General features: G+C 47.5%; 1 protein-coding gene and 1 long non-coding RNA gene across 5 annotated transcripts; one reads left to right on the forward strand and one right to left on the reverse strand.

Moving 5' to 3' along the window:
* Positions 1-42045: 42045 nt before the first annotated feature.
* Positions 42046-190369, reverse strand: COL5A1 (collagen type V alpha 1 chain). Of its 4 annotated transcripts, none has more exons than XM_064727571.1 (66): positions 190270-190369; positions 156379-156546; positions 150376-150589; positions 149645-149807; positions 122736-122867; positions 120611-120757; positions 120250-120498; positions 117295-117447; positions 116959-117015; positions 112206-112247; positions 111944-112006; positions 107346-107420; positions 106692-106784; positions 103649-103705; positions 102711-102764; positions 102060-102113; positions 100544-100597; positions 99436-99489; positions 98909-98962; positions 96945-96989; positions 94976-95029; positions 93349-93393; positions 92273-92326; positions 91775-91819; positions 90362-90415; positions 87003-87047; positions 85721-85774; positions 85499-85543; positions 84797-84850; positions 84178-84285; positions 83714-83767; positions 79425-79478; positions 75328-75372; positions 74995-75048; positions 73967-74011; positions 73266-73319; positions 72717-72770; positions 70760-70813; positions 68993-69100; positions 68743-68832; positions 68504-68557; positions 67804-67911; positions 66574-66681; positions 65768-65821; positions 65059-65112; positions 64805-64912; positions 63956-64009; positions 63766-63873; positions 63584-63637; positions 63156-63263; positions 62137-62190; positions 61934-61987; positions 61604-61657; positions 61101-61154; positions 60337-60444; positions 59887-59940; positions 59734-59787; positions 58985-59092; positions 58483-58536; positions 57866-57901; positions 57060-57113; positions 56464-56722; positions 55964-56076; positions 53567-53635; positions 48178-48411; positions 42046-44981 (listed from the first exon to the last, which is right to left on the reverse strand). In XM_064727571.1, the coding sequence occupies exons 1-66, from the start codon at positions 190367-190369 to the stop codon at positions 44835-44837; spliced, it is 5514 nt and encodes a 1837-aa protein (XP_064583641.1). In that variant the 3' UTR covers positions 42046-44834. The 4 variants fall into 4 exon arrangements, with proteins under 4 accessions (XP_064583641.1, XP_064583640.1, XP_064583642.1 ...); XM_064727570.1 differs by lacking the exon at positions 53567-53635 and adding an exon at positions 53691-53759; XM_064727572.1 differs by lacking the exons at positions 53567-53635; positions 190270-190369 and adding an exon at positions 53691-53759 and having other exon boundaries at positions 150533-150589; positions 156379-156417.
* A 79564-nt stretch (positions 190370-269933) lies between these two features.
* Positions 269934-272914, forward strand: LOC135454923 (uncharacterized). The gene is made up of 3 exons (XR_010442228.1): positions 269934-270137; positions 272564-272675; positions 272820-272914. It is a non-coding gene; the product is annotated as an uncharacterized LOC135454923 (long non-coding RNA).
* Positions 272915-273998: the final 1084 nt, after the last annotated feature.

The raw sequence follows: 273998 nt of genomic DNA on the forward strand, positions 1-273998 counted from the left end.
TCTCATCCCAAACCCCATTCTTAATTCCCACCCTGAACCCCATCCTTAATTCCCATCCTGAAACCCGTCCTTAATTCCAATCCTTATTTCCATCCTTATCCCCATCCTTAACCCTATCCTTAATTCCCATACTGAACCCCATCCTCAATTCCCACCCTGAATCCTATCCTTAATTCCCATTCTTATCCCCATCCTTAACCCTATCCTTAATTCCCATTCTGAACTCCATCCTTAATTCCCATACTGAACCCCATCCTCAATTCCCACCCTGAATCCTATCCTTAATTCCCATTCTTATCCCCATCCTCAATCCCACCCTGAGCCCCCTCCCTATGTGCCCCCCTGATCTCTGTGCATCCCTCAGGGCAAGGGGGATCTGATCCCCCCAAATACCAACCCCAAACCCCAAACCAGCCCCAGGGAGGCTGCTCCATCCCAGCTCCATCCCCTCCCCGGCTCAGCCCCCCAGGATTTGGGGGCAGCAGGGGGATGTGAGAATCCTTTTGTCACACCCCAACCTCACCTGTGGTACCCCAGAGGCTGCAGGTGGTGCCCGCCCCTCCCTGGCAGGCTCTGCCCCTCATTTCTCTCTCTCACACCCCCCTGAATTCTTCCCAATCCCCAATTTCTTCCAGGACCCCATAAATATTATGGAATATTTCGTTGTGTGCTGCAGTGAGTGAAAAGCATCACCCCTCCTGCTCCAGAGATCATCTCTTGGTGATTATTTAATCACACAACAGAAATTCCTTCCCAACAGAAATCCCACAACTACCAGAGCCCCCAGCAGAGGATTTCCCCAAATTGCTCCAGGGTTTCTTTATCTGGAGCCCTTGGGAGTGGAGCAGGACATGGGGTCTGTGCAGGGATGAGCTGGTGCTTTCCAAGTTCTGGGATCACAGAATTCAGCAGGAACCAGGAAATTTGTGGCTGATTTTGTGAATTTTCTGAATTCTGTGTGTTTGCATCAGCAAATATTTAAGGGAAAGCTGTGGCAGCCCTCCTAGGAGGGTTTTAGCAGCCCCACACAGGGAATCATCCCATCCTTTTCAAGTGAGCTTGGAAATGCAGCCCAGGGAGCAGCTGGGATGTCTGAATGTCCCACAGAGATCCCTCCTGAGACACTTCCCTCAGCACCTGCCTTTAAACTCGCTGCTTTAGAGCCCATAAAAGCTGAGGACTTTTTATAAAAAGCATCAAACTCCTCTTGACTTTCATGGAGAGCAGCACAAGGAGGCCAAAAGCATCGGTGGAGCTCTGGGGTTTGAACACCTCCTCCCCTGGCACCTCAGGAGGTGTTGGATTGCCACAGGCACCACCTTCCCCCTGGCAGGGATCGCAGCAGGGCAACAAAAATCCCCAAATTCAGAGGGAGGAGGAGGAGGAGGAGAGAGTTCCACGTGGCTCTGTGGGTATTTCACTGTTCCAAGTGCCTTCAGAACCTACCTGAGCTGCTCCTCACCAACCCTGGCCACGAGGCAGGGGCAGCACGGGGCTGGTGCAGCTCCAGGTGCAGCCAAGGCTTGAAATAGATGGGAGAGAGGCAGAACCCAGCAATGAGAGCTCCTTTCACACAAAAACATCCAACAAACCAGCTCAACTTCACCTGGGAAGTTAATGGAGGATGATTTCAGACCTCAAAGATGAAACCCCAGCTCGTTTTACACAGACAAGGCTCTGAAATGGACTTTTCCCCAAGCACCAAAGGGGAATCTCATTTTTGCCCCCTCCTTTGGGTTTATACACCTCCAGTTTTATTGACCTTCATGGCTTGCACTTGGGCAAAACCATCAGCCCTGCAATTGGTTTAATTTCTTCCTCTTTTGAACTATTTCTGAATGAATATCAGTGGCCTCATTATCCCACTGGAGCTCCAGAGGGGGAGGCCCTGCAGGGAAGAGCCCTGCCCCAGGGAGCTCCACTCCCAGGACAGAAATCACAGAAACCAAGAGAAGCAAAAAGGGGAAAAAAATATCACCCAGTGGGAACACAGCTCAGAGCTTTTGATTCCAGCAGTGCCTTCCTCAGACTTTGAAAAACACCTCCTCGAAATTTGGAAGGAGTTCAAGGTCTGGAGAACCTCTGCCCGTGGAGTGTGACTAAAGAGGCTCTGGGAAAAGGGAGGGCTGGGAGGAGGCTGCTGGGGAAGCTTTCTGTACATGAAGGCTCTTTTATCTTCTAATAAAAAACCCCAGCAAAGCAAGAGTCCACAGTTTGGAGTAGAAATAGGGCCTGGGTTGTTTTTTTTTTTATTTTTCCCCTCAGGCTGTGGAATAACTCAGATGAAGGCACGGTGCCCTCTGCAGCAGAGCCTGCCCAGAGCTGCATCCCTGCCCCTCCAGAAGGGAGAACAGAGGGTTCCTCCTGTGAAATTCTGGCTGTGAGATGGAGGAGAGGAGGCAGAACCACATCTGCTTCCTCTGCTTGATGGATGGGATGAGGTGGAGGGCAGGACTTGGCTCTGCAGAGCCTGCTGTCCTCTGCAGCAGCGGCCAGGACACGGAATGGACAGCAGGGGACATCAGGGGATGGCAGGGGATGGCATGGGATGGCAGGGGACAGCAGGGAATGCTTTGGGACATCAGGGGATGGAAGGGAAGGGCAGGGGACATCAGGGGATGGCAGGGGACAGCAGGGAATGGCAGGGGACATCAGGGGATGGAAGGGAAGGGCAGGGGACATCAGGGGATGGCAAGGGGACATCAGGGAAGAGCAGAGGATGGCAAGGAAGGGCAGGGGACATCAGGGGATGGCAGGGGATCTCAGGGAAGGGCAGAGAATGGCAGGGGATGGCAGGGGACAGCAGGGAATGGTTTGGGACATCAGGGGATGGAAGGGAAGGGCAGGGGACAACAGGGGATGGTTTGGGACATCAGGGGATGGTTTGGGACATCAGGGGAGAGCAGAGGATTGCAAGGAAGGGCAGGGGACATCAGGGAATGGCAGGATACATGAGGGGGTGGCAGAGAAGGGCAGGGGACATCAGAGGATGGCAGAGAACGGCAAGGGACAGCAAGGGATGGCAGGGGACATCAGGGAATGACAGGGGACATCAGGGGATAGCAGGGAAAGGCAGGGTACATCAGAGAATGGCAGGGACAGTAGGGGAGAGCAGGGGATGGCAGAGAATATCAGGGGATGACACAGAATGGCAGGGGACATCAGGGAATGACAGAGAAGGGCAGGGGACATTAGGAAAGGGCAGGGGACATCAGGGGGTGGCAGGGAATGGCAGGGAGCTGCAGGGACAGCAGGCAGCCCCTTCCTCTTTGTTGGAAACCAGAAGCACCTGCAGAGCTTTGTCACAGCCCTGTCCCTGTCCTGTCACAGCCCTGTCCCTGTCCTGTACCTCGAGCAGCTCCTCCCTTGTGTCCCAGTGACCTCCCAGCCCCTCCCGGGCACACCCTGAATTCCCAGCTGGTTCCACACCAGTTCCATTGCACTGCTGGTTTTCCTCTCCTTTCTGCTGCACTTGTGCTTTTCCCCTCTCATCAAATCCTTCAGTCCGAGCCTCACAGCTGGAAATTTTGTTTTTGCTGCTTCTGAAGAGCAGAGCGCTGCTTTTCCTGCGCCTTTCATGATCCAAATAATTCAAGGAGCTGAGCAAAGGAGATAAAACCCCGCACCAGGCACACCTGAAGCGTCTGAGCAGCTCCTCTGCAAACATCCCCTCCCTGCCCGGCGCTTTAAAGTTGTTTTTTTGCACCTCGGAAAGGAAATGAATTCCACATTAGCGGCTTTTAAAGGGTTTTTGCAGCTTCCCAGCAGCCCTGAACCCATAGGAGAATCATCATCACCATAAAAAACCGCTGCTGGAGCAAATTCCCGGGGTTTTGGGCACCTGGAGGGAATCCAGACATTTTTGTAGCAACAAATGGGGTCAAGGAGGATCAGAAACCAGGGAGGTTTGGCTGAGCATCTCTGCCTGATCTCCTCTAAAACAGCATCTCCTTCCTTGCCTGGGAGGGATTTCAGTGGGAAAAGGGTGGGAAAGGTGAGGCTCGAGTGGTTTAGCAGAGTTTGCCTCTTGTTTGTGGTGCACAGGCAAGAGGATGAGGGCTGAGTTTCCATGGTGCTTCTGGAGGGAAGCTCTTGGGGAGAAAGCAGGATTTGCTGCCACTCAAAGTTCTGCCAATCTCAGAGATTTTCCAAATAGTGGAGAGGTGCAAAAAGGCACTGATGAAAAAATAAAATAAAATAAAATGTAAAATAAAATAAAATAAAATATAAATAAAATAAAATAAATAAAAGAAAATTTAAAAATATAAAAGAAAATAAAAAATAAAGTAAAATTAAATAAAAATAATAAAATAAAAAAATAGAAAATATAATGAAGTAAAATAAAATAAACCAAAAAATATAAATAAAAAAAGAGAAAATAAAATATAAAGTCAAATTAAATAAACCAAAATATAAAATAAAATTAAATAAAACAAAACAAAATACAATGAAAAAATAAAATAATAAATAAATAAAATAATAAATAAAAATAAATAAAATAAAAATAAAATAGTAAAAATAAATAAATAAAATAAATTAATAAAAATAAAATAAAATAGTAAAAATAAAATAATAAATAAATAAAATAAAATTTAAAAAATAAAAAATAAATTAATAAAAAATAAAATAAAAAATAAAAAATAAATTAATAAAAATAAAATAAATTAAAAAATAAAATAAAATAAAATATGACCAATAATCCCTGAATTTCCAGGAGTGCTGCTGGCTCAAAGGGAGGAAAGTGAGAGCAGCTTCTGTTGATAAAACCCCAAGTTTTTCCTGGTTTGGGTTCAGTTCTCAGCCACCTGCTGAGAACTCTGGAGTCAATCTCAGCCTTTCCCAGGGCCCAGATTGCACATTGGACCATATACCCCGAAATGTTTTTATTTAATTTGAGCCCACATTATGCTGCCTGCATATGGTGACACACACATTTCATTTGATGGAGCAGATGCTGCCTTGCTGTTGAGGATGTAAAACACTGAGTACATCAAGCTCCGTTTGGGCTGGGGGAGCTGCAGGGTTTTTTAACTCTGATTAGCCTTAATTTGAAACCTGATTTCCCAAGGAATCGAAGCCTGTGCCATCCCCCTCTGGATGCATGCCCATGGATGCTGGGTGTCCATTTGCTTGGCCATCATTCTCCTATTTTTATTATTTTTTATTTCAGAGCTCCAGGGTCTGTTTCAATGGAATGAGGGAAAATTGAGATTTTTTTTTCCCCTCCCCAAATGACTCCATGTGGGAGATTAATTTACAACACAAGCTCATGAGTCTGGGGAAACTGAGCTGACCCAGCACTTTCCCTGAAACCACTCTGGAAATGAACCAGATAAGGGTAGGAAGCACCAAAAATCAGGCTGAATTCTGCTCTACCCAAGGACAAAATCTCAGTTGTAATTAGGAGCTGATTAAAGTCTAGAGGGGATTTCAGCTTTGCTGACCTCCCTGTGGCTCTGATCCCCAGTTTATTCCACTGACACCGATGCTGCTGCTCCCAGGGAATCCCAGCCCTGGGATCTGAGAGGAACAGCAAATTCATCTTTCCAAACAAGCTCTGGGTCTGCTGGTAAAATAAAGATAAAACCAGCACTAGGAGGTAAAAGAAACAATGGGAAGGATTCCACTGATTGATGAAAAGATATCTGCTTTTACAAATAAACTTGAGGTTTGCTGATAAATGAAATTAGAGATTGAAAGATGAAAGAAACAATGGAGAAGGGAAAAAAACCTAAATTCCATTAGAATTAAAAATTAAAAGGGAGGGTTGTACATTAGAGGGAAATCTCTGGTATCAGGTGTTCTGGGAAGTCTGAACCTTTCAAATGTTTCAGCCAATGGGGAAAAACCTCTAAATTCTGTAAGAATTAGAAATTAAAAGGGAGGGTTGTACATTAGAGGGGAAATCTTTGGGATCAGGCGTTCTGGGAAGTCTGAACCTTTCAAATACCTCAGCCAATGGGGAAAAACCTCTAAATTACGTAAAAATTAGAAGTTAAAAGGGCGGGTTCTACATTAGAGGGAAATCTCTGGTATCAGGTGTTCTGGGAAGTCTGAACCTTTCAAATACCTCAGCCAATGGGAAAAACCTCTAAATTACATAAAAATTAGAAATTAAAAGGGAGGGTTATACATTAGAGGGAAATCTCTGTTATCAGGTGTTCTGGGAAGTCTGAACCTTTCAAATACTTCAGCCAATGGGGAAAAACCTCTAAATTATGTAAAAATTAGAAATGAAAAGGGCGGGTTATACATTAGAGGGAAATCTCTGTTATCAGGTGTTCTGGGAAGTCTGAACCTCTCAAGAACCTCAGAAATGGGAAAAAGAGAAGGGAAATGCGGCTGGAAGTTGGGACAAAAAGGAGGCTGCATCCTCCAAAAATTGGAGAGCCCCCAGGGGATGCCCCATGGCCTCTCCCTTTATTGGAATAAAGCAGAAGGGCTCCTCTGTCTCCTGTTTGGACATAAACCTCTGGTGTTTGTGGGTTAATTTTCCTGACAGATCTGTGACTGAGCCCTGGCTCTGCCCCCTCCCAGCTGAGTTCCAGGGCATCAGCAGAGCTGTGCCAGGAGCCAGCAGGGCACAGCTGGGCTGGAACAATGCTGGGAGCAGAATTCCTGCAGAATTCCTGCAGCTGATGCTGACTGCACTCCCCTGATGCTCCACAGCCAAAAATCTCAGGGGAGGAGGCGGCAGGCAGCCCCCAGCTGGCACAAACTGCAGCTTGGCCCTTGGTTAGGGCAGCATCTTCACCCCACGGATCCCTGGGACAGAGTTTAGGGGAGATTTTTGTGGCTCCGCGGCATTTCCAGGAAAATTTGCCCATTTTCAGCTGTGCCCACCCCAGGCTGGTGCCAGCACCCCGAGCCCTGCCCAGCCCCAGCTCCGTGAACTCTGCCGGGATCCGGTGCCAAAGCCGGCCATAAACAGCACTTAGCGATGCATAATATATGAAAATGGCTCATGCTGAGCTTTTAGATGGAGAAGGGCTTTTTTTCTCCCTCTTAATACTATTATAACATTCTCCTGCAGCCACGGAAGCACTGTCATAAATATTTAAAAGGAGGTTGAAAAGACCCAGCCTGTGAGGTTTGAATATTTATGGCCACCAAACCCTTGACCTTTAGATTTAGGGTGCAGCATCCATAAAGCAGCCTTATTTAACTGTACACCACAGGTCGCCTGGGGATCAAATCTGAGCTGAAACCTTGGAAGCATTTAGCACTTTTAAGGTTTCCAGTGGTAAACAGAGCGCCATAAATAGGGATTTCAGGCAGGGAGAGGAGGGGTGGGCAAGGCTGGGATTCCCAAGGCACAAATTCCCCCTGAGCCTCGATTTTCCAGCATCTGAAGCAGAGTGAGAAACAGCACTGGGATAAATGAATAAAAGCTGTTTGAGCTGATAAATACAGAGAAAAATGAAATACCAGGAATAACAGGCATCACTTGGCTTTGGGGTTTCCTCCAGTTCTGCTGCTGTGGATTTGTCCCACTACAGTGCTGGGTAAGGCTCAGCTTGGCGTGCTCAGCCAAACCTCAGCTCCTTCATTCAGGATTTTCCAGCAGCCCTGGTGCTGTTGAATGCTTCAATCAGAGCCAATCAGAGATTTTCAGAGCCCCTGTGCTTCCCAGCTGGCGTGGAGTTGTTGTTTGTTCCATTTTTTTTGGGAGAATCGTGACTCACGCTCGGCGCTGTCGAGTTAAAGCCTCGCGTTCCCTCCGCTCATCATCCCAGCCTTTCCTCCCCAAAATCTCATCTAAAACGGGGCTGATCCCACCCTGAACAGGAATAAAAAGGGGGAACCTCCCTCTCCTGAACCCCAGAAAATTCCCCACAAACTGGGCAGGGAGGACAAAGGAGCTGCTGGGAGCCAGGGCCGGACTCACACAGACCCACGGTGACATCCATGGATTTGTGGTGTTTATTTGGTGAGGGCAAGGCAGGAGCCTCTCAGAAGCTCTCAAAAGCCCTTCAGATCTATTTGCAGTCAGCAATTTGAAAGGCTCCTCTGATGTATTTGCATATTTAAAAATAAGAGGGAGGCGAGGAGATGGAAGGGAGGAGCCGGTGCAAGGCCAGGGCTGCCCTGCAGACCCCACAGAGGTGGCACCTGCTGAAATCCCATCCAAACTACAGGAAAAGGCAAAACCTGTGGATTTTAAAATCTGTTTTATTTCAGTTTTGGCCTACTTCTGTCTGCCTTTTTTTTCCCCCCCCTCCAGATTTTGGTTGTTTTTCCTCCCAGAGCACGTGGCAGGGGCTGCAGGTGTGAGTGGTGGGATTTTGGCAGCTCCTGCTTTATCTGGAGCCTGTGTGTCACCAGGCAGGGATGAGCAAGGCTCCAGAGCTGCCCACAGCTTGATGGGGCTGGTGACAAATGCTGGTGGCTCCATTTGGGCTGCCACACTCTGAACTCAGGGACACCAGACGGTGATGCCACCTCCAGCCCTCGCTTTGCAGCTGAATTTTTGTGTGTTTTGTTCTGCCCTCTCTCCATCTTTCCCATCCAGCCAGCTGCCAGGGATAATCCACGGGGCAAACGTGCTTTTAGGGCTTTCCTGCTGATGAGCTTTTCCATGATTTGCTGCTCCTGTGCCACGGAGCTGGATTAATTACAGCACTAACGAGTGTCTACCAGGTGCCTGTCACAAATTATCTGTGGGAACTGGACAGCGCTTCCCTGATATTCCCAGTTTCCTGCTCTGGAGCTGCTCCTGCTGCTCCATTAGCTGGAAAATAAACAAACCCACAGCCAAGCTGGCTGCGTGCCCGCTGCTGGGAACCTGCTGGAAAGGGAGGAAGATCCAATATTGCAATTAATAATCCACTGGGCTGTTTGAGAAGTGTTCCAGTGTCTGCAGCCCTTTGCTGTGGCTTCAGAGCTGCCTTTCAGAGCCAGCCAAAAGCTGCTGGGGACAATCCCAAGCTTGCTCCCTGTGGGGACCCACCAGGATCTGCTTTTCTCCTCCTGTCAACATCCCCCAGGATTGCTGACAGCTCCAGGGGAAGCAGGGACAGCTGCTCCGCTCTCCCCATCTCATTTCCTCATGCAGGTGTTATCTTTCCTCTTCCTCAGAGAAGATTTTGGCCATCCCAAACCTGGTCTGAAAATCCCTTGGTGAGCACAACCAGGCTGCACCTTTGGGTGCTCAGAGATTGGAGCCTTCCCTTGGGCTTTTCAATCCAATCCCAAGAGGGTTTTTTTTTTTTTTTTTTTTTTTTTTTTTAAAGGAAATAACCTCAAAATCCCTCTCCAGTTTGGATGGTGCCAGGGTTCCTGGGGGTGGAGCTGGCACAGAGGCAAGGCTGCTGCTTGTCCTTGCTTCCCCAGGAAACTCCTGCCTGCCAAAGCAGCCAGGGATGGTTCCTGCAGCCTGGGGAGCCAGGAAAACAGACTGGAACCATGGGCTTTGTGTGGGAATAACGGGGAGATGCCCAGGTGGGAAGAGCTGAGTGGATCACCACAGGATTTAGGGGGTGTGAGAAGGATTAATGTGGGAGGGGCTGTGGGATGCAAAGAAACCTGTCCTGGCTTTTAGGGATTCAAATTGGTGGGGTCCAGCTCTGATTTGGGGTGAAAAAGGCAAAGAAAGCTCTTGAATAGGTGGAACCAGAGGTGTTTATGTCCCCAAAGGATCTGTCCCTCTCCTGGTGCTTTTGGGAGCCTCTTTAATGAACTTTGCAGAGGGAAATGTTTCCTCAGAGCCAATACCTATCACCTCTGTTAGACAGTGAGCTCCTACTCCAAACCAACCCAAAAGTGCCAAAATCACAGCAGAAGATGGAGGCCAAGAAGAAGGAGGAGAAAGGCTGGACATGCCCAGATCCCTCCATCTTGCTCCCTGAACCCCCATTTGAAAAACTGCCAAAAAATCTATTTTTCACTCTGTGATAAATTCACTATCATTCCTGAACCCACATTCTAAAAACCCCCCAAAAAATCTATTTTTTCACCCTGTGATAAATTCACTATCATTCTATTTAAACTGTCGTGGCTCGCAGATCTTCATGTAGGGTTGGTAATTTGCTCCTTGGGTAATAACCAAAACCATAAATGTCTTGGGCTCTGTGCCAGGGTCTCTGAGCCCCCTGGCAGGGGTTTGGGCAGTCCAGGACAGACAGAAGGATGCCCTGAATTCCAACAGCCACCTGCCAAAACCTCTCCAGTCTGACACTGGGCCTGCTTCCCTTCCCTGTCCTCGGGGAGAATGAAGAGCTGAGGCCACCAAGGGAGCTAAACTGTTGTTTTCACTGCCTCAAAGGCACTGCAAAGCCGTGGTTTTTTTTAAAAATTAAACGCTTGCATCCAGTTGTGTTTGCACTGAGTAATGTCCTTATCCAATGCAATCACTTCAAATCACTGTTTTTCAAATCCTCTGGGGCATCTGCAGCGAGCAGAGGGCCCAGGTCAAATGTGGAGCTCCTGGCTTGTTTGGGAAAGGCAGTGGCAGCGCTGCCATTGCATTAATGAGCCGTGTAAATCCCAGCCAGTTGTTAAAGAACAGAGGGGGGAGAGGCAGGAGAAGGCAGCAGGGACTTTGCAGCCTTTCTCCAGAGAGCTTTGCAGCTACAAGGAAATGTGTGTCAGTGCTGGCACTCGCCAGCTTGGGGGACATAAGGTTCCCATCCAAATATTGCTTCTGCAGAGGCTCCGGCTGCTCCCGAGAGATTCCCGTGGAAATTGGTAAAGCCCGGACTGAGGCTGCCTTTGGAGGCACTCACAGGAGTATTTTTAGTTATTAAATGAGGAATAAAAGAGGCAAGAAGGAGGTGGGGAGAGCCAGGTTGCTGTGAGTGCTCCCTGCAGGGCTGGGGTGATGGGGACAGGCTCTGCTGGCTGTCACTGCTCCCAAATGCACAGGGACAATTCTTGGTGTGCCCAGGATGAAATCCCAGCCCTGGGAGGCTTTCTCAGCTCCTCAGAACGTGCTGTTATTGTGTTAATATCGAAGGGAAGGAAGCTGGGTAGCTGGACATATGGCTTGGCTGGAGCTGTGGGTTTTTCCTGCTGTCTCCCTTTCCTCTCCATCTGTCCCGAGAGGCAGCGGCCTCTGCTTTTCACAGCCCTGCTCTGAAGAGTTCCTGCCTTTGCCATTCCATGCCTGGGTGAGCTCCTTTCCGCTGCAGGCCCTGGGGCTGGCTGGGTCTGGGCCCCTCCAGGGGTTATTAAACAGCTGGGGAAGTGTCAGATATCCCAACCCCTGCCCAGGAATCTCCTGTCCTGCCCTAGGACAAACCCCTGCTGCTAATCCATCAGCATTGAAGGCAAACAATTCCTGGATCAGGAATGATTTGGGGGTTTATTCCCTTGTTTTCATCCCTGCTCATGTGAAATATTTATATTTCCTGTCCATTTCATCCAGGAGCCTTGGTTCTCAGTGCTTGTCCTCTTCAGGAGCTTGGCCTGACCTGTCCAGCTGAAATCTGTGTTTGCTGCAGATGGCTCAAAATCCTAACCCAGCCTGATGCCCTGAAAACACAAACCAGGAGGTGTAAGGCACAATTGTCACCTAAATTATCATTTTCCTGTGCCATCTTTACTGAATTAATGCAATCATGGGATGGTTTGGGTTGGAAGGGACCTTATAGACACCTCACATTATCTCAGGCTGCTCCAAGCCCCATCCAGCCTGGCCTTGGACATTTCCAGGGATCCAGGGGCAGCCACAGCTGCTCTGAGCCTCCTCATCCTCCCAGGGAAGGGAAACCCCTTCATGGTGTCCCTCCCTGCAGTTTCCCTTGGGATACCACGGGCAGAGGTGTTTCGGGAGCTTTGTGTTTTGATAAAGCAAGTGAGATCAAAAATAAACAGTTTAAAATGACCCTCATCTATTGCAGATCAACAAATGGGTTATTTCTCAATCTGGCTTGGGCTGTTTCAGGTTTTAAATGCTGTAACCAAAAAGAAAAGCACTGATTTTTTTTGCATTTGTGGGGTGCTCCTCACCTCTGTCCCTCCCAACACTCACAGAGAGGGATGAACACATCCCACAGGGAGAGTTTGGTTCTGTACCAAAGAACACTTGGAGAAGCTTTGGAAAAACAGCTCTAAAAGCCGGGGGCTGGGCAGATTGTGACAAAAGGGACTTGGAATTGAGGTGAATCATCCCCAGGCTCCACACGTGAGCCGGATGGAAACGCCAGCCCCACCATGAGCCCACATCACCTGAGCTCTGAGGGACAGGGATCCAAAACAAGGGAAAAAAACCCACAAATCTCACCCAGCAACACTGGGACAGTGCTCTCCCTCCTCTCACTCACTGTTTAGAGCATTTATGGAGGAGCTGGGTTTGCTTCCCCTGGCTGGAATCACTCATCCGGGGGGGAAAGCGTGACAATATTTCATGCCTGGGTGATGTGCCTTGTGAGGGAAATGAGGCTTGCATGGTGCTGGGGCTCAGCTGCTCCTCCTCTCCTGACCAGACACATTTCCAGAGCTCATCACTGCCACCAACCCAAGTGTGCAGAGCCCTGTGCACCAGGCAGATGCTGCCAAGTGCGTTCCCTTTGCGTGGGAATTCTCTTAATTCTCTTTTTGCTGGTCCTGCAGGAGCCTGGGATTGGGATTTGGGGGGTTGTGCTCTGGTTTTCATTCCTGGGAATTTGGTTTAGGAGTGTTTTGGCATTGGGAATTGGGTTTAGGGGTGTTTTGGCATTGGGGATTGGGTTTAGGGATGTTTTGGCATTGGGAATTGGGTTTAGGGGTGTTTTGGCATTGGAAATTTGGTTTAGGGGCGTTTTGGCATTGGGAATTGGGTTTAGGGGCGTTTTGGCATTGGGAATTTGGTTTAGGGGTGTTTTGGCATTGGGGATTGGGTTTAGGGGCGTTTTGGCATTGGGAATTGGGTTTAGGGGTGTTTTGGCATTGGGGATTGGGTTTAGGGGTGTTTTGGCATTGGGGATTGGGTTTAGGGGTGTTTTGGCATTGGGAATTGGGTTTAGGGGTGTTTTGGCATTGGGAATTTGGTTTAGGGGTGTTTTGGCATTGAGGAATTGGGTTTAGGTGTTTGGTGATTGGGTTGGATTGTTAGGGGGTTTTGGCATTGGGATTGGGTTTAGGATGTTTGGCATGGGATTGGGTTTAGGGGTGTTTTGGCATTGGGAATTTGGTTTAGGGGTGTTTTGGCATTGGGGATTGGGTTTAGGGATGTTTTGGCATTGGGAATTGGGTTTAGGGGTGTTTTGGCATTGGTTGGTGCCCACTGCAGCACCCTGGGGTGTGTTGGTGACAGAGGGATGTCCCCTGAGGGGTCACAGCCCTCATGGCCCACCCCCAAAATGCCAACACAAACAGGAGAAAACCTGAAATTCCCATTCCTTGAGTGATTCCAGCCCTTAGAATGGAGCCAAAGCTGGAAGCACAGAGCCAAGCTGAGGGGCAGGGCAGGGGTTAATAAAAGCAGCAGCAAGGAAATGTTTGAAATGTTTGATAAGGAGCTGCTCCTTGCTCTCAGGCTTGCAGCTCCCCCGATTTTTCTCCCTCTTTGAAAGATCTCAGGGCGGTGAGGATTTGAAATACATCCATATAATGCAGCTTCAGACAGCAAACAGGATTAAAAGCCAGCTCCAGAAAAGGAGAGGAAGTCAGATTACTTGTCAAAATTAAATTTGCCTTTGGATGCCATTACTTTCTACATTAAAAAGCTCTGGGGATTAGGAGATAAAAGAGCTAAATCCAATCTAGAGACAGGCTCAGAGGAAAATGTCAGCCAGCCAGTAATCCAGGCTCTTTGCTCTAATAGGATCTTCCTGGAGTCAAAGAAAGTGAGAATAATTATTTAATTCCATTTTTGGAGCCTGGCTTCTTTATCGACCTGGCTCAGCATCGCTGAATCAACTGGTGGCACAGAATTCCCAGCTCCAGGAGCAGCTCCCTTCACCCTCTGTGCCAAGAGGGGTTTGTGGCACTCAGGGATGGGTTTAATGTCACTGCACTGAGCCCAGTGAGGCTCCAAATGGGTCACTGGGGTGTCATTCCTCACCTCAGCCCATGGCCAGCAGGAAAAATCCTCTCTTGGGCATTTCTTCTTTTTTTAACAATGATAAATATATTTAAAAAGCAAATTAAGAGTGATAAATTAAAAAAAAAAATTAAGAGGGATTTAAATAAATTTTAAAAAGCAAGTGAAGAGCAATAAATAAATATAAAAAGCAAATTATGCTGAGCACAAAGGTGCCATTCACAGATTTTGGTCATCATAAACCCCAACAGTTTCCCTCTCCCAAATGGGAAGAGCCTTTCCTGGCAGATCCCCCTTCATCTCTTGAGGATGCCAAAATTCCAGCCTGCCCCAAATCATGGGATCATGGCCAGCAGGAAAAGCCCTCTCTTGGGCATTTCTTCCTTGTTTAAGGGTGAGAAATAAATTTTAAAAATCAAATTAAGAGGGATAAAAAAATTAAAAAAGGGGATAAATAAATAATAGGGATAAGAGGGATAAATAAATTTTAAAAAGCGAATTAAGAATGATAAATAAAAATAAAAAACAAATTATACTGGGCACAAAGGTGCCGTTCACAGATTTTGGTCACCATGAACCCCAACACCTTCCCTATTTTAAACACCCCAAGGAAAATCCTTTCCTGGCAGATCTTCCTTTATCTCTAGAGGATGCCAAAATTCCAGCCTGCCCCAAATCATGGGATCATGGCCAACAGGAAAAGTCCTCTCTTGGGCATTTCTTCCTTATTTAAGAGCAATAAATACATTTAAAAAGCAAATTAAGAGCGATACATAAATAAATAAAGCGAATTAAGAGTGATAAATAAATATAAAAACCACATTGTACTGGGCATAAAGGTGCTGTTCACAGATTTTGGTCACCATGAACCCCAACACCTTCCCTCTCCCAAACACCCCAAGGAAGGGCCTTTCCTGGCAGGTCTTGCTTTATCTCTAGAGGATGCCAAAATTCCCGCCTGCCCCAAATAATGGGATCATGGCCAGCAGGAAAAGTCCTCTCTTGGGCATTTCTTCCTTGTTTAAGAGCAATAAATACATTTAAAAAGCAAATTAAGAGCAATAAATAAATAAATAAAGCAAATTAAGAGCGATAAATGAATAAAAAAAAGCAAATGATACTGGGCACAAAGGTGCTGTTCACAGATTTTGGTCACCATGAACCCCAACACCTTCCCTCTCCCAAACACCCGGAGGAAAATCCTTTCCTGCCAGATCTCCCTTTATCTCTAGAGGATGCCAAAATTCCCGCCTGCCCCAAATATCCCAGCACCTCCGTGCCTGTCTCCATGGTTGCAGAGCTGTGGCAGCCACGCCTGGCCTGACTCAGAGGATGAGTTCATCCCCCAGCGTGGCGCAGGAGCCACGAGACAGCTCCGTGCCATCTGATGGGGCCGTGCCAACGCTCTGCCCCAGCCGGAGAGAGCTGCTGGGCTGCCAGCCGGGTGCCAACGAGGGGTGGAGGAGCAGCACAAAGTGTCAGGGATGAGGGAGCATCCACGAGCAGGGTCTGGCTGCCAGGGATGGGATGTGCTGCCTGTAATGAGCTGATCCTGGCAGTTCAGATGTGAAAATGGGGTTTTGGTGTCTCTGGAGAGCTCCAGCTCGTGCTCTGGGGTTACCTGAATGCACATGTCAGGCTGCTGGTCAAGAGAAACTCCAAAAATGAGTGAGAAAATCACCTTGGGATGAAGCCACAGGGCTCTGCCACCAAGCAGGGAAATGAAAAAGCATCGAGGAAACCCCCATGAGTTTGGGGCTGGAAATGCTCCTGCCAGCTTGGAGGTGATGCACGAGGCAAATCAATAAAAAGGATGGGAAAAACATTTTCAGTGCTCCTGTTGCTTGCTAAGAGCTGTTTTCTCCTGGTCCAACAACCCTCATCTCCTTCAAATCCAGACCCAGGAGAGCCCCAGCCCTTCCCTTCCAAAATCAGAACCTGTCCTGTCTCAGATCTCCGATAACACAGCCAGGGCAGTGATAAGGGCACTGCCACCACCCCTGGCAGCCCAGCTGGTGCCACCCAGAGGAATCCCCCCCTGCTTTCCCTGCTCCTTTTGCAGCTCTCAGACGGCCGAGCCTGGGGGAAGGTGCGAATTTATCCAAAGGAAAGGGCACTGAGGGGAGGAGCTGCAAACGCAGCCAAGAGGAGGCGCTGGGAGCGCTCTGGAGCTGGCACGGTGGCTTTGGTGACAGAGGGTGACACTGTGCCAGCCCTGCCCTTCCTGCCTTGGCACACAGGGCAGGGCCCTTCAGGCCTGATGCATTGCTTTTTTTAATTAAACAGGCTGGAGGGAAATATAACATTTTCCTTCACTAATTCATCCCCAAGCCTGCCCTATTTTGTCATTTTAATTAAAACCAGCCCCGGCCAGAGTTTGGATATTTGCAGCCATGAGTATTAAATCAAGCCCAGGCCTTGGGGATTGGCCCTTATTTTGAATTTCTTGGGTTTTTACAGCAAAAATCCAAAAATTTCTGAGGCTGAAGGTGTGCAAAAGGTGACCCAGAGACATCAGGCTTTGCCAGGAGGAATTTTTCCATTTGAGGACTCCTCAATTTTTCACCCAGAGGTCTGGACTCCATTTTGCTTTGGGGAACTGCCAGTCCTATTATTATTATTATTATTATTATTATTATTATTATTTTAATTTTAATTTATTATTACTATTATTATTACCATTTTTAGTATTGTTAGTAGTAGTCAGTCTGGTGTTACCCCTCATCTCCCATGCACACAACAAAAAACCATCCCAACCTTAAAATACAGGAGGCAAAGGAATTTTATCCATGCCCTGGGCCCATGGAATCAATCCCATCTCCATTCCCACCTGGAATTTTCCTCAATTCCTCTCCTGAGCTTCCTTTTCTTCAAGGTTAAATAATCTGCCCAAGCTGCTTTGATCCCTGGCAGGGTTTTTATTGTGATTTATGAGGGATTCAGTGTTTTTCTTAAACCCACAGCTTCAAGGCTGGGCTGTTACCTGGGAATCACACGTTTCACTTCAAGGGGAAAAAAAAAAGCTTTTCATGTTGGCCTTTAGAGTGGAAAAACACGAGCAGTGCCACAGCTAACGGCTCAGAAACAAAGGAGAAAATGGAAGGGAGAGGAGCCCAAGAAGAATTTGTGGAATTTGATTTTTTTCCCCACAATTACAAGTTTTCCCTGTAATTCAGAGGAGATTCTGAGTATTCCTGAGGAGAAGCACAGCACCAGGAATGGGGGAGGGAAAGGGAAGGCCAATTCCAAGTACCTGAGCAGCAGCAGATGGAAAAAACAGGAGGAAATCTTGCAGGATGAGTCAAGACTGGGATTTGCACAAGGAGAAAACTGTTCCTTCCAAAAGCACAAAACCCCCGCCAGCCCAGGGATGCTGTCAACAAGTCCTGGGATCGTGGAAACCTCACATTGAACTTCCCACACCCCAAAACCTGGCGGGAAACAGAACCCGGAGCCAGGGGAGCATCGAGCCAGGGCCCTGCTGGGAAGGGTGAAAGTTTGGCAATCACAAAATCCGCGTTTTGGGGAGGATTTTCGCAAGTCCCACATCCTCACTGCCCCATTTCCTCAGCTGACAAGGAGCAGTGCCCATGGAAAACCCTCCGTGGCAAACAGATTTTCCCCCAGAAGGCCATAAAGGACTCGGGAAGGACATTTATGGCTTCATAAAGCACTTTGCTAACGACTTGCTTTAGCACTGCTAAATCAACTGGAATCATTTCACTGTGGAACTCGGAACTTTCTGCATTCAGCCTGCAGGGAAAGGGAAAAAAAAAAGAAAAAAAAAAAAAGGAGTGCTGACATTTGCAAAATACGTCTCAACCCGTATTAGATGGTGTTAATTAAAATGACTTGCTGGGTAATGAGCTACAAAAAAAAAAAAAAAAAAAAGGAAAAATGGGAATCAATGAGAGCTTGAGCTCAATTAAACCCAGCAGGGTTGGGGTCTCCTCTCAAGGCTGAACAGCCCCAAATCCCTCAGCCTTTCCTTGCCAGAGATGCTCCAGGCCCTGAATTATCTTTAGGCTCTGCAGGACCCACACAACAGCTCCTTCCTCGCTGTGACACGCTGAGGTTCAGCTCACACCTTTCCCAGGTTAAACCACAGCTAAAGGAGGTTTAACTTTTCGCTCAAAAGGCACTGAGGGAAGGCAAATGCTCCTGCTGCCCTTTTCCCCAGCATTTCCCCTCCATCCATCTCTGCTGGGAGCAAATCCCAGTGCAGGGAATGCACAGAGCCCCTCAGCTCTGCTGTCCCCGTGTCCCCCCTCAGCAGGACCTGGCTGTGACCAACGAGAGCTCAAAGGATGCTCCAAGGACACCAAAAAAAGCACAAATCAAGCAGTGAGAAGGAAATTCGCTGTTTCATCCCCCAAAATGAGCCTTTCAGGTGGGTAAAATGTGGAGCCCATTAACAGTGGGGGGAACATTTTATGGCACAACTGCAGGGAAACTGAATTCCATAAAGTGAGCTGTAAGCACCTCTCCAAAGCAGGGAATTTCAGTGCTTTATTGTGAGACACAGCTTGGCTGGGGATCTTTGGAGCGTTTTCCTCCAAAATTCATGTAAACATCTGTCTTGGTTTAAGTGCTTCCTTAACACCAGGCTTTACTGAGCAGGAGCTTATTTCAGCAAATGCACTACAAGGTTTCTGCCTGCTAAAGCTCTTATTAAGTGTCAGAACAAAATGGGCAAAAACTCGCTGGTAAAAGGAGCCTGGCTGACAGCAGTGGAGAAAAGTGGCCTTGATTCATCTCCTGAGCAGGTACATCCAGCCAGGCAGCCGTAAAAGCTCTGTGCTTCCCCCAGCCCTGCCCTGGAGGACAATCTGCAGAGATGGAGGGGAAGTTGAGTCTCACAGCCTGGCTATCAAATCCCTCCAGCTCATCATAAATAACAGAAATGGGTTTTTTTTTTTTCCATGGGTTCTCTCGAGACCTTCAGCTGAGGTGCCAACCTGCAGCTCCAGCTCAGCTGGGCTGAGCAGAGGCTCCCAAAAATCATAAATTTGGCTTAATTCCCTCTCAGTTTGAGCTGGGCTTTGCAGCAACACTGCAGAACCAGAAGTTTGTATTTCCAGCCTTGTTTTTTTCCTGAACATTCCCCTTTCACCATTTTAACTGTGTTTCTAAAACCCAACCAGAAAATGCAGTTTTTTCCTCCTCTCCAGCCCTCACCACCCCACGTGTGTCCAGACCCACCACAGAGCCAACACACCTTTTAAATCTTGAAATAAATAAGTTATTAGTGCCCAAGGATCCTGCAGCCATCTCCTCCCCTTGTTCTCTCCTCCCAGCTGCATTCCCTGTGCACAACAGGCAGAGCCAAGAGCAGCAGGAGGTTAAACAGGGAGAGGGAAAAGCATCTTCTGTTCCCTGAGCCCACAGGAGACACAGAGCTCTCCTCCCATGTCCCTTCATCCCCATTATCCTGCCACCAACAATGAGGCACAGCTGTGGTGACAGGGAAAGGTCCTGGAGTGGGGCTGGGTAAGAAATTCTGCTCACAAAGGAGAGAAAATTCTGCTGGGCACAAAGGAGAGAAAATTCTGCTGGGCACACACAGATTCCTGCTTGTCACCAGCAGCAAAGCTGGCACAGGGGACCCAGGGTTTGGCTCTGAGCCCTCAGGCTGGGCACCAGGCACACCTGGCATCAGGGCACAGAGCTTTTCCTGCCTGGTGCAGGCTCAAATAATTGATAAGAGCTGTCAGGGAAGGTTGGGATGAAGGCCACGGTACCCACAAGCCTGAAGTAGGAGTTTCTATTTATTCCTGCAAAGCCCCTGTGAATCAGGACAGTCACAGATACACACTTCAGATTTAATTCCTTAAATTATGGATTGCTGGGAGGGATGAGAGCAGCAGGAGGGCTCTGAAGGCAGCTCTGGGCGGATCATGGATCCACATCCCAGCCCCTGGAAAAGCAGGAGTGTGCCCAAGAACACGTGCGGGGAATTGTTGTGAAAACCCCAACATTTCCCTGCTGCCAGTGATGGATTTGGGGACCAGCCCTGAATTTGGGACCAGGGTCTGGTCTGGGGAAGACAGAGCAGGAGAGACGAACAGGAGAGAGGATGGGGAGTGTGGGGATGAGGTTTTATAGAGGAAAAGGGATGGAGGAACTTGGGGATGAAGTTATATAAAGGAAATGAAGTTTTGTATGAAGTTTTATAAAGGAAAAGAGATGCAGGAGTGTGGGGATGAGGTTTTATAAAGCAGAAGGGATGGAGGAATGTGGGGATGAGATTTTCTCAAGCAAGAGGCATGGAGGAGTGTGGGGATGAGGCTTTATAAAGGAAAAGGAATGGAGGAACTTGGGGATGAGTTTTATAAGGGAAAAGCAATGGAGGAAGGTGGGGATGAGATTTTATAAAGCTAAAAGGATAGAGGAGCATGAGGATGAGGTTTTATAAAGGAAAAGAGATGCAGGAGTGTAGGGATGAGGTTTTAAAAAGCTAAAAGGATGGAGGAATGTGGGGATGAGGTTTTATTGAGCAAAAGGGGCGGAGGAAGTTGGGGATGAGATTTTATAAAGGAAAAGAGATGGAGAAATGTGGGGATGAAGTTTTATAATGGAAAAGAGGTGGAGGAGTGTGGGGATGATGTTTTTGCACAGGGGAATCAATGTCAGAAGGCTCCTGCAGGATAATTCAGGTTTATTGATACAGAGCCCAAGGTCCCACTGAAAGAAGGACAGGAATCCTTGCATTCCAGCAGGAATCCATCTGGGATAACTCCTTGGAGCCTCTTCCCAGTTCCTGGGAGCTGAAAAATCAGGGAAATTCAGGAGAAAGGGGTCCCATGGGCCAAAAGCAGAGGTTGTGAGGGGAACATGAGGAACATCCCAGCTCCTGGAGGGCTCTCAGCCAGACTGGCAGCTCCAGCTCCTGCATCAATATTAATCTGCTCATTAACAGAGCCTGGAGAAGCCAGGCCCAGGGAGGGGGGAGGGAGGAATGGATGGAATCAGCAAACCAATCCATCCTGGAGATTTTTAGGCTTTTGACTATGGATTTCTTTCTTCCACCCTGACTCAGGCAGAGCAGGGAGAGGGGGGGTGAGACCTGTGCAGTTCAACAAATCAATTGATGAATTTTCTCCCTGACATTCAGGGTCTGAGTCCTGGGCTAATCGTAAAAAGGCACTGCCAGAGGATTTTAATAAATCCCTTTAATTAAGTGATATGTTTTAGAATTAAATTATGATGAAAACCATAAATCCTTTCCCAACAAATGGAGTTCAGTGTGCACAGAAGGAAAAAGAGCATTCCTCTTCTATCTTGCTGGTTTTTCCACCCCTTAATACAACAGGATTCAAAAGATTCATTATCAAACAATACAGGAAGCTGGGCCATTTATCACCCTGCACTCCAGGCTTTAAATTAGTGGGATTTAGCCTTGCACTACACTAATCCTGTGCCAGCAGAATGGTGGAAATTTCTTTTCCCTTCCCACCTGGAGCTTTGTTCTAGAGGTAATTCCCCATAACTGAGGGTAGGGCAGGGCTGAAAACACCTGGGAATGGATCTTTCCTCTGTTGTCTGGTTGGGAACACCCCAAAACCATCAGGGTTGGTTCCATCCCAAACCATCAGGGATGGCTCCAACCCATCCCAAAACCATCAGGGATTGCTCCATCCCATCCCAAAACCATCAGGGATTGCTCCATCCCCATCCCAAACCATCAGGAATGGCTCTATCCCATCCCAAAACCATCAGGGATTGCTCCAACCCATCCCAAAACCATCAGGGATGGCTCCATCCCATCCCAAACCATCAGGGATTGCTCCAACCCATCCCAAACCATCAGGGATTGCTCCAACCCATCCCAAACCCATCAGGGATTGCTCCAACCCATCCCAAAACCATCAGGTTCCATCCCCATCCCAAACCATCAGGTTCCATCCCATCCCAAACCATCAGGAATGGCTCTATCCCATCCCAAAACCATCAGGGATGGCTCCATCCTATCCCAAACCCATCAGGGATGGCTCCATCCTGGTGGCCCAGCTTGGGATCTCTCCATGGGATGTCTCAGCAGTGTCCACCCTCCAAATGCAGGAAGAATTTGAAATTTAATGAACCTGACCAGATCCAAGGGTGGGGAGGAAAGGAAAGGAGAGGGGAGGAGATGAACTCCTTGCTCCAAACTGGGGGTTTGGAGAGGTGGGAAATGGGAATTCCAGGAAGGAAAACACTCTTGGCTGTGCTGCTCACCCTCCCTGTGCCTCCCTGCTGAGGAATTTGTTCCTCAATTCCTGCTTTATCCTGGAGCCTGAACACACACGGCCAAACCTCGAGCCAGAGCAGGAACTGCACAAAAAAACCAATTTGGGGGGAAAAAAAATCCCAAATCCCAAAGCACACACGGAACCCTTGCAAAGCTTTCCCTGATTTCCCCATCCCTTTATCCATCCCACAGGGGGTGGGAAGGCAGAGCTGCCTCAGCGCAGCACAGAAAGTCGATAAGAGGGGAGGGAAACTCAACAACAGCAGCAATCCCTGCCCCAGCCGCTGCAAACAGAGGCTCTTTGTTCACATATTTACCTTTCCCCAGCATCATTAGAGCCTCTGCATAAATAGGAGGGTTCATTTTCCTCTCCCTCCTCCTCTGGGATGGAACTGCAAACAGCTCAGGGTGCCCGGCTGCTGTCGTGCCCTCCACCAATGAGGCTGATGGTAATATCAGGAAGGGAAAAAATAAGAAAAAACCCCAACAAATCCCCCATTAAAATCGCTGCTGAAGGTTGCAAACAAGGTGAGAAAAACTCACATAAATAAAATAAAGCTGTACTGAGGAAATAGAGGCTCATAAGAGCAAATTTCCCAGCATTAACTCCTCTGCTGCTGTTTCTGGGCTCCGCCAGGACCGAGAGCAGCATTTGCCACACTCCCTGCTTCACTGGTAAAAATGTGGAGCAATTTACCCCCAAACCAAGCAGTGGTACAGCCACTTCCATTTTGCTCTACACAGAGAAATCTATAAATTCGCAGAAATTGCTCATGTTCACTAAAAGAAACCCAACCCTATTATCCTAATTAATTTTTAAAACCTAAACCTGGCTCAGCCTTTTATTTTATTTTTTTCTCCTCCATTTTCCAAATGCTACCAGCACTAAACCTCCTGGCTTAGCTGCACCTGAGTCCCTGAGTTTTCTCAGCTTGCAAAGGAACACAAACCCAGCAGCTGCTGAGTTTTGATGGGGCAAAAGCAGTGAGAAACCTCACCTGAAGAAAGCCTGGTTTAGTGCCAGGTGTCTCTGAATTAAACCCTCTCCAATCTGGAGAATAATGCAAATTTCAATCCTTTACAAATGGGTTTTCTGGGGCTTTTCCTTTATTTTGTCCAGAGCAGGGACATTTTGCACAGGGACACTGCCTGTGTACATTTGTCACCTCTTTATTGCCAGCAGCCCCTTGATCCCAGAATTCTGCTTCTGGCAAGGTGAAAAAAACCTTACAGGAATCACAAGGTGAGAGCAAGAGCAACAGGAGCTGCTGTTTTCCTGCTCCTCTGTGAAACCAAAGGTCATAAATCTCCCAGTTCAAATTCTCTTGATTGATGAAACACAACTTATTGCTGGTAAAACACCCTTGTTTTCAATAATTAATATACAAGATACCTGGAAGAAAGGCAGAGTTCTGGCGGAGGGGAAGGTGCAATTATTGTTTCATTAAAGATTGATTGCATGTGAGGCCAGCCATTTGAATAATGGCTCTGCTGACACCTGAAATGGAATGATAAATGAGGCTGGGGCCACTGGATGCACAGGTTGGCTCTGGAATGCCAGGGAGGAGCAGCAGCAGCTCTGCAGCCCAAAAAGGTCAGCTGAAATATTAAAGAGCTGGAGATCAAGTAACTGTGAATAAGGTCAAGCAGAGTGCCATGGAGACAGGGGAGGAATTAATTGAGTGATAATTGCCCTGAGTTTATGCACTCATTTTTATTTCTGTTGTTGGTGGGAGAGAAAGGCGAAGGAACGGAAATTCAGGGGGTTTTGAAGCAGTTGAGGCCGAAGGGTTTCTCTGACCATTCTGGGAAAGGGAATTGCCACCGTGGTGGTGTCATCTGCTCCTGGGAAAAGTGCATGGAAATATCTGGGAGGGCCAGGAGCCCCCTCTCCCTGAGCTGCTGAGCTGTGCTGTGTCCCCTCCTGTGTCCCCTCCTGTGTCCCCTCCTGTGTCCCCTCCTGTGTCACCTCCTGTGTCACCTCCTGTGTCCCCTCCTGTGTCCCCTCCTGTGTCCCCTCCTGTGTCCCCTCCTGTGTCCCCTCCTGTGTCCCCTCCTGTGTCCCCTCCTGTGTCACCTCCTGTCCCAGCACCAGCAGTGAGGTGGCTTTTCTGAGCCTGAATCCTGGCAAAGGCTGGGACAGCATCCCCTGGCTCCAGAGCAGGATGGATCCCCCCTGGCAGGAATTCCCAGCTGGAATCAGGTGGGATTCTCCTTGTCCCCACTCACCCACGGTGCTGAGCAAAGCAGATCCAACCTGGCAAAACCTGCCCAGCCCAGGGATCTGAAAGGAGGAGCCCTGGGGTCTATGAAGGAAAAGGAGCCCTGGGGTTTCTGGAGAAGGAGAAGATGAAGAAGATGAAGAAGATGAAAAAGATGGAGAAGGAGAAGGAGAAGGAGAAGGAGAAGGAGAAGGAGCCCTGGGGTTTCTGGGGAAGGAAAAGGAGATGAAAAACATAGGAGAAGGAGAAGGAGAAGGAGAAGGAGAAGGAGAAGGAGAAGGAGAAGGAGAAGGAGAAGGAGAAGGAGAAGGAGAAGGAGAAGGAGAAGGAGAAAGAAGGAGAAGAGAAGGAGAAGGAGCCCTGGGGTCTCTGCAGGAGGAGAATGGGCCCTGGGGTTTCTGGAGAAGGAGAAGATGAAGAAGATGAAGAAGATGGAGAAGATGAAGAAGATAAATGAGAAGGGGAAGGGGAAGGGGAAGGAGAAGGAGAAGGAGAAGGAGAAGGAGAAGGAGAAGGAGAAGGAGAAGGAGAAGGAGAAGGAGAAGGAGAAGGAGAAGGAGAAGGAGAAGGAGAAGGAGAAGGAGCCTGGGGTTTCTGGAGAAGAAGGACCCCTGTGTTTCTAGAGAAGGAAAAGGAGCCCAGGGGTTTTTGGAGAAGGAGAAGAAGCCCTGGCTTCGTGCAGGAGGAGAAGGAGCTCTGGGCTTTCTGGAGAAGGAGCCCTGGATTTTCTTCCTTGGCAGCCCCTGCTCACCGCCATCCCTGCAGCTCCCAGCCAGGACACAGAGAAGGGAAGCAGAGACACACAATAATTTTGGGACAGAAAGCTGCCAGGGCTCAGGCCCAGGTGAGGGATGCTCTGTTGAGGTGCAGGGACAGCACCTTGCAGTCCCTGAGCCTCCAAAGCACCGCTGGGTGCTGCCTGTGTGGGGTTAAAGCACAAAGCTCCAGCATCCCGGGCTCGTTGTGCACAGCACGGGTGAAATATTCTCCTTTTCCCCACAACAAAGTGAGCAGCAGCCCGACTCCAAGGTCATGCAGCAGCCAGGAGTTTGCCAGGCAGGAGTTACAGTAAGAAGGAGCAAACACATGCTGGAAGTAAATGCCTTAATTATATTAATGATTGGTTTTGCCCTCGACTGCGGTGCTAAGGAGACCCTCTTCTATCAAAGTCAATTAAAGCCTTGCTACTCTCCTGAAGCCCAGCAATAAAACAAGAGCTGTACATATCCATTAAGCTGCAGTACACATCCATTAAAGTGGCTTTTGCTGCTGCAGTTCATTTACTGCCAGCTCTGGGCTGGATTCTGCTCTCGTTTCTGTGGGTTTTACCCTGGTGCAGCAGCAGAGACTTGGCAGCCTGAGCCCAGCTGATTTCCTCCAGCCCAGTGCAGATGCAGACGTGGTTACAAAGGGGATGAGAGTGATATTCCCATCTCAAAGACCTGCAAATAATCCTTGTGCATCAATAAACCCCGGGGATGAACGGTGTGCTGAGCAGCCTGGGTTATTCTGAACACACACACACACGAATCTGTGTCGCAGACATCTTTAATGAAAAATCATTTCTTTAGGATTTTTCCTCCTGAGAAGCTGAGAGGCCTCAGGAACAAAATGTAAACATTGATTATCTGCTGCTGTGGAATGCAACAGGTGCATCTGTGATTGGTCTCATGTGGTTGTTTCTGATTAATGGCCAATCACACCCAGCTGGCTTGGACACAGAGCCAGAGCCACAAACTTTTGTTATCGTTCCTTTCTATTCTTAGCTTAGCCAGCCTTCTGATGAAACCTTTTCTTCTATTCTTTTAGTATAGTTTTAACGCAATATATATAATAAAATAATAAATCAAGTCTTCTGAAACATAAAGTCAACATTCTTGTCCCTTCCCTCATCCAAGAACCGCTGTGAACACGGTCACAAATCTGTGTGAGACTCTTGGAGTGAATTCCTCCTCGAGATGGGAAAGGTTTCTCCTCCCTCACACAGCCTGGGAGGAAGAGGAGCAGTGCCTGCAGCCCCTGCTGTCCCCTGGGTCCTGGGAATGGAACTGAAGGGTGACAATGAGCTGGGCCAGCTCCACTGAGTTAATGCAGCTCCATTCCCAAATCAAAGAAAATCCCAAGCTGGGAAGCTCCAGACCCTCATCTGCACTCAGGTGTTCAATTAAACCACTTAAAAAAATGTTTTTTTTCCCCTTTTATCACACTTGGCTGGGAGTTCCTTGTGCCCAGGGGAGCAAGTGTGGGACTGAGTTTCTCCTCAGTGTTTTATCAGACACCAGGAGCTTCCCTCTGCTCTCAGCCAGCCCTTCAAAGATCAACTTCACAAAGGCATTTTGAGCTTCCCTGCTGCACTGAGACTAAAATCCACTCTCACTTCCACCCCCACAGAGCTCCAGAGGTGCCCTGGGAAGAGAAAACCTCTGTTCTCTCCTGGGGGCTCAGGATTTTCCCCACTGACAGGGCCTGGGAAGATGCTGCAGTGGCAGACACAGCTCAGGCACCAGCCAGGGACGTGGCGCATGCAGAAAATTGAACTTTTCCCTGATTAGTGTTGGTATTTCAAAGAGCTCTTGGGGAATGTGCTCCAGCAGTGCGAGACAAGGTGTTGAAACCATCAGCACTTGAAAGGTGCCTTTGCTCTCCTCAGATTTCCTTAAGAAGGAGTCTCACAGCACTTCCCTTGTAAGGAGCTGGAGATTACAGGGACGCGGTAAAAAGGCAGGAGAGGGAATGGAGAAATCAGAGTTTGCCTGTGGGCAGGGCACAGGGGATGGCAGGGGAGCAGAGGGCACCTCCTGCAGCACTTGGCGTGTCCCAGTGGGTTTTGTGCCAAGCTGAGCAAACAGGAGGGAGATTCCCACCCCAGAACTTCTGTCCCTTTGTCCCTCTGTCCCATCAAACAGGAGGGAAGAATCCCACCCCTTCAGACCCCAAAATATCTGTCCCTTTCTTCCCTTCTCCCATCAAACAGGAGGGAGATTCTCACCTCAGCAGACCCCAAAACATCTGTCCCTTTGTAATTGTGTCCCATCAAACAAAAGGAAGATTCCCACCCCAAAACTTCTGTCCCTTTGTCCCCTTGTCCCTGGGGCTCCCTCAGGATGCCCAGGAAGGAATTCCTGGTTGGGATCTCCTCTCCTCACCCCTGCAGGATGTGCTTGCTCTGCTTTTGGGGTTTGTGGCTCTCGTTTTGCCTTTGCCACAGCTGGGAGGAGGAAATGGAATGTCAGAGCCCCTGGGATGAGCAGGGCTGGAAAAAGGGAAGGAAAAAAGGGGGAGAAAAAAGAAAAAGGGAAAGGAGAAGGAGAAGGAGAAGGAGAAGGGAAGGGAAGGGAAGGGAAGGGAAGGGAAGGGAAGGGAAGGGAAGGGAAGGGAAGGGAAGGGAAGGGAAGGGAAGGAAAGGAAAGGAAAGGAAAGGAAAGGAAAGGAAAGGAAAGGAAAGGAAAGGAAAGGAAAGGAAAGGAAAGGAAAGGAAAATGAGGAAAGGTCAGTACACCCTTGGCTGTCAATGTGGCCCTGCAGAAAGACCCTGGGACTAATTAAAACTCCACAGCCAGGAATACAAATCCTTACATCTGTCCTGGCCTTCATTATCCACCTTGGAGAGCTTCTTCAGGAAAGGGAAAGCAGCCCATATCCAGCCTAATTGGCTTAATTTCTCTAACTGCCTTCCCCCCTGAGATCTATCTCTAAAACAATTTCCACTGTTCTTTCAATATCCTCTTCTTATCTCCTTATCATCGTCTCATTCATTCCAATTTGGAAAGAGGCCCCATGAAAGAACAAAAAAACCCCTGAGTTTCTTTTGTTTTATGCAGCACATGATGTGAATTTCCCAACAGCAAAATTTTAGGGTCTCCTCCTAATCAATCCTTGCTTTCTTTTATTCCTGACTAGGAATGAAAATGATATTTTTGAGGCAGAAGATGAATAAGAGCAGCAGCAGTTCCCCCATGTTTGTGGTGGAATCTGCTCGAGTTTAAAATTGAGACAGGCTATTTTTGTAAATCAAAAGTTCAGCTTCAAAGAGGAAAAATTCCCTCACACGCAGGAGGTCTGAGCCACCTCTCCCATCTGTCTGCCACTCTCCAAACCCTCCAGAAACGCTCCCAAACCCATGGGCTGCACAAAGGCTTTGAGCCCTCCTTCTGCTCATGTCGGTTTTTCGGCTGTTTGAAGGGCCTGGAAAGGCCCGAAGTGGCCTTGGGACAGCCCGCGTATCGAAGGACGAGAAGAGGCTTCAGTTCTTCTTTCGGTTTTTATGTTTATTAATTGTTTATCTAAAAGATTTTCTTTCAGCCCGACAGAGCTCTGCTCAGCAGCCAGCCATGAGCACACTGTGCTGCCCTCCGGGCGGTCACCTATCTTTATACCCATTGTTACGTGTACAATATTTATCATTTTTCCCCAATACCATTTATTCTTATTGCCCGGTGCACTTTCAGTAATGACCAATCCAAAGGTGCCACCATCACCACAGAAGATGGAGGAGAAGAAGAAGAAGAAGAAGGACAGGACACGCCCCAATTCCTCCATCTTACTTCTCTAAACCCCCCTGTACAGAAATCCTAAACCCTGTGTCTCACCCTCTAATTAACCAATCCCTTCACCATTCACCCCGGTGAAATCCTCCTATCCTCATACAGGTGTCGTCTCCTGTGTAGGATCAAAGTCCAGCCACCAGACACTTCTGGAACATTCCAGGACTCCCGAGCCCCCCAAGGTGGTCTCGGTGGCTCAGCACCTCAGGACTGAGATCCTGAGATCCGACATGCTCAGTGTGGCCTTCAATAATTAAAGAGAAAAGAAGGAAAGAAAATGGAGGTGAGAGCTCTGAGATTTACAGCCCCCACTAAAGGCTCTGTGCACGGTGATTTACAGAGCCCAGCTCTGCTGGGCAGGACAGAGCTGTGAGCCCTGGCTGATTTGTGAGCCCTCACCTGGCACCTGCAGAATCCTTCAGCAGCAAACTCTGCGGGCAGGAGCGCTGGCACTGAACCCTGGGCTCACACCCACAGCAGCCACTTGGCTTGTGCTTATTTCCCTTTTATTTCCTTTTTGTTTCCCTTTCATTTCCTTTTTATTTCCCTTTCATTTCTTTTTATGTCCTTTTTATTTCCCTTTTATTCCCCTTTATTTCCTTTTTATTTCCTTTTCATTTCCTTTTTGTTTCCCCTTTATTTCCCTTTTATTTCATTTCCCCCTTTCATTTCTCTTTTTATTTCCCTTTTGTTTCCTTTTTATTTCCTTTTTTGTTTCCCTTTCATTTCCTTTTTATTTCCCTTTCATTTCTTTTTATGTCCTTTTTATTTCCCTTTTATTTCACTTTCATTTATTTCCTTTTTTTCTTTTTTGTTTCCCCTTTGTTTCCTTTTTATTTCCCTTTCATTTCCATTTTATTTCCTTTTTGTTTCCCTTTTATTTCACTTTCATTTCCCTTTTATTTCCTTTTTATTTCCTTTTTTCCCTTTTTATTTCCTTTTCATTTCCCTTTTATTTAACTTTCATTTTTTATTTCGTTTTCATTTCCCTTTTATTTCCTTTTTATTTCCCTTTAAATTCTCCTTTATTTCCCTTTTATTTCTTTTTTATTTCCCTTTATTCCCCATTTCATTTATTTTTATCTCCTTTTTATTTCCTTTTAATTTCCATTTTATTTCCCTTTTATTTACTTTTTATTTCCCTTTCATTTCCCTTTCATTTCCCTTTATTCCCTATTTCATTTATTTTTATCTCCTTTTTATTTCCTTTTAATTTCCATTTTATTTCCCTTTTATTTCCCTTTCATTTCCCTTTCACGTCTTTTTATTTCCTTTTATTTCCTTTTTATTTCCTTTTTATTTCCTTTTTATTTCCTTTTAATTTCCATTTTATTTCCTTTTTGTTTCCTTTTTTCCCTTTTTATTTCCTTTTCATTTCCCTTTTATTTAACTTTCATTTTTTATTTCGTTTTCATTTCCCTTTTATTTCCTTTTTATTTCCCTTTAAATTCTCCTTTATTTCCCTTTTATTTCTTTTTTATTTCCCTTTATTCCCCATTTCATTTATTTTTATCTCCTTTTTATTTCCTTTTAATTTCCATTTTATTTCCCTTTTATTTACTTTTTATTTCCCTTTCATTTCCCTTTCACGTCTTTTTATTTCCTTTTATTTCCTTTTTATTTCCTTTTTATTTCCTTTTTATTTCCTTTTTATTTCCTTTTAATTTCCATTTTATTTCCTTTTTGTTTCCCTTTCATTTCTTTTTATTTCATTTTTGTTTCCATTTTATTTCCCTTTAATTTCCCTTTTAAAATCACATTACCACCAACGCTGAGCAAGGACACACCAGGGCCATGGGTACAGGGGTGGGTGTGAAGCTGCAGATTCCTGATTCTGGATTTTGGGTGGGTTCCATGGCATGAAAACCATCCAAGCCAAACCTTGATTTTGGCTATTTCAGCTCCCCAGGATGCAGATTTTAAACTCTGAAATATCATCCCCACTGCGCTGCTCCCTCTCCAAAGGAACATTCCCCTTGCTTCTCACTCAGTGAGCTTTTTATTTTCCACACACAAACACAACAGGGTTAACTCTCAGCAGGGATAATAGATGCTTGATAGGTGCCAAAAATAAAATATCAGCAGATGCTCCACAGGAACTAAAGGTGTTGAAGAGCTTTCACAACTCTCGTGCTCCTCGAGAAGCGCTGCTCCTTCCCTCCCTCAAACTCCAGGGCTGAAAATGCAGTTTAGTTTTCTCTCCAGTTATTAACCAAGGATGTGCACTGGGGCACAGAGGATCCATCCCTCAGCCTGCAAGAAAAATCGCTCTGGATAAAATTGATTCCTTTGCTCCTTGAAGCCTTTTATTTCACACAGGTGGCTCTTGCAGCTTTTCCTGCAGAAGCTCAGGCCAGGCAGACTCGGAGGGTGATTATGTTTCATTTCTCCTCTCTGCTCTCATTGCCACAGGCTCAGAAATCTCTCCTGCTCGTAAAGGGCAAAGCTCAAGCTCCAGCCACGCCTTGGGATTGATGAATCCAGCATCATCCCTGCCCTGCTGGGGCTTGGAAAGCTCCCACGTTTCATTTTTCCTGCCGTGATTTATGGCACAAGGCCCTGCTTGGGTTTCTTTTGGAGGATGGTGATGGGTTTTGCAAAAAGAAAACTGCCCTGACCCCAGCAGCAAATGGTGAGGCCCCACACAGGGAGAAGGACATGGAAACTTCTCCAAAGGCTCTCGGAGCTGGTGATGATGAGGAAAAAAACCCTGATCTTGCCTTGATTGCCTGTCAAGCAGGATGATTCCTCCTGGGTGAGCAGATATTTGCAAGGCTGCATGTCTGTGGTATTTAAACATATGGGCAGCGCATCCATCAGCGTGACAAACAGAGCGTGATGGATTTAGAAAAGCAGCTACACCCCAAAGATGGGCAGGCCCTGGGAATTTTTAATCTTTTTCCCGATTTTTGGAGGAGCTGGAGCCTCTGAGCATCATCACCTCAGAGGAGAAACCTGCCCTGGGCTGGGAGCACGGGGACAGCAGGGCTTAAATTAACAAATAAATGAAATATAAAGAGGAAAAGATGTTTATCCCTCCCAGCCTGAGCAATCCTGATTGATTAACACACACCTGGGATGGGATTTCCCTCTGCTCCTGGAATTCTGGCTCTGGAAAACAAAGGGGAGCAGCCAGAGCCCCATCAGAGCAGGAAATGTGGGATTGGGGGTGCTTGGCTGCCTCTCCCTGCACCCCAACACCCCAAAAGTGTCTGATCCTAATGAAACTCTGCATTTTAAAGGGAATCCATGGATCTGAGCCTCACCCCAACATCCTGACCCTGATCCTAATGAAACTCTGCATCCTAACAGGGAATCCATTGATCTGAGCCTCCCCAAAAGAGCCTGATCCTAATGAAACTCTGCATCCTGGAAAGGAATTCATGGATCTGAGCCTCCCCAAAAGAGCCTGATCCTAATGAATCTGCATTTTAAAGGGAATCCATGGATCTGAGCCTCACCCCAATGAAACTCTGCATCCTAACAGGAAATCCATTGATCTGAGCCTCCCCAAAAGAGCCTGATCCTAATGAAACTCTGCATTTTAAAGGGAATCCATGGATCTGAGCCTCACCCCAACATCCTGACCCTGATCCTAATGAAACTCTGCATCCTGGAAAGGAATTCATGGATCTGAGCATCATCCCAACTTGAAACCACTCCACCAGTGCTGCCAGTGTCTCTCTTCCAGCTTTTTATGTAGAAAGCTCTGTTTCTCCCTTTCCAATTCACACACAAAACATTTTTACAGACCCCTGTTCTACCTTCCTGTTTAAGCTCTTCTCAAGATCCAGCTGACATGTTTACAACAGCTAGTTAAAACAGCATGTTAAAAACAAAAGCCTCTTGCTACTACTCAGACCATTCCACAATAGGTATTATTGTAAATAAAATTTAAAAAACCCACAAATAAAGGCAAGTTAACACCTGAGGGCATAGAGTGTTTTTCTTCCTTCAGCCACCATCCAGCAGAGCTGGACTAGCCCTGCAAGAACACAGAAAGGCAAATGCATGTACAGGGAGATATCCCAACATCCCAAAAAGAGCCTGATCCTAATGAAACTCTGCATTTTAAAGGGAATCCATGGATCTGAGCCTCACCCCGTGCACAGAGGTTGCAGCTCCAGCTGGGAAGGAGCCAGGATTTGCTCCATGGATTGCAGTCCAAAAGCATCTTCCTCCAATCCCCCATAAATCACCTGCCCAGCCCCTGTAAATCTCACCAGTCAAAGGCAGCAATACTCAATGATTTATTGCTACAGCCAGTTGAAAAATCTTCCTCCAAGCATCTCTTTTAGGAGGAAATGGCTTTTTAACAAGATGGACACCTGGCAAAGTTTCTCGTTTGGAAAAGTTTTCTCAACCAGAAAAGAGTAATTTCTGAAGATTTCTGGAGTTTTGAGTGATGATGGAAAAACTGAATATTTTTTTATAGGTTTTCTCCCTGGAGAAGAGGGACAGATGTATTTTAACCTAAATTTCAGTGTTGGTTATGTTTAGTTAGGGATGTGTTACAGGGCATTCCCAGCATTACCCGACATAGAGAAATCCCTGCTCCAACAAGCCAGACTTGAAATAACAAATTAATGATGGGAAAAGAGAACAGGACTTGGAGAGGGTGACAGGCTGAGACCCAGGCATTTCTTTATCCACCCTAAACTCCTCAAGCCCTAGATTGGATCACTCAAAGTTCCTTCCAGGAGCTCCTGGCTCCCTTTCCCTGCCCCTGTTTCCACCCAAAGCTGCTGCAGTAAATGATCACAGTCACTCCATAAGGAGATTCCCACTTCCCCTCTCCCTTAATTTGATTTTTCAGCCCGGATTGCTGAACTCCTCTTTCCTCCAGCTCATTTCCACCATCTCAGCTGCAACAAATGGGCACTTTATTATCTGCAATTGGCCCTGCCAGAGGACTGGGGTTGTTCTTGTGCTGGCTCTGAGCTCTGGTGGAGTTTCTTTTTCCTCTGAATGATATTTCCAAGCCCTTCCCCCGGTGAGGAAAGAGAGAGAACATTTGTTATTGATAGAATTTCCATTTAAATTGAGGATGTTGCTCAGTGCAACACGTGTTCAACCAAACTCTCTTTTCCCCCCAGCGAAAAGCAGCGAATTATATGAGTGGGGAGAAAAAAAAAGTGAAAGGGAGAAATCACAAAAAGCTGTGAAATCCAGCTGGAAATCCACCCTGTAATGAGACATCTCGATCTTAATCAGGCTGTGGGTAAAGCTTGGATTACACACCCAGCTTTGTGCTGCTCAGCAGCTGCTTCCCCTGGCAGCTCCTTTCTGCGCTTGCCAATCCGATTAACTCTGCAAAACGAGAGACAAAACAACGCAAAAATCTCGGGCTTTTACAAAATAAACAGGAATTCAGGCGTGTGGATGGTGCTGGATGGGCCCCAGCAAAGCCTTTCCAAGTGGGGAATGGCTCCGTGGCACAGACATTTTCAGGTGGGTTCTCTGTGAGCCACAAAGGGCTGTTGGTGCTGGAAATTAAAGGGAAGGATCCCCAAAATGATTGGAAACCCCATCCTGATGTGTCGGATCTCAGGATCTCAGTCCTGAGGTGCCGAGCCACCGAGACCACCCTTGGGGGGCTCGGGAGTCCTGGAATGTTCCAGAAGTGTCTGGTGGCTGGACTTTGACCCTACACAGGAGACGACACCTGTATGAGGACAGGAGGGTTTCACCGGGGTGAATGGTGAAGGGATTGGTTAATTAGAGGGTGAGACACAGGGTTTAGGATTTATGTACAGGGGGGTTTAGAGAAGTAAGATGGAGGAATTGGGGCGTGTCCTGTCCTTCTTCTTCTTCTTCTTCTCCTCCATCTTCTTTGGTGATGGTGGCACTTTGGGATTGGTTATTACTAAAAGTGCACCGGGCAATAAGAATAAATGGTATTGGGGAAAAATGATAAATATTGTACACGTAACAACGGGTATAAAGATAGGTGGCGGCCTGGAGGGCAGCACAGTGTGCCCATGGCTGGCTGCTGAGCAGAGCTCTGTCGGGCTGAAAGAAAATCTTTTAGATAAACAATTAATAAACATAAAAACCGAAAGAAGAACTGAAGCCTCTTCTCGTCCTTCGATACGCGGGCTGCCCCAAGGCCACCCCGGGCCTTTCCAGGCCCTTCAAACAGCCGAAAAAAACCGGCACTGATGGAGCCTGGGAGTTCTCCCCACCCCTGGGCAGCAGGAAAGCTCTGGGGCAGGGAGAGGAGGAGGAATTGAGTCCCCTCCATGATTCACTCCAGCTCTGGAGCGATGCTGGGGCTGATTTGGGGGGTCCTGACCCCTCTCACTCAGCTGGAGCCACCTGGGCTCTGTCCCAGAGCTCCAAAGCAGTGACACAAACCAGCCCCTGCCCCTGGCACCTGCAGTGTCCCCTCAGTGCAGCCCCCAGGATGGGTTTGGGCTGTGGAATCACAGAAAAACCCTGGGAAATCATCACATCCATCCCTTAACCCAGCACTGCCAAGGCCACCACTCAACCCTGTCCCAACCTGTGTCTTCTAAACCCTTCCACCCCTTCCCTGGGCAGCTTTTCCAGCCCTACCAACCCTTCCAGTGATTAAACCTTTCCTGATTTCCAGTCTAACCCAATCCTGGCACTTCTCAAGGGCATTTCCTCTCCCTGAGCTCACTTTGGCTCAGCAAGCCGAGGGCAGCAGGTGGAAATGGTGACCTGGAGATGCTCCTGCTCCTGGAAATGGTGACCTGGAGATGTTCCTGGAAATGGTGACCTGGAGATGCTCCTGCTCCTGGAAATGGTGACCTGGAGATGCTCCTGCTCCTCCTGGAGAGCAGGGAGAGACACTCCAGGTCATCTACAGAGCAAAGAGATTCTCCAGGTCATGGAGAGAGGAATCAAGAGGTGCAAGGACCTGGTGGGATGGTTCATCTCCAGCTGTTTTCAGATATTTTTCCATGTTTTTCATGTCCAAATGCTTTTCAGATGTTTTTCTATTTCTAATCAGACAAAAATCCATTAAATATAAATGTTTTGCAGCCTTGCTGTCACATTTTCTCTGCTCCAGGAGGCTGGGGCAGGATGCAGAGGGCACATCCATGCCAGCCCAAATCCCATCATCCCAGCAAGGAGGAATATCCATGGAAAACAGGTAATCTCTAAAATAACAGGTTTCATCTTCATCTGCTCCAACAATGTCCCCAGCTGGGGACAACAGAGGGACACTGTGCCCTTCTGCTGCTTTCTAGGATTAAAGTGCTGAGCCATGGTTTGTTCCTCCCAGAAAGCCCAGGATCCATGGAAAAGGGTTTTTTTCCTGTTTTTAGGGTCACCCCTGAGCCTAAACCCCAGGTGAGAAGGAATGGGCTCCATATCGTACACTGGGGGAAGAAATTCTGAATTTATCACCCCTTGCAAGAGCTGGAGAAAGAAAGATAGAAAGAAAAAGAGAGAAGGAAAAGGAATAAGAAAATAAAAAAAAAGCAACAACAAACCCTCAGAATGATTGTGCCTGAGCTGCACAGGAACATTATTTATGGCCCAAAAAACCCCAGAAGCATCAGAATGTAAAGCAGAATCACATCATCGATAACGGCGGGGCCTGATCAGAGGGAAAAGACATCTGAGGAGGGCAGGCAGGGAAATGGCACATTGCAGCCAGCTGCAGGGATTGCAAAGGGATTTTAATTCTGAGGATGCTGAAGAAAATTGCAGATGAGAATAAATAGTGCCTGGTCATAGATCAGCACAACTTGATTTTCTCCCCTTTAAGTGCCACGGTATCAATCTTGGGAGGGGAGGGAAAGGAAAAATCAAGGTGGCAAATGAATTATTCCTCAAACCTTCCTCCTCATCCAGGAGGAAAAACAAACCCTTGCACTCTTGCTGGGCAAACTGGAAGGAGCCTGAAATGCAGATCAGGAGAGGAAATGGGGGAGGTGGGAAAGAAGGTATTTATATACAATAAATATTTAATCCTGCTCAGTGTTTCCTCCTGGAGAAACTCATAGCAGGGATTAATTTGTACATTGCTCCCCGCTCCACTGGTGCCCTTCAGCAAGGTTAATCTTTGCCTGATGCAAGTTGGGAAATTAAATCCATGGTGGTGGACAAACTTCCTCTGGGGCTGGATTTAATTTCTTGCTTTTTCCCCCTCCCAAAAATGATGGATGTGTGTGGAAGCCACAAACGCTGCCTCGTGGAACAGATAATTCCTGAATGGACGCCCCCCTCCTTCCTCTCCCCCTCTCTCCCTGTTGTGTATCTTAATTAATATTTTGAGTCTGGCAGGTTTTTGATTTCTGTTTCAACGGGGTCTTGGATCAACCTGCTTGAAGGGAAAATCCTAAAGAGGGACAATTTGGGGTTTTTTTTAAGTAGCTGCTGCTCCCTCCTGAAATCCAGCATCATGCCGGTGGCAGTGAGGAGCAATGGGGGAGATGGGGGCTGAAGGGAGGCATTTCCCAGCCCAGTTTTCCAACTGGGAGCTCCCAGGAGAGCTTTGGGTGAATTTGTGCCTCAGTCCTGAAGAGATTTTACTCATCATCACACCTGGGATGTGTCAGACCACCTTTGGCAGACCCCAGCACCTCCTGGTGACATTTTAAACATAAAAAGGCACAGTCAGGGCATTTTTCACTCTGGATCCCCAGGCAGCGACATAATCATGGCAATTCCCTTCCACCTTCAGGTTGTGGGATATTCCCAAATTATCAGCACTGATGATGAATTATCATCTGAACCATCATCTATGTACTGCTGATGAATTGTTCCTGATGCTCTCCTGACCTGGGACTCTCTTGGAATGCCCAGGGAATCAGAGAATCCAGGAAGGAGTTGGGTTGGAGGAACCTCAGAGCTCATCCAGGGACACCTTGACTATCCCAGCCTGCTCCAAACCCATCCAACCTGGCCTTGGACACTTCCAGGGATGGGGCAAAAAGATCCCTCAGGCTCTGCTCAAAAAATCTGCGAGCTGAGAAGCAGCCTGAGGGGGAAAAAACCAGAATAATCCAAGCGCGGCGCAGGGAATTTTCCGCAAAGAACAACATCTCACTGTCCAATTAACATATTAATAATTAGGCAGGATGAGAACACGCAGTCCCAGGGCTGCCAGGCTGGCTCTGGCTGTTGCAGGGGTGCCTCTGAGCGTGACAGGCAGTGCTTACAAGATGTAATTTCAGCGCTTCGCAGCTCCCCTCGTTGTGCTTCTCCGAAGGAACAAGCGACGTTGGCTCCCCTCTGAAGGAGGGAACAGCTGCTTTCTGCAGGGTTTTGTGTGCTCCGTTTCTTTGGGGTGTTTGTTTTTGCCTCGGGGATGTTTGAGGAATGATGTTAATAGGAGTGTGAACTGGGTTTGGTTTGCTGCTATAGGAGCACTCGGGTTGGAGAAAATCGCTTTGCTGCCACGATGCCCCAGGATGGGGACAATCTGCAGGCAGAGAAGTTATGAGGAATAAATGAGGTGGCAATAGGTGCCATTAATAAAAGTCCAGCTCACCAAACTCCTGCTGCTCTCAGATCAAAAGCAAAATGGATTTTCAGTGCAAGACCCCAAATCCAGGATTTCCACAGAAGATCCCCTAATGGGAAAAGGGATTGGATTCCCCAGAGCTGGAAGTGCTGAGGGAAGGATGAATTAAGAAGGATGAATTATTTCCAAGGCTGGTTTTGGGTCACTGCACAATGGCAGAGCAGCAGCCCTACCTAAACAGCCCCTGACAGATGTTGGGAACATCAGCCCAGCTTGGCCTCAAAGGAAAAGCACAAGAGAAGAAAATAAAAATGAAGGAAAATCCAGATTATGCAGGGATAATATAATTGATGGATGATAATATAATTGATGGATAATTATGATAAATCCTTGCTTCCCACCAGCTCATGGCAGAGGGACACCAGGCTCCTGGTGCCAAGTGACACACACAGCACTGAGCAGTCCTGTAAAAAAATATATTAAAAAATTAAAAAAAGGGAATTGTCTGGCTGGAAAGCCAGGGCAGGTAATTTGCAGAGGCCCAGCTCCTGGGCAAGGTGTGAAGAGAGGGGACACATCTGACTTGCACTGCTTCAGCTTTTCTGGGCACTCTGTAGATTAATTTACAGGTGGTGCTGAACTGCCAGAAGCACTTCCAGCTCACTTGTTTTTTCTCACAGGAAGATATAAGACAGTTTTTGTGGGTTTTTTTTTCCTTTTCCCAGAGCTGTGGGTCAGATAAATTTTCCTTTTTGCTTGAGACATTAATAAAAACAAACCCAAGCCAAATCCAGCCTGGCTGGGAGAAGATGCAGGACAAAAAGCAGCTGAAGGACAAGAATAGCTCCAGCTCCTTTGAATGCCACGAGAGCCTCACTCTACCCAACAATTTGCATATTTTCTCCATGCTAATTCATGCACAATCCTCTCCCCTCCTCATTGCAGCCTCCCACTTGGTCCTGCTGTTTCTGTCTCTCCAGGAGAGCTCTGGTGGCACTCAGGCTGCTCCATCCTTTGTATGGAACACGCATTCACAGCTTCCCTCCTTGTTTGCCAAAACTCACCTAGACAGGGAGGGGATGCCCAGGATCTGCTCTCTAAATTTAACCAGTGCCAACGCTCCTTTTCTGGCCATTTTTATTTTTACCAGTCTGTTGTAAACACAGGGTTTGAGGAGATGGGGGAAGAACATCTCTTGGAGAGGCGACAGCAGCAGGAGCATCCCAGCCAGAGCTGTGACATCTTGTGGAGAGCAGGAGTTGTGGTCCCAATGTGACCCTGAGGGGCACAGGGAGGGGGACAGGCCAGGGTTGTGATCCTGTCCCCTTTCCCAGCTCCCAGGAGGAACTGGGATGTGCTGGTTGGTGCTGGTGCAGCCTCAGGTCCAAGCCAGCTGTGTTTGGTGAAAGCCTCTGGTCTCTGTTCTCCATCCCACTCCTACAAATCATGTGGGATGGGCTCCTTTAGGGACAGCCAGTGCTCCACCTGTTAGATCACAAAATTCTTCAGGCTGTAAAACACCTTGAGATGATGGAGTCCAACTGAAGCAAGGCAAGGGAATGCAAGATGAAAAGCAGGGAGTGACTGGTCACAGAGCAGCACGAGGGGCTGCGCCTCTTCCTCCAGAGCAGGGCTGAAAATCAAAGCAAAGAACAGTTCCCATGTCCCAGGCAGACAGCAAATCCACAGCAGCCCCTGTTTCACCCCTGGCACCAGTGTGGGAAGCACATGGACACATCTTCCTGCAGAACCAACAGCGAGGGAAAAACTCTGCAGGTTTTACCTGCTCTCCTCACACAGCAGGGCACAAATCCCAGCCCAGGGCAGAATTCCCAGTGCAGGACACTTAAAATAAAACCCCACATGAAAAAATCGTATTTTATGATTGTCTTTTTGCAAATATTACAATGAATGTTATATGCGTTGTGTTAGAAAGTGATGCTGAATTAATTCTCTTAAGTAGTGTGTTAAATGTAGTTTTAGGTTATAACAAATGTTAAAATAGAAACTGTGCTATGTAGGCTACTTTTTCTAAAGAAAGGACTGGCAGTGAGATAGCAGCCACAGGACACCTGAATCTTTCAGAGAAAGGGAATTTATTGCTCCATTATGAGAAGAAATGAACTTCTTCCTGCCTCGAAGGCACTGCCCATGGAACTGGGGCTGATCTTCAATTTCCCTTCCAACCCACCTCAATCTGTGACTTTGGCTCCTTCTCTGGACACTTTTGAAGATCATCACAGACCTTCTGCAGCCAAATGTCCGGTTTTCGGCTGTTTGAAGGGCCTGGAAAGGCCCGGGGTGGCCTTGGGGCAGCCCGCGTATCGAAGAACGAGAAGAGGCTTCAGTTCTTCTTTCGGTTTTTATGTTTATTAATTGTTTATCTAAAAGATTTTCTTTCAGCCCGACAGAGCTCTGCTCAGCAGCCAGCCATGAGCACACTGTGCTGCCCTCCGGACAGTCACCTATCTTTATACCCATTGTTACGTGTACAATATTTATCATTTTTCCCCAATACCATTTATTCTTATTGCCCGGTGCACTTTCAGTAATGACCAATCCAAAAGTGCCACCATCACCAAAGAAGATGGAGGAGAAGAAGAAGAAGAAGAAGGACAGGACACGCCCCAATTCCTCCATCTTACTTCTCTAAACCCCCCTGTACATAAATCCTAAACCCTGTGTCTCACCCTCTAATTAACCAATCCCTTCACCATTCACCCCGGTGAAACCCTCCTATCCTCATACAGGTGTCGTCTCCTGTGTAGGATCAAAGTCCAGCCACCAGACACTTCTGGAACATTCCAGGACTCCCGAGCCCCCCAAGGGTGGTCTCGGTGGCTCGGCATCTCAGGACTCAGATGCTGAGATCCCACAGCCAAAGAATGAAGGTCAGAAGCTTTTGGGACACAGAGCTTGGCTTGGCCACCACAGAGCTGGGCTTGTGGCCCCTGACCCACCTGCAGAGCTCCAAATGTCCCCTCCTGAAGGTCCAACACCTCCTGGAGCTGCAGCACCAACCAGGGCTTGTTTGGAGAAGCTCCTGAGGACCAGAGTGACTCGGATCCAGTGGCAGCCACTGGTGCAGTTTCCCACAGTGAATTCCAGAGGGTCCTGGACTGAAACCTGCAGGAGAAGAGGAGGAGAGGATGAGCAAAGTGTCCCCTGTGGTGTTTCCTTCCACACAGCAGAGCCCTGGGGCCAAGAACGGGAAATTGGGGGTTAAGGAGCTCACCAAGAAGCTGGAATATTCTTTTATTCCTGAATTTGTCTTGGTATGAGAAGATTAACAAGAGAAAAACTCCTCTGGTGAAGTTTCTGCTGCTGTGAAGAAGGTGAAGAGCTGGTGGCCACACAATCTTCTCCTCCACATCCAACCAAAACCACATTGGATTTTTGCACTGGAACTTCTCACTAAGAAGGAAAAAAAGCCAAACATACAACAAAGAAAATATTCCAGGCCTGGAATTCCTCCCCATGGTGGGTTTGGGTTGTATTTTACAGCATTTCTTTACCTTTAAGCACTTGCACTGCAGCTCTGCTGAACTTTCCAGGCTCCACGGGGCAGGGGGCTCCTGGGGAAATCCCGCTGCAATCAACTCCAAGAAGAGATTCAACATCACGGGGGTTTAGGTGGAAACAGTAAACTTGATTTATTGGAAAAAAAAAATCTATTACATTTATTCCTTTATTACACAGGTTTAAAATATTTAAAAATAGCTCTTATGGGCATTACACTTAAATTTTATGACATGTTTATTGGACTTTGAAGAAATGTACAATACGGCATTTGACACTATATTTTAAAAAGGGCCTTATGTACTAGAAGTTTGGGGTTTTTTTTTTCCATAGGTTTTATTTTTCTTATCAACATTTGTTCAAGTCAATATATATTAAGGGGAGGAGGGAAATAAAATTACACAAAAAGAAGGTCTGCAAATACAAGTAGTAATTTTATTGCAATATACCGTAGCTAAGTGGTCTGGGGGGGATTGGAACAGTTGGGAGCTCAGTACAATTACAACACTGTGGAATTCAACAGAGGAAATTTTTATTCTTTTTTCTTTTTTTTTCTTCTTCTTCAAGCAGAGAAACCAAAAGGGAAAAAAAAAAAGAAAAAAAAGAAAAAAAGCTCCCTTGATGAGAAAATTGAGAAAATTGAGAACAGAATCCCATGACCTGGGCAGACACACACACACAGGTGTGGACAAATATCAAAATATCAGAAATATCAGGATATGGCTTTGCTGGGATGTGCAACCTTTCCTGCCCTTCCCGCTGTTGCCAAGGTGACTGAGAAGCTGAATTCCTTATTTATTATCCTAAATTCCTTTTCACTGCTCTACTGCCCGGAGTCTGCAGTTTTTAGGGTAGCACCTTTTGGTTTTTTTTTTTTTTTTTTTTTAATTCCCTAAAGTGGGAGAGAGAGCACAGGAGAAGAAGGGAGAGGGATGGACACGGCTCCTCCAGGCCCCAAAAGCACCTCTGGCATCGCCGCTCCCTCCCTCGGATGCTGCTGCTCTCAATTTGGGCAGGAGGGGGGAAAAGACATCATATAAAGGCTTTTTTCACAGTAAATGTGATGTCTTTTCCTTGCTGGTGAAAAATCCCCCTTGAGCTGAACGCTCCGGGCTGAAGGATAATAATAATAATAATAATAATAATAATAATTTATAAAACCCCCACCTTGCAACGGTTATTTTCCAGCTGAGAGACCTGAAGAAGGCAAATGGGCAAGGAAGGAAAAATAAATGGGAAAAGAAGAGGGTGTCAGCACGTTGGGAGCCGTGGAAGGAATAAGAAAGAGTGGGAAGAGCAGGAAAAATTGCAAATTCCCCGGATTGCTGGGCGGGCAGCACCCCCACGGCTTCAGGACACCCAACATCGACATAAATTAGCACCACAAACGTTCAGCCACTGAGGACAATCTGCTCTGCTTCCAACCGGGAAAAGACGTGGATATCCTTGGGAAAACCAAATAATAATAATAATAATAATAAAAATTGTAGACATTTAATGTGTTTTTCTACATGGGCCTATCCAAGGAAGGAGAGGAGCAGGATTTGGACAGAAGAGATAAGAAGGTGCCATGCATTTATCAGCAGCCAAAATCTGCCTGAAAGTGCCTAAAAAGCCAAGTGGGAGATTGGCCAGTGGCAGGGTATCCCCAGTGTTGTGTTAAAGTTATCAGATAGCACCACAGAGATATGTAAAAATAACTATATAAAGCACCTTTTTTTTCTTCTTTTTTTTTTTAAGGTTTTTTTATTTTATTCTTGATATTCAGAGAGGACAAATGGATTTCCCCTGCCACTGGGATCTGCCACTGGGAATGGATTCAGGTTTAATTCTTATCATTTTAAAGGAATGCTGAAAGAAAAAAAGAAGAATTAATTTAAAATATGGGTGTTAAGCAGGTGGATGAAAAGGCAGAGACTCAATGCAGATCCTGCTTTTAGATTAGGGGATTTGTAGGGAATTTTGTTAAAAAGTGGCTTTAATTTCCTCATTTGGAAAGGAATCATTCCAAAAGGCATCTGTGGCTCAGGGGGCTGGTTTGCACCTGATCCTGGGGGAAATTCCAAGGCTCCAGATCCCAGTTTGGGGCTGGGAAGAGGCACAAGTGGGGACAGGAGCTGCTGTCTTCATTCCCAGCTGGAAGCTTGGCTGGGATGGGGTGGCTTCAATACAGACAAGGTCACACGCATGGTTTGAAGGCGGAGACATTCCAACATCTCAAATAAAATACGACACAAATATTTACTCACAAACATACAAAAATAGAAGCACCTTTAAGACAAGGCAAAGAGATGCCCAGTGTGACCTTGAGTCAGCACTTTGGAAAACGCGGAATGAGGCAAACTCAGCGGAGGAAACATGGAAAATTCTGGAATTGGCCATGCTGGAGCTGATCCAAACCTCGTGGAAGGCAACAAAACCCCTCTGAGGAGCTTCAGATCCAGGACTGCCAGGACTTCAACATTGAGCTGGACACGAGGAATTTCAAGTTTTTTCCATTTTTTTTTTTTTCCTTAGGAGCAAACAAACGCTTCCTGGTGAGAAGAGGAGGAGGAGGCAGGAGGAGTTTGCTGGAGGTGGGCTCAGCTCGGTGGCAGCAGCAGGGACAGGGCCAGGTCTCCGTGTGTGGCTGTTGGTCATGAGATTCCATATCCATCCTGGGAATGGCTGAGGGGGGCACAGAGGGGCTGGGGCAGAACCAGGGACACAACAAAATAGGTGGGGAGGAGGAGGAGGAGGAGGGGAAAAAAAAATAATAACCCATCGCTGTCCAGTTTCAGACCGTGCACGTGACGAGGAATTCTTTTTTTTTCTCCGTTTTTTTTCCTTTTTTCTCTTTTTTTGTTTTTAATTAAATGGCGCAATGAGGTTACGAGGTTGCTCATTTGGAGACTAGGTTCAGGTGGCTCTTTTAGCCCAGGAAGCAAGCTGGTCCCACCTCGAATCCAAATTTCTGTGCCGCTTCTCCGAAGTCATTGAACATGATGTCGACTATGGGCACCTGCTCCACTTTGGGCGTGTTGATCTCCAGGATGGTTTTCTGGTAGCCCTTCCTTGCCTGGAATGAGGGAAAGAGGAGCTCTGAGGATGCCTCCAAGCCAACATCAGCACAACTGAATAATCACCGCTCTGCTGGGAATGTGGGGGTGATTTTTGCTGGGAATTTTTGGACCCACATCGGAGTCACCACCACCCAAATAAATTTATTTGCATGTTTAACACACTGAAAAACCCTTGGGAGATGCCCAGAGCTTGGAGCAGAAGCAGATCACGACATTCTAGCTCTGCTCCAGCACATTTCCAGGCTGGAAAGGGAGCCTGGAAAAGTTGGGGCTGTGGAAAAGTTGTTTTCTCTCCCCCAGGACACACCTGGCTTGTTGGGCAAATGGTAGCAATTTAATTTGAATATATTAGTGAAAAGATCACATTTAAAGTTTGATAGAATTCACAAGGTGTTGCTGTCTTTTTATCATGCCTGGTGGCCACGGAGTTGTTTCCAAAATATAAATAATTATTAGAGGAGCAGAAGTACCCCCCGAGGGCATACAAAGCTGCACAAACAAGAGAATTTATGGAGCAGCTTTGGGTTCCACCTTTCCCTGTGATTTGTGTGGCTCGGGAGAACAGGCTGGAGCACAGCTATGAGCAAGGGCTGGAAGTTCAGGAAAAACATATTCATTTTGAGAAGAACATCAGCCCTGGCCTCAGCAGCCTCCCCACCACAGCAGGACTGTCCGGTTATCTCGGCTGTTTGAGGGGCCTGGAAAGGCCCGGAGTGGCCTTGGGACAGCCCGCGTATCGAAGGACGAGAAGAGGCTTCAGTTCTTCTTTCGGTTTTTATGTTTATTAATTGTTTATCTAAAAGATTTTCTTTCAGCCGAACAGAGCTCTGCTCAGCAGTCAGCCATGAGCACACTGTCTGCCCTCCGGGGCAGCCACCTATCTTTATACCCATGGTTACGTGTACAATATTTATCATTTTTCCCCAATACCATTTATTCTTATTACTCGGTGCACTCTCAGTAATAACCAATCCAAAGGTGCCACCATCACCAAAGAAGATGGAGGAGAAGAAGAAGAAGAAGAAGGACAGGACACGCCCCAATTCCTCCATCTTACTTCTCTAAACCCCCCTGTACAGAAATCCTAAACCCTGTGTCTCACCCTCTAATTAACCAATCCCTTCACCATTCACCCCGGTGAAGTCCTCCTATGCTCATACAGGTGTCGTATCCCGTGTAGGGTCAAAGTCCAGCCACCAGACACTTCTGGAACATTCCAGGACTCCCGAGCCCCCCAAGGTGGTCTCGGTGGCCCGGCACCTCAGGACTGAGATCCTGAGATCCGACACAGGACCTCTGTGGCAACCCCATGTGGGGCAGCCCAACCTCATCTCCACAGGGTAGGGCTCAATCCTGGAATCATTTATGATGGAAAAGACCTTTAGGATCGAGTCCAACCATTAACCCAGCACAGCTGAGCCCAGCAATTGGATGGGTTGTAGCACTCGCTCCCAAAAAAGACATAAAAGCACCTCTAAACTCCTGGTGGAGTTCTCTGAACTCCTAACAGCCTTTTATGGGTCTAAGAGTCAGACTAAAATCATCTTTAATGTAGAAAATCAATTGTAAACCCCAAACTCCTTTTAAGTAAATAGATAAATCTCAAATATCCTGCCTGTGCTTTGGGCAGCACGATCTGCCAGGGTAAAAGATTAATCCAATTTATCTGCCCAAAATGTGAAGGTTTTCAGGAGGCTCACCCCCTTTAAAATGTGAAATATGTGCTCCTCCAGCAAGCCTGAGATTCAGAATGGGAAGGGAGAGAAGGCCCTTTTCTCCCAAGGATGTTATGTCAGCAGGAGACACGAAAAACTTGAGGACAAACTTCTCCTGAGTGTTTCCAGAAGGAGGCTGGATGCCCTTTCCCTCTCCAGGAATGTGTTAAAAGTTCTAATCTGATTTTCCTCATTGCTCCATCAGTAAAAAAAATCTGTTTGTGCCAGAACAGAAGCGTTTCAATCTCAAATTACACGAGGAGCTTTTTCTGTCAAACATCTCAATCTTTCTGTCCCGTGGGCTCCAAGTGCTGCAGTTCCAGAGGGTGGGAATTATTCATGTTTTTACACCAGCAAGCTGGGGCTCAAAATAAATGCATGCAACACCTGCTTTGCCAAATTTTTATCTCCTGAGGGCATAATTTTCAGAGTTTAAACCCAAATCAAGCATCCAAGAAGAGTTAGAAGGAAAGGGAGGACGTGAGACACCTTTGGAAATTGTGGCTGTGCTTGTGCACCCCATGAGCAGCACAGCCCAGAGCCCTCCTGGCGCTGCAAAAACAAGAATTCCAACCAAACCCTTCCTGCTTTGCCTCCCAGAATTCCTGGAAGCAGTTACAAAGATCTTTATCAAACCCTGCGAATTTCCAAGCCCAATTTTCAGGATTCCTGAAAGCAGTTACAAAGATCCCTATCAAACCCTGCAAATTCCAAACCCCAATTTTAAGAATTTCTTAAAGAAAAGACCCTTATCAAACCCTGCAAATTTCCAATCCCAATTTCAAGAATTTCTGAAAGAAAAGCTCCTTATCAAACCCTGCAAATTGGATTTGGAAATTCCAATTTTCAGAATTCCTGAAAGCAGTTACAAAGACCTTTATCAAACCCTGCCAATTCCCAGCCTTAATTTTCAGAATTTCTGAAAGCAGTTACAAAGATTCTTATCAAACACTGAAAATTTCCAAACCAATTTCCAACCCCAATTTTCAGAATTCCTGAAAGAAAAGATCCTTATCAAACCCTGCCAATTCCCAGCTCCAATTTTCAGATTTTCTGGATGAATTACAAAGATCTTTATCAAACCCTGCACATTTCCAACCCAACCTGGCGCCATCGCTTGCCTCTCCCCATGTGAGGAATTGGGTGAGAGCAAAACCCCAGGGAGGCTTTTAAAACAACAAGCAGCACTTTTAGGCAGATAAATTGGATTAATCAGATTGATTTGACTCCTGGAGGTGCTGCAGCTTCCCCTGACTTCCAGCAGGATCACGGATTCCCATGGAATAATTCATTTCCAACTTAGGGAAGAGCACATTGATGTCTCCCATATCAAGGACAACCCTCAAGCACCAGAAATCTGGGGGTGATCTGCTCTGGGGAAGACGGTGCTGGCCAAGCAGAGGAGGGCTCAGAGGTGTCCCCAAGGTGTCCCCAAGGTGTCCCCAAAGTGTCCCCAGGGCCAGGAGCCCCCACGTACCGCGCAGCCGTCGAGGGCAGGTCGGATGTAGGGGTTGTTGTCGTAGGACATCTCCTCGTCGTTGGAGCCCAGGAAGCGGATGGCCTTGTCGTAGCTGTTGGTGGTGGCATCGTGCCAGGCCACCGACTGGTAGCAGTTGTAGGTGATGTTCTGGCGGGCCGAGGCGCTCAGCAGACGCAGGAAGGTCATCTGCACCACCCCGATGGGGTTCCCGTCAGAGTCCACGTAGGAGAGCTGGGAGAGGGGACAAGGGACAACACTGGGCAGTGAGGGACAGGGAGACACAGCTGGGGGCTCTGAGGGACACCAGGGTCACCATAAACACTGCTCCTGAGGGACACCAGGGTCACCATGATATGCTCCTGAGGGACACCAGGGTCATCAGCACAAACACTGCTCCTGAGGGACACCAGGGTCACCATAAACACTGCTCCTGAGGGACACCAGGGTCACCAGCACAGACACTGCTCCTGAGGGACACCAGGGTCACCAACACAGACACTGCTCCTGAGGGACACCAGGGTCATCAGCACAGACACTGCTCCTGAGGGACACCAGTGTCACATAAACACTGCTCCTCAGGGACACCAGGGTCACCATAAACACTGCTCCTGAGGGACACCAGGGTCACCAGCAAAGACACTGCTCCTGAAGGACACCAGGGTCACCAACACAGACACTGTTCCTGAGGGACACCAGTGTCACATAAACACTGTTCCTGAGGGACACCAGGGTCACCAGCACAGACACTGCTCCTGAGGGACACCAGGGTCACCACAGACACTGCTCCTGAGGGACACCAGTGCCACATAAATACTGATCCTCAGGGACACAGGGTCATCAGCAAAGACACTGCTCCTGAGGGACACCAGGGTCACCATAAACACTGCTCCTGAGGGACACCAGGGTCACCAGCACAGACACTGTTCCTGAGGGACACCAGGGTCACCATAAACACTGCTCCTGAGGGACACCAGTGCCACCAGCACAGACACTGCTCCTGAGGGGCACCAGTGTCACATAAACACTGCTGCTGAGGGACACCAGTGTCACCAGCACAGACACTGCTCCTGAGGGACACCAGGGTCACCAACACAGACACTGCTCCTGAAGGACACCATGGTCACCATAAACACTGCTCCTGAGGGACACCAGGGTCACCACAGACACTGCTCCTGAGGGACACCAGTGCCACATAAACACTGCTCCTGAGCGACATCAGTGTCACCAGCACAGACACTGTTCCTGAGGGACATCAGTGTCACCAGCACAGACACTGCTCCTGAGGGACACCAGTGTCACATAAACACTGCTCCTGAGGGACACCAGGGTCATCAGCACAGACACGGCTCCTGAAGGACACCAGTGCCACATAAACACTGCTCCTGAGGGACACCAGGGTCACCATAAACACTGCTCCTGAGGGACACCAGGGTCACCAACACAGACACTGCTCCTGAGGGACACCAGTGTCACCACAGAGTTCCTGCTCTGCTCACCCAGGAACTTTTGTTCTCCTGCTGGATGGGGTAAGGGTGTGAGCAAAAAAATTAAATCTAAGGAGGGCAGGGAAAAATAGACAAGGGGATTTCAGCCCTGGCTGGGGGTGGAAATTTGGGGATATGTCTCAAGTTTAAGCCAATATTGGGTGTATTTCTCCAGCTTTTGAAGAGGAGAGAAGGTGAATTTCTGTGAGGGTTCAGGGCTTTATTTTCCTGTCCTGTCTGACACAAATTTCTGACTGCTGGGGGTGTTTTCTTCTGCACACTCCATTCATTTTTCCTGTGGTTTGAAGCAATCCTGGCCCTGCTGGTGACAACTGGGGGCTGCCCTGGTTGGAAAAACTCAGCTCAGGTGAAGGGAAAATGGATTTGCTGCCCTGTTGTGAACACAGATTGTGAACTCCAGTCTTGCACACTGGGATTTGCTCCATTCTGCCCACCAGGCTCCTTTTTCTCCCATGTAGGAGAATTTATTCCTACAAAAAAAAAATTATTGAAACCCAATCCCAGCACTTGTGGGATTCAGGACTTTGTGGGGATTTCACAGCCCACAAAATGAATTTTTGCAGGTATGAACTGACTGTGCTTGAGGTGGCATCTCCAAACCATTGCCCTGGATGGACTGAGGGTTTCTTTAGAAACAACCAGGAACAAAACCCAGGCACCCAAGGTGGATCTCCTCCAGGTGCCACCAACCCTCCAGTTGTGGTGCAGGCTGCAAACAGTAGAAGAGATTGATTGATAACCACAAGAAAACACTGAATTAAAAGAGATAATCCAAATAAACAAAGATACCAACCGGTTTGTCAGGATGCTGCTGCACTGTCCTCCTGAGAGTTAAATGTGACTGACCAGGAGAGAGCCACGCATGCCAGGAGGAGCTACCAGAAAGCCACCAGCACGTGGAAGGAAGGGGACAAAAAATGCCAAGGACTTGTCACACACCCAGTGTGGCACTACTGAACTGCAAGACCTTTTTTTGTTCAGTTTTATTTCAAACCAGTGCTTGTTTTGCAGCCTGACTGCCTTTTAAGAGGTCTTTTGTTGTTCAGGCTGTGCAGATTTGGTGAAGCCCTGTCCCAGTTTTCCAGCTGGAGCCGCTGGGAGCTGGTTTTGTGCACAATGTTTGCTCAGTTTGGGAAAATTCAACATTTTCCTCTTTTCTCTGTGCTGGGAGGTGTCATGTGGCTGGGAGGATGATGATGGGATGGGATGGGATGGGATGGGATGGGATGGGATGGGATGGGATGGGATGGGATGGGATGGGATGGGATGGGATTGGGATGGGATGGGTGCAGGCCTCATTAGAGCTGCTGGGAATTGTGTGTAACACACACAGAAAACATCTGCAAGCCTCTTATCCCTCTAAACACAGCTTGGCTGCATCCTGAGGAAAGGTAAGGAATTGGCTCCAAGGGCTCTGTAGAATTGATTAATGATGGTGTGGGAGCATCAAACCCAGCTGGTTAGGCTGTATTTCATATTTACTGCACCCCTCCCACTTCAGGTTTCTCCAGAAGAAAGGCAGCATCTGTGCAAACCCAGGATTTATATGGAGATCCTGACAGCACTGGAAATCTTCCCTTTTGGGGAAGATTTGGGGTTCAGCCCCTCAAGACACCAGGACCTTCTCCATGGAGAAACAGGAGCAGAGTTACACCCAGAGGGGAACTCAAACTCCTTTTGATTCTGCCATTCCACACACAAATTTCAGTTGAGGCAAATGTCTCCTCAATTTACCAATCTCATGGTTCTAGTACTGACTGAGGCAGAATCAGAGCTAATCTTAAAACAAACAAACAAACAAATAAATAAATAAATATAATTTTTATGGCCTGTGTGTTTGACTGTTTTGTGGGTCTTCCACATACTGGTGGCTTTTTTTATTTTTCCAAATAGAAAAAGCAGGACAGGTGAAAAAAAAAAAAAAAAGAAAAAAAAGGCAGGAAAATGACAACACAAAAGGATGGAACAAAGAGCTCCAATAGCATCAGAAATGTTTTTATCTGGAAAAGAATAAGCCCTAAGCTCTAGGCTGGCAAGTGAGCCTCTAAGAGAGCAGGGAGAAGGAGAAGCAGGGGAGATGGAGAAGTGGAGGCACTTGGAACATTAACTGATGAAGTGCTCTGTAATTAAGCTATGAGTAGCTGCCCTCCAAGGAGCCAGGAGGCTGAAGCCTTGGCTCTGCAGCCTGGTTTGGTGATGCAGAGAAGCCCCAGAAGCCGTGTTCTCCTCGAGGGCAGGATCAGAGCAAAATGTGTTTTAGTGGCGATGGAATGCGGCAAACGTGGGAAACAACCAGGGCTTGGGTTGTTTGCCTTTTAAGGTGGAAGTTGGGGCAGGAACCCCTGCCCTGGGGAGGGGACAACTCAGTGGGACACAGCAGAGCATCTCCTGGCCCTGGCTGTGTCCATGGAATATTTGCTGCTCCCACATTCTCCTGGTTTGACTGAGCTCACGTGCATCCCACTGATTCTACAGGGACTGATGGGCCAGGGGACATTTCTGGGGCTGAAAACACAAATCTGACATCCCAGCACTGGGACTCTGTGCATGTCCTGTTACCAGATAAGAAACCAGAGCTTTTCCTGCTTTATGCCTTGTTTGACCTCAAAACAGCTCTTCCCCCATGAAAAAAAATCCTTAATTGTGACTCAGTCAAATTCCTTTCCACTAGGCTTGGCTGGAAATCTTCCTTTAAATAAATGACTTTGGTTCTCCCAAGCTCTGGGGTCAGCATGGGAGTCTCCAGAGTGGTTCATCTCCATGTGGGGACAAAATTCACCCTCTGGGGCAAACCTGTCCTGGAGAGGCCAGAGATGTGCAGATTCACCCCCTGACAGCTCAGGGCAGCATTTTAGGGATCTCTCAGCTCTGGGGGTAAGGCTGCACTGCTGGGGGACAGCAACAAGGGGACACCCAAAATGGGGACACCTAAAATGGGGACTGGGGAAGAGACTACAACAGCTCTCCCTGTGGGATAGAGCATTCTCTGTGGGATGGAGTGTTCCCTGTGGGATAGAGCATTCTCTGTGGGATGGAGTGTTCCCTGTGGGATGGAGCTCTCCCTGTGGGATGCAGTGTTCCCTGTGGGATGCAGAACTCCCTGTGGGATGCAGCTCTCCCTGTGGGATGCAGAACTCCCTGTGGGATGGAGTGTTCCCTGTGGGATGCAGAACTCCCTGTGGGATGCAGAACTCCCTGTGGGATGCAGTGTTCCCTGTGGGATGCAGTGTTCCCTGTGGGATGCAGTGTTCCCTGTGGGATGCAGAACTCCCTGTGGGATAGAGCATTCTCTGTGGGATGGAGTGTTCCCTGTGGGATGGAGTTCTCCCTGTGGGATGCAGAATTCCCTGTGGGATGGAGTGTTCCCTGTGGGATGGAGTATTTCCTGAGGGATGCAGCTCTCCCTGTGGGATGCAGTGTTCCCTGTGGGATGCAGTGTTCCCTGTGGGATGCAGTGTTCCCTGTGGGATGCAGTGTTCCCTGTGGGATGCAGCTCTCCCTGTGGGATGCAGAACTCCCTGTGGGATGCAGTGTTCCCTGTGGGATGCAGTGTTCCCTGTGGGATGCAGTGTTCCCTGTGGGATGCAGTGTTCCCTATGGGATGCAGAACTCCTGCAGGGCTCTGTGCAGACAGAGCTGCCCCAGGATGTCACCAGGACACCCCTGTGTCCCCTTCTCACCCCGGGCAAAGCTCAGCTCCCCAGTCCCCAGTCAGGCAGACTGGAACAAAGCCCCCCAGAGGCTTTGGGCTCTCTCAGAATTCCACCTTAAACACCTCCATGTGCCTGGCAGGGGGGTTAGTCCAGCATGCAGGGGGCAGCAGCGTGGCCATACCAAAGCAGGTGCCGAGCTCTGATTCAGGGCCAGGGTTAGCCACTTACCAAGGACCCCCGCTTGTATTGACTATACCATGTGGAAGGCTGCTCTTTGGGCCAACGAGCCATTTTACTCTGTAAAATATGACAGGGGGTTAAAGGAAACAGCAAGCACCACGATGCTTCTTACCAGTTTACCGCGCTTGAATTCACTGAACCACGAGCCTGGGGTTTCCTTGGGCCAGGAAGTAATTCTAGCCTAGTTTGTGGACAGCAAGGAGGGAAGAGAGAAAGAAAAAAAAATAATCAAAATTAAAAAGTTTACTTTCATTCCAGAGTCTGCATGTCTTATTGAAATTGTCCAACTTGCTTTAAAATGTTTTTTTTTTTAATTTTATACATCAGTAATGAGAGCAGAAGGTGGCTCTGAAGCAGAGGAGATGGAGTGGTGCTGCTCTGGCACCAGCCTCCCTTGCTAAGGGCTGTCTCTGCCTCCTGGGAACTTGGGATGCAAATCCAGCAGTGGCAGGAAAATTAAAGGGAAAGACAGAGAGGGAAAAAGGAAGCACGGATGGGAGAAGGTGCATTGATCTTCGTGTGGAGGGCAGCGCTGGTGCTGGAGAAGCCTGGTGCCTCTCTAATGCCAAATCCAGGTGCTGTGGGGCTGGGAAAGGCAAAGGATGTGGTGAGGGAAAAGCCTCTGCCTGCCTGAGGTGCTGGACACACAGGATGGAGCTCCAGGTACCCACAGGGGTGATGTGGACAGGGAATCAGCCACCAGAGCATCCTTAATGCAGCCCCAGCTCAGCAGCAGAGCCAGAGCACAAGGAAGGAGCGTGGCTGCTCCCTCATTTGTGCTGGAAACCTCTCCTGAAGCAGCAGCCCAGCTGCAGTGAGTGGGGACTGCCCTGTCCTTTGCAGGATGGCACCTGCAGAGCAAATCCCAGAGTTTGTGCTGGGGGAGGATGGGCTGAGAGGAGCTGTCACAGACATTTTTATGAAAATCCTTTCCTTAGGATTTTTCCTCCTGAGAAGCTGAGAGGCCTCAAGAACAAAATGTAAACAATGGTTATCTGCTGCTGTGGAATGCAATGGGTGCATCTGTGATTGGTCTCATAGAGTTGTTTCTAATTAATGGCCAATCACAGCTGGCTCAGACAGAGAGACCAAGCCACAAACCTTTGTTATTATTCTTTGCTATTCTATTCTTAGCTAGCCTTCTGATGAAACCTTTTCTTCTATTCTTTTAGTATAGTTTTAATGTAATATATATCATAAAATAATAAATCAGCCTTCTGAACATGGAGTCAGATCCTCATCTCTTCCCTCATCCTCAGACCCCTGTGAAAACTGTCACAAGGAGCCTCAGCTGAAACTCTGCTGTGCCTCACCACAAACCCATCCAGGGTAGGGGTGGTGCCTCTTTGCATCCCTCTGGATGGGAGAATTTTCTTCTTATGCATCCCAGCATGAAATTTGTATTTGAGAAGTTCTGCAGCCCCACAGAGCCCCTCACTGAACCAGCACAGCAGGAGCTCAAGCTCCCTGCGAGATCATGGCCAGACTCTGCTTTTTGAGCTGTCAAATTTTGAGGAAAAACACAGCTCAGTGATGCAAAGCAAGAGGAAATCCATCTCCTCTTTAAACAGCCCCAAGAAAAACTCAGGCAGGATTTATGTGGCGTGTGCTTTGTGCTGTGCTGACACACATTTCTGGTGGATGAAACGCAGCGGGAGAACAGCTCAGCTTTGTCACAGCTGGAGCACAACTGTGACACTGGCACAGCTCCCCCCAGGCTGAATTGCTGTGTTTCTGCTTGGCCAGTGCCACAGCTGGTCCCCAGGCAGCAGGAAGAGCAGCTCTGCAAAACAGAGTGCAGGGATACAGGACAAAAATGATGGGTATGGCTGAGCTAAGAGCATCATTACACAAATCACTTCATCAACCTCGTGCAGCGGTGCCAGGGAGAGCTCTGAGCCTGCCTGCAATCATTTAGGATCATTTACCCACAAGGAACAGCAGGAAAAATGACAGGAGGGAAACATTTATCTGCCCTGCCTGGAAACACAGGGAGGGGAGGGGAATCAGTGGTGCTTGGGCATGCAGGGCTGTGGGAGAGAATGAGTTAAACAGAGCTCCCAATTCCTGCACCAACACACACCCCTGCCTTGGACAGCAAAGTCCAAAAAATTAAGGTTTTACCATTTATTATGGCATAATAAATTATACCATTTATTATTATTGCCTGGGAAACCATCAGAGGTTTGGCCCAAACCACAGTTTAAATCTTGATTTTCTCTTTGTCAACACATTCCATGTTATTGTAGAATGTAATGTTGTGTGACAAAAGAACATTCTGGATCTTTGATCCTTCCTTGCTGCTGTTCAATAGTCTGCCTATGAATAGTGATATCAGGAAATAATCTATCATAAGGATAGAGGGGAAAGGTGGTGAGGACTTACTCCTTCAGATTTCTTATCAGGGAAGATGCAGGTCTCTCCACCAGCTGTGAAATTACAGTAAACTTTGAAAGAGTCCCTGGAACACCCTTGGTTGGGATCAACCCAGTATTCACCTGCATGAGGGGAGAGAAGGGAAGGAAGGATCAGCTCAGAGGGCACCTCAGCAACCTCCTCACCTGGGGTGTTTCCCCTCTCATGGGTCATTATTTATATGTAGTTATAAATAATAATTCTCATGGATTATTATTTATAAGTAGTTTTTGAAAGCTGATCATGCTCTGGTGCCAGCTGAAGATTTTCCATCTCATATCCCCATTTTTAGAACAGAACATTTCAGCTGGAAGGGCTGTCCAGTGATATCCAGTCCAGCTCTACATAATCCTTTTCCACCAGCCACATCCCCCATGGACTCCCCAAATTCCTGCTCTCCCACCCCTCACTTCTGTCTGAAGCTACAAAACCCCCAGAATTTTCTGCATTCCCCCTTTCCTGGGACACACCATCAGGGAAATCAGGGTGGCAGAGCTGCAGGTCCTTGCAGGTGCGTGCTGGGTTGTGCTGAGTGCCCAGGGGATGCTTCATCTGCTCGATTTCCAGTTTCAAGGAGTTCAGGGAGCCAAAAATCTCCTCCATGCCATCGGCATAGTCCATGTAGTTGTCAGCATTGCCATCATCCAGCAGCTGGCTGGCATCAATGTTCCTCCTGGTCCTCTTGGCAGCCTGGATGGGCAGGGGCTGGATGACTTCTCCAGGAGGACCCTGATTTTTTGGGGGGAAAATAAGACACAACTTCTCATTCCACTGGGAAAAGGACATGAGAGATGGACAAAGCAGCAACACCCCAAAATACACATTGGACATGGAAAACAGCCATGGATGGTGCTGATAAAACCTCTGCCTTCAACATTTTCCACCTTCCATTGTCCTCTTCCCATCAATAATTCCTCCCTTCCCATCCTTTCTCCCTCCAACAGATTCCAACCCATTGCTAGGATTGGAAAGGAGTTTTTACCCAGAGATTTTTTCTGCTTCCCAAATTCCATCACCCATGAGGTCTGAACCTCATTTCATCCTTCACTTTATGGGTTCTACTTACAGGAGGCCCTGGGGGCCCAGGAAGACCTGATTCACCCTTGGGACCTGTGGGACCCTGGATGGAAAAACAAGGGAAAATCAGGAGTCACTCAGGAGAATTTATCACATCCCAAACATTATTTTAACTGATGAAACTTCATTTTTGTCCCTTCAGGCACACAAGAGGAGTCTCCCTGTATCCACATCCCCAGAAAATGATATTTTTGGTTATTTTTGCTGTTTAGGTGAAAGAAAAGATCAAACACCTGGAGTTACAGTCAGATTTTTCTTATGCTTCCTACAGAATGCATAAAATGCATAAAATCTTTAACTCTCCCAACCAACCCAACACTTCTGCAAGTCAAATAAAATCTTCAAATTAATAAAACATCGGATTCTGGATGGCAAAAAGACACCAAGAAGTTGCCCAAAAAGAGGAATTTTTAGCTGCCTGCACAGCAGGTCTGCACCACGAAGCTCCAGAGTCTCATTTCTCACCGAGTTCTTCACTTTCCACCTTCCCACCTCCCGCTTTTCACGGGCTATTTTTAATCCCCTGCACTCTCCAGCAGCAGGAGAGTGCTTTAGTCCTTTTCTCCTCAGGACTGAGCACCGGATTGCTCCTTGTGATCTCTGCTGCTCTGCTCTTCAGGGAAGTGCAGTTGTGGCACCCCAATTATCACTGCTGGGCTTAGGCAGCCTGCAAAGGCAGAGTTTGTTAAGTTCTCTCTGCTAATTGCATTCATTTTGCTGATGAGGGGAGGCCCAGCATGTCCTACACTCAATAAAAACCCCTCAGCCTCTTCCTTTAGCCATGGCCATACTCACTGATGAGCCTTTAGCACCTTTGGGACCAGGTGGACCCTGTGGAGAGACAAAAATACAAAAAAAAAAGTCAGCTCATTTCCAAGCAGAGAGTTCAGAAAATAAATTTTTTAAAAATTTACTCCCTTTCTATTTCAATTTTCCCCATCCACTTCAGCTGGGTGTTGCTTTTATTTGCCAACAGACAAAAAGCTTTTGGGGCAGAGCTCCACACTCCTACCCCAATGGGGACTGGGGAGGCTGCTGGGTGATTCCTGGAAGATGGGAATGTGCTCAATGGGCACCCCAGGGTAGCTCAGGGCCTCTGGGCATCCAAAAAATGATAAAAATCACCAAAAAGGGCAAGAAATCCCTGTGGGATTGTGGATATTCCGAAAGAAATGGGGAGGGAAACAAGGTGGGACAAATTCCCTGTGCCCATCTCCCACACCTTCAGCCCATCTCCCACATCACTTCCAGCACTCCTGGAACTCATCCAAGACTTTTTAAAGGGTTCAGCTAAAAAACCCCATTGTGGCCAACTTTCTCCAACAGCCAGGGCTGTGCTGGGCACTCCTGGGAGCACCAAAGTGGCTCCTGAGGGCTCCCAAGGAATTCCAAGGTCACCGATTGTCACCTACCGGCAATCCTGGGGGCCCTGGAGGTCCAATGGGTCCAGAGGGACCTGTGATACCCTAAAAGATAACAGGACAATAATATTAATCAGCAATTCTAGCTTAAAGTTACACATCCAACCCCTGCTCACATGTGAGAATCCAGTTTTGGGGGATTCCAGCCAATCTGGAGCTTTACCAGGTTTTCAGAGCATGGGCAAGGAATCTCTTATCTCATTTAGGCTCACACTTTTAAAAATCAGCCCTTCAGATGAATATTTCATGGCACCATCCCTCCAAGTCTGTTCAACTCTTTCATAGGACCCTTGAGAATCTGCTTCCCACTAAAATGGGTCATTTTGGAGCAAATCCATGTTTCACACACAGAACAAACCACATTAATACAGAAAATATCCCTCAAAAACTGCCAAGGATCTCGTGCCAGGGTTGCCCATCTCTGCTATTCTGCACCTCCTCGAGGGTGCAATGCTCCAAAGGATGTTCCAGGAAGGTTTTAGGGAATATTTACCTGCTCTCCTTTGGGTCCTGCTGAGCCCTGGGGCCCTGGGAGGCCTCTGTCACCCTTTTCTCCCTGCTCTCCTGGTGGTCCAATGAGACCAATTAAACCTGGGTGACCCTGGGGGGAAAACAGCAGATGTTAATTAGGATTTGTGACTGGAGAGAGCAAAGACATTTCTAGATCCAACCCCAAATATCTGAGTGAGGTGAGAGGTGTTTGTAGCAATCCTTGACACGTGGAAGTGGCAGAGTGGACAAAAATAGGAGATTTTTACAGCAGAAAATGCTACAAATAGAGAAAGAACCTCTGCATTGGAGCGCGCTACTCATTCCCTGGGGTTATAGAAATATATATAATATATATAATATATATAATATATATAATATATATAATATATATAATATATATAATATATACAATATAGAAAATATATGATATATATAATATATAGAATATATATTATATATAACATATGATATATATTATATATATATATTATACATTATATATTATTATATGTATATGAGAGAAAAGTTTATAGGGTGGAGAATCACCCCAAAAATGGGCCAGGGCTCTGCACCTCCACAGCTCAGCTCCTTGGGGCACACTCAGAGTGTTCCAGCTCTCCTCTGCAGCTGTCACTGGGGCTGGTGACACTCCCCAGCCTTGTCCTGCCCACTGCAGGACCCATGGGCAGTGCCATTTGTCCCCCACACCCCAGCAGGGACCAGGCAATGGGATCCTGAGTGGGTTCTCACCTTCTCCCCTTTAGGACCAGAGTCTCCTTTCAGACCAGGCAAACCCGGAGGGCCCTTTGGGACACAAGGGGGGAAAAAAAAAGAGGGAATTAATTCATGTCACACTCATTGATCCAGCTCAAAACCTCCTGGAATTGGATGTTCTGGACGTACCATTGGGCCTGGAGGACCATCTGGGCCAGGGGATCCCGGGAGACCTTGTTCACCCTGTAAAAAAAGTGCAATTTCCTCATTCCCAGTGACAGCAGTGCTCCAAGCTGGGAATATTCTGATTATTCACCTGTGCCAGGGAATGTTTGTCCTGGCTTTTCACAGGTGGCAAAAGCAAAAGGATTTATGCTCCTTCCATGCTCAAATCTCTGCTGGAAAAGGGACTTTGTGGGTCAAGGAAAATCACTCCTGGAGCGTGGTTGAAGACCCAAATGAAACATGTGGGAGATGATATTCACCATTCCATTACTCCCATGAAATCTCATGAAATCCCATGAAATGTTTTATCTGCTGTCAGGCATTCCAGCACGGACAGAGCTCTGGGAAAAGGCACCTTCCAGGCAGGTGGGACACAGGAACAAAGCTGAGCTTTCTCAGGCTGGGAATACTCACAACTGGGCCAGGGATCCCACGGAGGCCATCGGGGCCAGGCTTCCCTGGAGCACCTTGGGGACCAATGGGTCCAGTCTTCCCAGGAGGGCCTTCCAAACCAGCTTCCCCCTGGATGAAGAGGCAGGCTGTTCAATTTGTGTTGGGATGTCAGAGGATTTTGTGACAGGGTGCCAGGATGTCATGGAGCGGATGCAGATCCATGCAAAGCTCTGGAAATGAAACTTTCTGCTCCTTGATTTTCCTGCTGCTCCCTCCACCTCAGGCACTCTCCAAACTCCTTCAGTTTCCAGCCTTGCCTGAATTCCAGCAGGAACCACCCTTTGGCTCTGAGCTCTCCTGGGTTCAGGGACACCCCTGCATCCACCCATCCTCCCTCCCCTGTGCTGCCACAAGGGCATCTGTAATTTCCCATCCCAGCTCCATTTCCCCAGCACTCCCACCCAAACAATCCCAGCCCATGAATGCTGTGTTTGCCCTGGGAAAGGACACGGGGCTCTGCACACCCCATTATTTACAACACATTACACTGCCAAATATAGCACTTGCATGCTCCAAACCAGGCAAAACATTCCCGTGACCTTAGCAAGCCCTAATTATCTCCACAGAGCTTGTTAAGGGCTGAAACATAAGCTCAGATTTGAGGCCAGTGGCCCCAAATCCAGGCTAATTTGTTGTAACATGCAGCAGAACCAACTCCCTGCCTTGGCAGAGGGAGATCCTCTTGGACTAGCAAGGACACAAGAGAAATCCCATTCAGCTCTCACCTTGGCTCCTTTCTCTCCTTGCCTTCCTTCAGGACCAGCTGGACCAGGAGGGCCCTAAAGAAAGCCCAGAGTAGATGGGAAACACAATTAGATGCTGCTGATCTGCAAGGGTCTGTTGGAATTAGCAAAATGCTGCTGCAGCCCCAGGGAAGGAGGCAAAATGGAGACAAATATCCCTGGAAAGCTTTTTAAATTAGCTCCTTGCTAAATGAATCCCTGGGTTCTGCCAGCAAGGCAGGAAGAGCAGCAGTACCTCATCCTTGGATTTTCTTTGGGCTGTTAAAAAAAAAATCCATGGGATTTGCTTGGCAGCTTCCCATCAATTTCCAATGGTTGTGGATGGTGCATAATTTTATTTTTTTTAATTATCACTTTTTTTTTCTTAATTATCACATGTTTTACACAGTATTTACTCAGCATTTACTGTAGGCTTAGTAACAACATGAGTTTTTAAAAGTTAATGGAAGTGCTTTTGGGAAAATCTTCCTAAAAAACCAACTCACCCTTTTTCCAGGGGGTCCAGAGGGGCCTGGCTCTCCTGTGGGCCCAGGGGAACCCTGCAGGGAGAGAGGGGAGGGGAACAAGGCATGAGTGCCCCACCCATGGATGGATGGATGGATGATGGATGGATGGATGGATGGATGGATGGATGGATCCATGAATGGATGGAGGGATGGATGGAGGGATGGATCGATGACACAGGAAGGAATGAGATCCTCAGTGGGCAATTCCTACTGGGAAATTCTGGTGGGAATGAGAGGCTCAGTGTCCCTGGAGATGGCACAGAGCCATGGGCACTGTGGGGAACAGCTCTCATCTCTCCAGGTACTCACAGTCTGTCCAGGTTCACCATCATCACCTTTGTCACCTGGGGGACCATCTTGACCCTAAAAAGGAGGGAAAGAGGAACAAGGAGGTGTTTTTAGGGTGTGAATGGCACTGAGCAGAGGAAATGCCAAGGGAGCTGCTGGGAATGAGCAGCACAGTTGAGCTTCACCACCCCAGGAGGAGGAAGCTCTGTGAGACCAACACTTACAGCTGGGCCAGGCTCTCCAGGAGGACCAGGGTCACCAGGGAAACCAACTGGACCCTGCAAAGAGAGAAGAATATTCCCAAATCAGGGATGTTGCACCTGGAGAGCATCAGTGACAACGTGGGGAGCCACCCTAGGGAGTAAAACCCCAATCTGTACAACCACAACCCCTCTTATGTGTTTTCACCCTGTCCCAGCCACTCCAGATCTGCATCCTGACCACCAGAGCTCCAGAGGCAACGCTGGCACTTCCATCCCAGTTTGTCAGAAATCCTCTGGCTGGGTGACAGCAGAGTCCTCCAGCTTTGGGAACGTGAAGATTGGAAGGTTTTGCTTTTGCAAACGTGTGACATTTTGCACAGGAGGAGCCTCTCAGAGCATTTAATGACTGAACCACTTCAGCATTCCTCCCCATACAATGTCTGTCGGGTGCTTCACATGATTCCAGGAGCAGCCTGCAACCCATCACAGATATCCCAAATCCCATCTGTTCGGAGGGATGACTAAACTCCCCTGCCTCCTCTGCTTCTTTGTGCCATCTTGCCTTATCTCATCATCAATTTCAGGCACCAGAGGAGCCTGCAAGATAAACCCTGCGCCATTGTCCCCTGGTAAAATCAGCAGAGCTCCACTGGCTTCAGCAGAGCTGTAGAATCAGCAGCAGGGAGCTGGGTGTGCAGGTACAGCTCCAAAGCCAATAAATCTCCTTGATCCTATTTTGGAAGCTCTGCTCTGGTGCAGAAGACCTTGGAAAGCCATAAACACAAAGTGACCCTGCTGCAGCTCCTCCCTATGGGGTGAGATTCCTGACAGCCTGGTAATTCCAGTATTTCTGGGAAATATGGCACAGCAGGGTCTTTCCCTCATCAGCACCCTCAGGAATGGGGCTGAGATCATGGATCACCAGAGGAACAATTCCATGGCTAGGAAATGAGTTTTAATTTCCACAGATATCTCTGGGAATATCTTTTCATGCAGAAATCTCTGCTGGCAAGGCAAGGAAAGACTGAGGGGGTACTTACAGGGCTGCCTTTGGGGCCATCATCACCTGGTGGGCCTTTGGGGCCAGGGGGACCAGCAGCACCAGAGGGACCTGCTTCCCCCTTTTCACCTCTTTCACCTTTAGGGCCCTATAAAGGACAAAAAAACTTTTATTATCAAGGAAAAACCCCAAAACATACTGATCTCTAATTATCCTTCAATCAATTCTGAGCAAAAGAAGCTCTATTTGTGTCTCCAAACACAAGGACATGATTTAACAGTCCCTTCCCACAAGGACTGAGTGGTGTTCACGGTGTTCAGCCGTGGGTAGCCCAGATTTGGTGACTAAACGTGATCCTATAAATACCCAGGAACGTGGCAATGTGTCATCAATCCCCAAATCCAGGACAGGGCTGGCTCAGTCCCTGCTGTCCCATCCACATCCACGCCTCTCCCATGGGGCACTCACCGGCAGGCCAACCTCTCCAGGGAGACCAGGCTCACCAGATTCCCCAGGTTCACCCTACACATGGAAAAAAAGGATGGAAATATTCACATTTCTGCAGGGGGATGAGTTTTCTGCTGGCACAGCAAAGGCTCTGCACGAGTGCTGCAGCAAACTCCTGCTTCAGGCTCCTCAGAGTGCTTTACCTTCTCTCCTACTGCACCAGGGTTTCCTATTCCTCCAGGAGGACCCTGTGGACCATCTGCTCCTGGTGGCCCAGATGGACCTCTGGGTCCTGGTGGGCCTGGTGGGCCCTGAGAGAGAAGGAGGACAAATTTCAGATGGGTTTCTCAGAGCAATGTCAGTGGTGAAATAAGAAATTTGGAAGCCCCTTACCATTTGCCCAACGTCACCCGTTTCTCCCTTCTCCCCTGGCGGTCCAGGCAGGCCCTGTGGAGGTGCAGAGGATGAATTTTAGCTGGGAACATCTCAGGTGAGCCCCAGCTCTCACCACCCTGAATGTAAGAGCCCAAATGAGGGATGGGGGACTCCAGGGAGCTCTCCAAAATGCAGTTTGTTGTATCCATGAGTTACAGCAGCCCAGGGTTGTGGTGACAGAGCTGTGCCTACAGCTGCCAGCTCCAGCTGCAGGCAGGCCTGGAGACCCTGAGTTTGGGTTACAATGCATTATAGACTTTTCTTTTGGTTACAATGCATTATATACTTTTTTTTTGGTTACAGTGCATTATACACTTTTCTTTGCTGAGCATCTTAATCCAGTAGAACCAATCTATACCTGAACTTTTACCTATAGCCTATCATAACTACTATAATTACCATATTCATGTTACTGTTCTCCAATCACTCAAAGTCAGTACATTACAGCTTAAGCTAGAAGTTGTTTTTCAGTTTTCTTGCAGTGGAAGATTCTGAGAGCTTTTTTTCTATTTGCAACTTTGCTGCCTTGTTTGCCTGTGCTGTCTTCCTGTTTGTTTGGGGTGGGTTTATCCTTTGCTCTAAGCCATAAAAACCCCTTCTAACTCACACACCCTTTGCCTCCTTGGTTATCCAGTGAGACTGGCTCAGCAATTCTTTTCTTCTATGTCAAAACTTGCTTCCATCTCTATTCTTTCTTCATATTCTACATTCAAAAATCTTTCTGGTAAACATACATATCTGTGAGACTTTCTTGTCAAACTTCCATCTTCCCCAACACCTAAACCCTCCCTGGATGCTGTAAATTACCTGCAAGCCCACAGGGCCAGGGGGACCAGGGAACCCTCGGGGTCCTTCATCACCTTTCTGACCAAAGAGGCCTTGCTGTCCTCGGGGCCCGGGTTCTCCATCAGCTCCCTGCAAGGACAGGCTCGGGTCAGCCCAGGACAGACGTGGGGACACAGCAACCCCACCCCACCACCCCCTGCTCCTGCTGGGATCATCCCAGTGCTTCCCAGGAGGCTTTTTGGGGAAAAAAAAAAGGGATTTTTGCTAATACTCACAGCTGGGCCAGGCTGACCAATTGGGCCCTGGGGACCAGTAGGGCCTGGGGGACCCTGTGACAAAAAAGAGAAATGTCAGTGTTAGGAGAGAGTGACAAATTCACCTGGAAAAGCTGAATTCCTTCAATCCAATCTCCATTAAAACTGCATTAACACCCCAAAGAGAGGTGGGGAACAGGGTCAGGCCTCCCTGGACACCCCGGCGTTCCTCAGACTCCTCCAAACACATTTTTGCTGCAGCAAAGCAATGTCAGCACTCAGCCCTGACTCCTGGGTAACTCATGTTCCTCAGGCTCTGGGCAGCACCAACAGGGTGTGGAACTGGAATTACCACAGAATTACAGGATAGTTTGGGTTGGAAGGGACCTTTAAAAATCACCAGGTCCACCCCTCTGTCATGAACATAGACATCTTCAACTAAACCAAAAAGGGAACTTCAGCCAAAGACCCAACTTTGATGGCAACATTGCTCATGTTTCACAGATATTTCCATGCTAAGTGGGTGATGTGGAAATATCTCAATGTTCCTGGGAGCTGGAGGCTCCCACTTGAGGCTCTCACTCTTTTTTTTACATCATGTGGGTATTTGATGAAGCACAGAAGATGAATCAACATTAGAAAGTGATATAAATTTAATTTCTATTTCCAGCAAGTCACACAATGAACCAGACTCAAGAGAAGCAGCGACGGCAGAGTCCCCATCACTCACCTGCTCCCCCTTGTCACCTTTGCTGCCCTTCTGCCCAGGCTCCCCGATCTCACCCTGCCAGGAGCAAAGGGACAGCATTAATCCATCAATCCATCACCACTTCCACATCTCAGCAGCCCTGAGGGGCTGCAGCCTCACCCCAAATCCCACAGGGACTGGATGGATGAAGAATTCCAGAGATTTGGCAGCTCCAGGTGCAACCAAACCCTTTTCCACCCCACAATTCCTCGGCTGCCACGCCATGCATGAAGCTGCATCTTGTAGACCCTTTGAGCAGCCACAGGGATTTGCCCCGGATGATTTTTCCTGGGAATTCTCCACTCCAGAGGGGCTTAATGAGAGAGGGAGTTAATTTGGAGAGGCTGGGCATCCATGGGCAGGTATCTGCTACAGGTTTGGGGGAGCCTACCTGGATTTCAGGGAATTTCTGCATCCTGCAGACCCTTTGAGTAGCCACAGGGATTTGTCCCAGTGTTTGCTGGGAATTCTCCCTGGGAGAATTCCCCCTGATGTTTCCTGGGAATTCTCCACTCCAGAGGGGCTTAATGAGAGAGGGAATTAATTTGGAGAGGCTGGGCATCCATGGGCAGGTATCTGCTACAGGTTTGGGGGAGCCAACCTGGATTTCAGGGAATTTTGTGGCTGGAAGAGCACACAAGCCCCATCTGCTGCTGCTCATCCCACGGGACTGTGAGTTCCACAAAATCCCTCCAGCAGCACATCCCACCCGACTGTGGGGTGCACCACGGTGGAAACGCTGCCCAGTCCGTGCCAGAGTGACCCCGGGCAGCAGGAGCTGTCCCCACCTTGTCTCCATCCTCTCCTGGAGGTCCAACAGGACCCGCAGGGCCTGGCAGTCCCACGGGGCCCTGGATGCCATCCCGGCCAGCCGGTCCTTGGGGACCCTTCTCCCCCTGGAAGCAGAAAAACAAACAGGTCACACCCTCCAACCGAGCCATTACAGCCCATTAAGGTTTTATTCAGCTGCTGATGACTCCTGGCTGCACGGGCAGGAGCAGCAGAGCTGATATTTCATCTGTGCTCCTTGTCTGAAAGGAGACAAAACTTCTGTCTTGAGGGATAATGAAAAGAACAAGCAAATGTAAGCAGTGAATACCCAGATCACAGCTGCAATTTCACTGCTACAGCAACATAATCTGATTTAATCTGAACCCTCTGCCATCCCTGCCTGGATGACAAACAAGTAATTTTTACTCCCACCAGCCAGATTTTGCTGATTCTGGTCCTGCTCCCTCCCTGGCTGACCCCCAGCTCAGGGGGGTTCTCAGGAGGCCCATCCTGAGTTTCTGGACAAATAAAATCACCTGAAGCGAATAAAACAATCTCTGTGTCAACATCTACTTGTACTCCTTTGAGCAGGAGTTTTCAATCAAATTTGTTTGTTTACAGGAACTGAACAGTGAATATTTTCCAGTTTCCTCGTCCATGATTGAATCGCATCTGAATCCTGGGTGCTCTCCTCTAAATAAATTAGATGCCACATAAATTGCCTATTCATCCCTGTCCTGACTGACACATGCTGCAGGTACTCAGCAGGACAGATGTTCCTAAAACGGATTCACCAGGAAATTCTTGCCTCTGGATCAGCTGCTGGAGTTTCTAACAAAGCAGCAAGCGTGGCTGATAAGCACTTCTGATATCAAAGAGCAGCCTGACATCAGCAGAGCCACCTCTGGCTCCTTCTGCTGATGGGGCTGGCTCAGCTCTCTGCCCACAGGCCTGGCCCTTGGCTGATTGTCACCAGGAGGTGACACAGGCTGTGGCACCTTTTCAGCCCCCAGGCCTTCTCCTTGCCTGAGGACACACCAGTCCCTGGGGTCACAGCCATGCTTGACAGGGGTGGCACCTGAGCAGCTGACATCCAGTGGTTTGATGTGCTCAAGATGAGAAAATTCCTTCCTAGCTGAACTTTATATCCTTATTTTTTAATAATTTAAATCTCCACAAGCACTGGTTCCATGCTCAACTCCCTGCTGCACACATCTCCAACTGTCCATCTCCATCCTGGTACTTACTGGAGCTCCCTTTTCACCTGCAGGTCCTGGAGGTCCCTGAGGGCCAGGTCTGCCTGGCAATCCTATAGGGCCAGCTGATCCTGCAGGGCCACGTTCCCCTGGAGAGCCCTGTTGGGAGGAGGAGGAGGAGGAAAGGAGCTTTAATTGCAGTATCAAACTTCACCCATGCCCAGGCAGGGAGAAATCCAAGCTCTTCATCCATGGGATAACTGCCACGTGGAGAGTTGGTACCACCAGCCTAAGGGGCCCTGCAGATTGGTTTTTTTAATCAAAATCCCTGGAAGGGCTGGATTCTCCTTTGGATGGTGCAGATTGCTCAGCTCCTGGGGACACTTAAACAGCCTGGAACAAGAGCATGAGCCACTTCACAGCCAGCAGGGAGGGTTGGATGATGAATGTTTCCTTCCAGGAGGACAGCCCTGAGCAGGGATCTCAAGTGGAGACAACTTCCAGAGGCAAAGCAGGTGGATTAGAAACAAAACCCTGGATGTTCTGAACCCCTGCAGCTCCCTCAGCCTGTCACGTACATCCACAGCTGACCCCACAAAATGACTGAGCTGTTACATGCAGGGCTTGTAAAATACAGGAACACGCAGGGAGTCGTCAGGAAAATCAGGATAAAGCCTGGAGCTGTGACTAACCCTGGCCTGGCCCTGCCAAGCTTGTAAATGGTGCTGCCTGCAGGGACAGGGATACTCACGGCTGGGCCTGGAGGGCCTGGGGGACCTTCGTTGCCTTTCAGCCCTGGAGAGCCCTGGAGGAAGGAAAATAAAGTCAGCTGGGAATTCACAAACTGGAGCAACTGGGAATTCAACAACTGGGGTAGCTGGGAATTCACAATTGGAGAAACTGGGAATTCACAACTGGAGAAACTAGGAATTCATCAACTGGAGCAACTGGGAACTCAACAACTGGAGGGACCCAGCAGGTTCTACTCACAATGGGGCCGGGGAGGCCTCGTTCTCCAGGGAACCCTCTCAATCCAGGAGGACCATCCTTCCCTGGGAGGCCAGCAGGACCAGGATCCCCCTGCAAGGACAGGGAGAAAGAGCTGAGGATCTGCTCATTCCATGGAGGCCCAGCTCATCTCCTCAGCCTCCAGCTGGGACAAGGCAGGAGCTCCATTTCTTTTCTGAGTTATCCTCTCCAGGGAGGGACAGGCAGCAAGGAGGTGAATTCCAATCCTTACCTTGGTCCCTTCTTTTCCAGTGAGGCCAGGGAGGCCTTGTTCACCTGGGGGGCCTGGAGGGCCTGGGTGGCCTCGCTCACCCATGGGCCCAGTCTCACCAGTTGGGCCCTGGAAAAAACCAGTCAGAGAAAACGGGGTGGGTATGGGCAGAGCAGCTGAGGAAGGGAAAAGTGCAGGGTGGGATGGAAGAGGAGCCTTCAGTGCCACCAGCAATCCCTGGAGACATTCCCCCTCTGGCATCTGCTCTGGAAGCCTCCAACATCACTCACAGCAGACTGTGAGTGAGGCACTGTGAGTGAGCCCAAATTTCACCCAAACGAGATGTCACCACCACAACTATTATGCTTAGCTTTCCCTTTTTAATTGAAAACTTCCCAAGCACTCTCCAAGCCCGCTGATTCCTGCTCGGATGGGGCATAAATAATGCATGAGGCTCGCTCTGCCTGGCAATTACCGCCTGCCTCCTGCCCTCCGAGGGCACTCAGGGTGACAAATGTCACACAGGGCTCGTTTTTAGGAGGACAAAAGCCACATGCACAAAGCCACGGCGTCTCTGCCCCCTTGGTGGCTTTGGGGACAGGGCTGTAACTCATGTCCTGCTGCAGGGAGGGCGCTTAGAGCACGCAGAGCTCACTCAGCAGCCACAGCTCACAGCAAGTGCACCCAGCAGAGCCCCACCAAATTGCCACCGAGCCTAATTTGCACTTGAGAAGACAGACAGAGCCGTCAGGGGATTGCCCCTAATCAGGGAATTTACAAATCAGGGGCTTTATGGTGTCATTAAAGAGGACAAATTAATTGCTTTCTAATTAAGGAGCTGCTCCCCAGCAGCTCAGGGAAGAAGGCTCGACCCAAAGCCAGTCCTGAGCTCAGTGCAGGCTCACTGGAAATTGTGCTTGTGCTTGTTTGAGGTGACTGAAAGCAAACCAGCCCAGCCCTGACAGAACCTGGCAGCCCTTCAGATGAAAGAGGGATGATTTTCCTCACAGTGACATGGAAGAGCACTCTGGCATCACGTTTGCTCTGCCCTGACCACCAGCAGCTGCTCAGCCCTTGGAGATCTCATTTAACCCCCTGGCTGCTGCAGGCCTTTGAGCTGGGATGTGGATTTTGAGATGTTTTGTGCTTTACAGCTGGGTTGTGTTGTTTAGCTGGGCTGTGATTTTCAGCTGGGCTGTTTTTTAGCTGGTTTGTGCTTTTCAGCTGGGCTGTGTCTTTTATCTGGGTGTGTTGCTCAGCTGGGTTGTGCTTTTCAGCTGGGTTGTGTTGTTTAGCTGGGTTGTCTTTTTCAGATGTTTTGTGTTTTTCAGCTGTTCTTTGCTTTTCAGCTCTTTTGTGTTTTTCAGCTGTTTTTTGCTTTTCAGCTGGGTTGTGTCTTTTACCTGGGTGTGTTGTTCAGCTGGTTGTGTTGTTCAGTGTGTTTTTTAGCTGGGTTGTGTTGTTCAGCTTGTTTGTCTTTTTCAGCTGTTTTTTGCTTTTCAGCTCTTTTGTGTTTTTCAGCTGTTTTGTGCTTTTCATCTGGGTTGTGTTTTTCAGCTCTTTTCTCACCCTACTCCGGTTTTACACCAGGGTGGTTGTGCTGAGCTCACAGGAACCACCACATTTACATTTTTCTAAACCCCATCCCAACCCCTCAGCAAGGTGAGCTGGGGCCATGGTGGGCATTTCACACCTGCCTCAGGAATTTCAAAGCCATCTGCCAAGGCTTTGCCTTCCCTGGAAAAGGAGTCCCTGCTGCACAAGCAGGGGTGAGCATTTGCTTCTTACCTGAGGCCCTACAACACCAGGGGGGCCTGGAGGGCCAGTCTTGCCTTGGAAACCCTGTTAGAGAAAGGGAAAAGACAAAGAGGTGACATTTCTGTGAGGGTCACACTGCCACCAACTGTTCCTCCCCCTGACCAGGGTGGGCACTCAAAGGAAAATTAAATAAAAAAATCAAACAGAAAGTGGGAAAAATGTCTTTGTGCATTTAGAAAGGGTGAAATAGAGGAAGAAGAAGGGATTCTCAAAGCTCAGCCCTGCTGTTTGGATGGAGCTGCTGTGCTTTGGCCATTTATATGTATATCTATAAAAATCTGTTCCGCTCATAAAACCATGGAGGAAATGGCAATTAAAAACGCCATTAATGGCTATTAAAAGGCTTTTAAAATCAGTGTGAATTTTTTCATGCTGAGTAACTCTTAAAAGCTGTTTCCCTTCTCCTGCTGCCCATTCTGGTGCTGGTTTAGGCTTGGTTCTGTCTCAGCTCAGCTCCCAGAAGCTCAGGAACAGCTTAACCCACGGGGGCTGAGTGAAGTTTTATCTCCTCCATCAACATTTGCTGAAAGGAAGCACAGCCCCGTTTGTCTGCAGAGGCTGATGAGCAGGGAAGTCTCCCTGACAGCTCCTTCCAATGGCATTTTGAAGAGTGACAACGAGCAACTCTCACCACTGCAATTGTTTGGCTCTCCCAGGCTACTCCTTAAAAAGCACATTAATTATGGTTGTTACTCCAGCCTGCTGACAAGCTTGAGGAATGGCATTTAGGGCACACGGGCTATTCTCTGCTTGCCACAAAAGAGGATCAGATAAATCCCATGCCAACGCTAGCCTGTCATGCTTAAATAACTCCTCCATGCTATTCTGGCTGCCTGCAGATCAGAAAATGTCCTGTCACTGGTGGGGAAATGGCAAAATATCCTTGGGAAATGAAGGTGCAATTTAAACTCTTATCACAGACAAATATTTAGATCATTTCTGTGCAGGACTTTCCTTATTAACCTGAAGAAAGGGCTTTCCTTTTGTACTCTGAGCCTTGGGCACAGAGGCTTTAGAATCTGTCATGGTTTTTTTAAAGCCAATCTTTGCAAATCTAATATGGCCAAATATCTCAGCATGCCTGTTTGCTGCTGAATGGGAACTTCAATAAGGGGAAGTGTTTGACACAGAGATTCAATCTTGCACAAAGATGCACTGCACTGACCAGGCTACTGATGTAGAAAGAGCATTTAATTCATTTTTTTTGCTTCTCTCCTTGCATTTTGGCACTGTGAGGGGGGAAAGGGACAAAAAGGGGACTTCTCCTGCCTGGGTGTGCAGGGGAAAGTGATCTCTGCAAGGCTGATGGCACAGGTTAACAGAGATTCTCTTTCCTAGGAGAGGCAAATTAAGGAAAACAATTAGGGAGAGCTTTCAGACCCCAAAATGATTAAAAGATCATTCCCCATTCATTCCTGCAGATCTGGAGGTTGATACTTTTGATTGCAGTCTCAGAAGATGATGACAGCAGGTGCTGTCAAAGCTCTCATTGCTCCCTCCACCTTGGATGTCATGGAAAACTCAAGGAAGACTCAATGTCAGGCTCTGGCAGCTGAAAACTCTTCACCTTTAAGTTAATCCTGACCTGAAGGCTCAAAAATACCTCAAAACCCCCTTGGTTTAAAACCAGCCTTGTGGCTTGTCAATAAACACCTGATGCTGGGCTGAGCAGTGTTTGCACTGCCCTGCTTAGCAAATGCCAGGCAAGTTAATTAAATCATCTGAAAAGCAGAGGGGGAAAAATGCATCATGTGCAAAACCTTTTTAATGCTCATTTGCTGGGGAAGGCAGTGGGAAGAAACGGGACCCTCAGGGACCCCAAACCACCCAACCTGGGGCTGCATCTCCCCAGCAGCACAGGAGGCTTTGGAGAACCCAAAATGAGCCTCTGGAGTGATGTCCAGTCCAAGGTTTTTTGGCTACTTACAGTTTCTCCTCTCTGTCCAGGGTGCCCAGGCAATCCATCCTTCCCAGGAGGACCCTGTGGGAGAAAAGCAGCATCACCAAGGGCTTGGCAATAAAACTGTGCCAAACATTGAATCTGCCCTGCTTGCCTCAACTCCCAGCTATTTCACTGGGAAATGGAGCTGCAGATCCTAAAAGCTGCACCCCTTTCCTCCCCACACATCTCCCAAAGGATTCATCTCACAGGAGCTGCTCAGGAAATCACTCCCAAACCAATTCTGAGTTCCTCCCAGTGTATGCAACAACTGCAGGGACAGCAGTGCTGTGCTGTCCTCCACGTCCACAGAGGGAAAATAAAGCACAGAACAGCCACAAAAGATCCCAGAGATCCTGAGTCAGTAGGAAATGAACATTTATAATCAGCTGCAATTGACTTGGCTATTTAAAATCTGAAACCATGGGGTTGTTAGCAGCATGTCTCAGTGATGCCTTTTCTTGGGAATTTGTCAGGGAATCAGCTCAGGCTGGGTGGGAAAGGCTGGATTATCCCTCTGGATTTTGAGTTACTTACAGGGGGCCCTTTTGGTCCAGGAAATCCAGTTGGTCCTTGAGGCCCTGGTGGTCCCTGGGATGAAGGACAAGGCAGAGAAGTTGGTTAAGGAACCTGCAACACTTGATATGAAATATTACAAATATTCCCTCTGTGTGAGCAGCAGGTAAGCACAAAGGCCTGGAAAGGCAAATGCTGGGTGATTGTGTAGAAAAAATTAGAAATAGAACAAAACCCAGTGGGGAAATAAAAACCAAACCAGAATTGAGGCTAAAATCATGAAAGTCCCATTGTTTAAGGATTTCCCACCTGACTGTGATCTGAGAAAGCAGCAGGAGGTTCCAGAGAACCACATCCTCCAGAAAGTGCTGGAATTCTGGCTGCCTGCAGTCACCCAGGGGTGATTTGTCCCTTCTCCCATGAGTGATGCTTCCACAGGACACCCAAAGTCCCCCCTGAGCCTTCCCTGGAGAGCTCAGACAGCACCTGAGGCCTGGAGGTGGCTTGGGGGACCTCTCTCCACACCAGCACCTTTCACCTTGCATTTCTAACCAGAATTTCCCTTTATTTTCCCTTTTGCTGAGCTGCACCCTGGCTCCTGCCCACTCCTCTCTGCTAACAGGGCACCCAGGAGGATCCACCTTGCCAAAAACCCCTCAGGCCTGCAATCCCACCACCTCTGCCAGAGCCTGAGCCCTGCTGTGCCCCTCAGCTCATCTTACCCTTTCTCCAGGAGGACCAGGGGGGCCATCACCACCAGAGTTGCCCTTTTAGGAAGAAGGAAAACAAGAGAACATTTAAAAAAATATCAAAATTAACATCACAGCTTCTGTGTGCCAAGGCTTCAGATGGCACCAAGCCCACGGTGACACCACACCCCAGCAACTCCCCCAGGCCTCTCTAATAATAATAATTCTGTGGCAGGAACAGCAGCCAGTGACAAATGAGCAGCTGCTTGTTCCCCCCACATCCCCTGATAAAAATCCTGGGGAGATTGGGATATTTCCACGACACAGAGAGAGCAATGCCACCCTGAAGAGGAGGGATTTATCCAAAATTCATGCCAACACAAAGCCCAGAGATTTGTTTGTAAATAAAAGCTTTGTTTCCATCAAGCCTGGTGATCAGTGCTCAGGTAATCAGTCAATGCCTTGGGGTTGGTTTGGAGAGAAATCCCAAATTGGAAAAATCCCAATCCTGGCTCAGCAGTGGGAAGGCAAAAACGGCTCCAAAAATGGCTCTCAGGGGGTTTAAACTCTATTTAAAGCCCAAAAATGAGGGGCTGGGGAGGTTTAGGTTGTGCTGGTGTTGGGGCTGTGTTGGTCTCCAGTTTGGGAATGCCCTCACAGTCCTGCTGGCTCCTGGGCCAGCACATTTCCACAACCTGGGCACATCCTCTGCAGCTGGGTCATTGAGCTGGGAATGAGCCTCAGGAGGGCTCAGCTTTCCCAACCCCATGGAAAAGGAAAGGAGGGAGATGGGGGTGATGGATCAGCTGCTCTCCACACCAGCACTGCCTGGGACACCACCCCAAAGGCTCACACACAGCCCCAGAACCTCTCTGTTCTCATCTGCCACGAAAAACTCGCAGCAGCTTCACCTCCACCTCCTGATTCTTGTATTTATGTGAATTTACAGCCCTTGGGCAGGGCTGGACAGTGAGCCCAATGCCCACACAACATCTGCTCTCTGAGGGAATGAATCTCTCCAGCAGCAGCATCTGAAGTCCTTTCAAACCCCCAGGCCTTACCTTTGGGCCAGGCTTTCCAGTGCTTCCCCTGGGGCCTCTTTCCCCACGTGGACCCTTGAAAAGACACAAAAATTACATTTGAGGCCTTTCTGAGCTGCATGGGGGTCAACAAATCATCCCAGCAGCAGCAGCAAGGGGTGACAGGAAAGTCATCAGAAAGATTTAAACCACATTCAGTGGAGACACCCAGCCCCAAATCTGTGTCCCCCTGTCCCAGCTGCAGCTGCTGAAGGCCAGATCCCCCCTCAGTGAAGGGACACAAAGCCCATCCCAGTGTCCCTTTGGCCAGGACAAGGTTTTGAAGGGCACAAGGATGAAGAACTGGCTGCTCACCGTGGGACCACGCTGCCCCCTCGGACCTGGTTTGCCAGGGGTGCCCTGGAATGGAGAAGGAGAAGGGATTAGGAACCCACAGCAGAGCCTGTCACACACACACAGCCTCGGGACCTCTCTGTTCTCATCTGCCAGGAAAAAATCAGCAGCAGCTTCACCTCCACCTCCTGATTCTTGTATTTATTTGGATTTATAGCACTGGGCAGGTCTGGAGAGCGATCCCAGACAACATCTGCTCTCTGAGGGAATGAATCTCTCCAGGAGCAGATTAGTCCTTTAAAAGGACTAAAAGTCCTTTAAAAAAAGGACTAAAAGTCCTTTAAAACCCCAAAATGCTTTCAAAGATGAGGCCACCCCCTCAGTATCCCAAAAACCCAGTGAAAACCTCTTCAGCTCCACCTGTAACCCCTTTAGCCCACTGATCCTGATGTAGGGCAGGTTCCTCACCCCACTTCTCCAGGGTTGCTGTGGGGTTTGGGAAGGTGTGACACAAATTCCTGTGGGGTTTGGGAAGGTGTGACACAAATTCCTGTGGGGTTTGGGAAGGTGTGACACAAATTCCTGTGGGGTTTGGGAAGGTGTGACACAGATTCCTGTGGGGTTTGGGAAGGTGTGACACAGATTCCAATTAGGCTGCCCTCAATATTTCCAAATCTTCCCCAGCTCAGAGCTAAACAAGGAATTCCAGGCGTTGTTTGGCAGCAGCTCATGAGCTCTGACAGCTGCACTCGGTTCCCTGGGATAAATCCTGCCATGGAAAAGGCACAGCCTGCTGCAAACAAAGCTGGCAGCACATTAAGCTGAGCCTAAAAGCAGAGGAATGGCCTAAAAGCCCAGTTTGGGCTGGTGTCAAGTGGCCAAAACACCACAGAGAGGTTTGATTTTGCCCTGGGGTCCTGCAGGGTGCACCAATCACCTCGAAAGGAAACCTCGATTCCCTGGGTGCTTAAAATATCCCTTTGCCATTTTCTGCCCCAAATCCATCACCTCGGAGCCTGCTCAGCTCTGACACTCATTAACCAGCAGAACATAAAACAGGAGCTGCAAAACTTTCCCATCAAAACTTTCCTGCAGCTGCTAAAATTAGTCCTGCTGAATCTTCCTTGTTCTTGCAGCTCCATTTATTAAAGCCTGCTGGCATTTTTTTTTTTTTTTAATTAACGACAAAATTCGCTTTAAAATATTCCAGCTGGTTTTGTTGGAGCTCTGGGAGGATAAATTGGGAGCAGGGGGGAGGAGGGGGTGCTGCCTCCCCTCAGGTAGCCCCCCACAATTCTATTTTTAAGCCAAATTTCCCCCTGCTTATTGCTGTCATTAGTCATGCATTCATGTGCAGTTGCAAAGGATTTATATTCACTGTAAACATACACAGACCTGTATTTGTCAAACAAGGATTTTGACATGAAAGGCAGCTAAATTCAGATTATTTTTCCAGGCACACCAAGAAATAAGTTGGATTTGGGGAGCTCTGTCAAGCTGGGCAAGCAGGGAAATCTATTGCTCCCTTCTAAAGGGAGAAAATAGCTCTTAAAATAAGATTTATTATTCATGTTAGCTATTGATTTCATGAGCAAGGCTTGAAAAGATGCTGAGCCCACCTGGAGCTGAGGAGGGGCTCTGGGGGGATTTAATGGGTCAGGATTCTCCAAAAGCACCAAACAGAGAACCAAAAACTGCTTTGGGCTGCAAGGGACCTTAAAGTTCAGCTCATTCCAAACATCCCCATGGGCAGGGGCACCTTCCACCATCCCAGGCTGCTCCAAGCCCCATCCAAAGTCTCACTTCAGGCTCCTTTAAATAGATTTATTCCTTTAAATAGATTTATCTATTCTATTAGATTTTATAGATCTTTCCTGCAAGTTCCCACCCAGTTCTGCAAGGCCACCACCAGCTCACCCCAAAGCTTCTCTTCTCCAGCAACCCCAGTTCTCCCAGCCTCATCCCCTAAACACCTTCATCCCCTTTTCCATCCCCAATTTTACCTTTTCAGCCCTTTTTTTGTACAACAGAACATCCACGAGCTGAACTTTTGTGTTTGGGGATGTTCAGCACCTCAGCACTAAAATTCAGCTGCCTGTGCAGGTCCTGCCCTTCCACCTTTGATTTTCACCTTTTTTTGAATTATTTAACAACTTGGGAAGACTCTCTGTGCTGCTGGAACAACAGGCTGAAAAGCTGAGCTCCATTTCAGCAGAGAAATGTGGGATTTGCATGATTTTGGCCACATAAACCAGGGAATTGAAGAGCAAAATGGGGATATTGTGATAAAGAAAAGACAAACAAATGATTTGGGGTTTTTGCAGCTCCAAATTGAGTTATTCCACATTGAACTTCAGGGAAAAAAAAAAAAAACCTAGAAATTTTATTTCTTGGCTCCATGTGAACACATTCATAAACCAAACAAATTGAGTGGTCTTAGGAGAAGCAGAGGGGATTTATCAAGTCTGACTCAACGAGGCTTAAATTAACATGAGGACTGGAGCAGAGTGACCCCAGCTCAGCCTATAATTCTGTGTATAATTGCTTTTCTCTTTTTTCAAATGGGATACTTGGGAGGGGGAAAAAAATTATAGATGGATAGCAAAGCTGTTACTGAAAATCAACATTTCTGCTAGTCTTAAATTTCCAAGCTGAGCTCTTGTTGCTAATGGAAAGATTTGTCCATGAAAATCTCTCTCTACACTGATAAAGTGAATGCAGGTTGATTAATTTGGTATAAAATGGTAGAACCCATTGAAAAAATTAAAAAAAGAAATATTAAAAACTGGAATTACCATGAAACAAATCAATGTTTGAGAGGTTAAAAAGCCATTTTTTAATTCCTGACGTGAAGAAATGTGTGGCAAGCCAAGGGTGTAACTAAATATCCTCACTACCCCCATTAAAGGCACATTGGGAATCAAAGTGAGGGAAGTGCTGATTTTTTTTTTGCCTTTTCTTCTCCTCTCATGCCTTGGTTCTGAAGCTGGGCCCTTTCCCATCAGATCTGCTCCCTCCCCAGCCCCTTTCAGGCTGGATAATGCCAAAATTCAACCCTCAACCCCCTCAGGGTTTGTTCCAGCCCCAGCAATGCCCAGCTCCTGGTACCTTCCCCACTCCCTGGAAGGTTTCCCATCCCCTCCCAGCTGGGTTTGATTCCATCCCAGAATAGAATCATTCATGGATGTGCAGGGATTCAAAGCAGAACATCCCTCCCCTGCTCTTCTACACCCCCCCAAAATCCAGCCCAGGGGTTTTATTGCTGGATATTTGAGAAGGAAAGGGGTAATTCTGAATTTCCTGCCCAGCCAGAGCAGAGGGAGGGATGGGGATGAGAATTTGTAGCTCCAAATGAAATGAAATGATAAAAAAAAGGGGGGTGGATAGAACTCAAATTGCAGTGCTGGGATATTAATGCAGTGCAAAGTGATTTATATTTGCTGGGCTCCTCTCAAAGCTGCCTGTTAGAAGTCATTTCTATTTAAATGAGAGTAAAAAGGAAACTAATTCCACTTGCTGTCCTCACTCCCCCTTCTTGTCACTGTGACCGGAGCTGGTGCAGAAAATGACTTTGTTTGTACTCTGAATCCTTTAATTCCAGCATGTTCTGCAGCAGATAAAAAATAAATCAGTATATTTAGACAATTCCCCACTCGGAGAGAAGGCTGTGGAGGTGGGGTGAGAGGCAGAGACAAGGCTGGGGGATGAAACCCCCTGATTTTCAGGGTGTCTCTGAATTTTGAGCAGCTTATTAAAAGCACTGAGAGTGTTCCCAGCCATGCATTTAGAATTTCAAGTCGGGTGAAAGATGGTTCTGGCTGCTTCTGAACAGACTCAGCCATCTCTAATAATTACTGTTAATTAAAGAGCTCTTTGTGCCCTGAGCAAAGGATTCAGGTTCAGAGGAGCCTCTTAAAATATCCTGAGGGGGAAAATTCCCTGAATTTAATTGGGAATGTGCCATCCCCGGCATCCTCCTGTCCTGCAGCAGGAACTTCACCCTGGGATGAGCCTTTTTGGGTAATTCCTGAGTGGAAAAGCCTCTGGAGCAAAGGAATGGTCCCCAAATCTGTTTGGAGAGGGAGAAATGAGTGGAGCAGTGGAGATGCAGCTCTTACCCTTGTGCCTTTCTCTCCGTTGGCTCCTGGGAATCCTGGGAATCCGATGGAGCCCTTGGGGGGAGAGCAGAGAGGGAGGGAGAGGCTCAGGACACGCCTGGGGCAGCTCTGGGCATCCCCAGAGCTCCCAGCCCTTGTGCCCTGAGCCTCCCTCCAATGACAGCAAAACCAGCAATGGGGTGCCCTCCAAAATTCAGGGTTTTTTATAAAAAAACACCAAAACCAAATACCCATGGCTCATTAGCAGTCACTACAAAAATCTGAATTTTGGGGTGCCCTCTGACATTCAATTTTCTCCAAAAACAACACCAAAACCAAATACCCATGGCTCATTAGCAGTCACTACAAAAATCTGAATTTTGGGGTGCCCTCCGAAATTCAATTTTCTCCAAAAACAACACAAAAAACAAATATCTGTGGCTCATTAGCAGTCACTACAAAAATCTGAATTTGGGCAGTCACTACAAAAATCTGAATTTGGGGGTGCTTTCTGACATTCAATTTTCTCCAAAGCCAGCACTAAAACCAAATATCCATGGCTCATCAGCAGTCACTACAAAACCCTAAATTTTGGGGTGCCCTCTGACATTCAATTTTTTCCAAAAACAACACAAAAAACAAATATCTGTGGCTCATTAGCAGTCACTACAAAAACCTGAATTTTGGGGTGCCCTCTGACATTCAATTTTCTCCAAAAACAATGCCAAAACCAAATATCCATGGCTCATTAGCAGTCACTACAAAAACCTGAATTTGGGGGTGCTTTCTGACATTCAATTTTCTCCAAAACCAGCACTAAAACCAAATACCCATGGCTCATTAGGAGTCACTACAAAAATCTGAATTTTGGGGTGCCCTCCGAAATTCAATTTTCTCCAAAAACAACACCAAAACCAAATATCCATGGCTCATTAGCAGTCACTACAGAAACCTGAATTTTGGGGTGCCCTCCGAAATTCAATTTTCTCCAAAAACAACACAAAAAACAAATATCTGTGGCTCATTAGCAGTCACTACAAAACCCTAAATTTTGGGGTGCTTTCTGACATTCAATTTTCTCCAAAAACAACACCAAAACCAAATACCCATGGCTCATTAGGAGTCACTAGAAAAACCTGAATTTTGGGGTGCCCTCCGAAATTCAACCAAAACCAAATACCCATGGCTCATTAGGAGTCACTAGAAAAACCTGAATTTTGGGGTGCCCTCTGAAATTCAATTTTCTCCAAAAACAACACAAAAACCAAATATCTGTGGCTCATTAGCAGTCACTACAAAAATCTGAATTTTGGGGTGCTTTCTGACATTCAATTTTCTCCAAAAACAACACAAAAAACAAATATCTGTGGCTCATTAGCAGTCACAACAAAAATCTGAATTTTGGGGTGCCCTCTGAAATTCAATTTTCTCCAAAAACAACACAAAAAACAAATATCTGTGGCTCATTAGCAGTCACTACAAAAATCTGAATTTTGGGGTGCCCTCCGAAATTCAATTTTCTCCAAAAACAACACCAAAACCAAATATCCATGGCTCATTAGCAGTCACTACAAAAATCTGAATTTTGGGGTGCCCTCTGAAATTCAATTTTCTCCAAAAACAACACAAAAACCAAATATCTGTGGCTCATTAGCAGTCACTACAAAAACCTGAATTTGGGGGTGCTTTCTGACATTCAATTTTCTCCAAAACCAGCACTAAAACCAAATACCCATGGCTCATTAACAGTCACTACAAAAATCTGAATTTTGGGGTGCCCTCCGACATTCGATTTTCTCCAAAACCAGCACTAAAACCAAATACCCATGGCTCATTAGGAGTCACTAGAAAAACCTGAATTTTGGGGTGTCCTCTGACATTCAATTTTCTCCAAAAACAACACCAAAACCAAATACCCATGGCTCATTAGCAGTCACTACAAAAATCTGAATTTTGGGGTGCCCTCTGACATTCGATTTTCTCCAAAAACAACACCAAAACCAAATACCCATGGCTCATTAGCAGTCACTACAGAAATCTGAATTTTGGGGTTCTTTCTGACATTCAATTTTCTCCAAAACCAGCACTAAAACCAAATATCCATGGCTCATTAGGAGTCACTACAAAAATCTGAATTTTGGGGTGCCCTCCGAAATTCAATTTTCTCCAAAAACAACACAAAAAACAAATATCTGTGGCTCATTAGCAGTCACTAGAAAAATCTGAATTTTGGGGTGCCCTCTGACATTCAATTTTCTCCAAAAACAACACCAAAACCAAATACCCATGGCTCATTAGCAGTCACTACAAAAACCTGAATTTTGGGGTGCTTTCTGACATTCAATTTTCTCCAAAAACAACACCAAAACCAAATACCCATGGCTCATTAGGAGTCACTAGAAAAACCTGAATTTTGGGGTGCTTTCTGACATTCAATTTTCTCCAAAAACAATGCCAAAACCAAATATCCATGGCTCATTAGCAATCACTACAAAACCCTAAATTTTGGGGTGAAATTCAAATTTCTCCAAAATTCAATTTTCTCCAAAAACAACACCAAACCAAAATATCCATGGCTCATTAGCAGTCACCACAAAACCCCAAGCCCACAGTTGTGATGGGAGCCCAGGCAGAATTTTGGATTTTAGCTCCTAAGTCACTGTGGTGCACATGAAAATTTAACTCCTGGCTTGTTCCTGTCTGATGCCAACGCCTGGAGAATTGCTGCTGATGCTTTTAAAATATGGATTAGTCCAAGAAAATGCAAAAAAAAAACCACCTCCCCCCAACCTTACTCCAGATATAAAATGGAAATTAAAAATAAACCAGCCCCACCACAAGCAGGAAACAATCTCTTGCAGATAATTCTGTCTCCAGAATAAAACAAGCTGGGTTTTTTTAAAGCAGGGAACATGAATAATAAAATACCATTCTTACAAAAAAAAGTTAACAAAAACAGAAGTTCCCAAAGCCTCCAGGGCATGTGAAAACTGGGCTGGAGCCTGAGTCTATGGAGTGGAATTCACAGTTTTAATTTAAAAAAATGCCTTGGAAATGGCTCGAACGGAGGTGGGCGTGGAGAGAAGCTACAAAGGATGTTTGCAAATATGCAAATGGCAGCTTTCTTTTCATTTCAGGGAGACCCTGAGTCATTAACTATTCTCCTTAATTAATTAGATAATGCTATCTTGGAAGATAAAAACCCCAATCCGAGGAGAAGGACTGAAATGCCTTTCAGCAGCAGGAAAGCTCCCAGGAGCCTTCCCTGCACATCCCAGCCCTTGTGCAGCTCTTCCCACCACTTTGGGAGCCAAGCCATGCCCAGCCCCTGAATTCCAGCAGCTCAGGGCTGGCAGCTATTTTTGTCCATCCCTATTTTTGTCCTGCATGAGTGGGAAGGAGGGACCTCACCCCACAAACGGGGGCTGAGCTGGGCTGTGTTCCTGGGCTCCTCATCCCATCCAAACCTTCCCACCACATCCCATCCAAAATTCCTCATCTCATTTCCATCCAAACCTCTTCATCCCATCCCAAACCTCCCCATCCCATCCAAATCTCATCCCATCCCAGACCTTCCCATCCCATCTCATCCAAACTTCCTCATCCCGTTTACATCCAAATCTTCTCATCCCATCCAAACATTCTCATCCCATCCCATCCCATCCTAAATCTTCTCATCCCATCCCAAACCTCCCCATCCCATCCAAACTTTCTCATCCCATCCAAATCCCCTCACACCATTTCCATCCAAATCTCCTCATCTCATCCCATCCCAAACCTCCCCAGCTCATCCCATCCTATCCAAAGCTCCTTATCACATCCCAAACCTCCTCATCCCATCTCATCTAAATCTCCTCATCCCATCTATCCCATCCCAAACCTCCCCATCCCCTCCAAAACTCCTCATCCCATTTCCACCCAAACCTCCTCATCCCATCCCATCTCATCCAAACTTCCTCATCCAATTCCAACCTTCTCATCCGATCTCATCCAAATCTTCTCATCCCATTTCCACCCAAACCTCCTCATCCCATCCTAGACCTCCCTATCCCATCCCATCCCATCCCATCCCATCCCATCCCATCCCATCCCATCCCATCCCATCCCATCCCATCCCATCCCATCCCATCCCATCCCATCCCAATCTCCTCATCCCAGCCCATCCAAACCTCCCCATCCCATTTCCAACCAAACCTTCTCATTCCATTTCCATCCAAACCTTCTCATCTCATTCCAAACCTTCCCATCTTGTCCCATCCAAACCTCCCCATCCCATGCCATCCCATGCCAACCCATCCCGTGCCCGTTACCTTGGGGCCCTGCCTGCCCGGGTACCCGGGCAGTCCTGGCACGCCGAGTTTTCCCTGGAAAAGAAGGAAAAGGGAGTGAGAGCCTCTGAGGCAGCAGGAAGGGGGGATGCCAGGGGCAGGGAGGAGCAGGGCAGGTGGGATTAAACTTTGAGGGAATCCCAGTTGGGAGATGCAGAGTGAGCACTGTAAGTGTGCTGGGAACCAGTTAAGAATGGCTGGGATTTTACTGAAATTTATTTAAATTAACCTTTCCATTTCTCCACTTATTCCCCTCTGATATTTTTATTTAAAAATAACCCCAAAGAGACCAAAGCCTCAATGGGGCTGCCCTAAACCCACCTCCCTCAGGCCTCCCTTCACACAAAACTCCCACAGCTCCTCTGCCCTAAAACTGCCCACACCCCTGAGACACCCAAAAATTGTGGGGTTTGGTGTAAAACACGGAATTCCCATCCTGGGCTCACCTTCTCTCCAGCAGGACCAAGAGGACCTGGATCTCCATTGGGGCCAGAGCGACCTTTGGGACCTTCGGGCCCATCCTCACCCCGAGGGCCAGGGGGGCCAATTTCCCCCTGTTAATTACCAGAGAAGTGTTAATTAGACAGGCAAGTCCCAGATCCTGGCTTTGCTGGCAGCAGATATTCCACGGAGCTGCTCTGGGAGAAAGCTGGGCTTCAGCAGGAGCCTCGGGGAGATGAAATTGTGGGTGTGACCAAAATCCCACAAAATTCAGGTGTTATCCACAAAATTCTCCCATCCACACTGGGAACACCTCCACCAAACCAGCCTTCATCACTGTGATTGGAGCCCTTTCACCTTCCTCCCTTTCACCTTCACTGGATGTGCAAAGCAAACCCTGGGAAGTGTTTGAGGGCTGAGCTGGGCAGCTGCAGGGTAATTATGGGAATTATTGGGAAATCTGAGCTGTTGACGTGGATTGTGGCAGTGCCAGCTGCAGCACAGGGGACAGCAGTGTCACTGTGTCCCACAGGGAGCAGGAGATGGATCCATGCTGGGAACAGCCTTTTCCTGGCTCGCCAGGAGCTGCTGCATTGATTTCTCATTGAGGTCTCAGACTCTCACCCGGTCTCCTTTGATGCCCATGTCACCTTTGAAGCCAGGGAAACCATCTTCACCCTGAAAATGGAGAGGGGAAAAATCACCCAAGGTGTAGAGATGGGGAAAAAAAAAGAATTAAAGTTTTTTAAGCCTCACTTGTTCAGGGAGGACAAGCTGAGGTCCACATATTGCCTTCCCCAAGTCCTTGGAGTGCACAAGCACCACCAAAAACACCAAAGAACCCCTACAGTGTCCCCAAATGTGCCCTGCATCCCATCCTGGCTGCAAGGCAGCACCACAAACAGCCCCAAGGTGAACAACAGCACCTTGGCAGCACTGGGAACCAATTATTTCTGAGGTGGAATTGGTTTTATTCTCGTGAATAAAAGGAGGTTTTGCACCTGCTCCCAGGCAGCCTCCAGGACACTGCAATATTTCCTTCAGCCAGGAAGGTTTTAATTGCAGGTTAATCAATAATGCATCTCATCCTACAGCTCATCCCCAGAGGCAGTGAAGACATTTCCCAGAAAGTTTTAAAGCTGGGAGATCCCAAACTGCTGCTGAGTTTCTGGGGAGGGACAAGAATGAAGGAAAAGTGCTCAGTTCCCTTTTTTCCCTCCCAAGAAAAACCCTTTGTGCAGGAGAAAACCTCCCAGGGAAGATCCTGTGGGATCCATCTACAAAAATGTTCAGAAATTACAGAACCACAACCCAAACTGAACTCACCTTTTCCCCCTTGGTGCCTTTCAAGCCACGAACTCCATCTGCTCCCTTGAGAGAGAAACCAAGGTGTTACCAGGGTAGGGGTAAAGTTTAGAGAGAAGAAATGAAAAATCACCATTAATTGTGGTGATTTCTGATTTCTGTGATGTTTAATTGTATCTCTGCAAGCTCCAGGCCAGAATGGAGAATTCCAGTGACCTGGACACTGCTCCTGCATCTCCTTACCTTGACTCCACGGGGTCCTGGGTAACCAATGGGGCCCTGAGGACCTGGGGGACCCTGAGGGGATGAAATGAAAACAAAGAAAAACACATCAAAAACCAACCCAAAGGCGCAGTGATGAGGAGAAGATGTGGAAAACAAATTTCCTGTTTCCCACATGGGTAGGAATGGCAGCAGCACCTGAAAACAGCCCCAAATAATCCCAAATAATCCCAAATAGCCCAGGGAACTGCAGGACCATCACCTGCAGAAGGTGGGGTGGCAAAGATCCATCCAACAGGAAAGGGAGGATGAGGAGGGTCAGGATGGAAACAATTTGTTAGAAAGGGCATTGATGCACAAGGTATGATTTGTGGTTTGGGTTGGAGAAAACCAGAGAGGAGGAACATGTTCTGTTCTGTAGGAATGTTCCAGCCTGCTCCCAAAAATATAAATATGGTTTTGGAAATATATGTAATCTATATAAATATAAATATAAATATAAATATAAATATAAATATAAATATAAATATATTATATATAAATATAAATATACATAAATATATAAATGTAAATATAAATTTAATATATAAATGTAAACATTATAAATATAAATGTAAATAAAGTATACAATTTGTAAATGTATATTATAAATATAAATTTATATAAATATATCATAATTAATACCAAAATTATATATATATATTTAATATTTAAATTAAACTTTTGGTGATGATCACAGACAGGAGGGACCACCCCCAAACCATTTTGATTTCTCCAGAGGAAAGGTTGGAATTTTCAGCCTCCTGTGACACCAGGGGGACAAACCCAGCTGTGGTTGTGCCCAGCAGCACTCTTGGGCTGAATTCTGACTTTTGACAAGTGCAGTGCTGTCTGAGAGCCTGGCTGCAGCAGGAATGGCAAATCTCCTGGACAGACAGACAGACAGACAGACCAGTGCATAATTCAAGGTCTTTGGCCTCTGACAATAATCTCAAATATATTGTTAAAGAGCAACTTGGAGGTGGAAGGGAGGAAAAAAAAATTCTATTTCCTGCATTGCCTGTGCCACAAAGGATATTTATTTGTGTCTGTCAGGAGCAAGCTCCCCTTGCCAGGTTGGGTTCTTGGTGTGGGCTGCTCTGCTGGCCAGGAGAGCTGGGAGCAGCTCACAGGACACACCCAGAGATAAAATCTGGGCTCAGCTTTCAGATTTCAGCTGGGTTTGCTTCTCAGCCCCTCTCCTGGCCATGCCTGTGGAGCTCCATCTCCACCCAGCTGCCCTGAGGGATCTGTGGGCACCCACCTGGCTGCCCTTCTCTCCAGGAGGACCTTCCTTGCCAGGGTGACCCTGTGGATAAAAGAGAAAAGAAATGAGAATTTTGGGGTTTAAAGCACATTTATTCTGGGGCTTAGAGCACATTGAATTTTGGGATTTAGAGCACATTTATGTTGGGGTTTAAAGCACATTGAAATTTGAGGTCTAGAGCACATTGAATTTTGGGGTTTAGAGCACATTGACTTTGGGGTTTAGAGCACACCAAATCTGGGGTATAAAGCACATTTATTCTGGGGCTTAGAGCACATTGAATTTTGGGATTTAGAGCACATTTATGTTGGTTAAAGCACACCGAATCTGGGGTTTAGAGCACTTTTATTTTGGGGTTTAAAGCACATTTATTTGGGTTAAAGCAATGAAATTTGAGGTCTAGAGCACATGAATTTGGGTTTAGAACACACCGAATTTGGGGTTTAGAGCACATTTATTTTGGAGTTTAAAGCACATTTATGTTGGGTTTAGAGCACATTTAATGCTTTGGTAGCTGTGATTGATTTCTCAGAGAGCAGCTGCTCCCCAGGAAGCCCCTACTGCCACAATTGGCTTCCTGAAACCACTTTGCTTTTCCCAAAGGGAAAAGAGCAGCATTTGGCTCCTTGGTGCTTTTCCACCTGGTTATTTCTAATTTTCCCCTCCAGCACCTCCCAGCAGGGCAGCACGAAGCGTTCTGGAATATTCTCTGCACAGCAGAGCACCTGGGGGAGCTCAGCAGGAAAGCAGCCCAGGGATTTTGATCAGATAAACAGATAAAATCCTGGTGGCAGGGAATCGTGAAGGTCACAAGGTGCCCAGACTGGTCAGAGCCCCTCATTAAGTTTCTGATTTGTGGAGTCCAGAACCAGCGCTCCCATGAGAAGTGCTCAGCTAACCTGCATCCCTGCTAGCCACAGGCTGGCCAGCATTCCTCTTGGCATTTGATGCTGAATTATTCAGCATCCCAAAGTTCCCAAGATGTTCTCATCACCTTTGAGGCCTTTTTCTGGGGTGGCAGGCAGGGAAAATCAAAGTGTGAATTGCCCCAGGTAGAGCTGGGAGGGTCACGGAGAAATGGGAAATGCAGGGAAGAGGTTTTGGGTGGTTTCCCTACAGCTGGATGCAAAATGGAGCTGGAAAATGGGATGGAAAATAACTTTTGATTTGGTGTGAAAAATGCTTATTTTATGATTGGCTTTTTGCAAATATTCAAATGGATATTATATGTGTTGTGTTAGAAAGTGATGCTGTATTAATTCTCTTAAGTAGTGTGTTAAATATAGTTTTAGGTTATAACAAAATGTTAAAATAGAAACTGTGCTATGTAGGATACTTTTTTTAAAGAAAGGACTGGCACTGAGATAGCAGCCACAGGACACCTGAATCTTTCAGAGAAAGAATTTATTGCTCCTTTATGAGAAGAAATGAACTTCTTCCTCAAAGGTGCTGTCAGGATTCAGAGGAGGAAGGTGATGATGACCAGACAGAATCCTGTGTTTGAATGGAATTTATGCACCTTGTATGAGGTGTATGAATATGCAACAGGTTATTGTTTTTAAGGGTTAATCCTCTGTTAATGTGGGTCCTTTTTCAGGCTTATTTTGCCCAGAAAAAGGTGGACCCAGACTGTCCATAACTCTTTGTTTCTATTGTCTCATATTGTCCTAATTCAAATTGTCCAAACTATTATTAGTCTAATTGTATTACTATTTTTATAACCATTTTATTACTATTAAACTTTTACAATTTTTAAAACAAGCGATTGGCGTTTTTCACATTTGGCAATATCTGCAATATCAGTGACCCCCAGAAGGGCACTCACTGCACCCCTGGGTTTGCTCAGGATGACGGGAGCACACCCAGCTGCTCTAAAGCCATTCTGCACTCCCTGGGGTCTTCACTGAGCTCTCTCCTTTAAATTCACCATTTTCCACCCATATAACAAAGAAAATGATGAGCATTTTCCATCATCAGTTTCAGAAGGGAATGGCAGACAAGCCAGACTCCCTGAGTTTAATAAAGGAACAAGATGACAGCTGTCACTCCTCCAGCAGCAAAACGGGGGAGAAAACTCAAATTTCAGCTTGATTTGTGATTTTAATGGCACCAGGACACGTCCCTAAAACCACTCCTGCCTCCAGCTCCAGGATGAACCTGCAGCAGCATTTCCAAAGCTTTGGTCCACCCTGCACTGAACCATCCCCATTTTCACTGTGCCCATCTCCTGAGATCACAAACTGACGAGCAGCTCTCCCAGAGAGGCCCTCAGGGATTTTCAGGGATTTTCCAAGACAGATTTCTATCAATAAAACCCTTTTTGTCCTTGGAAAGAGCAACCCAAGCCCACCTGTGGGAAAGGTCCCTGCCCATGCACAGCCACTCTGCAGCTCCTCCACAGCCTCCAGGCTGCTTAAAAATAGAATTTCTCCAGCAGAAGCTCCCCGGAGGCTGCTGCAGGAATTTCACATCAAAACCTACAGATTTAGAGATGTTCTGGGCTTTGCTGGAGCTGCTCTGTTGACTCAGCTAACAATTGTACGGATGTTCCAAGTGCCCTCTGTAGGAATGACAATCCCAGGCTGGGAAATGCAATTTTTCTTTCCTTTTCTTTTTTTTTTTTTAATTTCTTTTTTCTCCTCAGGCCGTGCTCTGCATTTACAGAATGAAACAATTTTTGCAGGGTTTTCTTTTCATTCTTAAATGAATGTCTCTCTGAGATGGGTAACAATGAGATGTGGTTGAAAAGCTTGGTGATTTTTTTTTTTGAGACTGATTTCGACAGCGAGGAGAAAAGGATGTTTAAAGTGGGGTTAGAGAATGGAACACTGACAGGGAATTTCCACCTGTTCTTATCACCCCTGTGAAACCTGGGATGGGAATAAACACCCACAGAACACAGGGAAGGAGCAAGAAAAGAGGAAAGAGAAGCCTGAAGGGATGGTGGGAAGTACCCAGGGTGAGCAGAGCTGTGATGGGGCTTCCCAAACCAACCCCAGCCTCCAAGGAGGCTGAGCTGACCTTGCAAGATGTTTCTTCCATATTAAACATTTTTTTCATATTAAACTTTTTTTATGTTAATTTTTTTCATATTAAACTGTCTTTTCTTTCATATTAAACCCCATTTCTATTCTAGGCTCTCTTTATCTCCCTTTTAAAGTGCCTTTATTTCCATTTTAATACAGTGCTCTTTATTTCCATTTTATCCCAACCAAAAAAGCTTTCCTTGCTTTCACCCTTCCCATTCCTCCTCTTTGGAGCTGTGAGGGGCTCAGATCCCAACCTGGGCTCCCATTTCCAAGCCCAGGGTGGGGAGAAGCCCCAGGAGGAGGAAGAGGAGGGAGAGCAGCACTTACCGGGGGCCCATCAGCACCAGGCATGCCAGGGAGACCAGGTTTGCCCAGAGGGCCCTAAAACCAAACACAAAATCAGTCAGAGCCTCCACAGCATCAGAGGGGAAAGTTCTTCTTTAAGTCCTGCAAGTTCTAGAGCTCTTGGAGGAAACTTTTCCTTCTTTAAATCCTGCTGGTTCCAGAGCTCTTGGGGGAAATTTCTCCCCCTTTAATTCCTGCTGATCCCAGAGCTCTTGGGGGAAACTTTTCCCCTTTTAAATCCTACAGGTTCCAGAGCTCTTGGGGGACATTCACCCCCTTTAAATCCTCCTGATCCCAGAGCCCTTGTAGGAAACTTTTCCTCCTTTAAATCCTGCTGGTCCCAGAGCTCTTGGGGGAAATTTCTCCCCCTTTAATTCCTGCTGATCCCAGAGCTCTTGGGGGAAAGTTTTCCTCCTTTAAATCCTGCAAGTTTTAGAGCTCTTGGAGGACACCTTTCGTCCTTTAAATCCTACAGGTTCCACAGCTCTTGGGGGAAATTCACCCCCTTTAAATCCTGCTGGTCTCAAAGCTCTTGGGTGAAATTTTCCTCCTTTAAATTCTGCAAGTTCTAGAGCTCTTGGAAGAAACTTTTCCCCTTTTAAATCCTCCTGGTTCCAGAGCTCTTGTAGGAAACTTTTCCTCCTTTAAATCCTGCTGGTCCCAGAGTTCTTGGGTGAAATTTTCCTCCTTTAAATTCTGCAAGTTCTAGAGCTCTTGGAGGAAACTTTTCCCCCTTAAATCCTGCTGGTTCCAGAGCTCTTGAGGTAAATTCACTCCCTTTAAATCCTTCTGATCCCAGAGCCCTTGGAGGAAACTTTTCTCATTTAAATCCTGCTCATTCCAGGGCTCATGGGGGAAAGTTCTCCCCCTTTAAACCCTGCTGGATCCAGAGCTCTTGGGGTAAATTCACCCCTTTAAATTCTGCTGGTCCCAGAGTCCTTGGGGGAAATTTTCCTCCTTTAAATCCCACTGGTTCCAGAGCTCTTGGGGTAAATTCACCCCCATTAAACCCTGCTGGTCCAAGGCCAGCACCAGCCCCATGTCAACAGCCAGAAAATCAGAGGCAGAGGGAAAGGATCCACGGGCTCTCCCCATTATCATCCCACTCAGACTCCCAAAACCCACAGGAAAAAAAATCAATTTTCAATCCTCTCCTCATGTTTTACCATAGGCTGCCTTCAAAATGTTTCTCCTCAGAGGGGAAATGAATGCAAATATGATGAATTAGAGGTGAACTGAGCTGGCCTGAGCTCTCCTCTGTCTGGAATGAGAGCATTAGACTTTCATGGCCACGGCTGCAAACAGATGTTGCACATGGGGCAAAGGAGCAGCTGAAGGAGCAAAATGCAAATCCACGGCTGAGGAAGGAGAACCCAGAGCTGAATTTCAACTCACTTTCTCTCCTGGGGGACCGATGGCGCCTTGTGGACCTGGAAGACCCTGTGAAAAACAAAAAAAAAATTAAAATTTAGGTCGTTAAGGAGTGAGTTATTCCTTCCAAATGCATCTTGGCTGTGCATTATTTTAGTGCATTATATCCCCAGCTCCATTCATTACCAAAATGTCTTGTGGGGGGCAATAAAATGTCAGGGATGCTCTGAGGAGCAGGATCCCCTGAGAGCCATGGGAAAAGCCTGGAGATGTGCATTGTTCACCAGGAACTGCACAGGGAATGTTAAACATCCCACAGGATGGGATTTGGCCACCTGGAGCTGCTCTGGCCGTGCCACAGCCAGGTGACAGCTGGGGGATCCCACTCTGGGAGGGTTTGCAGGAAGATTTTTTGGACTGGAAATGTTTCCTCAAGCCAAATCTCCCCAAATGCTGCTCCCCTTTCTGGTGCTGAATTCCCCCTGTTTTTTCCCAGCTGTGGAGAAGGAGATTTGTCCTTACCTGAGCCCCTGGGTTGCCCTGCTGTCCTGGGGGCCCTGGCTCGCCCTGAGGGCCCTGTGGGGACACAAGGGCAGGTGGGAAAGGTGAGATGGAAGCACAATTCCTGCATCTCCCCCCAGCTGAGTGCCTGCATTCCCACTGCTGGATACACCTGGGCTGGATCCACACCCTCCCACAGCTCCCTGAGCCCTCTCTGACCCTCCAAAAGCTCCTGAATCAGCTTTTCCCATAGGGAAAGGGAAGGGGGAAGTGATTTCCAGGCACATTGACTCCTCCCCAAGGATTTCCAGCCCAAAGGAGCTGAGCAAGGCTCTAACACCTCCTGGTCTGTGTAGACATGATATTTTCTGAAAAATCCCTTTGCCAGGATTTTTCTCCTGAGAAGCCTCAGAGGACAAGAAAAACAATAATTATCTGCTGCTGTGGAATGCAACAGGTGCATCTTTGATTGGTCCATGTTGGTTGTTTTTAATTAATGGCCAATCACAGTCAGCTGGCTTGGACTCTCTGAGAGTCATCAGCTTTTATTATCATTGATTTCTATTCCTTTCAAGCCTTCTGATGAAATCCTTTCTTCTGTTCTTTTAGTATAGTTTTAATATATCATTTTCTTTTAATACAAATAATACAATAATAAATCAGCCTTCTGAAACATGGAGTCAAGATTCTCATCCTGTGAACACCACCACAGGACTGCATTTATTCTCCAGGGAATCCATCCCATCCCATCCCATCCCATCCCATCCCATCCCATCCCATCCCATCCCATCCCATCCCATCCCATCCCAGTTTTTTCCCCTCTCTGTTTAATGTCTCTATTTTGATATTCATTAGCTCAGCACTCATCTCGAGGAAAATGTTTCATCTTTCATGGAGAAATAATGTGTCATTCCATCAGAAATTACAATAAATTAACATCCATTTACTGCAGGAAGATGTTCCTGGTGTTTTCCATGAGCTTTGATAGGAATCTAGACCAGGCTAAAAAGCAATTAGCAAATGTAATATAAGAGAATTTTGCATTTTGCCCTATAGAAAACCTGAACTGCCTGTAAAAATGTGCTGGGAGGACTTACCACATTCCCTTTGGGACCTGTTGGTCCATCCATGCCAGCCACACCCTTTGAAAGGATTTAAAAAACACAGCAGTAAGAAAATATCACATTATTTCACACCACAAATGCAGGGAAATTGCCATAAAAATAATAAAAATAAATCAAGAATTCCTTTGGACCAGGTGGAAAGGGAATAATTTCGTAAAGGTGTTTGGTAAAGCAGCAAATTCCATGAATCCAGGTGAATTTCTAAAGTAATTTTGGTGCTTTTCTCTTTGGTTTAACTAGTCTGGGAGGCACAGGCAGCATCAGGCTGAGGCAATCCTGGCTGGATTGCATCCCACAAGCATGGAATGGCAGAGGAAAAAGGGGAAAAATCCCTGACAGAGCTGTGCCAAAACAGAATTCACCTGGGACTGGCACTCCCTGAGCACCTTCACTGAGGGAGGAACATGGAGATGTCCCCCTGCCACCAGTTCAGAATCATGGGATTGTTCAGGTTGGAAAACACCTCTAAAATCATCAAAAATCATCAAACCCAGCATGAAGCCAGCCACATCCCCAGGTGCCACATCCACGTGGGCTTTGAGCCCTCCCAGGGATGTGGACTCCACATTCCCTGGGCACTGCTTGACAGTTCCTTCCAGGAAGAAATTTTCTCCCCTGGCACAATTTTCCTCTCATCCTGTTGCTTGTTGGGAAAAGGGCCTGATCCCCCTCCCCACAACCTCCTGCTTGTTATAGAGAATGAGATTTCCCTGAGCCTCCTTTTCTCCAGGATATTTATCCTGAGGGGTGCAACATCCCATCCATGGGAGATGAGGCAGTTTGGGAGCAAACCCTGAATCCTCATTAAACCCCCAGGAGCTCACAGCAAAGTTCTTCACATCCCAGGAGGGCTGAAAGGCCACAAAATGTTCCCCATTAAGCACTGACCCCTTGAGCTTTGGGGTTTTAAACTCTGGGATTCCAGAGGAGAAATGATTTATGGACAACCTCTGCATCAGCACTTCCAGGGATGAGATTTGCTAAATAAAATCCTATATGAAGGAGCTGCTTCAGATGAAGCACTGACCCCTTGAGCTTTGGGGTTGGGGTTTTAAGCTCTGGGATCCCGAAGCAGAAATGATTTAGGGACAGCCCCTGCATCAGCACTTCCAGGGATGAGATCTGCTAAATAAAATCCTACATGCTCTGGCCTGGAATATGAAGGAACTGCTTCAGATTAAGCAGTGACCCTTTGAGCTTTAAGGTTTGGGATCCCAGAGCAGCAGAGATTCAGGGACAGCCCCTGCATCAGCAGTTCCAGGGATGAGATCTGCTGGATAAAATCCCAAATGCTCTGGCCTGGAATACGAAGGAGCTGCTCCAGAGCCCTGAGGCAGCAGTTAATGGCAAAGGCTCTGTGTTAATCACTCCCATCCCTCCCCTCCAGCCTGAGCAAGGAGTTCATATTTACTCAGGTGGGGCAAATCTGCCCTGCACGGACGTGACACCACTGAGGATATGGGGAAAGCAGAGCCATGAGCTCCTTTTGGGACTCCACTGCTTCTCACTGCCCAGATGTGGCCAATTCTGCAGCTGGAGGCCGTGCTGGGATGGCTGAGGTTGGGATTTTGTCTGGAAGGTTCTGGAGCAGGGAACTCACCGGGGGCCCTGGGGGTCCTGGGGGTCCCTTGGGGCCCAGAAGTCCTCGGGGTCCCTGTGGGGGGAAAAACAGGGTGAGAATTCCCATCTGAGGATGAGCATCATGCTGGGCATGGACACAGCAGGGTTTGGAAGGACCTTGCAGGGATTGCAGCAGCTTCCCTGAGCTACAAACTGGGAGAGAAATCCTGTGGGCAGAGAGCCTTCAGTAAATAAATATAATATAATGGAATATAATGGAATATAATGGAATATAATGGAATATAATGGAATATAATGGAATATAATAAATGAATAAATAATAAATAATAGAATAAATATAAATATAAATAAATAATAATAAATAATAAATAGATATAAATAAATAACATAACATAATATAACATAGCATAATATAACATAATATAATCTATATAATATTATTATATTATATTTATTATATTATGATATATATATTATTATATTATATATATTATATATATTATATGTATATTATATTATATATATATATTATATGTTATTATTATTATTATTATTATTATTAATTATTATTATTATATAATTATTATATATTATTATTAATAATAATTATAATAACAATAATAATAATAATAATAATAATAATAATAGTAGTAGTAGTAGTAGAGGCATTTATTCCTTGGGTTGGAACAAATCCCCTTTGAAGCAATTAAAAAAAAAACAATTTAATCCTACTCCTGGATTACCCTGTAACCCACACTCTTTGCAGCCAAGTTATTCCATTCCTCATTTAAGCTCCTCTGTTGTTGCTGTGTTACCTGAGCACATAAATGCTTTTAAGAAGTTAATAAGCCATAAGTTATTGCTTGGACATGTGCTAAGGAGATAGCTGAGTTGATTAATCTTTCCCAGAAGTTAATCAGACATCTTGTCTATAATTTAGCTCCAGCGAGTCTGTAAATGCCAACCCTTCCCTCTCTGCCATGAACTGTGCCCAGCAATTGCCATCAATTAATCTCAGGCCACCACGCACAACCAAATCAGGGGTTTGGGAAGAAACGATGGAGAATGTTCTATTCACAACAGAGGAAATGCATTCAGGGTGAAATCAGCAGCCACACAGAAATCTGCAGGCAGCAGGAGCAGTCTGCATTGCCAATAAAGTGAGAAAAACTCAGTATTAGGGGCAAAATGCCTTTTCAGAGTATTTCATTGACAGCCTGTCTGTTTGTTTTGTTAGTGGGATTCTCCTTGAAAGCATTTCTGTGGCTTGGTCCAAAGGATTTGTCCAAGCCCAGTGAGATCTCCTTTATCCTTCCTGAGACCAGGAATTCCCAGCTCCTCCTGCAGCTGCTCTGCAGCGCGTGGGCTCCAAACACTGACAGAGAGCAGATTTAGGAACTCCTGTGCACTGGGAACAGGATATTGACCCCACTGAAGTCAGATAGAAAAGTGTCCCTGAGCTCAATCCTGCCAGGATTTCACCCTGAGGTTTATCAGGAGTCACTGACACTGGGGACAGTGGTGGAGATGCCACTGCCCTGAGATAAAACCCTGTTCTCACTGGGATTTCCTATGAACACTCACAAATAATGTATTTTATACCTATTTACCACACCTAATTTCTACCCCAGCCTGATTACCTCAATCCCAAAGCAGAGAGAAGGATACAGGCAGGAAAAATATTACATTAATCTAAGTTTTATATTTACAGTTATGATTTTTTTTGTGAGCAATCAATGAGACTTTTTCTTCATTAAAGAACCAAACCAAATCAAACAAACACCTTTGTGGGAGTGAAAACAAGGGGAAAACTATGAATGAAAATAAGCAAAGCAGAGTTGTTCCAGCACAGCCACTCTCATATTGTCCATGTGGAGCTTCAAGCTGAGCTCAACCCTTGCAGGATCTCAGGGCAAAGCTGCCCCATGAGAGCCCCAAAAATTCCTTTTTCCACCCCAAATCCACAGAAAGGGGAGGGGGATACTCACAGGTTCTCCAGGGAGACCCCGGGGTCCAACTTCTCCATCATCTCCCTGGGCAGCAGCAGAGGCACGGAGAGAAGCAGCAAGAGACAGAAAAAAATCCACATTTAATTCAGTTTTGTCCTTTTTAAATAATATTCCCATAGAAAAGCAGTTTCTCTGCAGGACTGGCAGGGTTTCCATGCCTTGGAAGCCTGAGGACTAAAACTGAGTTTACCAAAGACTAGAAAGACCTGAGGATCCTTCAGAATCCTTGCTGATGTTTAGAAAAGTGGATTTTGCCACCAGACAAGGGGCTGCAGACACAGCTCAGGGCAGGGGAGCCAACAACCACAAGATTTGAGACCAAACTGAATAACAAGGCAGGGTTATAAACTGAAGAACAAGGGGATGGGGTTTAGGCAAATCAGAGCTCCTCAGATAAACCAGAAGCTGCAGAAGGGTCACCCTGTAACCACACTCTGCAGCCAAGTCATTCCAGCTGGGAATTCATGAAGGATGACCTGGTAACACCAATGGATCATCCCAAAAATCCCTCCAGATTGAGATTTTACCATGGACAACCCACACAGCTCAGCAAGGCTGGGAAGGTTTCCATAAATGTACATTTTGAAGGCTTTGGGTCCTCCAGCGTGAGGATTTCTGCTCTCCTGGTGTTTTCCTTCCACTCCTGCCCCTCTCTACTAGAACTTGGCACTGCTGAAATTGTTGGGATGGGAGCATCACATAGAATAAGAAAAACACAGCGGGAGAATTGGAATTCCTGCAAATTGTTGGAAATCCCAGCCCAGCCCCTCCTGGAGCCTTTGGAGTGGAAGGAAAGGGATGGGAGCACTCACTGAGAGCTCACTTTAATCTCAGCCCCTTTCTGAAGTGAGGGAAACTCTGGGATTTGTATGGATGGGGCTCCTTCCCTGCCATGGAGGGAGGAAAATCGTTCCTGATTGATGGGCAGCTTTAACTGCCTGCCCAAATATTCCACAGCCTCCTTTGTGTGATGCAGAGAGGGCTGAGGAATTAAAATGAAATGTTACAGGGTTACAGGAATAGGAGCATCACATGGAATAAGGAAAACATGGCAGGGGAATTTCCTCCCTCCTCTCCCATGTCTGCTGGGATAAAACCCCAAAATGATCAAATGGTGCTTCCCCTGAGTTATTTTTCACCCCAAACCTGAGGAAACCAAGCCCTTGGAAACCTTCCTCCAGTGCTCATCACTCCCTGCTCTGCTCCCAGTCCTGCCCTCCTGGAATTTTCTTTTTCCCTTTGGGATTCTGACTCTCCTCCTTCCCCCTCCAGCTCTGCTCTGCTCAACCTCAGAGCATTTTACAGCCACAATTAATTAACCAACCCTCCCCAGGTTGTGGAGAGTGATTATCTGAGCTTTGCAGGGACACAAAGTGGGAAGAAAACACCATGGAAGGGGATGAGAGCTGGGAAATCCACCATGCTCCTCAGGTTAGAACCACACACCAGCATTTTTAAGCTCTCTCCTTAAATCAGAGCTGGGATCACTTAGTCTGGGCTTTGCTAAACATCTTCTGGCTGAAGGAGAAGTGAACAATTCAATCTTTGATTCCTGCCTCTGTCTGGAACTTCTGCTCCCCAAATCTCTCTGCAATCCTCTGGATTCCAGAAATTCAGAAGCCATCATTTCCTCTGGATTTCAGAAATTCAGAAGCCATCATTTCAGAAGTCAACATTTCCTCTGGATTTCAGAAATTCAGAAGCCATCATTTGCTCACTGTGAGCAATAATTTTCTCCCTGTGCTGTTTTCTTTCCCTTTAACAAAACCTGACTTTCCTGACCACATCTTTAGGCCAAATTCCCCTTTCCACTTCCATCCACATCTCCCTTGCCCCGCTTCCCTCCCAGGGAAGGCTCAGGGACAGGGAGCTCCTGCCTGATGCTGCCCCTGCTCCTTGTTCCCAGGTTTTCCTTAGGAATTCCCAATCCCAGGCACACTTACCCTCTCCCCATCCTCTCCAGGAGCCCCTGGGGGGCCGTGGGGGCCTGGCTCTCCCTGCAAAAAAAGCAGAAAATGCTGCAGAGGAGGTGCAAACCCTCTGGCAATGGAAACCACCAGGGAATGGGGATGAACCAAGGCATGGATTTGAATTTTCTGTCTGTGCTGGAGGTCCCTGGGCCCTCAGAGCTGCCACTCTCTCTGCTCCAGGGAGGAGAGGGACATCCTGCCAAAAAACCCACTTTCCTCCATTTTTTAAATTATAAATTGTAATTTCAAGCAATTCCCAGCCCGTGCAACAGCAGTTTTTGCCTCTTGCTTTGGATTTTCAGGCTGCACTGCATTAAGGTGATTTTTTCCACCCCATCCCAATCTGGAGCAGCCCCAGGAGGATCCTGCAGAGGGATTTTGCAGCTCTCTGGAATGTGAGGGCGCTGTGACATCCCACAGGCTCTTTCATCCTCTCCTGTGCCTCATCCCAGTCCCTCCCAGCCTCCTCCTCCTCCTCCCACAAGAGGAAGAACACTCACCCTGTTTCCCTTCTCACCAGGCAAACCAGCCAAGCCATCAAAGCCTCGGTCACCCTGAAAGCAAAACCAGTCAAAAACACATTTTAAACCAGTTTCAAACCATTTCAAACACATTTCCAGCTGTATTTGAGCACCCTTCCTGTTTATTTCCTTTCTGTGTCGAGGAACAATGGATTTTCTCCCTCAGACATTCAGCCTTCCATCAGACCAAGGATGATTTCAAAGTTATGGATTAAAACAAAGGAAAAAAAACCCAAAAAACACCTCCAAGTCTGTAGTAGTTTTGGTTTGTTAATTTGAGATTTTGTTAATTTGGAGATTTTCTTTGATGGTGTATTAATGAGGGTGGTGGGTTTTAGTGTTGGTTAATTATTAGTGTATTTACTTTTTGTTGTAAGGTAGGATAGGAGAAAGGTAAAGTAGGTTTAAAACTTAAACGGTATAAAGAAAAATTTATTAACAGTAACTAAAAGAGAGAGTAATGACAATTAGGATAAAATTAGGGTAAAATTTGAAATTTGTTATTATCTCATGTAAAAACCACCACAGTGTCATTTGGAGCTAAACTCTTCCCTCTTCCCCCAGCTGAAATGATTTTCCATGTGAATTTCCAGCACAGCAGCTTCTTCCCTGCTTGATAATTCTGGCAGATCGCAGGAGAATGAAGGGATTTTGTCTCCAATAAAAAATTATAGTGAGGATTAAAATTCCTCACCATTTCCTCACCTGCTTAAGAGGTGGTTTTTGGTGCTTCTACTCTAGAGACTTCCCAGCCACTTGTTCTGTTTGTTTTTTGTAATTGGGATTCTGAAGTGTTTGCTCTACAACTGCAGCATATTTCATCCAGCAGTTGAAAAAAGTGGCATTAAAAAAAAACCCAAAAAACAGGAAAAGAAAAGGGAAAATTGCTATTCTGCCTTCCAGGAGTGTGTTTAACTTCCCTCCCTTAACCTCCGTGTTCCATGAAGACTTTTTGTCTTCACAGGAACCTCTGGACCAGCTCACAACCTCATCCAGGCAAGCTGGGCTCCTTCTCCATGGGTCCCTCAGCTCATTCCTGCTGAAGGGAAGGTGCAAATTCCCCAAATCCATAAAAACCTGGCCCTACCTTTGGTCCTGTCTGGCCTGGCATCCCCCGGGCACCGTCACTGCCAGCTCGTCCCTGCAACACAGAACACCAAAGTCAAATCCAGAGGGTAACACAGAACCACAACTGGGTTTAGCTAAGCCAGAGAGAGGGTTTATTTAAGCCAGGCAGCTCCTCCTGGTGAGGGAAAAATCCCTGTTTTGTGTTTGAAACAACATCCTGGGGTCAATAAGAGGTGGGAGATGAATGGCAGCAAAGCCACTTCACTACATGGGCCATGGTCGTTGGTTTTATGTGAAAAAATAAAATCTCCCAGCACATTTGAAGAGATGCTAATGATGATGGCTGCAAATTAAAATGAGAGTTTCTGTTTCCAGGAAGGCAGAAGTGGGTCACACACGAGATTTGCTCGTTCCTTCCTCTGGCAAGTTGAGTAATGGCGAGCCAGAGGGTGGTGTGAAATAAAAATCAGAATTAGGGGTGGAAACAGAGCAGGATTTACACCTGATCCATTCTTGGGACTGGGTTCTGCCAGGAGTGGGGACTCCAAGCCAGTTCAAAGCATTTGTGCAGCTGCAACCCCAACACCAGGGAGCCAAAAAACCCCCAGGATAAAAGAGTGGGATGAGCAGCTTTGAATTCCCCCCACACTGGATTTTAACTCCCATCCTTCTTTGTGTCCTCCCAGATTTTAACTCCTGTCCTGGTTTCTGTCCTCCCAGATTTTAATTCTCCTCCTCATTTCTGTCCTCCCAGTTTTCAACTCCCATCCTCCCAAACTTTAACTCTCCTCCTCATGTGTGTCCTCACAGATTCCAACTCCCATTTCCATTCATGTCCCAAATTTTAACTCCCATTCTCATTTGTGTCCTCCCAAATTTTAACTCCCATCTTTGTGCCCTCCCAGATTTAACTCCCATCCTGGTTTCTGTCCTCTCAAACTTTAACTCTCCTCCTCATTTGTGTCCTCCCCGATTTCAACCCCTATCCTTCTCTCCTCTGAGATTTAACTCCTATCCTGGTGTCCTCCCAGATTTAACTCCAATTCTGGTTTCTGTCCTCCCAAACTTTAACTCTCCTCCTCATTTGTGTCCCAAATTTTAACTCCCATCCTTGTCAGATTTTAACTCCCATCCTGATTTCTGTCCTCCCAAATTTTAACTCTCCTCCCAGATTTCAGCTCCCAAATTTGTGTCCTCCCAAATTTCAACTCCCAGCCTTCTCTCCTCTGAGATTTTAACTCCTATCCTGGTGTCCTCCCAGATTTTGACTCCCATCCTCGTGCCCTTCCAGATTTAGCTTCCACCCTGATTTTTACCCTCCCAGATTTAACTCCCACCCTGATTTTTACCCTCCCAAATTTTCACTCTCATCCTGGTTTGTGTCCCCCAGGATGGCCGAGCTCAGCCTGGCCGCCGGCCGGCTCTTGCGCAACGCCCTCGGTGCAGAGGAATGGGAGGAATTGTTTGGCAGCAGGAGCAGTTTCCAGCAGGAATTGCAGCTCCTGCCTGCTCAGCACAGCTGCCAGGACACTCACCCTGCGGCCTGGCTTCCCTGCAGGACCGGGAGGACCTTGGATGCCTCGTGGACCCTGCAAGGAATCAAGGAGAGAGGAGGAAATGTCACCTCAAGGAAGAAATGTCACCTCAAAACCCAGAGATCAGTGCCCACTTCAGGCCCTGCTGGGGCTCTCAGGGCCACCAGGGCTCCAAAATGAATCCCTGGAGCAGAGCCTGTGGTTCCAAACACACAGGGAAGGAGCTGAGCATCTCCAGGCAGGAATTGGAGGTGTTTATCCATGGGGAAGCTTTGGCAAGCAGGTGGTGGAGATGCATCCCATAATTCACTTCCCTTGCCATCAGAAAATGGGAACTTTCCCTCAGTGCAGGATTTAAGGCTTGGAAGAACAATATCCTGAGCATTAGTGATTTCTCCACACTTCAAATTATCTTTTATGTGCAAGACTCCTCCGTGGGTGTTCTTCCAGAGTTTTACACTGCTGGCTTCAAACCATGTCCAGAGCCTGCACTCAGACACTTGGAGGGACATTTCCATGCCAAACACATGTTCCCACAGCCTCCTGCTCCCAGCTGGCACGGGGTGACTGAATCCCTGCTGCCCAACAGCCTCTCAGGCAGGACTGGCTGCTCCAGCCTCGTTTCTCCATCTCCCCCAGTTCCACACTCACCTGAGGTCCCATTTCTCCAGCTTCTCCCTTCAGTCCTCCACTGCCTGGGGGTCCCTTTGGACAGAGAAGAGGATTTATTAGATTTTTGCTCCAAGAGAGCCAGAGAAGAAGATTTCACATTAAGGAAAGGCCATTCATGGATCCAGAGCCCACAGGGAGCTGGAGCTGCTGGGTTGGCTCCATCCTCACCAATTCCATCACTCCCCAGCTCCATTCCCTCATCTTCATCCTCACCAAATCCATTACTCCTCAGTTCCATGCCCCCAGTTCCATCTCCCAATTCCATCCCACCAATTCCATCCCTTATCATTTCCATCCCCCAGTTCCACCCCCCCATTTCCATCCAACCATTTCCATCCAACCATTTCCATCCCCCAGTTCCATCTCCCCAATTCCATCCCCCCAATACCATTATTCCCCATTTCCATTCCCCAATTCCATCATTCCTCATTTCTATCCCCCCAATTCTTCCCCAATTCCATCCCACAGTTCCATCACTCCCCATTTCCATCTCCCCAGTTCTATCTCCCAATTCCATCCCATCATTTCCACCCCCACAATTCCATCAACCCCCATTTCCATCCCCCAATTCCATCCCACCATTTCCATCCCCCAATACCATTATTCCCCATTTCCGTTCCCAATTCCATCATTCCTCATTTCATCCCCCAATTCTTCCCTAATTCCATCCCCCAGTTCTATCTCCCAATTCCATCCCATCATTTCCACCCCCACAATTCCATCAACCCCCATTTCCATCCCCCAATTCCATCCCACCATTCCCATCCCCTCAATTCCATAATTTCCCATTTCCACCCCTCCAATTCCATCCCCCCATTTCCATCACCCCAATTCCATCACTCCCCATTTCCATCACCCCAATTCCATCACTCCCCAATTCCGTCTCCCATTTCCATCCCCTCATTTCCCTCACTCACCATCGGGCCCGGCCGCCCCGTCAGCCCCATGGGTCCCGCAGGTCCCCTCAGCGCCAGCTGCAACAGAAGGACAAACAGGGCTCACCTTGTGACAAAGCCACCCCTGGGCCACAGCCACAGCTCTCCCCACACCCACAAACCCCTGGAGCAACATCCACATCCCCAGGGAATCGCAGATTCCATCCCACCCACAACGGGCAAGCAGCTTCTCCTGGCCCAGATTTGCTGTGCCCCATCCCTGGTGGGGTCCAAGGCCAGGCTGGGACACTTGGAGCCACCTGGGGTCATGGAAAGTGTCCCTGCCCATGGAAGAGCTTGGAATGAGATGGGCTTTAAGCTCCCTCCCACCCCAAAGCATTCTGTTATTCTATGAAAGCCCCTGGACTGTCCATGAATCTGCTGAGAGGACATAAATATTTATGGCCCCACTTCAATTCAAGAGAAATTTTTTTCTTTATTGTCCTGGTGGTTCAATTTTAGAGGAATTTTTCCCTTTTTTTCTTTGGTTAACATGCTCCAAACTGAGCTCCAATTCAAACTGAACACAGGGGGCTTTTAGCTCCATAATTAAGGAGTCGTGTTAACCATGCATCAACCCAGTAATTTCCACGGTGGGAAATGGAGCTGGGCCATGCTTTAAAACATCCCTCAGACAATTTGTTCCCTCGTGACAATCCAACACTTCCAAAGAGTTGTAATTATCTGTGTACTCCAGTAATTAAAATCTACCCAGTGACTGAGCTTGGAAAGGCAGAAATATTGCACAAATGCTGGGTTCTGTGGCATCTTTTTACAACACCCCATTAAAAGGGAGATGCTGTGAACCACTGCTGGCTGCAACTACATTCAGTGCCTAATGAAAGCCAAATTTTAAGGGGATAAATCAACCTAATAATGCAATTAACAGCAGTGATAATGAGAAAAACAAACCCAAAATAGGAAAAGGTTGTGCTTGCTGCAGGACCCTGTTTTCCAATCCTGTAGTTCCATACAAAAATGACATTTATTTCCCTTCCTGCATCATGGTTTTCAGCCAAAATGCTGAAGTTCATGAAAAAATTGATTTTTGTCCTTTCTAGAAATATTCACCTTTTCATCCATAGTCCAAAAGTTACCCAGGGTTTATTTGAGTATTAAATTTTTTCCCCCAAACATGAACATTTAAATAAAAAGGGACTTTGAATGAGGGGAGGGAGACTATTTATTTTTTGGTAAATCACAATTTTCAGCAGGGAGAAGAAAAAATAAAAGAACAAAAGCAGAGAGCTGGAGAAAGCAGATGCTTCTCATGAAGCATTTCTCAGGTCAAACCCTCTATTTCCCAGGAAAATAAAATGCTGATGGAAAAACGCTGGGCAGGCTGGAAATTAAGACTGACAAGGTAACACCAGGAACATAATCCAGGATATTATTGGCAGCACAAGGTTAATGGACAGGAAAATGCAGTGGCTGGGAGGATCAGGACTCTGCCTGAATCTGTAAAAATTCCAATCCAGCTCCTTTGGAAAAGGATGGAAAGCAGAAAACTCCCAGTTAAGGCAAACACCTCATTAAAAACCCACCAGGGGCAGGTGCTACCCATGGGGGGAGATCCCAATGGATTTTATCCCATATAAAGGTGAAATAAATGGAATTTTTAGCTTACTTTATCCCCAAAAATTCTGTTTTAAAATCTGCAGACAGCTCAGAGCGACAAAGCAGCTCCAGCCACACATCCCAGCTGCAGCCAGATGTGGGTTCTGGAGCTGTCCCCAGATAAAACAGCCCCAAAGCTGTGTCCCTTTGGGAACTGCCACCCTAAAAGCTGTTCTCCTTCATGGTGTGTCTGCAGCAGAATTGGGTCCCTTTGGGGCAAACAGAGCAGTTTGGGGACTCTGGGGTTCCCAATCTCTGGTTTTTAACATCAGCACTCAGGAAAGCTCCCATGAGCACCCAGGGGAGAACAATTTCAGAGCTCCACTGGCTAAAAATGCAGTTTTATTTTGAAGAGATGAGTGCAGAGCCTTTCCCACTGAGGTGTCCATCCAGGCAGGGAGCAGGAGCTGGGCTGGGAATGTGCCAATCTTGTTTCACCAGCGAGCCAGGGATGATTATTTGGACATCAATCAATGATGTCATCCAGGGAAAGAAATGTTCCAGGGATGGTCACCATGTATTCCCAAATAAATATATGAAATTACAAATCTGCCTGGTGAGATTCTGGGAGCAGCTTCTATCGGTGACATTGGTTTCATTATGAGGATTTACTGGGGGGAAAATCATACAAAAATAAAAAAATGCTTGGAGCACAGCTGCTTATAGGGACCCTCAAAATAAAAATATGCCAAGGTCAGCAGGTCTCCCAGAGATCTGCAGGAAATTAAAGCCAGCTTTGCATCAACTGGTGGTTAATAAAACCCAAATCATGCAGGTGCAACCCCGTGGCAGGTGAGAGGTTCTACCAGCAGCACTGGGGACTGTTGAGGATTTTGGGGAGGTTGAGGAGTTTTTGTAAGATAATGGCCACATTCAGCTCCAGATTTAACTCCCACCCTGATTTTTACCCTCCCAAATTTTCACAATCCTGCCTGCTTGTACTAATGGATAATGGACATTGTTCACAAAAAATGGACAATGGACATGTTCAGAAATGGGGTCGGTACATCCTTGAGAAAGATACAAGAAGAAGAATCATCAAGACTCAGCAAGTTTGTCAGCAAGTTTGAGAAAGTGAGAGAAAAGAGAAGCAATGGATAGGCCAGATGACCACAGCAAGATGCGTGAAAAATTGAAAGATCCAATCAGCATTCTATATTAGATGTGTGAACAGCTAGGATTAACCAATCATGTATTAGCTAGAGATGTGTGGACAGCAGACACTTATTATAAATTTAGCTCTTTTGGGGATAATAAATCTGGCTTCAGTGGATCACATTGATCATGGTGTGATGTCCCATTCCTGATCCTCACACCGCGCAGGGGCCGAGCGTGGTCACAGAGGTGTGAGAGGTTCATTGTGCCATTGCAGGGAGCCGTGGCAGGCACTGCAGCTGGCAGCACTCACCCTGGCCTGCTGCAGGATGGCCTGGGCCTGCGCCTCCTGTGCTGACACCATGGGTCCCTTGGAGCCGGCGTCGCCTCCGCCGCTGAAGCGGAACTGGGGGAACAAGGTGGGGACAAAGCAGGTCACAGCTCTGTCCCTGCAGCCTGAGCAGCTCTGTTCAGCATGACTGCCCTGAGCCCATCCCAGTCTATCCCAGTCTATCCCGGTCCATCCCATCCCATCCCATGCCCTCCCAGTCCATCCCATCCCATCCCATCCCATCCCATCCCATCCCATCCCATCCCATCCCATCCCATCCCATCCCATCCCATCCCATCCCATCAACTCCATGGCTTGTCCTGTGCAGAGCCAGGAGTTGGACTCAATAATCCCGATGGGTCCCTTCCACCTTGGGATATTCCATGATTTTTTATCATTATCCATCACTTCTGAAAATTTTAACCTGTGTCTGCGCTTTTGACTAATGAAGGAGCTCCAGTGCTTTGCAAAAAGTCAATTTACAACAGGAACCATCTAAATCCATCTTTTCCCTCAAGGAAAACACGTCCTTGGGGTAAAGGAGATGGGAGATTTCTGCAAGAAGGGGCATTTAACAGCAGCAAAACCAAGAAACCTGACTGATTTTAATCCTTTTTTGGTTCTGTTTGTACTCACAGGCAGCATTAGCATTGTCCCTGGTGGTCCTGGCAATCCATCAGCTCCTGGGAGACCTGGGCGCCCAGGTGGGCCCTGAAAGAGGAAGAAATGAAAATAAACTTCTAAATATCATTTTGGTTCTGTCCATACACTAACAGCTGTGGTTATGTCAGGATACTGTCATGACAGGGATTGAGTTAGTGGGAATTCCAATTTTTCTTCAATTTTCTTAATTCCCTCCTGTTCCATCTTGCCCCTGCTGTTTCCAGGGTCTGCCTTGTGCAGTTTTGGAGGAATCCAAGTCCCTGCCATGCTCCAAGATAACAGAATCAATGTTTAGAGTTGGATCTGTTAAAATCTATTAAAAAGCCCCCCAAAACAGATGAAACTTCCTAACTCAGTGACAGAGAAATGGAGGGAGATAAATTCATTCCTGCATGTGTTCAATCAGCTGGGTCATTTTATTTTTCTCTGTTATTTTTTTTTTAATTTTTATTATTTTAGTCCTTTGAGGCTCCTTCCATTGGAATGGAGTGATCCTGTCAGGGGCTGTAAATCAGCCCAAATCCATGGATCTCCACAGAGAGAAGGATCTTTAACTGGCACTAAAGCAACGAGTGGGCAGTCAAATATCCATTGATGAAGCCATAAAAAATCAAATTTGGCCAATTTTCCCTGGCAAAAAGTTGAAGTTAACCCAAATTTCCTCCTCATTCCACTGATCCCATATGCAAATTAGAGTGACATCAATGTGTGTGGCTAATTGCAATTTTCACAGCAGTTTAAGGCAACAGGGATTTGACCACATCCCAGCAAGGCCAAAAAAGCCCCAGAGCTCATTTTGTGGCCAGCAGGTTGGGATTGAGGACTTGGCCACTCCTTTAGTTAGGAAACACCAACAATAAATCAATTTATAGAGAGCTGACTCTCTTGGGAGGGCAAGCAATGAATATTTTTGTAGTTCTTGCTCTCCTCAACCTGCCTGCAGGTTTAGACCTAAGAAAAAAATGTAAATACAAATCTTAGGCAGGGGGACACCAAAAAGCCAGGAAGTCCTAAGGCCACCCTACAAAGGAGGTGGATAAAGGTGGGAAGGCCAAATAGGCAACAAAGTGCCTAAAAATCAGAATATTTGAATAAAACAACCCAACAGAGCACCAAACCAAAGGATCTGGTGCTTTATCCTTGCCCCACACCCTTCCAGCAGGATCTCCCCACCCCACATCTCTCTGCTCCCTCTTCTTCCATGTCCAACTTCACAATTCTCTCCTTCCCTCCCCTTAAAACAAACCCAAACCACTCAGGCTGAGGCTCCCAGCAGGAATCAGAGCCCAACCCTGGTGGGGTGAGGAGCTGCCCCAGCCTGGCCAGGGCTGTGCTGTCCCCAGCAGGGCTGGCCCTGTCCCAGCCCCATGAGGACAAGGCCTGCATTAACAACAAGGCCCCGCCATGCGCGGCCTGGATGAACAGCAAGGCCCCGCCATGACTGGCCTGGATTAACAACAACGCTGCTCCCAGGGCTGGAGCAGCAGGAAAACACCAGGGAAAATCCCAGCAGTGCCCAGGAGTAGCTGCAGAACTCTCCAGAACATCCATTTCTCCAGGCAGGCTTGACATCCACAATTTGCTGAGCCTGGCCCACACCAGGGCCCTCAACCCCACTGAGAGCCCATCCCACACCCTTCTATTGGAGCAGAAATGGCACAAATCATTTAGGCCAGGCTTGTTTTGTATGATAAACCTTCTTTTCTCTCCCTCTCCTCCTATAACTCCAGCCCTGCCTATGGTGGAGCAGGGCTGAGCTTGTTTATCTCTCCTGACAAGTGTTGATGCAGTGCTTTTATCCATAAATGCCTCTTTTTGTTTCAGGCTGGGTGTGGGAGGTCTTTTCCTGGTGGAATGGACCAGCAGAGGGGGGTGAGCAATGAAACACAGGAAAATCAACCCCATAAAGCACTTTGGAAATTTAAATTCATGAATGCCTGGAAGAAATGCAGCCTGCCAGGGGCTGGGTGTAAATCTGTGTGCCTCTCCTTATGGAAATGGGGATTTGCTGAAATACAGCAGCCAGGCATGGATGGGGACTGCAACTTGCATTTGAAATGCAAACCCTGGGGTAACATTGCCATGGAAGGGTTAAACTGAAACCTGGGGGTGTCTGTGTGGAGGGTGCTGAGCCTCAGCATTCACCAAGTGTGTCTCTCTCTCCCTGGCTGGTTGAAAATCAGAAAATTTTGGTCAGAAAATTACATAATAGGAGATGTTTATGGCACTTTTGGGGGTCTCTGAGTTAAGGGAGCATTTGGGAAAAGCAGCACTGGAAGCACTCAGGAGCCTCAGCATTCACCATCTCTCCCTGGTTGTTTTTCAGTCCTGGTCAGAAAATTACATCATAGGAGATGTTTATGGCACTTTTGGAGGTCTCTGAGTTAAGGGAGCATTTGGAAAAAGCACCACCCTGGAAGCAATCAGAAGCCAAATCAGGATTTTTAGTAATGCCTTTTAGGGATCCTGTTGCACTTTTGAGGTGCCAAACTGTGCTCAGGGGAGTGATTCCCTTGGGATTCAGTGACTGATGGCTTTGGAAGGTAAAGATATTTTGTGATGAGTCCCAGAGCACCCAGACACCCAAATTTCCAACCAAACCCAGGGTGGGTGAGGGCACTGCAGTTTGCTCCAATGCTGCAGCTCACCCCCTTCCAAACAACACATTTTCCCACTTCCTTCCTCCCAGTCTGGAGCCCCCATGGAACAGCTCCCTGCTCTCCTCAGTGCCATATTTCCTCCTTCCCACTGCTGCCTAAGTCATCCCAAAGCATCCTGAGCCCTCTGGAGCCTCCCACACCCAGGCTGCTCCTCAGCTCTGCTGCTGACACAAACTCCTCTGTGCCTCCTGATCGTGCAAGAAGCTTTAAATAAATAAAGCAAATAAAGCTCTTTCTTCTTCTTTTTTTTTTTTTTTTTTTACAATGAATAAACCAGAGCTAAATGAGTGTTGGCCAATATTAACAGAGCTGACTATTGTTGGGCTGTTAATTCATTGCACCTGCCTGAGAGCAGATAAAAAATCTCTTTATCAGATGCAGGCAGAGGGAATGTTCCTCACTGTACCCAGGGAAGGGTCATGTAAATTCATGAGCCACACTCTCAGGGTTAATAATAAACAAATTAAAAGAGGAGCTGCTCTAATTGAAAAGGAGGGTTTTAATACAGTTGCAGTGAGTTCATCACTTCTCTCTGCACCCTATGCTGGGTTACACTCTGCTCTGGACACTGCTGCAGCCTGTCCTAGAATGCAAATTATTCCTCTCAGAGTGGCTGCTGCTGCTGCTTGGCTCTGCAGGGCTGTTCCAGAGGAGCTTGGCCAGCAAATATCTGCATCTGCCTGGACACATGACAGGAGGAGTGTCCCCTGTCCCCAGGGCCAGCATCCAGCCTGCCAGGAATGCAGCAGGAGAAGGGACAGCTGAGCATCAATGATGGAGACAGGGATGAGGCCACAGGGAAAACAGCACCTTGGGAATATTCAAAATTCAAATGAGGATTTTTAGGGCTTGCCCTTGACCACTGAGAGTTGCAAACCAAGACAGGGATGAAGCTACAGGGGAAAACAGCACCCTGGAATTATTCAGAAGCGAAAAAAGGATTTTTGGGGCTTGCCCTGGACCCCTGAGAGATGCAAACCAAGACAGGGATGATGCCACAGGGAAAACAGCACCCTGGGAATATTCAAAATTTAAATGAGGATTTTTAGGGTTTGCTCTGGACCACTCACTGAGAGATGCAAACTGAGACAGGGAAGAGGCCGCAGGGAAAACAGCACCCTGGGAATATTCAGAAGCCAAATGAGGATTTTTAGGGCTCGCCCTAAAAATGAGAGATGAAAACCAAGACAGGCAGGGAAAAACAGCACCCTGGAAATATTCAAAATCCATACGAGGAATTTTAGGGGACCACTGAGAGATGCAAACCAAGAAAGGGATGAGGCCACAGGGAAAAACAGCACTCTGAAAATACTCAGAAGCCAAAAAAGGATTTTTGGAGCTTGCCCTGGACCACTGAGAGATGCAAACCACGCCCAGCTCACCCCCTCTCTGTGAACCCAGGCTGCAGAGCTCCTGTGTGGGCACAGTGCAGGGCCACAAGGGTTAAGCCAGGCCCAGGAGCCCCCAGGGCTGAGCCTGGATTGATTTCTGAGCTGGCAGGCAGAGATGGATGGTGCTCAGGCAGGGCCCCTCGTCCTCAATCATGTCCCAGGCACCAGAAATGGGATTTGTGCTCCATCAGCAGCAGTGCAATGCAGGGGAGGGTCCTCCCAGCACTGCTCCAGGGGAAAAGGGGCAGTGCAGCAACCACAGGGACCAAGGAGGCAACAAAGAACCTGACCTAAAACAAAGGCAGTGCCCAGGCTGGGGACGGTGCCATGGGAATGCCCCAGCACCTGCCCTGCCCTGTATCCCACCATGAACTCCTTTGGGAGCTGCTCTCACAGTATAAACGGGATTTTAACAGGATTTTAATAGGATTTTAACAGGATTTGAAGGCTCCAGGGATACCCCACAGCCCCACCAACCCACCCAAACTCCAGCCAAGAGGAGAAAGCCACGGGCACTCACCCTCTCCCCTGGGTCACCCATCAAGCCCACGGGTCCAGTTGGTCCTGGAGGTCCTGGAAGGCCCTGGCAGAGAAAAGGGGGGAAAAAAAACCTAAGCCACGAAAGAAAATATGTTATTATTTGTAGCAGGTTTCTAGGAGCAGCAGGAAAAGCTCTCTGTTTATTTTTTGCACCACAAAATCCACCCCAAAGCTCTCCCTGTGCACGTGTGTGGCAGATGGGAGCAGCAGAGCCCAAGGAGCAGGGGGAAAATGCCACTTACTGCTGGGCCTTCAGGACCTGGGGGGCCTTCCACCAGCATTCCCTGAGCAAGAGGAAGGAAAAAAACAGGATTAGACACATCCACAAAGTCATTTTGTCCACAGGGAAATGCCCAGTGCTTGAGCTGGTCCTAAATATTTCAGCTCTTGCTGCTGCTTGGAGACATCCCAGAGCTGGAGGGTTTGCACTTCTTCTGGATGACTTCTTCCAGAGGTGCAGAGGATCATGGAAAAGCCAAATAATGTGTAATTAAATCCCAAATAATGTGTAATTAAATCCCAAATAATGTGTTATTAAATCCCAGCCCTCACTCCCAGCATCAGCCCCAGCACAGCATCACCTTCCCCAGCATCACCTTCCCCTTCTCCCTTTGCTCAGAGCCAGGGGAAAAGCAAATCCTGGACTTTGTCCAGCCTTGGTGGTGCTGGAGCTTGAGGAATAAAGCTTTTCCTAGCCCTAAAGAGCTTAACAAGAAGTTAGCAATCAAGCTGCAAGGTGGTTTTTAAGTGATTTTTTCCAGCAGGCTGCACGCTGTGATTTCCTCTGTGAACGTAGGAAATCGCTGTGTGGGAAAAATTCTGGGATATTGTTACTGCAACCTCCTCAATCTAAATATTTTGTCATCACTTTAGATCAGATCTATCATGCACTCAGGAAAATTAAGGTTTGGGTTGTTTTTTTCTCTCATGAGTATGTTAAAGTCGGAAAAAAACTCCCAATCCACCTGGAAATGTTTTTCAGGGGAATGGTTTGGGAAGAGCTCTGTCCCTTCTATCTCTGAGATAAAGCAGCTCAGGTGGAGTCAGCAATTCCCAGCTCACCTGTGGCAAACAGGGACATTTTTCCTAAGGGATGGAATCCTGTAAAAATCTATGGATGAGCAGCAGGAGCTGCTTTGGGGTCACCCTAAATTGTTCTCAGGCTCTGGTGCCAAAATCCTCAGCTGACCCCACTCCAGCCGAGCTGAACGAATCTGAAATGTCTGCAGGAAAATCCAGGCATTCCTGCCCCAAAAACCACACTCCCATAGCCCAGAGCAGCAAAAAATAACCCAAAGCAGCCTGCCATGACCCAGCCCTGCTTCCATCAGGGCTTCTGTACCAAAAAATGCACGGCCAGCTCTGTTCTCTGCCTTTCCTGGTGCCCACACTCATTGCTACGGCATTTCAAATCTCGCAGCTGGATGTGAGGGGGAATTTGCTGCTGCCACCACAGAAAGGGCTCTGCAGCTCCTCACCAGGGAGGAATTCAGGTCATGGTCGTGTCCATTGCAGCTGCAGCCATGGAAATGTTTCACTGGGTGGGAATTAGAGGTGAGTTCCACACGCCTGTCCTCAGGGAAAGCCCAGAGATCACAGCTCATGGACACCCCAAAATGATGGATTTTGGGTGGATCTTCTTGAGAGCAAAGCATATAGACACTCCAAAATGATGGATTTTGGATGGATCTTCTTGAGATCCCAGCATAAGGACACCTCAAAACCCATCCTTCTTGAGATCTCATCATATGGAAAACCCAAAATCCATCCTTGTTGAGATCCCAGCATATGGACGCCCCAAAATCCCTTCCAGCATCCAGACACTTCAAAATTATGGATTTTGGATGGATCTTCTTGAGGTCTCAGCATATGAACAAACCAAAACCCATCCTTGTTGAGCTCCCAGCATATGGACACCCCAAAACCCATTCTCCTTGAGATCCCAGCATATGGACACCCCCAAACCTATCCTTTGTGGAGATCCCAGCATATGGACACCCCAAAATCCATCCCAGCATATAGACACTTCAAAATGATGGATTTTGGATGGATCTTCTTGAGATCCCAGCATATGGACACCCCAAAATCCATCCCAGCATATAGACACTTCAAAATGATGGATTTTGGATGGATCTTCGTTGAGATCCCAGCATATGGACACCCTAAAATTCATCCCAGCATATAGACACTTCAAAATGATGGATTTTGGATGCATCTTCTTGAGATCCCAGCATAAGGACACTCCAAAACCCATCCTTCTTGAAATCCCAACATATGAACAACCCAAAATCCATCCTTGTTGAGATCCCAGCATACAGGCACTTCAAAATGATGGATTTTGGATGGATCTTCTTGAGATTCCAGTATATGGACACCCCAAAATCCATCCTTGTTGTGCTCCCAGCATGTGAACAACCCAAAATCCATCCTTCTTGAGATTCCAGTATATGGACACCCCAAAATCCATCCTTGTTGTGCTCCCAGCATGTGAACAACCCAAAATCCATCCTTTTCGGGACCAGTGGTGACACATTCTGGTGTGACAGGTTCTAAACCAGGAATTAATCAGGGTGCAGAGAATTCCAGCCCACACAGGAGGTTTTTGGGGTCCTGTGTGTATGAGCACACACAGCACCAAGGCTCTGCTCCCCAGCACGCTCCTCCCCAGGGGGAAGGGTCAGGGATAATTGGCCCATTTGGGATGCAAACATCCTTGGCATCTTCCCATATTTATCTGCTGGTTGATGTCGAGCTGGGGCCTTGGGGACATCTGGAGATTGTCCTTGGCAGGAAACCTCCTGTGTTCCCATGGATGTTCATCAATGGGAGCGATGGAAACGTGGCAGGGTTTTAAGGACAGCACCAGTGGGGTGATCCCATTGAGGGGGGCAAGATAACTGTGGATTTGGGATTGTCCCAGGGGAAAACAGGGTTCCACTGCAGACAACACCCACAAATGAAGCCAACATCCCAAAACCAGCACAAAATCCTGCTGCAATTCAGAGGTGCCGAGCAAACCCTCCCTAAAGGGGAGCACCGGGGTCCCCCCAAAAGGACAGAGGGCTCTGAGGAGGTGCCAGCAGCCTGGTGACCCCACAGCCGGGACATTTGGGATCCCTGCATCCCTCCTCTCCATCCCTCCCGCCCCTGCCCTGCCCCGCTGCCTCCAGCAAGTGTCAGCACAGAGCAAGGATTGAAGGACAGCTGGGTTTGAAAGGCAAGGAGCAAAAATCCACCAGAATCCAACTTTGTGCTTGGGTTTTATTTCCCTTCTCCTGCAGCTCCCATCAAAAACTGGGGGAAAAAAAAAATAAAAATGAGCTAAAGAGCACAGCAAATCCGAATTTCCCTGCTCAAGAGGAGCTGCACGGAGAGAGAGAAGGCAGCATTTGGTCTTGTTTACTTTCTGGCAAAAGCCATCCATGCTCCAGTGTTTTGAAATAGCAAAGGCGGCCAAATTCTTTCTGGATGATTAAACTTAACTATTTTGTTCGCTTTGTAGCTTTTCAGGCTGGGTTTGTGCCATCATCTTCGTGGGGTCTGGCTGCCCCCCTTCTCTTCCCCTCCCACCCCTCTGATAAGGAAATCGCTGGCTCCTCCTTTTGTTTGCAGAGTGAGAGACCCAGAAAGGAAGAGGAGGAAGGAAAGGTCAGAAATGTTTTTGCAAGGGGCTAAATTGGAGTTTTGAAGCCACGCTTCTGCACCCCAGCACCTGCAGAAATTTCAGGTGAAAGAGGAAAAGGAGGAAAAATTAGAAGGGAAATAATGGCCTGAGGATGATGGGCAGTGCTGTGCTGGCCCCCTGCCAAGGAAAATGAGGTTAATTGAGCTGTGGGTGTGCAGCCAGCAGGAGCTCAGCCCACAGGGACAGGGCTGGGGCAGGTGGGTGTGAGGAGCTGATCCCCAATTCCAGCCTGGGAGGAGCAGGGATGGGGCACCTGGGCATCCTGGCATGCAGAGAGGGGAAAAATGGGAATTTACCAAGAGCTTCTTGCTCTGCTCACAGGAACCCCTGAGCCAGCCCCACCATGAGGTTCCTTCCCCACCTTGGGGTGCTGGGTTGGGCACCCACAGCTTTTGCAGAGGGCACCCATAGCTTGGAACTGTTCTTTAGATGGAAAATCAACCTCAAAATCAGGCCAGAAATACAAAGGAAGAGGGTTCCACAAAGGAAAAGCTGGTGGGACTGTGAAGCTTAATTGAGGTTAATTGAGCTGTGGGTGTGCAGCCAGCAGGAGCTCAGCCCACAGGGACAGGGCTGGGGCAGGTGGGTGTGAGGAGCTGATCCCCAATTCCAGCCTGGGAGGAGCAGGAATGGGGCACCTGGGCATCCTGGCATACAAAGAGGGGAAAAATGGGAATTTACCAAGAGCCTTTTGCTCTGCTCACAGGAACTCCTCAGCCAAGAGGATCCTTCCCCACCTTGGGGTGCTGGGTTGGGCACCCACTTTTGCAGAGGGCACCCACAGCTTGGAATTGTTCTTTAGATGGAAAATCAACCTCAAAATCAGGCCAGAAATACAAAGGAAAAGGGTCCCACACACAGTGGGACTGTGGAGCTGGTGCAGGAACAAACCTCTCCACAGCTTTGTGCTGCAGGGATTTATTTTATATCCCTTTTATTCCCACAGGGATGAAATTATTCCCATTGGAGGCACAATTAAAGGCAGCCCCAGCTGGGAGTTCAGGGCAGGATACAACCTGGATGCTCCCAAACTCCTGAGGGATGAGAGCTGTCCCCTGCCCAACACTCCAGTCCCAGGTTTGATTTTGCTAAATGAGAGATTTCATGGGAATTCTTGCACTTCCTTCACGATTTAGGTCACTCCTTGAAGCTTTAAAATAAAATTATATAATTACAGTGGTTTATTCAATGAACAGGGAATTATTTCATGGGGAGTTTTCCTCCCAGCTGTCCCAATGAGAAAAAAATTGTCTGAACCTTTTTCCACGGGGGGAAAAACCAACAAAACCCCAAACTCAGGTGTTCCTTACCGGCTCAATGATGGCAGGTTCCCCCTTCTGCCCCTTCTCACCCCGGGGGCCACCAATCTGTGGGACACAGGGAAACACAAACCAGTCAGAGAGGACATTGCCACATCATCATCATCATCATCATCATCACCACCACCAATCCCAGCAGGAACTGGAGATCCTGGCACAGCCCTGCTGAGGTTCCTGCAGGAAACACCCAGGGCAGCTCCTCTTTGTTTAAATACAACTTTCAAGTGGGTTAATCCTTTTTTTTTTTTGCACTAATTCTGCTCTAAATTATGGAAGAACCAACATTTTGAAGCAGAATGTTGCTGGATGGAGCAGAGAGCCTCTCACCCCTTCGTAGATGGTGTCCTGGTTGGCTGGCATGCCTGGGCCAATGTCAGGAGAGGCTGTCCGGTCGTAATAACTGTCATAATAATTCCCATCATATTCCTTTATGGTTTCCTCAGTGAAATCTTTATCCAGGTCATCCCCTCCTTGAGCAGCCTGGAGAGGAAAGAGCAGCAATGGGTCAGGCTGGAATTCTCTCCATGCTGGAATATTAATTGTTGTTAGATTAAGGGAGTGATTTTTGCAAAATGAGGATGCTTTTTTAATAAGACTGACAAGGGGAAAACCCGGGGAAAAGTTAAATTCTGGAATTTTTAAGTCTCCAGTGACTTCTCCAACAGCAGGAAGACAGATGGGAGAAGCTTCATGTCAAATACACGCTCTGGCTTTCCCTGGGATTTCTTCACTGATCCCCAGTAAAACACTGTGAGTAGAAAAACTGGAGTGAGGAAAACACAACACAGCACAAAGCTCGTGTCAGGAGCAAACTGCAAATGCCTGAAGGAAGAGGTAATGGAAGTTTCAGGCTCCAAATCCTCCTCATCTCTCCCAGCCCTGGTGCTGGAGACCCTGGATTATCAAGGCCAAGGAGTCCCACATCCGTTCCCAGATTTCAGATGCACACCAAACCCAGGATGTGTCACTGTCAGTGTCCAATTACACAGGAAATGTGGAAAAACCCCAGTTCACTTCTGTGGGAGCCTCCTGTTTGTTTAGTCTGGGATCCAATCTGCGCCTGGGCCCATCCAAGGAGCAGAAAGCTGTTCCAAATCTGATGCCTCAACCCCTGAGTCCTCTCAGAATCCCTTCAGATGCCACGGAGCACAGCAAGGACATCCAGACAGGGCTCAGAATTTCCTTGCTGCTCTCCCAGCAGCCTGGCAGGCTCAGCCCTTTGGCACCCCTGGCTCTGAGCAGCCCTGCAAAGAACAACATGTGCTGCTGAGGTTTATTTGGTTTCTTTCTTATCCAGGTAATGACCAAAATAGTCCAGAAATTGAATCCTTTCCAGTGCTTCCTAGAGAAATAGCTCCTCACTACTACGGATTCAAAGTCACTTCAGTGTCATCATAACTTCCAGATTTCTTTCTATGCCAAAACTGCTCAGAACTCATAAACATGAACATCTGGGTCTAAATTCAGGAGGTTTTAAATTAAGATTAAGCCTAGAACTAAGGTACTCACCAGCCCACCTTCTCTTAGCTCTGCAAACACCAACTGGCCTTGGAAGAAATTATAGTTTGGCATTTATTTAATTAGAAAACTTGCAAAAGTCAGGATTGTTTTTCCTTTGGGCTGGTTCAAATGGATCTGTTACTATCACACCCCCCCCTTTTATCCTGGCTGAAATATTTCACCTGGTTTTGCACTTTGAAACATTAAAACCCTAATCTAAAAAAAAAAATCTCATCTGCCTCTAAGGCTTTGAGGATAACAGCAAATTGCATGAAATGAATATCAAAAATGTCTGGTTTGATATTTTAATTGAGGTCCTCAGGTCTATTTGCATGGAAAGATGATATTTGGAGTAAGTGGGCAGTTCCCTGCCTGAGCTTTCCTCCTCTATTTCCTTTCCTTAACAACTAAAGTGGCCCTTGAAGCCTCCTCCTTCTTCTTCCACTTTTTTATTTAAGGCCCCTCTATCCAATCTTTAATTTCTCTCTCTTAGAAATCCAAGCTTGGCCAAAGATTTCTGGCCCTTGGTCAGGAAATGGAAAACTTTCCCATCCATGGGTTCCCTCCCATTGTCTCCCTCCATTCCTGGAGCCTTTTCCTTTCCTCCCTGTGCATTTTGGGCTCTCCAATCTCCTCCTGCCCATTTTGGCTGGACTGGATCCCCCCCTGCCCTTGGATCTGCAACTGCCTCTCTCCAGCTTCTCAGATCTTTGCTTGGACATTTTTCCCTCTAATTTCCACCTCCAGGGATCCTGGCCAACTTTTGCTGTCTCTTTTGCCAGCCTTGAATTGTGACTGCCCCACAACAAATAATTCTCCACTGGAGAAAGCAGCCCCAAGATTTTCCTGGGAATTAAGATGGGATTTGGGAGCATTACAGGAACATGGAATGGTGTGGAAGGACTTGAAAGCTCAACCAGTTCCAAACCAGAGACATCTTCCACCAGAGCAGGTTGCTCAGAGAACAATTCCACATTATCCCAACCTTGATTCCCATGCTGCTGCTCCTGGATAATGAAGGATTTGCCCATTTAATGCCATTATTTCCTTGCTCTGTGAGCATCCAGCTCCCCAAAAATTCATCTCAGTCCCACCAATATTCACCTGTTTCAGCATCAACATAAAAAGCAAGAACTTAAGCACAGGAGGGTCTGGAGTGCAGCATTTCAGCTGGAGGTTATTGAAGTGTGGGGAGGTAAAAGTTCAATTTTCCAGCAGAGAAAGCTGTGGGGTCTGGGCTGATCCCAGCTCTGGGCAGATCCATGCACACAATAAAGGAGTTCACTCCAGGTGGATGCAGCAGTTTTAGAATCAAGGCTGTGTTTCAGTGTTGAAATTGTTTTTTTTTAAAAAAAAAAACAAACTGAAAAACATAAAAATGCTTTTCAGTGGAAATGGCAAAATGAAAAATATTGATGTTCTCCAGCAAATCAACATTTTAAGGATTTATATTAATAACTTTGGGATAAAAGGCTTTTACTGAGATTTTAACAGCAACCCTCATTTCTCTTTTTGTCAGACAACCACTTCACCCGAGGAAATGCAGATGTCAATACGAGCAGCTTTTTCCAGGGGAATAATCCTTAACCAAATTCTAAATATCTGCGTTCCCCACCCTGAAAAATGTGGAGTGAAAACATTTTCCAAGAAACTTCCTCTCCCTGCAGCTGCCTGAACCACTTATGGATTTACCATCTGGCTGCTCCTGTCTCCTTTGCTTCCAGGGCTATGAAACAGCAGAATTAATTAAAAAAAAAATTAAAATTAATGAATTAAAATTACATCAGTCTCATTGTAGGTGACGACAGTGCTCGTGGGGAGCTCAGCTTCCACTGCATTTTCAGTGAGGCCACCCTGGGGATCGATTTCCTCGTTGTAGTTGATGTCTTCATAGGGCATTGGAGTAAAATACTCCTCGTTGATGGTCTCGTAGTTGTACTCATCAACCAGGGGATCATCCACTGCTCCATCCTCCTTGGCTTGCTTCCCGGGGTTCCCTCTCTCAGGGGGTGCTGTGGGAGCCGGATTATCCTGTTAAATGTGGGAAATAAAGCACCACGATCAGAGAACAAAACCATTCTGCATCATCCTCCCCTTTACAAAGGCTCAGCACCCACACCCCTGCCAGGACCTGCCTCAGTACCTGCTTGGTTTCGGGTTTCTCTCCAGCAGCCACATCAGGAGGGCTGGGTTTGGTGGTGGGGCTTTCTGGTTTGACAGCTTCGTCCACATCCTCGTAGTAGGGGTACTCGTAGTAGTAAGTGTCACCTTCTCCCTCCCCGTCCGTGTACTGCAGGGAGAGGAGGAGAAGCAGGGAATGAGGGGGGAGCACCCAGCGTGTCCCTGCAGCTCCTGTGGACATCACAGCTTCACACTGATGGCATATCTGGGAGAAATTCCTCCCTGGAATGGGTCACCCCGAGCAGCTGGGGCTGCTCCATCCCTGGAGGTGTCCAAGGGGATATTTGGGAGAAATTCCTCCCTGGAATGGGTCACCCCGAGCAGCTGGGGCTGCTCCATCCCTGGAGGTGTCCAAGGGGATATTTGGGAGAAATTCCTCCCTGGAATGGGTCACCCCGAGCAGCTGGGGCTGCTCCATCCCCGGGGGTGTCCAAGGCCAGGCTGAACATGGAGCAACCTGGGATCGCGGAATGCACCCCTGCCCTGGCAAGGGATGGAATCTGATAAGCTTTAAGATCCCTCCAACCCTGGAAGTGTCCAAGGGGGTATTTGAGAGAAATTCCTCCCTGGGAAGGCAGGGAGCCCTTGGAATGGGTCACCCAGAGCAGCTGGGGCTGCTCCATCCCCGGGCGTGTCCAAGGCCAGGTTGAACATGGAGCAACCTGGGATCGCAGAATGCACCCCTGCCCTGGCAAGGGATGGAATCTGACAAGCTTTAAGATCCCTCCAACACAAACCAGTGATTTTATGATATTTTTTCAACTTTGGATTGCTGAAACCTCCCAGACCTGCCACACCTGACCCCTTGAGAGGAGCAGAAAGCCCGCGAGCCCTGTGGCTGCTCCAGCACCATTCCTGCACTCACAGCACCCCTGTGACTTCCCAGGCACCCCAGGCCTGCAGGCTGGAGGCCTTGGAGGAGCAGATCCTTGCAGCCTTGCCCACAGGGCGTCAGTCACTCACTCTCCAGCAGCAAACCCAAACAAAGGCTGGTTCCAGGCGGGCACAGCCCCGCTCCTCGCCAGCCCAGCGCTCCCTGGCAGCGGCCGCCGGCGCGTGGAGGAGTTGTTCCTACATGGAGCAACACAGCCTCGGGACAAGCCAGCTCTTGTTGGGCTGCTGGCTCCAAAAGAGGAGTTTTATTTTCCTGCTGCCACAGATTTCCACCAAAGTGCTGTTTTATTTGTCTTATTTATTGTTTCTGCAGAAGCGCTGGCGGAGCGGTCGCGGCGCTCGCCTGGGGCTGCGCCTCGCCGTGAGCATCCCAAAGCCCTGCTTAGGTGCTGGATTAATTTAATCCCAAAGATAAACTGGCAGGGCTGATGGCATTACTGGTTCATGGGGATTCCCTGACCCTGCAGGTCTGGGCTCAGCTGAAAGCAAATCAGCCCAAGAGGAAGTCAGGATGCCAGACAGCAACTGCCGTGAGCTGAAAGCTCTTTAAAAAGGGCAAAATTCAGGTGATGCTCATTAAATTCAGCCACACCCAGGCATTTCTGATTGGGCAGCAAACATATAAATGCATCCTGCACCAGCCTTTATTATTTTGTTTCTTTTTTTTAAGGAAAAGGCCTGAGGTGAACCCTTCATACAAAAATTATTGGGCACAGCAGCACCTAGGGATGACTTGGGAGCATTTCTGCCAAAATGAGATTAAAAGGAAATCCAGGGGAAAAATGGTTCTTCCTCCTTTAACACCTGTTGTTTCACAGAATATTGAGAAAGAATTGTTTAATCCTTTTACAAGTCCAACAGCATAACTGGAAATTTAGAAACGCTGCTGGTCTGGACAGGACTGGAGCTGCCAGGGAAGGTCAATAATCCCCACTTGGCTCACGTTGTCTCTCCTGTGTTTCTGAGCTCCAAAAGGATGTTCCTTTCAGTCTCTGGAAATGGAAGGAGCTCAGAAAGAAGGAAAACTCCCAAGACTCAAACCCAGAACTTGCAAATCCTATAAACAATCCCTGTCTTGGACGCTGGAGACGAATCGCGGGGAAGCTGAGCGGGAGGAAGGATCCACGTGTTTGAGAGGGTGAAATAAACCCAAATATTGGTGGTTACACCCCAAACCACCCCCAGAGACTCACGTATTCATCCTGGTTGGGGTCCTGGGACTGGGGGGAGTCGGGGATGGCGGTGTCACAGTCGGGGCTGTAGTGCTCACAGTACTCCAGGGCTGCCCGCGGGTCCGCCACGATCAGGAGCTGCTGGATGTCACCCTGCAGGGAGGGAGCACAGAGGGTCAGGGATGGGTGATGCTGCTGCTGGAGACACCAGCCTGAGGCTGCAATCAAAGCCAGGAACACAAAGAAATGGAAAGCAAAATGTGTGGCAGGGCCATTTTCCTGACATGGGCACATCCCCTGGGATGAGCCAGGGGAAAAGCTCCATGTCCAGGGAGCAGCTGCTTCTCTTGGGCTGCTTCACAAGGAGTGAACTGTAGTAAACCCCTCAGGTTTAGCCAGGGCCCCTTGGAGAATAGAATGCTGACACAGCAGCAAAGAAGTTTCCTGTCTCCAGGGACATCCGCCTTGTACCTTATCCCTATAGCCATGTAAGGCAATATTGTGTTAAACCCTACCATTGGTCACTTATGGTCACTCTAACACCTTTGCCATTGGTCAGGATTGGATCCAGGCCAAGGGTATAAAAGTAGCATACTGTACCCCTACTAACTCGGAAGAAGAAGAGCTGAGACCCTTCACGGACCCTCCAATAAAGCCACACTCGTGGAACAGCCAGCGTCTTCTGCTTCTCCTCTCTCTGCCGTCTGCTGGAGCCTTAGGCCAAGGGAAAAGCTACCTAGCAAGCAAAGCTGAAATCACAAGAGCTGCCTGATCACTAAGAGCTGAATATTCCCTGCTTGCTAGGGGCTGACCCGCGGCCTTGGTCTGAGAGCGAGCTGGCTTCTGGCACCCAGTGCCCTTGGGGACTGAGCTCTGGAGCTGGAACAGCTTGCATAGGATAAGACCAAGCAAGGCTCATTTAGTGAACCCACTGTGCTTCATCACCAGCCCCAAATCCACCTCCCCAGAAGACAAATCACCCAGTACCACAGCACTGACAGCCCCAAGAAAGCCAAGTGCAGGAAAAATAAAAACGAAAACTGAAGGTGTTTGTACCCCCTCCCAAATCAGCAATACAACAACTCCTTTCCACCTGGTCCTGTCCAGGACTGCAGAGTCACCCTCTCCAGTCCCAAAAGCTGCTTTTTGGCCTCAAAACTACTCTGCTTCTCCCATCCCACCAGCTGGTCTCACGTCACCCCCTTTTTTTTTGCATCTTTCCTTACCTCAATGTTCCACCCACAACAGACAGAGCCAGAGATTAGAAATGCATCTGATAAACCCAGAAAAGAGCCAAAGGGAGGCTTTTTTATACTAAAACCCAGGTGCAGAGGAAGCTCATTAGGCACCAGGGCTGGTTAATGGAGCAGCTGCTCCCTGAAGCCCAACACAGCCACAGCCAGAAGGTCAGAGCAGAAATTGCTCCTGAGTTTCCTAAAGAGCCACCACGCTGCTTGGCCACGGTGCCAAAATCCAGTTCATTCAGCAGACAGTTACATAAGACTTTACTACTTGGATGCTTAGAGCTGATACTTTAATTAGGGGAGGGAAAAAAAATCATATTTAATAATAGACAAACATGGCTAAAGCATCAGGGGGAAAAGCAGGAGTGTTGCAGCAAAACTGGGAGGATGATTTGGGCAGTAATAGGAACCAGACTCCGAAGGGAGCCTGGCCAGACTGGCAAACAGCCCTGTGGAAAAGGATATTTTTGATATTTTGGGCCAATTCTGCCTTGGTGTGACTGGATCATGGATGTGTCCCCCCAAAAAAGGGAATGCTGTTCACATTTTGGGCAGAGATCCACTGGGGCAGGAGCAGCTCAGAGCTGCCTGGAGCTCCCTCCTCCCTTCCCAGGTTGTCTCTTCCCTCCCTGCAGCAGCTCAGGAACATCTGGGCACCTCTCAGACCTACCCCAGCCACCCTTCAAAGAGCATTCACTGAAGCCCATTAGTCATTGTTTCCAGCGAATAACCTTTACAAAATTAACAGAAATGTCTGCAAAGTGGGTTTCAATTTTCCATTTTTAAAACAAGAAACATCTTTCTTTCCCTTTCCCTTTTCTTTTTTTTTTTTTTTCTGTTGTTAATATAAATCCAGTCCTGCCATTACTATTCCAGCTTTTTCTTTTGCAATGTAACCACCAAAACTGGGCTTAGAGTATTGGGGAAATAAAAAAGTCCAAGATTTTTGCCTTGTAGAACATTTCCTTTTTCCAAGCAGCTCTGGCCACCACCTGCCCATGGGACCCATGGGGAAATTGGGCCATGGTAGGACCCCCTGAGCTGGGGGTGCTATGGGGTTACTCAGGCCATAAATTATAAAACCATCCCTGTCTCCAAAGGCACACCAGAGTTCCAAACCTGTTCCTTTGGAATTCCCTCCAGCAGGGAATACCCAACCCAGCCAAGGCAATCTGTGGCTGATGTGAAAACCCTTCCAGCAGCTATTTCTGCCCCCAGCACCTCCCTGACACCTCAGCTAAGCCACTTGGGCCCTTCTCTCCCTCTGGTGCTTAAAGCTCCCAGTTTTCCATGGGAAGTGCCTGGCATTGTTGGGATAAGCTGAAATAAACCAGCCCCAAAGCAGACCTGGGACTCGTCTCCAAGAGGCAGGGGAGGCTGAAAAAGCTTTTTCTCCCTGATAAGGTTGGATTTACACCTCATGGGGAGCTGATAGGCTGCATCCCATAAGTGAGCAGGGCTGGAGCTGTGTTTCCTCAAGGAACAGATAAAGCAAGGAAAGGCATCTTGGCTAAACACAGTGCCAAAGGTTAAGCAGAAGAGAATTTGCTAAAGCTGGGTTTGTTTTTAGTCTCAGCTGATGGCAGCTCCTGAGCTATGCATGGGGAACAAACCTTGATCCCAACCCTGCTTCCCTGCAGGAGCTTGGGCATGCTCAGCCTTGGAGAATATGGAAAAAAACCACCTGAAATCCCTGCAGAAAACTGAACCTCAACACACCAAAGGACAGCGTGGGCCCCACAGCTTGTGCTGGGTGGGAGGGGGAGGCTGAGCAGGGGAAGCTTCCTGCTCATTCTGGGTCAGGAACTTGGGGAAATCAGTGCGTAACTGAATAAATCTGGGACGTGGGGAGCGCCAGGAAAAGGCATCAGACGGCTCCGTCAGAGCTCACCACGCTCCACAGGCTGCTGCTTCCCCTCTCCTTTTCAAACCCAATCACCCTGCCCAGAGCTCATCCTTGGCTTGCTCCAGCCTGAAAAATGCAGGAGAACCAAGGCTGAACTGATTCAAACCCAGGAGAACCAAGGCTGAACAATGCAAAATGCAGGAGAACCAAGACTGAACTGATTCAAAATTCAGGAGAACCAAGGCTGAACTGATTCAAAATTCACAGGAACCAAGGCTGAACTGATTCAAAACCCAGGAGAACCAAGGCTGAACAATGCAAAACCCAGGAGAACCAAGACTGAACTGATTCAAAATTCAGGAGAACCAAGGCTGAACAATGCAAAATGCAGAAGAACCAAAGCTGAACCAGTGCAAAACCCAGAAGAATCAAGGCTGAACCAAGGCAAAGTCCAGGAGAACCAAGGCTGAACCAATTCAAACCCAGGAGAGCCAAGGCTGAACTGATTCAAAATTCAGGAGAACCAAGGTTGAACCAGTGCAAAACCCAGGAGAACCAAGGCTGAACAATGCAAAACCCAGGAGAACCAATGCAAAACCCAGGAGAACCAAGGCTGAACCAATGCAATATCCAGGAGTACCAAAACTGAACCAAATTCAAACCCAGGACAACCAAGGCGGAACTGATTCAAAATCCAGGAGCACCAAGGCTGAACAATGAAAAATGCAGAAGAACCAAGGCTGAACCAGTGCAAAACCCAGGAGAACCAAGGCTGAACAATGCAAAACCCAGGAGAACCAAGGCTGAACCAATGCAATATCCAGGAGTACCAAAACTGAACCAAATTCAAACCCAGGAGAACTAAGGCTGAACTGATTCAAAATCCAGGAGCACCAAGGCTGAACCAGTGCAAAATGCAGGAGAACCAAGGCTCGAACAATGCAAAACCCAGGAGAACCAAGGCTGAACCAATTCAAACCCAGGAGAACCAATGCAAAACCCAGGGAGAACCAAATTAGCGACAACTGAGAGCCCAAATTGGGAGCACCCAAGGCCCAGCAGAGAGGCTGAGCAGCTCAGGGCTGGGGGAAGAAGCAGGAAAGCTCAGCCCATTCATCTTTGTTTCACTCCCAGCAAGCACCCAGCACTGGGGGATACCCCGTGCTCGCACTTGTAAAAAGCAGCCAGGAGTAAAAACCTTGTTAGCCAGATTCCCAGTCAATTGACCTCATCCCTCAGCAGCAAACAATAAAAGGGGCTAATTTAGGCTGCCATAAAATGCCCCACTATCTGCACCTCACAAAAGCTGCACAAAGCTCTGCTGTCAAGAGCCCCTTTTCTGGGATTTAAAAAGCAACTTTCAATGGAGCCAGCCGCGCTGGGAGGTTCGGGAGCCTTTTGTGTCCTCTCCAGTGTGCTGCTGCTAATAAATTGTGCCCAGGGATCCTGCCTGGCAAAGGGGAGCCAGCCCTGCTCCCATTCCACCCTCAAGCGTCTGTTTGTTTCCCAGGTTTGGTCACAAACCAGCCCAAAATCTCCTTCCCAGCTGGATTTTTGCAGCGCTAATGAAGATCCTGTTGATCCACACACACAGCTCTGTGTGGGACAAGGTTTCCCAAGAGAGACAACTGAAAAATGCACCAATAAAGTGATTTAAAGGCCTGAGCAGCCCAAAATCCCATGCCCTGCTGGATTTTTGCAGCTCTAATGAAGATCCCATTAATCCACACGCACAGATCGGTGTGGGACAGGGTTTTCCAAGAGAGACAACTGAAAAATGCACCAATGAAGAGATTTAAAGGCCTGAGCAGCCAAATCAAAGACTTGTTTGCAAGTAATGAGTTATTTCAGGCAGGGAGCAAGACGGAAACACTCTGGTGTTGCTTTGTGGAAGTCACCAGCAGCGTCCTCCAGCCACCCACACAGTGGGTAAAGTTCTTTTTTGGCCTGGCAATGAGTTGGGCAAAAGGCTCAAGGAAGTTCTCCAGTGACTGCAGCACTTGGTAGCATCCAGAGGCTGAGCTCAGTTGTGTTTTGCTGGTTTAACAAAAAAAAATTTGAAGTGGAGAATAAAAACTTCAATTTTTTTGCCTGCCAATAACCACAACTGTATAGATTAGGAGAGGCAGTGTTTAAGAAAAGGGATAAATCCCACTTTGGCCTTTATTCCTAAAACTTCTGTTGAAGAGGAAGAGGCAGGAGAGCACATTTGTGAGCAGGACTGTGAGCTGTGAGGGTTTCATTTGCTCCACCAGACAGATGGAAGTGCTAACTGTCAGGACCAGTAAGGATCTGCCTGACATTTATGGTAAAGCCATTTATGCCTGATGATTCATTTGCTTTATGGATTAAGTTCCATCAAAGCCAGTTTAACTCAACTCCCCAGCCAGCTCCCAGACAGGACTGGAAAAGCTCTTTCTGGAGCATTTTTTAACACTTATTCTATATGCTTGCAAAAAAAATGTCACATCACTTCCAATGACATCAACTTCAGGAACTCAGAGGAATCGTTGTGGTTCAATGAAAGAAAAAAAAAAACCCAGCTGGAGAGGAGGATCAGAGTGACTTCATCTGGCACTGGCTCCCTAAATCCTGGGATTCTTCAGGGCTCCCACTCATCATTAACTGGACTTGGGTTAGGGCATCACCCTAAAAGTCTGAGATTCAGCATCCCTAAGAGAAAATCCTGCTGGATTTTGGAAACTCCTGCATTTCAACTGGAGAAACACAGGGCCAGGGTGAACACTGATAATGTAAAATTTTCCCAATTATTTGGAATCACTGAGGTTTATCCTGCCAAACTCCCTGGCTCCATAACCCCAAACCCAGTCAGAGAGGGGCAGAGGGTCAGTGCAGCTCCAGGATGAAGTGGAAGCTCAAAAATCCCTAATCCCTGTCTTGGAGCCAGCCTGGCAGCCCTCAGATGTTCCACTTGATAAATCCTGTCACCGGCACTTCCCATGGATTCTCACAGCCCAGCTCCAGCCTGGAGTGGTGTTGAAGACATCAGCAAAGGCCCAGGAATCACCACAGGGAAACCCTAAAAATCAGAGGTGCTCAGAGCATCCCAGAGTCCCTCCTTTAATCACAGCAGCTCCAGAAAAGCAGCAAAACTGCAGCAAAGGGGTCAAAAAAGCCTCAGCATCCCCCAGTCCCTGTCCCCATGTCCTGAGGCCTCTCCTGGCCAGGCACAGACAGGAGTGACCCCACAGACAGAGCAGCTGGTGCCTGAAGAGCCTCCTTTGAGCCCTACAGAATGGGAAGGTAATTGTTGAAAGTTTGGCTAAATAATAATAAATTTAAAAAAGAAAAGCTTGACTTGCACACAGCAGTGACTCAGCTACACATTCCTGGTGGTTTGGGTAAACCCAGCTGGGTGTTTGTGTCCCCATCCTGCTCAGAGGGGCTGCTCTGGGCTTACCCAAGAACAGCTCCTGCTGCTTTGGGCACTCAGACAGGAGCCTCTGCCCAGCCCTTTTGGGAAAAACCAGGTTTGATTCAGCAGAGCAGGGAGAGAAGTGTCACCAGCAGGAAATGGGGCACCAAATTCTCTCAAGGGATGGGAAAAATTTCTGTTTTTCACTGCATCTGTCTGTGGGGATTCCAGTGAAACTGTGGGATCAGGGATGCTCCTGGCTGAGCCTGGGCTGGGGGTACAGCACTGGGTTTAGGGTTTCACTGGGGTCCCCACAAAGAGATGCAGTGAAAAAGAGAAACTTTCCCCGGCCCTCCAGAGGATTTAGAGCCACATTTGATGCTGGTGAAACCCTGAACCCAGTGCTGCACCCTCAGTCCTGGCAGGAGCATCCCTGATCCCAGGGTTTCACAGAGATGCAGTGAAAAAGATAAAATTTTCCCCAGCCCTCGAGAGGGTTTGGTGTCACATTTTGTGCTGGTGAAAGCCTGAGCCCAGTGCTGCACCCCCAGCCCAACCCAGCCAGGAGCATCCCTGACCCCTGGCTGGGTTTCACTGGAATCCCCACACAGAGATGCAGTGAAAAACAGAAATTTTCCCCAGCTTTTAAGAGGGTTTGGTGCCACATTTTGTGCTGGTGAAACCCTGAGCCCAGTGCTGCACCCCCAGCCCATCCCAGGCAGGAGCATCCCTGATTTTGGCCTTGCAGAGCACAAACTCTGCAATTATCCCAGCCCACGAGCCTCTTCCCCTGCCCACAGCAGCAAGAGGAGCATCAGCCCTCTGGCTGGATGCTAATTAACCTCTCTGCTAATTGCCCAACCTTTGTGTTCTACAGTCCCAGGGAGGAAGGCAATTTCCCATCCTGTGAGGATCCCTGAATTCTCCATTCCTCCTGCCTGCTGGGTTGGAAGAAACAAGGCAGGAAAGTGTTGTCCCCTCCTTGTCCCCTCCCCATGCTGTCCCCAACACTCAGCCCTGCCCCAACACAAGACCAAATCCAATTTTTCCACCCCTAACTTCTGCATCCTTGGATCAGCAGCCTCGTGGCTGTTGTTTAAAATTGAATTAAGACTCGTGCCTTGAAACGAAGAGGTTTTTAGGAGCAAAGGGCTGCTTGCAGAACCCACAGACCACTTCAGGTCTGTCTGTGTGTGCTATCCCAAACCCAAGTGTGGAGCAGTTCAGCAAGGACTCCTCACTGGAAGGGAAGGACAAGCCATTCCCTGAGAGGGGAACAAAAGCCAGATGGCTTTGCTAATTCTGGAAAGCTCTCCTGAAGGTGCTGTCGCTCTGCCAACACCCAAATACCAGCCAAGGACTCCATGGCAGGGCAGGAGGCACCACCACAAGCTCCATTTCCAGGTGGATAATTCCCATCCCAACCCCAGGTCATCCCAGAATCAATAACCCCAAAGCAAACACAACCCTGAGCACCCTAGCAGTGCATTTTTCCAGGTATTTTTTGGTTTTCCAAGCTGGAAAAGGCATTTTGGGAAGGGCACAGCATCCCTCAGCAGGGCTGACAAGGACAGGCCCTCCATGGGGGGACAGAGCCAGGCTGCAGCTGGGATTTCCTGTAGAAAATGAAAGATTTAAAGTAGGGAACACAAGCAGGAAAAAGTTGAGGGAGGTTTGAATGTCCTGTCCCTGCATCCTGGGCCAGGCAGGGGATGTGTCCAGCTGTCCCCTGACTCCTGTCTGGGGCTCCAAACCACCAGACGTGGGCTGTGCGCTCCCCTTCAGAGCACAAAAGTGGCTTTTTAGTGGTTTTTTGTGGGATCTCAGCACCTCAGGACTGAGGTGCCGAGTCACTGAGACCACCCTTGGGGGGCTCGGGAGTCCTGGAATGTTCCAGAAGTGTCTGGTGGCTGGACTTTGATCCTACACAGGAGACGACACCTGTATGAGGATAGGAGGATTTCACCGGGGTGAATGGTGAAGGGATTGGTTAATTAGAGGGTGAAACACAGAGTTTAAGATTTCTGTACAAGAAGATTTAGAGAAGTAAGATAGAAGAATTAAAGCGTGTCTTATCCTTCTTCTTCTTCTTCTTCTCCTCCATCTTCTGTAGTGATGGTGGCACTTTGGGATTGGTCATTACTAAAAGTGCACCGGGCAATAAGAGTAAAAGGTATTAGAGAAAAATGATAAATATTGTACACGTAACTTTGAGTATACAGATAGGTGACTGCCCAGAGGGCGAGACAGTGTGCTCATGGCTGGCTGCTGAGCAGAGCTCTGTCAGGCCGAAAGAAAATCTTTTAGATAAACAATTAATAAACACAGAGACCGAAAGAAAAACTAAAGCCTCTTCTCGTCCTTTGATACGCGGGCTGCCCCAAAGCCACCTCGGGCCTTCCCAGGCCCTCCAAACAGCCGAAAACCAGACAGTTTTTTAGTGTTTTTTAAGTGTTTGCTGCAGGGAATTCCACCAGAGAGCAGGACCCACCCTGAGGAAAAATGATTCTGTGGCTTCTGGTTTTCCTCCTGGCTGACATCAGCCCTGGGAGCCTGGTGGCATCACCACTGCAGCCCTGTGGGACCAAATATTGGCAAGGGTTGGGCTTTCATTTCCACTTTAGTTTCCCTGCTTGTCACTTTCCTTTTCCCCCCTGCTTCCCACTTTTCCTTTTTTCCAGGTCCTTCTTAAAACTGGATTTCTCTGCATTTCACCTCAGTGGGATGGGGAGGTGCAGCCAGAGAAAAGCAGCCAAGAAAGTGGGGACTGCAGGAAAGGGAAAAGGCAGCCAAGGTGCCTTAAAAAAAACAACAAAGCTGCTAAAAAACACCTAGAGAGAGAGATACCCTTAAATCAACAACCTGCTCAGCCACTCTGCTAGGCTATTTTTGTACATTTATGTCTGTTGAACAAACCACAATTTATCTCCTGGGGTTTTTGGGTGCAAAACAATCAGTTCTGGCCTCAGAAAGCAGGATGGGGCTGCAGGCCCAGTCTGGAAGGGTGGCTGGGCTGGGAGAGGGGCTGCTGGGACAAAAGGCTGCTTTATATTCCCTCCTTCCATCCACCCTGGCCAAGCACTGTGTGCTAGCACAGGCAAAAAATCATTTGAGAGGCAAAAATAATAGGAGAGGCAAAAATAATGGGAGAGGCAAAAATAGGAGAGGTTTCTGCAGCTCTTTTGCAAAAAGGGGAAAAAAATAATGGCACAGTTCGGGTTTTTAAAGGGCAAAGAATAGAAAGAAAGGAAAGAAGCCCCTGCCAGTCCCACTTCTCTCCACCCCAATAAAGAGAGAACATCACAATAGGAAAATGAAACTCGAGAGCAAATTCAGCCTTTACATTCGCAAAATGAGCAGTTTTAAACTTTTTCTTTTTTTAATTGTGTGCTCTGAGCAGATGGCCTGAGCCCCCCCAGCAGATCAGAAACACATGTGAGGAACCAGCAACCTGAACCACAGGTTTTTATTGAGCTGCAGTTCAGGTTTCATCCCATTGAAGGGAATATTTTCCCTCTGCAGCAGCAGCTGTGTGGTGGGTGACCCTCAGAGGGGCTTTGCAAACGTCCCCACATGGAGCTGCCCCTGTTGGGTGCTGAAAACCCTCAGGGATCTCAGGGATGCCATCACTGCCTGGTTTGGGCTCTCTAATTCTGGATATTTGTCCTTGTGACACCTTCAGGTGTCAAGCAGCGCTGACTTCAATCAGCTCCTGCACTGAGAGAGGAAAAACACCCAGATTTGGGATGTTTTGGGTAATTCTGGGGGATTTCTGTCACTCTGCAGGACAGGAGCTGGGACTGGGTTCTCGCTGGGTTATAAACCTCACACTGGATCTAATTTGGATCTGATTAACCCATGCACAAACCAGGCTTGACTGGAAGAAAGAATTTCTCTGCTGGCTCAGTTCAGAGCTGCTGGGCAAGTTGAACCTTCCATTCCAGGGGGAGAAGGGGAAAAAAAAAGGTAAAAACTCTCCCAAAGTGCCTCAGTTTCCTCCGGCTGCTCCCAAACTGCCATGATCACAGCAAAGTGTCTCACTAGCTGTTCCTCCTGCCCAGTTTGGATTGAAAAGGAGGGGATTGGGTTCTGGGAAGAGCTGGAAGGAGAGAAAAGCAGGTTTGGGGTGTGCTGGGTACAACCACAGGGAAGGGGATGCTGAGCTCAGAGCTGGGGTAGGTTCAAACCTCTCCTTTGTGGGGTTTTATGGGGCCTCCAGTCCCACCCAGTTCATTTTCAACCCCTACAAGGAGCTCAGATTGGATTGGATCTTTCCCTACAAGAATCCTACTCAGAGGGAAGACTTGGAGTAGAGCTGTTGTGGGCATTTCCTAGAGGGAAACACCTTCACCAAGCAACCCTTTGTAAATCCAGTTTGCAGCTGCTCATCCCTAAATATTCACCTCATGGGCACCAGAAACCTGGGGGAGTGATTTCATCTGAAGCTTTAAATTCGGCCATGAGGAAGCTCTCTCTTCTCATGAATTCATCAGGATAACCCTGCATTTTTTTGGCTGCTTTCCCCCCAAAATCCAGCCCTGGGTGATCCCTGTGTGCAGCCCCAGGTGTGTGTCTGTCTGTCCCGATAATTCTTCTGTCTGATGGCTGATTTCAATCACTTCTGACAGGGCAAAGAGGCTCGGGATAATTAAACTGCTATAAATGTCATGGAAACAGACAGCTCAGGAAAAGGAACCATCCCAGAGCATTGGCTGTGGTGAGCCCTCCTCTGATCACACCAGACACACACCAACATCTCTTTAATGTCCCCAGCACCCCTTTCATGTCCCTACCAGCAGCTGACGCAACCACAAAGCACAAATTAGAAGGGATCCAGGCCTGGCTAATCCCAGAGCATCTCTGAGCTTCCCAAATTCCCACAGCTGCTGGAAAAACATGGGCTGAGGCACCACAAAATGAGCACTTTTCCTTGCCTTTGTGCCTATCCATGGAAAGAAAAAAAAATCCAATTCTCCTCAATTTTCCAGCCCCAAACAGATGGAGGAGGGAAAGGAGCATGTCCAGCTCTCAGCTAACAGATTCCAGAGGGATTTTAGCAGATCCAAGGGATTTTTTGGATACCTGTCAGCAGATCCAGGCTGGCACTGCCACCTCAATGAGCCTTTCCAGTGGCTGCTCCATCTGCTCAAGGCACTTGGGATCATTCCTGCCCCTCCAAACACTCCCTGGATTTATTTTTTCAACACATTTGGGATCATTCCTGCCCCTCCAAACACTCCCTGGAGTTATTTTTTCAACACATTTGGGATCATTCCTGCCCCTCCAAACTCTCCCTGGATTTATTTTTTCAACACATTTGGGATCATTCCTGCCCCTCCAAACACTCCCTGGATTTATTTTTTCAACACATTTGGGATCATTCCTGCCCCTCCAAACTCTCCCTGGATTTATTTTTTCAACACATTTGGGATCATTCCTGCCCCTCCAAACTCTCCCTGGAGTTATTTTTTCCCCCCTCTGTGACCACACAGCAGCCTGTGGCCCTCTGTGATTTCTGCCTTCAAACTCCTCATTTGGTGGCTCCCAAATCAGCATTTCTGTCCTTCTGCACACAAATTACAACCTAAGAATAGAGGCCCCACAATCACCACGTGCTGAGCTCTCACTGCTTTTCCATCCATCCTTTATGGTGTGGTCCCTGCACAGCTGGTTTTGCCTTCTCCTCCAGAGGATAAATTCCTAGTGGGAATTTAACTTCAAAAAGCTGCTCAAAACTGAGTTTTCAGGGTTTTTTAAATCAAGGCACCTTCCATCTGTTTATAATATTAAACCCATCCCCTGAGAGGGACTTCATAGCAAGAGATCCCTCAAAACCCCCAAATCCATCCCTCAGATACCTCCCCAGAATTCAAACATGGAGGGTTTTTACCCTTTTTTTGTAGTTATTCTCTATTCCAGAGCTTTAACAAACCACCAGTGTGAAAAACTCCCTCAGCAGCAGTTTTTCCAGCAGTTCCTTCCCATTATTTTCCAACAGGAGCTGATTTGGCTCAGGTACATTCACACGGAGTGGTTTTGTTCCCTAATTGAAGCATCAAGTCAGATTATGCTTCTGAAGCAGCAAATGAGACTATTCACCAAAAAAAATCTCTTTATCCTTGCTCAAAACGTTTGCTTGCCTGGATATGCTTATGGAGAATAACTCATGGAGCTCCTAAAAATGGGATTTTGCAATTTTAGCCTCATCTTGACAGTCAGGAAATGAAATTTCCATGCAGGGACAAAGCAGTGGGACAGGGTGACACAGTGGTGCTGTCCCTGAGTGTCCCATGTGCCAAGCAAGGCTCAATCCCATGGACAGCATCCCAAAAACCTCATTTAGACCCTCTGGAAAGCTGCATTAAATGATGGCCTGCACATTGTGGGAGGCATTTACATAAAGGAGGAGAGGGTCAGCCTGACCTTCAGTGTCCAGCGTGGAAAATTCAAAAAAAAAAAAAAAAAATACAAAGAAAAAGAAAAATCCCACAAAAGCCCAGCCCAGGCCTGTGCAAACTGAATGGGGCCAAATGAATGGCTGGCATTGTGTGCCCTGCCGTGCCAGCCCTGGAACTGGCACTGAATAAAGCTGGGATGGGGAGAGGATGGGGCCAGGAGCGGTTCTGAAAGCATCCCCTGGTTTTGTGTGAGGGGTACCCCAAAGGACACCCACACTCAGTACCCTGCCAGCCTCAAAAAGAGATTTTGCTCCATTTTCCTCATCCCACTCATTAGGGATCCCTGGAAGAAACCCAAGGCCCCGTTTCCCCTTGTCCTCCACTGCTCCCTGAGCACCAGGTAGCCCAGGCTGTGCCACCACTCTGGGTCACCTTACTAAGGTGACATCCCCACAGTCCCCATCTGAGCCATCCTGTTATCCAGGCCATCCACAGGAAACTGCAGAGGAGGCACAATCTGCAAAAACTCCCCTCAATCCCAAATTCCAGGCTGCCCAACCTTCCCTTGGCACAGCCTGGGCCATGCCACCACTCTGTGTCACCTTACCAAGGTGACATCCCACAGTCCCCATCTGAGCCATCCTGTTATCCAGGCTGTCCACAGGAAACTGCAGAATTTCCTTGGAGAGGAGGCACAGTCTGCAAAAACTCCCCTCAATCCCAAATTTGAGGCTGTCCAGCCTCCCCTTGGCACAGCCTGAGGTGCCAAAAGTCCCTTTTCCATCTGGCTCAGGTGCCACCACTCTGTGTCACCTTACCAAGGTGACATCCCCACAGTCCCCATCTGAGCCATCCTGTTATCCAAGCTGCCCACAGAGTTTCCTTGGAGAGGAGGCTACAAAAACTCCCCTCAATTCCAAATTCCAGGCTGCCCAACCTTCCCTTGGCACAGCCTGGGCTGTGCCACCACTCTGTGTCACCTTACCAAGGTGACATCCCCACAGTCACCATCTGAGCCATCCTGTTATCCAGGCTGCCCACAGAGTTTCCTTGGAGAGGAAGCTACAAAAACTCCCTCAATCCTCAATTCCAGGCTGCCCAGCTTCCCTTGGCTCCCTGTTCCTGCAGACCTGACCCCAATTCCCAATTAATTCCCCCCATCCCCCTGCTGTCACCTCCTCACCCAGCCCTGCTCACACCATTCCAAGTTTCCCCTCTCCCCCCAAATCAAATAATCAGCCAATAACCCATGGCTCTCCTGGAGGAGTTCTTGTTCCATGACATATGTGTGAACCATCAGGGATGGTTTAAAAACAGATTCCCCCTCATTACAAGCCCAGCACAAAGCTGCTCCTTTGTGTCTTCCCCCTCTGCACCGCTGCCTGGCTCTGGTTTCACGTGGATTTATTTCCCTTTCATCTCTGGAAAATTAGGAATTCTGCTGGATGGATAGGCCAGTGGATTGTGAGGAGGAAAATACAGAGTAAAGCAAAGCTTCTGGATTGAGTTACTCATTTGAGAACTCACTGAGCTGAAGTGGAGGCACTTGCTCAGGTTTTAGTGTAAAAAAAGGGTCACAGAGTCTGCCTGGGAGGTGTTGATCCCAAAGATCCAGGGGGTTTCATTCCCACCTCTGGCCACAGCAGGGAAAAAGAGGATTTGGGGAAGATGGGGAACAAGAGAGGATGGAGGAGCTGCTCCTCAGACAGGAGGGGAAGAAGCAGCAAAGAAATCTTGAGATTCTGGAATGGATTGGGATGGAAGAGACCTTAAAGTGATCCAGTTCCCCCAGGCTCACTCCCAGTGCCAGTGGCACAGACATGTTTTATGGAAAATCCTTTCCTTTGGATTTTTCCTCCTGAGAAGCTGAGAGGCCTCAGAACAAAATCTAAACATTGATTATCTGCTGCTGTGGAATGCAACAGGTGCATCTGTGATTGGTCTCATGTTGGTTGTTTCTAATTAATGGCCAATCACAGTCAGCTGGCTCAGACTCTCAGACACAAGATTTTGTTATCATTCCTTCTTTTTTCTATTCTTAGCTACCCTTCTGATGAAATCCTTTCTTCTATTCTTTAGTAGAGTTTTAATACAATATATATTATAAAATAATAAATCAGCCTTCTGAAACTTGGAGCCAACATTCTCATCCTTCCCTCATCCTCAGACCCCCACACAAAGCACCCACCAGAGGGTTTTTGGATTCCAGAGCACATCAGGGCATCCTGTCCCACCCCACAAGAGCCTCCTGGGTACCCAAATTTGCTTTTACTCCATTTTCCCCCCTCATAGCCAAATTAATGTGGAAATGGAGCTGCTGTTTCCTCGGCCCCACAGACAGGATTTCCACCCCCAAGAGCCACCCTGAGCTTTCCTCCACACCAAGGTGGCTCAGGACCAAGGGGGTTTTGTGTGCACAGAGCCTTTTAATCAGCACTTGGAACGTTTTCTGCCCCAGGAGGTGAACACAGAATCCAGGTTTTATGGATTAAAGGCAAGAAGGGGGAAAATAGACCTGGCTGCCAAAGTGATCTGGGGATAGAAATGGGATTACACCCCTCAGCTCGGGGAGATCTGCTGACACACACAGAAAATGCAACTCAACACCAAATTTTGGTTGGAAAAGGATTTTCCTGCATCTGGCTGGCAGCAATCAGCCAAGCATGGAGCAGGGACCTGCTGGGACCACCCGAGGAGGAGGCTTTGTGCAGGTTCCTGCTGCTAATTCCCACCCCTGCTGGAAAATTGGCTGCTGGGCAAAGAGCTGGGAATGGAAAGCTGAGCTGGTGTGCAAACATAGGTGTGACACCTCTCATCCACACACCTTCCTCCCTCCTTTTCCAGGAAACTCAAATGTGCCCTTTGTTAATGTTCACACCCCAAAGCATTTTTTCAATTGGGTTTTTTTCTTTTTTTGGCCACGAAAATTGGTTTGGGTTTCATTTATTCCATGTAGCATCTACCACCTTAAATTCAGCATTAAAAGAAAATAAAATTAAATCTTGCCTTGGGGTTGGACTTGGATGATCTTTGGAGGAAGCTGATCTTTCTGTGGTTTTTAAAGCATAAAACCTGCATAGCTCCATGAATAGCACCCCAAATTTTTCATCCCAAGGAAGGGAGCTGGGTTTGTGCACCCTGGGGCCTGAAAATCAGGTGGGAAATTCATCCGAAGGTTCAGCCCAGAAGGAAGGGATGGGGGAGGTGAGCATCTGGTCGGATTCACTAGCAAAGCTGAAATCCAGCCTACCACTGAAGAGACACGACTAGATTTCACTTGAGAGCTCAGATCATCCCTCTGAGCTCGGATTTCATTTCTGATATCCTCAGCCAGATTTCACTTTTGGGATTTATTCCCCAGCCTGATTCAGCTTCTGCATTCCTAGCCCAGATTTCACCCTTAGATTTCACCTTTCTGAGCGTCCCAGCTCAGATCTCACCCTTCTGAGCATCCCTAGCCTGGATTTCATATAGTTCTGAATATTCCCAGCCCAGATTTCACTCTTGGATTTCACCTTTCTGAGAATCCCCAGCCCAGATTTCAGTTCTGAATATCCCCAGCCCAAATTTCACCCTTGGATCTCACCATTCTGAGCATCCCCAGCCCAGATTTCACCATTCTGAGCATCCCCAGCCCAGATTTCACCATTCTGAGCGTCAAGCTGACAGAAGGACAAACCAAACCTGCAGATAAATTTGCTCCTGTGAGGCATCAAAGCCTCAGCAGAACCTTGCAGCGTTTGCAGCCATTCCAGAGCAGGGAACAGCACCCAAAAGTCACTTTCAGCACCGATTTTCCCCACATTTCCCCCTGTTTGTTCAGAGCTCTGTTTGTTTGAGCAGTTCTGACCTCCTGAACCCCAGCCAGCGCTGGCTGCGCGTGCAGAACAACGAGCCCACGGTCAGGGATTTATTTTCCATGTTCTTGCAGGGGGATAGAAAACTCCCAGACACCCCAATCCCCATCCAACCTTCTGGAGAGATCATTAGGAATCCCCTCTTCCAGCTCCCATCCCTGGGGGTTGTGTTTATTGGGAACATTTCCATTCCAGCTCTGTCAGAGGGAGGACTGACTACACCTGCACGCTGGGGATGGCTGCAGTGGGCTTGGATTTTCCTCTGGGTTTTGGCAGGCAGCCCAGACTGCCTCCAAAAAGGAAAAAAATAGGACTAGAAAGACCTCACCATGTGTGAGGAACATGTGTTTCATTTGTTCAGGCCTCAGTGAGGAGGGAAGGGGGTGAACACGGAGTCAGCCCAGAGGTTTTGAGGTTGGGGAGGGCTTTCACTCTGTCCTGCTCTCAGAAAAAGGCAGGAAAATGGGAAAAGAGATGGAAATTGCAGAGAAGCAGCAGCTTGAGCACCACCAGGCTGACAAGGACACAAACCCTGATCAGCCTCATCATCCTCTTCCTCCAGCTCACGAAGTTTGGCTCAGATAAGCCTTTACTTCTACAAATTCACTGCAACAATCCAAACCCACCACCCTTTGTAAATAAAAAAGGATTTTTCCTATTAACAGCTGCAAAAAAATTTAACTTTTATGGAAGTAGCACTAATTGGTGAATGACCTCCCACATAGAACAAGGTTCCCAAGTGAGCAGGGAAAGGGAACATGCCCTGCTTTGGGCCAGGGCTCCCTGTCACGCTCTGCTCCCAAAAATCCCTTTTCCATCTTGCTCAGGGATGCTGCCAAAAACCTTCAGCTGGAAACTTCTCCCCCCAAAGCACAAGGATTTGGCTTTTCCCCACTGCTCAAGCTGAGGAAAATCATCTTTCCCCAACACATCCATTTGCTGCTCCTTCCCAAATCCCTTTGTGGTTCTTTCCCTGCCCCTGAAACTCCATCCTGGTCCCTGCAGATCCACAGCAGCCCTGCAAACCTTGCAATGATGTCACTGGAGAGAGGAGCAGCTTTCCAGCATTACATCAGCCTGTCTGGCCTCAGCAATCAGCCTCCTGCTCCTCAGACTTTCCATGGAAGAAATTCATCCCCCTCCTCCCTCCTCCCATCCAAGGAGGGGGGAAACAAACTGAAAATGGAGCCAGAAAAGAGAAATGACCCCGCACCTCGGAGCATCCATCACCCCAAACGAGCCTGGGGCTGCTGCCTGCCAGCACTGAAACACAAAAATCTGCCAGGGGGATGTCAGGAACAACCAGCCACAGCTCCCCAAATCCCACAGAGTCCCTGGAGGGGTGGAAATTGCTCCAAAGGATGAGTTTTGCCTCCCAGAGATCGCTCGGTTTTCCTGTGGTTTATTGCTCCTTTCTGCAGGAGGGAGCCCAGGCCAGGGGAAGGGGACACAAGGTGCCTGTTCCCTCCAGGCCAGCAGGGATGGAGAGCCCTGCAGCATCCCAAAGTCATGGCAGAGCCCAATTTCCCCTCAGCATTCCTTGGGGAAATGCTCCTCCAAACCAGCGCCCCTGTGGGAACCCCTGGTACCCAACCATCAGGCTCCAAACTGCTTCTTTGAGGGATAATATCCAAAAAAATGTTGATTTTCCACTGGCACATCCCAGCTAGTGCCCAGGAGCAGCAGGGTGTCAGTGGTTCCTCAGACAGGGATGAGGTCCCACATCCTCCACCAGGAATTCCCAGAGCACATTAATCCTGCATTTTCAGGCCTAAGTGCCCCATTTCCCACCCTTTGCCAACAAAACCCTCAACAATGCCATCCTAGCCCTAAAACCACCCAAATCACAAAATTCCAGCCTGGTTTAGGGTGGGAGGAACATTAAAAATTCATCTTTTCCACCCCCAGTGGTGGTGGTGGTGGTGGCACCTCCTAAATCCAGGCCTTAAATCTGGACAAGCTCTCAGACCACGCAGCTTCCTAAGGCTGATGTTTCACTTGGCACCCTGAAAAGATAAATGATAGACTGCAGGAGTGTTTGAAACATCAATAAAAGCACTTTTATGATCTGTTTGAACAATAAAGTGCTTTGTAAGCTATCAGAGGCCTGCAGGCATTCGATACCAGCAAACGGCCCTAATTATCCACACATGCCAGCACAGTTGCTTTGACAGTTCATGAAATGGAATTTACCACTGACCAAACCAAAAAAACAAACAGCCCACGGAAAAACCAACCCAAAAAACCAACAAAAAAAGAAAAAAAAAAAAAAAAGTGGATTTTGTAATCATGACTAACGAGGCTCCATCATTACAGGCAAGGCTGACCCAGTCACCAAGCTTGAGTGCAGGCCAGATGGCTGAACCTGCAATTACCCAGCGAATGGAGATGGAAAACAAGAGTTTCAGCAGAGTGTATGCAAACAATCCAGCTGATGTTTCCAGCCAGGCTCTCACTTTCCTCACTGGCACCTGGCACCGAGGGGTCAGAGGAGCCAGCGCCACTCTGGGCTGGAAATGAAAGCACAGAGTCACTTTTACAAGCTGGTTTGCAATTCTTATTCTGGCCCAGGTGCTGCCCTCCCTCCCTGATAAAACCAGATGACGTCCCTGGGCACCTGTGTAAGGTGATGCTGTGGCTGAGGTGTTGCCAAACGGGGCCAAATTTCACATTTTTGATCAGATGGACTGCATCGCTTGGACTGCTGCCCCAAAAACCTCCCTGTTCATTGCAAACCCATCCGGAGGCATAATCCTCAATAATTGCAGACATTTTCTAGGCAGCACTGCTCTCCTGGAAGAGCCCAGAGCTGTGATTTAATCCATATGTCTCAAGTGCACCATTTTAAAGAGGATCCTTTGGAAAAAAAAAAAAAATTAAAAAAAAAATAAGGCAAAGCAGAAGAAATGACGAGAAAACCAGCAAGCAAATGGAGAATTATTAGGAGACTGGGGAAAGCTACAGACATCTTCAATAAAGATCCCTAAATGCTGGCTCAGGAGGTTTTATTTTCCATCCTCTCACACTGTGCTATATGGTGGTGGTGTAAAACATCCCCTCTTTGCACTCCCTGAAAGACTGCACAGCAAAGGAGGTGAAATCAGATTTGGCAGGGCCAGCAGAGCAGGCAGCCAGCTCTGTAAATTACCTGCTTTCAGCAGCCTGCCAAGGCAGGGAGGGAGAAATGGGAACGTGGATCTGTGGTGCATCCTGACAGACAAATCCAGGTTAGCAAAAACCACTAATTTTTAAAGATGGGTTTTGAAGTTTAACGAAAACTTCATTAATCTGGGCTTTCCAGGATGTGCTGGGTCCAGCTCTGAGCTCATGGGGAGCTCTGGGGGTGCTGCTGCTTTGAAGATCCCATAATCCCAGATTATTTAGGTGGGAAATGCTCCAAGATTGAGTCCAACCTGTGCCTGACCCCCACCTTGTCACAAACCCTGAGTGCCACATTTGGGTGTTTTTTGGACACTTTCAGGGCTGGGGACTCCAAACCTCCCTGCTCAGCCCATTCCCAATGCCTGACCACCCTTTCCAAATCCAGGTTAGAAAAAACCATTAATTTTTAAAAATGTTTTTTTTTGAAATTTAACAAAAACTTCATTAATCTGGGCTTTCCCTGCTCCTTCCTGTGACCAGATCCTGCAGGATGTGCTGGGTCCAGCTCTGAGCTCATGGGGAGCTCTGGGGGTGCTGCTGCTTTGAAGATATCAGAATTATTTAGGTGGGAAAAGGCTCCAAGATTGAGTCCAACCTGTGCCTTGTCACAAACCCTGAGTGCCACATTTGGGTGTTTTTTGGACACTGTCAGGGCTGGGGACTCCAAACCTCCCTGCTCAGCCCGTTCCCAATGCCTGACCACCCTTTCCAAATCCAGGTTACTAAAACCCAATAATTTTTTAAAATGTTTTTTTGAAGTTTAACAAAAACTTCATTAATCTGGGCTTTCCCTGTTCCTTCCTAATCCCAGATCCTGCAGGATGTGCTGGGTCCAGCTCTGAGCTCATGAGGAGCTCTGGGGGTGCTGCTGCTTTGAAGATATCAGAATTATTTAGATGGGAAAAGGCTCCAAGATTGAGTCCAACCTGTGCCTGACCCCCACCTTGTCACAAACCCTGAGTGCCACATTTGGGTGTTTTTTGGACACTTTCAGGGCTGGGGACTCCAAACCTCCCTGCTCAGCCCATTCCCAATGCCTGACCACCCTTTCCAAATCCAGGTTAGAAAAAACCATTAACTTTTAAAAATGGGCTGTGAAGTTTAATGAAAACTTCATTAATCTGGGCTTTCCCTGCTCCTTCCTGATCCCAGATCCTGCAGGAGATGCTGGGTCCAGCTCTGAGCTCATGGGGAGCTCTGGGGGTGCTGCTGCTTTGAAGATATCAGAATTATTTAGATGGGAAAAGGCTCCCAAGATTGAGTCCAACCTGTGCCTGACCCCCACCTTGTCACAAGCCCTGAGTGCCACATTTGGGTGTTTTTTGGACACTTTCAGGGCTGGGGACTCCAAACCTCCCTGCTCAGCCCATTTCCAATGCCTGACCACCCTTTCAATGAAGAATTCCTCCTGAATCAGGGAATTTCTTGCTTTCCCTCCATCAGAAGTGTTCCCCCACACCTTGGCACTGCTGTTGATGTTTGCACAGGACCCTCCTGCCACCAGGAACAGCCAAGACAGAGGTGCTGAGGCAAAACTGGGTCTAAATATGAATTAGAGGTGGATTTAGACCTGAGGAGCTGACAAAGTCCAACTTAAATTAGCACCAAGTTCTCTGCAGCCCAGCACATCAGTCCTGGGAGGAGAGACAGAGTAAATCTCCTCCTGGAGTACCCAGAGCTGTTTGATGTGTTCACAGCAGGTCTGCCTGCAAGAGGAGGCTCTGAAACTTCCCCATCCCCAAAACCAGCAAAAATCACCATAAAATTTACCCACATGTACAAAAATGTGCTTTTATTTCTACCCCTTTCCACTAAAGCAAAAACTTTTGATCAAACCTCCCAAGCTCAGAGTAGAATAACCTACAAACCTCAGAAAATAAGAGATGCAAGAGCTGGGCAGGGAAGGAGAACACCCTGATGAGAGTGAAATGAAATCTGGGATTATCAACCCTGGGGATAATTGGTTTTTTAAGTGTAAACAAGGCCCAAGATGAAAAGAGAGGTGGCATTTGAACCCCAGGGGCAGCTGAAGGGCCCCAATGTCTGGGCTGGGAGCATTGATGTGTCTGTCTGTCCTGCTTTGTCCTGGGCTGCCTTGGAGCTCTCAGCAGCCCTAAGAGCACCTCTGGCACCCTGCCCAGCCTCTCTGGCTCATCCCAAATTGCTTTCCCTCCATTTCTGATGGCTTGATTTCACTCGTGGGCTTCAGAAAAACAAACAAAACAAAACAAAAAAATCACAAAGGAGGGGAGGAAATCAAAAGCAGCATCTTTCAGCACCCTCCAGGGTGCTGTGTCCCATCCCAGGACAGGCTTTGGCACAATTTTTTGTCAGCCCCTCCTGGCCACAGGTGCTGAGATCAGAGGAATTCAATTTTTTTTAGGTTATACAGCACCAACTACACCACTGAGACACAGTTATGGCACTCAGCTGCACAAAATTAACTCCCCTTGTCTTCTGAAAGAGCCAAAAATGACCTTAAAAAGCAATATATTCATGCCCTGAGCTTTTCCACACATGGGAAAAGTCAGCTCAGCCACTCCAGGCACTGCTGCAAACCAAGAGGGTCAAAACCCCACTTAACTTGTGGGACAAGGCTGCAAAATCTCACACAGATGAACCAACAAAAATTGGCAGCAAAAGCAGCCACTCGTTCCTAGGCTGTCCTTGGGTTTTGCCAAAACCTACTCAATTTTTTAGCCATGTCCACACCACAATTTAATGATGCCAGCTGCAGCTCTGCAGCCAGGGGCTGGACAAGACTTTTATCAGCACACAACAGCCTCAGGATGGAAAATCAGGGGACAAAATGGGAAATGCAGCAGGAAAATGGAACAGCAAGGTCTGAACAAAGCTCGTTTTGCTCATCACTGGAGGAACACAGAGCAGGAAAACAGGGCTGGGCCTTTCCCTGCTGCAGAAACCAAATTTCTCATTGGATTTCTTCCCTGAGATGCCTCCAAACAGCCCCACAAAGGGGTTAAATCCAGCCTAGGAATGGAAATATTTCCCTGCCCCAGATTTCGGCAGCATTTTCCCCTCACAAAGATCCCCCAGCTGTGGGATATGGGATTCCCTCATTCCCTGCTGGGATCCAGGTGTGACATGGGCACAAAATGACCATCACCAGGATGGTTTGGGAATTATTCCTGCCTTTCAGGCTGAAAATGCTTTTTTTTTTCTGCAAAAGAGCCTTTCCCAAGCTTCTCCCTCTCTCTATTCCTACACTCAACCACCAGGACTTGGTTTCTAATTTATGTTTAAAGGAAGACAAATTAAAAGGAGTTTTTCCCTCTAAAACTGAGACACATTTACATGGCTTCACTCCCCCCAGTGCTGCTGCACCACAGGAACTGCAGCAGAGAAAGTTTATCCCCACCATGGGCTGGATTTTTGTCCTTCCCTCTCCCCCTGCAAAATAAAATTCAAAAATCCCTTTGCAGTCTCATCCCCTCAGCTTGAAACCTCCCAACCCTGCAAGAGCCCATGGTGCCATTTGTAAACTCCTGTTTACAACAAACCCAGCACAAAACTCAGCTTGTCCAACCTGGGCCCAGGGCTTGGCCCCTTTTCAACCCTCCCCAGTCCCTCACAGAGACCCTCAGAGCCTCCCAGCTAATTGAATTTTAATGAGAGGAAGTCATTTTTCCACTGGAAGAATGTTTTGCTAGAGAAATATTTTGAAACTCCTCTAACCTTTCCTGCCAGGCTTTTTAAAAGTGTTTTTTTGGGGATTTTTTTTTTGCAGCAGAACACGAGTGAGGAAGTTCCCATCTGGGCTCTGAGCTGCTCCCCTCACAACCCCAGCATTTCAATAATTACAGATCCCAAAACAAAAAGTGTTTGGGGCTGGTTTGAGTTCAGTCCTGACAAGGAGGATATGAGTTCCCACTGCTTTACAGCTCCTGTGTGAGACAGAGCCAACCCAGCCCTGTCTCCAATCCCACTCCCACCTCACTGGGTTCTTTTAATTTCCAGCAAAAGCGACAAACACACAGAGCAGAAAACCTCTGTCCCGGTTTAGGGCAAATTTGGGAGAAAACAACACAAAAAAATACAAATACCAATATCATCACATCACCCTAGGACAACCTCCTGAGCTGGGGTTTGCAGATTGGGTGGGACAGCAGCAGCCTCATCTCCTGCATGCTCCAGAAACCCTCAGCTTTCCAGGAACACAGAAATTGAACCCTTTGTTCTGAGCCTGCACAGTTTCTGCTTAGCCTTGCAGAAAGGAGAAAGGAGGGGCCAAAGGAAATGGAGTTGCTGAGATATGAAGGAAATTAGGTTCTAGTCCACTGCCTTCAGAAAAGCTTCTTCCACCCCAGTTAAAGCTGCTGGTGGCTTCAGTGGTGCGTGAGGAGGTGATCAAAACAAAGGAAAAATGGATAAATATCAGAACTAGAGGGGGTTTATATCCATCTTGTGTTATATCAGTACATGCAAGACAAAGAAAAATAAGTATTTTCTAATGACCCAGTTCTCATTAACACCAGCAAGATCTTGTAGCTGCAGCTCACAGCCAGAACAGGCAAGAGGCTCCATTGTACCCCAAAACTGAGGAGGTCCTGATGCCTTCCTTGTGAAGGGTGACTTAGAACAGAGACTGGGCAGAGCTAAAGAATAAAGCAGGGATTTATTAAAAGGATTTCCTCAATGGATCCACCTTGGGCAGCACAAGAGCTACACCCAAGATGAACCAAAATGATCACAAAATGCACAACCAGTCATGGGGTCTGTCACTTTGATCAGTTCTGCTCCATTTGCATATTGCAGTTAATTGTGATGCCTTGTGATTCCTGATGCTTTTTTAGGTCACCATGTGACCTAAAGAAGAGGGTACAGAAGGAGTGAAAGAATAAAGCAGGGATTTATTAAAAGGATTTCCTCAATGAATCCACCTTGGGCAGCACAAGAGCCCAGCCAGGGCTGCACCCAAGATGAACCAAAATGGTCCCAAAATGCACGACTGCTCCCAGGATCTCTCTTTTATCAGCTCTGCTCCATTTGCACCTTGCAGTTCATTGTCCCATTCCAGCTTTAGCCCATGCAGTCCCACCCTGCTTGTTTTTCTCTCTCCAGCCCACGGTGTTTGTGCTCTGGGCTGAGATTTGGATCATTTGTCCTTGGTCCCCAGCTGGAGCAGGAATTGTTTTGTCTCCCTGCTCTGTGCACAGAGCTCACCATCCCCTGATGTGAAGCTCAGACCCACAGACTAAAGCAGCAAAGAATGTGAAAAATATAAAAGCTAAACCTGAGGGATCAGTCCCACAGCCCCTTGGGGGTTAAAGTCTTTTCAGCAAGGGAACCATGGCCGTGGAAAGGGTTAAAAGAGGAGCAGGGAGTGCCCATGAACACCTGGGTTCAGTTCCCTCCCTGGCAGAGGAATCAGGTGAGCCCTAAAAACCACCTGGGAACCCCCCAATTTTCAGAAGCAATTCTGGAAATCCTGTTACTTCACAAAATGCAAGTGCAGGTTTTTCATCCAGCCTGGATGTGACACCAAAGTCCTTCCAGTGGCTCTGCTGGACCTGAGCTGGAGAAGAACTCTCCAGTTTTATGTAACAAGACAAAACCAAGCCTCCAGAGCTGAAATATTTGGCAGAACATCCAACACTTGTGAAAGACACTCCAGTGCCCATTGAACCCAGCTTTTACTTTCCATTCTAATTGTTCAACTTCCCAGGGAATGTCTCTTAATTTAATACAATTTCAAGATGCAGGCCTCGCTCTGTAACTGGGATTTTGGCAGATCTATCCAGCCCAGGCATTCCTGCTCTGTTTACAGCAGAGCAGCTCCCAGATGTTGGTAATATTTAACAGACTGGAACCTTCCCTCTGAGTGACAGCAAAATGCAGGCAAGAACTGGCTTTGCTATGGCTCTGATTAGCCAGGGATAGGAGATATTCCCATCCCTTTGCTGGGCTGGGGAGGCCCAGGAGATCCAGCTCTTCCTCTAAATAAATTCCATAAAAATAAAGAGCTGGAGATCAACAAGGCTTGATTACACCCCACTGCACTTGGTGCTGGTTTTAGGAAGCAATCCCAGCTCACAAGAAAGATCAGGAACGGGATTCTCATCCCCAGGAAAGCCTCACAAGTGCAGCAGAGCACAAAAGTTGATTTTGCCAGGGAAATGCAGACATTAAAATGCTGCTGAACTATGGGAAAAAGCTTCTCCCATCTGTACCTTGTCTATAAATAATGCTCTGCCTCTCTGCTTCCATCACAGGGAACATCCCACCCCTCAGGAATTTGCTTTGCCTTTGGAAGCAGAGTGTGGGAGGTGACAACCAAGCCAACCAAGCTGTCAAGGAGAGTCCCCTCGTGTCATGGAGCAAAAGAGCCAAGAATCCATGGCCAATGAGTGGGAAAAGAGCAAATTCCTACAGCCCCAGGGTGAGCTGGGCCTTGGGAAGGAGCTGCTTCCCTCAGCCTTCACTCACTGCCCCTGCAGCTCAGCTCTAAATGCCAGCACAGGGATGAATGAAAAACTGGGAAGAGCTCACAAAGTTAAATGTGCAAAGAACTACGAAAACCCAGTGTAGAGATGGTCCAGAACCCCAGCAAGGGCTTGGAACAAAAGAATGGAGCAAAAGAACCAAGAATCCATGGCCAATGAGTGGGAAAAGAGCAAATTCCTACAGGCCCAGGGTGAGCTGGGCCTTGGGAGGGAGCTGCTTCCCTCAGCCTTCATTCACTGCCCCTGCACCCTAAATCCCAGCACAGGGATGAATGAAAACCTTGTGAGCCCTTCCCAGCTTAAATATGCCAAGAGCTCCAAATTCCCAGTGTAGAGATGGTCCAGGACCCCAGCAAGGGTTTGAAACCAGACAACCAGAGGAGCCCACTCCACCAAGGCCACCTGGGAAAACTGGGCCCACAGTTTTCATCGGCACTACAACAAGCCGAAATAAAAACTTTAAAATCACAAACAACAGTGTTCTACTATGGAAAAAAAAACCCCCAAAAAATTACCAAAAGAGTTGTAAGTGTCTCATCATCCCCATGGAACAGCTCCAGAGCTGCTCCTTGCCATGGCTCACCTCAAAGACTTCCTCATCCAATATCCTGGTGCCGAACACGATGATGCCGTTGACGTCGATGATGGGGTGCTCGCTCCGGTCCAGGAACTTGGTGATTTTCTTTTTACAGTCCAGAACCAAAGTGACATTTTTCTTCTGCACACTCAGAGCCACCCGGTGCCACCTGTGAGGACACAGCCCACAGACGTGTCAGGCACAGCCCTGGGCTTTGCAGGACAAGGCAATGATTGAACAAATAAAATGAACTTTCAGGAATTGATGCTCTCATGGAAATCCTCCCTGCGCAGAGCCTGAAGGGTTTGCTGGCAGGAGAAACGCTGATTGGCAGCTTTCATCCCTCCAAATTAGGCAGGAGAGGGCCAGCCCTGGCTTCAGCAGGAAGCAGGGATAAAACCACACTGTTGTCTCCCTTCTCCACCCTCTTTTTAAGCCCTGCACAAGCGTGGATTTTGCAAGACAAACTGATTTTTTTTTAAGGCCCTTCGCAGGAAAATCAATGTTCCTACCCCCACAAGCAGCAGACAGCAGCACTGACTGCTCATTTACAATTCTTACAGATGTCAAATTAATCCACCAAAGGCCAAAATGACAGAGTGGGGCACCTGTCAGCTGCCAGGGGTGTGCAAATACATTTCTATAGGCACGATTCCCATTTTACACAACGTTCAACATGCTGGCACGGATAAAAACAATGAACTGATTTTTTCCTTGGTGCACAAAATGTCACTTACTTGCCATCTGCTAGGTTAATGCCTCTAAAGAGAGGATAGTCTTCTGGGCCTGGCTTTCCTGTATGGTCTTCATACAGGAATACAGGAGATCTACCCAACTCCACACCAATTTGCTGGATCCCTTGCTCATTGTAAATTGAGATCAAGAAGGACTGACCTCCTTTCTTCGCTTTTACAGTGGTTAGAATGGAGAAGTCCTCTGGGAAGGGGGAAGCTGGAGTGGAAAAGCAAAGAGGTTAGTGAGGTTTCCTCGGAAATAATCCCTACATCAACAGCGCTGCTGTCTGAGGAGCCATGGGTGGTTTGTCTCCAGATGTGTGCACATCAGCAGCCCTAAATGTTTATATAGGGCCAGCTGAAGATGTGGCTTTTCCCCAAATACTCTGGGGTGAAACCCCTGTGCTGGGAAAACAAAAGTTCTACAAAAGTAATTAGCTTAAATTTCCAATTTTTGCATGCAACCCTTCCAAAAGAAGCTCCCCTAAAGCTCTTTAGGACACAAGGCAAAAACTTTCATGAGGTGCTCCAAATGAATTGAATTTATCAAAGGGACAGAGGAAATCAAACATCAACACAATCTTGAAGGGTTTTTATTTAAGGGAGCAGAGAATTGCATCAGGATTTGTTCATTCCAGATGAGAACAGAAGATTTTGTGGTTTTGGCTTTCAGGGCTGCTGCAGACACACAAAAAAATCTGAAAAATGAAATAAATCTGGCAATCAATGGAAAATGGAAATTTGTCTGCTTATTAAACAGCACCTCATTTCCTGACCTTTCCTCCTGTCAGGAAAGAGCTGTGTCTGATCACAGGTGATTTCTGTCTTTATTTCTGCAAGGTTTGGAGGAGCCATTAAAGCCATTAAACTCTGTCAGTACAGGGTCAATCTGCAAGGCCAGGAAAACACATTTAAAGATTCAATCTGAGCATCATCCTCTTGCAGAAACCCAAATTTCTCCCCCTCTTTGGGTTTCTCTGCTGTTCAGACTGAAATGAAAGAGCCCAGCTGAAAATCCTGGATGCACATCCCAAACAGGGCTGCTTGAAAACCACCAGGAGCATTCATAAAGAAGATTTCTTGATGAAATTATGCACACAAACCCCCTGATGTGCATTTCAGAGTGTGGGGCTTGCAGGGAATCTCTCTTTGGAGCCAACCAAGGATTGCTTTGTACCCCAGCGGGGCAGGGCAGAGTGGGGCAGCCCCACTGTGGGGTTTGGGACACGTGTGGCACTGCTGGCACCCAGGGAACACAGGGATCCTGTTTAAACTGCAGATGTGCAGCCAAATAAACCACAGAAACCACCAAGCTCAGTGCCCAGAAGCTTCAAATAGATTTCCTTCACTAGTTTGGGTTTTTTTCTAGGGGGGTTTCACACAGGGAGGAGATGAGGAACGTGGCAGTGGGGAGTTCTTGGCACCACAGCCAAGTTGGAGCTCAAACACAGAACCCTGAGATCATCTCCTGACTGGGAGGTGCTTTAATTTTCAGGAACGAAGTATTTAAGCATTTAGGAACGAAGTTTTTAATGTATTTATCTGCCAACAGCAGGGAAGGGGATAAGGCAGGAGCTGCATCAAAACCAGAATTGCTGCAGAGCAAAGGGAGAACTTCAGGAGGATAACTCAGGGTACCTATGGAGAAACACTTTGTACCAAGTTAATCTCTCTCACCTTGTGTAAATAACATTTGGGAAGCAGCAGAGAGACCTCCCAGTCAGGAACTAAATGCCATTAGATTCTGATTTATCCCCAGGACTCAGCCCCAGACATTTGGCCAAAGCAGCTCTGGTTTTGGTGCCTCCCTGAGCTTTATCTCCCTCCCCTGTGCACAAACCCTCCTGGAGGACTGAGCCAGGACCATACGCCTTCCTGGCTCCAATTACAGCCTACAGATTTGGGCCTTTTATGTAAAATAGTTCATGTCCAAAATTTCATTATGAACCCACAATACAGTACCTTTCAACTTGGACAAGCTGCCAACTCATTAAAAAGCTGCTTTTAATTTTTTTTTTCATGATTATCAAAATGTCTCCATGGTGATGCGAGTTTCTCAACCCAAATAATCATAATGGATGAATTATAGCTGACATTACTCTGTTACTGCTCTGCTGTCCTGGCAAAATAACAATGCCTGCACTGTCAGAGGCAGAAATGACCCGGGCTGCTGAACGAGGGATGAAAACACATCCCCACACACACCAATACTGATAAATACACGGCCATAAATACACCAGGCACGGAGAAATTGACCCAAATCCCTCCAAAACAATGGAGACACCCCTCCAACAAAGGCTTAGGGATGGATTCCTCCTCGTGGATTCGCTCCTCAAACGAGCTCACGCTGGGAGATGCTGCGCATCCATCGCTGGGGCTGGCTGGCATCCTCCTCCTCCCACCCCGAGGCCAAAGCCTCCCAAATTCACCCTGTGGGACCCCCACAGCACAAGGGGGAGCCCCCAGTCCTGCTGAAGCTGTAGGAGCTCCAGGGTGGGCATGGCTGAATCTGTGGGATGCTCTAATGGATGAGCCAAAGTCAGGCTGAGCAGCTCCTTGCTTGAGCACGGTGGTTAAAGGGTCTTGTAGAACCTTGTGGTCTTCAAAACAGGGCGAGTTTGGACCTTCTTCCTGATCCAGGTGTGCCCAAACATAGCCCAAACCAGAGTCTGCACCTGAGACTTTGCTAATCCAGGTGTGCCCAAACACAGCCTAAACCAGTCCTGCTCCTGAAACCTTCTTGCTAATCCAGGGGAACCTAAGCAGAGCCTAAACCAGAGTCCTGCTTCTGAGAATTTCCTAATCCAGGTGTGCCCAAACACAGCCTAAACCAGTCCTGCTCCTGAGAATTTCCTAATCCAGGTGTGCCTAAACACAGCCTAAACCCTGAGACCTTCATCCTAATCCAAGGGTAACTAAACACAGCCTAAACCAGAGTCCTGCTCCTGAGACCTTCTCTTCATCCAGGTGTAGCCAAACAGAGCCCAAACCAGAATCCTTCTCCTAAAACCTTCATTCTAATCCAGGGGTACCTAAGCAGAGCCTAAACCTGCTCCTGGTCTGGAGCTGCAAAACAGCAGAAATCAGAAGAGCAGTGAGCTGATCCCATTCCTGACCCAAACACAAAGAGAAAAGTGGCATTTCCTGAGCCTTTACACCTTTCCTCTTCAAAGCAAAGCTGGTTTCCAATGGTGTCACCAATTTCTGGCCTTTTCCTTCAGCTGAGGAGACTCTCAGCTGTGCAGTGATTTGTTTTTCTCAGGGGTGACTGTTCAGGCTCTGACAGAGATTTCTGAGAAGGCAAATGACAACTGCAAACTTGATGGAAGCACACAAATGACATTTTGCTGGCTGCCACTGAAACCCTTGCCTTTGTTGCTTCTTTTTCTCTTGCTTTTCTTTCTGGAAAAGCATGGGTTTTGTTGGGAAGCAGGACTTCTTCAGGCAGCCAGGACAAAAAGCATCTCAGCAGATGTTTTTTTTCACTCTTTTGAGCATGAAAAAACAAGTTTTGTGTGTATATAAATATATATACACACACATACATCTTGCTTTGCTGGCTGTGGCAGCAGAATGCAAAGCCCATGAAATTACATCTTAGAAAAGCACCAGCTTCTAATTAGCAGGAAATATTCTGTGCAGAGCACGTTTGCCAAGGGTGCTGTGGAGCAGAGAGGGAAAGCTCTGCTCCAATCCACCCTCCTGGTGACACAAAAGCCCTAAAACCACATTCCCCTGGGACACTGCCCTGCAATTTCCTTGTTATCTTTATCCCCTCTCTCATCTAGGGGTGGCAGCTGAAGTCACATCTCGTTAAAGAGATGATGAAACATCCATGGATCTGCTGGAAATCACTGGAATTGCTTCACTTGGCTCTTCCCCATTTCCTGAGCAAGCAGCAGAGAGGCCTCAAGGACTCTGGAAGTTTTCAGAGTGGGACTGAGCTGCTTCAAACACCCCCTGGGTGTCCAGGAGATGAAATGATGGAAAAGCTGCTCCATAACTCCATCGGGATCTTCTCACCCAAGGAAGAGGCAAACCAAGAACTCAGTGAGGGTGAGGATGTAAAAGCAATAAGGTATGAAAGAGACAACCAAGAAAATCTTCAACACTGAGCTCTTTCTTGAGACCAGGATTCAATTTTCTCCAAAAACCAGGACTCAGTTCTCCCCCGGGATCAGGATTCAGTTTTCTCCAGGACTCATTTCTCTCCAAGGATGAGGATTCACTTTTCTTCAGGGATGAGGACTCAGTTTTCTTCTGGACTCATCTCTCTGTGCCTGTGTCCCCTATGTCAGACCTGCTGTGATCCAATCCCTTGTTAAACAATCATCCAGAACCTTCCAGCCTGGTTTTACCCCTCCAGTTCAGCACCATTTGCTGGTTTCAGTCACATCAAAGTGACCAGGCAAGACTCCACAGTGGCTACAGAAACTGCTGCCAAGCTCTCAAATCCACTCCAGCTGGATATTCCAAACTGGAACTTTTCCTTTGAGCACTTTGGAGCTTGTAGACACCAGGCCTAAAAGTTGAAGTCATTTCAGGAACATGACAGGAAGGCACAGCCTGTCCAGCTGGGCACACAATGAATTTATCTGTGATCAGAAAGAACTTCCCTGCCCAGGACAGCAGTAAAGACAAATTTAGGGGCTGGTTTGCCCTTCTGTAGACATTTATACCAAATTTTAGGCCAGACTGAGCAGCTCCTTTGTAAGATTGCCCATGAAATGAAGCCCAGCCTGTCACACATTGCCCTCATCGTCTTTTTCCTTTCCTTTCCTTTCCTTTCCTTTTTCCTTTCCTTTTTCCTTTCCTTTTTCCTTTTCCTTTTTCCTTTTTCCTTTTTCCTTTCCTTTCCTTTTTCCTTTCCTTTTCCTTTCCTTTTTCCTTTCCTTTTCCTTTCCTTTTCCTTTCCTTTTTCCTTTCCTTTTCTTCTTTTTTCCTTTTCTTTTTCCTTTCCTTTTTCTCTTTTCCTTTTTCTTTTTCCTTTCCTTTTTTCCTTTTCCTTTCCTTTTTCCTTTCCTTTTTCCTTTTCCTTTTCCTTTTTCCTTTCCTTTTTTTTCCTTTTTCCTTTTCCTTCCTTTTTTCCTTTCCTTTTTCCTTTTTCCTTTCCTTTTTCCTTTTCTTTTTCCTTTCCTTTTTCCTTTCCTTTCTCCTTTCCTTTCCTTTTTCCTTTCCTTTTTCCTTTTTCCTTTCCTTTTTCCTTTTTCCTTTCCTTTTCCCCTTTCCTTTCTCCTTTTCCTTTCCTTTCCCCTTTCCTTTCCTTTTTCCTTTTCCTTTCCTTTCCTTGAAATTTCCTTGAAATTTCCTTTCCACTTTTCTCATCCAAGCCCTGCCATGCCCAACCCCAGCATTCCTCCTGTCACAGAGATCATTTATAAAAAATCCTTTTGCCAGGATTTTTCTCCTGAGAAGCTGGGAGGCCTCAGGAACAAAATGTAAACATTGATTATCTGCTGCTGTGGAATGCAACAGGTGCATCTGGGATTGGTCTCATGTGGTTGTTTCTAATTAATGGCCAATCACAGTCAGCTGGCTTGGACTCTCTGTCCAAGACAGAAGCTTTTGTTATCATTCTTTCCTATTCTATTCTTAGCTGGCCTTCTGATGAAACCTTTTATTCAATTCTTTTGGTATATTTTTAATGTAATATATATCATAAAATAATAAATCAGCCTTCTGAAACACGGAGTCAGATCCTCTTCTCTCGTCCCAAGACCCCTGTGAACACCATCACCCTGTGAACACCATCACACCTGAGCTCCTCTGCTCTGTCCCCACCCTGTGGGAGTGACAGAATGGGAATTTTCCAGTCTGAAGGAGCAGAGATGGCACTGGCCACCTCCTCTGCAGTGACAGCCACCACCTCGTGCAAACACTGGGATAAAAGGATATTAATGGATGGCTGGAAATCTGCAGCCCCTGAAACAGCAGAACCACTGCAAACACACTGGGGAAATGAAGGAATCGGACATTTCCATGGGGCAAATGCAAAGCTGGACTCACCAGGATACAGCTGCTTTGTTGGGGCACTGAGCTGAGCATCTTTTGTTACTCTGTAAGCAACGTCTGCTTCTTTTGAAGATCTTCTGCTTGTGCAAAACCCCGTGGTTTTTGTGATACCATCAGGTAAATTATGAAAATCTAACACCTTCAAGAGGTCTGCAGGTTCAGCTGCAAAGAGAAAAGGAGAAAGAAGAATTAGGAGACAAACAGGGGTGGCACTGCTGGGCTCCAAATCAGGCAATTGTCACAACCTCAAACTCAGCTGAAATGTGCTTTCAACTCTCCCTCCCCCACCGTTCTTGAAGGCAAATTTTTAGAGGAAAAGATGCCTTAAACCCTTCTGATCCTTCAGGATATGTGCAATAACAAACAAGGATTTCATTTCAGCCCATTACACCTGTCAGTCACAGGGCTCAGCACAACACTGCAGGCCAGGGAAATGCTTTCTCCCCTCAATAATTATCCAAAGTTTCATTTCCCCATCCTAATTTTTGCTTTCCCCTCCTAAATCCATCTTCCCTGGCCAAGGGAAAAACAAGGAAAAGAATTAAATATTATTCTTCCCTCAAAAAAAAAACCTCAATCAAACCAAACTGAACAAGCCCAAACAAACCAAAACAACATCAGAAAACCCCAAGAACCCAATGGAAACGTTGCTCTGGAAATTCAGTGCAAGATGGGAGCTGCAGAGCCCACTGCAAACCCCAGCCTCAGCCAGAAGTCATTAATCCAAGCCATATTTATGCCTGTAAGAATAATTTTTAACACCTTGAACACCCCCAAAGCTCAGCCATAAGTCACTGATATTTTCCCTGTGCATATCCGTGCTCCCAGCGCCTGCAAAGTTACAAATTGCAGGCAGCAGACCTCAGAACAAATCTCATTTTTCAAGGTCTTTAATTAAATCCCCATCCCTGAGGAAAGCCACAGAGTTTGTCACTGGGTTGAGGAGGCTCATCAGGAACATTCCCAGTTCTCCCAGTTCAGGGAACTGGGCAGCACTGGACAAAAGGAAAAACCAGGTTTTAAAACAGAGCATGGTCTGGACTCCAGGGAATTCTAAAGCTGGGCTGGTCTAGGGAAGCTTGCAATGAGAAAAGCCTGAAGGTCCCTCCCAACCCAAACCTGACAAAATTCAGGGGAATTCCTTCAATCTTCCTTCAGCTTTTTGCCTTCCACCACTCTTCAAAATGGAATAAAATTCACCTGGAGACACAAATTTACTGTGCACAGCTGCCCTGACTGAGACATTTGGGGTCTGCAGGAGGGGTGGGCAGAATTTTCTTCCCTATTCAGATTTGGAGCAGAAAGGACACCCCAAAACCTTGCAGGGGTTTATGATGCAGCTCTCAGTCATGCTGGGCTTTGTGTGCCATAAAGTGAGGAATGAAAAATCATTCCCAGCTCATTCCAGGTGCAACTTCCTCACCATTTACCAGGCTGGGGATTTGCAGCCAAGGGATGCAGATTTGCTGCAATGGTTTTTTGTGGTATATCAACAACACAGAAAATTGTCATTTATATTCCAGCAAATAAAGCCAATAGGGATCATTTTAGGAGTAGTGAAAACAATTTCAGGACACCTTCCACTGTCCCAGGGTGCTCCAAGCCCTGTCCAGCCTGGCCTTGGACACCTCCAGAGATGGGGAATCCACAATTTCTCTGCACAACCTCAGCCAGGGCATCCCTACCCTCACACAGAAACTGTTCCAGATTTTTAATGGAAAAAGGTGTTTTCCACCCCAAGCCATGAGGGGTCAGAGCATGAGGAGGGACAGGAGGAGCCCTTGGTGAACCCCAAATTTCAATCCCAACCTGCAAATTCACCCAAGGTTGGGGTCCCTGCAGGAAGAAGCAGAGAATCCCCATGGCCCAGGGACTGCTGCTCCAAATAAACCCTTCCCCTTCCAGCTTTTGCAGCCTAAAAATCCTTTTCCAAGGTATTTTTAGCCCTAAATAAACACCCAATTATTGCCTTTGCAGGGCCCAGCCCTTTGCCTGCGCTCTGGGGTTCTCACTCCCCAGAGGTTGCCTTGAACATCAGGGCTTAAATTTGGAATTAAAACCAAGAGGTATTTATATATTCTATCCTAATTTAGGGATATTCTATTATTCCTAGAGTTCCTGTGGCAGATCCGGAAGAAATAAAAGCAAGTTTATGTGCTTTTATTATTTTATTTTATTATTTGAGGACTGGAAGTTGCTTCCCCTCAGCGATGCTTTTTTTGTCTCCTTTTCAGCCTCCTGGGATTTCAACAATTTGGACTCCTTATCTAAACACTTTTCACCACAGCTGACCTGAGAATAACTGACTAAACCAGGGTGGCAGAGGCTAAAATAAAACAGGGCCTAAAATAAGGATATCAGGCCCCAGCTGCATCCTCTGGATGGGCTTAACAGAGCCTCTTAAATTCTTCAGCAGCCCAATAAAACACAATTATTTATTTGGGCAAAGAGAAAAGGCATTTTAAGGAGGAGAATTGAAGAATGGGAGCTGCAGGATTGAGGATCTTAAAGGTTGTTCCTTAGGAAGGGGTTAAAAATTAAAAAAAAAATTAAAAGTAAATTTAATTTAAAAAAATTAAATTTTAAATTAATTTTCAATTTTAATTAAAAAATTTTAAAATTAAAAAATTAATTTAATTTCATTTAAATTTTTAATTTAAATTTAAAAAAAGGGAATTAAAAAATAAAAAAGGCAGCTATGGAAAGGGTCAGAACTCATCTGCTCCTCCCAAGAGCTACCACAGAGCTGTGTCAATTCACACTGCTCCAGATTGCAGAATATTTCACCAGTGACTCATGACATCCCCTTATTTATTTATTTTTTTCTTTTAAATAAAGCCCAAATAGTCCCAAGTGGGAACAAAGGGAACCATTATGCAGAGTCAGATTGGAAGGATCCTACATCTAATCCCAAAAGGGAAAGAAAGAAACCCAGAACTGACACTGGAGCAGCTCAGAGACTCCATGAAATTAAAAATAAAAAAAAAAATCAAATAATCCCTGTTCCTTTGAGCAGAAATCCTTTTTTTAAATTTTTTTTTTTTTAATTTTAAAAAATCAATTATTTGGGTTTGTGACAAAGCCATGGTGTTGGCAGCCAACAGTGAGCAAAGGGCAAGGTTTTCCTTCATGGAATATCATGAAAATATCCAAAATTTACAGATAAAATGCCCAAAAATGAAGAAAATGTTGAGAATTTGAGGGGAAATCCCAGCCCTGTTCAAGGACAGCAGAAATCCTGCTTGTTTTAAGAGATTTGGGATTTTCAGCAGCACCTACCCTGGGGATTTCACCATTTCCAAGGGGCTGTTTCCCCTCATTGCACAAATCCTGGGAAAAAACCATGAAAACCCCACAGGGAACAGGGACAGGGGTTGGGGTGTCCCTAAAAGGTTTGGGGGTGCAAGGCACAAAACTTCCCTTTCCCTGCTCCTGGTTATTCTGTGTATTTCCACCAAATTTGTCCATTTTGGCTGATTTTTAAGATTTTTTGGTTTAGAAAAAAGATGCTGTTTGTCCTTCTTGTCTCCTGTTTCCCACACCTCATCTTCCAGCACATCCTGATCCCATTTCTCCAACATCTTCCCCTGAGTGCTGCTGGAAGATGCTGAGAGGGAACAGAATCCTTTGCTGTGCTGTTTTCCTGGGCACAAAATTCAATTTAAATCTGGTTTTGTGATTCTTTTTGATACCCCTGAAGTGCTGAGAGATATTTTTTTTTTATTTTATTTTATCCTACAAGGCAGAGCTCTCCAAGCTCCCCCCCTGCACACGGAGCAGGAATTTCTGGGTCACTGTGACATTTTGGGAAGTGCTCCAGCCCCAGTTTCCTTCCTGGCAGGAGCTTTGCCCTTTGAACCACTGAGGGTGGAATTTTTGGGAGCTGTGAGAGCTCCAAACTCCCTCCCTCAGCAGATCCACGCTTGGCTTTAGGAGCAGCTCCTTAAAACCAGCCAAAAGGGGGGAAATTTTTGTGTCCCTCACCCCTAGGCTCTGTTTTTTTACACAAAATCAGTCAAAAAATCAGTCAAAAAATCAGCCAAAAAATCAGTCAAAAAATCAGCCAAAAAATCAGTCAAAAAATCAGTCAAAAAATCAGCCAAAAATCAGTCAAAAAATCAGTCAAAAAATCAGTCAAAAAATCATCAGTCAAAAAATCATCAGTCAAAAAATCATCAGTCAAAAAATCAGTCAAAAAATCATCAGTCAAAAAATCAGCCAAAAAATCAGCCAAAAAATCAGCCAAAAATCAGCCAAAAATCAGTCAAAAAATCAGTCAAAAAATCAGCCATAAATCAGCCATAAATCAGTCAAAAAATCAGCCAAAAATCAGCCATAAATCAGCCAAAAAATCAGCCAAAAAATCAGTCAAAAAATCAGCCAAAAAATCAGCCAAAAAATCAGCTAAAAATCAGCCAAAAATCAGCCAAAAATCAGCCAAAAATCAGCCAAAAATCAGCCAAAAATCAGCCAAAAAATCAGTCAAAAAATCAGCCAAAAATCAGCCAAAAATCAGCCAAAAATCAGCCAAAAATCAGCAAAAAATCAGCCAAAAAATCAGCCAAAAATCAGCCAAAAATCAGCCAAAAATCAGCCAAAAAATCAGCCAAAAAATCAGCCAAAAATCAGCCAAAAAATCAGCCAAAAAATCAGCCAAAAATCAGCCAAAAATCAGCCAAAAAATCAGCCAAAAAATCAGCCAAAAAATCAGCCAAAAATCAGCCAAAAAATCAGCCAAAAAATCAGCCAAAAAACAGCCAAAATCAGCCAAAATCAGCCAAAATCAGCAAAAAATCAGCCAAAATCAGCCAAAAAATCAGCCAAAAAATCAGCCAAAAATCAGTCAAAAAATCAGTCAAAAAATCAGCCAAAAATCAGTCAAAAAATCAGTCAAAAAATCAGTCAAAAATCAGCCAAAAATCAGCCAAAAATCAGCCAAAAATCAGCCAAAAAATCAGCCAAAAATCAGCCAAAAATCAGCCAAAAATCAGCCAAAAATCAGCCAAAAATCAGTCAAAAAATCAGTCAAAAAATCAGTCAAAAAATCAGCCAAAAATCAGCCAAAAAATCAGTCAAAAAATCAGTCAAAAATCAGTCAAAAAATCAGCCAAAAATCAGTCAAAAAATCAGCTCAAAAATCAGCAAAAATCAGTCAAAAATCAGCAAAAATCACAAATCAGCCAAAAAATCAGTCAAAAAATCAGCCAAAAATCAGCCAAAAATCAGTCAAAAAATCAGCCAAAAATCATCACAAAAAATCATCCAGTCAAAAAACATCAGTCAAAAAATCAGCCAAAAAATCAGCCAAAAATCAGCCAAAAATCAGCCAAAAATCAGCCAAAAATCAGTCAAAAAATCAGCCAAAAATCAGCCAAAAAATCAGCCAAAAATCAGCCAAAAAATCAGCCAAAAATCAGCCAAAAAATCAGCCCAAAAAATCAGCCAAAAAATCAGCCAAAAAATCAGCCAAAAAATCAGCCAAAAAATCAGCCAAAAATCAGCCAAAAAATCAGCCAAAAATCAGCCAAAAAATCAGCCAAAAAATCAGCCAAAAATCAGCCAAAAAATCAGTCAAAAAATCAGTCAAAAAATCAGCCAAAAAATCAGCCAAAAAATCAGCCAAAAAATCAGCCAAAAATCAGCCAAAAAATCAGCCAAAAATCAGCCAAAAAATCAGCCAAAAAATCAGCCAAAAAATCAGCCAAAAAATCAGCCAAAAATCAGCCAAAAATCAGTCAAAAAATCAGCCAAAAATCAGCCAAAAATCAGCCAAAAATCATTTCAAGGCTCCTGGATCGCCTCAGCCCTCAGGGAGCACCTGGAGATGGAAAACCAGAGATTTCCAAGAGCTGGAAATGACATCCAAGGATTCTGCCACGCTTCCCAAGCAAACCTTGGCACCTCTCTGGAGATGAAACATTGAAGTTTTCCATGATTTTTGATAAAGGGGATGGCTCAGAACCCACTGAGGGCAGGTTTATTTGGGATATTAGGAATTCATTCTCCCCTGGGATCCCAGTGAGGCCTTTCCCAGTTTCCCTCCCCTGCCATGGGGTTCATTCCCAAGCACAGAACCTCCTGCACCTGAAGGTGGAAAAGGAAATTCCAACTTTTCCCTCTGCTCTGAAGAGTCCCAGCGTTCCCAGACAAGCTGGCACTGGGACAGCAGCAGCGTTTTCAAAGCAATTTGTAATAATCAACCACTTAAAGGCCTGCAAGGCTTAATTAGGGCCTGAGTTTGCAGCACATTAAAATCAACAAAAAGCTTTGCAACCGGTTTTAATGGGGGGGCAGAGCAGTTATTCCTGCAAGGGAGCATCCAAAGCTGGCAGAATCTTCTGGAAAAGGGGAAGGAATAAAGGAGAGCTGGCCTAAGAGCGGCCTACTCCTCAAGGCCTCCCTCAAAATTGAACAAATCCACCCCAAAATCAGCAGCTAAACTGAGATTTGTCCTGTAAAATCAAACCCCTGCAGCCCTCTGGGTTGTTTTATGTGGGTGAGGGTGTCCCTGTATCCCAAGGGTGTCACTGGAATGGGAATTATTGCTCCAGGTTGGAGCATCCCACACACTCAGGGTGGAGTCCAACACCCAGGAAACCCCAGTTCATGCCTGTGGGGGTTTGTATGGAATTTATATGGAACTTTTAGTGAATTTATATGGAATGTATATGGAATTTTTAGTGAATTTTTAGTGAATTTTTAGTGAATTTTTAGTGAATTTTAGTGAATTTCTAGTGAATTTCTAGTGAATTTCTAGTGAATTTCTAGTGAATTTCTATGTGAATTTTTTTTAGTGAATTTACATGGAATTTATATGGAATTTTTAGTGAATTTTTAGCGAATTTATATGGAATTTTTAGTGAATTTATATGGAATTTTTAGTGAATTTCTAGTGAATTTCTAGTGAATTTTTAGTGAATTTCTAGTGAATTTCTAGTGAATTTCTAGTGAATTTCTAGTGAATATCTAGTGAATATCTAGTGAATTTACATGGAATTTACATGGAATTTATATGGAATTTATATGGAATTTATATGGAATTTATATGGAATTTTTAGGGAATTTATATGGAATTTTTAGGGAATTTTTAGGGAATTTTTAGTGAATTTCTATGGAATTTTTAGTGAATTTTTAGTGAATTTTTAGTGAATTTTTTGTGAATTTCTATGGAATTTCTATGGAATTTTTGGTGAATTTTTGGTGATTTTTTAGAGAATTTTTGGAGAATTTTTAGTGAATTTTTAGTGAATTTACATGGAATTTCTAGTGAATTTACATGGAATTTTTAGTGAATTTATATGGAATGTATATGGAATGCATATGGAATTTTTAGTGAATTTTTAGTGAATTTTTAGTGAATTTTTGGTGAATTTTTAGTGAATTTTTAGTGAATTTTTTGTGATTTTTTTGTGAATTTTTTGTGAATTTTTTGTGATTTTTTTGTGAATTTTTTGTGAATTTCTATGGCATTTCTATGGAGCCAGCAGCCTCCGTGGGTGTCAGGGCACATTGGGAACAGAGTGAGCAACAATTCTGGGGTTTTTCCCCCCCCTCCTGACCCAGTGGAAGCACAGCACGATGCTCCAGCATTATAGCATAACCTAAACCACATCTCTCAGCACTTCAGGGGTATCAGAAAGAATCACAAAACCACTTTTAAATTGAATTTTGTGCTCAGGAAAACAGCACAGCAAAGGATTTTGTTCCCTCTCAGCATCTTCCAGCAGCACTCAGGGAGAAATGGGATCAGGATGTGTTGGAAGATGAGGTGTGAGGACACAGGACTCAAGAAGGACAAGGAGCATCTTTTTTCTAAACCAAAAATCTGGAAAAAGCAACCAAAATGGACAAATTTGATGTAAATAACCAGAATAAACCCCTTTTTTTCCAGCCTTCCCAGCCCTTTGCTGAGTGGATGGGCCAGCCCTGAGCTTAATTAATCACATTAACACGAGCACCTGCAGAATTAGCATCACTTCCAGGCCGCTAAACCGCGGCTGAGCTCAGCCTGGCGCTTCCCATCCCCACTTCAAAGGCAGCAAATCCCCCCCGGGCACTGCCCCAGCCCAGGTAAAACCCGCCTGGGATGCTCCCAAAAACACAGAAATCCATTTTCATGCACTGCAGGTTTCGCAGTTGTCCGCAAAGTTAATGGGAGCAGGCAGAAGTAATTTCATTTTTAAATATTTCATTGGATGGTTTTTTAAAAAAAAATTCCCAACCCTGAATTATTTCCAGCCTCGCTCTACACTCCACTATTCTGACACGGGGAGAGAAATGTAAAACCAATTATTTCCTGCAGATGCTTCAACCAACCAGCTCTGTGCATTTAGTTCATATCTGATTCTCCTCAAAAAAAAAAAAAAAAATACAGCCAGCAGGCAAATTTCAAATTAATACCTGCTTGACTTCATGAGGAGTGTTCCTGAAGCTTGTTTCCCAAAGTTTCCTCAGGAGCATTAATTCCTGAGTTTACATAACCCACACTGCACCACAAGGTGCTGCTTGCAGGGGAAGAAAATGAGGAAAAAAAGCCCAAATTGACTGAATTTCATCCCCAAGGGGCTGCAGTGCCCTCAAGGGATGACTTTGAGGGCAGGGAAAAATTCACCACTCCAATTCCCCATTCTCAGTGATTTTCTCAATTCTAATCCACATTTATCCAGCGGGTCTTGCTCCCAATTAGGTGTTTAGATGGATTTTGGTGTGAACATCACCAAGGAATGTTATTTTACTGTAGGCCAGAAATGATAACTCAGAACCTGGTGATCCCAAACAAGCTCATCCAAGCACAACATCCAGCTCCTATCCCTTTCCATTTTTTAAATTTTATTTTAAATAAAACACTAGTACAAGGTGTATTTCCTCGCTCAGAAATGGCACTTTTTGGGGGTTTTTTGCATTAAAATCCCGGGATTCATCCCCTTGGTTCAGGGAGAGGGTTTATTCCCATTAAATGAGCACATCCAGAGGGATTGGGAACTCCTGCCCAGCTTTGATGGAGCTTTGTGGTCTCTGCTCCTCGGTCATTAGGGGAGAAAGGCAACCCCCAGCGGCATCTCCATTACAATCACAGCTAATTACTGAGCTAATTAGCCGGCTCCTCCCTCCCCATCCCACCTGCCTGGGATAGGAACCTCTCCATGGGGATAGAAACCTCTGTGGGGGAAACGAACCCCAAACAGGGATCCAAACTTCTCCATGGATCCAAACTCCCAAAACAGGGATCCGAACGTCTCCATAGGATCCAAACCCCCAAACAGGGATCCAAACTTCTCCATGAGACACAATCCCTCCATGGGGATAAAAACCCCCCAAAGCAGGGATCCAAACTTCTCCATGGGATCCAAACTTCTCCATGGGATCCAAACTTCTCCATAGGGATAAAACCCCCCAAAACAAGGATCAAAACTTCTCCAAAGGGATCAAAACTCCCAAAACAGGGATCCAAACTTCTCCATGGGGATAAAACCCCCCAAAATGGGGTGCAAACTTCTCCATGAGACACAATCCCTCCCTGGGGATAAAAACCCCCCAAAATACGAATCCAAACTTCTCCATGGGATCCAAACCCCTCAAAACAAGGATCAAAACTTCTCCAAAGGGATCCAAACCCCCAAACAGGGATCCAAACTTCTCCATAGGGATAAAACCCCCCAAAACAAGGATCAAAACTTCTCCAAAGGGATCAAAACTCCCAAAACAGGGATCTGAACGTCTCCATGGGATACAAACCCCCAAACAGGGATCCAAACTTCTCCATGGAGATAAAAACCCCCCAAATAGGGATCCTAACCCTCCAAACAGGGATCCAAATCCCCAAAACTGGGATACAAACACTTCATGGGGATAAAACCCTCCATGGGGATCCAAACCCCCAAAACAAGGATCTAAACCTCTCCATGGGATACAAATTCCCAAAACAGAGTTCCAAACCCTCAAACCGGGGATCCAAACTTCTCCATGGGAATCCAAACCCTCAAAACTGGGATCCAAACCTCTCCATGGGGATAAAAGAACCCCAAAACAGGGATCCAAATTTCTCCATGGGGATCCAAACTCCTCCATGGGGATAAAAAACCCCCAAAATACGAATCCAAACTTCTCCATGGGGATAAAAACCCCCAGAATAGGGATCGAAACTTCTCCATGGGACCCAAACCCCTCCATGGGGATAAAAAACCCCAAAACAGGGATCCAAAACCTCAAAACAGGGATCCAAACTTCTCCATGGGGATAAAAACTCCCAAAACAGGGATCCAAATCCCTCCATGGGATAAAAAACCCCAAAATAGGGATCCAAACCCCCAAAACTGGGATACAAACTTCTGTATGGGATCCAAACTTCTCCATGGGGATAAAAATCCCCAAAACAGGGATCCAAACCCCCAAAATAGGGATCCAAACCCCAAAACAGGGATCCAAGCCCATCCATGGGATACCAACCCCCAAACCAGGGACCCAAACCCCCAAAACAGGGATCCAAACTTCTCAATGGTGATAAAAACCCCCCAAATAGGGATCCAAACCATCAATACATGGATCCAAACCCCTCCATGGGATCCAAACTCCTCCATGGGGATAAAAACCCCCCAAAATACGAATCCAAACTTCTCCATGGGGATAAAAACCCCCAAAACAGGGATCCAAACCCCAAAACAGGGATCCAAACCCCCACAATGGGATCTAAGCCCATCCATGGGATACCAACCCCCAAACCAGGGACCCAAACACCAGAACAGGGATCCAAACCCCCAAAACAGGGATCCAAACTTCTCAATGGTGATAAAAACCCCCCAAATAGGGATCCAAACCCCTCCATGGGATCCAAACCCTGAAAACAGGGATCCAAACTTCTCCATGGGGATAAAAATCCCCCAAAATAGGGATCCAAACTTCTCCATGGGATACAAACCCCCAAACAGGGATGCAAATCCCCAAAAATGGATCCAGACTTCTCCAAGGAGATAAAAACCTCTCCATGGCAAACCAAACCCCTCCCTGGATTCCTCCATAGGATGCCAATCTCTCCATGGGGATCCAAACCCCTCCATGGGGATAAAAAACCCCAAAACAGGGATCCAAAACCTCAAAACAGGGATCCAAACTTCTCCATGGGGATAAAAAACCCCAAAACAGGGATGCAAATCTTCAAAAATGGATCCAAACTTCTCAATGGTGATAAAAACCCCCCAAAATAGGGATCCAAACTTCTCCATGGGATACAAACCCCCAAACAGGGATGCAAATCCCCAAAAATGGATCCAAACTTCTCCAAGGAGATAAAAACCTCTCCATGGGGATCCAAACCCCTCCCTGGATTCCTCCATAGGATGCCAATCTCTCCATGGGGATCCAAACCCCTCCATGGCATCCCAAGCCACCCCAAACCCCATCCCTCACACCCAATCCACGAGCTGATGGATCTCTGCTCACCAATATTCCTATAAAATCCTGGCTCCATCTGCCTGGAAGCCACGATGGGGTTGGCAAGGGGTGATTTTAGGAAATCTGGGTCGCAGCTGTTCCTTCCCCTCCCTCCTTCCAGACATTTCCCCATTAAGCCGGTTACAAGGTGACATTGGAAATATCTGCTGCGTTTAAGAGCTGAGATGTCATTTCAGGTCTTCCATTCTCCACACAGGAGGACTCAAACCCAAAGATAGCATCTCAAAAAATTGAAATATGCTCCCATTAAAAAAAGCCAACAAGAACTATCCAAGATCTCCATCCAAAAAAATTTCCCAGGACTCAACCCAAGGCTGGCCCAGACAAATATTTACAGAATTATTCACATGGGTTTGTTTGAAATAAAGAGCCTTTTATGATCATTACTTTGGCATCAAACCTCTAATTAGGGGCCAATGAGAGTTATAAAAAATCTCTGAGCTCTCCTTGTCAGTGCTGCTGGGACTGGAGAGATTTGTCCCAGCCCTGCTGCTCCCCATGGAAAATAAATCCCAATGGGATTGGGATGGGATGGAGCAGGGAGGGCTCAGGGAAATGGAAAAGTGATGGGAAAAGGGTCAGAAATGTCCCCTTGTTATGGTTAAGGCTGAAACTCTGGATTTGGCATTTTTGGCTGCAACAAAACTCCTGGAATTGGCATTTTTGGCCTCAATAAAAATCCCGGAATTGGCATTTTTGGCCTCACCAAACCCCTGGAATTGGCATTTTTGGCTTCAATAAAAATCCCAGAATTGGCATTTTTGGCCTCAACAAAACCCCTGGAATTGGCATTTTTGGCTTCAACCAAACCCCTGGAATTGGCATTTTTGGCCTCAATAAAAATCCCGGAATTGGCATTTTTGGCTTCAATAAAAATCCCGGAATTGGCATTTTTGGCCTCAACCAAACCCCTGGAATTGGCATTTTTAGGCCCCTCTGCTTCTTTTGGGATGAGCCTTTCCTGCAGGGCACCCAAAGCAGACCCGGACTCTCAAGTCCCACACAAAATGTGATGAAATTCAGCAATCGGAGCAAACCTTCAACACTTAAATCCCTTCATTCTGAGTCTCCAGAGAGGATTTCCCTTCCTGATGTTCCAGCCTCCAATCCCCATCACTGCTCCGGGTGCTGGTTCCTAAATCCCCTCCAATTTTCTCAAATCAATTTAAAAAAGGGATTTTTTTTCCTTTGGAATCTATTAAAAAAGATATAAAACTCAACATTCCCATCATTGCTTCAGGTGCTCATTCCTAAATCACTCCCAATTTTGTGAAATGTATTTAAAAAGAGATAAAACTCATCATTCCAATCATTGCTTCAGGTGCCCATTCCTCAATTACTCCCAATTTTTTGGAATCTATTAAAAAAGATATAAAACTCAGCATTCCCATCACTGGGCTGATAAAACTCAACATTCCCATCATTGCTTCAGCTGCTGGCTCCTAAATCCCTTCCAATTTCTTGAAATGTATTAAAAAATATATAAAACTCAATATTCCCATCACTGCCTTGCATGGAAGGACCAGTGACCACATTTTGATTTTATTTTGCTTTGTTGATAACACTGAAGAGCCAGTTTGCCATCAAACAGCTGAATTCTACAAATGGAAAACAAACAAAGCCCAGCTTTGGAAATAAATCTGATTTTAGAAGGGAGGTTTGGTGCAGAATCTCCCCACAGAACTCTTCCAGACCCTAAATCCTAAATCCCACTGAGGAACAACACACGGCTTTGCTTTCCAGCAATCCCAATTTGCTCTGTATTAATTTCTTAGTGATGCTGGCAGAACCTGGCTCTAAGAGATTGGAAGCCACAGCTTCCAATAAATAAAAATGAATAAAAAATAAAAATAAATGAAAATAAATAAATAAATCACGTTTCTCTAAGAACACACACACACACAAAAATCACATTTCTCGAAGAGCACAGCACAAAACCTTCCATTTTCAGGGTGCTGAGCAGTGAAATCACAGCACGGAGACACAAATGAAATCCAGCACAGCCACCTTGGGCACCTCCAGCAGCAAAATCAGCGCCCCAAAGCCCCAGGGCTGAGAGATTTTGAATTTTTCAGCCCCACAGGAGCTTTTTGGCTCCAAAGGATCAATTCCCACACGGCTGCACTGAACAGATTGGGGTGGATTTGTTCTCTGCCCAGGTCTTGACTCCACAACAAGCAGAGCCCACCTCGTTCTCACCTTTGCAAAAAGGGTGCAAAAAAGCAGCGGGTTGGAAAGAGATGAGCAAAAAGCAGCAAAGAAACCAATACCTGACACAGATGAGAAAAAAGCAGCAAAGAAACCAATACCTGACACAGATGAGCAAAAAGCAGCAAAGAAATCAATACCTGCCACATCCACCCCTTGTTCAGCTCTCTCTCCACAGCACTGGGGGTTTACCTTGGCATTATCCCCTTAAATGCTTCAAAGGCTCCCAAAATCTCCTGCTGGGTTTCTTTTCCTCTGTTCTGATAAGCAGGGTGATAACACCGAGGGTCACAGGAGTCAGGGAGAGTTCTGAGCAATCAGCAGAGCTCTTAATCACCCACATTCCTCATTAATGCTTAATTACACACCTGATTTATCAACCTAAAAATGGAGGTTTTCACACCCCAAAAGCATCATCACTTCCCCCCAAGCACCAGAACCTGCTCAGATTTCCCAGCCCAGCCCTGGGATGGCCACCGATGTCCCCATGGCCCTGGGACAGTTTTTGGGGAGCAGACAAGGGGCAGGAACCTGCCCAAAAATGCCCCCCAAAGCTGTTGTCACATCCAGAGCTGGCTGTGCCAAGCTCACCTCCAGGTTTGCTCCTCCAGCACCCCAGAGTGGGGGTTTGGCTTTGGAAAACACTGAGGGAAAACAGGATCCAGGCATTTCTCCTGTGGCAAGCACAGCCTGGCAGCCAGAGCAACAAAACATCACCCAGGGGAAGGAAAGAAGGAGCAGAAACCCTTCCTAAAACATCACCTGGAAAAGGAACCAGAAATCCTTCCCCAAAACATGACCCAGGAAAAGGAACCAGGACCAGAAACCCTTCCCAAAACATCACCCAGGGGAAGAAAAGAACGACCAGAAACCCTTCCTAAAACTTCACCCAAGAGAAGGAAAGAAGGACCAAAAAACCCTTCCCAAAACATGACCCAGGGGAAGGAAAGAAGGATCAGAAACCCTTCCCAAAACATCACCCAGGAAAAGGAACCAGGACCAGAAAACCTTCCCAAAACATCACCCAGGAAAAGGAAAGAAGGACCAGAAAACCTTCCCAAAACATCACCCAGGGGAAAGGAAAGAAGGATCAGAATCCTTCCCAAAATATCACCTGGAAAAGGAACCAGAAATCCTTCCCCAAAACATGACCCAGGGAAAGGAACCAGGACCAGAAACCCTTCCCAAAACATCACCAAGGGAAAGGAACCAAGGCCAAAAAACCCTTCCCAAAACTTCACCCAGGGGAAGGAAAGAAGGACCAGAAACCCTTCCTAAAACGTCACTCAAGGGAAGGAAAGAAATTAATTCTTCTCAAAACATCACCCAGGGGAAGGAAGCAGGACCAGAAACCCTTCCCAAAATATCACCATGGGGAAGGAAAGAAGGATCAGAATCCCTTCTTAAAACTTCACCCAGGGAAGGGAACCAGGACCAGAAACCCTTCCCAAAACATCACCCAGGGGAAGAAAAGAACGACCAGAAACCCTTCCTAAAACTTCACCCAAGAGAAGGAAAGAAGGGCCAAAAAACCCTTCCCAAAACATGACCCATGGGAAGGAAAGAAGGATCAGAATCCTTCCCAAAATATCACCTGGAAAAGGAACCAGAAATCCTTCCCCAAAACATCACCAAGGGAAAGGAACCAAGGCCAAAAAACCCTTCCCAAAACATCACCCAGGGGAAGAAAAGAACAACCAGAAACCCTTCCTAAAACTTCACCCAAGAGAAGGAAAGAGGGACCAAAAAACCGTTCCCAAAACATGACCCAGGAAAAGGAAAGAAGGATCAGAATCCCTTCCCAAAATATCACCTGGAAAAGGAACCAGAAATCCTTCCCCAAAACATGACCCAGGGAAAGGAACCAGGACCAGAAACCCTTCCCAAAACATCACCAAGGGAAAGGAACCAAGGCCAAAAAACCCTTCCCAAAACTTCACCCAGGAAGAGGAACCAGGACCAGAAAACCTTCCCAAAACATCACCCAGGGGAAGAAAAGAACAACCAGAAACCCTTCCTAAAACTTCACCCAAGAGAAGGAAAGAAGGGCCAAAAAACCCTTCCCAAAACATGACCCATGGGAAGGAAAGAAGGATCAAAAACCCTTCCCAAAACATCACCCAGGAAAAGGAACCAGGACCAGAAAACCTTCCCAAAACATCACCCAGGAAGGAAGAGTCAAAAATTCTTCCCAAAACTCACCCAGGGAAGGGAACCAGGACCAGAAACCTTCCCAAAATTCACCAGGGAAGGAAAGAAGACAGAAACCCTCTTAAAACTTCACCCAGGAAGGGAACCAGGACCAAAAAACCTTCCCAAAACTTACCCAGGAAAAGGAAAGAAGGATCAGAATCCTTCCCAAAATTCACCTGGAAAAGGAACCAGAAACCCTTCCCAAAACATGACCCAGGGAAAGGAACCAGGACCAGAAACCCTTCCCAAAACATCACCAAGGGAAAGGAACCAAGGCCAAAAAACCCTTCCCAAAACTTCACCCAGGAAAAGGAAAGAACGACCAGAAACCCTTCCTAAAACTTCACCAGGGAAGGAAAGAATACCAAAATCCCTCCTAAAACCTTCCCAAGAAAAGGAAGAAAGAAGGACCAGAAAAACCCTTCCCAAAACATCACCCATGGGGAGGAAAGAGGATCAGAAACCCTTCCTAAAATTCACCAGGAAAGGAAAGAAGGACTAGAAACCCTTCCCAAAACATCACCCAGGAAAAGGAATCAGGACCAGAAAACCTTCCCAAAACACCAGCCAGGAAAAGGAACCAAAACCATAATCCCTTCCCAAAACATCACCCAGGGGAAGGAAAGAAGGACCAGAAACCCCTCCCAAAACATCACCAAGGAAAAGGAATCAGGACCAGAAAACCTTCCCAAAACTTCACCCAAGAGAAGGAAAGAAGGACCAGAATCCCTTCCCAAAACATCACCCAGGGGAAGGAACCAGGAAAACTGCAAGGCCCTTCCCAGGGAAGCTGCTGCATCCCTGCCTTGCACAGCTGGGATAAAATTATTTCCAAGATAAAATTCATCTTTGACTCCCCAATCCATCCTTCCTTGCCAGACATTCCCTCCCTACCAAGCCAAATCCCATTTTCCCCATTTACAGCTGCTCCATCCTGCTGCAAACCCCAATTTTGGGGTCACAATTTAGGGGTTGCCTTTGAGCTCCTGCTCTGGTTGGGCTGGACAAAAATCCCTCATTCCTTCCAGTGGCTTGGAAATTTGAAAGGGGAGGAATTGAAAAAGCACATTGGAAATGAGGAAGGAGCACAATTAATGAGGGAGGGAAATTTGGTAGAAATGAGGGAAGGAGAACAATTTGGGAGAAATGGGAGAAATGAGGGAAGGAGCACAATTCCAGCATCTGGAAAAGCACAGGATGACATTTCCAACCAGTTGTAAACAGGGAGAAAAGTTGTGGGCGATGTTTTTACCCTGCACACTGAGGAGTTAAAGGCACTGGGAGAGGAATGAGGGAAGGAAATCTTTAGGATGCTGGAGACAAGGCAGATGCTGAGTTATCAGCATATTTTATCTGTATTTTAGGAAGATTGATTCCTGCATGGAGCATTTTGATGTTCTCCTCATCACTAAATAAACAGCACATAAACAACTTAGTGCTGGGCTTAAAATTGATCCGGGTCCATTTTTCTGTGCCCTCATTTTGAACCCAGAGGGAAGGGAGATTTTCCATAGCTACAGGAAAAGAAATGTTGTCCTTATAATGCAAAGAGATCACTCAGAGTGATCCCCTCATGAGCTGAGAGATTATTCCAGAGCAAGGAGAAGGGAGAAATCATCCGAGAAAATACAACACCAGCTGCAGGCAGAACTACTCCAAATGGGAGAGTTTGGAACATTTTTTCTGGTTACTTCTGCCCAAACTCACCAGGACATGGATGCAGAAAGGATCCACCTGTAAACCCATCACTGCCATGCACAAAGAATTGAATAATTTCATATCAACCCCAGGATATTTACCCCAGGTAATACAAAAATCATATCAACCCCAGGTAATACAAAAATCATATAAACCCCAGGATATTACCCCAGGTAATACAAAAATCATATAAAAATAATCCCCAAAGATATTTACCCAGGTAATTATCAAATACATCATATCAACCCCAGGTAATACAAAAATCATAAAAACCCCAAGATATTTACCCCAGGTAATACAAAAATCATATAAACCCCAGGATATTTACCCCAGGTAATACAAAAATCATATCAACCCCAGGTAATACAAAAATCATATAAACCCCAAGATATTTACCCCAGGTAATACAAAAATCATATCAACCCCAGGTAATACAAAAATCATAAAAACCCCAGGATATTTACCCCAGGTAATACAAAAATCAATCACCAGATAAACCCCAGTATATTTTACCCCAGGTAATACAAAAATCAATAAATCCAAATATTACCCAGGTAATATAAATTACAATCCCAGGTAATACAAAAATCATATAAACCCAGGATATTACCCCAAGTAATATAAAAATCATAAAACCCCAGGTCATTTAATCCAGGTAAACAAGATCATTAACCCACAAATTCCCAGTTAAAATTTGGTAAAACCTGGTTATTTAACCCCAGGCTTTACCCAGTTAGAAAAATTTTTCCCAACCCAGGCCATGATTCCCAGGTAATACAAACATTTTCCAAGTGTTTACCCACAGGTAATACTTCTACCCCAGCATCTAAACCTCCAGCATCCCAGGTCAATAAAACAGATAGAAATCCCCCATAATACAAAATCATTTCCCGGGCACTTTATACTCAACAATCATATGACCCCAGGATTCAGTTTAATCCCTAGAAACTCCCAGTATTTACCCACATATATTTTAAATCTATCCCATTACTAAAACTGATTCAGATTTTGACCCCATAAAAAAAATCATCAACAACCCCAAATACCCAATCCAAGATTTTGACCTGGATACAAAATTGACGCAGATTTTACCCCGGTCAAAAATCATATAAACCCCAGGATATTACCCCAAGTATTATAAAAATCATATAAACCCCAGGTCAAATTCAGCTCAAAAGCAGCTCCTGCCTCACACCCATCCCTTAACTCTGGGTTAATAACTCTGGGTTATTTCACCCCCAGGCTTTCCCAGTGATTATTCCCAAGCAGGCCTGAGTTCCCAGAGGAATTTCCCACATTTTCCTGTGTCGGTTGACCCTGCACAGGCCTGCCCTACCTGTCTGCCCCAGCACTCCCTCCACTGCCATCCCTGGCTCAATAAAACAGGAAGGAAATTCCCCCAAAATTAATTTCTTGGGACACTTTTGATACTCAGCATCAGAAAACCCCAAGTTCAGTTTCCCAGAAGCTCCCTCTCATTTTCCACATTTATTTTTAGACTTTCCATTGACTAAAACTGAGTTCGGGCATTTTGCCACCATCAGAAAAAAATCATCAACAAAGCCCCAAATCCCACCCTGGGTTTTTGAGCTGGAGCAAAGATTGGGGCAGATTTCACTCCCCCAAAATCAGATTTTTCCATAAAAAGCTCCATCCCAGGCCACCAGAATGGGGCAGCAGCAGAGGCTCAGCTGTTTTGCAGGCTGGCAGGGACCGTGCTGCTAAAAGGAGTTAAATGTTTGTTCAGGGTTTGGGATTGGTGTCCCCAGGGCAAGGAGGGCCCCAGCCTGTCTGGCCAAGGCTTTGGAGAAGGGAGGGAAACCCTGCTGGGCTCCCAGCACCCCTCAGAGCATCTTCAACTCAGGCTCTGCCTCTCAGCATCCCAGGGTTTATTGGGGTGGGATTTGATTCCCTTCAGCTGAGGAGCACAAAGTCCTTTATGGGCATTTCCACACCCAAACCAAGCTCTGGTTCCTATTTCGCAGGAAAAATCTTGTTCCTATTTCACAGGAAAAATCTGGATCAGTTTGGTGTTATCCCCATTGCCATAAGAAGTCCCACCCAGAACTGTAAAATCCTTGAAAAACTCCCAAAAACTCCCATGGGCAGCACAGAGAGGATTCCTGCAGAAATCCTAAATTTCCATGGCGTGCCAGAAAAGAGAGCAGCAGCAGGAGGAGATGAAGAAAGTTTTGTAATTTGGGAGTGATGCTGCCCTGCAGAACATCTTGAACTTGGGCTCTGACTGTCCCAGAGCATCCCAGGGTTTATTGGGGTGGATTTTGATTCCCTTCAACTGAGGTTCTTTATGGGCATTTCCACACCCAGACCAAGCTCTGGTTCCCATTTCACAGGAAAAATCTGGATCAGTTTGGTGTTATCCCCATTGCCATAAGAAATCCCACTGTGTTTTCCTACCCAGAACTGTAAAATCCTGGAAAAATTCCCAAACTGTAAAATCCTGAAAAACTCCCCAAAATTCCTGTCAGGAGCAAAGGCAGCAAGTCAAGAGCAGCAGCAGAAGAGGTGAAGGAAGTTTTGTAATTTGGCAGGTGTTCTGCAAAGGTGCACAACACCTTTAACTTGTGCTCTGTCTCAGAGCATCCCAAGGTTTATTGGGGTGGATTTTGATTCCCTTCAACTGAGGTTCTCCATGGGTGTTTCCACACCCTAACCAAGCTCTGGTTCCTATTTCACAGGAAAAATCTGGATTGTTGTTCCTGTTGCCATAAGAAATCCCACTGTGTTTTCCTGCCCTGAATCCCACCCAGAACTGTAAAATCCTTGAAAAACTCCCAAAAACTCCCATGGGCAGCACAGAGAGGATTCCTGCAGAAATCCTAAATTTCCATGGAGTGCCAGCACAGACAGCAGCAGCAGGAGGAGATGAAGGAAGTTTTGTAATTTGGGAGTGATGCTGCCCTGCAGAACATCTTGAACTTGGGCTCTGACTGTCCCAGAACATCCCAGGGTTTATTGGGGTGGATTTTGATTCCCTTCAACTGAGGAACCCAAAGTTCTTTATGGGTATTTCCACACCAAGCTCTGGTTCCTATTTCACAGGAAAAATCTGGATCAGTTTGGTGTTATCCCCATTGCCATAAGAAATCCCACCCAGAACTGTAAAATCCTGGAAAAATTCCCAAACTGTAAAATCCTGAAAAACTCCCCAAAACTCCTGTGGGCAGCAAAGGCAGCAAGTCAAGAGCAGCAGCAGAAGAGATGAAGGAACTTTTGTAATTTGGCAGGTGTTCTGCAAAGGTGCAGAATTCCTTTAACTTGTGCTCTGTCTCAGAGCATCCCAGGGTTTATTGGGGTGGATTTTGATTCCCTTCAACTGAGGTTCTCCATGGGTGTTTCCACACCCAAACCAAGCTCTGGTTCCTATTTCACAGGAAAAATCTTATTCCTATTTCACAGGAAAAATCTGGATTGTTGTTCCTGTTGCCATAAGAAATCCCACTGTGTTTTCCTGCCCTGAATCCCACCCAGAACTGTAAAATCCTGGAAAAACTCCCAAAAACTCCCATGGGCAGCACAGAGAGGATTCCTGCAGAAATCCTAAATTTCCATGGCGTGCCAGAAAAGAGAGCAGCAGCAGAAGGGATGAAGGAAGTTTTGTAATTTGGGAGTGATGCTGCCCTGCAGAACATCTTGAACTTGGGCTCTGACTGTCCCAGAACATCCCAGGGTTTATTGGGGTGGATTTTGATTCCCTTCAACTGAGGAGCCCAAAGTTCTTTATGGGCATTTCCACACCCAGACCAAGCTCTGGTTCCTATTTCACAGGAAAAATCTGGATCAGTTTGGTGTTATCCCCATTGCCATAAGAAATCCCACTGTGTTTTCCTGCCCTGAATCCCACCCAGAACTGTAAAATCCTGGAAAAATTCCCAAACTGTAAAATCCTGAAAAACTCCCCAAAACTCCTGTCAGGAGCAAAGGCAGCAAGTCAAGAGCAGCAGCAGGAAGAGATGAAGGAAGTTTTGTAATTTGGCAGGTGTTCTGCAAAGGTGCACAACACCTTTAACTTGTGCTCTGTCTCAGAGCATCCCAAGGTTTATTGGGGTGGATTTTGATTCCCTTCAACTGAGGTTCTCCATGGGTGTTTCCACACCCAAACCAAGCTCTGGTTCCTATTTCACAGGAAAAATCTTGTTCCTATTTCACAGGAAAAATCTGGATTGTTGTTCCTGTTGCCATAAGAAATCCCACTGTGTTTTCCTACCCTGAACTGTAAAATCCTGGAAAAATTTCCAAACTGTAAAATCCTGAAAAACTCCCCAAAATTCCTGTCAGGAGCAAAGGCAGCAAGTGAAGAGCAGCAGCAGGAAGAGGTGAGGGAAGTTTTGTGATTTGGGAGTGATGCTGCCCTGCAGAACACCTTTAAATTGTGTTTAAACTGGGCAGCACAGAGAGGATTCCTGCAGAAATCCCAAATTTCCATGGAGTGCCAGCACAGAGAGCAGCAGGAGACGAAGGGAAGTTTTGTCCTTCAGGAGTGATGCTGCCCTGCTTGTTCCCTCCCAAATCCCCAAACCAACAGAGGCTGCTCCCAGCCCTGGATCCACCCCAGCTCCACGTGGACCAGGGCAGTGCTGCAAGAGCCTGAGGCACAGCCAGGGAGCCAAAAATTCCCATTTCTGCCCAGCCAGGGGCCCTGGGCCAGGACAAAACTCAGGCTGAGCCTCAGAGGGTCAGAGCACAGCCCTGGGGTGGATTCCAGACTCACTGAGGCTGGAAAAGATCTTAAGGATCAGAGAGTCCAAGCAGAATTGCCAGCACAGAGAGCACAGCTGGGCTGGGAGTTTGGGGATGAAGGATTCAGCATCCTGAGGTGTCACTGAAATATTTTATGAAAATCCTTCTGCTGGGATTTTTCTTTTGAGAAGCCAAGAAGTCTCAGCAAAAAAAAAAAATGCAAACAATAATTATTTGATGGTTGTGGAATGTGGTTTGGAGATGGTTCATTAGCAAGTGCAATTTTGATTGGTTTGATGTGAATTGTTTTTATTTAATGACGAATTATGGTTTAGTTGTGTTGAGATTGTGAGTAATTGCAAGTTTTTATTATTCATTCTTTGCTAACCTTCTGATGTCTCCTTTCTCTTTCTTTAGTATAGTTCTTATGTATAATTTCTTATTATATGAAATAATATAATATAATATAATATAATATAATATAATATAATATAATATAATATAATATAATATAATATAATATAATATAATATAATATAATATAATATAATATAATATAATATAATATAATATAATATAATATATAATTTTATATAACTTTATATAATGTCATATATTATACATATAATTATATATAATTTTATATAATATATATTATATAATGTATATTATATATTATATATTATATATTATATATTATGCAGTACATTATATATACTATATATATTTATATATGAATATATATAAAATATATACTTATATATAATTTTATATATTTTATATATTTATATAAATATTTATATATTATATTATATTATATTATATTATATTATATTATATTATATTATATTATATTATATTATATTATATTATATTATATTATATTATATTATATTATAATCAACCTCAAAGGCTCTGGAGCTCTTTCCTGGCTTTGCTCTTGTGTTTTAGGGCTGATCCTGCCCAGCCTTTCCCAGTTGCTGTGGGAATGTCTGGGCTTGGAGAAGCCTGTGCTGCTTCCTGCAGCCTCCCAGCTGCCTGATACAGCTCCTTCACTGCAGAGCACTGGGAAAAAAAATGGATTTTTGCAGAGCAGATATGGCCCTCATTGTTCTGCTCTTCTGCATCCTGCAGGGATTCAGGACTTGGAGGGAAAAAAATAAAAAATAAATAAAAATAAAAATAAAAATAAATAAAAATAAATAAAATAAATAAAAATAAATTAAAAATAAATAAAAATAAAAATAAATAAAAATAAAAAGAACCCCAGAGCCAGTTGGGATCTGTTGGCTCCTCCTCCCATCCCAGCTCCTGAGGTCAGCAGGGAAAGCATCCAAGAGCTGCAGAAAAGCCAGATTGTTTTAATTTAAACATTTGCGAGAGGCAGAGCGAGGGACTTTCTCCCCCCAAGTGCTCAGGACGTGCTGATGTGCTCTCCCCGTCCCGGCCAGCCCTGCTGAGAGAACATTCCTGCAGTTTTCCATCGTGCCAGAGGGAGAAATCCCTTCCCTCCCAGCCCTGCTGCCTCTCCCGGAGCACAGACATGCAGGGATTGCCCTCCCTGTCCCACAGAAAGGAGAACACCAGGATGAGCCTTGGAAACCAGAGCTGATCCTTCCAGGAACCCCCCAGGCAGCAGAGCTGTGTTGGAGGCATCAACAGCCTCATATTTTCCAATAAAAACCCTCCAAGGGGCATTTCCAGGGAGGTTTGTGCCCTGCTTCAAGGATTCTCCCATGGAATTGCACCCCAGCTATGCTGCCACCATCTCCAACCTCCCCATTCCTCAGCGGAAATCCTAAATTTCCATGGAATACCAGCACAATCCAAATGTTTCACCCCAAACCAGGCTCAGCCCCCCATAAAATCAGCTCCAGCCCTTGGTCAGCTCTGCTCCCACCATCTCCCTGAGGGATTTCTCATCCCTCTGCAGAAATCCCAAATTTCCACGGAATACCAGCACAATCTCAATGTTTCAGCCCCCCAAAATCAGGTCCAGCCCTCGATCAGCTCTGCTCCCACCATCTCCCTAAATTTCCATGGAATACCAGCACAATCCAAATATTTCACCCCAAACCAGGCTCAGCTCCCCAAAATTAGCTCCAGCCCTCAGTCAGCTCTGCTCTCACTATCTCCCTGAGAAAACTCTGCAGAAATCCTAAATTTCCATGGAATACCAGCACATTTCCAATGCTTCACCTCCAGCCAGGTCTACTCCACAAAATCAGCCCCAGCCCTTGGTCAGCTCTGCTCCCACCATCATTTCTCTGCAGAAATCCCAAATTTCCATAGGATACCAGCACAATCCCAATGTTTTCACCCCAAACCAGGCTCAGCCCCCCAAAATCAGCTCCAGCCCTGGTCAGCACCACTCCCCTCTCCCTCCCAGCCCAAACCATCCCATGATTCTGCTGCCTCCCCAGCAAACCAGTCCCAGTTCCCAGACATTTGATACCCACTGGAATTCTGGTGGAATTTTTGGCCACCCTGGATCAAAGCTGAAGTGGCAAAATTCATTTGCAAAGTTGTTTATGGAAATTAGCCCCCATCAGAGGGACGAGGAGCAGGGCTGGCTTTGGCTCCCTGCTGAAGGTGTGCCCTGAATGTGCAGAATAAATCAGGATTCTGAAGCTTTCTCTCTTTTTCAGAGCAATATCTATTTCACACCAGCACGGTGATTTCAGAACTGAAAAATCCAATGGCTGGAAATCAAAAATTTCAATATTCCTCTGTACTTTTCAGGGCTCAAATGCTGCCAGAACCCCAAAGGAGAGCTGGGCAGTGTGCAGGGGGGGTCTGTGGCAGCACACCACGATCCCAAATCACTGGGGCTGTTTCCTTGGCAGGACAGGGAACAGCAAGGAGCAAAATGGATAAACCCACAGGAGGGTGTAAAAAAGGAAACCCACAGGTACAGGAGCCCAAGTTTAAACTCCACCCTGTTAAAAAAGCATTGACAAGCCCTGAATTCCTTCTGTGCCCTGCAATTCCAGCAACAATCCAAGGGGTCCCCAGCCCATGGCATCCCCTTAGTGCCACATTCCTCAGCCACATTCCCCTTGCCAGGGCTGTGCCAGCTGCCTGGTGCCTCTTGGGACAGGGTTTGGGCAGGAAATTCAAAAAGTTTCATTTCCAAGTGGGCATTAGCAGAGGGGAGGGCAGGGCAAGGGGCTGTGCTCAGAGTTTTCTGCTCCAGTCCTTCCCTGGGATGCTGCAGGGAGAGATGGGGACCCCACCACTCCAAATCCGGGGGAATTTCAGGGATAATCATGGAATCACAATGGTTTGGGTCCTTAAAGCTCATCCAGAGACATCTTTCACCATCCCAGGTCACTCCAAGCTGGCCTTGGACACTTCCAGGGATGCAGGAGCAGCCACAGCTGCTGTGGTCACCCTGAGCCAGGGCTGAAACATCCCCAAAGGGAACAATTCCTTCCCACTGTCCCCTGGCTGCTTAAACCCCTTCCCCCTTTTCCTTTCCCTGTGTCCTCTCCTTCTCCTTCAGCTCGATGAACACTGAAATTATTTCCCTTCAATTTATATTTTATATATTTATTATTCAATTTATCTCTTAGACAAATTATTAACACAGATTTGCCCAAATCTCCCTGTCAGCTGGCAGATCCCTGCCTGCATCCAGCTGTGCACCTGCAGCCAGGGCCACGGGAATCCTTTCTGAATAAATAAAGCAAAAAAAAGTGGTTCTGGGTTCAGCTGCTTCCAGGCCCAAACCCCTCTCCAAGAGCACCTTCACCCCACCTGGCTCTGAGAGCTGAGGACAGGTGGTTCTGGATGAGCAGAAGGAATTTCCAGGTGGATCTGGAGGAATTGTTTCCTTCTGGCTGTACAGGAGAGCCAGAGCTGCCAGCTCTCCCCAGGGCAGGGGTTGGATTGCCAAGTGAGGAGACCACCTTCTCCAGAGCATCACCTAAATGTTCCCAGAAACTTCTCCAGAGCATCCCCTGGATGTTCCCAGAAACTTCTCCAGAGCATCCCCTGGATATTCCCAACATGGAGCCCAGCTGCTCCAGAGCATCCTCTGAATATTCCCAGCAACTTCTCCAGAGAATCCTCTGGATGTTCCCAGCAGAGCCCAACTTCTCCAGAGCATCCCCTGGATGTTCCCAGCAGTGCCCAATTTCTCCAGAGCATCCCCTGGATTTCCCACTGCAGCTCCAGCTGCCAGAGCCCATCTCCAGCCCAGAAGGAAGGTTTGGAGTGAATATTGGGAAGGAATTCCTGGGTTTTTAAGGGCTTGGACTCTCCAGCAGATCCCAGCCAAGATTTCCTCTCGTTTTCCCTGGCACCAGCTGGAACACCTCGCCTGGAAGCTCCTTTTTCTCTCCTTTTTCCCATTTCTCCTGAGCAGAATGACACTTGTGTTCACTGTGACTCATCTCCTTGACCTTTCTATTCACTTTGAATGGTGCAAGCTGGAAATAAGGGCACCCAAACAATGCTTGCATTATTCAGCTGGTGAACCACAGCCCTCGGAGCAGATCTCTCCCCTGCAGCACACAAGAGCACACACACAGTAGGTATCTCATTCCAGCACGGGGTAAAAAAATAAAATAAAATCCCACAAACTCACTGCTTAATTCATATTTGAGAGCTGAATGAGCTGCAGCAAAAAAATAAAAAATCCCAGTGTAAAACTGCAGGAGGATGAGAGATCCTGGGAAACTGGAGCGGCATCTCCAGGAATTCGGCTGCAGTGAATTCTTACTCCAGCATTGTCTTGGAAACAAAAAAAAAGGGGGTGGAGGGAGGAAAAGCAGAGGAGGAGAGGCCAGGCAGGCTCATGAGCTCGGGCTGCTCGCTGGATTTCCGCAGCAGCTCCAGCTGACAGGAACAAGGAGCACAAAATCTGCTCCTAAATGTGACAGTGACGAGCAGGGACTCCCTCAGTGACCTCTCCTCTCCCACTCAGCTCCTTCCTGAGAGCTGCAAACTCCCCTCCTTTGCAACTTGGAGCAGAAAGAGAAAGAAAAAAATAAATTTTAAAAAAAGGCCTGGAAGCGTTTTGGTGAAAAGCTGAGCCCTCTTGGAATCACTTTTTGCTGGATTTATTCAGAAAGGATTCCCATGGCCCTGGCTGCAGATGCACAGCTGGATCTGCCAGCTGACAGGGGAATTTAGGCAAATATGTGTTAATGATTTGTATAATAAATAAAATGAATAATAAATGTCTAAAATATAAATTGAATGTAAGATAATTCCGGTGTTCATTGAGATGAAGGAGAAGGAGAGGCCACCAAACATCCAACCCATCCCTCTTGAGGAAAACAACTCCAAATTTCCTTTCTAGAATCTAATTCAAAATTTCCTTTCTAGATCTAATTCAAAATATTCTGAGAGTAGCCAACAGAACAGCACAGTGGTCTTGGTATAATCTGTAAAAATCCCGTCCATATTGAAATATAAAATCCAAATAACCTCCTGGATTTGATGGCTGAGGAGCACTGGGGATGCCCAAGGAAGAAAAGTGTTTTTAAAGTAAAAAACATTATTAAATATGAAGTCCAGTTCATCACCATCCAGCACATCCCCTTCCATTTGCACCCCAAAAAAGGGGATTTTTTCCCAGTAAACTAAAGGATTTTTTGTGGCTGCCCAATGATCTTCTGCTCCAAATTTCATTTCTAGAAATAATTCAAAGGATTGTGAGAGTACCAACAGAACAGCATGGTGGCCTTGGTATAATCTGTAAAAAACCTGTCCAAATCAAAATACAAAATCCAAATAAGCTCTTGGATTTGTTGGCTTAGGGGTACTGGGGATGCCCAACAGGAAACAAAATATCCCAAGGAGGAAAATAATTTTCAAAATAGAAAGAATCCATCATCAACACAACCTGAGGCACAGGGATGGGAAGAGACTCCTGGAGCTGCTGGAAAACCCAGATTTCACTGGCACATCAGCAATAAAATCCTGTTCAAGCACCCCCTCAGGGCCAGGCTCCCCACAGGGATACAGGGAATGGGAAATCCTGGGCTGGGCCAAAACCCACGGCAGAGCTCAGGGATGAGCCCTGATGCAGCTTTTCCACTCACCCATCCCCAAACTCTCCTTTTTCTCTCAGGCTCATTACACAAACTCAAAGAAAAACTCTGTTGTAAATACATGAATACAACTTTCCTCCTTTTAAAAAATGACATCTCATCATCGTGAGAGCTTCCAGATGATGTTAAGAATCTTCTTGGCTTCTGGAAAGAAAAAAAAAAAAAAAAAAAAAAGAGCCCAGACTTGGAGCAACCGACCTCAAAAATGCCTTTTGTGTAGTTCCTTCATTTATTTATTTTAGTTCCACAGATTTTCCAGACACGTCCACAGAGAAACCACGACATCATTTGGATGCTCCAGCCAGTGCTAGGCTGAATTTCAGGAGCCTTGGGACTTGCCAACAGTAACCAGTCCTTAATTATACCACGTTGCCAACCCAATTTTTTCCACATAACATTCGATTTCAACAAAATGTTTCCATTCTTTCATGTCTCAACCTTTTCTTTTTTTTTAATTTCATTTTTGTTCCCCTGGTTTTGCTCATTCTTCCCATCCTCGGTGTTGCTTTGTTTCACACAAAGGTTTTCTTGTGTTTTGAAGGACTGAAAATTCAGTCCCAAACACATCAAATTTAGTAGGAAGAGTGAAATATTTGATATAAAGCGAAGCCAGGCTGGAAGTGAAGAAACTTTTCCCAAGGAAGAGAGGATGGAAAAGGAAAGGGAATTCACTTTATTTCCCAGAGAATTCTTCTCACTTTAACCAGCACTTCCCATTTACCAAAATCTGGGTATTACAAACTGACACCCATGCCCAAACAATATTTTATACTCTGCCATACAATATTTTATACTCTTTATACAATATTTTATATTTTTCTCTGCCAAATGATCCATTTTCTAGAACATCCAGGGGATCAAACTCCAGCTAAACTCAGCAGGGAAAAGGAAGGGTGGGTAAATAAAAACCAGAGGGGATGAAATCCAGATTTTATCTTGATTTCCCCCATCCTGGGGATGCTCACTTTAAAGTGAATTCCCATGAGAGCAAAGCACCAGCTCTAAATGGAGCTGCTCTGCCCAAAGAGTCTCAGAGCCCCTTCAAGTGTTGAAAACAAAATTTGGATGAGGGAATGGATTTAAAGTGACAGAAGAAAGGTTTGGAGTGGATGTTGGGAAGGAATTCCTGGTTGTGAGGGTGAGGAGGCCCTGGCACAGCTGTGGCTGCTCCTGGATCCTTGGAAGTGTCCAAGGCCAGGTTGGAAAGGACCAGAAAGCCCCTAAATGTCTGTGAAAGCATTCCCAGCTTGTGAAAGCATTTCCCTGCAGGTTTCCACATTTCCAGAGGCACTGCCATCCATCCATCCATCCATCCATCCATCCATCACCCCATCTGTCCACATCCATCCTCCATCCATATCCATCGTCCATCTATCATCCATACCATCCTCACTCCTCATCCACCATCCATCATCGTCCACCCATCCATCCATCCTCATCCTCATCCATCCTCATCCGTCCATCATCGTCCATCATCCGTCCATCCATCCGTCCATCCATCCATCCATCCATCATCTCATCCATCCCATCCGTCCATCCTCCATCATCCATCCATACATCCTCCTCCATCCATCATCCACCATCATCCACCATCCATCCATCCGTCCATCACCCGTCGTCCATCCATCATCCATCGTCCATCCATCATCCATCATCCATCCATTCACCATCCACATCCGTCCATCCATCCGTCCGTCCATCCATCCGTCCGTCCATCCATCCTCCGTCCATCCGTCGTCATCGTCGCATCCATCCGTCCATCCATCCATCATCCATCCGTCATCCATCCGTCATCATCCATCATCATCCATCCCCATCCATCCGTCCATCCGTCCATCCATCCATCCGTCCATCGTCATCCATCCATCTCCATCCATCCATCGTCCACCATCATCGTCCATCCATCCTCCTCCATCATCCATCCATCCTCATCCTCCATATCATCATCGTCCGTCCATCCTCATCCATTCATCCGTCCATCATCCATCCATCCGTCCGTCCATCATCCATCCATCCATCCATCCCTCATCCATCCATCCATCCCCCACCAGCTCCAGCAATCAGGACACAAAAAGTAATTCCTGAAAGAATTAAGGCCCAATTTTAACTGCCCAGCAGACAAACCCTTTGGAGTAAAGAGCAGTTTCCTGGAAAGCACTCTGAGATTTTTTCTGAAGTCCAGACAAAACTCAAAACATCCCTAAATGCCACTGCTCACTGTCCCCCAGCAATTCCTGCTGCTCCTCTGGCTCAGGACAGAAATCAAACCTAACTCAAAGCAGGAGTGAAGCAGATCCTGCCCTGGGGACAGGGGGACAGGGATGGACAGACAGCACCAGGAGCTGAGCACAGCTCAGGGCACAGGGAAAGCAGCTGGGCAATGCCAGGGGTGACAGGGACATCTCTGTGCCACTCAGGGCCTCTGGGACAGCCACAAAATGGGAAAAATGGAAAATCCCCTTCAGAATGAAAGCTGTGGTTTGCTGAGGGTGCTCAGGATTTGGGAATCTTTTCCAACCCCAGGAGCAAAGCTTCCCCTTTGCTCCAGTCACACTCAGGGCAAAGAACCCAAATTAACTCAAATTAAATCAGGGCTGTCCCACCTCCACACCTGCAGCACTCTCAGAGAGGAAGAGCAGATATTTGAGCCCTCCCAAATTTGAGAGACATCAGCATGAGCCCTGCAGTGCTGAAAACCTGAAAAATCCATCCCCAATTCCAGATCCTAAAGGGCAGGGACAGCACTCACTTAAAATAAAGCTTAGGGGACACAACAAACACTACAAACAACACCAAGGCAGTTTTTTAAATTTAAATTTGCCATTAAAACATGTTTTGGTCAGAGCCAGGCGAGTCCTCACTGCTGTCCCTGTGTGCACACCAAAAATCAGCAACTCCACAGAGGGCTTTGCCTTAGAGATACCCCAAAGAGATGAAATGGGGCTGGAAATGGGAATTAAATGGGAATGAACAGGGAATGGAAATGGGATTTGGAAATGGGACTGGGAATGGGGTTTGGAATGGTAAAGAAATGGGATTGGAAGTGGGGTTGGGAATGGGGCTGGACTGGGATTGGAAATGGGATATGGAATGGGATTCCTCCCATTCCCAAATTTAAAGAATTCCCTGAAATCAGTGAATGCTCAGCACAGAGTTTTCCTCCTGCCCCTGGAAGAACAAGACAAGACCTCTGCTGTCCCCTCTGCTGTCCCCTGGCCAGGCTGGTCCCAAATTTTAAATTCCAAATTCCCATTGCAGCCTGGCAGTGCATTGACAGCACGATCCAGTTTTACAGGGGAAATTGGAACTGCCACCCATTCCAAACCTATAAGTCAGATTTCTTCTTGTAAAACAATATCAACACTTTTGATTGGCAAAGTATTTAAATAAACCTGTCTTTTAACTGGCTGGATAAAGACTTTTTTAGCTCTTTTAGGTGACTGGGGAAGGGCCAAGGTAATAGGATACAACATAATTTCCAGCATTTTTATTTTAGTTTGGATCCTCATTACTCTTTGCCACTAAAGGAAATTGCTGCATCCAAAAAAAGTTTCACCCAGAAACCCAATTTGGTTTTTACAGGGATTTGTAAGAGCAGAGAGGGGTTCCAGCTTTGTCTGTGGGTTTGATTTTGGGGTGACATCATCTGTGCAAATATGGGAAAATCTGAGCTGGATGGGCAGCGGTGGGAGGCAGCTCTGACATTGTTATTTCCCTGTTATTTGCTGGAAATCCTCTGTGCCAGGTACCATCCCACAGATTACAGGGAAATTTCACCTCTCCACGCAGAGAAACCAACTATCCTTAAACTAACACACGCTCTGAGCCGCAATAAAACCAGAGACAACGTGGAAAAAATTAAAAAAAAAATATAAAAAAGCCATCAAGACCATTAGTCAATGCCATCAGCAGCCCCAGTCTGGCTCCTCCCTCACCCAAATGATTTGATGTCCTATTAGGCGGCTCATTAGGAAAACTCAAAGCCTTTCACCACAAGAGTCATTCCTCAGAGCTGCACGCTGGCCCCACAAAAGCTCCCAGCCATCCTCTGCCCCCAAAACTCCTTCCAAAGTCACCTGGGAACTCCCAAAAGCGATTTGGGATTGTCTGGAGGATAAACACAGACGGGGAAATGCCTGGGGATGCTCTGGGAGTGTCGAGTGAAAGGAATAAATTGTTGTTTTTTCCTTTGGAACACAGCGGTCTGGTGATAATTCAATTTCCAGCTGATACAAAGTACCCGAGCCTGACAAGAGGAGCTGGTGCCATTCCAGCTCTCCAACATCCCAATCCCAAACTCGGGGATCTCCCACTGGAAATTCTCCTGAATTTCCCTGCAGGGATGTTCAGGACATTTTATTCATTGAGTTTTTTCCACCCTGCTCAGCCTTAATGGAAGCATTCCTCCGACGCCCACCTCTTCTTCCTTAAGGTCATTTGGAGAGGCCAGAAATGAAAATAATTGGCAAATCCCGCTGCTTGACACAGAGAATCCCACTGCTAACACTCAAACAAACGCTGCAAAAAAACACGGAATTGGGGCAGGGAAGCTGAATCCCAGGCAGCCCAGCTCTTCAGGGCACTTCTCGGCTTCTCAAGTTACCCTGAAGAACTCCGAGTTTTAACTTTGCACATTTCAAAACTCGGCTCGGCCAAACAAATCCTGCCCTGAAATCCAACACAAACAGAGCCCGATGCCTCCGAGTGTCCACCACAAACCGGGAAAAAGCTCTGCAAACACCCGAAAAACTCCTCCAGCACCCCACAAAAGGATTTTTCTGTGATTCCCTCCACCCTGGCATTTCCCAGAAGGCAGAAATTTGGGAAGCAGAGCTCTGGAAACACAAAACTGCACGGCCCCGAAGGGAAGCAGAAATGTGTTCAATCCCTTTTCTGCACGGAAAAAAAAAAAAAAAAAGACATTCCAGTGGTTTTCTGTGCTGCTGCACATCTGGAAGCTCAGAGCTTCCTCCTGCTGCACTCAGCCCCGGTTTTGGGGGGAAACCCTGCGGGATTGGGGTTGGGGAAGGGGCAGAGAGGTTTGGGGTCCCCGGGCTGCTCCAAAGCTTTTGTGTCCCGAGCTTTGATGTGCGGATTCCTGCGGGACAAAAAAACTTTCTGCTCCTCAAGGAGGAGGAGGAGGAGGAACTACGCAAGCCCGGAGGTTTCCAGGGGACTAAATATACATTCACATATATATCCACGGCGAGAGAGAAACAGCCAGAGCCTCCAGAAACTCATCCCCGAGTTTTCCCCCGGAAAAAGCAGCCCGGGCAAGAGGCGGCTCTCGCTCCAAGGAAGGCGAATAAAGAATTGTTTTAAGTTTTTTCCCCTTTTACGGGCCCCCTGACAAATGGCATTCAGAGACTCGGGCAGCTAAAGGAGGTTGGGTGGGTTTTGTTGGGTGGTTTTTTTTTTTTTTTTCTATTTTTTCTCTTTTTTTTTTTTTCCTTTTTGCTGGAATGCACAGGGAGGAAGGGAAGCCAAGAGGGTTTTGCCCCCGCACCGAATCCCCCCCTTTCCCACTCCCCCACGACCCCGCAGCTTTTTGGGGGGGCTCGGGGACCCCCCTTACCTGCCCGGCCGAGGGACAGGGCACCCAAGAGCAGCAGCGCAGCGGGCACCGAGCGGCTCCGTATCCAACTGCGCCTTTTCCACCGCGTGTGCGTATCCATGCTCCCCCCAGAAAAAAATAAAAAAAAATAAAAAAAATAAAAATCAACGGGGCACCAACTCGGGACAGCTCGAAAAAAGGGAGGATGAAAAAAAAAAAAAAGTTTAAAAAATTATTTTAAAAAATACAAAAATTATTTTAAAAAAAGCAATCCAAGCTGTCTCTAGAGCAGGCGCTGAGCCCCCCCGGCAGCCCCCCCCGGGGAGCAGCCCTTTATAAAGCCATGGGGCGGGCGGAGGGTGCGGGGGCTCCGCCGCGCTCTGCTCCGGCCCTGCCTCGCCGGCTCCTCCGCTCAACTTTTCCCTTCTCTCTCTCTCTCCCCACACCGCCCTTTTTTTCCCCCTTCTTTTAAACCCGGGGCAGGAGTTTGTCAATCTCGGAGCAGCGCAGCAAATCAGGGCCGGCCGGAGCGGCCCCCCCAGCGCCCGCCCCCGCCCTGTCCCGGCCCCCAAATCTCATTTTTTTTTTCTTTTTCTTTCTTTTTTTCCCCCCCCGCTGGAATAGCAGCAGACGGAGTTTTTTTTTTTCCGCCTCTTGCCGTCTCTCCTCGCTTTTTTCCCTGAGTTTTTCGGGATGGGCCCTTGTTGGAGCAATGGAAACTCAAAGTTTTAGATTTTTCTGTGCTGTCCCCCCAAGGGAACGCTGAGGAGGAGAAAGCTTCCAAAAGGGAATGATAGAACTGAGATGATGGTTGTAAAGTTTGAGTAGAAGCGTGTAATAGTGCATGGTAGAAAACTAAAAGTTTTAGAATATATATATTGTATAGATAGAATAAAAAGTTTTAGAATATATAAGTTTATAGAATATAGAAATTAAGTTTAGAATATATATGAGTTATGATTATAAAGTTTCAGTAGAAATGTGTAATATTGCATGGTAGAAAACTTAAAGTTTTAGAAAATATATTTTATAATAGAATAAAAGTTTTAGAAATAATCATAAATAGAATTATAGAATATAGTATGAGTAGATTATAAAGTTTGAGTAGAAATGTGTAATATTGCATGGTAAAATAAATTATATAGAAATTATATAAATATATATATTGTAATATAATATAATATAAAAAGTATTTATATATAAATAATATATAGAAAACTTAAAGTATATAGAATATAAATGATATATAGAATAATTAGATATAATTTATAGAATATAGTTAGATACAGAATATAGGTATGATTATAAAGTTTGAGTAGAAGTGTGTAATAGTGCATGGTAGAAAACTAAAAGTTTTAGAAAATATATGTTCTATAGATAGAATATAAAGTTTTAGACTATATAAGTTTATAGAAGACAGAAAACTTAAAGTTGTAGAATACTAGTATAGAGGTTATGATTATAAAGTTTGAGTAGAAGTGTGTAATATTGCATGGTAGAAAACTTAAAGTTTTAGAATATATATATTGTATATATAGAATAAAAAGTTTTAGAATACATAACTTTATAGAATATAAAGTATATAGAATATAAAGTATAGAGATTTATAGAATATAGTATAGAGATTATGATTATAAAGTTTGAGTAGAAGTGTGTAATATTGCATGGTAGAAAACTAAAAGTTTTAGAAAATATATATATATTCTATATATAGAATCTAAAGTTTTAGAATATATAAATTTATAGAATATATAAGTTTATAGAATATAGAAAACTTATAGAATACAGAGAACTTAATGTTATAGAATATAGTATAGAGATTATGACTGCAAAGTTTCTATCACATGGTAGAAAACTTTATAAAGTTTTAGAATATATATATAATGTGTATATAGAATCTAGTTTTAAAATATATGTTTATAGAATATAGAAAACCTTAAGTTATAGAATATAGAGAATTTAAAGTTATAAAATATAGTATGGATATTATGATTATAAAGTTTGAATAGAAGTGTGTAATATTGCATGGTAGAAAACTTTTTTAAAGTTTTAGAATATATATGTTCTATATACAGAATATAAAGTTTTAGAATATAGTTTTAGAACATATAAATTTATAGAATATAGTATAGAGATTATGATAAAGTTTGAGTAGAAGTGTGTAATATTGCATGGTAAAAAACTTAGAGTTTTAGAATATATATATCGTATATATAGAAGCTAGTTTTAGATAATATAAGTTTATAGAATATATAAGTTTATAGAATACAGAAAACTTAAAGTTATAGAATATAGGAAACTTAAAGTTATAGAATACAGTATAGAGATTATGATTATAAAGTTTCTATCACATGGTAGAAAACTTTTTTAAAGTTTTAGAATACTTTTAGAATATAGTAGTTTATAGAATATAGAAAACTTAATAGAATATAGTATAGAGATTATGATTATAAAGTTTGAGTAGAAGTGTGTAATATTGCATGGTAGAAAACTTAAAGTTTTATTCTATATATATTCTATATATGGAATAAAAAGTTTTAGAATATATAAGTTTATAGAATATGGAAATCCTAAAGTTATAGAATATAGTGATATCTAAGTTTTGTTGTGGAAGTTTTAGGGTGAAAGCTGATTCTCCCTCTCCACCCTCTTCTTCATGAGTTGGCGTGATATTGTGTAATTGGATAGAAAATCCACATTGCAGCCACGAGTGGTTGGTTATTGGGTTAAAAGTAAAAAGAATTTAAGTGTCATTTCCTAATTAGACAGTTTATCCTTAAAAGACCTCGTAGAGAGAGAGAGAGAGAGATGGCTCCAGTTTTTAACTTGTAAGAAAGAAATGCTGTAGAACTCCGGGTTTGTGAGCCTGTAATGTAGACAAAAACTAATAAACATCTGAAATACCATTTCACACATTTAATCCCGACCTTGGCAGAAAAAAGAAAGGAAGAATCCACATCCCCTCTGCTGCCCGGTGACGGGGAATGGCTGGAGCAGGGACAGGAGGATGGGTGGGACAGCAGGACAGAAGGTGCCAGGGAATGGTGCCAGCCCCAAAGCTCAGTTATCCCTGCTCAGGGTGGGATTCTGGGCTGGATCCTTGTGGGTCCCTTCCAGCCCAGGAAATTCTGTGATTCCATCAGATGGGGGAGTGGGAAATGCAAGGATTTGGCACAAAAAGCAGTGTGGGGTAAAAGGGCAAACAAGGAGGGGAAAGGGAAAGGGGTTCCTTGACCTGGATAGTGGGAGTCGGGGTGGCAAAATCCACCTCTGGATGGACTTTGGGAAGGGATGAATGGAAATCCATCCACCTCTGGATGATTTTGGGAAGGGATGGACGGAAATCCATCCACCTCTGGATGGACTTTGGGAAGGGATGAATGGAAATCCATCCACCTCTGGATGGACTTTGGGAAGGGATGAATGGAAATCCATCCACCTCTGGATGATTTTGGGAAGGGATGGATGGAAATCCATCCACCTCTGGATGGACTTTGGGAAGGGATGGATGGAAATCCATCCACCTCTGGATGATTTTGGGATGAATGGAAATCCATCCACCTCTGGATGATTTTGGGAAGGGATGGATGGAAATCCATCCACCTCTGGATGGATTTTGGGAAGGGATGGATGGATGGACCATGCAGTGACAGTGAAGGAGTTTGGGGTGGCTCATCCTGTCCCTGGTTTTGGCTGAGTGATGGAAGAACATGGCACCACGAGGAGTTTTAGCCATAAATCTTTGACCCCATCCCATTTGGGGTTGGGATTTGGGGTTGGGATTTGAAGGACAATGTCCCACGCAGGGACAGTGAAAGAGTTTGGGGTGGCTGATCCTGTCCCTGGTTTTGGCTGATTGATGGAAGAACCTGGCCCCATGAGGAGTTTTAGCCATAAATCTTTGATCTGGTGGAATGAGAATTGCTTGGATGGATAATCAACATCAAACACACCAAAGCCTTAAAGGACAGGAGGCCAAACCGCCCCCGATCAAGCAATGGGAAAGGGATGCTCCCACTCCACTCAGGGAACGTTTCTGAAGGATTCAGTGGGAAGAGCTGCAGGAAATCCCTCCCTTTGCCTCTGAGACACCTTCCCCCAGCTCCAGGCTCGCTGTGGAGCTGGAAAAGCTGGAGCTGGGCCCCTGCTGGAAGAGCTTTCAGCAGTGGGGTGAGAGGCAGAGCTGCAGCCCCGGGGCAGGGCGGGCAGAGGCAGCACCAGCACGTGTGGGTTCGGTGCCAGCGGCATCCCGGGCACATCCAGGGATGAAAAGCCCTGCAGTGCGCGGGGGCGTGAACGGCCCTGGAATCCGGCTATCTGGTGAGGGGCGAAGGCCAGGGCCCCTGCGCATCAGAAAGCAGCCCCCCTCGGCGTCTTGGCCTTGGGCTGAGCTGGGTGATAGCTCGGAGCAGCGCGGTGAGAGACGAATTAGGAGGCGACCACTTGCTGGGGGTAAACTGTCGGTTTATTACAGAAGAACTAACAAGGAGGGGAAACACCCAGCAAATGGCTCCGAACAAGGGGCAGGAGAGGGTTTTAAGGGAAAAGGGGGGAAGAAGGCAGGGAAACCCGGCTATCTAATAGAAATACATATTTGGAGGTACGAAACATAACTGATATACTAAAGTAACCAACTGTTATAAATCATAGGAGGGGCTCCGGGGCTACAGCTAACTATACCTCTCAGAGAAAAGAAAATTCTCGAAACCTGGGAGGAGAAAAAGAGTGATTGACTGACCCCAAGGAGGAAACAACTTTCACTTTATAAGAGAAACCAAGGGAGGAGCAGTTTCATTTCCATAGCAACATAACTGGCAGGGTAGCAGCAGGAAGTAATACAGAAAATGGGGGGAGCAAACTAACGAACTTAAGAACACACCACAGCATCGCAGGGCTGTCTGTGTGGGTACCCAGGTGGATCACACCGTGCTGCTTCTCCAGGAGGAGCCTGCAGGTGAGATCTGGCAGGGCAGCACCTGCACAGCCCTGCAGGCACCTGTGCTGAGCTGCCATGGGTGGAACCTGGGGCTGACACTGACTGTGCTCCCTCCTGCTCCAAAATATCTCAATATTGTGGGACTGACACTGTTCATCCTCCAAAATAACCAAATATTGTGGGATTGACATTGTTCATCTGATCTTCTGCTCTAAAATATCCCAGTACCCCAGCATTGACACTGTTCATCCTCCTGCTCCAAAATGTCCGATATCCCAGCATTGATACTATCCAGCCTCCCTCCTGCTCCAAAATACCCCAGTATTGTGATATTGGCACTGTTCATCCTCCCTCCGGCTCCAAAATATCCCAGCATTGATACTATCCAGCCTCCCTCCTGCTCCAAAATACCCCAGTATTGTGATATTGGCACTGTTCATCCTCCCTCCGGCTCCAAAATATCTCAATATTGTGGGACTGACACTGTTCATCCTCCCTCCGGCTCCAAAATAACCAAATATTGGGGGACTGACATTGTTCATCTGATCTTCTGCTCTAAAATATCCCAGTATCCCAGGATTGACGCTGTCCATCCTCTTTCCTGCTCCAAAATACCCCAGTATTGTGATATTGACACTGTTCATCCTCCTTCCTGCTCCAAAATATCCCAATATTGTGGGATTGACTCCATCCATCCATCCATCCATCCATCCATCCATCCATCCATCCTCTCTTCTTCTCCAAAATATCCTGGGATTGACACTGTTTGTCCTTCCTCCTGCTCCAAAATATCCCAATATCCTGGGGTTGACATCATCTGTCTTCTCTCCTGCTCCAGAATATCTCAATATTGTGGGATGATGCCGTCCATCCTCCCTCCTGCTCCAAAATATCCCGGGATTGGCATTGTCCATCATTTCTCCTGCTCCAAAATATCCCAGTGTCCTGGGATTGACACAGTTCATCCTTCCTCCTGCTCCAAAATATCCCAATATCCTGAGATTGACACTGTTCATCTTCTCTCCTACTCCAAAATATCCCGGGATTGGCATTGTCCACCATTGCTCCTGCTCCAAAATATCCCAGTGTCAATCCCAGATTGACAGTGTTCATCCTCCCTCCTGCTCCAAAATATCCAAATATTGTGGGATCGACTCCATCCATCCTCTTTCCTACCCCAATATTCCCACTGGGCCTTCCCACAGGCTCCCAGTGGCTCCATGGAGCAGAAGCTGTCCCACACATCCCATGGGGATCCTTTCTCTCCCCTCCATGTGTTCAGACTGTGAAATATCCCAAGAATTTGGGCTTGGGAGCAGGGTGGTGAAAGCACCAGCAGAGCCTGTGGGTTGCAAATCCCCTCCCTTGTCCCTTGGCCTTGGAATTTGATGATCTTTAAGGTGCCTTTCTACCCAAATCATTTTCTAATCTGTGATTCCAAATAATCCCTGATTATGGCACCAAGGGAATCAGGATTTCCCTGGGAGTCTGCTCATCTGGGGGGTTCCCATTTCTGCCCCAAATTCCAGGATTTTGGGCCTTTCCCTCCCTGATTTCTGCCCATACAATCAGCTCAGAAACACCTGGATTGAATTCTCCAGCAATGAGAGAAAATCCCAAACCTTTGGACTCCCCTCCCATCCATTCCCTGCCCTTCCAGAGGCACTCAGACACAGGGAGGGAGTTCCTAAACCCCCAAAACGCAGCAGACAAGGAAATTAAAGCAGTGAACTCCCACAGCTCCCTTTTCCCTGCTCCAGACTGACACCAAAACACCCAAAGCTGGACCTGGATCAGATGCAGAGCAGAAAACCCAGCCCAGGAGCTTTTGCTGAGCAGGAAATCTGAGTTCCCAGTTGCTTCCCAGGTGATTTGGGAGCTTGCACAGACCTGTTTGCTCCTCCTCGGCGGCAGCAGAAATGCAGAAATCAGCTCTGGTGGCAAACTGGAAAATTCCAGCGGGCACGTGCCAAGTGTGGGAGCCAAGCCCGTGGTGGGAGAGGAGCAGATCAGCGGGAGGGAGATCCAGGAGGGGTCACAGGAGATGGGGGGGTGATGGCAACCCCAAATCCCAATCCCAAATCCCAGCCCCAAATCCCAAATCTCAACCCCAAATCCCAACCCCAAATCCCATCAACCCCAAATCCCCCAACCAAATCCCAACACCCAAATCCAACCAAATCCACCCACCCAAATCCAGCCCAAACCCACCCAAATCCAAACCAACCCAAATCCCAAACCCCAACCAAATCCAACCCCAAACCCCAAATCCCAAATCCAAATCCAACCCCAAATCCACAACCCAAATCCCAAATCCCAACACCAACCCCAAATCCCAAATACCCAAACCCCAAACCCAAATCCCAACCCCAAATCCCAAATCCCAGCCCCAAATCCCAAATCTCAACCCCAAATCCCAACCCCAAATCCCAGCCCCACACTCCAACCCCAAATCCCAAACCCCAACCCCAAATTCCAGCCACAAACCCCAACCCAAACCCCAACCCAAAATCCCAACCAAAATCCCAGCCCCAAACCCCAACCCCAAATCCAAACCTGAACCCCAAATCCCAAACCCCAACTCCAAATCCCAACCCCAAACCCAAACCCCAAATAATCCCAAATTCCAACCACAAATCCCAAATCTCAACCCCAAATCCCAAATCCCAAACCCAAACCCCAAATCCAAATCCCAACCCCAAATCCAAAATCCCAGCCCCAAACTAAAACCCCAAATCCCAGCCCTAAATCCTGACCCCAAACTCCAACCCCAAATTCCAAATCCCAACTCCAAACCCCAACTCCCAAACCCCAAATCCCAAACTCCAACCCCAAATCCCTCCAGCAGCACCCAGGGCTGTGTCTGAGCAGCCAAAGGAACCCAGCAGGGCTGAGGCCAAATTTCTTTTAGGAACAGAAGTTTATGGAAGTGTTTTCCTCCCCAAATGCATCCTGAGCGCAGCTGGGGGTGTTTGTGGGATGGAGGAGATGTCTGTGGGCTTTGAAAAGAAATAAAAAGGCTTAAGGGATATAGGTAATGTAAAAAAAAAAAAAAAAAATTTATATGCTATGAAATCAGCAGCAGCGCTCAGCCATTGTTGTGTGGTTTGAAAGGATTGTGATAAGTTTGAAGGAATTATTGATAACCAAACCACCAAATCATTGATAACCAAACCATGGGCAGCTGAGGGGAGGAGGCTGAAATGAGGAATTAAAATGATCTGAGCTGTTGTGTAAATAATTAGGACAGGCAGCTGCTCTCAGGAATGATTTCCAATACTATTTATGAGGAGAACACGTCTATAAAATCCACATTTCCCTCCTCAGCCTTAATGCCAGCCTTTACTCCTGGAAAATTTATAAACACAATTGCATCTCTGCCATTAATTCAATTTTTATCAATTGTTCTGTGCCCAAATGAGATCACAACTCCCAATCCTGATTTATAATCCCACACCTGGAAAGGATTGCTCCCAAATTCAGCTTTAAAAAAATCGAGGATTTAGCCCTAAAGAGACATTTTGGATGGAGAGGCTTGGCAAAGGCAACTCTCCATTTATCCACAGAGGGAATTTCACATCTGGAATCCCAGAGCTCAGCACTGCCCCAGACTCAGAGCTCTGGGTGGTCTTTAATTTGAACAAGGAGCTCAGTGCATTATCCAGGGCTGCTCACACCCATTCCCACCCTGCAGAATTTCCCCCAAAACCTCCCTGAAAACGCTGCTTTGAATCCCAAATCCACATTTTCAGAGGTGATGGGCAGCCCATCATCACCGACAGCAGAATGCCACAGCTTTTCAGGCAGAACAGATAATTAATGCTTTAATTAGAACCCAGGCACGATGAAACATTCAACGGGTACCTCCCAAACAGCAAGAATAAAAAGGAAAATGATTTCAAAAGTTAAATTTTCTTCCCAGAAAAACACAAACTCCCACCCCCCTGAGGCTGAGCACCTGCTGGGGCTTTGCAGGAGCTGGGCACCAATTCTCCCCAGTCCCAGCTGCTGCTCCAGTGGGAATTCAAATGGGAATTTTTGCCATGAGGTGGCACCAGGACCAGCCCCATCCGTGGAAAGAGCAGCAGCACAAGGTGGGGTTTGTTTTTTGTGCATGTTTGGGTGTTTCACAGCTCTGCTGAAGAGAGGAAATAGCTTTATAAAGGGAACAGACTTTCCACTCCTCCTCTTTTTCCAGCCTTGCTGCAGCTCCAGGGTGACGAGGCCAAGCCTTGGATGTGTTTGAGGCATCCCAAGCTGTGGAATTTGGGATGAATTGCTCCGTGAGGAGGCTGAACTCAGCTGCCCCTGCCCTGTGCGTGCCCAGGGCCAGCCTGGGGCCAGGGAGGAGCTGCCATTCCCCATCCTGGGGCTCCGGCAGGGGCTCAGGCTAAACCCAGATAATCTGTCTGGGCTGCAGAGATAATCCCTGGGGACACACAGAGCGTGTGTGAAACCAGGAGCTGCCCCTGCCCTCTGATCCCCACCAGGGCCAAGCACTGAAGAGGCTCCCAAAGTCCCCCTGACCCCACCAGGGCTTCGCTGAACACCACAAACTGCATTTTCCAGCCCCACTTTGTCCATCATAAGCACGATTGAAAACTAAAGGTCACAAATTTACGGAGCCAGGAGCAGCTCCAGAGGTTCAGCTTGGGTGTCTGATCCCCGAATTTTCCTCTACACCCCTGGGGTGTTCATTTTGATTGAAAAGAGACGTTATCAGAATAAGGAAAATGAGATGAGGAAGGGCAAGGCCTAGCTGGAATTAAATCTGGTCAAGAACAGCAAGAAGATCTTCAAACACATCAATAACCAAAGAAAAACCTTTCCAAACCTTTCCAAACATTTCCAAACCTTTCCAAACCTTTCCAAACATTTCCAAACCTTTCCAACTGTTCCAAACCTTTCCAAACCTTTCCAACTGTTCCAAACCTTTCCAAACCTTTCCAAACCTTTCCAAACCTTTCCAAACCTTTCCAAACCTTTCCAACTGTTCCAAACCTTTCCAAACCTTTCCAAACCTTTCCAAACCTTTCCAAACCTTTCCAAACCTTTCCAAACCTTTCCAAACTTTTCCAAACATTTCCAAACTTTTCCAAACCTTTCCAACTGTTCCAAACCTTTCCAAACCTTTCCAAACCTTTCCAAACCTTTCCAAACCTCCTTCCAAACCTTTCCAAACATTCCCAAATCTTTCCAAACATTCCCAAATCTTTCCAAACATTCCCAAATCTTTTCAAACATTCCCAAACCTTTCCCCATTCAGAGACAAACCCAAAGCCTGGGCTTACCTTAGACCTGTCCTAAACCCTCTGCTAAACTCAGCCTCTCCCTTCCCACAGAACAAAGCCAGCAGAGCCTTTTCCAGCTCATTCCAGCTCCCACCTCTCTGGTTCCCCATTTTTGGGTGGTTTTCCCCCTTTTTCTGCCTTTCCTGGACCTGTCCCCAGCTCCTTTTCCTCTGGCCAGGCTTCCCCCTGGCTCTGTGCTCATAAATCAGGAGGCCAGAGGGGTTTGTGTTTCACAGAGGCCACGGGGCTTCCACAAATTAAGTTTTGTTTGAACTGGAGGATCGTTTTTAGTAAACCAAACAAACTCCTTGGCCTGACATGTTCTGCAGCAGAAGGAGCCCAGAAAGAGCTCCTGGCTGCAGCAGGAAGGTATTTTGTTAAAAAAAAACCCAAAAAAAGTCAAAGTGAAACAGATTCTTGTGGCAGTGCTGAGGGAATGGAAGGTCTGAGGAGACACCCTCAGCTCAGACATTCTCCTGGGTCCAAGTGTGATCTCTGTGAGGGCTCTTTATCCAATCCTGGCAGCCTTTAAATTGCCATTCTGCACTTTAAGATGCTTTGCTTGGTGTCATGTTTGGTCCCACTGAGCAGTTTTTCCTCTCCTTTGGGTCCCAGCAGAATTATATGGTATTTTTTATTATATTTTAGCCAACTCAGATGCTCAACAGATTTAATTTGGTTCCATCAAAGGCCATGAGGCTTCAGCTGTTTCTGCTCACAGCACCTCTGTCCCATCCCTTCCTTTAAAAATTCAACTCTCCATCACCAGCCATGACAGATTCCACTGCCAGGATGGCCATAAATCCCATTTCTAACTGGGCTTTCACTCTCCAGCCCCACAGAGAACCCAATCCCTTTGCTGGAATTTTCCATCTGGTCCATCCCCAGCTCCTGCAGAGCCCTCAGGACCCATCACTGCCAGCTCCATCCACGGGGCTCCACTCCTGCCATGTCCAACCCAACACCAGAAATTCTGGGATTCTTTCCCCCAGCTCTGTGCTCAGCTCTTCACTCCAGGGCTATTTTAGCACAAATCCCATTTTTTTTTCCTTTTTTTTTTTTTTATTTTTTTTTAGGAGTTGTGTATTTTAAAAAGCCAGACGAGGAGCTCCAGCTGAAGGATTCAATTGACAAAGGTCAGCAGCAAACATGACTAATCCATTATGCTGTTAAACAACTCAACATGCAGGGGTTAATCAATGCTAGCCCAAGGTCTAATCCCTCTTTCTGCTAAATAACTCACTGAAAACAAACTCTGCCTGCTAATGTCCTGCAAAGGAAGATAAATGCACCCCAGGCTCGAGGAGGTTCAGTTTTCAGAGCTCTCAGCTCCTCCAAAGCCTCACCACTGTCAGCCTGGCCAGATGTTATTCCCATCCTTGCAAGGAGAGGGATTAGGGGAAGGTTTGGTGGCATCCTGCCAGTTTAAAAAAAAAATAAAATATAAAATAATAATTCAGAGTGCTGGATTGCTCAAGCTGGGCTAGCAGGGCTGTCCTGCCCAGAGCCAGGCCCTGTTCCCAGGGGATATTCCCAATTCCTGTGCAGATTCCAGCCCCTTCTCTGTTTATAGCCCTGATTTGGGCTTTTCCAGGATGGCAATTTCATGCTGCTCATAAATGTCCTCCTGCAAACTGATACTTGTTGAGCATCTTAGCTGGCTGAAATATAATAAAAAATACCCATCTAATTCTGCTGCTGAGGCCAGGGACCCAAAGGAGAGGAAAAACTGCTCAGTGGGAGCTAACATGACACCAAGAAAAACATCTTAAAGTGCAGAATGGCAATTTAAGGGCTGCCAGGAGGAATCCTTCCTCTCCTTGCTGAGTTTGTGCAGGAGCTGTGACAGACACCGAAATGCAGTCAGGGCAATCAGAGCTTTCTTGTGATGTCCTTCCTCTTGGAAGGGTTTGTCCCATGAGGATCAGCTCCAGGAGGATTTTGGGGATCTCTGACAGCATTTCCCTGCCCAGCACAGAGCTCCTGGCTCCTGGCAAATCCCATTTGGCATCATGGCACGGAATCAGCCGTGCCTCCTGATTTTCCTTGCCTTCCTCACACCTCTGGGATGGCATTTCCTCCTCCAAAGGGAGCAGGAGTTTTCGTTTGACATTTAAAGATGTTGGGAGCAGACTAATCCTGGTTTGGGCTCCACGGTATTGGAATTACAAAGTTAATTTGTCTTTAATTCCTTCTGTCTCATCAATTTTAGGGCAGCCTCACAAAACTCCTTGGGATAAATGGCCCCACACAGAATTCCTGCAGCTTTTAACAAATCCCACAAGCAGGGATTGGTTCCTTGCAGAGACTCAGATGCCACATTTTCCTTTTTTTCCCTGGCCATGCTTCCACCACCAATAACTCAGGAAAGCCTTTGGGCTGTGCCCATCCCTGTGTTTGTTCCACCACTGCAGTAAAACAGCTTTTCCTCCAAACTCCTCACGGCTGCATCAACAGCCTCTTTATGCTTAGAAATGATGCTCAATCCCTGAGGAAAAAATGATTAAAACAAACCATTTTCTCAGCTGCTTCCACTGCAAAGGCCACTCCGTTTCCAGACAATTTCATTTTTCATCAGGACTCTTTCTCCTGCCTCTGCTCAGCACTGAGCAACCTGCACAAGGGTTGCTACTGGGTTAAGCACCCAAAAACCTCACTCTTCTTCTAATCTGATTTTTAAAAACACATCCTTGTTGCTGAGTTAAGCACCCAAAAATTTCACTCTTTTTCTCATCTGATTTTTTTATACATCCTTGGGAATTTCAGAGTTCACAGAGTGGCTCCATGGGGAATTTGCTGCTTTTTCCCTCTGAGCTCTGCAGCACCACCTCAAAAAATTATATGTTATGCATATAATACATATAAAATACATATATATTTTATGTATTATATATGTATAACATATATAATACACGTTATTTAATATCTATTATAATACATATTATAGATACATATTGTCTACATGTATACATATTATATACATATGCATATATTATCTATGATATGTAGTGTAATTTGTATCTATAACAATCACCAACTTAATTAATACAAAGAAATAAAAAGGTATCTTTATAGCAAAGTTACTTTAACATCACACGTATAAAATCCATTTTAATATCTGTGAAAAGCCAATATTATAACATGTATCTATAATATGTAGTTATGTAATATATATAATATATTATTATATATATATTATATTATATTATATTATATTTATATTACATAATATTAAATTCATATTATATTACATTGTATTAATATTATTATATTAATATAATATATGGTAATATTAATATTACTATCAATAGTAATATTAATATATACTATTATATACTATACTATACTGTATATGAATATTATATTATATTATTACATGACATTCTAAAAAATTACAAAAAATTGTGATTCCAAAGCTGAGTAAGTCTAAAAAAAAAACTCTTAAACCTCCAAAGAAAAAATTTCAAATCTCCTCTGAAAGACCCCAGGGTGGAGCAGGAGGCAGCAAATGTGGAAAGCAGATGTGAGAGGGGAGGAAATCAGGATTGCAGGAGCCAAGGAGAGGAAGCGCTGAGCCCACAGGAGCAGCACCTGTCTTGCTGGATCCGGGTTTTTCTCCCAGAAAACCCCGGAAAAATGGGAAAATGGGTCTGGGTTTTCAGGAAAAAAAAAGGAAAAATGGCTTTGGGTTTTCAGGAAAACCATAAAACGCCGGGGGAAAATGGTTCTGAGTTTTCATGAAAACCCAAGGAAAAACGACTCTGAGTTTTCATGAAAAACCAGGGAAAAGTGGCTCTGAGTTTTCAGGAAAACAGGGAAAACAGGCTCTGAGATTTCATAAAACCCATGAAAAAAGCCAGGGAAAAATGGCTTTGAGTTTTCATGAAAACACAGGGAAAAGTGGCTCTGAGTTTTCATGAAAAACCAGGGAAAAGTGGCTCTGAGTTTTCAGGAAAACACAGAGAAAAGTGGCTCTGAGTTTTCAAGAAAACCCAAGGAAAAAATGGCTCTGGGTTTTCATGAAAACCCATGAAAAACAGGGGAAAAGTGTCTCTGAGTTTTCATGAAAAACCAAGGAAAAGTGGCTCTAGGTTTTCATGAAAACCCATGAAAACCCAGGGAAAAGTGACTCATTGACTGAGCCACTGGCATGAGGAACAAACTGAAAATATTTCCCATTTCTCCCACAGACTCTCAGTGAATCAATCCCCGAAGCTGAGCAGCAGTTTCTGTGCTGGCTGCAGAAGTTCTGTTGAGAAAAGCCCTGAATTTGGGTATTTTGAGCTGCAGAACTGATTCAGAGCACAGATTTACACCTGGCCTCCCCTTCCCCAGCCAGCAGAGAGAAATGAGAATTTTCCACAGGGTTCAGTCCCAGAGAAGCAGAGCCTGCCAACCCCAAAGGAAGCAAACATGTCAAAATCATTCTCAGACAGCTCTGAAAAATATCCTGCAAATCTTCCACCTGTGGCTTTTCACTTGATCCAATCCAAGGCAGGAAAAACTCAGAAGTGGCCTTTTCCTTTCCCCTTTCCTTTCCTTTTTCCTTTTCCCCTTTTCCTTTCCTTTCCTTTCCTCCTTTCCTTTCCCTTTTCCTTTCCCTTTTCCTTTTTCCTTTCCTTTTTCCTTTCCTTTCCTTTCCTTTCCTTTTCCTTTCCTTTCCTTTCCTTTCCTTTCCTTTTCCTTTTTCCTTTTCCTTTCCTTTTCCTTTCCTTTTCCTTTTCCTTTCCTTTCCCTTTTTCCTTTTCCTCCTTTCTTTCCTTTCCTTTCTCCTTTTCCTTTTTTCCTTTTCCTTTTTTCCTTTTTTCCTTTTCCTTTCCTTTCCTTTCTTTCTTTTTTTTCTTTCCTTTTCTTTTCTTTTTCCTTTTTCCTCTTTTCCTTTCCTCTTTTTTTCCTTTCCTTTTTTTCCTTTCCTTTTCCTTTTCCTTTCCTTCCTTTCCTTTCCTTTCTTTCCTTTTCCTTTCCTTTCCTTTTTCCTTTCCTTTCCTTTCCTTTTTTCCTTCTTTCCTTCTTTCCTTTCCTTTCCTTTCCTTTCCTTTCTTTCCTTTCCTTTCCTTTCTTCCTTTCCTTTCCTTTCCTTTCCTTTCCTTTCCTTTCTTTCCTTTCCTTTCCTTTCCTTTCCTTTCCTTTCCTTTCCTTTCCTTTCCTTTCCTTTCCTTTCCTTTCCTTTCCTTTCCTTTCCTTTCCTTTCCTCATCCAAGCCCTGCCATGCCCAACCCCAGCATTCCCCCATCACAGACACATTTTATGGAAAATCCTTTCCTTAGGATTTTTCCTCCTGAGAAGTTGAGAGGCCTCAGGAACAAAATGTAAACATTGATTTTTCTGCTGCTGTGGAATGCAACAGGTGCATCTGTGATTGGTCTCATGTGGTTGTTTCTAATTAATGGCCAATCACAGTCAGCTTAGACTCTCTGTCTAAGACAAAAACCTTTGTTATTCATTCCTTCTTTTTCTATTCTTAGCCAGCCTTCTGATGAAATACTTTCTTCTATTCTTTTAGTATAGTTTTAATGTAATATACATCATAAAATAATAAATGAAGCCTTCTGAAACATGGAGTCAGATCCTCATCTCTTCCCTCATCCTCGGACCCCTGTGAACTCGGTCACAGATGTGGAGCTCTCCATGTCCATGGAGCTCCTCAGCAGCCCAGCAGAGCCTCAATCCCTGATTTTTCCCAGCTGGAATTGGGCTGCAAACCCTTCTGAACCATCCCCACCTTTTTCTCCCAGCCCAGCTCTCCCAGTCCCATCCCTCATCCCCCAAAGCAGGCAGAGCCTTCCGGAGCTGTGCTGGAGCCAAAAGGCAATTACCAGGGTGAGCTCAGCCTGGCAGCCCCTGCCATGGCAGGCTGTTAATATTATTGCTCCCAACAGCAGCTCTGTTGTTCCCCGAGTGCTCTGCTGGCACCAAAACCCTGGGGAGGAGGAGAAGAGCTGCTCTCCATAGCATCCCTCCCATTAAAGCTCAGGAATATGAGCAGGAGATAATCTGTGGCCTTTGTTAGCAGCAGGAGGGGCTGAAAAGTCCAATTTCGATAATTCTGCGAGCGTCCCTCCCCAACAGCGCTGTCAAACAGCTTTTGCTGGGCACTTAGCACATCTTTGTTCCCAAAAAAAGCAGGAATTTCTCCAGTGTCCCCCCTGCAGCAGCTTTTGGGGTGCAGCAGAAATTCAGAAACACTTCTGTGCCAGGGGAGCAGCAGCAACCCAACCCCTGCTGCCACAGACTCTGAAATAAATCAGATTTGTCACCCTGGCCCTGCCACCGTCTCTTCCCAGGGTTTTGGAAGCGTCTCTTCCCTGGATTTAGTCTGGAAAAATCCCCACATTCAGAGGTGAGAGACAAGATTTCTGCCACACTTCAGGGGAAGGTGGAAAGACGAGGGGAGTGCCATAAAAAATGTTTTTCTCTCCGGAGCTTGTTAAAATCCTGCCTGAAAATTTGGAACTTCTGGAGAGCAGGCGGCATGAATATGGATTAAATAAAAAAATACAAATATTTCTGTTTCACATCTGTTGGAGAGCCAAACATGAGCATTTTCAGGATATTTAGGAAGGTTTAATTAATTTTTTTTTTTTCCCAAGGAAAAAACAGCACAGCACATCAGCCTCCTCCAAGAGCTGAATTAGTCTTGGCTTTGCCATTTCCATCGCTGATCCTTCCAGAGGTTTGACAACAGTGCAGCTCCAGCTGACAACACACAACAGGGAGAGCCAGGGCCAGGCTCAATCCCACCCTGAATCCACCCCATCCTCTTCCCTGCCTTCCAGAACAACCCAAGGGATTTGCATTTCTCACAGCTTTTGACTCAAGGAGAGGAAAAAAAAGGGAATTTTTGCCTTGCCAAACACATCCTGCAGCTCCAAGGCACCATAATGAATCCAGCAGCCCTCTGAGATATCCTATGGAAAAAGCTGCAGCCCTCCAGGCTCTTGGACAAAGGTTCCTTTTTCCCCTTGTTAGGGCTGGGATGGACACAGGGAACAGCTGGGATGTTGTTTGGGTTTTTAACAAGAGCAATCCATTTCATGCAATGGGAAATTTATGAGCTGCTCAGCCTCAGGAATCGTTAAACTCAGGGACTCTGGGATGCAGAGGGATCTCAGGGATGGAAAATTTGTGTTCTCCAGGATGTGTGAGCTGCAAGGAAGAAACCCTGAACGCCTCAGGGGTTGATGTTCCACCACCAGACTGAGGTGACATCCCAGTTGTGACCTGGAATATCCCACTCCCAGCTGGGATTTGCATTTCTCCTGGGATTTTATTTCCCTGAACTGCCTCCAGCAACACCAGCCTGGAGTGAGGCAGAGTGGAAATTTTCCAGAGTAAAAATGCATTTTGATTGAAGCAGAATGTACATCTTTAAGTAGAATGTACATCTTTAAGTAGAATGTACATCTTTAAGTATGTAGCTTGCTGTGTAGTCTGACTGCAAAAGCTTCAGCTCAGAGCAACTGAGAAGAGAGATAAAGAGAGACAGAAAGTAATAAAGACAAAGACTGCTGTAAGAGCAAGTCAACCTAACGTAAGAATTCTTTCTGATAAAGAAGAACTAGCAGCAAATGTCACATGAAATTCATAAAAATTAATATGTATGAATCCATTGTGAAATTGTATGCATATGTATTTGAGAAGAAGATAAAACGAGACCTGAAGTTCCCAAAACTACACGTCCTTTTAAGAGAACGATTCCCACCTGTGTCCAGCACTGTAATAAACACACCAGCTTTACAACTTTCACAAAAGTTGTAGAGTTTTGTTCATCTCCACAAAACAGGAGTTTTGGGAATCAAAGCTTCAGCTCCAAGCCCAAATTCAGCTCAGAATTGTAAATCCATGAGCAGAATTAACCCTAAAAGGGGAAAAGCTGCTGTGCTTGGGGTGCAGCAGAGCTTCCCAAGGCCTTGGGGATGGGGGATGTGTCACAGGGAACTTTTATGGAAAATCCTTTCCTTAGGGTTTTTACTCCTGAGAAGTTGAGAGGCCTCAGGAACAAAATGTAAACAATGATTATCTGCTGCTGTGGAATGCAACAGGTGCATCTGTGATTGGTCTCATGTGGTTGTTTCTAATTAATGGCCAATCACAGTCAGCTGGCTTGGACTCTCTGAGAGCCACTTCTGATGAAACCTTTTCTTCTATTCTTTTAGTACAGTTTTAATATAATATATATCATAAAATAATAAATCAGCCTTCTGAAACATGGAGTCAGATCCTCATCTCTTCCCCCATCCAAGAACCCCTGAGAACACGGTCACAGGGATGAGCAGAGCCTCCCTCCCTTCCCCCTCAAAACAAACCCTGGAGAAACAAATCCCGTGGTAATGGTGCAAAAATGTAATACCTGGCATGGGGAAGGAGCTGCCAAGACACAGAGATTCAGAGATTGTAAATCCATGAGCAGAATTACCCCTAAAAGGGGAAAAGCTGCCGTGCTTGGGGTGCAGCAGAGCTTCCCAAGGCTTTGGGGATGAGGGATGAGCAGAGTCTCCCTCCCTTCCCCCTCAAAACAAACCCTGGAGAAACAAATCCCGTGGTAATGGTGCAAAAATGTAATACCTGGCAATGAGAAGGAGCTGCCTGTGAGACAGAAAGCAGCCTGCTCAGAAATCCCAGGGCAGGAAATCCATCCCAGGAGGGAACAGACAGAGCTTTTGCTACTGTAAATAGACCTTTTCATTCTTCTGCGGGGTTTGGAGGCCAAAAGGCTGTCCCAGCCTGCTGGAAAGTGTAAGTCAGTGTCTCACTTGTGAACATTCAACAGGCAGGGCAGGACAGATGGATCCATTCTTGCAGGGAGCACATCCCAAAATCTCCCCAGCCAGGGTGGAAAGAGCTGGCACTGAGGGAACAGAGCTCCAGGATGTGCCTCCCCTGGCTAAACTCTCCAAGGTGACACATTTGCAGGCTGGGATGGGGATTAGAATTGGTTTTTCAAAGCCTGATGATGGCTTTTCCCTTTATTCCCAAAGCTGGGAGGTCTGTGTGCAGACCTCTCTCCTGGCACGGGGTTTGTCCAGGGCGGGAAATTATTTATTTTATAAATAAAATAAATATTTTATTTATTAGAAAGGGTTAGGGCAAAGGGATTTTTCTAGAAAATGTGACTGCCACAGGTGACTCTCCCTCTGACCCTGCTGGGAGCCCACAAGGACTCCCCAAATATCCCCTAATAAAGGATGGGAACAGCTGGACCAGCTGCAGGGCTTTTGTCCTCAATCCTGCTCAGCCCAGCAGGATTTTGTGTCTCTGGTGTGACGAAAAATAACAAAATTCCCTAAAATCATCCCCCTGTCTGCAGCCTGGGCCCAGCTCAGGCCTCAGGTGCAGACAGGGCTGGGGCTTGGCTGGTGCTTCCTCAGCTAAGGCAGGATTTCCATCCTATGCTTTAGCAAGGAAATGCCATTCCTGCTCATTCCAATTTGGGAGCAGCTAAATAAGAAGTAACTCGAGTGAGGATAATTGCTGGCTGGTAAATAGAGGAGGCAGAGCCATTCCAACCTTTACAAATTGAGCCCTTCATGGTTATTAGATGATGATTTTATGGGAGCTTCCCCATTTTCAGCTGGGTTTCGAGCAAAATTTTGGTCGAAACCTCCCCAGGAGAAGATCCAAGCACACCTTGATTTCAAAGTAGTTGGGAGGGTGTGAAATTCCTGCCAGGAGGAAAAGAGCTGCCTGGGATGGGATTAACTCGGACACAGCAGCACAAATTCCCCCAGTTTGGGGTGCTGGGGAAGGGTTTTGTTTTTAGCCTGGAGAGATGGAAATAGAGAGGCAGCTTGGGCTGGTGGGAGTGGGAAATAAACCCTTGCAGTGGTGGGAAAGGTTTGGATGGAGCTGGGTCACCCAGAGCAGGAATTCCTGCCTGAGGAATTGGGATTGGTGCAGTCCAAAGTGGGGTCATGGAGCATTTCCATGTGTCAGTCAGTCCCAGTGAGATTCTGCCATGGGAGGAAAGATTCTTGTTTCCTGCAGCAGTTGGGATTGTATTTTAATGTTTCTCCAGGATGCAGCACCCAGAGAGCTCCTCCTGGCATTTTGTGTACCCAAAATTAAATTTTTAGGGGAAATTCCCCAACTCCCTGCGTGCCAGTCTGTGGCCATGAGTGTCCAGAATGGATCTGAGGAAGGGAAACCTGATAAATCCCTGATAAACCTGATAAATCCCTACCCCAGGATAAGCCCTGTGTGTGGGATTTGACTCTCCTAAAGTGGATTTCTTGTTCCTGTGGGATTCCTCTTCTATGTCAACCAACCCTGAAACACAATTGGAGCAGAAGGGGCTGTTCCAGCCAGCTACCCTAAAAAAATCAGTGATATCTAATTGACATGTCCAGGAAGGCTTTTGGAAGCCTGGCATATGGAAAGGGCTGTAAAAATCCATCTCCTGCTCTATAACCCCTGTCAGTGCACCAGGTAATTGCCCATCAATATGCCAGGGTTTTACAGGGCAATTCCTTCTCCTGCACTCCAAGGAGTGGCTGGGGAAAGGAGAAAATATAAGAAAGTTTCTTTGTTGTTTTCTGGCTTATTTGAAGCTTTCCTTGAATTGGTGTTTGCTTGTTTTCCTCGTGTTTTTAAAGCCCCCTCTTGGCATCTTGGTACAATATTCAGCTTTGAAGGAGAAATGTGGCTGCTCTGGGGCTGAGGAGCTGCTGAAGGAATCAGGGACAGATGAAAAAACTACAACTGTGCTTCTTCAGAGGAAAAAAAGTTCTTTTTTTTTTATGTGCTCAAGTGCACCAGCACAAGCAGGCGGTGCTAGATCCTGATTTTGATTAATAGTTGGCTGGAGATAATCTGCAACTATTGGGGATTAGGGAAACAGTCCTCCAACATGGAAATCTTGGATGGGAAATGTGCCTGGGAGCCAAAAAAGCTCCAGCACCAGCCTAGGAGCAAAACAAGACAGGAAAATTGCTGTGGTGAGAGCAGTGCTGGGACCTGTGGGGCTGGGGGGTGTCCATGGGCTTGGGAATTCTGAGGGAATTGAAGTAGAAAAGATCAGGTGGTGTCTCCTTGCGCTGTTCTAAGGGGATTTGAAATTATTTCATTCATATCAAAGGTTAAAAATAATCCCCAGCAGTGCCCCCACAGCCCCCGTGCTGCTGGAGGAGAACATGGGTACCTCCAGGTGATTCCTAATCCCACACAGAATCCATTAAACACAGCAGGAAAAGCTGCAGGTGGGTTTGGTTCCCTGCATTCGTGGTCAAAAGCTGTGACACTGAAAGCTGAACTGGGATCACTGGAAGCTGAATTTTTTAGAGGAACTCCTAAAAAATGGGACCAACTGGGCCAAACGGAGTCTCTTGTTATCCAAAATCCCAGTGGCAGCTGGTGCAGAGACCCCAAACCCCCTGGGTTGAAAAACTCGTGACTCCTTCCAGTGTCCCAACACAGCTTGACCATGATTGGCCACCAAGTCAAAACAATTCACACGAAACCAACGAAACAATCACCTGCTGGATAAACAATCTCCAAACCATTGGCAGAGGAAAGGCTGCTCCTGGTGCTGGGAGCTCTGGGAATATCCCAAAGACATTTTTACCTGGGTGAAGCATCACCAGCCCCACAGTGGGGCTCCAGACCCTTCTTCTTTCTTTTCCTTGGGAATTTTAGCAGGATTAACAATACCAGGATGCTCAGTGTTCCCAAGTGCTGCCCTGTCCCACACCCCGAATTCTCTGCTGAATTAATTCTGCAGCTCAAACCCCTCCTGCACTGCCCCTGTGACACGTTTGCAGCACCAGTGGCCACGGGCAGGGGGTGGCAGTGCCCAGGCCCTGCTGGCACCGGGGGCAGGTGTGGGGAAGGAAAACTCTCCAAATGCAGCAGGTTCCTGCCCGTGCTGCTCCTCCCAGGGCTGTCAGGAGGCATTAACAGCAACGCTCAGCTCCTGCTCTGCCTCCCAGCATCCTTCCAGCTCATTTGCATCTCCCAAGTGGATCTCAGGCTGCTGCAATTACTTAGCAAAAAAAGAGGACACTAATTAAAAGGCTCGTTAATGGGGTTACTGCAAGCAGCACTCAGGCAGAGATCTCCCTTGGAGGCAGCAGGCACAGAACAAACAGGGAAGTGGCCTGGGAGTGCTGAGGTTGTCCCTGACCTTTCTAGGAAGGGATTTTGTGGTGGGGTTTGCCTGGTGAGATTTGGGATCCCCTGTGAGTGCTGGTGACCCCAGGAACAAAGCTGTGAAATTCAATTACAGCTTCGTGCGGATCCTGAGTGCTGGAATTTGAAATATCAGCACAAAGTGCCTTAGGCTGGGGTAGATCCCACTGCTTTGAGGTGGGAGTGTTGCTGGGTTGATCTCCAGCTCAAGCTGGACCAGAGCCAGCAATCCAACCCCAACTGCTGCCAGGGGAGGGACAAGGATCACCCCAAACCCTGTGCTAAAACCTGGGGAGATGGGGGAAAATACCACTGAAACATGGAGCAGCTCTGGAGAGGGAAGAAAAGGAAAAGGAAAAGGCAAGTTCTCCAGGAATTCTGCTGAGTGGAGGAGAGTCCTGGTGGCTGCCGTGGGAAAGCTGGGTGTGAAGAAAAGGCAAAAGAAAAGGAAAAGGAAAAAGAAGAGGGAAAAGAAGAGGAAAAAGAAGAGGGAAAAGAAGAGGAAAAAGGGAAAAGAAGAAGGAAAAGAAAAGGAAAAAGAAGAGGAAAAAAGGACAAAGAAGAGGGAAAAGGAATGAGGAAAAAGAAGAGAAAAAAGAAGAGGGAAAAGAAAAGGAAAAAGAGAAGGGAAAAGAAAAGGAATGAGGAAAAGGAAAAAGGAAAGGAAAAAGAAAAAGTTCTCCACGAAGTTCTGCTGCATGGAGGAGAATCTGGTGGCTGCAGCGGGAAAGCTGGGTGTGAAGAAAAGGAAAAAGGACAGGAAAGAGGAAATGAAAAGGAGAAGTTCTCCATGAGGTTCTGCTGCATGGAGGGGATCCTGGTGGCTGCAGGGGGACACCGGGCAGGCCCAGCTGCCCCAGGGCCAGGGATGATCCCTCAGCGCAGGGACTTTGCCCAGGGCCCCTCGAGGAGCGGGGCGGCAGCAGGAGCAGGCTGCAAGGGCTGTCAGGACACAGCTGGCCAAGGCCCCTGCAGGCTGACACATTTTCCATCCAGGAGGGCCAGGATGCGCTGGCCAGACAGCGCTGCCTGCGCCGAGCTGGGGCAGAGGAGAAAATAGCCCCGAAGTTCAGGAGGAGGTCAAGCTTCTGGAGCTCTCTCTGGCATGGGCTGTCCAGTGGTGCCTCCAAGGCAGCCAGGAACATGTGCTGGAGCTTAAGTGGAGGAGACAAGCCCTAATCCTCCCACAACCTGCAAAATCACACGGATGTAAAAGCACATCTTCGCAAATGAGCTCTTTGCAGAGGTTTTTCCCGACCCTTTCTTGAGATCCCTCAAAGTTTGGTAGCTGGAAAAGGGGAAAGGCAGGAGAGAAATAAAGCTTGCATGGGAAAAGAGAGAACAAGGATTTTCCTGACCCTTCCCAGGCATGATTTTGTCCTGTTAGATTTGGTTGGTGCTGCTATTTTTATTTGCATGGCTTCCAATTGCTTTCTCATTCATGAAAAACATGTGCTCCCTGCTCGGTTCAGGGAACAGGGGAAGTGGTGGGAGAAATCCATCAGCTCTGTGTGCTCCCATCCCTGCTGACAGCACAGGGGGGAGACGAGGCTGGGTCCCATGGGAACAAGGAGATGGAAAGAGAAAGAGGAAATTTGGGATGGTGGGGCTGGAGGAGGAGAAGAAGCAGCGGGCAAGTTGCCCTGAGACAGGAGGATCTTCAGGGACAGAGGCCTTTAATTACAGGGGAATCTGGGCCTCATTTGGTGTTAATTCAGCCCTGGGAGGAGGAAAAGCACGTCAGGAAAATGAAGGTGGCTTTTTGACACGTGCCCTGCAGGGAGGGTGGGGACCAGGGACAGGCAGGGACAGCTCAGAGATGGCAGCAGCCAGGAGGGTTCTGAGTGTTCCTGGAGCATTTGGTGGGGATTTGGGGAGGATTTGATTTTTGCATGATCAGGAAAGTCCTCCTTGAGACATTCCAATCTCCTCGTGGTGTTTTCCCAGCCTGGCTTCCTCTGCACTCCACCTGCAGGACGTGCCAAACCTGAGTTTGTGAGGGTAAAAAATCCAGATTAAAAAAGGAAGAACTCACAGGGTCACCAACATTTCCTTAGCAGGAGGGTGAGCTGCCTGAACCCAGAGTTTCTGCAGAGTTTCACAAAGTTGGTGTTTCATTGCCTCTGCTTCATTCTTCCACCTCAACATTTTATTGATTCACCAGGACTTTCTAAATGCAGTTAGAAGTGTTTTTAAATGTTTATGTTTGCAGTGCTTATGTTGATTAAGGAAAGGCTTCTTTTTAATATTGGCCTTTTCTTTCTCCTTCAGCTGGCAGGCAGCTCCCAGAAGCTTGTGCTGATTCTGATCAGATGCCTCAGACTTTCCACGCAGGACGCCAAATTAACATCTCTGCCTGCAGAAATGGCTGGGGATAAACACATGTATATCTAGGAAAAACAAATGCTAAGGGAAGGATACACAGAGCTGCGTGTGCAATAAAAATCCCTCTCTCCTTCTCCATCAGAGCCCTGCCAAAATGTGAGATGGGGAGCAGGAGGGGGGGAAATGGGAGGAGGAGGAGGATGCAGATCTTCCCTCAGTGCCCAAATCTGAGTGCCCACGGTGATGCCAAGGGGTTGGGAAAGGAGAAACTCTGGAGCAGGGCAAGGGAAGGAGGAAAAATGGGATCAATAAAATGCATCTCTGTGAAGGCTGATACCACACTCAGGCTTTTCCAAGGCAATAAATAAGGGGAAAGCTCCCAGAGCAGTGGTTAAACCAGAGAGAATTGGCAGACAGCATTCCCAACATCTGCTCCCTTTCCAAACATATGTCTGTGAAACAGCAGCACTGCACGGGGCTCTCTGAAGGTCCCTGCTCAGGAAAGGGAGCTGGGAACTGCAGGGCAGGGTGGGATGGAGCCCACCCAGCTGCTCTGCACTCCCCTGTCCCTGGAAAAAGGCTGGAAAAGTCTCCGGGAGTTTGCCACGAGCTGCATCCAGGATGAGAGGTTGAACAGAGGTGAGCAAACAGGGCTTGGTGAAATCTGTTTGTTCCCCCTCTTGTGGTTTCTCCAGCAGCCTTTGGTGCCTCTCTGGCCTGGTACTCGCATTTTATCATCCCCAAATCCTGCCTCTGGTCTGGGGACTCCATGAGGAGCTCATTAAAGGTGTCCCTCTGTGCAGCCTGGTCCCCAATTTGTCACTGAGTGCCAAGCCAGACCCAGCAGGTGAGGATGGAAAGTCAGGAATTAGGCAGGAGTTTAGAAAGTCAGGAATTAGGCAGGAGTTTAGAAAGTCAGGAATTAGGCAGGAGTTTAGAGCTCTCCTCTCCCTCCTCCTCCTCACACACTGGCTCTCCTGGCTCACCAGGATGTGATAAAACTGATGCACACTCGGGGAATGTTACTCATGCCAAGCTTGGCACCTGAAAGGGAATCTGCCATGGGAATGTGGAAGGCACCAAGGAGACCTCGACTCAAGCAGCACATCAGGAATGAGACAAAACTCAGCTGCAGACCCATAAGGGCTCTTGCTGAGCTGCTTCACCACCTTTAACCTCCTGCTGAAAGAAAAACTGCCTGATTTGAGGGAAGGGCTCATCCCACTCTCCCAGAGCTTTCTCCCTCTTCAAACTCCATCCTCAAAGCAGGTCTGGCTCTGGTGGCACCCCATTTGTGTCATTCCCCAAATCCCAAAGGGACACTCCCTGCCCCTTGCTCAGATGCTCTCCATGGCCCTGCCCTGTCCCTGCCATGTCCCCAGGGCTGGGGTCATGCCTTGGTCACATGGAGATGAGGAGCTCACAGTGTCCATGTGGCACCGTCCTCCCACGGCTGCAAAGCCAGCCCTGCATCCCCTTCCCTTCCCTTTGGAGCAGCAGGGACAAATTCCAGAGCTGAGGTTGCCATCTGGGTGCTGTCCATCTGATGAAACGCAAGGGCTGGACTTGAATTTTCCAATAGCTCAGAAACGTTTCCCTGAACTCTTTTTGCATTTAATAAAGGGTTTTTTGGTCATGTTCTGTATTCACAGCAATGCTTGCATAGGAGCAGACTCTGCTTCCAGTTACTCTGGATTTCTAGAGGCCATTCCCCAATTTCTGCTGGTGGAAGGAGGAGATGGTCTGTCATTAGAATTGCTGTTTGAAATACCATCAAGGAAAGTGGGGTTTCTGTCTGGTTGAGAAGCTGAGCTGTTGGCAGATGTTTCCATAGGCCTCATTATAAATGCAAACAAAACCGAGTTTTTACACTCAGAAATTTGCCAGGGGATGCAGGAGAAAGCAATAAAACCCTGTTAGGTGATTCACAGGGCAGCCACCCAGGAGACTGAAAAAATATATATTTACCATCTGGTGCAATCAGACGCCTTCCAAAATCATCCAAGCCTTCCCATTTTCCTCGGAAATACCTCCATGAGCAAGGGACAGAGGCGTCCTTGGAGGCTGCCAGAGCCGGGCCAAATCAAGGACAAATTTGGAGGAACAAGTCTCTCCTTTCCCCTCCATTTTCTGTTTCTAATTTCCACTAATCATGTACATGTTATTTTTAATTTCTCCCATGTCGGGATTCAGCCTGTTGTGAGGAAAAGGGCTGGTCCTTTCCCTCAGCGAATGAGGGCTCGGTCTGGGATGTGTTTTAGGGCACACTGGTGACCTTTTTGCCTTTTTTTGGGGAGAAATCAGGTCAATCCCTTTTGGGCACAGCAAAGTTCATGGAATCCCAGACTGGTTTGGGTTGGGAGGGAATTTAAAACTCACCCAGTTCCTATGAGTTCCATGGGCAGGGACATCTTCCATTATCCCAGGGTGCTCCAAGCCCTGTCCAGCCTGGCCTTGGACACTGCCAGGGATGAGGAGCCCCAGCAAATCTGGGCACCCTGTGCCCACCCTCACAGAGAAGGATTTCTCCCCAAGATCCCATTTAACCCAAATCTCTGTCCGTTTACAGCCTTTAAGGGCTCCTTCAGACCACCTGATCCTCAGGCACTGCCATTCCCTTACTGCAGAGCAGTGATAGCTTAAAAACAAAGGGAAATCTCTCCCTTTTGAAGAGGCAAAGCAATTTTTGAGTGGTTCCTGGACACTTGGAGCTGTTGGAGCAGGAAGGTGAGGGTGGCCCCACAGCAGCTGGGTGTGCAGGAGCAGATGTTCTGCACAGGAACGTGTCAGGGCCATCCCAGGAGGAACATCTGCTTTGAGCAGGGCTGGGATGATCCTGATTCGTGTGGACAGCACCTCCTGCTCCTCAGGGAAAGCTTCACTGCACCCAGAGCTGCTGGAGCAGAGCCAGGCCTGGAGCAGGTGTGGGCAGAGCTGGGGGCTCCCAGCACATGGATGAAGGAATGTTCCTGCCAGGAAGCTTGCAAGGAGCACGTTGTCCTAACAGGGATTCGTTTGGAGAAGGCTGCTCACCTTGGAGTACCCCAGGAGTGACAGGGAGCTGTGCTTTCCAACACCAGGGCCACTCTGGATCTCCCTCTTCCAGTTGTCACTTATATCCCACTGCTCAATTGTCCATTTTATCCCACTGCCAACTGTCCATTTTATCCCACTCCCCAGTTGTCCATTTTATCCCACTCCCCAATTGTCCATTTTATCCCACTGCTCAATTGTCCATTTTATCCCGCTCCCTAATTTTCCACTATATCCCACTCCCCAGTTATATAATATCGCACCGCCCAATTATATATTTTATCCCACTGCCCAATTTTTTTGTCCATTTCATGCCACTCCCCACCTGTCCATTTTATCTCACTCCCCAATTGTCCATTTTATTCCTGTCCCCAATTTTCCATTATATCCCACTCCCCAGTTGTGATTTATATCCCTCTCCCCAATCTTCCATTCTATCCCACTCCCCAATTGTCCATTTTATCCCATTCCCCAATTGTCCATCTTATCCCTTTCCCCACCTGTCCATTTTATCCCTTTCCCCAATTTTCACTATATTCCACTCCCCAAATGTCCATTATATCCCATTCCTCAATTGTCCATTTTACCCCTTTCCCCAATTATCCATTTTATCCCTTTCCCCAATTGTCCATTTTATCCCTTTCCCCAACTCTCCATTTTATCCCACTCCCCAGTTATCCATTTTATCCCCTCCCAGGCCCATCAGCATTCCCAGCAGCACAGCACCAGCTGTGTCACCTGCTGAACACCCCAGTGCAGTGGCAGGACAGGTGACAAAAGCCACTCTGAGGTGCCTCCTCTCCCTTCCCACAGAGCCTCCTCCATCCTGCACTTTCCAAGCACCCAGACAGCATTCCTGAGCCTCGTGGATGAAGGAAAAGCCTTTTCCAGAGGCTGTCTGCAGCCCAGATGCACTCAAGGGACAACTGGGCTCTTCTTTCCAGGAGCTCCTTTGATCTTGGACAGAGCTTTATTATTATTTCTCTTTTTTATTATTTTTTTTTTTTCAGTCTGCGTTGCCATCTCGGGGAGATGCACAAGACGTGGGACATTTGGTTATCATAAAACAATGGTTTCAATTAGCTGAGCCCTCCTGCCCCCTTTTCAGTCCCCTGGCCTGCCTGTCACAGATGTTGTGATGGCATCTGGGGCACACGTTGGGAGCTGAAGAGGCTCTTGGTTCTCTTCCCTTTCTGTGCTGTCCATGGAAAACATGCTGCTTTAATACAACCCAAATCAAAGTGTCACTCACTCAAAGCCCTCATCCTTATGGATGGATTTTTTTTGGAGGCAGAAGCCAGAGGAGGGTCACAGAAAATGGTGTTGTTTTGCTTTTTTTTCCCTCTCCTTTCTCCCGTTTCCTTTCTTTTCCCCTCACTATTGGTGCCACGTCACAAAGGAGCTGGGAGATGCTGCAAGATGGCTCCAAAAATGGGCAAAATGTGAGGAATTGCAGCTGGCCCACGTTCCCAAGGGCAGTGTGGAGCCCAGGGATGGAATGTGGGATGCCAGAACACCAGGACACGCTCCAGGACATCCCCATGCAGGGTGCCCATCCTTGGAAAGCAGCTGTCGGCCTTCCTCCACTGGGTGTTACTTCTTGCAGAATCCACTTTTTTTTCCTCCCTGTGTTTTTCTTGGCATTCAGGAACTCCCTTTTGCACCCCAGTGAGCAAACACTCCTATCAGTTATCCACAAGGCAGCTTCCTCTCCCTGCAAGTGAGGGCCGAGCTGCCACCAACCAAGCTCCAGATGTTTCTCCTCTCCCTTCCCTTCTCCCACATTCTGCTCCACTGCAGGAAAAGCTCAAGAGCTGGAGCTCTCAGATCCCAGATCCTTTTGTGGAAGCAGAAACTGCAGATTCCTGGAGATGCACTTCCAGTCCTTTGGAGGAGGAGGAGGAGGAAACGCGTGGCAGGAAGGAGAGTGGATGAGGAGAGGAGATTCCTGAATTCCTGGTGGCTCTGCAGCACCTACGTGATGCAATCGCCATTCCACAGGCACATTTTTAGACTGTGAGTCAGGTTTCATGGAAGTTTTGCAATCATCCCAGGAGCACGATGGATTTACAGCTGCTTCCCACCAGAACACAGGGAAGGACACTCCAGCTCTGTTAAGAAGAGCTGGAAATTATGCAGAGAGGGATTCTCATGACAAATTAAACTGGGAGGACAATTTTCCTTGTCTGTGGAAAATACACATTGGTTTTTTTGCCTTGTTCCCTCAATCAAAGAAGCCCCAGATTCGAATTAGCATTTAGAATAAAATTGGAGATATCTGAATCCAGCCCTAGATTTAATTCCAGCCCGCTCTGAATGCAAACTGGATTTAATGATATTCCTTCTGAACACAGACACGTGAGTCCTCCTCTAATTCCATCGGTTCGCTCTGGATTTCTGAGGGAAAACATTTATTAAAAGGGAAGTTTCATGCTTGCAACAAGAGAGCAAAGCACAGTAGAAGCTGCTGGTCTGTGCTTGGATGTAAAGAATTTAATGATATTTTAAGATAAAATAAAAACATCATCCTAAATTATTGCCTTGTGACTCTAATTAAACACATCCTAATAAGCAATCAGCGGGGCTTGTGTAGTTCTTTGCTTGTTGGGCTACCTAGAAAATGACTCTGTCCCCTCTGGTCCCTCATGATTTGGGGAGAAAGAGCCACTTGAGAAACCTATGGGAAGGGAAATAGGGATTAAAACTCCCACATCTTTCAGCAGAGCTGAGCCCCAGGCTGCACATCCCCTTCAAGAAATCCCAATCCCTCTGTCCACACCCTCATTTATCCCCTCCTTTAGGGCAGCCCTCACAAATCCTGCTGCTTTTGGAGAAATATAAATCTAGAGCTATTTCCTAACAATTTGCTATTCCTGAACAACTTTGGGTGCTTTTCTTTTTCCTAAAGGATGAAATCCGGGGTTCAATGCCCATTTTTAGGGCACTCAGCTATTTTGGAACCAGGCTGGAAGGAGGAAATGTGACAATTCTAGCAAATAAAAGCAGAACCCCCAATGCAATGGGCGTGTGTGCTGTGTTTAATCACATCCACACACAGGATGTCCAGGGAATGTTTGCATAGCTGGAGAAATCCAAGGCTTTTTCTAGGAAATCATCTCCTCAAGGCACCAGCGATATGAAAAAGCTCCAGAGGTTTTCTGACGTGGACTGTGCTGAACCTGAAGGCTGGATAAAAATGAAAAATTGAGCTTTAATGGCCCAGCAAAATCTGAAGTGACATCCAAGCTTTCCACAGCAGGAGAGGGAAACACCACATCCTTCAGAGGTGGGAGAGCAGCGAGGGATGACGTGTTTAGAGAAACATCCCCCAGGCTGGCTCCTTTCCAGCACATTACTCGCAGCACAGGAATGCCTTAAACAGCTCTTGGAAAATGTATGTTGGAACCTGGAGCTCCATATGTCCTGTGTCACCACCTTTGGGATGCATGGCTGACATCCCAAAAGGCACAGCAGGATTGGGAATGTGCTCACTGCTCATCCTGAGCACCCCCAGCCTCCTCCTGCCCCTCTGGGGTGTTTTATCCAAAATTCCCAGTGCAATCCCAACTGCTCTGCCTGTGATGGCAGCAAGGCACGGGTGGGGATTTGTGCCTGAGGAAAACCTGCAGTTCATCAACTCTGTCCTAACCCCGCTGCAACAGGGAATAATTCAGGCTATTCCAACCAAACAGGGGAAGCAATGCCAGTGGAAGAGCTGAAATTAAGGAGCACAAACCCTGAAGGGGCTGTGGGTGCAGGGTTGGGTTCCTGCAGTCGCGGCATCGCGAGCTCCAGCACCGGCACCTCGCGAATCTCAGAGTGAGGGTCCAGATTCCCTTTTCCCTGCTGGTCAAACCTGTTAAATAACAACCCCTTTGCCTCCGTGGCTTCCCTGCTTCATTGCTTCCAGGTACTGGCGGGGTCAGCTCAGGCCAGGCAAGTGGTGCTGGTTAAGAACTGGCGAGGTCGGAGCGGCCGGAGCGAGGGACAGCCAGACCCAGTTCCTGGTGGGAATGTGTCTGTCTGGGTCAGGGTGGGACCTGCTCACCCTGCCCTGCTGGGAGCTATTCCTCTTTCTTCTCTTCTTTTATTCCTCTCTCTCTGTGCTGAGGTTCCCTGGAGTGCTGGGAATGTCCAGAGCCAGCAGAAAAAACGGGTTTGTGTTTCGCCCAAATCCATCCCATGGGATGGATCTCTTCTGGGGAGAGGGGTTCCCCACCAGCCAGCCAGGTTCTCATCCCAAATCCTGGGGAGAATTTGGACCTGGGGATTGGGACTTTATGATCTCAAATATCTTTTCTAACATTAATAATTCTATGATGTTGCTTCCTGTGATTAAACAAGAGCCTCATGTTGAGAAATCCCGGATAAAGTCAAGGAGATGCTTATCCAGGCAGTGAGATAAAAGTCCCTTTCACGCTTACAGCTCCTGCAGTTATCTGGGGCTGCTGCAGAGCTCGAAAGAACTTCAAATAGACAGAATTACAGTCGCCTTTACGAGTTATTTTTCTGTTTCTTCACTGCAGAAATAAATCCCTTTGTTCTGTCAGATAAAAATGTGCCAGAAGAGACAGTCCTTAATACAAACTCAAACTGGCTGATTATTCCTTAAAATAAACAAAAAAAGAGATGTTAAGAAAATAAATGGAGTTTTCTAAGGATAAATCTGAAGCTCTTGTGCTTTTCAGGTGGCATCAGGGGGTCGTGGCCCTTTAGGGCACAGACTTTGCTTGGGGTGTCCAGCTCAGTGGGAATGGGGTGGGAGTGCTGACCCCCAGGACTGGACCTGGGCTCTGATTTCCCGACCAGGGGTGGATTAATCCTGACCCAGTGCCCAGAGCACAGAGCTGGGAATAGGTCAGGCTGTCTGCAGGAGCCTTTTGGCTGACGTGGCCGAAGGTCAGAGGTGGTGACATTAAAGCTGCCAGGAATTCTCCATCAGGGACTTCTTTTAGTTCTTTCTTTATTTCTCAGCCCAAAGTAAAAATTCTGGCAGAAAAGTTTGTCCTGTAACTCTGCTGCCTTTCTCCTTTATCATCCTTTATTTTTCCCCCTCATCACTGCAACAAAAAGCTCTTTCCAGGAAAAGAACAATGGAAAAATTATGGTGAAAGAGAAATGAAGGAAATTTTGTTTCCCCTCAGTGTCATGTTGGATTTGTGGCAGCAATTAAAGTGGCAATTCCCAAAGAACCTGTGACATTACTTTCCAAGGATTTTAAGAGCCAAATTCCCTCAAATTCCTGAGAAAAGCATGGCCCAGGTGCCTGTGGAACAAGAGTTTTCCCAGCTCTCCTGCCTTTCATGTCAGCTCAAGGGTTAAGGGAGTCTTTAACTTCTCTCCACCGGATTGAGCCTCAATTTTCCATTTCATCTCCATCCCCAGAACTCCTATTGATGGCAATATCCTGTTCGGGGCTTTTCCTTCCTTTTGATGTTTGATTTTCTCCTGCTGGCTGTGTGCTTGTACACAGAGGCTGATCAGAGGAGCTGACATTTATTTGAACAGGGGACCAGAGGGGAGTGGGATGTTTTGTCTCGCTCAACACGCCCTGCTCAGGGGAGAGGAGGGAGCTGTCACCAGATCCCAGCTTGTCCCACATGGAATCTGCACTTCCTGGGCTGTTCATGGCAGGGAAGGGATCCTGAGGGAGGGCAGGGAGCTGGGGTGGGATGCCAGCCACGATGGCAATTGCTGGGCACTGAACACACTGTGGCCAGCTGGGGCTGCTCCCGTGGCAGGGCGGTGACGGCTGCAGACTGCCACGTTTCTTGGCAGCCTCCTGAAATCCTCCTTCCCTAAAAAACACCAGCATGGGCACTCCACATCCAGCTCGCAGCTGCTTCTGCTCCAAACGTTGTTTTGATGCCCCTTGCATGAGGATGAGAAGTTGCATTTGCTACGTGCTCTTCCTACAGATCGTTCCTGAATAAATAATGCTCCTTTCCCCATTGCAAAGGCACAGCAAAATGCCATAAAAATACCTCACAAAATCAGTATTGGTGTTGGAGCACCTGAACGCCGTGAGCTGCATCCAGGCAGAAAAAATTGGCCGTGAAAATCTTCCCTAAATTTTTTCATAGTTCTTGATAGAACTGTCGCCAACTGCAGGGCTTGGAATTCAAAATCTGGGCCCAGATTTCCTTTGGCAGTGACTTCTCCAACTTAGGATGGGCTGACACAACTGGGGAAGGAAGGCATGGATTGAAGTCCAAGACAATTTGGCCTCTGCTCAGAATCCACAAGTTCAAGCCTTGGCTTTGCAAATAATTCCTGAAGGAGGCTGCTCGGGCTCCTTTTCTCCCAGGAAGGGTTGGGGTCTGGGAAAGGGCAGCTCCAGGAGCTCCTGCACCCACTGGGTGTTGGGTTTATTGCTGGAGGAGCTGACCCCACCTTCCCTGAGCTCAGAGTGATTTAACAACCAGAAACTGCTCTGGTTTTTGGGAATAGCTCCGACCACAGAGAGCACCGTGGTTTTTCCGTGCCCTTCACCTCACCAGGAAAAAATGCAAACCCCACCAAGAACAACTGAGGTCTGCACTTTTCCCAATCCCCAGAGCATTTTGTCCAGCGGCTGGAATGTTTCTGATGTGGCATTTCCTACCATGCTGTGGGGCTGGCAGCTGCAGGAACCCGGCTCAGGAGCAGGGATGGTGGCACTGGGCAGGCTCCATCCATGAGGGAATTCTCCATTTCCCAGATGGCAAATGATCCTTGGGACAGGAGTAGGGGGACACAGCCCTGGAGGGCAGATCTGGCACCTTCAGGCACCCACTGATTCTTTTAATAAATATTTTATAATTTTTTTATAAATTACCAGGCTTATCAATCCATCCTAAACTCTTCCTTGCTAAGCTCACAACAATACAATCAATAAGTCAACACATCTCCAAGGATTTGGGATGAATTTGGGATTCCCCAGAAGGAAACAGGGCAGATCAATAATAATAAGAACACTTTGAAACCAGTTACTTCTCTCTGGATCAGCATAGAACACTCTGTCTGTCACAACAGACATGAAGAAAAGATGATGATAATGATAATAATAATAATATTAATAACAATTGGTGAGATAATAAATTGCTATGCAAATCTGCCAGCCAGCAGGAAAGCATTTCCCTGGCCCCTCTCCATATTATAGGGTTTAATTAATACAATCTATGGACAAACATGTATTTTATTTCCAGAATGGGAGTTGTAATTTCCTGAGGCTTGGAAACCCAGATGGTTTTGAGTTTAGAATATATCAGGATTTGTTTTTAAAGAGTATTTCAGTAAAGGTTGGACGGGGAGGGGGGAGTGGGGTGTCTTTTATTTAGTTCAAAGTTTAATTTTTGTGCCTTCAGCTGAAGTTCAGAGCTTCCAATGGGAGCAGGACTAGGGAAGGGCTCAAATATGCAGACAGCCACAGGACAATAGCTGTGGGAAGCCTTGTCTGCCTTTGAAATGAGCTGTCATCCAAGGGACTGGGATGGTCCCGGGCTAGGAGAAGGCTGGGATGCTGAAAGGGAGCAGGGATCATGGCCTTGGAAAGCCAGACACAGCTCCCAAAATAACCCTGGCCTTGTGGCACCAGCCTGGTGTGGCACTGGGAGGCTCCCCAGGCTGGCTTTGAATGATACCCTTGAGATGAAAGTTAGAGGGTGCCTGGGGTTACTCATCCCCAGGCAGAATAAAGATCCATTTCTTCTTTTTCCTTCTTTTCTCCTGGGTTTCTCTGCCTTGGAAGGGCTGGAATTGTGACTCACATCTAAAGCACATTAAACCTTTCTCCGTGGGCCTGTGGATGGAGGAATCATTAAGGGCTTGAAGACATCTCAGGCACCAAAGTCAGCACACACTGAGTCATTCCCTGCTCCTGAGCTCGGGATGAAAAGCACTTTGTGCTGTCTCCTTACCCCTCTTTCCCAGCCACTTCTGGAAAGCTTGGGATTCTCATTAAAGCTTTTGCAGTCCCACCACCTCCACAGAGCTCAGAAGCTTTATTCCAGATGTGCAGTGCCAGCCTCCTCCTGGTGCTGCTTCCACGCTCAGGGCATGGAGCACTTCTCAAAGAGAAAGAGCCACAAAGGCCAACGGAACAGAAGATTTGAAAAAGCACAGAATTCCTCATTTTTTCCTCTTATCCTGTCATTTTTTGATGCCACTGCTCAGGAGAGCAATTGCACATCAGCTCCTCTACCAGAACCAAAAAGCTCTGATTTTCTCCTTCTAACCCTTTCAGGAATGAATATAAATTTAATTACATCTCAATTAGTGTCTCACTTTATTTCCCTTTGTTTAGCTCCCCAGATCAGAGAGCCACCATTCAATAAACTGTTTTTTGCAGTGCTGAGCAAGCCCCAGCAACCCCTGCCTGGCCAAATCAGGATCTCCTGCAGGAGAAATCGATTGTGGCAGAAGCAATTTCGTACCCAAACACTCCAGACCCTGCTTTCCTCTACACCTACTCACACACCACTGTTTGTTCTTCGTGGAGCCCAAAGAGGTTCAGCCAGATTAACCCTGGAGATCGACAGCATGGTTGAGAGGCCAATAATTGTGGAGTTTGTAACCAAAGCCAGGGCTGAGAGCTGCAGAACCACTCACCAGGATTGTCAGGGGATGGAAAACGCAGCCTCAACTCGGCTCTGCTCAACAGCTTTAAATAATGGGGCAATTAAGTGACTTAATTTCCCAATCAGAGTGAGTGCCAGTGAGAATTGCACTGGAGATGTGGCCTCAAAGTGTCCCCAGAGCAGGGTTTTTGTGCTGTCACAGCCACCTGGAACACAGCTGATTGGGATTCTGATGCTTTTCCACAGGCAGAGTAAAACGCTCTTAGGCTGAGCCTAAACAATGTGTCCTGCCAGCAGCAGTTCAAGGCCAAGCTGGGCTTATCCTTAGGATGGCTGGGATTGGGAAAAGCTGATCTCCAAGTGGAAAGGCTCAGCTGCCCCATGGAGTGCCCTGGGGCATCAGCCCTGTGTGACGCCTTTCCCTTCAGAGGGCTGGGTGGATGCTGGGCAAGAAATTCCAAAGGCAGCTGGAAGTTCTGGGATCAGGGAGTTTTAAGCTACACAAATGGTCTGAAAGTTAACAGGGTCTTCTCTGTGGGAACAGCAACCCCCAGCCTTCAAAAGTCATGAGATGGCTCAAAATATCCCTTTTAATATCAGTGTTGTCCCACCTTGAGAAGCTTCCAGCTCCCAGCTCCAACCCTTCTATGATTTCATGATTAAATTCTACCTCAATGCTGCCGTCTCTTCCCAGAAATTGAGCCTCTTGCCCAGAAGGGTTTAATTAACAACCAGCAGAATTCTCCTCAGTTCTGCAAAATTCAAGGGCTGTCAGTTGCCATGAGATAGCTCCAAATATCCCATTTAATATCAGTGTTGTCCCACCTTGAAAACTTCCAGCTCTCAACTCCAACTCTTCTATGATTCTATGATTAAATTCCACCTTTACAGGTCCCATTTGCTCTGGGAGCCACTGAGGGTCACCAGAAAATACCAAACATCCCAAGAGTGCTGATAAATTGAGGGGTGGCCATTGGAATCAACTGATCAGATTTTTGGGAAGTGATGTCAATCCCTCCATACCTTGGTCCTCTAAATTGGGACGTAAAACCAGAGGAGGCTGTGGCTGTCTAGACAGATTTTAATCAAGAGCTCATTCTTTTCCCTCCTGCTATTTAGCATGGAAGTGCCATGGCTGGAATCATCTTCCAAATGCAGGAGAGAACTCATGGAATTGCAGGGAGGAGCCACCACCATATCATTATCCTGCCTGGATAAAAATATCCCACATATCCATGCAGGCTTCAATGGCCAGAGGGGCAGCAGCCACCAGCTCAAAGGGATTTTAATTTGGGATAAGCAATCAGCTGGAATATTGTGGTTTTCAAATCTCTGTTGTGGGTTCCTGGCTGAGATTTGGGCTCCCATCTTCTGCTCTGAGGAAACATCTCAAAGTCCATTGGATGGAGTGGGACATTCCAGGTGAAGGAGGTGATGTGTTTTTGGAGTGGGAATAAGCAGCAGCCATAAAACCACACGGAAAACATTGCCCAGAGAATTTGTGGCTGCCCCATCCCTGGAATTGTCCAAGGCCACGTTGGAGCAACCTGGGATAGTGGAAGGTGTCTCTGCCCAGAGGGTGGGACTGGATGAGTTAAAGGTTCCTCCTGACCCAAACCATTCCATGATCCCACAATTGCAGAGGTGGTTTGGGGGGCTGTTGTGTGCATGTCCATGCCCTGAGGTTGTTCCTGCTCCCTCCCAGTGCCTGAGGGAAGGAGGACATCCAGCAGCTCCATTCCTGCTCCTCTTTCCAGCCAATGTCATTTTCCTCCTGCTCATGTTCAGCTCGAGAGCCTCAGACCATGAGCTCATTTGGCTTCTTGGAGCAGAGGCAGGAGCCAAAGAGAAAAAAGGGGAAAAAAAAGGAAAGAAAATACAGAGCAAACAAGCTCCCTGTTTTCCAGGGGCTGGGATGGCACCAGCTCCTTTTCCATCCAGTCCCTTTGGCATTGCAATCCTGTATTTTTTGGGATCACTCTCTGCTCCGAGTTTTCCGTTTGTGGCTCGCCACGCTCAGGACACTTTTCATGCAGTCCTGGTCCCCTCTGCAGGACACAAAACTCAGAAATGGGAATATTGCAGCTCTGGGAGGCCTCTCCTGCCTCCATTCTCCAGAGGAATCACATTGGGTGAGGTGGGAGAGCCTGGGAGTCTCCCATAGCATCTCTTCCAGGATGTGTGTAAAGAAGCCATAAAAGCTCCTTTCCAGTCCTTCCACTGCATTTTTTTCCCACTTCATAACCAGGAGCTTCTTCCAAATGCTCCAACCCCCAGAAAATCCTATGGGAAGGGAGAAGCTCCTGGGGAAATTATGCTGAAATAGCAAAGCCCAGAAAGAAACATTTTTTAATGGGTTTTTTGTGTGTGTGGTGAATTTTATTTAGCAAATATTGAATAAACCCAAAGCATTTCTATGGACATATTAAAAAATACTTTCACCTTTCAGCATCAATCCCAACTCCAGCTTTTCATTCCTAATGAAAAAGGGCAATGGAAGAATATCCCAGGACAGGAAAACTTTACTCTTTTCTGTTCCTTTTAGGTGTGCTAGTGGGACTGGTGATAATTGGAAGCTCAAGGCAGCAGAAAACTGGGAGGTTTTTGCCGCCTTCATATTCACACACCTCTCTAGGGCTAAAGCATCTGAAGGACATTGCAATTTTCCTAACCTAACCCTAAATCTAAACCTAACCCACTCAACAGCTGAGAAAATGACACCAATAAAGGGCTGGGCTTGGCCTGTGGAACAGCTGAGGGAGATGGAGCAGAACTGAGCTAAAGATGCTCTGATTTATGTACTTGTTGGGCCTGCTCTGGGGTGGACCCTCTGTCTCCACTTTTCCTGTGGCTTGAACCAAGTGTCAGTCTGGGTATGGTGGAAAAAAAAGGCAACATTTCTCAGTTGTAGCTGGGATTGCTGCTGGGAAAAGTGGCTCGTTTACTTCTGAGAGCTCAGCAGGAGCTGCAAGACCCCTGGGATATTCCAAATGGAAAACATGTCAGTGCTGCCTCCCAAAAGGAGGAAGAACAAACTGCCAAGGCTGAAAGCACAGGCTGTTTCACGGCACCCAGAAGGTTCCTGTGTGTGTGTGATTGATTCTCCTGCACAGGCATTTCTCCATGTTTTTGTGGCTTTTAAGTAAAGGGAGAAAAAAGAGCCCAGGCTCAGTGTTGTGGAAGGATTTTCAGTCAGCTTTGTGAGACTGCCTGAGATCCCTCTCCTGAGGGGTAAAACCCTGTGGTCCATGTGCAGCAGCAAAAGGATGGCAAAACAACCACAGAGCCTCCTGAAGACTTTGGGAGAGCTTTGGATTCCTCCTTGTGAGCTTCCATCAGGCTCTTTATTCGAGCTCTGTGGGTGTGGATGTGTGTTCTTTTGGGGTCTGAGCCAGCTGAACTCAGTGGGAGTCCTTTGAAAGTCCTCTCCTTTGCCCTGAGCAGGCTGTGGACTGAGCTTGGACTGGGAATCCTCCTGGGGCAGGATTTACTTGGAGGAATGTTCTGTGGAAGGAGCAGCTTTGCAGGGCCTGTTGATAGAAAGCCATTACTGAAATCATAAATTAGAGCATTGGCACTGGCAGGGGTGAATGAAGTGAGGAGTGCATTAGGAGCAGGGGTCATCCAAAGCCAAAACCCAGGCAGGAAAGGCTTTTAACTCCCAGAAAACGCTCACATGCTCTCAGTCCTCCCAGAAACTTTGATTTACATTGCCTGGGCAGGCTGCTTGCAGTGTGATGTGGCAGGGGGGAGCAGAGGCTGTGTAAGCACTGCAGTGCTGGAGTTCTTGGGTTTATTTTATTGAACAGAGAGGTGAATATTGAAGTGCTGGAGCAGTCAGGGAAGTCCCCACTTGAGTGTGGTGGCAGCACCTGGGGGACAGGGCCCTTGTCCTGCGCAGGGCCCTTCAGCTGCTCTCGCTGTTTGAGTGCTCTCCTGGCCTTCCCCTCACATCAGCCGTGCCAAAGCTTGAGTGGAACCAGCTGATAAAAGCTGGAAGTGTATCAAAGATGGGATTTGAGCGCAGCAATTGAGGCCTCAGCTGCAGGCCAGAACCACCATCTGCTCAACGTGTCCCGGCCTGGTCCTGCCACGGCGAGGCCGTGCACAGCATCCCTGAGCCCAAAGGAGCCCAAAATCCTGATTTTCCTCTACTCTGGGGAAAGATTCTGGGCTTTTATGGGTGTCAGAAACATTTCCCATGTTGCACAGTCTGTGGAAATAGCAGAACATGGTCAGGGCACCAGGGAGATCCATCTGCTCAACGTGTCCCAGCCTGGTCCTGCTGCGTCAAGGCCATGCACAGCATCTCTGAGCCCAAAATCCTGATATTCACCTACTCTGGGGAAAGATTTTGGGGTTTTATGGGTGTCAGAAACAGGAGAAGGAGCTCCCATGTTGCACAGCTTGTGGAAATAGCAGAACATGGTCAGGGCACCAGAGGGATCCATTTCTAAGGGGGAATTGGAGCTTAGATCTCCAGCTTGGCTCAGGGAGGAAGAGGAGAGGGCACAAAAGCAGCTTGGAAAGGTTCCAAGGGTGTGAACACAGAGAACTGAGTGGGAATATGTGCAATTGGACTTGCAGGTGTGACTGGGAGCACAGGAAACATAGGGAAGGTGCAGCACAAAGTGAGCAAGATCAGCCTCTGGCCCTGTCTCATATTGTTGCCATGCAAAGCCAGAAAATAAAGATTTTTCATTTAGCAAACTGCTTCATTTATTTTGTTGAAGTGCCATTAAACATCACCACTTTTTTCCAGCTGGTTTTGGAACTTCCAGAACAATCATACAGGGGTTTTGTACACCAGCCCTCTGCACAGCGCCATGAATCGTGCAGTTTTAGGAGTAGAACTAAATACAGATATTAAACCAGAGGATATGGGAAAATTGCTGGGTTTTCCACGATAAATTGGCAAGAAGGCAGGATCTGTACGCTAAAAGATTTTAGTGTCCAACATGTGTGATTGTGGAATTTCATCTATTTTTCATCTTTGACTGCCCAAATCTCTGCTGGCATAAAAAAGAACTCTCTGAGAACGGCTACACTTTATCTTAGCCCAGAGTTATTCCTTAAAAACCTCTGCATATTCTTACATCATGCCCTGGGAAGCTGTCACTAATTAGGGACAGATGAATCAATCCAGATAAAATTAAATCCTGGTTCAACTTTTGCCCCAGTTTCTCCTTTCCTGCCGCCCACAGGAGCCTGGAGTGCCTGACTTGTTCTCACGTCTTTGGTTGTGTTTGGTGACTGGAATTCTTTGGGAATAGAGGAATGAGATGCTTTTTGTCCTATCTAAAAGAAAAGCTGTGCTTGTTTCAGAGAGAAACCTCAGACTCAACAAGCCTCAAGGGGAGGTGAATAGAAACCAAAGCTTTACTTTGCTTCAAAAAAAAAAAAAAATCAATTTGCATTAATCAAAAACCTCTTAAGAGATTTCCAACGTGGTTTTTCCAGACTCAAGTTGCTTTGGAGGCAGAGATTCCCACTGGCTGGGTTGGAGTCTCTGCTGGCATCTATTTGAGGTGTCTAATCCAACAGATCTCCCACTGATATCCACCAAATCTCCCCTCTTGGAGGTTCCTCCATCAAACCAAATCACCTGTGGTCTAAGGAGCGTGTGCTTGTGGAATGACATCCGAGGGAAAGCTTGGCATGTCAGCAGAAGTACATTTAGAGCTGATTTATGTCGGGTGTGCGAGTGGAAAATCGCCTTCGCAGTGTTGGGATGGACACCAGCAGCTTTTCCCTCAGCCAGGCTGAGCCCCCAGGCTTCCTGAAATTCATTTATCATCGTGCTCCCAATCTCCTTGGGAACCAGCTGAGGGGAATTCTGCATTCCACAAACTTTCCTCTCCCACTGCTGCATTCAGGGAAGGCTCCAGTTACTTCCCTGACCAGGATTTGCTCCTGCACAAATCCCTCAATCAAATATCCACAGGAACATTCCCTTTGGGACAGAAAGTTGAGGAGTTCTCCTGAGCAGCCACTACAGGTGACAGCCCCTTGGCAAATCCTTTTTACAACCTGGTTTCCAACACCTTCATTTTTTAACATGGAAAACATGTTATTTTTCATAGAAAACACATGTAAATCTCATTTCTGGGGTGTTTATTTTTTGCTAAAACATTTCTTTTGCCGTGCCATCCCCCTGGGAGTGTTTGCAAGTTTGGGACAGAGAGGTGAGAGAAGGGTTCAGGAGGAGAACTTTGCTCTGTGTCCTGATGTATATGTGAACGAACACTTGTGTGATTTTCACCATCAGGATGACTCAAACAATCAAAAGCTGAGATATTTCCTGCCCAAGCATCATCCCTGCCCCTGCTTAGTGTGATAACATCTTGGGATGTGATTCTAATCTTTTTTGGGGTCATTTTCCTTTAAAATTTCCATCTGAGAAAGACATTAAATCCCCAATTTCCACCACTCCAGCCTCTGGGAAGAGGATCTATTGGAGATGTGCAGATCCAGAGATGGTTTAGAGAGGTTTCTACTTTTACTCTTGTTTGCTGTTTGGGTTCTGATTTTAGTGCTGGGCCTCTCCCTCCTCTCCAAACGAGCTCTGCTTTTTGTAGGGAAAGCAAGAAGTCTTCAGCCACCACAAGCTGCAGCCAAATCTCCAAACAAATCTGTTTGAAGGTTCCTGGTCTGGGAGTGATTAATCCAAGGTGGAGGAGGGGAGAGAGAGAAAAAAAAAAGGGGAAAATCAAGATAAGAAAACCCTTCTTGCAGGGGTATTGCAATTATTCTGGGTTTAATTTATGAACTCTCTGGCCTCTTTGCAGCGTGTTCATCTCGGGTTTGCCTGCAGTGAACAACGTGCCTTTCAACAAGGCCAGGAGAAACTGAAGCTTGGGTCAGGCTGTCAGAAATGTTTTCATTCTTCTGATGGCCTCAAAGACCAGCAGAGAATACCCAGTCCCCAGGCAGCCAGGAGGGAACAAGACACAATCTCCATGGGTCCAGGACAACCAGGGATTAAACACCATCCTGGGGACAAGTCCAGCACGGGCTCTGGCCATGAATTAGATCAATTAAAGTATTTCAAAACACCCTCCACAAAATATCTTGGCTTCCTCCTTGGTGAGTCAAGTGAAGAGCACCAGGAGCATGCAGGAACGTGGCCATCACAACGGGGGGGCCTTTAATTCATTCTGGAGATGCTTTTTTTTGCATGGAAAGCCTTCCATAAAAAGCAGAGCAGCACTGGGATGAGCAGGCTGGGATGAGCAGGCTCCTACCAGGGCAAGGAACAACTTTTCCATGGCTGGAAGGAAGGAATCCAAGCTCCAGGTTCCAGCCATGCAGGAGAGGCTCAGTACCTGCGCCTTCCCTCCCTCTGCTGGCACCAGGGATGAGGGAATCAGTGCTAGGCATGCAGGAATCAGCACCAGGGATGCAGGAATTGTGTCCCAGTCACTGCTAAAGCCATCAGAGGGGACAGTTCAGCACCAGGGCAGCTGTTCCATTCTCCTGTCTCAGATGCTGCTCATGCAGAGCTCAAATTTTCCATCCGTCCCTCCAAGCTCTGCTCGCTGTTTCGGGGTCTGACACTTTGTCCCTGATCTGAGCCCGATGTCAAACCTCTGTTTTACAGAATATTGAGAAATGCTCCAGCCAGATTTTCTCCCTGCGTAATTTTCTGAGTTTGGAAGGGTTTTGCTGCTGGGTGTTTTGTCACCAAGTCCTGGCATCCTGTAGTGATGCCATGGGCAGGAAGCAGATTGTTCCCAGCCAAGGACAGAGGATACAGGGATGATCACAAGTAGAGCCTGGAAGGTGGATTTTGTCAGGATCCTTGCAGAGAAACCCAGGCTTCTGAAAAGGGAGGCTTAGGGGCCATCCCTACCACCCAGGGAGAATCTGTATGGAAAAGAAATAATTTCTTTTTCCTCCATCACTCCTAAAGCGCTGGCAGCCCTCAGGGTGGTCCAGAGAGATGGGAACACACAGGGTTAAAAGCAGCCCTGGCTCCACAAAAACTGATTGCAAAACCCCTTTTGGCTCCAGAGAAGCAATTTTCCTACCACCCTCACCAGTTCTGCCTTCCCAGAAAGGTGAAGGACACGCTGGGGAGTTGCAGTCAGAGCCGTGCAAGGAATGCAGATGCTTTATTAGGAATCTGTGCCGGTGCTCCTGCAGCAGCCTCAGTCCTCCTGCAGCCCTGCCCTGCAGCTTTGTTCTTGAGAATCCTCTGGGGAGCTCATTTAAAAAGCAGGAATGCTCACCAAAATCCTGTCTCCTGTGAGCTGGGAAGTGGAAGGAAAAAGCAGGAGAGACCTTTGAGAAAGGCAAAGATCCATCGAGTCAGGGCACAGGGATTGTTTGCTGCAGCAAAGCCAGGATCTTACCTCTGGATTTGCTGCTGGCTCTGCCCCAACTCTCTCCAGAGAGCTCCAGTTGTCCTATTTTTGGTTTAGGCTGCAAGCTCTCCCTGCAAACCTGGGCTCAATTATTTGGGTACAGCAGGCTGGAAGTTGACCTGCAGGTGCAAAGAAAAATGTTAATAAACCAATCATGTCTCTCCAGCAGAGAAACAGAAACAAAACCTGAATCAGGCACCGTGTGCCTGCGAAAAATTTTGCAGAGCAGAGGTGTTTGCAGAAGCACTGGGAGTAATGTGAATGATTAAGAAATTAAGGTTGTCTTTGCTGAGACAACTTAGAAATAAATGCATAAATTAATGGGAGTTTGATGAGAAGGTTTTAATCATTTTTACAGACAGCTGTGCACAGACAGCAGCTCCTTTTTCTGACTGGGAAAAAAAACTGTGTTAATTCAGATGTCAAGATGCCACTGAAGGGGAATCAGGGTGTGAGGGGAAGGCTCTGGGGAGTGAACACCTTTATTCAGGATGAATAAACCCCTCGGGTTAAAGAGATTTCTCTAATCCCCCTCTCTCATGGTGTAACTCCTCCGATGGAATCAGATCTTTGCTAGAACCAGCAATTTTTCCTACCAATTACCCACCAGTTCCAGCCCATCTCCCTCTGAAATAACAGGCAGGGCATTCACATCAGATTCCAATCAGATGATAAGGGAATTTATTGCTGAGATGATCACTGCAGCCATGGTGATGAATGGCCTAGGAAGGATTTTAGGACATTATTTCCCCGTGTTCCTTTTTGTGCCTGTGCCTGCAGGCCGGCTCCTCCACGGTTTTCAGGGTTATTTCTGCACAAGGATGGACATTTTTCTCCAGATTTTATCCCTCCTCCAGCTCTCCTTGCTCAGAAAACAAGAGAAGGACAATTAAATCCATCACAGGGACGGGGCTTTTGATGGGGTTTGTTGTACTTGGCATCCTGTCAGCAGCAGGGCCCGCGATGAAAAAGGTGCACGTTTAAGGAGCTTTAATCATTGCTGAAGAGCTGTGTAGGGTGTTAAAAATGAGCTGCTCTGCTTCTGAAGCTGCTGAGGAGATGCAGTTTGAAGATGGGCTCCCTGCTGCTGCTCAGCTCCAAGATTTGGGTTGTTCTCTTTCCTAGAAATGAGCTCAGTGGTTTTATCTGAAGCTGTTTAATAGCAGAGGTGGATCAAAGGGGAAGATTCCCTGCTGCAGCCCAAGAAATTTGGCTGGTGGTAAAGCAGGTTATCATCTGAAAGGCTGGTCCAGCTCATGGTTCAGGTCAGGCTTTTTAATAACCCCTGGAGCCACTTTCCTTCACCCAGCCCAATTTAGACCAGTGACAGCAGCAAGAAGCAAAGCAGAGCCAGGGAAATCCCCAAATTGCTGCTTCTGCTGGAGAGGAAAAACAATCTGATGGCTTTTAGCAGCCCTGCAAAGCCTGAATACCTCAAGACAGCCCCAGCAGATCTTCCCAGACAGTTTTTCTCTCCAGCCAAACTCTTCAGTGTCCTTTTCTCATTAAGGATCATCTGTTGGATCACTCTGAGGGAGCGGTGGGATGTCCAGAGCTGTCACTGTCATCTCACACCAGCCACTGCCAGTGATGCTGTCACGCTCCAAGGGAAGAAAACAGAGCTGAGAATGCAGATTTATGGTTTATTTGTACAGAAAAACCTGATATTTTAAAAAACTGGGGCAGTACCCTGATGGTGTCCTAACAAGGAAGGGCAGAGGGCACTTCCCAGGGTTTATAACCAGCTGGAAGTTTGAGCCCTGGCTGGTTTTCCCATTCCCACAGATGCAGTCAGGGTTACCATGCCTTTATGTCATTAGAACCTGGGTGGATTTTTGGGTTTGGCCAGAGAAAGACAATTTCCCAATGGAAGTGCTGAGCTCTGTGTTTGGTTCAGCTGCCTGAAACTCTGGATACTGAAATTTAGGGATCATCATTCTCCTCCAGCTGGGCCTCATCTCCAATATCTCACCCAGAGAAAAGTCCAAGGTGTTTAAAAGCAAGATGCTTTGCTCAATATATAGAAATGCAGATTTTACTGTATCTAAAACTGACCAGGGAGCAAATGTTTGATCTGGGTTCAGCCTTTCCCCCACTTTATTGGAAGACAGTCACATTTGGGGCTCTGCAGTCTGGATCTAATACTCAGCACAGCATTAATAGATGTTGGAAAGGGTTGCTACAAGCTATTACTGAGGCAAAGTAAAAGAAATCAGATGTTTATGTACAATTATGCTTTTGCACAGAGCTGTGGCCAGGAGAGAGCAGAGACAGTAAAAAGGAAAAGTGCCTTTTTCCATTTGGAGATGGATGGATAAGGACAGGGAGAGAAGGCACCAGGGCTCAGGTTTCCCTCCCATCCCTCTGGCAGAGCAGTGCAGGGAATAAACAAACCCCAAATCTGCTGACTCTGCCTCAGGAAAGGCAAAAGGGGTTTTGCTGTGGTGTCTCTGCTGAGTTTCCAGTCAGGAGTGGAAGTGCATGCCCAGCCCTCACCCTGCCCATGGTGACACCCGTGTGCCACCATGGTGCCACGCATGGCATGGGCAGCAGCCCCTGCTCTGCTCCCTGTTGGCTGCAGCAGCAATAAATCAATTTTCAGACACTTTGCTCCACTTCTACATCCACCCCCTGGCTCTGTAACCCACCTGCAGCCATGGAGATCTCCAGCAAAGCAGAGGAGCTTCATCTCCACCTCGATCCTGCGGCTGCAACATCTTCTGTGGCCCCATTTCCCTGTGCCCACCTGGAGCAGCTCCATCAAACACCTCACAGAGGCTCCCCAGGCACTTGTGGTGCTGAGCCAGATCCCATCAGAGTGCTGGCCATTCCCAGTGTCCCTCATGGCACCCAAATTTAGGGACAGAGCCATCTGAGGCCCTTGAGAGAAGGACTTTTGTGTCACTGGGCAGAAAAGGAGAAGTGACCAGAAGAAGGGGACATGTCTCCAGAGCCTTGGGAGTCGCTGCCATTAATGACAATGATGAGGAAGATGTTCCCCATCTCTCCACTTGTCCCCAGGCTGGGGACATCTCTCCACTTGTCAGGGGGGAGGAACAGGGTCGAGGTGCTCTAGGATGTGTCTGTGGGGTGTTGATGGAACTCTGCTGCTTCTGCCAAGGATCAGCCCCTCTTCCCAGCCTCCTGCATCTCCCTGGGGCTGCAGAAAGGGACATGCCACCGGCAGAAAGGGACATGTCTCCATCAGAAAGGGACATGCCACCAGCAGAAAGGGGCATGCCACCAGCAGAAAGGGACATGCCACAAGGAGAAAGGGACATGCCACCAGCAGAGGGGACAAGCCACCAGTAGAAAGGGACATGTCTCCAGCAGAAAGGGACATGCCACCAGCAGAAGGGGACAAGCCACCAACAGAAAGAGACATGCCACCAGCAGAATGGGACATGCCATCAGCAGAAAGGTACAAGCCACCAGCAGAAGGGGACAAGCCACCAGTAGAGACATACAAGCCGCTGGTAGAAAGGGACAAGCCGCCAGCAGAAAGGGGACATGTCTCCAGCAGCAAGGGACATTCATGGCCTGCAGTTGCCCTCCCCACAGTCCCAGCTGTAAAAAACCCTGCCAGCATCCCCAGGCCAGTTCCCATCGCCAGCAGCCCGGCCATCCACGCAATCCGTGGGAGGATAAAGGCAGGCAGAGGGAGAAGGGGGAGAGATAAACAATTTCCTACACAGTTGTGGCTCAAGCCTGTCTTACAAGAAACACATGGTCCCTGACACAATATTTAGCTCTCCTGTAACATGGTCCATTTGGAGGCTGGTGGCTGTGTGGAGAGCTGTAGTAAAACATTCCTCACTGGTAACACACACAGAGAGAGAGAGAAAAACCCAACCTCAGGAGGAATGATTGGGGTTAACTCCATAAAGGCTGGAGAAGGGGATGGCAGGGAGGTTCCTGGGCAGCAGGGATCTCCCTCAGGATGAGGAAAACCCAACTCCATTGGTTTGAGAAGCTTGTCCTGATGGGTGGTGGCCCCTTGGCTTTGCCCCATTAGACCCAGAGGAGAGGAGTTTTTGTGGCTGGAAGTTTTCCTTCACTGCGCTGCTCTCTGCTCAGAAAACAGTCCCGGGGAGGATCGCTGTGTTAGGCCAAAAGAAAAAAAAAAAGCCTTTTTTATTATTATTTTTATTCAACTTTTGTGCTCATTAGCTCAGGAACTTACAGTTGGAGTTGTCACTGGGCTCCTCCTGCCAACATCTTGCAGGGCTTCACGGGAGTTACATCATTTGGCCTCGGAGAAGCAGCTAAGTGGAAACACATTTGGGTTTGCTCGTGTTGCTCCGGCTCCTTTTCCCTCTCTCCCCGGATTCCCAGGGCAGAGCAGGAGGTCAGGCAGCTCTCAGTGCCCACAGAGCACAGGGACCCTTTGGGATCCCATCCCATGGGCATTGCACTCCCCAAACCATCCCACATCCTCCTGCAGTTGGGCCAGATCTGCTCCAGTCCTGGATGAAAGTGTGAAAAGCTGAATATTTAACTCACCCTGGCTCATCCCTTCTGCTTCCTTAGGTTTTCCCTCAGATTTCTCCTGGAGCTGTGTCCTTCCCCTCCCAGTTTGCTCCAGGCCAGCAGTGTCCCCATGGCCAGCACTCTGTGTCCTTCCCACTCCTTCTCTTTCTGCTTTGCTTTGCCCAGACATTTTTATTGTGGGATTGCAAACACTCCCAACACCAGCCCAGTCCTGGCATCACCAAGGGCAAATCAGATCCCACAGCAGGAAATTTGCTTGTGGTGTAGCCTGAAATTTTTCCTGACCATGGCAGGACTGTGTAGTGACAATTGTACCTAAATGGCTTCACTTGCTCCTCAATTCATCCATTAACAAAATTCCAAGGGTGGCTGACAGCCAGCCTTGCCCACCAGAGCTCTGGATGTTGTGTGGTGCTGGCGCTTTTCTAACCTCAAAGCCAAGGAGGGAGGGGATGATAAAGCAAAATGGAGGTCCCAGTTGCAGGCTGGAGTGGATTTTTAATTAGTAGCAGCCTGTGGGCTGGCAGCCACTCGTGCTCTACTGTGTCCAGGGAAGGGGACTTGGGGACTTTGGAACTTCCCCCCCAGTTCTGTGTGTCACTGCAATCCCAGCTGCTGCTCTCCCTTGTGCCCCAACGAGCTGCTGAGGAATAGCTCATTATTTATAAAAATAAAGCCAAGAAGCTGTCCCAGCAGAGGCCACCCCAGCGAGCTCCCTGCCACCCAGGCCATCAGCTCTCAGAAAGGAGCTGCTTTGGAGCAGCACACCCAGCCCCTCTCCCTGCATCTGCCTCACACCACGACACCCACAGCAGCCTTTCCTCTGGGCTGGGGCCTTGCTGATGGGTTTGAATTAAATTCATGGTCAAGGTTCATTTTTTTTTTTAATTTTTTCTGTCCGTTAATGTTTAGTCATGAGGACGCAATTCCTTGTGAGAGAGATCACCCTGAGCGTGTCCTGCTGCTGGGAGGGTTTGTCCTGCAGGATGTGGTGCAGGGCTGCCTGCACTGACTCACGGCCCTGGCAGCCCCAGGGAGCTGCTGGGGACAGGGGATCATCCTTTCATCCTTGGGAGGAGCAGCAGAATTCCATCAACACCCCAGGGACACATCCTACAGCATCTCGACCCTGTTCCTCCTCCCTGGCAGCCTGGGGACAAGCGGAGAGATGGGGACCACCTTCCTCCTGTTGTCATTAATGGCAACGATTCTCAAAGCTCCGGCGACCCCCAGGAGCCCCCTGAGCATCCCCGGGTGCGGCTCTGCTGCTCCGGGAGCTGGGAAAAGTCAGCCGTGAGCACCATCTAGTGATGCTGGCGGCAGGCCCAGGGCTGTCCCCTCCGCGGGGACCCCAGCGGCCACAAAAGCCCCGCAGAAACCGGGCAGGGCAGGGCTGGGCTCGGTTTGGTACCAATGACAGCATCCAGGTCCTGTGATGGGTTGGTACCGCTCTGCTGGGTGCTGTGCCTGGCATTGCACCCTTGGTACCAGCCTGGGTGCTGTGCCTGGCATTGCACCCTTGGTACCAGCCTGGGTGCTGTGCCTGGCATTGCACCCTTGGTACCAGCCTGGGTGCTGTGCCTGGCATTGCACCCTTGGTGCCAGTCTGGGTGCTGTGCCTGGCATTGCACCCTTGGTACCAGTCTGGGTGCTGTGCCTGCCATTCCACCCTTGGTACCAGCTGGGTGCTGTGCCAGGCATTGCACCCTTGGTACCAGTCTGGGTGCTGTGCCTGCCATTCCACCCTTGGTACCAGCCTGGGTGCTGTGCCTGGCATTGCACCCTTGGTGCCAGTCTGGGTGCTGTGCCAGGCATTGCACCCTTGGTACCAGCCTGGGTGCTGTGCCTGGCATTGCACCCTTGGTACCAGCCTGGGTGCTGTGCCTGCCATTGCACCCTTGGTACCAGCTTGGGTGCTGTGCCAGGCATTGCACCCTTGGTACCAGTCTGGGTGCTGTGCCTGCATTCACCCTTGGTGCCAGCTGGGTGCTGTGCCTGGCATTGCACCCTTGGTGCCAGTCTGGGTGCTGTGCCTGGCATTGCACCCTTGGTGCCAGCCTGGGTGCTGTGCCTGGCATTGCACCCTTGGTACCAGTCTGGGTGCTGTGCCTGGCATTGCACCCTTGGTACCAGTCTGGGTGCTGTTCCTGGCATTGCACCCTTGGTACCAGCCTGGGTGCTGTGCCTGCCATTCCACCCCCAGGGAGGGATGGGAGGAGTGCCGGTGATGCCCTGTGAAGGCTGACCTAGAAGAGAGGCTAGACAGAGCTAAAGAATAAAGTAGGGATTTATTAAAAGGCCTCAATGAATCCACCTTGGGCAGCACAAAAAAATGGCCACAAAATGCACGACCAGGCATGAGGTCTCTCACTTTTATCAGTTCTGCTCCATTTGAATCTCGCAGTTCATTGTCCCATTCCAGCTTTAGCCCATGCAGTCCCATCCTTCTTATTTTCTCTCTCCAGCCCACGGTGTTTGTGCTCTTGGGCTGAGATTTGGATCATTTGTCCTTGGTGCCCAGCTGGAGCAGGAATTGTTTTGTCTCTGCGCTCTGTGCACAGAGCTCACCAACCCCTAATATAAAGCCTAGACTTACACACTAAAGCAGCACAGAATCTGAAAAATAGAAAAACTAAACCCTGAGGGATCCCTAGCAGCAGGGAAATGAGGGAATCCTATCCCTGGGTAGATCCTGAGTGGCCCAAGCCCTGCAGATCAGCTCCAACACTGCAGCTCTTCATCCATCCCTTCCCACTCCTCACAGCAGCCATTCCCAGAGCTCATCCAGGGCTTCCAGCACGATTTTTGCAGCAGAGGATGGGGAGCTCTGCAGGGTGCTGGAAATCCCTGCCCTGGAAGCACAGAGGGGGCAGATGGCAGCAAGGTCCTGCCTGGCCCTGTCATGGGACACAATGACATTTCCTAGGAAGGGCCTTGGTGTCACAGGTACTTTTCTTAATGATCCATTTTCCACCATTATTTGAATGAACAGAAATCTCGGGGTTTCTTTAAACAGTAGTCATTTGAATCTTGTGAAAGTATGAGCTAAGAGAGTGGCAGGGTTCAAAAACTGGAAAAGCCAAGTCTGAGTTGTGCAGCAAATCTTGAATTTTAGGGATGAGTGGGAAAAGCACAAATCCACTCCATGAAAATTTTCAAGGTACTGAGGGAAAATGTGGCCTGTTACACATTGAGAGTAGAATGTTTAGAAGTCAGGGGTTTGCCTAAAAAATCAACACTGCCTGGGACAGGGATTTCTGATCCTGGGGCTTCTCCAGGCCCAGTTTTGTAGAACCACATTTTGAGCAATGCAGAGACACCACAACCCTGCTTTTCTCCCTCACGAGGAGCAGGGTTGTTGATTTATTTTGTTTTAAAGCCACAGCTTTAAAGATAAACCTCCTGCTTTCTGCTACCAGCCTGGAATCAGAAATGATGCATTTCTCTAACAAAGCCTCATTTGACAGGCTCTGAACTAACACAAAATATTCACCACATTCCTGGGTTTCTTCCCCAATTCGAGCTGAGGACATGCCACACACCTTGTCCCACACACTAAAGCACACCAGGGGACAGGCAGGAAATCTGTGGATGGTGGCTATGGCATGGATCAGTGGAGTTAAAATAACAGGAAGCATTTGGGAAGGGATTTTCAGCCTCACTCTTCAGGGTTTAGGTGGATCTGTTGCTCCTAAAGACAGGGATGAGACTCAATAGGGGCAGGAACACAGAGCAGCAGGATCTGGCTGCTGCCAGAGACCCAGAGGGGCTTAAGGTCTCATTTAACCTGGATTTCCTGGGTGAGGTTTGGTTGTGTCACTGTGTTGAGCACCAGCCCATTTTTAGGGTGCATCTCAGATGAGAGGTGAGGGCTTTGAAAGGACAGCTGCCAAATCCAGGGATTTCCACTTCCCTGGTGCTTTGGGGGCTGAGGAATGGCTCTGTTCAAGCCTGTGAAGGTGAAGGGAATGCCCAGGGAGGCTCCCAGAGCTGCCAACTCCCCAAATCCTGAGCTGTGCTGTCAGCCCAGCTCCATCTCTCCCTTTTTATAAGGAACACACAGCCTGTTCCCAGACTGGGCTGAGGACCAGTTTTCCCTGCATCCAGAGGCCCCCTGGCCCTTTCCTAGGTGAGCTCAGCAAGCACAAATGTCCTCCCTAAACAACAGCAGAGAGGAGACAGCTGGATCTGAGCACGCCGTCCTGCTGCAGGCTCCCTTTCCAGTGAGTCATAAAAGTTCCTTGGCAGCTGCCTCTGTGTGTCTCTAACTGGGATCAGGTTAGGGGCAGAGTGGAGAGCTGAGGATGGAAAATATGTGTTGAATTTACTCCTCTGTCCCACTGCTGATCCCAGGGCTTGGGAAGGCTCCTGCTGGAGCTCTCTGCCACACGCCAGATCTGCTCTCAGCTCTCTGGGCTTGTTGTGCCTCCATCCTCTCCTATGTGTGTCCTCCTGCATTCCCACCTGGATTGCAAGGCAGGCACTCAGCACAACTCACATTGTCCAGGCCACAAAAAGCAGCCTGAGGAATGAAACTTTTCCATCTTTATTTTGCTCTGAGCAGCAGCAACAAGCAAAAATTCCCATTCCCTGCCTGCAGCACCTTCCTGTCTCTCTCTCTCTCTCTCTCTAGAAGCCCTGACTGGTGCAAAGTGTGGTAACACCCCCAGATCTGTGCCAGCCTAGCTGGGTGTTGGACCAGGGGATGCTCCCACTGTGTCCTGACACTCACCTGCTCTGTGGTTATGGAAATGGGAGCTGGATGTGCACATCCCACTGCGAAACACCCAGGGGAAAACGCTCCCAGTCCTCTCCAGGCTTTGTTTCACCTGGAGGAAGCACTGATGGAGGCACAGCTGGGATGTGGTTCCAGCCCAGCAGTCTCAGTGCTCACCCCAAACACCCACAGTGAGGATCAGCACAAAGCCCTTGGAAAGAGATTCCCAGGAAATGGAGTTACTGAAATCCTGGAGGAAATGGAGCTCCTGGCACGGAGCAGAGCTGTGATTTCCACAGATGGGTGGGAGGAAGAAAAGCCCCTCTAAGGAGCCTCTGCTCTCGAGGCAGAAAGCAGCACCCTGCTTTGAGCAGAGCCGGGAATGAGGAGGGGAAATCTCCCAAAACCATCAGGAGAAGCTGCCAGATCCCCTCTGCAGCCCTTGCCTTGTCACAGATCCGAGCCCTCAGCCCCAGCAGCTGTCAGGCCCTGCTGGCCGTGTTTGCCTCCCATCCCACTCCCAAACACCACAAAAGCAACTTGGGGAGCCCCCTGAGCACCCAGAGCCACCAGGCAGATCCTCCCCAGGCCTGCAGCCAACAGAGCTGCTGCTTCTCCTGTTCTCAGCCATTCCCCTGCCTGAAGTGGACACTGAGAAAGGAAAAAGTGAGAAATGAGCACGGAGTGCTGGGCCTGCAGATGTGTGGGGCCTTCCTGCCAAAATCCCTGCTCGCTCCTTCCCCTCCATCCCAGCTTGAGGAAGCCTTCCAGGGGCTCCTCGGGGTGTGAGGTCACATTTTCTGCTTTTTCTGCTGCAAATGGGGACGTGGCCAAGGCCAGGTTGGACAGGGCTTGGAGCAAGCTGGGATCATGGAAGATGATCCATGCTCGTGGAATGGGATGAGCTTTAAGATCCCTCCCAGTCCAAACCAGTCTGGAATTCTGTGCTGTGTCCACATAAATCCCATTTCTTGTGGCCAAGACCACAGAGGGGCAGGAAAAGCTGATCCCAGCAGGAGGATCCCTGTGGATGCTCCCTCTGGGGGATGTTTGCAGAGCTGATCCCACGCCTGCAGCCTCAGCTCTCGAGTGTTATTTTTAAGCATCCTCCTCCTGGGGTGTGAAGAGATCACCAAAGGAACTCTGCCCTCACTCAGCTCACACTTTTCACCAAGAAAATAAATTTGGCTTCCCACCAAAAAGCTGCAAAATTAAAAAAAAAAAAAAAACACAAACCTCATCCTTTAAAGTAGAATTTTTCGCTGATTTTTGGCATTCAGATGAAAACTTCAAATCAAAAATATCTCTGCAGAAATCCTGAAGTGGTTATTTTGACAGAAAAGTTGGCGCTGCTAAAATTTCTCATGGAAAAAAAAATAAAATATTGACGAGCCACCCCAGCAGTGCTGAGGCTCACAGGGCTCAATCAGCTCAGGATTTCTTTGGAATGAGAGATTTTCCCTTTCCAAGAAGAAGGACTGAAACAAAAGCAGGGAGGAACTGTGGTTCCCTGATTTTAGGACACTTTCTCTGTGGGAACTCACTGCTGGGGTAGGATGTTGAGTAATGGGGACCATTGGGTTGATTTCAGATTTTCTCAGCAATTTTACCAGCCCAAAATTCCTGAAATTACCTTTCCTACCCCAAAACAACCCAAAGATGAGCCAGCCCTGCCACACTCAGCACCACGCTCTGTCAGAGCCACAAGAGGGCATTAGATTTGTATTTTTTCCCTATCCAAAGAAATCCAAGATATTTCCTCGATCCTACTCCATTTCCCAGTGCCCAGGTAGGACTGTGGGAATATTTAGTGAATCCTAAAGCCTTAATAGGGCAGCTTGGCTTCCTTTTCATTCCTGCAATTTGGCTTTTTGTTGCCTCTGTGGAAAAAGAGGAAAGGCAGGGAGTGGGAAAAGCAGAACATTTTGAAAATGATGAAAAAATCCACAAACAAACCCAAGCCACAACATTTCCAGTGCCTGCAGGAATTGAATGGACATGAAAGAAATTGAATAAATATTAAATAAACTTTTGAAAATGGTAAAAGAAGCAGGTTTAGGGGGTTTGCAGGGATTCCTCCTGAGCCTGGATTTTATGGAGATATTTCCAACTCTGACAGTAGCTCAGGCCTGTCTGGTGTCACTCCAAAGTGTCCCCTTGTCCTTACCTGAGGTCATTCCTCCAGTGAAATAACATTTATGGGATCAGGACCACATCCTGCAAGCATCAAGGGACATTTTTCAACCCTGAAGTGCCATTAGGCCTCGACCCCTTAATTAAGAAATCATTCAAAGCAGCTGGAAGCCATCAGGCTGCAGCTGCAAAGGGATCAGCAGAGGTCCTGGGTCTTCAAAGCTGAAGTTTTTCAGCAACATCAGCCCTGAAACAGGTGAAGAAATCAATGCAGAGCCAGGTGTGCACACAGGAACCTGCCAGGCTGGTGGTCAGAAGAGGAAGGTGCTGATCAAAATGTCCCAGATGTGCATCTACAATGAGGGAGAACATTTGGTCTGCAAGGACCTAAAAAAAAAAAAATTAAATAAATAAATTAAAAAATTCAAAACTTGGAGCAATTTAAGGAAGATTTATTCCCTTTTTGTTCCGTGCTCTCCTGGGCTGCCTGACACATTTGAGATTCCAGGCAGACGTGTGAGCCAGAGAGAAACTTCCCAGGCCAGGAGGGAAATGCAGATGGAGCCAGCCCTGGCTTTGCTTTCCCAGCTAAAACCGTGTCCCAGGAAAATGTGGCACCAAATCCGAGGCAGAGCTGGCCTGCATTTGGCTCTTGGTGACCTCCCAGGTGGCAGACACAGCCCTGACCTGGTGTCCCCATGTCAGCCAAACCCCTCGTGGACTGGGGAAGCTGAGCATTGTCCCACTGAGCAAATCTCTTCATCCTCAGCCCCTGGAAGGTGGAATATCAGCCCAGAAAGGTGGAACATCAGCTCCAGGAAGGAGGAAAATCAGCCCCAGGAAGGAGGAACATGAGCCCATGGAAGGTGGAACATCAGCTCCTGGAAGGTGGAACATCAGCCATGTGGGCAGGAGGAGCTCAGCTCCTGGAAGGTGGAATATCAGCCCCAGGAAGGCTCCATTCCTGGAAGGTGGAATATCAGCCCCAGGAAGGTGGAATATCAGCCCCAGGAAGGAGGAAAATCACCCCTAGAAGGTGGAACATCAGCCCCAGGAAGGTGGAATGTCAACCCCATGGGCAGGAGGAACATCAGTCCCAGGAAGGAGGAACATGAACCCCAGGAAGGTGGAATGTCAGCCCCATGGGCAGGAGGACTCAGCCCTGGAAGGAGGAACATCAGCCCAGGATGAACATCACCTGAAAAAAACGTTCCTCCAGGAAGGAGGAACATCAGCTCCTGGAAGGTGGAACATCAGCCCAGGAAGGAGGAACCTCAGCCCTGTGGCAGGAGGAACATAAGCCCCTAGAAGGTGGAACATGATCCCCTGGAAGGAGGAAAATCACCCCTGGAAGGAGGAAAATCAGCCCCAGGAAGGTGGAATGTCAGCCCCATGGGCAGGATGAACATCAGCCTAGGAAGGTGGAACATCAGCCCCAGGAAGGTGGAATGTCAACCCCATGGGCAGGAGGACTCAGCCCTGGAAGGAGGAACATCATCCCAGGATGAACATCACCTAAAAAAAACGTTCCTCCAGGAAGGAGGAACACCAGCCCGTGTGCAGGAGGAGCTCAGCCCCAGCCATGTGCTCATGCCTGAGTGTCTGCAGGTGTCTGGGACAGGAACTGCTCCAAAGCCTCTCCAGCAGCAGCCCTGAAGCGCTGGGGAAGGGCTGGAGCTCTGTCTCTCCTCTCTGGGGGATTTGATGTTCTTCCAAGCCATGCTGAGCCTGCCAGGTTCTGCAGCTCCAGGGGAAGCAGCAACAACAACAACTCTCATTAATCACAGGAGCCTCGGGTTCCTGCTGCCACACATCCACTTCCCCAGCTGACAGCTCCATCCTGGGGAAAAACCAGAGCATTCCAGCCCGGGAATACCTCCCACAGCAAAAACACCTCCCACAACACACCCACAACAGCCAGGCCTGCATGGGGCTGAGGGAACTCACCCAGCATGGAAAATAAACCCCAAACATCCCAGCCAGGAGGGGACATCCCTGCCCAGCCCTCGGGTTTTGGTTGAAAATTCCTGAGATGTGCAGAATGTCTCTGTTTTGGCCCCCATGGCTCTGTTTCTGAAGAACGAGTCTGGACTCTTCACTTTTCACTCTTGAGGTTGCTTATTAATTCTTATCTATAAAATTTTCTTTCTGCCCAGCTGAGATCTGCTCAGCAGGGCAGCCACAGGCACTCTGTGTTGTCCTTTTATACTACAAACTACGTATAACATATTTACACTTAATTCCCAATACCTTTCGCCCATGTTAGACAGTGCACTTCTACTCTAAACCAATCCCAAAGTGCCAACAGCACTGCAGAAAATGGAGAACAAGAAGGAGAAGGAGAAAGGCTGGGCACGCCCAAGTGCCTCCATCTTGTCCCCATAACCCCCACACCAAAAATCCTAAAATCTACATTTTCACCCTGTGATCATTTTGTTATTACACCATTCAAAACTGTGTGACTTTCAGACCCTCATACAAAGCTGTAACTTGCTCCAAGGGTCATAATCAAATCCCCAGGTGCTCTGGGCTGTGTGCCAGGGTCTCTGAGCCCCCCAATGGGGTCCTTGGCAACTCTGGACACCCCGAGGGATGCACTGAGTTCCGACACCCAGCATCTTCCCCTGATCCTTTCCTTTCCCAAATCCACCCTCAGCCCTTAAAACACATCAAGCACAGCACCCCTGGTGTGTTCTGTTCTCCTCTCCTCACTAATATGATTTATTCTGCAGGCCAGATAATAAGGCTGTTAATTCTTTGGCTCCTGCTGTGACCAGTTTAATGGAACATGACAAGAAAACAGCGTTTCTTTCGTGGGAGTAATTATTGGCTGACTTTAAGTCTTTACCTACAGCAATAGCTGTGAGAATAGCCCCATTAAAGGCAGGTGGGGACATTAAATCCTTGGAAATTGAGAGTGTTTTTTAAGCTGAAAGACAGCAGAAATGACCAGAGCTGGGACAGTCACCTTAGTGCAGATGAAATATTTTCCTGAGGGCAGAGCACCTGCCCTGGCTGTGGCAGAGGATCCATCCTGTGCTGAAGGAGGGCATCAAGGATATTCATTTATTCCAATTTTTCAAGGAGGAGCTTGCCTGTGGGATGCACCCACCCTGACCATTAGGGGAAAAAAAAAATCTTTATGTTGCAGATATCTTTTTATGAAAAATCCTTTCCTTAGGATTTTTTCCTCCTGAGAAGCTGAGAGGAACAAAATGTAAACAATGATTATCTGCTGCTGTGGAATGCAACAGGTGCATCTGTGATTGGTCTCATGTGGTTGTTTCTAATTAATGGCCAATCACAGTCAGCTGGCTTGGACACAGGGCCCGAGCCACAAACCTTTGTTATCATTCTTTCTGATTCTGTTCTATTCTTAGCCAACCTTCTGATGAAACCTTTTCTTCTATTCTTTTAGTACAGTTTTAATGTAATATATATCATAAAATAATAAATCAGCCTTCTGAAACATGGAGTCAGATCCTCATCTCTTCCCTCATCCAAGAACCCCTGTGAACACGGTCACATATTTAATGGAAAAATAAATGGGGAGAGAAGGGGGAAAGACAATTAGGATGGAGGAAGTGTGTCGTCATATTTTCTAAAAAAATCCCTTTGCCAGGATTTTTCTCCTGAGAAGCTGAGAAGCCTCAGAGGAAAAGAAAAACAATGATTATCTGCTGCTGTGGAATGCAACAGGTGCATCTTTGATTGGCCCATGTTGGTTGTTGCTAATTAATGGCCAATCACAGTGAGCTGGCTTGGACTCTCTGAGAGTCACAAGCTTTTATTATCATTCCTTTCTATTCCTTTCAAGCCTTCTGATTAAATCCTCTCTTCTATTCTTTTAGTATAGTTATAATATATCATTTTCTTTTAATTAATATATATCATAAGATAATAAATCAGCCTTCTGAAACACGGAGTCAAGATTCTCATCCCTTCCTTCATCCTGGGACCTTGTGAACAGCCCACAGAGGTGTGAGAGCTGCAGGCAGACACAGCCCTGACCTCGAGGCTGCCTCAGACATGATTTCCCTCTGCTTTCCCTGCAGGACAGAGCTGGAAATTCCTCCTCAGGCAGGCAGTTTGGTGTCAGATCCCGCTGGTTTATTGTGGTGGGCTTGCTCCCATTGCTAGGAGACGCCGTGTTGCTGTTGGCACCAGGGATGGATGGATGCTGGCTCTGCTGGAGCCCACATGTGCAGGGGAGGTGACTCATGAGAGCTGGATCCTGACTGTCAGGCTGCCTCGAAAATGCTGCAGGAGAACATTCCCTTCTGCTGACACACAGCCATGGCAGCTCCTGACAGACAGCCCCGAGCCCCACGGGGACCTGAGCACCTGCAGGGCTCCCACATTCCTGGGGAAGAGCCCTGGAGGGGCTGTCCCATCCCTGGCAGTGCTCAAAGCCACCCTGGATGGGATTTTGAACAACCTGGACTAGTGGAAGGTGTCCCTGCCCATTAGAACAAGATCTTTAAGGTCACTTCCAACCTAAATCCTCCAGAGCTGCAAGATTTCATCACAGCCCCTTTCCAGTGCTCAAAAACCAAGGGATTTCCCCTTTTCCCTGGGGATCTTGCACTAAATATTGCCTGAACATCCCAGGATCAGCTGCTCTGGGTGCCCAGCCTGAACACAGGTTTTGCCATCATTGTTGGTTTTTTGGATTACATCCCATTGTTAGTCAACTCCCCCAGCTCTTGGCACCCAAAATTGTGAGGTCCAAGCCCTTCCTTGGGTGGAAAAAGCCACCCCTGAGGAGCCACGTCCCCATTGTCCCCAAGGACAGGGGCCAGGGCCAGCGCAGGGCTGGGCTGCAGCTCTGCAAGCGTGAAGGAGTTCAGGAGTTCAGCCCTGGCTGTGAAACTGCTCCAAGCTGCAGAATCAGCCTGGAAAAGCCACGTCCCAACCCCTGGCTGCTCTTGAAAGCCAAAATCCCAAGAGCAGATAAAAACCTCCCATCCAACCACTCTCCAGGAGGGTTTGCACTGAATTCAGCTCCAAGCTGACACCCAGCACCCCACAGCTCCCACCTCCTCTGTTTTAGTGAGGTTTTGCTCCAAAAATCAAAGAGCTGCAGGGATATTTACTATCACACACTGACATGAATCCCAGGACTTTGTATCCCACTGCCCTGTTTTGCTCCCCAGTTTTCCACAGCTCCTGGAGACACAGAGCAGCTACAAAGATCAGTGTAGGTGCACAACACCCTCTGTTGTGCATTACCTCTTGTCCCTGTCCTTAAAAAGCCCTGGAATGTCCCTAATCAGCCCCTCATGTGCCAGCTGGGTCCCTGGAGAGTAGGAAATCTGACCTTCCAGCTTGCACAGATGTCCTGAAAGGAGGAAGGAAAAACTGTTCCTCAAAAGTGGCCCTTGGTGGGACAGCAATCCGGGTTTGCCCTGGTTTGTGGGGTGCCTCACTGGGGGTGCTCTGACAGCTCCTGGGGTGCTGGATGATGCCTGGCTGCATTTTGGGGTGCAATTCCCTCTGCTCTGGGGCTGTGGGACCTGCTCTGGTCCCTGGGGTTCTTTCCAGGTCCATTTCCTGTCTGCTCAATCCCTTCCACAATCCAGAATTTTGAGACTTCCTCATTAGGATCAAGAAGAGGGAGTTGATTTGATTTTTTTGGGTGCCTTTTTTGGATTTAGGTTTTTCCCTCAGCTCTTGGTTTGGGAGAGGCAGCCACTCACCAAGCAGACTCTGGGGCTGGTGTGGGCAGAGGCTCCAAGGTCAGGCTGGGATCTTTTGGGATGGGATGGGATGGGATGGGATGGGATGGGATGGGATGGGATGGGATGGGATGGGATGGGATGGGATGGGATGGGATCCCTCTGTGGGCTCAGGTGCTGCACCCTGTGTGGAGGTGTTCACAGGGGTTCCAGGACGAGGGGAGAGATGACAATCTTGACTCCATGTTTCAGAAGGCTGATTGATTATTTTATGATATCTATTATATTAAAAGAAAATGATATATTAAAACTATACTAAAAGAATATCTGTTTTTTCCAGCTCCTGACAAAGAGCACAAGGGTTACAAACACCCTGGTCCCTGGGGGTCTTTCCAGGTCATGCTGAGCAGCTCAGAAGTGACAAAGAGCACAAGGGTTACAGCCACCCTCTCCCTGATTCCCTCAGTGTGCCGTGTTCAGGCCATCCCTAAATTCCTGCAAACCCATTCTCGAGGCTGCCCCTCACCTGCAGAGCTGCCAAACCTCCTCCCAAACCTCTCTGCCAAAGCTGGCTGAGGCCCAGAGGCCCCAGGGGAAGAGTTTGGAAGAAATTCCAGTCAGAAACGCAGCTGGAGGAAGGCGGGAGCATCCCCAGAGCGCCCTGGCAGTGCCAGCAGAGCCACCAGCGATGCCACACACCCTGCCCTGCTCTGGGGCTGGGCACGGGGATGCTCACACGTGGCCTCCAGCTGCCATCTAGTGTTTTCCACATGGATCCTGCTGCCAGAGCCAGGGAAAAGCAGCCCAGAGCTGGGTTTGGCTGCAGGACCCTGAGAGCAGCAGGGCAGGAGGAGGGGCTGGCTCCCAGCACCAGGACGAGGTGATGGAATTGTCCAGATTGGATTGTAGCTCTGCTTGGGTTGGTGCCATACTCTGAGGAAACAGAGCATCCAGAGCTTTAAAGTGTTTATAAAAATCAGCAATTGAAAAACTGGCAGGATGAAGTCAGTCCAAACAAAAAAAATCCTGCTCTAATCACGGCAGGACGAGCTGGGATGGTGTCACATAAACAGGGAAGGGGTGGCCACAGGGCTTGTTGGGAGTCAGATGGAGCTGCCAAAGACAACAAAAAAGTTATTTCTTTTGTTTAGAAAAGAAAATAACTTTCTTTGAGGAAGAAATTTGAAAATCCCAAATTTGAGAATTCCAAATCTGAGAATTCCAAATCTGAGAATTCCTTTTTGAATCTGAGAATTTTCAAATTGTCAAGTTTGAAAACGCTGAGAATTTAAAAATTCACATTTAAAAAAGGAATTGGTCATTTCAAATTTAAAAGTTTGAAATTCAATTCAATTTGAATTTCAAATTTTTTAATTCCTTTGAGCATTCCAATGTTTGGCCCCAGTGACGTCTCAGGGTGCATCCCCCATGTCCTGCTGGAGCTGCCCTGGGCTGGGAGCAGGGGACTGGGGGCGCTGGGCAGAGGGGGCACCCCCAGCACAGGGGTGGCACCAAATGCTCTGCCTGGTGTCAAGGACAAGCTGTGCCCACCTTCAGCCCCATCTGGGCTTCACCAGCCTAAACCACAGCAGCTTTGGGCTGCCTTGCCCATCTCTGAGCCTCCTTTTGATAAATCAAATTCCCTCTGCAAACAGAGAGGAGTTTGACATCAGGTGCTGAATGTCCTTCCCAAACCTTCATTCAGCTCTCAGCACCCACAGATCTCTGCCCAGTTTGTGCCATTATCCCCCAGACTCCGTGGTGGGACAGGAGGTGACATTTCCCAGCTCCTGTCACTCCTCAGGCTGAGAGTGAAAATCCTGGAGAGTTTCAGCCTCTCCAGCAGCATTTTCATGCTCGAGTGGAGTCACTGGAGCTCAGGAGAGGGAGATATTATGGCCTAATGCAAACAGCACTGAGAAGACTGAACATAATTAAGGCCCTAACGACAAATGTTGGACTTGGGTTTAAGCTGCCAAAAAAAATCTCCTTCCTACCATCCCTGCAGAGGGATAAAACGCTGAGCAAACCTGGGGGAAAGAGAGAGAAGATCATGCTTTTCATTTCCCAGACTGATTTATGCTCTCCAAACAGCCTCACATGCTGTCGCTGACAATTTCATGCTGAGTTGCTCCTGCTGCTCCCCTACCTACAGATGGGAAGGAGATTTGGTGTGCCTGCAAAAGGAGAGAGGGAATATTTCTAGTTGACAGCTTGTTTTCTTTGGTCAATGCATGGAAGGGTTTGAGTTCATTATTTCATGTCTAGGCTCAGTTCCCAGCCAGCAAAGGCAGAGCTGGAGATGGGGGGTGAGACAGAAACCCAAATGCTTCTCCTAAATCTGCCCCAGCAAGTGAGCAAGATGTGCCTGGGGACATGGAAATGAGCTAATTGCTGTAATCCGAGTCCTGGAGAACGTTTTGACTGGGTTGCAAAGGGGAATTCAGTGTTTAAAGCACTTTTGGAGCCAAAAACCTCGAGGTGCTGAGCACCCATGGGTGCTGTGCTGGGGCTGAGCCCCGAGGGAGGAGATCCAGGAGGGAGAGGATGAGGAGGAGGGACAGAAGCAGCTCTGGGATGGGGCTGAAGGGCACCTGCTGCTCCCAGGGCTGCTCAGGGAGCTCAGCCAGGCCTGGTGCAGTGCCCTCATCCTCACCCTCACCTGCCTTGTGTCCATCCATGATTTAGGATTGGTTTTGGCACCAGCCAGGGAGGCTGGAGCTGTAACAGCACAGGGCAAGAGCCTGCATCAAAACAGCACTGAAGGAATAACATTCTTCATTTGGTGAGTCAGAAAGCAAAGATGGGGTTTGAGGGGTTGGATACCTCCTGTTCAACACCCAGCTAATGGAACCTGCTGGGACTCAGGTGCTCAATAAAATTTCAGTGCTGTCTGTGTGCTCTGTGTGCTCAGCCAGGCCTGGGTGCAGTGCCCTCACGTCACCTCACCTGCCTTGTGTCCATCCAAAATTTAGGATTGGTTTTGGCTCCAGACAGGGAGGCTGGAGCTGTAACCTGAGCTGCAACAGCACAGGGCAAGAGCCTGCATCAAGAACTGCACTGAAGGAATAACATTTCTTCATTTGGTGAGTCAGAAAGCAAAGATGGGGTTTGAGGGGTTGGGCACCTCCTGTTCAACACCCAGCTGGGACTCAGGTGCTCAATAAAATTTCTGTGCCGTCTGTGTGGCAGAAATGGTGCTTGGGACAGGAGAATCCCCTGCAAGCAGGGGCTGGAGAATATCTGAATTCTCATTTTCACTCCTGCCTCCCCCTAGAAGTCTGCAAATAGCAAACAAAGCCTTGCAAGATGCTGAGAGCAGCCTGGGCAGGGTGCTTGGGATGCACTGTCCAAAGGCCTGACCTGCATCTCCACAGACATGTCAGAGGATGCTCTTTGCTGTCACCACTGAAAAATCGTGTAGCGGGTTCAGGACATCACTCCTGAGCGGTGTAAACAGCTTGGAAAGGTCAGGGCAGGGAGAACACACATTGCCAGGGCAGCTGGGCTGGGAGAGGCTGCGTGGATGGAATGCAGAAATGGGAGCTCACAGAGCACTGTCACCTCAGCAGGACACAGCGGGGACAGGAGCCACAGGGTTCCAGAAATTGGATCCCAGTGACACCTGGAACCACATCTCTGGTTTGGGTTTGGGGAAGGAAAAGAGGCTGAGGGGGATGAGTTGAACCCTAAAAGTGGCAATGGTTTGACCCCTAAAAGTGACAATGATTTCAACCCTAAAAGTGGCAATGATTTGAACCCTGGAAATGGCAATGCCCAGGCACAAGAACAGCCTGGGGTGACCCAACAGTGCCATCACCACCCAGGTGCCTCTTGGCGGGAAGGTTTGACAAATTTGATCCCAGTGACACCTGAAACCAGGTCTGTTCTGGCAAATATTGGACAAATTCAAACCCTTTCCTCTCCTGCCTTGCCCCAGCTGCAGAACGGAGACAACACCACGGATCCCCAGGGAATGGCACAGCACAAAGATTGCAGAGTTCAAGCAGCTCTGAGCACAGGGTGGCATTGTTGGGGTGTCCCTTCCAGCTCAGGATATTTCTTGATGCTCTGACTCTGTGATTTAGCCTAGAGGAGCCCTCAGCACATGGTTTCATGTCCCAGATCATCTTTAAACTGGATTAAAATGCATTTCCAGAGTTTGGGACACAGCAATCCCAATTTCCCCATACATTCACTGCAATGCCAGGCTCCCCATGGATTCACAGCAATGCCAGTTTCCCCACGGATTCACCATTTCCCAAACTGCCCAGACTGCCCAGTTTAAGGCAGACAGGTTAACTGGAAGCTGCCTGAGCACAGGAATTCTCATGGTAGCTAAACTGGGATCGACATCTCCTGCTCATCCCATTTACCAGCTTCCAAAATTTCATGGGCCCTGCTGAGTATGAGCTAGAGGCCTGGGATGTGTCTGATCTGGGAGAAATCCATTCCCAGCATTGTCCAGGAGGATTTTTGTCTGAGCAGGGAGAAATCCATTCCCAGCATTGTCCAGGAGGATTTTGGGACTCATGGCAGCCCCAGAGAGCAGCAGCACAGAGGAGGAGATCATTTGGAGGGATCCAGGAGGTATTTCCGCTCTCCCATGGGATCAGCAAGACCCAACCAAGCCCAGGGAAGCAATAAAGAAGAAATCCATCTGGACAACACCCTTCTCCTGATTCAGAATGGGAAATAAAATGCCAGAAAAGGAGCTTTTTCTCTTTTTTTTTTTTTTTTGAGCAGCCAGTAAGGCCTTCATATTTTCCCACTGACATCATCCAGCATGGTTTGAATCTACAGTGACTGGTAAAGCCTCAAAGGCATAATTGCAGTTGTCTTAGGAAAGTGAAATCATATGGTGCTCCCAAGATCCCCTCCCCCTTTGCTTTTTTTCCTCTCCTTTTCTTTTCTTCCCCCTCTCCCCCTTTTAAATGTTTCTCACTCAGCTTCCAGATGTTTCCTGAGGAAAAAAAGAAGGAGAACAAGAGGCAGAGCGAGGCCCAGAGCAGGATGCTGGAGTGGAAAAGGCCACGTGGCAGCGGGAGCTCTGCAGGCAGAGGAGGGGAGTGATGGGAGGAGCAGCCCGAGGCTGTCGGGACACGGAGATCGGGCGGGACAATCCCCTCATCCCATCCTAATCCCGCTGGGAGGAGCAGCCCGAGGCTGTCGGGACACGGAGATCGGGCGGGACAATCCCCTCATCCCATCCTATCGCTGGGGAGCAGCCCGAGGCTGTCGGACGGAATCGGGCGGGGCATCCCTATCCATCCTAATCCCGCTGGGAGGAGCAGCCCGAGGCTGTCGGGACACGGAGATCCAAGGGGACAATCCCCTCATCCCATCCCAGCCCCTCGGGAGCTGCCCCAGCCTCTCCAGGGTTCAAGAAGGAGCTGAACAAGGTGTGCTGGGCACAGAGCGTGCCCTGGGCACTGCCAGCCGCCATCTGGGGAGTGCCAGAGCAGGGAAGGGATTTTTGGCAACCCCGGGGATGGGGGATGAGAGATGAGGGGGACGGGATGCAGGATAAGGGATGCGGGGTAAAGGATGGGGGATGTGGGGGGGAAGGGAAACGGAGGATAAGGGATGCGGGAAAGGAGATGTGGGATGGGGAAGTTGGGATGCAGGATGGGGGATGAGGGATGGGGGATCCAGGAAGGGGGATGTGGGATGGGCAGTGTAGGATGAGACATTTGGGATGAGGATGAGGGATGTGGGATGCGAGAAGGGGGAATTTGGGATGCAGGATGGGGGATGAGGGATGTGAGGGGGCAGGATGGGGATGAGGATGTGAGGGCAGGATACAATGGGCAATGTAGGATGAGACATTTGGATGAGGATCTGGGAAGGGGGATGTGGGAAGAGGGAGTTTGGGATGCAGGATGGGCAATGTGGGATCCAAGATACGGAATATGGGATGAGGATGTGGGGGGTGGGATGCAGGACAAGGGATGCAGGAAGGGGGATGAGGGATTTGGGGGGCAGGATGGGGGATGTAGGATGGGAGGTGCAGGATAAAGGATGGGGGATGAAGGATGAGGAATGTGCGGGGGTGGGATGGGGAAGCTGGGATGCAGAATGGGGAAGTTGGGATGCAGGATGGGCAATGTGGGATGCAAGAGACGGGATATAGGATGAGGATGAGGGATATGGGATGCAGGATAAGGGATGCAGGATGGGGGATGACAGAAGGGGAAAGTTGGGATGCAGGAGGGGGGATGAGGGATATAGGAGGCGGGAAGGGGAATGCAGGATGGGCAATGTGGGATCCAAGATACGGGATATGGGATGAGGATGCGAGGGGTGGGATGCAGGATGCAGGATGGGGGATGCAGGATGGAGAAGTTAGGATGAAGGAAGGGGGATGCGGGATGTGGGGGTTGGATGGGCAATTTGGGATGCAGGATGGGCATTGTGGAATGCGAGATACGGGATATGGGATGGGGATGAGGGATGTGAGCCAGGGACTGCAGATGCAGGGTTTGGGATATAAGATGGGGATGAGGGATGTGAGCCAGGGGATGCAGGATGCGGGATTTGGGATTTGAGAGGGGGATGCCGCTGCGGGATGCGGATGCGAGGGCGGTACCCAGGGCCGGCCGTTGCCATGGAGACGCTGGGGATGCGCGGGGCTCGGGCGCCACCCGGTGGGGACGCGGAGACATCGCAGCCCCCAAAACCCCGAACCCCCGGAACGGATCCGCGGGACCCCGGGGCCAAGGAACCCAAAAAAACCCATAGGAAACCCAAAAAAAACCCACAAAACCCCTAGGGAACCCCCAAAAACCCCAGACCCCACCGTTTGCAAGCCGGGCTTTCACAGCAGCCCCTTCCCCACCCGGTGCAAGAGCAGAGCACCAGAACTGAGGGAATTCTTTCCTGTTCTTGACCTGCAGAGCCAGATTTAAAATCTTCCTTCCTCACATGATCCTGATGTCAGGTTAACAAGCCACAGCCTCCCCCCACCTGCCCGAAATCTGCTTTAATGGGGGCAAGCTGGGACTTGTTGGGGCTAGGAAGGGAATTTTGAGATACATAACAAGATCTAGTACCCGTTTTTATTTTTGAGGTATTTCTTAAAAAAGAAAATTAATAAGGGGTGACTTGGTAAATGATAAGACACTTGTCTTGTAAAAGCAGCTATGGTAGTTTGTATTTGATAACTTTTGGCAAGGTGCAACTCAAAATATTAATTTTGAACAGCTGAAACAAATTTTTTCAGGATCTCAGCTGCTCAATTCAACACATGATTTATGAGCTTTAATAATAATTTCAGCAATTAATTCAAAAAACCTAAGGGTAGCTTTTATAGATTGAAAAGATAAAAATAACTATTCTAAAATATGGAAAAGATCTTCCCACTTGGTCATTGGGAACTTCCTGAGGCTTCCTGAGAAACCTGTCCATCCCCTGCCTTCTGATCCTGCTTCCTATCCTGGTTTCCATAACTTATCCCTCTCAGATCATGTAAATCCCGAGAATGCAGCAGGCCCAGGGAGGTTCCCAAGTGGATGTGCTAGATTTTCCTTTCAGGTTGGGTTTTTTCCCATGGGAAAAAGGAAAATTATCTTTATTCAGCACAGAACCCCTGCACACACTCCTGGCTTCAAGGATACTGGAACCAAAAGTGTGGGACAGGGGCTCTCTGCAGCACCAGGCACCAAAATTAAATATCTCAGCAGAGGAGAGAGAATTTGGGGAAAAACCCACAGCTGGAATGGTAAAATCTCACCAGTGGGAAAGGACAGGGTGGATATTAACAGGAGAGGAATGGCAAATTCTGGAGCTCTCAAGCAGAAGCCAATCTGCAAACAGAGCAGGGGGGTTGTGTGTTTGGGTAAAATAAAGTGGGATATCCTGAGCGATGCAACTAAAACAGAGCCAAGAGACAGAGCCATGGATTGGGAGGCTGCTCCTGTTCCATGGATTGTTCAGAGCAGGAAAAATGGGAAAAAAAATGCCACCAGGAAAAGTGATCGAGGTGAAGAGCTGGGTTTGGGGAGCAGGAGGGGGCTCTGGGAAAGGAGGAATTTCCTCGTGGCTGGAGAGAACAGCCTGGGCTCGGTGATGTCCTGGGGGTGCGAGGAGGAGCGGGGGATGCTCCGGAGCCGGGGGAGCGCGCTGGGGGGAGCAGGAGAGCCGGAGCGAGGGAGGGAGGGAGCCGGGAGCGGCTCGGGGTGAGACAGACCCGGCACAGACACGGCCCGGGCTGGGCTTGGCTTCCCCCGGCCCGCGACAGGGGACAGGGGCGTGTCACCCCCTAAGGGACATGGTAATGTCACCTTCCAGAGGACACGGCTGTGTCACCGCCTAAGGGACATGGCTATGTCACCTTCCAGGGGACACGGCTGTGTCACCGCCTAAGGGACAGATGGTACCCCTAGGGACATGGTGTGTCACCCCAAGGGACAGGACAGTGACCCCAAGGGGACATGCTGTGTCACCCCCTAAGGGATCAGTCACACCCAGGGACAGGACATGTCACCCCTAAGGACAGGACTTCACCCAAGGGACATGGCTGTGTCACCCCACAAGGGGACAGGACCATGTCACACCCCAAGGGACATGGCCATGTCACCCCCTAAAGGACAGGACATGTCACCCTTCAGGGGATATAGCTGTGTGCCCCACAAGGGACATGGCTGTGTCACCCCCTAAAGGACAGGACGTGTCACCCCCATGGCTGTGTCACCGCCTAAGGGACAGGATCGTGTCACACCCCATGGGGACAGGACCATGTCACCCCCTAAGGGATATGGCTGTGTGCCCCACAAGGGACATGGCCATGTCACCCCCTAAAGGACAGGACATGTCACCCCCAAAGGGACATGGCTGTGTCACCCCACAAGGGACATGGCCATGTCACCCCCTAAAGGACAGGACATGTCACCCCCCTAAGGGGCATGGCTGTGTCACCCCCTCCAAGGGACATGTGTCACACCCCCAGGCGACATGGGCTTGTCACACCCCAAGGAACATGGCTGTGTCACCCCCATGGCTGTGTCACCCCCTAAGGGACAGGACCATGCCACCCCCTAAAGGACATGGCCCTGTCACCCTCAGGGGACAAGGTTGTGTCACTCCACAAGGAACAAAACCATGTCACCCTCTCAAAGGACATGACCATGTCACACCCCAAGGGACAGGACCATGTCACACCCCAAGGGACAGGACCATGTCACCCTGTAAGGGACATGGCCATGTCACCCCCCCAGGGCTCTCCCCCGTGCTCAGCTCCAGCCCCCAGAGCCCCTGTGCTGATTTCTGCTCTCACTGGGAGGTGCAGAGCTCCTCTCTCTGCCCTGTCCCCCTCAGCCCCTCCAATCCTCACCCTCAGGTGTCCCCCCTGTCCCCAGTGTCCCTCAGGGATGGAAATGCTCCAGAGGGACAGAGCTGCCCTGCCCAGACCCCTGAGCTGAGTTTATCTGCTCCCAGGCCTTACTGTGCTGTCTCAGGCTCTTGGTTTTCTCCTCAGCACCCAGATTTTGGCTCTTCACAAACTCCACTTTTCTGAACCTCTATAAATAAATCCCATTCTGCGTGCTTGAGTTAACATTAGCCTAAAACCCACCCTCCTTCTAGCTCATGTCAGGCAAACACGACAGCCTTGATAAGTGGAGAGAGTGATTTATAAAGGCACCATATGGGAGCTTGTCTCAGCATCATAATTGATTAGTGAGCTGCAGAAATATTGCTGTGGTGCAAACACCAAATCCCTCCGAGGTTCTGCTCCTCTGAGGGGCCTGGCACCCATTCCAGCACAAAAACCTCACCCTGGGGGCAGCCAAATTCCCTGAGGGGCTCCTCGGCCCTGTCCCACCTTTCAGAGATTCTGGAATCATCCACAGAGATGGAGGGCAGCAGGGCTGGGTGTGAGTGCAGCCATCCATCTGCCAAGCCCTTTCATTTGATTTGATTTGATTTTCTCCGTGCTCCAGGAAAAACTTCTGGCCTGGGATGTGTCTAGACACTGCAGGCAGGTCCCGTGGCAGGAGCTGCCAGTGCTGACAGACACTCCCAGCAAGCAGGGAGGGGAGGAAAACACCCTGGATTCCCTTTTCCCCAGGGATTTGGGGAGGAAAACACCCTGGATTCCCTTTTCTCCAGGGATAGAAAGGAAACACCCTGGATTCCCTTTTCCCCAGGGATTTGGGGAGGAAAACACCCTGGATTCCCTTTTTCCCAGGGAGGGGAGGAAAACACCCTGGATTCCCTTTTCCCCAGGGATTTGGGGAGGAAAACACCCTGGATTCCCTTTTCCCCAGGGATAGGAGGAAAACACCCTGGATTCCCTTTTCTCCAGGGATAGGAGGAAAACACCCTGGATTCCCTTTTCCCCAGGGATTTGGGGAGGAAAACACCCTGGATTCCCTTTTCCCCAGGGATTTGGGGAGGAAAAAACCCCTGGATTCCCTTTTCCCCTGTGATTTGGGGAGGAAAACACCCCTGGATTCCCTTTTCTCTAAGGAGGGGAGGAAAACACCCTGGATTCCCTTTTCCCCAGGGATTTGGGGCTCAGGGAGAGCCTGAGCATCCCTCAGGCCACGTTGGGTTTGTCCTGCAGCTTGTGCTGAGTCCCAGCATGAGGCTCTGGGGGCTCTCAGTGCATCCAAAGTGTCCTCGTGGCCTCCCCGTGTCACTGGGAGTGAAGGGACACATAAAACACTCAATTTAGAGCACGTGCCAAAAAAAAATCCCCATTTCCAGCAGCAGGCAGCACCCAGTGCCCATTAGCCAGGAGTTGTTGAGTTAATTAGAAATGTATATTTGATACCAGGGGCTGAGCGGGGGCCCCGCACGCCGCCGAGGTTTAATAATTGATTTGTAATTTATTTGCCCATTAATTCTCCCCCTTTCAGAGGCCAGGCAGGAGCTGGTGCAGCTCGTCCATCACGCTGGGCAGCAGCAGCAGCAGCAGAGCAGCCCCAGCTCCCCCTGAGCTGTCGGGGGTGACAGACTGGAGCCTCGTGCTGCTGTAATTAGTTCCTGACTTCAGAGGCTTTTTATAGGGGCTGCGTGTGCCTCTCGAGGAAGATTAACAAAGGGTTCCTTTCCCATGGACTCAGGCCGTGTGTCAGCACGAGCCAGGCTCCAGAAATTATTGATTCCCTCTCCAGAAGGTTTGCATTTCCAAGGTAAGTGATTTGGCTCTTACAGGCAGCGGGTCCCAGGGCTCCATCCATCAGTGGCGCTGACCAGCAGCAGGTTCAGCTTCAGACACAGCCTGCAACACTTTGCCACCACTGCTTGTGACAGGGAGAGGGGGTTCCAAGGTGCCCACTCCCAGTTAATCAGAGGGAAAACGTAATTACAGCCCCCCAGACCCCCACTCATTTCTGTCATGGGATCAGGGGGTTCGCTCCTGTCTGCTCATTCCTTTTCTTTGCCACGTGCTTTCTGAAATGTCAGGGTTCTATCTGAAAATATTGGACCTGTATATTTCAAACCTGTACATTTCAAACATTTTCCAGGTGCCTGGAATGCCCCAAGGTCCTGGAAACCAGGGGCAGCCTGGATGGATCAAAGGACACCCACGAGCAGCAGGACAAACAATGAAAATCCCAGCAGGGTGGGAGAGAGCCCTGACAACAACAGCTGGCAAGCAGGAAAATATTTTGAATAGTCAGGAATAATATTTCCCAGAGGTGAAAATGCCATTTTTAATCAAGAAAATACAGCCCACACTCTCGCTGTGCCTGCCCAATGCTCCCCCTCTCATCTCAATCCTCATCCTCCTCCACCTCTGGAAACCTCTGGCTGTCAGAACATGCCCTGGGAGAGGAACAAGGGTGGGAAAAGTGGGGTGGGATGGGGCAGGAGTGCCAGCTGCCCACATGGGCAGGGTAGAGACAAGACAAAGCCTCCAGGAGGGTTGGGAGGCCCAGGGATGGTTTTGGCAGGAGGGAAGGAGGCCGCAGAACAAGCCAATCTTCATGTGTGAAATCCCACATGGAGCTGCTGCTATAAATAAAGCTGAGGGATTGATTGCCATAAATCACAACCTTGCTGACACCCCAGAGCTCTCACAGGGATGCTCGTGGGGCTGGTTCTGGTCCCTTGGCAGAGGTAAGAGAGGGATTACTCATTGCTTGTGTCTCCTGGATCCACCTCCTGCCTCCCCCACAGCAAGGGAAGGGTGGATTTGATCTCCTCAGGAAAGAGTCAGTGACATCTCTGCATCACGGGCGTCCCCAGATTTGCAGGATCAAATCCTTGTGGTCCCAGGGAAAGTGATGCTTTCAGCAAGGTTACAGCTTGTTTAGGGCAGGGGAAAAAATCCAAATCCTCTTCCTTTGAGGTTAAACCCCTTATTTACACAGAGCTGTGGGATGGCCCTTCTGAAACATGGAGTCAGATCCTCATCTCTTCCCTCACCTGAAAACCCCTGTGAACACCAACACAACAACCATCACAAGAGCTCCTGGTTCCTTTGTCTGATCTGCCTGCACCTTCCCTGGCTCCAGCAGCATTCCTGATTCACATCCCTGGGATGATACAAGAGTTTTCCTTGAATAAAATCCTTCAGCAAAACCCAACAACCCCAGCCAGCACCAGAGCCTGGAGCTTCCCCCTCTCCTTCAAATCCTTTTCCACAAACACACTTCCCTTTAAGTTCACAATGTTCTGGGCATAAATCCTCCCCCTCCCTTCCATGCTGCTGCAAGTTTTGTTGCTGGCTATATATTTTTAGATTTTAAAAATGTCACCCTCAAGTGCTCGGAGCGCACGTAAGTACCGTGAGGAACAAACCCATCTAGACTTGCTGTCAATAACCCAGCCTCAGATGGACTCCCTGCAGCCCTGGCACAGTAAATTACAGCCTTTCCCCCTTCCCTTCAAACGATGGCTGGCTGCTCATTATTGGCTTTCATCGTTATTGCCTGGGCAGGTGGGATGGTTGGAGTGACACCAGCGAATAGCCAGGCACAGGCTGTGTGTGCTGCCAGCCCTGCCTGCAGCTGGGGGGCTCAGGGAGCCTGCAGGGACCCCGGGGTGGGCTGCCCACACCAAACCAAGCAATGCAGGGGGACCCCCAAAGCCCAGAGTGAGGATGTCCTGTGCATCTGGCCTGAATTCACCCCATCACTCACCCCACTGCAGATTTTCCTTCTCTTGGAGCATCCCCGATCAGACCCCAGTGAATCCACAGCTGGCTGGATGCACAAATGGCTCTGGAGCTGGAGAATATTTCCTGGGGCTGATCCTTCCATGTCACCCTGATTTTTTGAAGATTTTCTAAGCCTTTTTATGTTTACATTCTTGTAAGGAACATTCTCACACACTTTGTGTAAATTGCTTATTGTTTTGCAGTCTTTTACAGAGGAGAAATTTGATGGGCTGTTGGTTTGTCCAGTGTCATTGGAGAGGTGGCACTGTCACCCTCCAACCCACTGCCACATTTAATAATCTATAACAAAGTCTCCTGTTAGAGAGGTGATGTTAGAGAGGAGATTTCCTGAGGATCCCACAGCTCTAACCTGCAGCCTTGTCACTTGGACTTATTAAGATTTTCTAAGATTTTCTAAGCCTTCTGATGTTTACGTTCTTGTAACGAACTTTCTCACAAACTTTCTGTAAATAACTTATTGTTTTACTTTCTTTTATGGAGGAGGAGAAATTTGATGGACTGTTGGTTTGTCCAGCGTCACTGGAGAGGTGGCACTGTCACCCTCCAATCCACATCACTTTTGGAAATCAGAAATTAAAAGTTCTCTTTTCACCATCAGAAAGCTGCATGTCTGTGTCATTTCCTGTCCTATAGTGCCACTTTCACTGCCACCAATTGACCCCAATTGTCTCTGCTGCCTCCAGAACAGTCCGATCTGTACCTGGAGACGTGGGGCTGGCTCAGATCAGAGTTAGACCTGGCTGCACTGAGCTGTTGTGCCTTTGGAACTCGTGGGGGCACTTCCATGGGCTGGAAGGAATCTCCTGCCAGTGATCCTCCTCCAAAGGGGCCAAGCAGAGAGCTTGGGGAGGCAGGGAAAGGTGGGAATGCCCAGCAGAGAATTTGGGAAGGCAGGGAAAGGTGGGAATGCCCAGCAGAGAATTTGGGAAGGCAGGGAAAGGTGGGAATGCCCAGCAGAGAATTTGAGAAGGCAGGGAAAGGTGGGAATGCCCAGCAGAGAATTTGGGAAGGCAGGGAAAGGTGGGAATGCCCAGCAGAGAATTTGGGAAGGCAGGGAAAGGTGGGAATGCCCAGCAGAGAATTTGGGAAGGCAGGGAAAGGTGGGAATGCCCAGCACAGGAAGGTGGCACCCTGAAAGGAAAGCAGGAAATTTCTCAGCACACAAAATCAGAGCCTTGCAGGCAGGGGTTAATGCAGGGGGGCTCTGGGGAGCCGCCCCCAGCCTGCAGCCAGCAGGGAATTCTGTTCTGTGCCATCATCGGGAGGGAAACAATCCCACAGCAGCAGCAGGCAGGCCAGAGCAGGCTCTGGGGAGGATCCCGTTTCAGGATTAGGCAACCCCGGAGACGGGAGGGGACACGGGAGGGGATGGACAGCGGGAACAGCCGGGACAGGCCGGCCCTGCCGCCTCCTCTGCACCGGGAGGGACTGGGATGGGGCAAGGGTTGGACTGGGGCAGGGACAGGGATGGGAATGGGATGGAACTGGGATGGGGAAAGGATGGGACTGGGATGGGATGAAGAAGAGTTGGGGCAGGAACAGGACAGGAATGGGACAACAATGGGATAGGGCTGGGACTGGGGTGGGACAAGGACAAAGCAGGGTTGGGACAGGGGTGGAATGGGGATGGGACTGGGATGGGATTGGGATGGGACTAGGATGAAATGGGGACTGGACTGGGATGGGGCAGGGGCAGGAATGGGACTGGAATGGGATTGGGATAGGGCAAGGATGGGACTGGGGTGGAGAAGAGCTGGGGCAGGGACAGGACAGGAATGGGACAAGGATGGGATAGGGCTGGGACTGGGATGGGACAAGGACAAAACAGGGTTGGGACAGGGGTGGATGTTGGGAATGGGGATGGGACTGGGATGGGATTGGGATGGGGCAAGGGTGAAACAGGGATGGGACAAGGATGGGATAGAGATGGGACAAGGATGGGATAGGGATGGGACAAGGATGGGATAGGGCTGGAACTAGGATGGGATTGGGATGGGACTGGGATCAGGCAATGCTGGAGCAGGACAAGGATGAAGCAGAGATGGAATGAGGACAGGACAGTGTGGAACAAGCATGAAGGACTCTGCCTGGGGGCTGAGGGGTCCAAGCAGGGCAGCAGGGCAGTGCCATCCCTCTCTCAGCGCTCATCCTGTGGCTTTTTGGGGTCAGAATTCATCTCAGTGCCAGCCTGAGGAAAGGATTCTCCCTCGCTCTGGGCAGGAAGGAGCTGGGAGCCCCAGCCTGCAAAGGACAGAATTTCACAGAACAGAATTTCACCAGCAGCAAAGCAGGAGCACCCTCAGAGTCACAGAATCACCAGAATCTCCCAGGCTGGAAAAGAACTTTGAGATCTTCCAGTCCAACCTTCCCAGTCTGCTCCTGACTCAGGAAATTCCCCCTCCATCCCTCCAGTGAACTCACACAAGGATGGAGCTGCTCCTCTCACAAGCAGGAGGCTTTTATGTTGTAAATTAAAAGATCCAGACAAAATGAACTCTGAGAGCTGAGTCCCCAGGAATCACAATGACTCAAACACCAGCTTTTCACAAGAAAATAAATTCAGTACCCTGGCTGCTTTAATCATCAGGCTTTTCTACCTTCACCAGCACCCCAGCAAACACTTGTGCCTTCATTTAATGCTCCTCAGCCTAATACCCACCACAAAAGAAATCCAGCAGAAAGCCTGGCTGATAACTTCAGCAAATTTCCATCTGACCCTCCCCTTGGGTTTTGGGGTGAGTGTTGAGTGAATGAGCTTTAAAAGCATCTTTTCATTTAGCAGAGGCTCAGCGAGCCAAGAATCATACCTCACTCTGTCAGAAGAAAAACAAGATGTGGGCTCAGAGCAATTGAGCAGGGCTGGAGCCCAGCATGGAAAATTTTGCCTCCAAAGCCAAACAAGGTTTCACTGCCAGTGTTGTGAGGCAGAGAGATGCAGAATTTTTGTGGCTGATGTTTCTCACCCGTGCCTTGGGATCTGGGGCTCTTTGGGAATGAAAGAGCCTCGGTTTAGGTGATGTTTAAATGAGAATTTGTTAACCCTTGGTCAGGCTGGGAGGGAAGAGCAGGCAGGGGCATCCTGGGAGTGAAAATGGGTTAAAATTCAATGGTTGGGCTGTTGGGCTGTGCAAGTCACCTCAGCAGGAAATTTCAGAGTCAGGACAGGAATTTGAGGGTCAGGACAGGAATTCCAGAGCCAGGGCAAGGAGGAGGGAAGGAGCTGGAAGTGATTGAGAGCAAAGCATCTTCAAGGGGCAGAAAACCACTCAGAAGGAGCTGATTTGGGGCACTGTGAGTGAGAGAGGCAGAGCTTCACCTCCTCATCTCTGCTGCCTCGCAGGGTGAGGGAAAAAGAGAATAAACAAAGAAACAAAAATAAAAACTTTAAAAATCCTTTAAAAAACACCTTTTTTTTCACTATAGATTGTTTATTCCAGCCCCAGGGCTGCTCTGGGCAGGGACAAGGAGTTGGGTAGGGGGAGAGGGAGAGGGGTGGGATCCGGGGAAAGGAGTGGGATCCCGAGCAGGGGAGTGGGATCTCGGAAAAAGGGAAGGGCATCCACGGCTGGGGAGTGGGATCCTGGGAAAAGAGTGAGATTCCAGGATGAGGGAGTGGGATCCCGGGCAGGGGAAGAGGGTCCCAGGGAAAAGGAGTGGGATCCCGGGAAAACAGGAAAAAGGAATGGGATCCCTGGAAAAAGGGAGTGGGACCCTGGAAAAATGAGTGGGATCCCAGGAAAGGGAACCGCATCCAGGGCCGGGGCGTGGGATCCTGGAAAAGGGAGTGGGATCCCGGGGAAAGGAGGGGGATCCTGGACAAAGGAGTGGGACCCCGGGCCGGGAAGGGCATCCCGGGCAGGGCTCGTTGCTGTCGGGAGATGGCAGCAGCACTTTGCTCTTTGCTCTTTGCTCGGACGGGCCGGACCGGCCCCCGGGGGCTCCCGAGGCGCTGCCCCCAATCCCGGTGGGATCGGGATCAGCCCCGATAGGATCGGGATCAGGATCAGCCCCTGTAGGATCGGGATCAGCTCCAGTGGGATCAGCCCCGGTGGGATCGGCATCAGGATCAGCCCAATTCCGGTGGGATCAGCCCCTGCCCCATTCCCGGAGCCTCCTCTCCCGCAGCCGCCTCCCCAAGCCCGGCCCTGCTGAGCCGCTCTCAGCTCCTACAGAAAGACCCGCCCAGCACTCCCCAGCCCAAATCCCACCTGGAAAAGCCTGGAGTGCAATTCCCACCCCGCCCCGGGCAGTGGGGATGGAGGGGGGAGCGCTGGGGATCGGCTGAGCTGCAGGGTTTGGTTTGGAACAGCGCGAACCTGAAATGCAGCTCCTCTGAGCTCTCCCTGCTCCATTCCACCCACACAGGGCTGTGCCTGGGGCTGGCTGTCCCTGGGGACATCCATGGCGATGTCACTGGGAAATGCAGAATGCCAAGGTGCCCTCTGTGCCCCCGGGGCGGGGGATGCTGCTCCAAGAGGCCACAACAGGACCCCGGCCCGACCCCAGGGCCAGCTGGGGTGAAAAGGCTCCTTGAGAGAGGTCAGGAGGAGAAAACCAACCTGCTTTTCTTGGGCAATTATGAAGTGACAAATTACCAGTGAAAGAGCTCATCTGTCTGGGTTTGTTTGGAGAGTCCCCTCCTCGCCGCAAAGCCGAGGCAGCGGCAGGGCCGGGATCACAGCCCTTCTCTTAAGGGTTTCCAAACACTCCGCTGACACCCCACTCCATCTCTGTCAGCGCTGGGAATGCTCAGGAATTGAGCCGTGCCTTTCCAAAGCGAGCCCTGCACCCCCAGCTCTGCATCTCCCGCTCTCCATCCCATCCCCAACAGCACAGGGAATGGCATTTCGCAGGGCAAGCTGGAGTCCCCCCTATCCCAGGGCAGGATTTAAGGAATTGTGGTGTTCCCGATAAAGCCCCGGAGCTCTCCAGGCTGCTCCCAGGGCAAGGGTGAGCGCCGCGCACGCCCAGCCCGGAGACACAACAAACGCCCGCTGAGAGCTTTAATTGCGTTGCAATCATCTGCTGGTATCAAGGAATGGCGAGGAGAGTCAAAACAGGCACTTTGATCCCGGCAGAAGCTGGAAAAACAGCAACGACTTGGCCAAGGTACAAACCTCCTCCTCCTCCTCATCCTCCTCCTTGAGGGAGAGCTGAGCCCTTCCCAGGTTTGGTGTCACAGACATCTTTTAATGAAAAATCCTTTCCTTAGGATTTTTCCTCCTGAGAAGCTGGGAGGCCTCAGGAACAAAATGTAAACATTGATTATCTGCTGCTGTGGAATGCAACAGGTGCATCTGTGATTGGTCTCATGTGGTTGTTTCTAATTAATGGCCAATCACAGCTGGTTCGAACTCTCTGTCCAAGCCACAAACATTTGTTATCATTCTTTGCTCTTCTATTCTTAGCTAGCCTTCTGATGAAATCCCTTCTTCTATTCTTTTAGTATGGTTTTCATATAATATATATCATAAAATAATAAATCAGCCTTCTGAAACATGGAGTCAGATCCTCATCTCTTCCCTCATCCTCGGACCCCTGTGAACACCGTCACAGTTTGGGGCTCTGGAAGTGCCCCCCAAGCAGAAAACGCAGCAGGAACCAAACACAAGATTTAAACAGAAAAACACCAAAAATCAGTGCCCAGCTCGTCTTTGCTTTCTTTTCTGTTTTGAGCATCGTTTAAAATAGAAGCCAGCCGGATTTTCGGAGCGAGATTCCCGAGCAGCGGGCAGCAGTGACCCGGGAGCATCCCGGGGCCGGGGGGACCAAACCCCTCGGGAGGGCGGTAAATGCGGTAAATATTGACTGTGCAAACACCGAGGTTACCGGGGCACACAGGCGGCCCGTGCCGCTGGGATGGGAGCGTGGCCGGCCGGGCGCTGCGGGCTCCCCGGGGATGGAGAGCGAATGGGCAGCTCTGGGTAAAGAACCCTCTGTGCCCCCTCCCTGCCCTCCACAAGCCTCTAAAAACGACAAAACCTCGCTTTTTCCCAAATGAGAAAACACGGATCGGCGCTAACCGAATTGAGCCTCTGATTTTCCATCTCCGGGGGAGGATTTATCCCGGCTCTAAACCCGACCGCGAGCTCAATCTCGTTTGCACCTGGCAACAAATCCGGGTTAAGCGCAGCCTAAAGGCTCCCGCTCTCCCACCCTGCGCTGCCAGCGCCGCTCCCGCTCCGGGAGGGATTGGGGATGGCAAACATCTCCATCATTCCATGTGGGAGCGCCCCCAAATCCCTCTGTGCCCCCAAATCCCTCTGTGCCCCCAAATCTGTGTCCCCAAATCCCTCTGTGCCCCCCAAACCCCTCTCTGTGCCCTCATATCTGTGTCCCCAATCCCTCTGTGTCCCCCAATCCCCTCTGTGCCCCCAAATCTGTGTCCCCAAATCCCTCTGTGCCCCCAAATCCATCTGTGCCCCCAAAGCTCTGTATGTCCCCAAATCTGTGTCCCCCAAATCTTTCTGTGCCCCCAGATCTGTGTCCCCCAAATCCCTCTGTGCCCCCAAATCTGCGTCACTCAAATCCCTCTGTGCCCCCAAATCCCTCTGTGCCCCCAAATCTGTGTCCCCAGTCCCTCTGTGCCCCCCAAATCTGTGCCCCCCAAACCCCTCTGTGCCCTCAAATCTCTCTGTGCCCCCAAATCTGTGTCCCCAAATCTGTGTCCCTTAAACCCCTCTGTGCCCCCCAAATCCCTCTGTGCTCCCAGATCTCTCTGTGCCCCCAAATCCCAGTGTCCCCAAATCCCTCTGTGCCCCCAAATCCGAGCCCATGGGATGTCCCCAGGGTGGCCTCTGTCCCCGCGGTGCCACCAGGCTGGCACTGAGACGCCATCCCTGAGGCACAGCGGGCACCTCAGGGACTGGGGAACCCCTCATGGAAACACCTGAGGAATTTTCCTGAGGAAAAGGGAAAAGGCCCCGGGCAGAGCTGGGGCTGCTCCTTCCTTCCTCCAGCCGGGATTTCCTTGGATTTGCAGTGCCCTGGAATGGGGACCCTGCTGGGGACAGCCCCAGTGAATAACTTGAATAACTCCACACACACCAAGAACAAACGAGGACTTGGACTGGGTTATATTTTAAAATGCTCATATATTTTCTTTTTTTTTTTTTTCTCCTTTTTTCTTTTTCTCTTTTTTTTTTCTTCTCGTATTTTTTTCCACATTTCTAATACAATTGTTCTCAAAATACTGGCGGTTCCAGCAGCAGTTCTTTCTTTTTGTTTTTTTTTTCTCTCATTTTCTTTTTTTTTTTTTTTTAACCTTTTTTTTTGTTGTTGTTTTTGAAGTGAATAATAATATACGGTAGTGATTTCACAGTAAAACAGACCTGCAGGAACGCCAGAGATACGTGACAAAAAGACACCCCCAGACCAGCCCTCCCCCTCCCTCCCACCCCCCTCCCATCCCCAAAAAAGATTTTGGAAGTGGGGGGGAAAAAAAAAAATAAAAAGTTCATTCAAAAAAATTATTTCAAAAGAGATTTCATATAAAGCCTTTAAAACACGGTCAGAAGTTTCTCCCTCTTCTCCAGATCCCTGTGGCTGAACATTTACAGAGAGAAAGAGAGAAAAAATAGAGAGAGTTTATAACAATCTCTGTAGAAGAAACAAAACAATCCAGGAAAGAAAATATCCAAGGATACGGTAAGGGATAAAATTACATTTGTACAAAAATAGATTTTTAACTTTATTGATGCTTTAGATATTTTTTTCCTTATCTTTTATCTTTTTTTTTTTTTGTCATTCTAAATTTTAACGTCTTTTTTTTTTAATCTATGTATCCCATAGCCAAGGCATCCATCACTAAGTATTGGGAATTGCTAAAGCTATTCTTTACTCCAAACCACCTGCTTAAAACAACGAAAAAAAAAAAAAAAATAAAAGAGGAAAAACAAAAGAAAAGAAGAAAAAGGAAACAAAAAGAAGAAAAACAAAAAGGCATCTTAAAATAGATGCAGTTCCTTTGTCTCGAGGAATAAAAATCCAGATTTGGCATCTGCCAATTCGGAAAGGGATTCAGATACAATGGGAGCAAAACACGGAAAAAAACCAAAATAAAAAGCGAGGAAAAAAAAAAAAAAAAAGAAAGAAAAAATCGACTTAAACCACAAAAAGCCAGGAAAAGTCTGTAATTGCTACAGTTCTCTAAGTGTACATGTGAGTGGGGTATTATACAGTGTCGATATCTACAGTACATACACGGACACACGGACACCCAGCCAGCCCAGCCTGCAGGGATGGGGACAGCACAGCCACCAGCCTGGCTTTGGGGACAGCACAGCCACCAGCCTGGCTTTGGGGACAGCTCCCAGCCTTCTGTGGGGTCAGCAGCTCCCCAGCCTGATTTTGGGGTCAGCAGCCCAGCATGGTTTTGGGTCAGCAGCTCCCCAGCCTGATTTTGGGGTTGTCAGCTCCCCAGCCTGGTTTTGGGGTCAGCAGCCCAGCCCAGGGCTGTCCCTGCTGCATGGAGGGCTCAGCAGGGCCAGGGCTCAGCACTCCCACCCCCCCTGACAGCCCCAAGGGCACTCGTGGGCAGTGCCAAGGGAAGCTGGGCATTGCCATGGGGGGTTTGGGATGTGCTGCACTGGGTATTGGGTATGGGGTGGGTGGAATGAGCGTTGAGGGGTGCAGCAGCTGGCTGAAAGGCTGATGTTTGTGCTATCTTTAGAAAATTAAAGATTGTCCCATCAACAAAAAGGAATTAAAAATAAACATTACACATAGATCACCCGAGTGGAAGCAGATTTTTGCAAGAGCACTGAGAGCTGGTGAAACCCACGTCCTACCTCTCCAGGGAATAATGTGCCTTTTGTTTTCCTTCAGCCACGCTCACCTCTCCACACTCAGCCTTATCGTGATGAGGACAACAACAACAACAAATACAAGCCCAAAGTGAAAAGAATACAAAGGAAAGGCTCAAACTCATGCAAAGCTCGTTGCTTTAAGGCTGCTCTGGCTGCTCCCAAC

The sequence above is a fragment of the Zonotrichia leucophrys genome, chromosome 17 (genome assembly GCF_028769735.1).
Source record: "Zonotrichia leucophrys gambelii isolate GWCS_2022_RI chromosome 17, RI_Zleu_2.0, whole genome shotgun sequence".
NCBI lineage: Eukaryota > Metazoa > Chordata > Aves > Passeriformes > Passerellidae > Zonotrichia > Zonotrichia leucophrys.

What these genes read in the sequence shown, in the direction of transcription:
- COL5A1 (XM_064727571.1), bottom strand. Translation starts at nt 190,369, where the DNA reads ATGGATACGCACACGCGGTGGAAAAGGCGCAGTTGGATACGGAGCCGC. An exon ending in ACCCCAACCAGGATGAATAC is followed by an intron (nt 120,758 to 122,735) that starts GTGAGTCTCTGG and finishes CTCTCCCTGCAG; the next exon opens with TACACGGACGGGGAGGGAGA. An exon ending in AAGGTGACAAGGGGGAGCAG is followed by an intron (nt 65,113 to 65,767) that starts GTGAGTGATGGG and finishes TTTTTGTCACAG; the next exon opens with GGTCCCCCAGGCCCTACTGG.